We start from the raw sequence: 285,810 nt of genomic DNA on the forward strand, positions 1-285,810 counted from the left end.
GCTAACTTGGCATTCATTTGCATGAATAAATATATCTTTTTATAAAAAAAGTTAGTGAAAATTGAAACAAAAAAGTAAAATGAAGTTTAAATAACTATAAATATGTAAAGAATACCAATGTCATGAGGATACTAAGAAATATGAAAAACACTGAAAGATAATAATAATTAACTAAATCTAAAATGTCAGATGATATTATTGATAGCATAACAGGGATTTAGAAGAAGTAATACATGAAAGAATTATACAAGCATGAAAATAAATGACCACTAATTAAATATTGAAGTCAAGATTTAGGAAAAAAATTTTTTTTTTTAGATTTTATTTATTTATTCATGAGAGGCACAGAGACAAAGGCAGATACATAGACAGAGGGAAAAGCAGGCTCCCTGACCTGAGCCAAAGACAGACACTCAACTGCAGAGCCACCCAGGCATCCCAAAATTTAGAAAAAATTTAAAATAACAAAATATGATGGCAGTTTTAATAAGCATAGAATCAGAAATGAGTAACCAGAAATCATAAGAATGAGAAAATTATAGATGAAAGAAATTATTTGCCATATGAACAAATACATAAAATTTTAACCAATTTTGAAAGATTATACCTCTGAGAACTGACATAAGGAGCTTAAAATTAAAATCAAAGATGATAGCCATAGGATCACAACTATTTCATAATTTTTATTGCTAACTAGTTTATGCTAAATACTGTTCTAGAAATAAAAGGTATATCAACGTCCTACATCTCACAGTAGGGGGAGAGATAATAAGCCAAAGCCATAATAAATAAGTAAATTATATTCAGAAATGATAATATACTCAGGAAAATATTAAAGGTAAAATAGGGGAATAGTGATTGGAATTATGGAATGCAACTATCAGTTGGATAGTTCAATCTGAAAGCTCTCAGTTAGGGAAGTGGTATTTGGATAAACACTTGAAGAAGATGAAAAATTTCATCACTGATATTTTAAGAATGATCCAGGCAGGGGAAAAAGCTAGTGCCACATCATTTCCTCCTGGATACACAGCTAGATTGTTCTTTTCTATAGTCTGGGAGGGGATGTAAGATGAATTCCTGCCAGTAGAATGTGGGTAGAAGTGATTTATACCTCTGGTAAAGGTGGCCTCTAAAACCTACAGTCCTATTTTTGGCTAGCTCACTCACTTTCTTTTTCTCTTTGTCTGTCTCTTTGTCTTCTCTCTCTCTCTCTCTCACTGTTGGCCATTTGCATGGAGGAAATCAGAGCAGTCTAAGATGGTCTTAGGGAACAGCAGAGCATAGTGAAAGAAATCTAGGGAGTTTATAGATTCCTGAGACTCCCTTGGGTGGGGAGATACTTAGGACCATTCAACCTGTGACACTATGTTGAGTCATCAAGGTTCTTTTGTTGTTGTTGCTTCTTTTGTTTTTAAGCAGGAAACTACTATTATTTATACTGACAGATGCAGAAGCAATTATAAGGACTTTGCCTTTTCATTTGAGTGAAATGGGAAGAGAGTGTTTTGAGTAGAGGAGTGATGCAATCTTACATTCTAAGAGTTTCTCTCTGACTACTCTGTTAGTAGTACCCTGTAGAGATGCCAAAGTAGAAACAGAGATCAGGTAAGATGCTAAAGCAATAACTCTAACAAAAAACAACAATGGCTTGAAACCCTCCACCAGCAGTGTGGGTGATGAAAAATTGTCAGGCTCCAGATAGATTTTGAAGGTAGAGCCAGCAAATGAATTTTCATATTAGATATGGGAGTGAAATAAAGAATGATGCCAAGGTTTTTTGACCTGAGCAACTGGGAGGATAGTGTATCTATCACAGATGGGGAAAGTGGTTGGGTGGAGGAGGTTTGGTGGAAAGATGAATTTAGTTTTGGACATGTTGAGTTTCAGGTGTTGAGTAAGCCCTTGGATATGAGCCTAGTTTCAAAGTGCTTTGATAAACTGAAAGTGTTAAATCATGTAATTCAGTTGTATGATTTATTTTAATCACGTAAACTTTAAAAAATACTCTGTGTATGCCACTGATGAAACACTGAATTCTACCTTTGAAACTAATAATATAACATATATTAATTAAATTTAATTGAAATAAAAAATTAACAAATACTCTATGGCAAACTGCAACTATCAGAAATAGTGTCTGTATAATATTGGATGTTTCTTTTCTTTTTTTTTTAAGATTTTATTTATTTATTCATGAGAGACACAGAGAGAGAGAGAGAGAGAGAGAGAGAGAGAGAGAGAGGCAGAGACACAGGCAGAGGGAGGAGAGAGAGAGAGAGAGAGGCAGAGACACAGGCAGAGGGAGAAGCAGGCTCCATGCTGGGAATCCGATGTGGGACTCGACCCCCGGTCTCCAGTATCACACCTGGGCTGAAGGTGGTGCTAAACCGCTGAGCCACCAACGCTGCCCAATATTGGATGTTTTTATTAATCAAATGTGATCCTTGAGAATAATATTCTACCTTAGTGTGCATTTCTTCAGTTCCTATTAAAAATAGGATATTTCATGTTTAGGGCCCATTGTGATTCTATTACAAATTACTTATATCACTTATATGTTTTTCATTGAGGTGTATGTATGTATATATTCATATATATTTATATATGCAGATTTATAAAACAGTGTGATATTTGATCATTTGTCCATGTTATGTTTTCCAGTATATTTGGAAAGCTCAGAAATTTGACCCCATATCGTAAATAAAAAAATACTTATCTTTCATCTTTCTTTCTTTTAACACAGAAGATGAGAAAAGAAGAGAAGAAAATAACACTTTTTTGCTTCATTTCCTCCTCTAATTTGGATCTTTATGAAAAGGTATGTTTTCCCTTAAACTATTTCAAGAAATTGCCTCCTATTTTTTAAAATATCTTTTTATTTTGACATCAGATCTCATATAATGCTAAGACTGGGATCAGTGAAAACTGATGTTTGTAGAGTTACTGTGGTGGTCGATAGGTTCAATGTATGATCTGAGAAATTGTTGGATAGCAAGTATCATCAATGGCTGACTCTGAGGGGACTATGAGAATGTTCCAAGAATGTTCCAAAAACTGTGACCCCAGGATGACTCTGAGGTCAGTCCTGGAGAGCACTATCAGTAATCAGGAGACTGGAATGTGAACTGGTAGCAGAGAAGACTCAAAGAATTTTTTACAAACACTTTTTTTTTCCTGACCAGTTTTATGGTGACATCCTCCACACAGGTAGCTTTGCCTCACTGTGAAGCCAATACTTGGTATCTGCCAGTTGAAATATTTTTGTCTCTAAATTTCAATCTGAAGGGATTTCTAAAATCCAGCATATCTCCTCTGTAACTTATACCCCCCCCCCCCAATCCTTGAACAACTCAATTTTCCTTCCTTCCTTCCCTTCCTTCCCTTCCTTTTCTCTCTCCCTCTCTCTCCATCAAGGGGCATATCTATTTTAACTTTCATACTGGCTTTGTAACATTTCCCTTCTCTTAGTTTTATAGTTCATTTATTTCTGACCCTATTTTCATTTCCTTTTTGTTGTTTTCTTTAGTTTTGTTCTGTTGTTTTATCTAATTCTTTACATTGTATGATTAATGCATTAATTATCAGCCTTTCTTCTTTTATAACAAATATTTAGGCTGTACATTTTCCTCTGAATTCTCTTTACTTGTACTTAACAAATTTTACATGTTGGATTTGCATTATATGTCAGTTTTAGACATATGATTATTTTCATTATAATTTCTTCATTGGTCATGGATTAAGATGTGTTTTCAAAATTCTTAAACAAAATAGTAAAACATTTTCTTTTATCAACAATGATTTCTAACTTAATTACATTCTGATCTGAGGATAGGTTCTGCACTAAACTAATTCTTTGAAATTTACTGAAAATTGATCATGTAATTGATTTATTACATGATCTATTTTCTGTGTTTAATTTCATAGAATGTATATTTCTTAATTTCTGTTTTAAAGTTGTATGTAATCTCATTAGATTAAGCTTGTTAATTGTGTTGTTCAAATGTTCCATTTTTTTTTTTCTGGTTTGATTGATCCATCATTTACTAAGGGATATATATTAAAAGCTCCCACTACATTGGTTATTTTTCCATTTCTCTTTCTGGTGCTCTCTTTTTTTTTTTTTTTATCTTAGCTACTTTGTGACTTTATTATAGAACTACTTTAACTTCCTTATTAATTAAAATATTTATTACACAGTAAATCTATTTATGTCTCATCATATTTTTAGCTCTAAACTTTATTACTAATAAACATCAGCAGTTTTCTTTTGGCAAATATTTGCATAACTTATCTCATTTTATTTATTTATTCATGAGAGACACACACAGAGAGAAAGAGAGAGAGAGAGAGAGAGGCAGGCAGAGACACAGGCAGAGGGAGAAGCAGGCTCCATGCTGTGAGCCTGACGTGGGACTCAATCCTGAGACTCCAGGATCACACCCTGGGCTGAGGGCAGCGCTAAACCACTGAGCCACCTGGGCTGCCCTCATTTTATTCTTTTATTCTCAATCCTTCTAGCTCATTAAATTTCAGAGTATCTCCTATAAATAGTATATAGCTTGATTTTAATCTAATCAACATGGTATTTTTTTCTTGATTTTTATTTATGAAATCAGTCCATTTAAATGTATTGCAATTATTGATATACTTGAATTTATTTCTATTGTTTTGTATTTTTTCCATTTCTTTTTCTGTTTTTTTAAGATTAAAAATTTCCCCCTTATTTCACTCTTCTCTTTCTGTTTAAAAGGTGATTTATTTGCTCTATATTCTTTTAATTAGTATTCTAGAAATTATAACATACAATGCAAATTTAATGAATTCTAAAGTAAATCAACATCTTTGCTCTTCTGAGACTGCTTTCACTGCCTTGAGCCTATTTCTGGCTCACAGGCATTTCTTATCTAGTGTTAGTGAAATCTTACTATATTCTTAATACTATAGGCAAAGTTTTTTAGATACCAGTTTCTCTGCTCGATCCTCCTGATATCTCAAGCCTTCCTTTTAGAATCTTTTTCCTTCCCTCTTAAATCATGCTTAAGAATTTTTTTTCATGAAACTGTTTCTATATGCAAGCCTTTATTTCATTGTTCTTGAAAGATAGTGTTGGAATTTTTTTTTTTCTAAGATACTGAGGGACATTTCTGTTTGAACTTGAAGACATTCACTATCTTATTTCTTATGCTGCTCTTGAGCATTTCAGCCGAGTTTAGTTAGTGTTCCTTTGTAGGTAATCTTTCATTTTTTTCTGCTATTAATTTCTCTTTATTTTTTCTACAATATTTCTAATGGTGGATTTTCTTTGTTTTTTTTTAATTTTGCTTAATATGTAGTCAGTCTCTCAAATCTGAGAATTTTGATAAATTCTATTTCTCTTAATTCCCAGCAGAAAAAGAAAAATATATATATTTATGGTGTATTTATGGGTGTATATGTTGCATTATCTAGTGTATTCCTATCACAAGACTACTTCCGTTTTGACTATATACCACTGAGAAATAAATTCTCTACCTATAATTTTATGCATCACGATGTAAAGAATTTCCATGGACAGGTTCTGTCTCTGTCCATTTTACCTTGTTTCTTTACTATTACCCAAATATTTCCAGTGCCTACCACTATAGGATACACATATATTGCCATGTGTCCTCTGGCTGTATACCTTTATGTCATGAAGCTAAGGAATCAAAACAGTGAGTGGTAAAATTATTCCTAGAAGCCAGTCCTATTCTGGAATAGTAGCAATAACTTAACTATACACAAGAGTTATTGTTAGCCAAATAAATATATCCCACTAGAGTCAAACTAAATGAATAACTAACTCAACTTCATTTTAGAGAGATCCCTTGAATGCCTATTACGTCTCTTAAAGGCAACCAATAAAAGAGTGTGAGAGAAGGGAATTTGGACAAGAATGAGCCATCAGTCTGAAACAGTTGCAGGAAATGTTTTTCTTTTGAAAATTTTACAAAAACATATGATCATGTGAACACATTAATTAGATTTCCTTGGGACCCTGAAATGGGCTTACACAAGTGAGGAGTACAGAATTTACTCATCTACAGTTTCACTGTAAGTCTACCTCTCGCCAATCTCTACCCTCTTCAAAGGCATAGCCTCCCTAAGGTAACCATTGTTCTAAGTTTGTCTTGACTTCATGTAAATGGAATGATACAGTGTATATTCTTTTGTTTTTGGCTTCTCTCACTGGACATTATTTTGATGAGATTCACCTGTATTGGTGCATATAGCTATAATTAGTTAATTTTCTGTATGGCATAATATCATATGAACAAACCAATTCTTCCACTGACCTAAATTGGACTCATTTTTACTTTAAAAATATTACAAATAATGCTGCTATCAACATTTCCATTGTGGCTCTCAGTGTGTGTTTCTTTTTAGTTCATACCTAGTTGTAGAGCCCATAGATCATAAGCCTCTTCAATTTTAGTAGATAATGCCAAATTCTTTTCTAAAGTATTTTATCAACATCACTTCTACAATTGGTGGAATGAGAGTCTCCATAGTCAACACTAGTCATTATAGTAGGTAGGGAGTGAAATAGCATTCAAGTCATAATTTTCGTTCCACATGACTTTCATGTGTTCACTTGCCATTTGAATGTCACTTTTATCAAAGTATCTGTTGAACTCTCTTGATTATCTTTCTATTGAGTTGTTGGCCTTTTTCCTATTGATTTGAAGAGATATTCATAGATTTCAGATAGATTATCTTTGTCAGTAATACAAGTTACAAATATATTTCTCCCATGCACAGAGTTTGTAGTTTGAATAACTATGTGTTTTTATATTTCCAGACAAAATGGTCAGTTCTTTCTAAATATACCTGATCCATTTTTGGTAGATTTAATTTATCTTTTTAATTTATTCTTTTTATTTATTTAAAAATTGAAAATATTAATATTTATCAGAACTTCAATATTTGAAATGTGAGTTCAAATCTACTTTTATTTATTTTTTCCTTTTGCAGATTCTCTTTCATGGTTTCTTCACATACGTGTTTAAAGGGGGTAAGGTAGAGGCAAAAGGGGAATGAGATATTGGTTGAGGTTGTCCTTTGCTAGTGAGAATTGATTTTTTCCCCCTGCCATGTGCCTCTGTGTTTTAACAATTTAGCTATGTTAAATTCATTTCTTAGAACTGGTGTGATACAGTAGAATTTGTACTTAATTTGCTAAACAAAAGGAGACATGGAGAAGTTTAAATGCGAGAATAACATGTTTCTGATGTTAAAAAGAGAGACAGAGAAAGACAGAGCAATTTAGATAAATTTGACGTTGGGGATCAGTTAGGATGTTAACTACAATCATACTGGTGAGGTGTAGAATAGACCCATACAATAATGGTGGTGCTGAGAAAGGATACAATGACTCAGAGATGATATGTATTTATAGTTAACATCAGTATAAGTAGAAATAAAAATAATAAAAAATACCTTTGGGTCAAAACCCACATCTTTGTAAAGAGGCACTTTCTTTCATTGTTGATGGAAATATAAATCAGCCAATTCTCTAGGGAGGGAATATGGTAATATATACCAGGAACTATAAAAATAAAAGTACATCAGTATGCCTTTCTCCAGCAATTCCAGCTTTAGTAAAAACTAAGGACCTATTTAGAGAAGCATGTAAAAGTATATGAACAAAAGCTTTTACTATAGCTTTGTTTCTGAGGTAGCAAATTAGAACAAATCTATACATTTATTCAGTAAAATCAAATGGAACCACCAAAAATGAAGATATAAGTCTACATGTTTGAACATGGAAAAATTCATAATCTAAATAACAAAGTAGGTCACAGAATAATATTGGTAAATATTATACCATTAAAATATGTATATATAGAACATATTTGAAAATAGGTAATTTAACAATACTTATATCAGCATATTTTTTCTATTGCCTTATATTTTGAGAATGAATGAACATAGATTATTATGTTTTGGAAAAATGTTAATACCATTAATAGGTACTTCAAAGATTCTAGTATGGGCTACTGGTTTAAGGGAATTGTGATGAACTTAGATTCTGTGTGAATCAAATTGGTTGAAAATTCAATTGGATATATCTGAATCTCAGTTTGAAAGAGTCTGACTATAGAGAATTTAAAATAAAATGACTGATGACAGAATTTTAAAGAACTTAAGATTAAGTGGCTGATGACAGAATCTTTTCCAATATTAAAAAAAAAACAAAAACACATGTTTCTAGGAATTTTGTACTAAATTTTAAATGCTTAGTTAAAAGAAGAAATAAACCCCAATTTTGGGAGTATTTTTCAGCCTCTTTTCTTTATGGAGTTTAACTTATTCTTCCTCACCCTTCATACTATTATATATAATTACACATTTATCAGATATTAGAAATACTACATAGATTGGGTAGGCTATATATTTTTAAAATATGTGTTGTGTAATTAAGTAATGATTCTATTGGTCAGTATCTATGAACAAGGCACTTAAAAAGGTGCTTTAATTCTACAGTTCAATAAAAATCCTGTCACTAACATTTTCCTAGCATATCACTTTTCAAGGCAAACATTGAATAATAAATTCTTTGATCATTATTTTTCCCAATTTGAAGTTCACATTTTTTAAAACTCCCAACATTTGCTTGTTTGTTTCTTTCTTTAAAGAACAAAAGATCTTTCATTTCTCAAAATAATATGGGGATTTACCTAATGTATTCAATTCAATGTATTCATGGATCCTGTAAGAATATAGTAAATCCTATTAACTGAGGTGTTTCAATTTCACAGGTAGGATATTGTTCACAAATCTAAATCAACCAAAAGTGAGCTAAAAAATAAATGTGTATTTCTAGGGGTACCTAGAAATGTGCCGGGTGGCTCCGGCAGTTAAGTATCCAACCAACTCTTGGTTCCAGCTCAGGCCATGATCTCAAGGTCATGATATCGAGCCCTATATTTGATCAATACTGTGCCCTTCTTCCTCTCTAAATAAGTAAATAAATAAATAAATAAACAGATGATAGATGATAGATAGGCAGATAGATAAATGTGTATTTCTAAAACTATTAGAATTAATCTCTGCAGTGTAGTTAAAAAGTATCCAATATTCTCCATTCTCCTACTAGTAATGGAGAATAGTCGGGAGAAAGGCAAGCAGAGGCAAGGGGCCTCCAACCTAAGGGGAAACTACCCTTTAAAGGGAAAAGACCACATCTCTTATTCTACACCACTCTGAAAGGAGCCTCTTACCCTTCCCCCATATGCGCATGCCCAAAAACCTGATTGGGTGATAGGCACAAGAAGAGATCCCATCAACTAGCCCATCAAAACCCCTAGGCTTAGAATCTCTGAGGGCAATCCCCTAGGGTCCCCTCTCTCCTCCTTCACTTTGTACTATGGCTCAATAAACTTTGCTTTGCTGCCCACCACTCTTCCTCTGCTCTACTCCACATTCTTCCAAGAGGCGTGACCCAGAGCCAACTGCATTAAAGGAAAAGAAATCCTTAAACACTAGTTCAAGCACTAACTTTTCCCCCCTAAATTATTGCCTCACCTGGTCTTCCTCCTCTCAGTGTCTCCTTATTTCAGTCTGGTTCACATGACCACTACAGGTAGTTGATAGTCTCAGCTAAAAAAAATCTTCATCCTTCAACTCCTGAAAGACTAAACATTCTTGTGTGTAAAGCAAGATCATCTACAGCCCCATCCTAGGAAGTCCCCATCCTGACTTCATTTCCTTGTATGCTTTAAACATGTCGTACAATTTAGAGGCTCAAAGTTCCTGGGGGTACCAAGTGAATTCTCTTGCTTTCTGCTTATTGGGCAAGTGTCGGAAATTTCTTCCCCACACCCGGTTAACTTTCTCAAATTCTTATTGATAGGCAGGAAACCTAGTCTGCAAAGTCTGTTGTGGCTTTTCATTTATCTCATGGCTGAGTAGATTTCCTGATTCTCCTCCAAATTCTAGCTGAAGCACAAGGTTGAAATGAGTGACCATTTCAGCTAAAGGAAGACCATTCTGTAATAAAGAATAAAGTCTTCCTTGAGGATCAAATATCACTGAAATCATCATAAGTTCACTCTTTCATCCCTTGGCCATGTATATTTCCGTTTTTACCCATGTATTTTCCTCCCAATCACATCAACACCCATGATGGATACGTAACGTTATTTAATTGTACTGGCTACACTTTCTATCCCTACTTGGTCTGGAGAAGAATCCTGTGCATTTTAGTAATTATTCAAACAAATGAAATAATTTTTAAAGTGTAAATTAGTAAAAAAAGAAACTTTTGAGTCCCTGGAGGAGGCAAAGAGGAAGATTTTAAGTCAGGAAACAGGAAATAGCACCTACCTCTCTTTTTATTCTCTGACATTCTGAGACTAGGAAAAATTCTTAATGATACATTTGAGTTCCAAAAGTTATTAGTGTGGTATTGGCTATATTAAGTTAACACATGCATAAAATACTACTCAAAAAGTGTTCCTCTCCAAATTCAACTCCACACCCTCTAAAAAAAAAAAAAAAAAAAAAAAAAAACAGAATGGAAAAATTTGAGCATCTAGAGAAAAGTTTAAATGCATCCACTTCCTCATATTGGCTATGACCTTGCAGTCTTGGGTTGCACCCAGGGTCATTGCCCTTCATTAGCCCATGGAGACTAATCAAGCCCAATGCCTGGGAGTTTTCTAAGTGGGGGAAAAAGAAATGAATAGATGTTTTGCATTTGTAAGATGCTTAATTTTAAATAGATTATTTCTAAATCTGTGGGAAATACTCTGTTTCAAATTTCAGTGGGAGCAAGATGAATTAAAAAAGAGTTGCTCTTCCTTGGGTCTCTTAATACATTGCTTCTAAAACTTAATTCTCTTTGGATACTTTATTATAGAATCATCTCTTACTAATAAATGCTTTTAACAGTAATAATTTTCTTCTGGGTAAAATGTTTTCATTGTTTGTATTTATCACGATACCATTTGAGTTAGGCATTAATGTAACTTAAAGTCTGAGGTGTTGGAATCATCCCATCTTCATTAATTATGGTTTCTTTTGTGCCTGTCATTTCTGCAGATAGACACTTGAAGAGTAGTTCCCAGATAGAGATTGTGATGTTGGTGTTCCTTTTCTAAACAAAACAAAACAAACAAACAAATAAAAAAACAAAGAAACCCTATATCACCTCATGAGACTATAAGGATTTTTATCTTAAATACTGTTTATTTCAGTTTGGGTACTTTTAAAACCTCTGTCTTGATATCCTTTGACAGAACACTGTATGCTAAAGTTGGCTGTTATCTGGTTAGGAAATGAGACTGGATCATTCTCTGCTGTCATGAGCTTCCTGACCAGTTCTGAATTATTCCTTGGTTTATAAGCTCTCTCTGCCATCAGAATCTCTTTTTGGCTTTTCTAATCTAATAGGCACTAGTTGTCATGGTTCCTGAAAAACCTGACCCAGCCTGAGCCCCATCTCTTACTGTCCTCCTCCTCAGGGGTGCTCCTTTCCCCCTTTCCGTTATCTCTTTGGAATTCAAACTCTTTCTGTGAACAAATGAGTCACGTTTATCTAAACCTTACCTTTCAGCTCTTTTTCCTCCCTTCTTCTTTTTCTGCTTATGTTTGGGGCCTCTGGAAATCTGAGCCTGGGGAAAAGAAAAACAAATACGCTGAACTTTTCCTAAGAATGCCTTGGCTCTTACCCTTTCTGCGCCTCTGCAGCAGACACAAAGCCTCCATATCCATTTCACACAGATCCTTCTCCCCAGAGCTCTTTTATTCCAAAGTAAAGTGAAGAATTTATAGTCATCTGGTGAATTCCAACATAATAATTCAATTTTTAAATAGAAATTTTACTGCTTAATATTTTGACTGGGCTTATCTTATCGATCAAAATTGTTAATTACATTAGTAACAATGATCACTATCAACGATTGTTTATGTGCCTAGAGCTGAGTTAAGTCATTTACAGAGTAGTTGTATAAGAAATCTGGATTTGTCAAATAATAATCACCTCTTCATTTAGACAATATTGTGTTTTATGAATCGTGCAGCAGACAGTCAATAAAATATGCTTAGGATGGAGGCCCTTGGATCTGAGACCTGGGTTCAATTCTGTGTTTGCCAAGTAATACGTGTGTGACCTTGCATGAGCTATTTAACATTGCTCTACCCAACCAGTATTTTTGAAGATATACATGCCATTATTTATTTTTAAATTAACTTAAAATTCAAGTTATTTGTTGAATGTATAAGTTTCAGAACTTAAGCTACATCATTAATCCAAATAAATGATAATATCTAATTCATAGAGATACTGTGGAAAGTAAACAAGATTGTGTATGCAAAACACGTAGGTTAGTGCTTGGAACATAGCAGTAGTATGTAAACTGTAGCTACCTCCCCCTGCCCCAGCAGTTGTCAATCTGCTAAATTCCTGAGGTCAGAAATCTGCCAGAATCTCACTCTTTGTGTTTCACAGTATTTTATAAAATATTCTAGCATTAAACTGCCTAGGGGGAAAAAAAGTAAAGTTAAAATGAAAAAAATAATTCATATATATATATATATATATATATATATATATATATATATATATATATCAGTCTGTCTTAAAGCAATGTTTAGGGGTGCCTGGGTCGCTCAGTTGGTTAATTGTCTGCCTTTGGCTCAAGTCATGATCCTAGGGTCTTGGAATCAAGCCCCGCATCAGGCTCTCTGCTCAGTGGAAAGCCTGCTTCTACATCTCCCTCTGCTGCTCCCCCTGCTTGTGCTTGTGTGCACATGTGCTCTCTCTTTCTCTCTTTCTCTCTGTGCCAAATAAATAAAAGCTTAAAAAAAAAAAGCAATGTCTAAATTTTTATACTTTCCCATTTTATTTTTTATTTTTCAGATAACCATGGTTAACCACTTAATCTCTCCTTTGAGGTAAAATTTAAAAGGCGAAGGGATTCAAGATGTGGTATAGCTATTGGCTCATCCCTCATAGTGCTTACATTTCCAGAACACAATAAAGGGCATTATAAACTTAGAAAATTTTGAGAAAAGTAGCTTAAGAGAGTACAGTGCATGCTGATTTCCAATGATATCAGGCAGCCCTAATCTGTCAAAGAACAAAGATAAGGAAGCAGTTCTATTATTTTTGACATCCTACATGTAATTTTTTTAAAGATTTTATTTATTTATTCATGAGAGACACAGATAGAGAGAGAGATAGAGAGGCAGAGGGAAAAGCAGGCTCCATGCAGGGAGCCCGACGTGGGACTTGTTCCCGGGTCTCCAGGATCATGTCCTGGACTGAAGGAGGGGCTAAACAGCTGAGACCCCCAGGCTGCCTCCTACATGTAATTATTAAGATTAGCTCCAAATCCTTAGCACTGAGTTCAAATATCCAGCCTGCTTTCATATTTTTCTGTATTTTTCCATACAGCACACACAGGTTGGACCACTTGCTCCTCCAGGAAATATTACACAAGTTGATGCTTTTGAAACTTTGCTAATGTGATGCATTGGATTAAGATTGCCATGTCTTCTCTTACTCTACCCCAGTAGTCCTCTATCAATATTTCACTCATATTTCAAATCTTAAGGTTGCAACCTCTGCTTTTCCATTTCTCCTTAGCAATCTTGATCTTCATGTTTCCATAGTTTTGTCAGTATCTCTAGCATTGCATTTATGTAAGTCTCTCATGATTTTTTAAAAATAAAAAATCTGAGTGGTTTATGACAATGAAAGAAATGAAATCATTAGTTAATCCCTACACAAATACAGTATCAGATCTAGGCAATTTTATTAGTGAGTTCTATAAACTTTTAAAGGAATGGATCATTTCAGTCATATAAAGTTTTCAGACAAAGGAAAACCAGGAAATACTCCCCTACTCATGGTATAAATAACCTTCATAGGCAATAGAGAAAAATTAATTGTAGACCAATCTACTCTGAAAATATATGCAAAAAATCCTAAGCAAAATATCATCAAACTGAATTCAGATGATATATAAAAAGTATAAGGAAATTCTTGTGTTCTGGAAATTCAATTTGCCTTGACATTAGAAAGTCTATTAGTGAACTTGCCACAGTGTGACTGTTTATATTAAAAAATTATGTAGGATCTCTAGGTTGTAAATATAATTATACATGATAATTCCTACTTAGATGACCACATGTTTCTGTCAGGATTTAGTAACTGAGGTGTTCTAGGGAGGCAAACCAGACGAGACCAACTGGGTTGTATTGAGTATCTCTTCTTACTTCAGTTCCCCTATGGATATCAAATGTCTAGTGCTGTGCTGTATACTATGGCAGCTAACATGTGCATGGGGTGGTTCAACGATTGAAATGTTGCTAGTCTGCACTGTAATGCACTGTAAGTGTAAAATAAAATGCTATATTTCAAAAACAATGAAAAAATGCAAAATACCTTACTAGTAATTTTTTGATAACATGAAATGCTGACATGTTGGATATATTATTACAATTAATTTTACTAGTTTCATTGTATCTTTTAATATTGTAGCTATTAGAATTGAAATTATGTATGCAAGTCACTAAATTGTATTATATTCCTTGTGGACAGCTCTGGTTTGGGTAAATCCAAATTGAAAGATGGGAGGGGTGGAGATTACAGAAATGCTGGCAGGATGGAGGAAGAGCCCAGCTCTCCCTCTGTACTAGGCAGCAGCCATCATACCTGGGGGGCCCCAGCTCTACAATGAGAAGACAGAGTTAGAGACACAGGGGTTGTCCAATGGGGAATTTCTGCTTCCCATCCACAGAGGCTGAGGTGGTATTAGATTGCAGATGCCTCAGATTGCAGCCAGTTGGGGACCACAGACAGTCATCTCTGCTGACTGCCATGCACATGCACATCTTAAGTTGGTGCTGGGCCTTTGAGGCTTCAGCAATAATGTCCTGCTATTAATAACTTTCTGTCTCATTAGGCTATATGATTTTTTAAAGAGGTCTTATATCTTGCCGTGTGTTCTGCACTGTGTAGACACAAAATACACTCCAAACTTATTTGCTGAATCAAAGTCAAATTATTTCTTAGTTCAAAAACTTTCCATGAGATCATTATTCTTAATCTTCTCATTCACTACTGTGCTTCTCAGGAACATAAGCAAGGATACTTTCTTTAGGTCCCCAGCATTTCCCAGGAGGCATAGAATCCCTTCACAGTACATGGGTCTGTGGTGTTCTTAATGTATGTTGGAGACTCTACTGTTAGTATTATTATTATTCATGTATATTGAATTCATTTTTAAACTGATTTTTATGGTTCTAATTAAGGCCTTTATAGATATGACCTATGAAATTCAGATAATAATAATAATGATAATAATAATAATAGAGGCATTTGAATGTCTCAGTTACTGAATAGATAGTAAAATAATTTTATTTTTTGGCAACTGCTTTTTTTCCTTGACTCTTCTTGCACTCATACTGCCAACAAATTGGTTCGTGCATTTATTGGTGTTATTGAACATATACTATATAAAGAAAGTTCTGTGAGGGCTGAGAGATACACAAGCCATATTCTCTATCTTTAAGCTGTTTACTATGTCACGAGAGTTAAACACACCAATAACTAGCACACACAGTGTGTGAAAAGTATGATAGGAGCTGTCAGAACTCAAGACTGTCAAATTGTCTGGGAAAGAGGGATCTCTTCTGCTCGAGAAGATCAAAAACAAATATCATTGTTGAGATGATATCTGGACTGAGTCTTAGATGGTGAGTGGAATTTGGAAAAGTGAGGAGGATATTATCTCTAGGTAGAGGGAATGGCATGACCAATGGTAGAATCTTGGAAAAATGAAGTTTCACTGTACGAGCTGAGCAACAATTTTGAGGGTTTTTTTTTTTTCTCCATAAGTAAAAGTTGTGTTTGTTTATATGATAGGCAGTAGGAAAGCACTGGAAAAAAAATGTGAAGATGCGTGATGTGATCAAAGCAGTACTTTAGTAAGATAATGTAAACGTGTTGTATAAAGTGACTTAAGGAAGGTTAAGAAGGTATTACACTTCAGAAGAGTGTTAATAGGACACTGACATAAGTCATGTGAAAGCTGCTTCCCAGAAAGAATTGGCATAATTTACCAGAGGATAGTGATATGAGTGAGGTAGAGAATGAAGGGATTATAACCAGAAATCTGAGACTAGTATGCTGACTAGTGGAAAAAATTATGTTTTGCAATTCTAAATGCAACCAACACCCCAACTCTTTTTTATCCTAACTTTTCCTTCAGTAGCCAACCTATCTCTCCTCTTCTTTTACACTCCAGATTTTTTTTTTTTTGTAAAATAGTTGTCTTCACTCACTATTTCATTTTCCATACACTTTGAAATCTGTTTTCCATCAAAGCCACCCCACCAAATTTTTTAGGTAAAGGTCTTTGAAGATCAATCTGTGGCTTAATACAACCGGCAATTTCTATTCCTTATCTTACTTGACCTCACTGAGCTATTTGAGAATGGTAATTAATCCATGCTTTTGAACTCTCTGGTATCTTGGGTTCTGTGACACCATTATCTCTTTGTTTCTTTTCCCACATATGTGGCTCTTTAAAGAGCTTCCTCAACCTGCTTCATAAACCTTGATGCTTCTAACCTTCTATTTTTAGACCTTATATCTTATTGCTCTACACTTGCATTCCCATGGTTTCACTCATCATTTCTAATGTTTTTTAGATGAGAATTTATTGAGCACCTATCTTTGCCAGGCATTCTGTTGATGAATCCTAAATCCACATCACCATCTGTAGCTCAGCCCTTTCTCCTGAGCTCCAGATCCCAGATGCCTGTCTGCCTGCTTGAGTTAATCTTTTGATTGTTTCCCAGGCTCTGCAAAGATAGTGTTCTCTGCTCTGATCCTTCCACAGACGTACTCTTACTCCTCTATCTTTTTTCTTGGTGAATGGTGATATCATCCATCCAGTTAACCCAATTAGGATCCTGGGAACCATGCCTGACTCATTTCAGGAGATGATAGTATGGATAGAAATCAAAGGCCAGAGACCGATGCCTTTCTTTCATGACATAGAATTAAATACCCACTGCGGGAGTAGAAGGAAGGAAAATTTTGAGTAGAAAGCATTTAAATTAGAAATAACCATGTTTCCATAGTGTTGACTAAGGTATGATAATAGAGAGTAAAAATTGGGACTGAAGTGAATTATAGAAAATGAACATTAAAGTTTTTCCCACCTGACTATATGGCTTAACATTATAACTTCACTTTGTTCAATTACAGTATACTTCTTTATATTTTTTTTCAGAGGCTCCTCATAACCTTTAAGATAAAGGTTCAAAACTATGGCATGAAATCCAAGACCATTTACAAATCTGGGTCATACTTACTTCTCTGGCCTTATCCCTGGCTACAACTATCTTTGATCAACTAGCATTATCTAGCATCGAAATCCCCAAAATGAAAAAGCAAAGATCCCTACTTTCAAGGAGCTCCTTATCTATTGAAGAAGGCAGGTCTAAGAGATAAGTGTATTGATAGTGAGGACATTGATAGAAATATATCACAGGTGGTATCTCTGGAATTGAGCGAAAGGTATTAGAAGGCTTTTTCTAATAAGTGAGCATATGCATATGAAAGAAATTCTTCTGACTTTTAATGATCAGGAATTGATAAAAAAAAAATCTTTCTCTCTATAGTTAATCCTGGTTCTTTCCAATGAAGGAAATTCTAAATGAGTATGAAGCTTTAAAGTGGAGAAATTTGGAAAGATAAAATGGTTTTAGATCCACTGACCCTGCTGAATCAGGATCTTCAGTTGGGGTCCAGACATTTTGACTTTGAAAAACAGTTCTAGAGGTCTTAGTAATGTACATACAAGATCAAGAACTAATGCTAAATAATCTCAAAGAAAAAATAAACAGGAGCTCTTTTAGTAATTTACATTTTGTTTAGAACACAGCAGCTTAGAGACCATCCTTTCAGAAATTCTACTAGGATCATCTGGAATCTGAGATAGGCACCCATAGCAATCTGAGCTAAGCTGTATCAAAATACACCAAATTGTGTATGTCTATCTTCTCTACTAGACCTAAGGGTAGAAACTATTATATTTGCTAGAAGTAGAAATCATATCTTATATCTCAGTATTATGAAGGTCTTCTATAGTATCAGAGTAGAGAACCCTTAGCAGATGACTGTAATATCAAACACTTAACACTTTGTGACTGTTTATGGAATAAAGGGGACTTGGGTTTTGAAGAACAAATAAATTTCATTTTGCACATATCGGGACCAAGATGCCATTATTTTATTCAGTTTTAGGTACTCAACAAGCAACCAGAGGGCACCTGGGTGGCTCAGTGGTTGAGCATCTGCCTTTAGCTCAGGGCTTGATCCCGGGGTCCTGGGATTCAGTCCTGCATTGGGCTTCCCATGGGGAGCCTGCTTCTCCCTCCGCTTATGTCTCTGCCTCTCTCTCTCTGTGTCTCTCATGAATAAATAAATAAAATCTTAAAACAAACAAGCAATTAGAAGTGTGGGTCTTGAACTGAGAAGTCCGAACTAAAAATGTTAATTTGATAATAATCTTCAGAATGGTATTAGTTGAAGCCATTAAAAAAATAGGCATTATCTATTTAGGAAAAGTGAGTTTAAAAGAGGACAAATCACAGGAGTATGAGGAATATAGATACATGTATTATTTATACATATATTATAAAAATAATAAGTAATTACATGTATATACATATATATTTAGTGGGGGAATAGAAGATGAAAAAATAATGAAAAAGACACATCAGAAGCTTTCCCAAATATACAAAGGGAAGGAGAATCAGCAGCATATAATTAAACAGATGAAAAAGTGTCATGGTGAAATAATGGATTGACATTAAATATTGCAATTACAGTGTCAAATGCTGTTGGGCTATATCAGAAAAGTCAAGAATGGAGGAAATCCATTTTATATATAAGTAGAATATTAGATTTGATATGTAAGGAAACAGTTTCAGCTTTAAGTGGTGGGAAAAAAAATTAATACCAGTACTTGGCAGAATGCAAAATGATAACAAAGTGGAAATTTGGATAAGAGAGAGATTGAGTGATGATTTGAGTGATTGGTAGATGAACACAAGAGTTTGTATTATATTGTGACCAACGTATTTTTGAAAGGAATGTTTATCTTATGGCTGACAAAGGCAGATGGTGGAAGAAGATGATCTTAGGCAAAGTAGGAAACAGTATGGAATCATTGCAAGTGTAGGAGATGGAAGGGGTTCAAGGCAACTTTTTGCATGACACAGGAAAGAAAGAAAATAGATGGGGATATAGAATCATTTTAAGATAGATAATTTCAGGTTTGTGAGTTCTCAATAAATTATGACATCTGCTGAAAAGGATATTGAATTGTGATGGGAGGTTGAGGTTTCTAGGTTAGCCTGCAGAAGCCACTGTAAAGATATTTCTGTCAACAATCTGGTAATAGTAATAAATGCCTTGTAGTGTAGTAAGGAAGGCCTGATATGGCATGACTCTGTGAATAGAAGCAGAGAGTGCACTCACTTGGAAGGGCCCCCCAAAAATAGATTTGTGATGTGGAAACATTAAGAGTTTAAGAAGATGAGGAGTTAAGAGACTTTACAAAGGATGGTTGTGATCATACTATGATGAGTAAGAAAACAGTAAGTGAATGGATTGAAAAATACAGTGTAGGGATCCAAGGCGAATATATAGGAAAAATAGTTTAGTAGCCATGAGGGTAACAGGGGAGGAGGGTAATAGGCAATAGTAATGAGAGGAGAGTACTTTTGTTATTTAATGAGTATTTAATGAATATTTTTCCATGTTTTTGCTGCCCTAGTGGCCTGTATGGAAGTCTTATCATTAGATTATGTGTGATTCCTAGACTTTTTGATTTTATAAGCTAATAAAGTTTCTAATTTTACTGAAAAGTTGCCAGCTTCAAAGATTTTTATGTATTTTTGACCATTAAGGGCAATAAAAAAATCCCTGCCATCTGCTAACACTATAATGTGCTAATATAAAGTATACTTTAATATTAAAAAAGCAAGAAAGGCAAAATCTCTAAAATAAAAAAATAAAAGTAGTCTTTATCAAGGAAGCACATCCTGAAATTATATTAATACCTGTGCTTAAATTTATATACACACGCATATGCATCTATCTAATCATCTATCAATTTATTGATCTGTCTTTATTGTTGTATCATCATTATGAGAGCTAATGTTTTATTTATTTTGTCATAAAAACCTTGCCATGGACTGGTACAAGTACTTGGGTCCTGAAAAAATGATATTTCATATGAATTCTGAAGGAATGGGTGTAATTTCAGTGCAGAGGTATTCATAAGAGCATTCCAAGTAGAAGGATCAACAGTGTAAATGACCTATGGCAAGAGAGAGTATGGCAAGTTTGAGGAACTAAGAGCATGAGAACATGACCTAAAGGCAGAGGCTGGCATAAGATGAAAATGTAGAACCAAGCCAGAAAAGAGAGTGAGGAGTGGGAAGAGGATTAAGATGAAATGGTCAGAATGTTTTCTTCTCATTGACTGCTCATCTCCTGCACCACTATCTACCTTTTCCAATCCTGGAAATTTGAATGGTGGGAGATAGAGGATTGTATGGGGTTCAATAGTGTCCTCAAAAATTCATGTCCACTCAGAACCTCAGAATACCTCTTTAGTTGGAAATAGGGTCCTTGCAATTAGTTGTAATGAACTCATAGTGGATTAGAATGGTCTTTAAATCTAGTCTGACTAGTATCCTTATTTAGAAGAAGAGAGATGGACACATGAGGGAGATATTGTAGGGATATATCTATAAACTGAGGAACACTGAGGATTTCTGACAACCAGGAGAAGTTGGAAGAGGCAAAGAAGGATCTTCCCCTACAGATTTTGGAGAGAGGAATGGCCCAGACAAACCTTGATTTTAGACCTCTAGCCTTCAGGACTGTGTTGTATGCATTGTTATAAGCCACCCAATTTGAGGAAATGTGTTGCAGTAGCCTTAGATAACTAATGTGGGGAAGGAAGAGCAACAGGTTGCAAGTTGCTGTGTGCTTGCTTCCTACTCTCTGGGCCTGCAGATGTTCAACATGGACCCTTTTCTTTGGTAAAGTACATCTGTGGATTTTGTAGACCTGCTGCTACTCCCCATCCCTAGGGACGTCTCACTATCTTGCTGTGGGTGATGCATTCACTAGTGGTTTCTTTCTTTTGTAGGCTCAAAGAAGCCAGGGGTGGCCTTTAATATCTACTGACTATAGCCAGGTCACTCCTCAGGTAGCCTTTGTAGGCTGGGCTTTAACATAGCTCAGTACTCGGACTCTTCACTATCCGTGGCCCAGATTTGGTCTATGGGAAAACTGCAAAATATATTTTGCCTTATCAGATTCTGGGAAAATAGGCCCATCTCAACTCAGCCACCTCACTTTGGCCCATCATTAGCAATTAGCCAGTGGTTTCTTGCTTTAACATTTTCTAGGTCATAGTAGAGCACCAGCCACTGCAACTCCCAACCCTGAGGCATACATGACCACGTTCTCTGAGGGGACTCACTGAAATCCTTGTAATTAAGTTTGATGTTAGAGGTAGACACCATCCCCAATTCTTTCCCCGGAAAAGGAGGAGGAACTCACAACATGCCAGAAGTTTTTTCCATCTTCGATCCTTGTCTATTCCTGAAGTGAAGGACTTATGGAATGTTTAATTTGTTTTTATAAACCTCCCTTGAAATTTTTTATATTTGTTTAGTACTTCTTGTTGATGTCTGGTATCTGCCATTTTAAGGTGTTGGTTAAAACTTCCACCTTAACATCATTTTCCTTTTGATGGGTATTTAATGTTTGTTTGTTCCTTAGATAGCTACTTCTGTGAGAGCAGATAGTTTTTCTAACAAATGTGTTCTCAGCACCAACCTAAAGACCTAATTTAGGGTAAGACAATAAATAAACTGTTTATTATATGAATGAATAAATGCAATTTTAGAATAAACATGTTTCCTTGGTACTAAAATTTAATTATTTTTTTAAGATTTATTTATTTTAGAGAGAGAGGAAGAGAGAGTGTGTGTGAGTAGGGCAAAGGACAGAGGGAGCGAATCTTCAGACTCCCTGCTGAACACAGAGCCTGTCCTGGGGCTTGTTCCCATGACCCATGAGATCATGCTTAACTGACTGAGCCACCCAGGTGCCCCTCTGGTACTAAATTTTAAAATAGAAATGTTATGTGATGTTTTAAATGGGGACATATTTAGAGATGGGGTGTTTTGAACATTAGTATTATAGAAGTTCTAAGCTAACATTCTAAGCTTACTTTATACTATATCCTTAGATTAAATTTTCTCAAGGACTATATGGATGGTATGCCCCTTAGATTATCTTTTTAAAATATCTTATTTCTTAGCCATTTTTTAAAAACAGAAAATAGATTTTGGTACTAATTTCTTTGATGAATAAAAAATGTTGGTATCTCTAGCTCTTTCCATCATCTTACTATGACACCATACTAGTGTGCATAAATATCCTGGCAGATGCTCTCCAGAGTATTAACAATGCCAGAAGGAGAGGCAAACACCAGGTTCTTATTAGGCCATGGTCCAATTCCTAACTGTGATGATGAGACTTGTTTACATTGGCGAATTTGAAGTCATCAATGATCACTAGCTGGGAAAATTGTTGTGAACCTTATGGACAGGGTAAACAAGTATGGAGTGATCAGTCCCAGATTTGATGTATATCTCAAAGATTTAGAAAAATGGCAGAATAATCTGCCTGTCCTGCCAGTTTGGTTTCATTGTACTGACAACCTCACTGACATCTTGGACCATGAAGAAGCAAAACAGATACAGGAGGGAAAATCCTGGGATTCTTTCTATAGGGATGTAATACATATATGCAAATAAAATGCCTCAATGGAAAATAATAATAATATCTCTAGAGTTGATTGATTGCAGAACTTTAGAAACTGGACTATCAAGTGATATTATATAATATTCCAATATAAATGTTGAAATACTGATACCATAATTTTCCTAAATTAAAGGAAATATTACTCATGTGAGAATCGATTTGAGTGCAATCTATATCAAAATACCAAGAACATTTTTCACAGAACTAGAACAAATAAAATGAAAATGTGTATGGAACCACAAAAGACCCTAAATGGCTAAAGTAACTTTGAGAAAGAAAAATAAAGCTAGAAGTATCACATTTTCAGATTTCAAGATATACTACAAAGCCATAGTAATCAAAACAGTATGGTAAGTGCCACAAAAATAGGCACATAGATCAGTGGAACAGAATAGAGAGTTCAGAAATAAACCTATGCTTATATGGTCAATTTATGACAAAGGATGCAAGAATACACAATGGGGCAAAACAATCTCTTTAATATATGGCTTTGGGAAAACTGGAGAGCTACATGAAAAAGAGTGAAATTGGATCACTTTCTTATACCATACGCAAAAATAAACTCAAAATTAAAGATCTAAATGTGAAACAAAAATCCTAGAGGAGAGCACAGGCAGTAATTTCTCTGACATTGGTCATCATAACATTTTCTGGATATGTCTGCTAAAGCAAGGAAAACAAAAGCAAAAAGAAACTATTGGGAATATATAAAAATAAGGAGCGTTTACACAGTAAAGAGAACAATCAACAAAACAAAAAGGAAACCTATTGAATTGGAGAATATATTTGCAAATGATGAAGCCAGTAAGAGGTTAATACTTAGAATATATAAAGAACTTATATAACTCAACACCAAATAAACAATCTGATATAAAAATGAGCAGGGGACCTAAATAGGCATTTTTCCAAAGAAGACACAGAGATGGCCAATAGGCACATGAAAATATTCTCAACATCATTTATCATCAGGGAAATGAAAATTAAAACCATAGTGAGATAACACTTCACAACTCTCAGAAAGGCTAAAATCAAAAGCAATAAATAACAAGTGCTAGTGAGGATGTGAAAAAAAAAAAAAAAAAGGAACGCTTGTGCTTTGTTAGTGGGAATGTAAGTTGGTACAGCCACTGTGGAAAATAGTATGGAGGTTCCTCAAAAAATTAAAAATAAAGATATGATATAATCCCATAATTCTACTACTGGCTATTGCCTAAAGAAAATGAAAACATTAATTCAAAAAGATATATGGGCCCCTATGATATTGTAGCATTATATATAACAGCCAATATAAGGAGACAGCCCACGTGTCTATTGATAGATGAATGGATAAAGAAGATATGATGTTTGTGTGTTTGTGTGTATGTATGGACCTAGAGAGTATAATACTAGGTGGAATAAGTCAAACTAAGAAAGACAAATATCATATAATTTCATGCATATGTAGAATCTAAAAAAATCCAAATGAAAAAACAAACAAGCAGAATTAGAGAACAGAGAACAAACTAAGAGTTGCCAGAGAGATGGGGGATGGAAAAATGGATGAAAGGGAGTGAGACATTTAGGATTTGAGTTGTGGAACGAATAAGTCACAGAAATAAGTGGTACAGCATAGGGAATATAGTCAATGGCATTGTTATAGCATTGTATGGTGACAGATGGGAGGTACACTTGTGGTGAACATAACATATAAAGAAGGTGAATCACTATGTTGTACACCTGAAACTAATATAACATTGTATGTATGTAATGTATTAATTAATGTATTTAAACTAATATATTATCTACTATATAAAATTAATGCATTAACTGTAGTCAAATAAGAAATTAAAAAAAAAGAAACTCTCTATTGCTACATAATAACCCCAAATGTAGAAGCTTGAGACAGCAAACATTTATTATTTTGCACTTTCTATGTGTCATGGAATGTCACCCCAGCATAAGTAGATTCCTGTAGCTCAAGGTCTATCATGAGGCTACAGTTAAACTATTGGTGGTACCTGTGGTATCATCCAATGGTTCAATGGGGATGGATGGGAGAGGGGCAAGATTTGCTTCCAAAATCATTCATGTGGCTCTATAGGCCTTAGAATATCTACTTCCAAGTTCACTCATGTGGTGGCTAGTAGGCCTCAATTTCTCACTTCAAAGCTGTCTGAATGTTCTTACAACAGGATGTCTGGTGTTTCAAAAGAGCCAGAGATTCAGAAAGAGAGAGCACCCCACATGGAAGTTCCAATCTTTTTTAACCTAATATTGGAAGGAAGATCCTATTACTTCTGTATTATACTCATTAGAAGCAAATCCATAAGTTCAACCCACAGTGAAGGTGATGATTATTCAAGGGCATGAATACCAGGAAGGTATTTCTGAGATTGCCTACCATATTCATGAGGACCTAAAGTAGAAGCTATAATTTTCATGAGTGATTCAAATTCTGCATTGTAGAATGTGTGAAAATTCTTAACTTGAGTAGTTTGAAAGCCACACTTACTATTTGGCAACTGGCACATATTATTTTTTCTGTGGCTATTTCAAGCAATATTTGAGCATACAGTAGTGGTTGGATATGAGGGTAGTTGGTCTTAAAATCAGTTTATAAATATTACACTGAGACAAATACCCTAAGTTTGTTGAAGAGAAACCTGCAGTAATGTTTTACAGAGATATCCAATACTTCATTGCATATATCTTCCTCTTTATTTTCTTGTAGTATATGTGGGTAAGCTTCCTAGATCTTCTAGCTCATTAATTTTTCTTTCAGCTGTGTCCAGTGGTGTTTAAATCATTCATCGATTTTTTATAATTTTGGTGATTATGTTTTTTATTTCTACTAATTTATTTTTAAAATCTTCCTTTTTTTCGATGTTTCTTTTAAATTATGGTGTCTATTTCTTTTTTTGTCTCTTTAACTATTTTAAGCATAGATTTTAAAATAATTTACTTCAGATGATTTCATTGCCTCCAATTTTGGGATGTGTTATACCACCTGCTGTTTTATGTGATGACTCCTGCTTATGTTAGATTATTTCTTTATATGATTTGTAGTTTTTGTTTCGAACTTTTCTTTTCTTTTTTTTTTAAAGATTTTATTTATTTATTCATGAGAGACAGAGAGAAAAAGAGAAAGAGAGAGAAGAGAGAGAGAGAGAGAGGCAGAGACCTAGGCAGAGGGAGAAGCAGGCTCCATGCAGGGAGCCTGACATGCGAATTGATCCTGGGTCTCCAGCATCAGACCCTGGGCTGGAGGTGGCACTAAACTGCTGAGCCACCTAGGCTGCCCTGAACTTCTCAAATCCTAAAATCCTCCTGTTGGAATACTGTGAACTGTAGGTTGTTGAAGGGATGCTATGTACTCATAGCATGTACTTATGTTTGTTCCATTGGTTTAGGATTAGTTTTTAATTTCTAGACTTGAGGATTCTACTACCATCCTGAAAGACTACCATGAAGTCTTTGGTTTTCATCTTTAAAGGAGAATTTTATTTTTTCCACTTAGATCCTCAGGCTAAATTAAATGTCTTTACTACTTCTCCAGACTTTCTTTTACTGTTACTCCCCTCTACAATTCAGGAGGGACTCTTTCATTCTTTTAGCTTTTTAAAGGGATCTCAGTTTCCGTATCTAACCTCATGTAAGTTCCAAGGTCATGTTCATATCCCAAATGGCCATTTAATCAGCAGCCCCTAGAAACGAGAATTTGCTAGAACCTGGTAGCCCCTTGAAAATCTATTGTGTCACTTTACAAATCTCCAATTTTACTTTTCTTCTTTGTTGCTGGCACCTAAGATTTTCTATTTTTTTCTTTAAATTCATGTATCTATATATTTTTTCTTATTATTTTGACTATATGTTATTTACAGTTATTCTACTTTTATAGCCTGAGGGGCTGTTCATCAGTAACATCAACCAGGTTGTTGGAATTGGACTAAAAAAAAATTGTATAATTTGCTGGCCAGCTAGTTCCTTTATTTACTTTATTTATTAAGGATGTCTATTCTTCCACTCTTAATTTTCCTCATTTTGTTTTGTCCCCACACTTAGATATCATAAGTTCAGATCTTGCTCTAAATGAAATCTATGTCTATATATGGCCTTCATTTCTTCTCACCCACCAATTACTCCCTCTATGTATCTGGGCACCTACTGTATCATTTTTTTACCCTATAATTTAAAACTGTATACATAAAACACTTCTGGGGTGAGAAGGCATAAATCCTTCTAGCTGAAAGAAATGCAATTAGTGCTTTGGAGAATTTGAATGTATCATTGCAAAATCCTGTTCTGTAGGGCAGTGGTGTGGTTTAGTATAAAGAGAAGTAATAGAAATGTTCATGGAGAGAGCCCTCGGATATAAAAGTCCCTTTGTGTTTTTCATTATGAGTTCATTACTTGCACTTCTTTACAAAATAAACAGGAAGAATTGTTTCCAGGTACTAAAGTTCAAGAGTTTGGGGACAAACTTGCAAAATGAAAACTGAAATACTTAAAGGACTACAGATGAGAGACAAAAATTTAAAGTTGGATACTTTCATAGCAACAGACATAGGATTAGTACTTCTAAAAGCTGCAAGTATCTCTAAATATTTTCATCGAAAAACCCTGCAGAAAACATCTGCAACTTTACAATTTATGTAACCAAAAGGTGGCAGTGTTCTATTTGGTTTCCTTTGGAACCTCATTTGCTAGAGGTACAACTTAGACATGCATCCTGCCTTTAATTTGCTTTTAAAACAATATTAAGTAATATTGCTATCATCACATGTGCCAAAAAATAATGATTGAGAATACAGTTTTTTTTTTGACAATAGGAGCTTTAAAGGATTTATTGTATAGAGCACTTTAATTTGAACGACTGTAGAGACATATTCAAAATTAGTAAAAGGGTGTTTCACATCTAAGATATTTTATCTGTTGCTAGATTATCTCCTAAATGTTCTACACTGTCTTGACTACTGATTGATATGTTTCACAACACTATGCAAGCATTGAATTATTTTCAGGTCTAACTAGTTAATGAGGGAAACAATGTGGGTTTTGTGTCCATAGCAGACAATATATTTTCATCAGAATGACTAAAAATTTTCTTCAGGGAGCAAATAAATATTTATGGCCATTGATGAGTACGTTGGAAATCTACACAAGTATATTCTTAAACTGTTAGTATTACAATGAAAGCTAAAATAAATGACTGAAAAAGATTTCAATCCCCAATTTTAAATCTGTTCCAAAATCTTAAATGCTTACTTGAGGCAAAAATTCTTTTACAAGTATATCCTGGCAAGAACTGACCTAACAGTCAATTATTATAAACAAAGTCCAGGTTTCTTAATTAAAATACAAAATATTGGCTCGCCTTCTTAGCCTGAAAGAAGTTATGTCTTGAGGAGACTGCAATTATGGTGGCGCCTTCTAGTGCCACTGATGGTCAGGGCCTGTCAGTGTTTGTATAAAACTCCATTTTTTTTGCTTTGCAACAGTACTGTGGATTGTTACTTCATTAGCTAAAGATTGGCATCAAAATCCTAAAACAGAAGTTGAGGGATTTTGTTTTGAGTTTGGTCTGAACACCAAAAGACTTTCATTTCTACTCTCATAAATGTGGGAAAAAGTAAACTCTTTCATTTATTATGGTTACATTTTTGGACTTGGGGATTTTATCTCCGTCTACCTACTATATATAAAAGTTAGAATTGGCTGTATTTGGCAAATAACACTAAATACAAATTAGTGAGCCATTCATGGCACTTTTAATTTTAAAACAACTTTTACAGAAAGCCTTTATGTGTTCGAATGATAGCTATTTTTAGATGGTGAACCAAAATTTGTTTTTACGACTAATTCTATCAAAATGAATAAAAATTTATTTTTCAGTTATCTGTGTTAGCAGCAAGGGTCTTTTTAAAGAGGCTTATTCATTCCTTTAAATCTCCTTTACCACCTAGCCTAAGAAAAATGTCCAGAACAGAACAGGTTTGGCTTGTTTTAATTTAATCTTTTCTACTGCCTTGCCATCCAATGGAAAGAATGCAAATGACAGTAAAACTGTCTCCAGTTGGTCAGTGAGAAGAAGAGAAAGAGTCATGAACTGATTGTTATATCTTAGACTCATGTTACGGTTGTTTACTTCTGCATAGTAGTCTAAAGGCATCTGTATAAATAGAAAAAGTAAAACTGTATCTTTCGATTTAAGAAAACGAAAAACAGTAGTTTTCTAGCATGTATCTCTAGATTCATATTTATTATAGTTCATGTCCTGCATTTGGCTAGTGTTGTTATAGGTCACATCAGCATAAGAAAATGTCCTTCGGGAGAAAAACATTTTGACCTTTTTGTGTATTACATTGCAGGATGCATTTTGTTAAGTTGTGTTATCAATGTAATAACAGGTTGTATGGATCAATAGCAATCATGACTACATTTCTTAGACTTTAATACTATATTGGTAAAAATAATAAGATATGTGAATACTTACTAATGTTTGTTTAAAAGTGAGTGTTGTTTAGCTACAGGTAAATGCTTAGTAGCTATGTTTTAAACAAATGAATGACCTTTCACCTTATTCAGCCTCTATCTGCCAAACACTGTACTAGGCAGGGGGATATAAGGATACATAAAAAGAGAGTTCCATCCTCTAGGAATTAGTCACTAAGTAGTGAAATCTGATGGTATCTGACATCTATTATGTACCAAGCTCTATAATAAGTCTTCCTACATTGATTAACTCATTTAACTTTATAAAACTGTGTGTGGTTAGGAACTGTTGTAGTCCCCATTTTAAAGATCAGAAAACTGAGGTAGAATGTGGTTACACACCTACAAAATAGTGAACCGAGCATTTACATTCAGTTTGGTTCCTGAGCATAGGAACAAGACTTTTCCTCAGCTTCTGTTTTATCTTGCCTCTATTTTATCCAATTACAACACCAGGTTAATTCTGTCCCAAAATGTGCTAGTTGAAGATCAGTTCTAGGATGTGTTTTACAAAACAGCAATCACCCCCTTAAGTAAATGACTCCATGGTAAGATTGTTTGGAAAATACTGCATGCTACCACCACTATCATTAAAATATCTTTAGTTATTCTAAATGTATACTAGTGCGCTAAATCCTTTGAACAGTCTCTCTGTAAAGGTATAAAAATTGTTCAATATACCCCTCAATGGCAGTGTTCTGAATAATAAATCTTATCATAATAATTGCTTTGCACTTATGAAAGAATATTCATATACTGTGTCATTTAGGAATCATAACAATATTCTAGAACACATATTATTATCATCCCAGGGTTTTTTAAGAGGGGGAGAGAGGCAGAAGAAGAGGGAGAGAGAATCTTAAGCAGGCTCCATGTCCAGCACATGACCCTGAGATCATGACTTGAGCCTAAATCAAGAGTTGGACACTTAACCGACTTAGCCATCCAGGCACCCCAATATCCCACTTTATAAAAAAAAGATTTTATTTATTTATTTGAGAGAGAGAGAGAGCATAAGCAGAGGGAGTGGCAGAGGCAGAGGGGGAAGTGGGTTCTCCCCTGAGTAGGGAGCCTGAAAGGCGGCTCAATCCCAGGATCCCAATATCATAACCTGAGCAGAAGGCAGATGCTCAATTGACTGAGCCACCCAGGCACCCTATCCCACTTTTTTTAAGATGAAGAAACCGAGGTGGGGGTGTTGAGTATCCTTTCTCACATGTAACAACATAGGCAGAACCAGAATTGCTACTTGAAACCACTCTGATGCAAAACCTAATTATATTGTGAGGAGTGAATGTCTCCATTGTGGAACACATTTTTTATAGGTGTGACCATATACTTTGGACCATCCTTTTTCCCAGCCTTTGGTCATATGTTAGTTACTTGAGTCAAAACTAAGCAAGCTAGGTCTTTCTTTTCACTCACCAAGTTCACATATGGATTACTTGCTTAATGGAAAACCTCAGGTTAAATGTGCCTTTAAAATGTTTTTCCTTAAAAATAAATAAATAAATAAATAAATAAATAAATAAATAAATAAAATGTTCTTCCTTGTACAGTGGAGGGACAGTTAGTTAATCAAACTTATTTTTCTGCCACTACAGTGGGATAATGTAGGAACAGATTTGAGATGAATTGATAAGGAGGAAATATGGCTAGAGAGAGACATGCTTTATGTTTTTATTTATTTATTTATTTATTTATTTATTTATTTATTTTTTATTTTTATTTTTTTTTGCTTTATGTTTTTTAAGATGTTAGTAGATTGTGCAGAAAGATAACAGCATGAAACTCCTGGCTTTGTCTAACTTTGCCTATCTGTAGACATAACAACCATATTTTGAGGAATAATCATTTCATGATAATTTTAAGTGTTTTTTTTCCCCACCAAGGGACTAAACAGGATCATAAACACTGAGGCTGAGTTTATCAGTGTGGACCAACCAATGGAGAAGCTAAATTCTACTGCGTCATATGCTTATGATAATAAGTTATGAAACAAGCTCATTTTTATGAAGCAGTTTCTCATATAGTCTCTCATTTTAATAGGTTCAACAACCCTATGGTGAGGTATTTTTCCCCCCGTTTCACAGATGATGCAACTTAGATTCAGAAAAGTAAAGTATCTCCTTCCTGTTACTCTCTAGTTGTAGTATACTAAAGTGACTTTTCCAAGGTCATTCAGACAGTAAGTGGCAAAACCAAGATATAAATCTAGTTTCCTGGTTGACATTCTCTGAGTACACGTTAAGGGATAAGATGTAGTGAGTACCTACTAGAAGATTCAAGCATCCAAATGACAAAGGGATACTTGCAAAGAAAATAGTATACATATATTATAGGGCAATGAATTTTAAGCTGATGCCTCATGATTTTACTGATTTTATCCCTCTACGTGATTCTGATTCAGTATATATAGATGATTCAATTTTACATTTGGTAAAGGAATCACACCAGTGTATTTTTGGGCTTATAGTTGTAGAATCAAGCACCCATTAATATCTGTAGATTTAGAACAGAAAAAGCTCAGAATAACTGAATTGCTCCAGAGTTCCAGGTAAGTAAGTTTTAGCACCTAGAGAGTATTTGACAACTTGACCAGTTGTGAATGTTGACATTTGTACCATTCTCTTTAAGGGGTGTTATCAGATTGGTCTTTGTCCAATGAGGTTTTCTCCCTGATTTAAGAAACATGTTTAAAAATATATGTAAATGAGTAGCATATCTATATATGAGGAATTCCTGGATTACATTAGAAATTATTGATGATGTGGCTTAACTTTATTTACTTAAAAATGGTGGGAAGATAAAACACAATTGATAAGCATTATTTCTAGAGAATTTTCTAGAAGCCTTAGGACATTTTAGAAGACAGTACTGAGTGGTAGTGCCTATTGAATTAGAGCCTCTTACTTTGAGAACTGTTCAGAATATAAAAATATTGAGAGCAAAATTGTTCATACTTTGGATTCAAAGTAGTTATCCATTATGCTAGGTGTAGACGAGCATCTGGATATAATTCCAGTTATAGGTTAGGTTATTTTCTTGTACTTTCAATATAAGGCTGCACATCTCATTAAAACTCAGAGTTATTATTATTGTTATCTTTTTGGCCACTAATATTAAAAAGTAGTAAATTTTTCCAAAGGACTTATATCTGCACCTGAAAACACCAATCTGGTGTTCAGTTGGTAAGCTGCAATATTTGCATCCATTTCAACAGAAGCAGTGTAAGCATAAAATGCATTTATCAGATGGGAAAAGTATTATTTCACTGCAATTTGATGCCATCAGTGCCTTGATAATAAACATGCAGTAATAGAAAATACAACTGTTCCAGGAGAGAGAAAGAAGTGGAGACTGGGGTGGGGGGGGGGGGGGGAGGAGGTGGAATTACCCTGAAGGAAGAGAGAGAGGTGATGAAAGGTGAGAGATAAAGAAAACAGTTACATACTTGAAGAGAATTCTAGATAAGAGAACTAGGAAGAGTGGCTTTTAAAAATGGAGACAGATAAAGAGTTTATTGTAAAACAAAGATATCAAGAGAATGCAAGATTTAAGAAGTGAAAATCAATAGCTTTTAAATGCAGAAAGCAACTGGGGAAGGAAGATGCACAAGAGATCCAATCCAAGACAGAATGACAGAGACACACATGCACATCTGAGGCACATGTGCGCATATGTGCATGCACACGTGTACACGCGCTTGCACACAAAGACATTCACCTCTAAAAAGCACATAGGTAGGAAGATTTCAGAATTGAACGTATCCAATGTAAGCATGAAGGGCACGTGTTATGTGAGTTCAAATGATTATTTTAATTGAATTTAAAGAGTTATGTTGTTGTTCACATTATGGCATAATCCGAGAAAGAACTGCATAGAAGAGCAAAGTTGACTGTGCTCACAGATGTCACCTTGAAGAATATATTCTTATTCATTCTGTAAACCAATAGCATCTTGTGTATCGAATTTTAAGCTCAGTGTTCAAAAAATACAAATTCCTGAGGAAATTTTTCTAGGAACAACGGACTCTAAATTTGAGAAGAGCAGGGATGATGTTTTATTATTGGTGTAGTAGGTATTGAACATATTGTATTTGGTTTATAACCAATGTAAACGTTTTTGTGGATGTAAGTGTAAGTGTTAAGGAACTTATTATATACTGTGGAATCTTAGCAGCAATCAAGGAAAAATCGAAAGTCTTGTTGTAATTTGGAAACATTATTATGACACTGAAACATACTCTTATTATGTATGTAATGGTTTAGATGTCTCTAAGACTATTTGTTAGTGGTTCTTTGGCTACATATTAATCAGCACTGAAAAAAACCGAGCATCTGTGTCCTTAGGAATTATGATTTAATTAGTTTTTGGTGTGGCTCAGGCATTAGTATTTCTGAAAAATACTCCCTGCTCCCCGTTTGTGATTGTAATGTGCAACTTGATTTGAGAACCTTTGTGTTAGAGGAATTTTATATGCTTATAACTTGAATATCACTAATGGTTGTCTATCATCCACATTATTAGGTATATTTCCTTGGCATGTTATATCTTAGGAAAAAGACTTCATATCCTCTCATGTTGCAAAATATTAATGGGTTTGGGTGACATGTGCAGACAGTTTTCTTCTGTTGCTAATGGACAATTTTTGTGATATAGTTGGGGTAAACTTATTAGGCTCTAAATTTATCCTAAGTCTTTTTTTTTTTTAAGATTTTATTTACTTATTCATGAGAGACACACAGAGAGAGGCAGAAACATAGGCAGAAGGAGATGCGGGTTCCCTGTGGGGAGCCTGATGTGAGACTTGATCCCACCGCCCCAGGAATCCTACCTTGAGCTGAAGGCAGATGCTCAACGACTGAGCCACCCAGGTATTCCTATCCTAAGCCTTTTGATGAGGATTCTGTGAAATATTGTGTTTCCTGGAGAAAAAGATGTTATAGAAAAGTAGAGACATTTATTTAAAAGCATTACAGATAATAGTAAATACGCTACCGAGGCAATTTTGCATTAGGTAATTTTTAAATATCCTTCAGATTATCTTATTTGAACAAATCATGATTAGTGTCCTTTATATGTTTTATTTTCCACTGAGGGTTAATTTGGGGCTGAGGGTTAATTTGGGGTAAATTGGCAGTTGTACTTTTCCTTGAATTGTAATATTCCTACAGATTTTGCATTGGTTACTATGTTGGTAAAGTTTTTTATCTCCAAAAGTATTAGCTATAGAAAGTACAAATTTAAAATTTTTACTTTAGTGCTCTCCAGCTTGTCTTATCCAGTACCTTTTCCCGTGGTCCAGGCATTTTCAGATCTCACCTCATCCCAATGTCTTCTGGGTATCTCAACTTTGTATATCCCTACTTGTTGGACCTTAGAGGGAGAGTATTGTTATTGTTAAGCAGAGAGTGGTCACTTACAGGGGTCCTTATATTGTAATATGGACCATAAAAGCAGCACCAAAAAACAAAAACAGAAACAAAAACAAAACAAAACAAAACAACCAAGCCATTACAATTCAAAACCATGAGATCTTAATTGACAGGGATGGAAGTTGCTCTTTTAGGTCAAAGACCACATTAATTCAATAGGCATAACCTAACTAGGTCTCCCTGTAATGATAGACCAAGGTATTTCACAATTACTAATATAATTCATTGCATGATGCTTTTCCCTCTAAGTTATTATGATTGTCTAGTATTGACAGAAGTTTGTACTTTAATTTATAACTGGGATGAGGGGATCCCTGGGTGGCGCAGCGGTTTGGCGCCTGCCTTTGGCCCAGGGCGCGATCCTGGAGACCCGGGATTGAATCCCACATCGGGCCCCCGGTGCATGGAGCCTGTTTCTCCCTCTGCCTATGTCTCTGCCTCTCTCTCTCTCTGTGACTATCATAAATAAATAAGATTAAAAAAAAAAAAGATTATAACTGGGATGAGGCATGTACTAAGCAAATTTCTTCATACAAGTAGTAACCTTTAGTATGTTGGATGAGCCTATGTACTAAGACATGCAGTGATTGGTCAACTAATGTGCCTAATGAATCCGTATCCCTATGTTTCCAGAGAGACTTTAAAAAAAAAAAAAAATCTCTGGAACACTATTCATCTTTGTTCAAAAATATGTTGTATGACCAGTATTAATTGGGCTGCTAATGTGTGTTGTTTGATACTGGTGAACAAAATAAGCTAAGCCCCCACTTTTATGGAGCTTTCATTCCAGCTAATCTCTCAAAACAAAGTAGGAATAACTTTGCTTAATAACTATATTTAAATAGTCTTATGCTATTAAATCAATGGAAGTGATAATATATTATTATAAACTCTGTGGGGACAGGAACCTTGTTTGAAACTTTTGTTGCTTCTACAGTTTATAGCACATAGTAGTCACATGTTAGGCATTTAATAAATATTTTTTTAAATGAATAAATAATTCCAAATGGTGGATTATTGCGAATGAGCTTTCAAAATTATAAACTGCTCTACCAATGAAGACATTCTTTTGTGGTTAACTACATAACTGCTTAATGGTCAACCTACCTAACTATTTAAAATATTCTGTCGTTTGGATGATGGATAAAACATCTTACCTAATAATTTGACCAGTTGTTCTCAAGTCGGTCAGTTGGGGTCTATGTGTCAGATACAATTCTTAGACAGACATTTCATCAGTAGTGTTTGATTTATAATGACTAAATGTTGGTTTGTTTTCCCTTAAGTAACTATTAGAAAACCTACACTCATGAAACGACACAAAACAACCTTAGGAATGTATAATAATACAAAGCATATTGAAAAGTCCTCTTTTCTCTTAAAAATATTCACTAATGCCACCATTCATTAAAAATAATACCAAACGTTAAAAGATTTTGGTGACTGTATTTTTTTATTAATTTCCAAGTTTTCCTTAGCAAATATTAATTAGATAGATAAAAAAAGTATAGGCTGTCCATGATTACAATCCCTTTCAGGTTACTGCAGGCAAATCTAAGGCCGATGATGATGGAGCACCACTCAGTCTTCTTTTGGACCCCTGCTATGCACTCCATATTCTCTCTCTTACATGTGCAATGTTTTGGGCTCAAAGAAAGTGAGCTGAAGGTAATTTAATATCTAGAAGCTGCTCTGTTCTGTACTCACATGTGTATTCACCAAGAGGGATTCTAAAAGGGGATGTTTTCCCTCAATTCTTCCATCGCTGCCAGCCTTTCCAATCTCCTAAGTGATCACCTTTCCACTCTTTTCCCTCACTCCCTCCAACACGGTGTAAGATGGCTTCTGCTTAAGAATTTTATAATCGCGTTAACATTATTTTGGACTATTTTCCAAACTTGAGAGATAATTTAGGAATGTAGATTACCATGTATATTAAGTATCTGTCTTTCACTGTGGTCATGTCTTTCACTGAGGAATTTTTGTTTCAAGGAGAAACCAACAACAAAACCAACCAGAAGTGAAATATTGCAAAACCCTTCCAGACAAAACAGATTTACAAATGCTTCAACTTTCTTTTGAGCAAGTTTCATTTGAAAGACTGTCTATTGGACATAGTTGGTTTACATATTCATGGGCTAAATGTGTCAAATTTTAGTAAAGGAAGAGAAAATGAACAGAAAGAATGACAGTGAAGAAATACTTCTTATGTGGATTCAATTGTCTCTGTACCCCACTAGAGGGTTGTTTCCTTTAGTATATACCCCAGGCAAATATTCCATTATGAGAGGTAGGTTTTTATGCAGGCTCCTCTTCTTGAAATGTAATTATCTTTAGGAACAATTCTTGAGATGCTCTGGGTGTTTCTCCAGTCCCAGCTTCTTTCTCAGCATGTATTTATTCACTATGTTCAATGACTTATACAACTTTTAAATACATGCTCTGAACTTTGGAATGTTTATTCTTTGCAGTTGCAGATACTTTATCTTTCAAATTGCTCTCATGTATATAAAATAAAAATCTACCTGGGAATCCAAATTATGTAGTAAAATACATTTAATTGAAAATGAATCTGACTTTTCATTTGGTGGTTAGCATTTCCCCTTATTCCTGGCAAGTTTTTTTCTTCTTTATTTTTTTCTCTCATTGCACATGTTGATTCTTTTGAAAAATGAATGTTTGCCAAATCTAGTCTGAGTTGGAAGGGAAGGTAGGGGGAGGGTGGATACTAAAAATTCTGACCAGAAATATTGGCAACTGATTTCCAACATAGTGGTAGGCTATATGTCTGGTTAAGCAGTTAAATTGCAATTACACTGATTGATATTATAAATCATGCTTTGGGAAAATGAGTTTTTGAGACTTGTGACACCTAGGCTCATTTTCATTTTTCACTTATTTCTTAGGGAAACAAATCAGTGCATGTAGAAGATAATAAATGTTGTTTCTTCCTCTAGTGTGGCCAATTTTTACTTGTAACTTTATGCTGTACTCTAGAAACATGAAACATATTCATAACCTTGATAATTTATTTAAAAATGTAGAGAAAACTATAGTAGGTTTTAGCAGGGCTTGGTTTTATAAATGCAGAGAAAAAGGTGTGTTTTTTTTTTGTTTTTGTTTTGGTTTTTGTTTTGTTCTGTTGTATTTCGTTTTGTTTTTTGTTTTTTGTTTTTGTTTTTCTTTTGTCTCAAATGGCTTGATTTGAATCCACAGCAATGATGAATAAATTCTTAGTTTGGTTTGGACATGAAATAAACAATTTCAATAATTATTTAGTGGCTTAAATAATTTCTTACTGAAATGATATTCCTTCATGTACTTACAACGTGCATTGTTGCTATTCACGTGATATCTATTTTATAGAGGTGTTCCATGTATGTCAGTACTTGGGTCTGCTTCCATGTATGCTACATGGCTGTTAATCATGAATCTTTGATAGGGCAAATATTAAACAGCATTATCAAGTTTTAGTGCAGTGCGTTTGTATAAGAAAAATGAGGTACACAATAAGATTCTGCAAGCCCTTTCAGTATCTTGCCTTCACCAATAAATTGAAGATTTGTAAAAAATATGGCTTTCCTTTAGACACTCAGAGGAAATATTTAAAAAGAAATTAAACAAGAAACCAGGCACCTCTAGGTAGAATAAAAGAAAAACATTAAAATTTCATAATAGTTTTAGAATTCGCTCGATAAATCTACACTGGTATCAGAATAATATCCCAGACAATGAAAGTACTGTGAGCCCTAAGGTTAAGTGAGAGCTTGTAAGGAAAATTATAACTGCACAAAAACATTGTAGACTTCCAAATTTTAAAGGCATTAAACATTAAGGATAAACACATACTTTGCTCATTTCCTTGGATTAAGTACGGTATTTTAGAAAGGTGTGCACTTTCCCCATTATACCCATCAAATTTTGAAAACGCAAATTTCAATCTGCATGTAGTCATAAAGAATATTTGACTTGTGTTTATTTGCATGGGTTAAAACGAACCAAAGGACAGAGTATAACTTATGGGAAAAATCTAATTAGTAAGTCTGTTTACATTTCAACTGAAATGACTTAAAAGTTCAGAATCATGACAGTGTTAGGGTATTTGTCTTTTAACTGTAACTGACTTAATAGAACTATAAATGCATTTTCCTGTTTAGAATTTTAAAGATCATTAAAGCCGGGCTATCTCATCACCATTATTAAATTACTATAACTACTGGTTTGGGAGCTAGTATATATTTACTGGTGATTACTTCTCTACTGTATTTTATTCTAAAAAGATCTGGCTGTCATTAAGAAACAACAAATTAACCTCAATTTACAACTTGTCCTTTTATTTTTTATGAAGTAAATTTTAATAACTCATAAAAGCTAGAAATAACCTCAAATACAGAACTGAGATGTATGTTAATTTACTCACAACCTGAGACTTAATATAGAAGTATATTAAATGTGTACTATGAAAAGAAAGATCTGAAAGAGTACTAGATAAAAGTGGTGGCAAAATTTTCAGTCTGCTGCTTGAAAACTGGCTTTTCTCCCCTTCAGGACTTCTGTGCTCCATGTAGCACTGTGCTCTGTTAGATGCGTGGCTATGAAATTGTGAAAATGAAGGCTTTCCTGGTAGCAAAAGGGTTAAGTTCTTTTTGCTTTACCAGTTTCAAATTACAATGAGAAGCCTCTTCTTTCCCAGCAGGGTCGTGCTTACATTACTCTTTAGATCTCCCTTGAAGAGGGCTGGTATATTTGTGCCTGCTGGAGGTGGAATTAACAGTTAGAAGGAGAAAGGGATTGAATGGACTTACAGGAAGGTTTTCAAGTAAATTCAGGGAAACACATTTACTTGAATAGTACAACCTTGAGTCTTATTTTACACTAAGACGACACAAAAGATGGTAAAGTTATCACCAAGCTGCCGGACAAATATATATTCCAACACCAAGGTGCAGACCAGCATAGATCTGTGATTCAGAAATCAGGATTTGTCTTGGAAAGAGCTCAAGGGTTGAGAAGAACTCAAGAGCAAGTGAAGATAACTCTGGGAACTACAGTTTATCAGAAGATCAACTTTCGTTGATTCAAATACCAAAGGCCTGATTATCATAAATCCATATAGGAATGCATAGGTCATCTGATCAAATAATATTAGCCGTCTTCTGCTACATCAATGCAGCAAAAACTCTTAACAACTGTGGATAATTGGAAATCCAAGTTTCAGCTTTCTTTGAAATAACTACTCTTGACATATTCCAAAATATTTAAAATAGGACAGGAAAATCAGTGAGAATGTTATGTTCAGAAATGTCACTGTCATGAAGAATAGGTAAATTTGTTTTTTCAGCTCCTGGGAAAGCGTACCTCCTAGGAACTTAGATTTTTTTTTTTTTTTTTTAAAGAGGACAAGAAGGACTAAAAATATCAACTTTTGCTTTTGGACAAAAATGCATCTGACTGTATTTCTACTTAGGAGTATTGTGGGTTTCCTCTGGAGCTGCTGGGTTCTAGTGGGTTATGCAAAAGGAGGTTTGGGAGACAATCATGTTCACTCCAGTTTTATTTATAGAAGACTACGGAACCATGAAAGACGGGAAATACAGAGAGAAATTCTCTCTATCTTGGGTTTGCCTCATAGACCCAGACCATTTTCACCTGGAAAACAAGCTTCCTCTGCACCTCTCTTTATGCTGGACCTATACAATGCTATGGCCAATGAAGAAAATCCCGAAGAGTCGGAATACTCAGTGAGGGCATCCCTGGCAGGAGAGACCAGAGGAACAAGAAAAGGATATCCAGCCTCTCCCAATGGGTACCCTCGTCGCATACAGTTATCTCGAACGACTCCTCTGACCACCCAGAGCCCACCTCTAGCCAGCCTACATGATACCAACTTTCTGAATGATGCTGACATGGTCATGAGCTTTGTCAATTTAGGTATGTTGTTCTTTTATTTGTTAAACTATATTATTACTAAGTGGAAGTTTTTTTAATAGTAAAGTAGCTGCTTGGTAGGTGGTCGTGTTTATACAAAGTCATTTTCTATAACTCTCTTCTCCAGCTTCTGTTTCCTTCCTTTCACTGATACCATGTAAGATTTTGCTTTAGGCAACAAAGTCATACACACATACATACTACATATATTTAATTTTTTAAATATGAAAAGCTAAAATTAAACATGATTGGATAGATTTGGGTCCTTTTAGGTCTTGTTAAAATTTCAATCTTGCTTTAACTTTAATGTATGAATAAATAGGCAATAGTCTACAAAAAAGGAGAATTTATGAGGATAGCTGTACTATGGGTAAAAAAATAATACAAATAAAAAAGAAACAAGCTTTTGCAGATTGAAAAGTAAAGTGACATTCTGAAACATTTTTTTGTTAGCAATTTAACAAACATGTAAGATTACATTTATATGCCACCTAAAAACTCTCATTTGGGGGGGTCAGCTACTGTGAAAATATGAATATCCAATGAACTAAGATCAAATAATACTATAAAAGATTACTATCCAAGATTTTCAGGGAGAGATTCTGAAACTCTGTGAAAAATATTTTGGAAAGGAATCTTCAAACTAACATTTCTTAACTTCTTAATGATGAAATGGTATCATACCCATTTGATTGTTTCCAGAAGCAAGAAATATAAAACATGCTGTGATGGTGTTTACCTATGCAAAATTTTCCTTTTCCTTTAAGATAAAAAAAATGAATTGAAAAGTTCTTTAATTAGCAGCATTATTAGAGAATAATTTTCTTAAATTGTGTGTTACTCAATGCTGGTACTTTCATGGTAATTTTTAAATATTGACAATATCAAATGGTAAATTAGTGCCCAATATTTCATCTCTCAAAAAATATTAAGGAATTGCCATTTACAATGATTTTACAAGGATGGTATTTTAAAAAAAGTTTTAGTAGAGGCTAAAGATGAAAATTCACTATCTTCAGACATTCAAAAAATAACATAATATATACTTAATTTTGAAGGCAAAATTTTTATAAACAAATTTAATCAACTTGAAAGAATTAGAAACATTTTAATGTAAGAACTTTCAAAACTATGTTTGAAAACTGCAATCTGCTTTGACTTAAAATTGACATGTTTTATTATACTTAATTAAAAACTTCCTTGTATAATATCTCAAAGAAAATAGTCTTTGAAAAGTCAGATAGCAACAAATTCAAATACATGAATGCTTTTATAAAACATGTTGCTTAATATGCTCTGCTCATTTGCTCTTAGCAATCCTAGCATAAAGGATAAGGTGCTTAATAAATCATGTTTCATGTTTCTAGAGACAAAGCTCTCATTATTAAGTTTTAGTAAGTCATCATTGGTTGCCCTAATCAGGTGTCCTGGAGGCCTTTACTTCTGCATATAATTAACAGGTTTCATTTGGAACTTTCAAGCCATTAAAATATGGCTTAATTCTAAATTAGTTTGATTGCCTTTTCCTACTATAAGTGGTATGCAGTGTGGCTTATGGCATATTTTAGTTTGTTGCAATTTCGAAGGCATTACTCAATAACTTAATGAAGCTGTAATATTCTAATAGAAAAATTTCAATCTAGCATGATTTACATATGCATAAAATAAGTCACTGAAAAGATTAGTTCAGGTCATCTAAAATCTGACAGACAAGAATGTGTTATGTATTTTAAAAAACAAAAGCTCAGTCATGAATCTGTTCTAAAAATATATTTTATTGAAATCAAATACTTTGCTCATTCACAAAAGAAATGTATTTGTTTTAGAAAGGAATTAAGTATGATTTTTCAATCTGTGTGCCATTACTTTTTATACATTTATACAGAATAAGAAAGCCAAAAACAATAATAAATAAATAGTTTTATTCAGTGACTTCTAGAACTGTTTCTATCTCTAAAGAATACCTATATTTTTAAATCAATGAAATTTTGGTTGTATTGTTTGGATTATAACAACAAAGCAGTTTACTAACTATATCATGAAACACGATTATTCATTTTGCGCTATAGAAACAATATCAGATATAAGCTTCAGAAAATATTTATTTTTATCATGCTGGAACTGCTAAACAGCAATTTATCTTCAGTAATAAATCATATTGTTTTTTCTTTATTTAATAAGTCCAACCTAAATGTTTCATGTGAAATTACTGACAAATAGATTTTGATACTAAGTTTTTCCTAGGAGTCTCTGAGGAAAATTGAACCACAATTTTCTTTTATCCTTAGACCGTGCCTTTTAATATTTCCAAAACTTACAACCAATCACTACTTAGTACAGGCTTTAACTTCTGTATTTCTTCCATAATAAAACAGGTCAAAGTAGACTTAGAAAAGGTAAAAGTGGAATATCATAATTAACTGTACTAAGAATTTCAGTGGTTCTTAATGTAATATTCATTAACAAATAGTACTGTAATTATTTTTTATGTTCTTATAAGACTCAAGAGGATTTTATTTATTTATTTATTTTAGTATCTTAAAAGATATGTATACAGTGGGGACTAAGGGCAAATGAGCAAATTAGCACTAGGCCAGGGATTTGTATTAAGGAAATCACCTGGATATTTAAATATGTGAAAAGAATCTATTGACAGTTCCCATAATAAGTTGAATTACATTAAAAGGATGTAATAGCATCCTTTATATTAATGCTTCTTTGTGTCATTTTCATGTCAGACAATGGATTTTCTACAATTACTGTCATTCAGAAAGACATTTTTTTCTGACATTAGTTTTGCTCATCAAAATCCATTAAGTTAATTTAAACTGAAGCATTTAACAAAATATCTATTTTTTAAAATTTCAGATGAGATTAATTTTTTGTTCATAAAAGAAAATAGATGAGAATTTCCTAAAAGAAAAAAAAAAAGTGAATAAATTGCCTTAAGGCCAATGTAAACAATTAGATATGAAAACAAGCACCTTATTTTGACCTTTACGTTGTTTTAGTGATTTCTTCATTTTGAAGAGACAAATATTAATTATTGTGTGAAGAGAAATTTTCCACTCTCTTGGATTCATTGTTTTTAGGCCAACTTTCGTCAGTGTCATAATGTCTAGTGTCCAGCTTTTACAGGTTGACTCTTCTGCTTTGTCCCTAAAACTGTTGACTGTCCCAGGCATCTTTGCTTAGTCAGTACCATGTTATTTTGTTAAACACAAAAATATCTTTCTGGTAAGTCTCTTCTTTTTTAACCATCTTTTTCAAAAATGTTAAGGGTTCGTTTATATATCAGATATCTATGCAAATAAAAGGGAAGATTAGGCAACTTGCTTGCAATTTTTAAGTATATCTTCTGTTTACATTAAGATTAACATGTAGTGTATTTCCTAAGATCTTTTTGCTAGAAGGCAATTTTATTTGATTGCTTGGTGATAGTACAATTAAAATGATACAATATTGTAGATGTTTTAGAGGAAATTACAAAAAACAGTGAATGCAGGAAATTGATTTTCATAGTATTCCATGGCTACATGTATTTCTCTGATAAAGAAGAATTTTGCTTTTTTTTTAATGGTTTCTGATCAGTTCGCTTGAAGTCAAAAACTTCTTAGATATATTTCAAGAACATGTATTAATTCTAAAACATTAAAGTACATGAATGTGATGCTTATATTTTTTCATATTTTATAACAACATATTTAGCATGTTAAAATATGAAATAGAGAAAAAATCTTTGAAAACTTTAAATTAAACTCTCTCCCCTCACTTCCCCAAATCATTAAACTCTCCTGGTACTGGAAGAAAAAATTGCTTATGTTCTTGGTTGACAGGTTTGAAAGACATCATTGATATTTATTGTTGCTTTTGGCTGACTCAAGTGCCCAGTGGAGAGGAATTTATACACAGATCTACCTAAAGATGCCTATCTATGTAGTCTTTCCAACAGGGTTATTAACACTTGCGTAACATAAACATACCTATAAACACTTGTAAGATTTTTGGGGGAGGTGGTGATGGGAAGGGAGACAAGATGGCCTAAAACCCTTATAGTACCTATTCATGGATAGGCATAGAATAACAAATGCTACTATCGGGCAAAACAATAATTCTTTAACAACTTTAACTTTTGAAGAGAAAAGAAGTTGCTGAGAGTGGAAATCTTTTTACTTTCTTCTTCAACAGCCCTTGGCATTCATGAATGTGACCCAAGGGATTCTTGTTCTTTAAAGCCACATTATTGTCAAATGATGGGCATGGCTGTGGAGATAGGTATAATTACATAGTTTAATTAAAACCTTTTTGCTCATCTCAGTGGTCACTCACAAATAGCCAGTTGTAAAAGTTTAATCAGAAGTTAACAGCTGGAACTATGAAGGTATGATAACATAAACTCAGAGGGCTTGGGACTGCCTGACCCACCAACTCGTTCCCTCCTTTCATTCTTCCATTTATTCAATATCGTCCTTTCATTCTTCCATTTATTCAATATCGTCTCCGTCTCCCACCCCCACTTCCCTCACATTATTTGGCCTTTCCTCTTTAGTTGATGGTCTTTCTACCTCCAGGCTTTCTTGGCACCCCTCCTCTTACTGCCCCCACCCCTTCCTGGGGTCCGCCTTTGGTCCTTGTTTCTTCATAGCTGGAGGCTGAGATTAGCTGAAAATCAATTAGTTACAGCTTGATCATTTAGGTACAGTCTCCTGTTTCTCTGGAATTGAGAAGGAAAAGGTTATGATGTGCCAATTGCAGCCTCCACCCATCAGGAGAAAAGCTCCCCAGGGCATCAGAACTTCTCTGGCTCTTGCCATCCCCTGGAATTGTTTCTCCAATATCCCATTCTTCTTTGCCCCTCACCTCTCCCTGAGGATCCCATTGACAGGATTTAATTGTTTTTGCCTTCCCTATTTTATAACATAATTAAAATTTAAAAAGGGAAACTTAAGGGAAAGTAAGAAAAAAAAAGAAAGAAAATGCAACATTGAACAAAAGTAACAGTAAGAAAAAAATGCAATTCTCAGTTTATAAAATGCATTAGCTTATATTATTTCTATTTAACCCTCATGTCACATCTGTGAAGAGATTATTTCCTTTTTTTAAGTTGAGAAGTGGGGATGAGGGAGGATAAAAAGATCAAGGGCAGAGGACAATGAGGATGAGACAGAGAAAGAAATAAAACATATATTTTTTAAAAAGCTTTTGGAAGAAAGAAAATGAATGAAATGAGTCATCAGAGGCTGTTCTTTGGGTTGTGCAGGTGGAGGATGTGTTGGGAAATCCTCAGTCTACCTCATACTGACACAGCAGCTAATTCAACATCCCAACCACATCAGCTCCAGGGGAAAACCCTTTCATCCTTCCATGCTAAAATACCAAAGTGGGGAAAAGGAAGGGGGGCTCTCTGAGTGTGTGTACAAGGAGCGTACAGACAGGCTACTCACATTTACAGTCATAAATAATGTAGTGGCTCAGCTTGAAAAAACCACAGGTTAAAAGAAGAGGCTTCCCTGACGCACAGAGAGGGGCTGAGATCAGAGGAGCCACTGGAAGGGTTGGAGCCAAACAATGAATCCCTTGTTCTAAGTCATATTTATGAGTGCTTCTTTGCACCTTAAGTTCATATTTTATTGGCCGGGCTGTGGGGTTTCCCCATTTGCTCATCTCTTAAAATAATACCCTTGGCTGAGATAGCCTCTAATATCCACCAGTCAGCCCCGACAAATGGTTCATTTATTTGGGGAAGAGGAGAACTGTTGTGATTTTTGATGTCAGATTGGGATGTGTGAGATCCAATCTTAAAGTTAGGACAGTGAGATTATAATAACTGTGGAGTATTTACCTGCCTTTCTCGCAGAGGTCTATATGAGTCCATGTAATCAGGTAGTAAGCCCTGATTTATACAAGTCTTGTCTAGATGATTGTGGTAAAACTGTAATTTAAGAAAGTGGAAACAGAAATCTATTAAAATGTGCAATTTCTAAAATGAAGGAAAAAAACATCTCTGATTAGTCAGAAGGATGTCTAGTGGTTTTAGGAGAAAGGAAAATAACAACAACCTTACATAACCAAAGACAGGAAGGCAGTGAGTTATGTAAACATTATATAAAACTTAAAAACCAAAATCTTGTATAATTTGAAATAAATTGATTGGCATAGAGACTAAACTAGAGTATGTGCTATTTTATAATTTCTAAGACAGTAAAGATCCCTGTCTTCCTGATGATGTGGTCTTTCATTTTTCTTTTCATAAGCAGCCAAGTATTGGTGCTTACATTAGAAGAACAAGTCTCTGTTTTAGAAATAAATGAATCTAATGAAATTATATCTTAGATATTGTGTTTATTCAACTTGTCTCTGAAAGTAAATAATATTTATTATTCTTTCTGTTTACCAGCTTTCCTGGAATTGTTAGGAATAAAGAAGATAGTTTAAGAAAGTCAAGATAAATGGATGTAAATTCATTACATCATAAACAGATGTAAAACTAAAAGACAGGTCAAAATCAAAAGGTTTATTAACCTTTACAAATCCCTTCAACTATTCTTATGCTATGATATGAGAAATCCAATTTTATTTGCTCTGCACAGGTTTTCTCTCCTATTGTAACTTTGTGATTAGCCTTCCCATGTAGGAGACACTGTTATTGCCAGTCTTAAGTCGATGGCATATTACTGCTCACATGGATTTAAGTTTTAGTTATTGATTAAATCTTATTGTACTCCTTTCTGTGTTTCTATCACAGAAGTAGAGTAGCGTAGGAGAAGCCAGAAGACTGGATTGGAATCCCATACTCTACACTTTCTACAGTGTGATCTTGGGCAAGTTACTTAATTTCTCTCTGTGACCCTGGTTCCTTATCTAAAAAAATGCCAGTAATAAGAACACCTTCCTCATTGGGTGTGGAGAGGAAGAGACGAGTGTCAGGAAATTCCTCAGAGTCCAGAGTCCTTGTATTTTTATACCTTTTTACAGTGTTAACTGTTCAGAATGGTTGTGTTTTTTGTAGCAAGGAGACCTCATTTTCTAAAAACAGTTTGTACAGAAAAAAAAAAAAAGACGAGTGAATATAGGTATAATTTTAAGAAGAGTAGTTGGAACATAGTGAACCCTCAGTAAATAGCTATTATTGTTACTAGAGCTGTGTAGAATGGCTACTAGAATGGCTAAATAGTTTGTGGAGCCCAATGTAAAATACAAATATGGGGCCTCTTGTTCAGCAATTAGCAAGAATTCCAACATAGCAGAAGCAGAATATAAGCTGAAGTATACTGCACAGGTCACATGCCAGAGAAGCCAGCCCTGCATATTTGATCACATGTTGAGATGGTAGGAACCATATCCTACTTAACCTTTTTTATCCTTAGGGGTATATCAGCATCCCAGAAGGAAAGAGACAGCATGGACAAACTGAATCATCTGAGGAGGGTTTACCCAATGTTGTAATGTTTATCATGTTGTAGGCAGAGCTTTCTGGCAAAACAGGAGATAATGCAGCACCTGGAACAGCAGAGGAGCCTTTTTTTTCAGGAGTTCTGGGGTGGAGGGGAGAGCAGAAATAGTTACCAGAAAACTGAGAAGAGAGTTGCATGGGGAAGGTATCCTGACAGGAACCGTGGCCTTTGTGAAAGAGAGCAGCCAACCCCTAAATACTCAGCAGGACTAAATACTCAGCCCATACTTTTTCTGCCATGTTCCCATCAGCACCAAGAGCCACAGGGCCATGGAGCCTGCTGGTGGAGCTCATGTAAGTCAGCTTCCTCGTGCAGAGAGCAGAGGAGAGAAATGTGGAGTGTGAATCTTGCTTGAGGCACAAACTGAAGATATTTGGCACAAATGGGTAAATGAATATTAATTAGGTGCTTAGTCAATGGAAGTTCTAGAGCCACTTCAATTTCAGTGCAAGTTAATTATGTATATGTGTGTGTGTCTATATATGCACACACACGTTAACCTTTGTCCTACTAAGTTATTATAAAATTCAAGAGATAATCATGATTTAGTGTGGGAATTATTAACTTCACGAGTTGGCAAAGTGGCAAAATAGGTATGACATGCTGAAAAATTCTTAAGTTGTATATGGATCAGTAATTTTGTGTGATGTATTAACACTATTTTAGGGCAGCTTGGTGGCCCCGTTGGTTAAGCATCCACCTTTGGCTGGGAGTCATGATTCTGGGTTCCTGGGATTGAACCTCACCTCTGGCTGTCATCAGGCTCTAGGCTCAGGCAGGGGAGCCTGCTTTTCCCCTCTCCCTCTGCCTGCTGCTCTGCCTACTTGTGCTCTCTCTCTGTCAAATAAATAAATGAACTCTTAAAAAAACTATTTTTGAGCAAACTAAAATTAAAAACAAAACCCCCAGAAATCCAGGGAGAAGTGGCGCTTGCAGATCGCACTACAAACTGGACTACAATTGCCAACCAGAAAACTCTGCTGGTAGAGTATAGAAAGGACTACTACATGCAAATAGGCAGAGCAAATAGGAAGAGAAGTATATTTTTTCAATCTTTAGGTCTGTTTGTTTTCAATCCTATGTCTTTCTTCCTGAAGTGACCCATGACTGTGTGTTAAAACGTTTTGAATTCTGAGTGGAATCATATGATATCTTCCACAGTTAATGTTGCAGGCAGAAATAATGTTAGGATGAGGGAAATTGGGATTATTGTTGTTCTTTGCTACCCTTACTCTCCTCTGGCAGTGTTCTTCTGACTCACAGAGGCAGAACTTACTGGAGGAGCAGGTATGGCTGCTGCTTACTTCTCATAAATAACCAACTGCTAGACACTGAGGCCCAGAACCATTTCCCTGCCCTCTAATCACACAGAAGCACATAGTAGAAGGGCTCCTTTCCAGTAGTATCATCTACATTCCCCTTCAAAGAGCTAAGGGTAGTAATTTTAACCCGATTTTACAACTGTAATTATCACAAGCAGAGGAAGAGAGGGTTCAACTTGGAAATTGTATAGGCTCCTCTACAAAGAATCTTGAGGCAGGCACTAAAGACCTATTTGGTGGGGAAGAAGGAAGGTCCTCAATTAAATAGGCTTTATGGTTACTGTTTTGTAGATATTTTCTTTGCTTTGAGTGAAGAGGGGTTATTTAGTCCTTTGACTCTCTCAGTAGGGTGTAAATGTAGGGGATTTTGAATATCAGCCTTGCATACAGCTGGATATCCTTGAACAAACTATTTCACTTTACTGGAGTTGTTACCTCCTCTGTCAAGAGGAGACACTAATACAGAATTGTACTTCATAAGGTAATGTTACAGGACTGTGAGCCTCTGTGAGAAAGGACTCAATTAATAGTCCCTGCTTCTACTACAAGTACTTCTATTAGAGTAGATTCTGTGGAGTTCTGATGTGCAAGGAGATTTATACCCAGTCCTCCAGATTTTGACAAATAAATGACTTGCTAAAATTGTGGAACATTATGCACATGACTTTTCCTCTATCCAAAAGAAAATGAACCCTTGAATTTCCCTGACTCTGTCTTCCAGTTGGACTGTTGATGGACTGCATTCCCTCTTTAGGGTGCCCTGGAAAAAGAAGGCCAGTCCATTCAGGGCCTATAGGTAATTGTGGGGCTTCGCTTTGAGCACTCAAAGGCAGCAATTTCTGTGATGTTCTACTGAAAGTTGCTTTTCATGTTACCTTTGGTCAAAATCTTAGAGTGAACCCATGGCTTGACTTTAGTTCTGGATATTACCTCTTTTATTTACTTGTTTGTTAAGGGGAAGGGGAAACTGATTGCAGGCCAAAGTCATAATACACAATTAGAAAAAAATTTGGTTGTGAAGGCATGAGCACTTTCTAAAAAACCCTTTGAAAGAAGGGAAAAAAATCTTGAAGACGTTTAATGATGATTTTCATGGGTCAACTTGTTTTTTTTTTTTTTTAGTTTTAATTTTTAAAAAAGCTGATTTATGATGAAAATATTGGTGTATAAATTCCTGAACTCTAAATAGAAAAGCTGCTCAGTTCAAATGACCACTCAATCCAGAAAATTTTTGTATTGTATGTAACTCAAATTGTGTTTGAATTTATGTTTTTCTAATTTGTGGCAATTATTATTTCTTGTATTATTATTATTATTATATATTATATTATTATATATTATATTACATTATAATATATATAATAATATATATATTATTGTATTATTAGTAAATTATTATTATAATTTCATTCCTATTTAATACTATTTAGCCTTAAGTATTTTGACTTTACTAGACTGTTTGGGCTGGTTTTTTGTTTTTGTTTTTTCAGATGACAGTCACATGCTTTTATTACATTTCTTGAATTGCTTTCCATTATAATATTTTGGAGCAGGATGGGACCTTATGAGTTTGATCTGAAAAGTTGAACCAAAGGTGTATATGTTTACAATATCCATATTGTAAATTCATCACATTGGCTTCTGATATTTTATAATACATTGAGTGGGAAGATATAAATTTATTGTTTTTTTTCATTCCTCGATAACATGCTGAAAGATGATCTTTGCTAAATATTTAATTGTTATGCTAAAATTCTTAAAATAAAATATGGATTCCAACTATATATATATATATATATGTATATATATATATAGACCTATTCAAATCAACATGTAAGATTTTTCTCTTCCATATTGCCATGTGAAAACAACTAACATCTACAGTTATCGATTACTTTGAGGAAGAATTTATCCAAATTAAGCAAACCATTGTCATTCTAGTGTGTGTGCGTGTGATAAGTTTAAAGTATATAATATTGTCAAATGTGATATAGTTTTAAATTATAGTGTAGTTGTAGCAGTAGTAATTAAAGGGACAAAAATAACAATAAATATAATTCCTATGCCAGAAACTGGACTGAGCAACTTGCACACATTATGTCAATTAATTTGCATCTCAGTTGTATGTGTAAATATTTCTTTTTTCCTAGTTTGTCCATGTGAAAATTGAGACATGATCAGAGATTCAGTAACTCACAAAGGTCACCCAACTGGTAAATGACAGAATCAGTACTGGAGCCATGATCTGTCTGACTACTACTCTTTAGTTTGGTAACCCACTTTTGAAAAATGTGTCATTTTTAATCACAATGACAATAATGGTTTATACTTCTGGAAAGTATCCTCATGTACATTACGTGGTTTTATCTGCATCGCTGCAGTGTGTAGCGCTCACGGAAGTAGATATGATTCCACAGTATACAGCTTTGGAACTAGAGTTCTGAAAGGTCATTCATTCAGTCATTTGACAAATATAAGTTGATTACCTACTATGGGGTAAGGCACTGTGCGAAAGACTGTGCCTGTTTTACTGCCAACATCACAAGGCAAGAGGAACGAGGTCTAGGCCCAGAATCCCTGGTTCTTGTGCCAGGATTTTTTTGCTCAATGTCACATACTTTGAAAAAATCCACACAGAAGATTCCAGCACCAAGTAAAATTAAAAGCATTATCTGAAAGAATGTGTTTTGTTATTTAAATAACCGGGTAGAATTAACCTTCTGTGTATAGTGAAAATATTTTTCAAATCTCAATCCCTTTAAATGCATTTAAAATACATAAATAAAAGCCTGTTACCAGCAAACAGAACCTTAGGAAGACTTTTAGTCCAAAAAGGCATAGAACAAAGGTAGAACCAAGCTTCAGCAAAGCTTGGGGGCTCTTTCAGAACCCTGTGTTTGTAGCTGTGGGGCTTTATTAATAGGGAGGTTCCAATGATTTTAAAGGTAGTAACCAAAAGCAGTCTTTGCTTACTGCACATTCCAGAGCATAAGTTTGGCTTAAACACTCATTGTTTATTTGTGTCGTACTGAGCAAAGAAGGGTAAGATGTCATATAATTTTCAAAATGAAGTTGTTTGATCTTGCCTAATTCTTGACCCCTGACCTTACCTTCCTTCTTCATTTGTGTGCTTACAAGGTTGTGTGCAGTGTTTACTTTGTTACTGTACACACTGAACACGATGTGGATTCAGTGATACTCATAGTCACTGGAGACATATGTTGTAAAGTAGAAACTGGTAGAGAGTTCCAAGAATTGGTATAAAGACCTCTTTGATTACATTGCTTTGAATTTACTCAGGATATTAGGTATTAGGCAATTATTACTTGATGTTTGAAATGATTATGGGGAAAAATGGACTAATATTTTGCCATGGGGTTACTCTTTACCATCAATTTGCTCTGCCTGTGGACTAAATACTGCAGCCAAACCCAGATCCAAGTCTGGTGGCACACCATCATGGTTATTGGTGTTTACCTATCAATCCATATCAACAGGGATCCCTGGGTGGCACAGCGGTTTAGTGCCTGCCTTTGGCCCAGGGCGTGATCCTGGAGACCTGGGATCGAATCCTACGTCGGGCTCCCGGTGCATGGAGCCTGCTTCTCCCTCTGCCTATGTCTCTGCCCCTCTCTCTCTCTCTGTGTGACTATCATAAATAAATAAAAATTTAAAAAAATAAAGTTTTAAAAAAATCCATATCAACAGAACACTGGATTCTCAAAGTGAGATTCTGAGAAGAGAAGAACTCCAGATGTGTAATGATTTCTGCTCTCCTTGAAATTAATTGTCATAGGTAGCAGGTATCCAGTGCTTGTGACATATAGGACAGGGCACTAACAGCATCTTAAATGTTTGGTTATTTAATTTTCACAAAATGACCCTATTCAGAGATGAGGAAAGTGAGACCCGCTGATGTTAAGTCATTTGTCCCAAGTCCTACATCTTGTAAGAGGAGGAACTGGATTCAGAGTCCAATCTCTTTACTGCTATGCTGTGTTGCCTTTTTGGCTGCGATTGGGAAGGCTGTCCTTGGGACATTGTTTAAACTCTTTGTAAAGGTCTCTATATTTCTCCATCATTTCATGTATTGGGATATTTAAACTTTATTAGTAATACTTTATATTTTAGGGAAAAATTGCTCAACAGTGAATTTACCAAGAATCTTGGAGTTGGAGCCCTGAAAACGGGCTCGAACAGGCCTTCTTCTGAACTGGCATGCTGTGGCCTTTTGAAGGAGGCAAGTATTCACTATATCGGAGGCAGGAAGGCAGGGAGGCAGGAAGGCAGGGGGGCAGGAAGCACTTTGCAGGCACCAAAGGTACTGACCCTGGTGCCCTGCAACCAACAGAGGAAGGGAAAAGTGATTGGTGTTGATTCCCAACTTCAAAAGATAGAATTGGCATGAACAGGAGTAACGTTTAGCCAAATGGAAGAGAGGCAGGATATCAAAGTTACAAACAGAAAAAGACCTCAAAAGCTGAGGTTGGAGGCTGGCACAAACAAAGAATGGGATCCAAAGAATTTGGATGCCAGACAACTACCAGCCTGCTGGCCAGTATCGAGGCCACACAAACACACTGTCCTGCAGCCTGCAATGAGTGTCCTTGGTCCACTTTTTCTGACCTAAGCCTGCATTGGCCAGAGAATCTCATGAGAAGCCTGCTGACTTAAAATGTTGGGCTGCAGGACCCCCTACAACCTACAAATTAGGAAATTTCTCTTGCCATAGGTGGAAACTTTGGCACATAGCCTCTTGCTTCATCCTGCTGGTTATTGTTGAAATCTCCTCTGTGTTCTATACAACTTTCCACATTTAATGGATATCTCTTGATCTGTAGCAGCTATGACTCTACCTCTTGCATGTATAAGTGAACTCCTTGCACATAGCTCACTCATTTCCCCCATACCACATGAGAGCTAAATTTCTGCTTCTCATGTATATTATAAATTAAAGACTAAAGCCTTGAAATAATTTTTTTCCAAAAGAAAAAAAATTCTGCTTCTCATGTATATTATAAATTAAAGACTAAAGCCTTGAAATAATTTTTTTCCAAAAGAAAGTATTTTTGGGTTGACAGTATTTCTCAAAACAAAATGATAAGGTTCATGAAGACAATTAATTTTCAGCTCTCTTCAGCTCTCAATCCAAGCAAAGAAAGTCAAGAGGAATTATGAAAAGCAGACATCAAAGCTAATATACCAACCTGTACCTAAACTCTTGAGCACTAATCTCTGCTTTGCAGAGCAAGCCAAGGGGTAGCTTCAGAGTAAAGATGAACATTTAGGATGTCACATGCTACTCTGTAATAATTCTGTTTTCTTTATCTCTTTTTGTATTTGACTTTACCTAACCACACCTACACAATCTACTGATTATAAGAAGCATCAGTGGTCTCAGTATTTGATTTTTAATGATTTAGACTGAGATGTACTTAGGAAGACATATGATAAAGTTAGTGCTTATGAATCGATCGAAAGTCATATTGTGATTCAACTATCTTCATTGACACATAATAGCTAACACATGCTAACTCATAATTATTTAAATCTCTTGGGCACTACAATCATAATCAGAATTTTTATTACTATTTCCCAAACTATATTTCTTTTTTTAAAAGATTTATTTATTTATTTGAGAGCGAGAATGAGAGTGTGCATGCAGGAGTCAATGGGGGGGGGGGCAGAGGGAGAGGATCCTCAAGCAGATTCCCCACTGTGCACAGGACCACTCACGGGGAGGATCTCACAACCCATGGGATCTTGACCTGAGACCAAATCAAGAAATCAAGAGTCCATTGCTTAACTGACTGAGCCACCCAGGTAGCCCTCCTAAAGTGTATTTCATTGAAAGTATTTCCATGTTTTCTTAAGAGATGTTATTTGAAATGTTATAGTCAGGTAAGTTTGGGTTATGCTGAGAAACAGTATTAAATTGGTTTGGTATCTCCAAGAGGAGATTTCTCAGAATCTTGATTATGCTGATAAGCATTGTGAATCTCTGCAAGGAGGACATGAGTATATGGTTTCACAAGCATGTTGCACTCTGAGACTCACCTAACAGAGCATCATGGATGCCTAGTGTTACAGGGAACTCACTCTGAGAAATATCTCTTCCATGTGGAAATACTATTCTATAAAAGCCATTTTGGCAATATGTAAGCAGAGCATTAAGATCATATAATTTGTTGATATTGTGGATACTTTATACCCAAATTGAAAAGAAGCAGGAAAAACATTTTAATTTCACTGTCTAGAACCAACCATTGTTCATACTTCAATGTATTTCTTTCTATCCTATGAACAGACACCTTTTTCATCAGGTGAACAATGTATATATTATGTGTTGTACACTTTATTCTTTAAAAAGTCTTTTTTTTTTTACTATTTAAGTATCACTAATATACAATGTTATTAGTTTTAGGTATACAATATGGTAGTTGACAAATCTATATTATGCAATGCTCACTACAGTAAGCACAGTTACTTTATGTCAACATACAAAGTTATTACAATGTTATTGACTGTGTTCCCTATGCTACATTTTTCATCTCCCTTTACTTACTTATTTTATAACTGATAGTTTGTACCTCTTAATCCCCTTCACCTATTAAACCTATCCCCCCACATCCTTCCTTTTAGCAACCACCAGTTTGTTCTCTTTATTTCTGAATCTGTTTGTTTTGTTTTTTAGATTCCACATATAAGGGAAATCATATGGTATCCATCTTGCTGTCTTATTTTACTTAGCATAATACCCTCTAGGCCTAGCCAGTTTATCATAAATAGCAAGATTCATTCTTTTGTACAGCTGAGTAATATACCACATCTTTTTTATTCATTCATCTATGGGTGGACACTTAGGCTGCTTCCAGATCTTGGCTATTGTAAATAATGCTTCAATGAACATAGGGGTGCGTATGTGTTTTTGAATTAGTGTTTGCCTTTTCTTTGGATAAATACCCAGTATGGAATTACTGGATCATATGGTGTTTCTATTTTTAATTTCTTGAGGGGGCTCCATACTGCTTTCCACAGTAGTTACACCAATTTACATTCCCACCAACAAAGCACCAATGTTCTCTTTTCTCCACATCCTTACCAACAAATGTTATTCCTTGTCTTTTTAATACTAGTCATTCTGACTGGTGTGAGGTGATACCTCATTGTGGTTTTGATTTTTATCTCCCTGGATGATAAGTGATGTTGAGCATCTTTTCATGTGTCTTTTGGCCATCCATAACTCTTCTTTGGAAAAATGGTTGTGCAGATCATCTGCCCATTTTTAATTGGATTGCTTGAGATACATTGGTGTTGAGTTGTATAAGCTCTTTTCATATTTTAGATGTTAACCTCTTATTGGATAAATCGTTTGCAAATCTCTTCTTCCATTTAGCAGGTTGCCTCTTTGTTTTCTGGATAGTTTCCTTAGCTATGTAAAACCTTTTAATTTTGGTGAAGTCTCAACAGTTTATTTTTGGGATTGTTTCCTTTGCCTGAGGAAACATATTCATAATCATGTTGCTAAGGCTGATGTCCAAGAAACTACTGCGTATGTTTTCTTTTAAGAGTTATATGGTTTCAGGTCTCACATTTTAGGTCTTTAATTCACTTTGAGTTTATTTTTTTGGATGGTATAAGAAAGCAGTCCAGTTTCATTCTTTTGCATGTAGCTGTCCAGTTTTCCCAGAGCCATTTATTGAACGGACTGTCTTTTTGACATTGCATATTCTTTCCTCCTTTGTCATAGATTAATTGACCAAATAAGCATGGATTTATTTGTGGACCCTTAATTTATTTTTTATTTTTTAGCATATGATATTTCTCATTTGTTAATTTGCTCTTTGTGAGCACATTCTTAATGACAAATATTATTTCACTTGAATAATTCACCATTTACATAAACATTCTTTTATTATAGTATATGTATATAGTATAGTATATAGTATAGTATAGTATATAGTATAGTATAGTATATAGTATATGTATAGTATATAGTATATGTATATAGTATAGTATACTATAGTATATAGTATTTCCAGTTTTTACTATCATATATTCTGTTGCAATGTTTATCTGTGTATATAAGTTTTATAAACATTGCTGACACTTTCTGATCATTTCTTTAAAATATGTTTTTAAAAAGTGAATTATTGGAACGAAGGTTTTATTGTTTTTTAAATCTCTTGAAATATATCACTAAATTGTGTTTTAGTAAATTTATTTCTTTTATATGTGCTTCAACAAGTAAATGCTAATGGTATTTTATCAGGCTGAAACCTAACTTAAATATGATATATTTACACTCTTAATAATCTAAAACTTATCTTTTTTAAAATTTGTATTCCTTCAGAGGTTGATTTTTTTATATGTCTACTAGCCACTTCTATTCTCTTTGCGAAGTTTTATGCTATTTTTGTTCATTTTTTAATTTGCCTTATTTCATTGTTGTTTATGCTTGAAAATCCCTCCTGTGACCAGATATTTAATGATTATTCACTTTTTTCATTTTTTTTAATGCTTGATTTCTTACTTTTCCCCTAACGTGTCATTGGCATATAGCAGTCACATAAAAATATTTTCAAATACCTAAGCGTTTGTAGAATATATCTCCCACTTTCCATTTTTGAAAGAATTGCTCAAAGGCATGCTGTGGCAGATTGCTGAAATAGAAATTAAGAAGAATGAGGAATTCATGGTCTCTGAGGAGACACAGTTTGAGAATTAAAATCAGCTGAGCAAATGGATTTGATCTGAATGAACTTATGCTCAAATGGTCTATAATTTAATGATAAACATGCAGACTCATATGAACTAAGAACAATTGGAACACCGAAGTGTCATAAGTATCTCATTGATTATACTACTTTAAAGGCACATTTTGAGATTGAAGGGAAGGAATACTAAGAACCTGCACATATTATTTTTTAATGCACCAGCAATTGCCAACTTTTGACTGCAAATTACATCCTGTCTGGTTCAGTATCCAAGTTTGATTTTTGACTCTAAGCCTTCTTTGCTTAGAAGAATGCCGGGATATTTCAGAATCACTTTTTTTTTTTTTGTCATCTGCGGTTACTTAAATGATCTCAGTAATGTGAAATATTCACAACCCACTTTTATCACCTTGACCTCTTTCACACCTTTGAGGTTGAGAGAGACATCTGAGGATAAGGAAAAGTGCCAGGGTACATCTGTATATTTGTTATAGCTAAATCTGGTCTCTAAATCATGTTTCTTCATTATATGTGTTCATCATTTTATCAATCTCTCTTAGCTTTGAAAAGTTTCCAATCATACATAATAACTTTTTGAATTTCAATACTGTATTATGGTATAGTTTTTAAAAGATATGTAAAAAACAGAACCCCAAATTTAGATATGATAGTGGGCTAACTGCAATAGTAACTCAATTGAAGTGCCAATTAAATAATTAGATAAATTCTGAATCAGAAATAAAGTGTTTGAGGGCTGTGTAAGTGGAAGAAAGCAGGGGTCAGAATTTTATGATAGCATGTCTAGAATTCAAAGGAAAATGAATGACATGGAACAGAACCAGTCACTATGATCACAAACCATATAAAACTCAACAATGCTTCAGGACTGTTCTTTATATGGAAAGTGAGAAATCAAATAGCATAAAACATCAAATTCTGAAAATATGAATAAAAATTGGTAGAAACAAAATTGTAATATGAAATCTTACCACACATTTAAAACTGCATAGTAAAGCACACGCACAAATGTAATGATGTACTTAATAATGAAATTAATAAAGTTAAATTAATTGACACATTTTGAAGGATTGTATTTTGAAGTATAAGTATAAAGATACACTGTTTTTGAGATTCCATGGAATGTTTAGATAAATCACTAATCAGATGATATATAAAATTTAAAATATTATAGAAGTTATAGATAGCCAAGAAGCACATAAACCATGTTCAGCATCATCAGTCATTAGGAAAATGCTAATTAAAACTACAATAAGATGCCACTACATGTCATAGAAATGGCTAAGATGGAAAAAGGAAAAAAAAACAAACAAAACAAAACCTCAAAAAGCCATCCAGAGCTGGAAAGGATATAGAGCTCTCATAAATTGTCGGTAGGAATGCAAAAATGATACAGCCACTTAAAAAATCTTGACAGTTTCTTTTATATTACACATATACCTGCTATTGTGACCCAGAAATCTCACTTCTAGATATTTGTCCTAGAGCAATGAGATCTTAGGTCACACAAAAACCTGTACATAAATGTTTATAGAAGCTCTATTCATAATTACCCAAAGGTAGAAAGAATTAAATGTCCTTCAATAGCTGTATGGCGAAACAAATAGGGGTACATCCATTCAACAAAATTCTCAACAATAGAAAGGAGAAAACTATTGATACGTGCTGAAACAGATATATCTAAAATACATTTTGCTAAGTGAGATATATCAGACCCAAAAGGCTACATATTATATGATATCCTTATATGAAATTCTGGATGAAACATAACTCTAGAGATGGGGAACAGATGAGTATTTGCCATGAATTAAAGGTAGGCAAGGAATTAACTACTAATGGAGTTGCAAGGCAGTGATGGAATGATTCTGTATCTTGATTGTGATGGCAGTCACAGAACTCTGCATTTGCAAAAAGCCATGGACCTAATAGCATGTTTTCATTTGTAAAAGTAAATCATAGGGGGCGCCTGCCTGGCCTGGTCTGCAGAGCATGAAACTTTTGATCTTGGAGGCCTAAGTTTAAGCCCCACATTGGATGTAGGGCTTATTAAAAAAACAATTACAGAGAGATAGGGATTTCATATGTCATATTTACAATTTAATATTCATAAGATATAGAATAACTTTTTTTAAAAAATAAATATTTTGGCTAAATTAAAAGAGAAGTAAATGTTTAAGGAATAGGATTTAGAAAATACCATGACACATGAAAATTTATCAAAACCTAACAGTGACTACCAAAGCTAAACTCTATGATAAATTCATGCATTTAAAGTTTGTGTACTAAAAGAAAGAATGGAAATAAATATAGATTAATAAATTAGGCATTCTAGAGTGCATTCTTAGCCACCTGGGTGGCTCTGTCAGCTAAGCATCTGCCTTTGGCTCAGGTCATGATCCCAGGGTCCTGGGATTGAGCCCCACTTTGGCGTTTCAGCAGGGAGTCTGCTTCTCCCTCTCTCCCTATCCCTCTCTCACTCATTCACTCATTCTCAAATAAATAAATAAAATCTAAAAAAAATTATTAAGCATTCAATTCAATATACTGCATAAATCCTAAAAGGGTGACATACAGAAATAAAAACAAAATGTACTGAATGAGAAAAACTGTAGAAGTAAATAATCTAAGAGCTGTTGATTCAGAAGACCAAGTAATCATCAAACTTATGGCAAATATTTTAAAAGTAGTAAGGAAACAACAATAGTAAAAAAGAGAAATAATATGTAATTGTAAATATTGAAAAAATATTGATTTAACACTTTATAGATTACTACATTAACTCTATGCTAATAAGGTGAAGATCTTAATGAAATATCTCAACAAGAAACATGAGTAAGCAAACATCATTGGTGGTTATTAAAAGTTTGATCAAAACATTATTTTTTTTAAGATTAGAAGTTTTGTTACTTGTGCAGGGCTGAAAAAAAAAATGAAGAAACAGAGTGAATGCTGCATTGACTGGCCCAGAATGCTAAAAACATGGCTACATAGAAAATTTTAATAAATTGGCAAACTTGGATAAGAAAATAGGAAAAAGAGAGAGATCATTTATTGTATGGCAGAAATCTTAATTAAAATTACTTGCAAATCAAAATAAAAAATCCTGTGGTGAAATCTTAATTACAATACTTGCAACATGAAATTAAGTGTAACTTCAAATACTGATTTATCTTTACCACATTAGTTTTAGCATAGAAATGAAAGGATGATTTAGTATCAGGGAATCTGAAATAAATAAATTATATAGTCTTAGCTGATGGCATATCTAGAATATTAGACACTCAAAATAGATCATTTTAACATACTGCTTCTCTATATGACAAATGATTTTCAATAATAATCATGAAATGAGTCTAGTAAAATAAGACCATAAAAATACAGTAAGACATTTTTTATTGAATGACATATTTATACACATATTCATATATATGTATGTTTGCCAATAAAATAATTTTAAAATTAAAGTATGAGAAAAGGTACTAAATTAACATTTGTAAATTATGTTAATGCATTTTTTGAAATGAAAATAAAAATACTGACCAATATCAACATATTGGTCAAAGATATAAGAAACAACATTAAAGATATTTCTGTTTTCAAGCCTCTTGCAAATGAGTTTGTTGAAAACTATACATTTAGAAGCAGTATAGTCACTTTTGTCCATTTGTTTTCACTCCAACTTGATCAAAGAATAATTTTTATAAATTTTAATTTTGAGAAGTTTCTATTTTGTATAGCAACAGATATGCAGAGAGTTAAGGAAAGTCTTTTTCTTTTTTAGATAGTTAAGGAAAGTCTTAACCACAAGGTTAAATCTATTTGAGAGTAACAAAAATCCCATTTTACTTTTATAGAAATTGCAATTCTATCTACCTGTGTCTCCCTGGTTTACTTCTAGTGGCTTTCAAATGCTGTCATGTTTGAAATTTTTCTGCTTAAATATTTTCACCAGAAAATTCATAGTAAAATTATGTTGTATTTGGTAAAAACTTCTGAAGTTGATAATGGTTCAGAATTATTTGAGTACACTCTGGGTGCTATATGTGTCACCAAGTCATGGGGCACTACATATTTCTGCATTTAAGCAGATTAGGTATAAATAATAAAAGCCCAGTGATTATAAAGGAAAAATATAACTGAACTTAAATTCTTACCCATGTGCATAGGGGTTGACTATCTACTGACAGTTCTCCATATTAATTCCCACATGATACAGTGTTTATGAAGGGATAAATAATAAAAACGTGCTAATTTGAAGCTTATGTATATATCATGAAAATACAACAGTAACAATAGCAATTTTTTTGAACTTTGATCAACCCAAATTATTTCTGGGAGGAATATTTTATCAGTAATGCTGTTTAGAATTGTTGAGTTCTGGTGTTAATAAAAAGCAGAGTGACTTAGAGTTGGTTGTATTATTGTCTTTAGTGAATCCCTTTCTTTCCTGGCCCTGGTGTGGATTGCTCCAACCGCCTACTCTTGGTACACCAATGATCTTCATAGAAAGTTAATGGCACACAATAAGAAGTCAATCTTTGATCTTGTTGGAGAGAGAAAACTACGAATGGAAAGATATTTCCCTCACATGACAAAATCTATCACAAATTGATAAACATTTTAACACTAAAGCCCTATCTATTAAAAAAATACAAACTAAACAACAAAACAACAGCATCACCATCAATACTTAACAGGCCTGGAAATTCTGAAAAATGCTATAAGTCCAATTATATACAGTAACCTTATGTTATGATATGTTATGATACTTCAGGAGTCAACTGAAAATGTACTAAAAGAGATCAGTTTGGCTAAATGAGCATACATAAAACTAGTACTAAAAACACAGATTTATTGAATATGAACAACCAGTTAAAAACTATGAGAAAATTACATCCCAATGACATTAGAAAAGTAAAATCAAACACTAACATAAAGACATAAAAAAGTTTAATTGGAACCCTTAGCAAGAACATGTACAACCTTTATGACTAAAATTCTTTTTTTTTTTTTAATTAACTTTTATTGGTGTTCAATTACCAACATACAGAAAAACACCCAGTGCTCATCCCGTCAAGTGTCCACCTCAGTGCCCGTCACCCATTCCCCTCCAACACCCGCCCTCCTCCCCTTCCACCACCCCTAGTTCGTTTCCCCGAGTTAGGAGTCTTTATGTTCTGTCTCCCTTCCTGATATTTCCCAACATTTCTTTTCCCTTCCTTTATATTCCCTTTCACTATTATTCATATTCCCCAAATGAATGAGAACATACACTGTTTGTCCTTCTCCGATTGACTTACTTCACTCAGCATAATACCCTCCAGTTCCATCCACGTTGAAGCAAATGGTGGATATTTGTCGTTTCTAATTGCTGAGTAATATTCCATTGTATACACAGACCACATCTTCTTTATCCATTCATCTTTCGATGGACACCGAGGTTCCTTCCACAGTTTGGCTATTGTGGCCATTGCTGCTATAAACATCGGGGTGCAGGTGTCCCGACGTTTCATTGCATCTGAATCTTTGGAGTAAATCCCCAACAGTGCAATTGCTGGGTCGTAGGGCAGGTCTATTTTTAACTCTTTGAGGAACCTCCACACAGTTTTCCAGAGTGGCTGCACCAGTTCACATTCCCACCAACAGTGTAAGAGGGTTCCCTTTTCTCCGCATCCTCTCCAACATTTGTGGTTTCCTGCCTTGTTAATGTTCCCCATTCTCACTGGTGTGAGGTGGTATCTCATTGTGGTTTTGATTTGTATTTCCCTGATGGCAAGTGATGCAGAGCATTTTCTCATGTGCTTGTTGGCCATATCCATGTCTTCCTCCGTGAGATTTCTCTTCATGTCTTTTGCCCATTTCATGATTGGATTGTTTGTTTCTTTGGTGTTGAGTTTAATAAGTTCTTTATAGATTTTGGAAACTAGCCCTTTATCTGATATGTCATTTGCAAATATCTTCTCCCATTCTGTAGGTTGTCTTTTAGTTTTGTTGACTGTATCCTTTGCTGTGCAAAAGCTTCTTATCTTGATGAAGTCCCAATAGTTCATTTTTGCTTTTGTTTCTTTTGCCTTTGTGGATGTATCTTGCAAGAAGTTACTGTGGCCAAGTTCAAAAAGGGTGTTGCCTGTGTTCTCCTCTAGGATTTTGATGGAATCTTGTCTCACATTTAGATCTCTCATCCATTTTGAGTTTATCTTTGTGTATGGTGAAAGAGAGTGGTCCAGTTTCATTCTTCTGCATGTGGATGTCCAATTTTCCCAGCACCATTTATTGAAGAGACTGTCTTTCTTCCAATGGATAGTCTTTCCTCCTTTATCGAATATTAGTTGACCATAAAGTTGAGGGTCCACTTCTGGGTTCTCTATTCTGTTCCATTGGTCTATGTGTCTGTTTTTGTGCCAGTACCACACTGTCTTGATGACCACAGCTTTGTAGTACAACCTGAAATCTGGCATTGTGATGCCTCCAGCTATGGTTTTCTTTTTTAAAATTCCCCTGGCTATTCGGGGTCTTTTCTGATTCCACACAAATCTTAAAATAATTTGTTCTAACTCTCTGAAGAAAGTCCATGGTATTTTGATAGGGATTGCATTGAATGTATAAATTGCCCTGGGTAACATTGACATTTTTACAATATTAATTCTGCCAATCCATGAGCATGGAATATTTTTCCATCTCTTTGTGTCTTCCTCAATTTCTTTCAGAAGTGTTCTATAGTTTTTAGGGTATAGATCTTTTACCTCTTTGGTTAGGTTTATTCCTAGGTATCTTATGCTTTTGGGTGCAATTGTAAATGGGATTGACTCCTTAATTTCTCTTTCTTCAGTCTCATTGTTAGTGTATAGAAATGCCATTGATTTCTGGGCATTGATTTTGTATCCTGGCACGCTACCAAATTGCTGTATGAGTTCTAGCAATCTTGGGGTGGAGGCTTTTGGGTTTTCTATGTAGAGTATCATGTCATCGGCGAAGAGGGAGAGTTTGACTTCTTCTTTGCCAATTTGAATGCCTTTAATGTCTTTTTGTTGTCTGATTGCTGAGGCGAGGACTTCCAGAACTATTTTGAACAGCAGTGGTGAGAGTGGACATCCCTGTCTTGTTCCTGATCTTAGGGGAAAGGCTCCCAGTGCTTCCCCATTGAGAATGATATTTGCTGTGGGCTTTTCGTAAATGGCTTTTAAGATGTCAAGGAAAGTTCCCTCTATCCCAACACTCTGAAGGGTTTTGATCAGGAATGGATGCTGTATTTTGTATGACTAAAATTCTTATAAATAATAAAGTTATAAATAAATTCAGAGGCAAATCATTTCCCAAATGAGAAAAGAGGGGAAAATTTTGTCTTTGTAAATGAGTATGGATTTACTATTATTCCAGTTAATAGTAAATTAAAACTCTTAACTGAATCTTTCTTAGATCTTGACAAAATATACTCAAATTCATTTTGAAACGAAAATTAGCTAAGATCTAGTTGAACAGGAAGTTTAGGAATCTCCCTATGAAATTTTAATATACATTGTAAAGCCTTATCAAATATTATAACATATTATAATGAAGTATTAGTAGAAATAATGTTGTATTTATGTATAATGAGGTATAACCCACGAAACAGAATAGCTAAGAAAGAAACAGTACCATGAACAATAATTTAGGATATAATAAATGCATACTTACAAATAAAAATTGCATTAACATTTTAGTTAATTAATTAAATTAATTGTAATTTGACATATGACATTGTATTCATTTTAGTTTTATAGCATGATTTTCATATATGTAAATATTGTGAAATGATTGTCACAGTACACTTAGCCTCTGTCACCACATAATTATACATTTTTTGTGTGTGATGAGAGTTTTTAAGATCTACTCTCTAAGCAAGTTTGAAGTATACAATACAGTTTTGTAACTGTAGTCATTGTGTGGCTTAGGTTAATGTTTATTTCAGAGCATTCACTCGGGAAAAAGTTCTACTATGAGTGGAAATGGAAAAATATCTTATAAAAGAATAGTTTTCACTATATCACAAATGAACATTTTTCCACCCAAGAAAAGGAGAATAAAATTAGAAGATCAATATCAATTGGTAAAAAATTTGTAACAAACTATAAACAAATAAAATATAAATGTTAAAAACTAAATGTAAAATGAGCTTATATAAATTAGCAGAAGCACAGGACTCAAATAAAAGGACAGGGAATATATCAGAGATATGAAGCAAACTACTGTTAAGGAATATATAGCTACTTATGCATGTGTTTTAAGAATCTATCACAAAACGCCTGAGAGGAAATGACCAGCTTCCTCTGGAGAGCTTAATCTCTGGGAATTAAATTTGTAGTGATTTTCTAATTTTCTTCTTTATATTTGTTACTATTTTTCAAAATGGTACATAATGATTATGCATTTTATCACCAGAAATAAATGTCTTATTAAAATACCTACACCAAAATTTCTTCACTTTCTGTCTTTCATATAAGTTCCAGAATTTTCTGTATGCCTTCCACTCTTTCTTGTTAAGCACGTATTATTTATCTACAAATCAAGATTTTTATATAGCATGCTTCCTGTATTGGATCACTTTCAATATTGTGGGGGTAGATAAATATATAAACAGAAAATTTTTCTGAATTTTCTTATTAAGAAGTACTTGGTACATTAAAAAAGTTTATCCTTAAAATTTATTTTTACTAATAGGAGGTATGAAAATCTGAATTAATGCCTTTTTTTTCTGAATTTTCTGGAAAATTAATAGAATCATCAACTCTTGTAGACATAGTCTCAAGATATTTTTGCAATAAAGTATACTTCTTAAAAATCTGATATAGCCCAAACTTAAATAGAAAAGTTTTTTTTCATCCTTTTTAAGGCATATTTCCTGTGATTTTACTAGAGGAAAAAGGTAGAATTCTTCTTTTCAGAGGTTTTCTATGGCATCTGATCAGAGTAAGAATAGCCATGACTAGTGTTTAAAATTAATAATTGCTTTTTGTAATACTTTATCCTGTTAGGTTGATTTTTATTTTTATCAAGATTATACATGCATATTTTAAAAATCATGACATAAAGATTTGTTAAGAAAAATAAGAAGTACTTTCTATTTTCCAAGCCCACAGATTCATTTAAAGTTTAGTGAGTCTGCTACCCATATTCCTCTCCAGAAATATTCCAGTAATATTGCCTGGAGTTGGAAGCCTGCTTTCCATACCCCTTCCAGAAATATTACCACCCCCTATCTCCAAGAAGGAACTGGTTTTGGACCCCTTCTGTAGTCTTGGGGAATCTTTCTGTTCTGTCTTGCTTCTCCTACCAATTTCCCTTCCAAAGGGTTAGCTTCTCCCTTCATCTTTGACGTATTTAGCATAATCCCCTCAATGACATTAAGTCATAGGCATAAAAAAAAAGAAAAAAGAAAAAAAAAAAGGCCAGGAAGGGAAGTTGATTGCAGGCCACCTCTGTTTTCTACCACTGACCATAATCATCCCTTGAAAGAGAAGATAGCACAAAGACCTATTTGGCTATTTGAAAAGAGGGAAGGAAAATTAAGAGAAGAAAATTATAAACAGCTTTCTTTTTCCCTACTACTACTATTAAATAAACAGCCAAAGATGCAACAAACCACAACACTAATTGTTCATGCCACTATGCACTTTATGGAATATACAGAAGCATGGGACACAAACCTCTTTAAATTTATAGTTTGTTAGAAAAATTAAAACAATAATTTTGGTAATAACCACCTATTACCACGTACCTGCTTCTCACTCCACAAAATGCCAGGTGCTGTATATACATTTTATCATTTAAACCACTGTACACCCTATAAGGTGAGTCCTGTTTATTATTCTCCATCTACAGAAGAGAAAGTTGGGGCTGGGAGAGGCTAAATATATGCGCAAAGTCACACAACTAGTAAGTTAAGAAGATGAGGTTGGAACTTATTCTACCAACCATCATGTCAGACAACTTTCAGATAAACATTTAGTACATGCTAAATAAATATTTAATGAAGGAATTTATGATAAAAGATATATAGCTTATATGGCAGTGCTGCTATCAAGAAATAAACTATTGTGGTGAGGGCTTTTGTTGGAAAAGAGCATGATCATGGTGAGCAGAGAGAGAAGAGGTGGTGGAAAACATGTGCACAGAATGAGGCTTACCTTGGATAAGGTTTACCTTGGGTAGAATTTGGGACTGCAGATCTCTGTGGGATAGTATAATGGCTTGAGTAATGTGGGGATATAGGAGTATGCATGTATTACTGGGGTCCAGTGCTTCTGGTTAGGGAATTATGAGGAAGAATGTTGAATATGCATATCTAAAGTCAATAATGTATAATCTATAAGTGAATATACATATGCATGAATGTATATATGTATATGTGTATGTATATATGCTTCATGTAAAGTGAAAATAATTAACCTACATACTGCTTGCCATTCATCAGGCATGTTCTAAGCTATTTGTGACTATTATTATCTTATTAAATCAACAAAAAATACTTGTGATATAAGTACTACAATTGATCAAGATTGTACAACTCGTAGAGAGCAGATGGGACTTGGATCCAGGTGATCCAAAACATGGTGATGTATTAGAGATAAACTTGAAGTTTTGCCCTAGGTCAAAAACTAGAAGAAAAATAGAGCATCAGCAGATTTTGACAATTAGCATGTGTACTGTGAAAGACTCCAAAATGTTCTTTGACCTTAAGTTCTGGAGGAAACAAGTTGATTGGCCCACCAAAAAATATATTACAAGTTTAGAGTTTATTAAAAGACTATCACAAGTAGAGCAGGGACAACCTGGGTGGCTTACTTGGTTAAGTGGCAGGCTCTTAATTTCAGCTCAGGTCGTGATCTCAGGGTCCTGGAATCCACTCCTGCTTGGGGCTCCTAGCTCAGTGGGGACTCTGCTTGAGATTCTCTCTACACCTCCCCCTGCTCACTCTTTCTCTAAAATAATTTTTTTTAAAGTAGGGTGGAAATAATTCTATTCTTATCATTTATTAGATCTATCTAGGATTGTTTTCATTAACTTCTAGTTCCCATGATTTAAAAGACATGTAGAAAAAATTCAGTTAGGTCAGGTGAGGTGAATGTAGGTTGTTCAAATAGTTCAGGAGCACTTGAAGGAAATCTATAAGGTTTCCATCTCACAGAATTAAATCTGAACTCCTTACTCTGTCCTACAAGGTTCCAGGTAATCTAGTTTCTAGCTAGATTTCCTACAATTTTTTTTCAAAGCTCTTCCTGCATTTCAGTGACTCTGGTCAGCTCACCTTGCTTGTCTTTAAGCCAGTTCCATCCTGTCTCAGGGCCTTTGCACCTGCCACCCACACTGCCTAAATATGCTTCCCCAATGTATGTATGTGACTTACTCTCACTTTTTAAATTTCCTGCTAAGAAAGCCCTTCCACAACCGTATTATCCAAATAGCATCCATACTACTCTTTCCTCTTATGCTGATATGAATGTATGCATGCATGTGTATATGTAACATGTACATATATAACATGGTACTTATACTACCTGACATTATTTATTCATCCATCACTTCTCAGTCACTGTTTTTTTTTTTTCTTTAAGATTTTATTTATTCATGAGTGATAACAGAGAGAGAGAGGCAGAGGGAGAAGCAGGCTCCATGCAGGGAGCCAGATGTGGGACTCAATCCTGGGTCTCCAGGATCACACCCTACGCTGAAGGTGGCGCTAAACCACTGAGCCACCCTGGCTGCCCCTTAGTCATTGTTATTACAGTTTTCACCACTAGAAGATGAACTCCATAAGGACAGGAACTTTGTCAGTTTTGTTCATTTTTGTTCATTGCCATACACCCAATCCTCAGAACTGTGTCTGGCACAAAGTAGGCTCACAATAAATATTTATTGAGGGAATAAATGATGACCATTTAGCCTGGAGAGGGAAAAATGCAGTGAGGCTAATTATTATCATCAGATATTTGAATTGAGTTTGCATAGAAGTGTGGTTAGACATAATCTGCAGTAGCCCTGAATTATTGGTTATCACATTTGAGTTTAACATGAGGAAGCAGTTCGTAACCACCACAACTGTGCAAAAATAAAGTAGGCTCGTATGGGTAGTTTTCATTCCCTGTTACCAAAGGTACTCAAGCAGAGTCTACATAATTTCTTAGTTAAGATCTAGAGGAGATCATGCACAGACTAGATGAACTTTAAGAACAGATTTAAGGGATCCCTGGGTGGCGCAGCGGTTTGGCGCCTGCCTTTGGCCCAGGGCGCGATCCTGGAGACCCGGGATCGAATCCCACATCGGGCTCCCGGTGCATGGAGCCTGCTTCTCCCTCCGCCTGTGCCTCTGCCTCTCTCTCTCTCTCTGTGACTATCATAAACAAAAAAAAAAAAAAAAAAAAAAGAACAGATTTAACTCTGCATTCTTTTCTGATCAGAAAGAAGAGAAAAATGACTCTCCTGCAGCATCTTTTGTCCCACTTGATGTGTGGCCCATATTTAGAATCATAACATTTTCAGGCTGACAGACACTAGAGATTGTATAGAAAATGAAGTTGAAAACTGGGAAATGATATTATCCCCCAGCAACAAGCCCTCTGTGGTCATCCACAGACCACAGCATAAAGTTGTAGCTCCTCAGTCATCAGCAAAATATTTATTAAGCTCCAACTACATACCAGGCACTGTTTTCAACCCTGGGGTTATAGCAGGAAATGAGATAAACAAGGACTTTCTTCTCATTGTGATGCCATCCATCATCTGGTGGCTACACTTATGTATATGTGTATAAATATGTGTGAGTATGTATTGAGTATATGAATAGTATGAATATATTGGATTATGAGTAGTTTGCCAATCAGCTAAACTTTGTGTATTACTAAATGACAAAGATAGAGGATAAAATGTAGTGACTGGGATGTAGGGCTTTCCCTGTTTACAAATTCACATTCTTTTGGCCTTTGAATGATTATACCAAAGTGACAGCTGTTGGTCAACCAGAAACCAGGAGTCAGCCGAATTTTTGCAGGATATTTATTCATACATTAGGGTGGTCTTCCAGGAAACAGAACAACAAACAGAATGTTTTACAAGCAGTGTTATAGAAATATATACAAGGAAGCATTCTGGTTTAAAGCAGAAACTTTGGCCTTAGTGATGTCTTAGTCTTGACTAAGAAAGTAAATAGGAGTCTTTAGAAAGTTGTTTTAAAAATAATGGCTTAAGAGTCAAACTGGATATATTAGAATCATTTATCCTTATAAAAAAATTTAACTGGAATATAATTAAAAGCACTCTTCACTGGGAATATTAATGATCTCTATGAACAAACCATAGGACTGATGTGATTTGCCCTGAGAGTCCTTTTCAAATTTTGGAGTGCAAGCTTTACTTTCATGATATTGAGATATATCACTGATATTTTGTAAGTGGAGTGTGAGACACTCAATAATAATAAACATTTCATACAATAAAAACTTTTCTACTTCTTACACAAATTTCTAGTCCCCTATTGGATGTGTCCTGTAGGTAAAAACTAAAACCTAGATTCTACACCCATGAACATCAAAATACAAAATAATTTTACATTTTTACATAGAACAGTTTTTCCATTAATGTATTTATTTTTTATATCAAAGGATGATTGAACTTGCTGTTTTTTGTTGGGGATTTTAAGAAGCACTATGTTCCATTTTGATAAATGCTAGGCTTAATGGCAGTCCAACTACATTTGAGGCTGTGGCATGCCTGATGATGTAATTTCAGAAGCCACTGCATTCAAAAAACATATTGAAGTGAGAGAGCAGACATTCATGGGATTCTGAGCGTATAAACTTGTTTTAGGGTAAGTACCAAGAGTATTAAGTGAAAGTATAATAATGCTATCATGAGCCTTTCAGGTTTCCATCTTTTCTAATCTACTCTGGGTAGTATTTTTCTCTAATAATATAATGAAGACCATCCCAAACAACTATCACGTGTCTGTAGTAACGTTCAGTAAAATATTAACAAGATGAACATTATCTAATCAGTACTGGTATTCCCCTTCCCATTTTATTTACTATGGACATATCTCATTTAAATTATACATTGGCTACAGTATAGAGTATCAAGTAAAGAATTCAGTAATTTCAGGTAAGCACCTTTATTCCACTTATGCTTCCCTCTCTATTTTGAACTTTTGTTGAATTACTGATATTTTCATGTAAGTTCTTGAGAAAACTTTTAGTATTATGTACTAAAGAATGACCAGTTTATATTTATGAAGGTTTAGTTTGGTGGCTATTCAAAGGTAATGGGGGTAATCTGAGAAAATTCTTCCCTGTGAGAAACTCTTGGGGGTATCTGAGAAAATCCTTCCCTGTGAGAAACTCTTGGGTTGCTCTTTCTGCTAAATACTGAAGCTCTGCAAATTTTTCAAACTCTCTCTAGGGACAGAATTGTTTCCCCTGAGATTTTCTGTACCTTAGTACATTGGGGGTGAGAGATGAGGTCAGGGAGGAGTGGATTTGGTTCCTCCCCAAAATTATTCTATAAAAGTAAGGGCATGAGGAATTAAAATAGCTGCTTAATGGTATGATATATGTTTTTCCTTTTAAGAATACTGACACGGGGAAGTTTGATAAACTGAGCCTAAAGGGTTCATAGCTTCTCTTCCAAGTCAGGGAGGGATAGAAGCAGCACGCCTCACTCTCTGAATGACAGAAAACCAGTTCTCGCTTCCCTGTGTTTTCTTCTGAAAATCTTTTTGCTGTGGTCTTTTGATAGTTCAACTTCATATTTTAATCCAGGTAAATGTATTGGCTATTTAAGTAATTTTAAAGTACGCTATTAGTATCACCCATAGATCTGCCTAGTAAATAAAAAACATCTTAAAGCTAGTAGGAGACACTCATCTTTACAGTAGATGAAGTGTTGCATATTCACACATTCCATGGAAATCTCACCACCTTTTGATTATATCTCTATATCAAAGCTTTCAGGCCATAATTTCATTTCAAGAGTTGCTCCACAGACCCATTTTAGGTTTAAGGTGAATTTGCTACAGAGTGATTTAGTTACTTGCAGATGTCAAGTAATTTGTATGGTAAAATCATAACTTGGAATAATTCATAAATTTCCATGTTTATTTTTTATTGTCTCAGCATATCTTATTTGTTGTGAAACTCAAGTTTCTTGGCAAAAATATAAATCTCATTATACATATCCATTGAAGTAAATATGACAGCTCTGTTTCTTATTATGTGCATGTGCAGTGTAAAGATATTAGCCATAAAATTTGGTGAATGTCCTCTAGGGGATTTCAAATTTTAGTATGTTTTAAATAACTTGCAGAATAGCATTTGTTTATGGCTTTTCATGTGTATAGGAAATAATAAATACAACTGACAGTCATGTACATAGTGAATTAAACTGAAGTTATATGGTATATACAGGGTGTCATTTTTTTGCTTTTTAAATGAACTTAAAATGAATTTAATGTGTCAAAATCAATATTACAAAGTATACATTTTTAGCTAAACATCTAAGTCTTTTAGAAAATATTTTGGTAGGTGTTAAACACCATTGTTACTTTTTTCTTACGTAAATTTTATGTCTTGAGTATTTCATTTGGTATGAAGTTGTCAATTACTTTTCTGTAAAATTTCAAAATTACATATAGCAAGAGTCAAACTGTACTAAATTTTAAAGGGCAAGAAAACAGATTTTCAGTAGATTATGTAATTTATAAAATTGTTAAGAAAAACATTGGTATTTTATTTATTGAATATACATTGAATTTTAGCAATCTGCTGTGGCCTATTTTAGAGTTTGAAGTTTGGGGAAAACAGTGTAATCTGCTAATGTATAGATTGCACAAAATTACTCTGAAGGAAAAAGTTTATTATAAAAAGGATATTACCTCTAGTTTAAATACATAACATTAAAAGTGAGTTCACAAATACGTATTATCTGTTATAGCTATAACATTGTATAGCTTCATGATCCTCTATCTTCCCTCTGCTGATAGTTTTTATTTTTAATTGAAAAAAAATTGCTGTCTTTAGATTGATATTAGAGGAAAGAAAACTTGGCAATGTTTTAATTCAATTCTCCAAATCAAAATTTGATTAATGAGGCATGATGACAGCAGCACAGTTAAAATAATTGATAAAGTATCAGTGGACCATCTCCAAATTCTGCCTGCTTTTCCTCTTCTAACTGCAAAATCTGTCTGGGGGCAATGGCTTAATGGAGAGGATGGAACAGTCAACTGCTAACCTCCTGGCTTGTTCCGATAAATAATATGATGCTTTATCCAAAGTATGGGTCAAAGCTTCATTAAACTAAAGCAACTCATCCCATTGCATCAAAACTGATTGACTGTAGGCTTCTCCTTTAGTGCCTTATCCTCAGCATATGTGTTGGTAGAGATGTGAAAGGAGGAATTTATGGTCCAGCTTGACTTGTTATGAGAAACCTGGTGACTGATACTTACTTAAAATTTAAAGACATTTCCTTTATAGTTAAACAAAAGTGCCATAATCTGAATTTTAAAATTATTCAGAGAATTCAAGTTTCTTTTCAGGATATTCAGGATATTATTCAGGACAGGATATTAAGAGTACCAATTCTGGAGAGAAGCAAAACTGGATTTGAATCTTGGCTCAGACTGTAGTGGAAAGCCTGGTTAATTCATTCAACATCCATTTATTAAGTGAATACCATGTGCCAGAGATTGCATTTGATACGATAGTATGCCAGATAAATCGTTTCTGCTGTTTCAGATTAGTTATTTTTTTCAGAATATCAGACGACTCAACTGTACAGTGTAATAATTCCTCCATTTTATTACATAAAATAATTATATAAAGCTTCACTTCAAAACTGATACCTAATTTTTCTTATTATTAGAAGAAAAAAATTCCATAAATGTAGAAACTAGTCTACTATTTATTTCAGTTTTTCAGTTATTAAAGTTGAAATAAAACCCACAAAAATATAACAAATTCATCCATGTGCTCAGATTACCTTTAGGTAGTAACTTAATTTATTCAGATCCTTTTATCTAAACACATTTACAGCTTATTTGGCTTTCACTATTCCTAAATGATCTTGCTTTCAGAAGAGCCATCTAGTCCTTTAAAGAGATAAAAGCAGGGGCCCCTGGGTGACTCAGCTGGTTAAGTCTGGCTTCCTTGGGGTCAGGAGCTCAGGGTCCTGAGGTCAAACACCCCAGGGAACTGCCCTGCCCTCAGGGAGCCCCTTCATATGCCTCCCTCCAGGAGTTGCAAGAGCTCTGGGTCTTGCTCCATGCTCAGTGGGGAGTCCAAGTCTCTCCCTCTGCCCCTCCCCCAGCTCATGCTTTCTCTCTCTTTCACTCTCAAATAAATAAAGAAAATATTTTTTTTTCAACATAGAGGGATAAAGGCAGCCTAATCAGTGTGAAATCCAAGGGTCTGTATGTTAGAGTAGTGTACAAAAAAATGTAACTGAATTTGGAGAAAAAAATATTAAATCAAACATTATCAAAGAGATAAGACAGTATGCAAGTTTTTGCTCCCAATATTGTAATACAGATGTACACTTATGCTTTAGTGGACTATGTCTAATTGACTTCAGAAATTTTTTGATTTATATAGTTTATAAAATACTTACATATTTAGTGGATTTTTTTTTTAATTTTTTAATTTTATACTTGTATCAAGCAATCCAATGAACCAACCAGTCTGCTTTAAAAGCTAATCATTTATCAGTAAGGGTAAAAATCATTTATCCTAACTGGGGATAGAAAGAAAATAAAGTGTTTTTACATGTTGGAATGCAGCAATGCACATTATGTGTTTTTTATATGATAAGCCTATGAAAAAAAGAAGATTTGGACAAGTCTTTATTTTTATTTTTATTTTATTTTTGGCTTTAAAGTTTTCATAAGAATCAATATCAATAGTCAGGAAATACATTCATGATGTCAATTCTTAGGAGACTCTGCTGCTGCAAGCAATTCATTTCTTTTTAGTCTCACAGCAAAAATTAGATGTGTGAGGAAAAAGAATTATTTAAAGTTGATACATATAATTTTGGCTCAAGCAAAAACTACCATAAGTGATATTTTTTCTTCTGACTACGACACACTAATGGACATAGACTGGAATCTTCAATGTTAAAAAACAATAAAATCAAGCAAAGTAACCTATGAATCTGGGAAAAAAGATAAATGAGGCAGTTTTTCTAGGCACTGAACAGCCAGCAGTAGAGGCTTATAATTTTCAGTGGAATGAGTCTACATGAGGTGAAAACATACTGGCTCAGGTTTTCTGTGTAGAAGCATTTTGGAGGGCCATATACAAGAAGATGGAGCATAAGCTAAGAGCAGCAGCCACTAAGCTGAGGAGGTAGCTGATTGGGTCTGGGGCTCCTGAGGCAGTTGGAATTTTCAGGAAAAGGTACTAAAGATGAGGGAACTATCTGGAGGCACTGAACTGCTCTCATGAACATGGTCAAGGGTTGGGCTCTGCACATGTAGACAGAGACTCTGTGAGGCCTAGCAGAGAGCGGTGGCTACAGGCATCATTGTCCAAAAGGTGGCTAAGTCTGGGTCACACAAAAGACCAACCCACTCAACTCTAGCCCAATCAGAGTGTGGAGAAACTACTCTTTGGACAGGCAGCTGGAACCTCAGAGAGGCCATACCTAAGGAGCAAGGATACCTAGGATAGGACTTATACCCTAGAAGTAAAGATAAACTAAAACAGATCTACTCTAAAAAAAATAGTAATTTTAAGGGTGCCTGGGTGGCTCACTTGGTTAAGCATCTGCCTTCAGCTCAGGTCATAATCCCAGGGTTCTAGGATAGAGTCCTGAATAGGGCTTCTGCTAAGTAAGGAGTCTGCTTCTCTCTCTCTCTCTCTCTCTGCTCCCCCCACTCTGTCTCACTCTCTCTCTCTTTCCTCAAATAAATAAATAAATAAAATATTTTAAGAAACCATAAGTTTATATTAATGAAGGCTGATTACATTAATGAGGGATTAAAAGGATTAATCATAAATGTCTTTCAAAACAATACTCAACAGATTTTAAAGAATGAAAATGTATGAACTCTATAATGTATCACTCATAATTCATAATAAAATAATGATGTATTTGAGATGAATGAGTGGAGATATTTCAAAGTATGGCAATTTGTATTCTAAGAAATTCTAGAAGAAAATCTTCAAGATTTTCTTCAGGTAAATGGTATCCATATTAAAAAGGACATCTACATAAAATCTTCAGTCAATACACTAGAAGATAAAATATTGAGTGGTTCCACTCTAAGACAGAGAATAAGGTGGAGGCACCTGGCTGCTTCAGTTGGTAGAGCATGCAACTCTTAATCTCCATGTTGTGGGTTTAAGCCCCACATTGGGTGTAGAGATTACTTAAAATTAAAATCTTTAAAAAGAATAAAAGAATAAGGTAAGATGTAGTAAGCATAGTAAGACATGTGCTTACTGTGTCTATTCAACATTGTAGTAGAGTTCTTAGCCAGTAAAATATGTCAGGAGAAATAAAAGATACATAGATTTTAAAAGGAGAAGTAAAACACTATTTTCAGACAACACATACATGTACAAAATTCTTTTAAAAATTCTTTTAAAAATTCATAATCCCAAAAATTAGTGAATTTAGCAAAGTCACAGCATATAAGATCAATATAAAATAACAACTGTATTTTTCTATCCTGGCATCAAACAATCAGAAAATAAAAATTAAAACACTATTTACTATAGCATCAAAAGTAAGTTTAACAAAATATATTCAAGACCTTTGTACTGAAAACTATAAGACATAGCTGGAATAAATTAAAGTGATTTAAACAAATGGAGGGATAGATTGACATCATGGTTTGGAAAGCTCAGTATGGTTAAGATGACAATCTTCCCCAACTTGATTTATACATTTAATGTTATGAAAATTGAAATACCAACCATCTTTAAAAAAAGATCTAAATTGACAAACTGCCTTTAAAATGCATGTGGAAATGAAAAGACTTGGAATAGCCAAAATAATCTTGGAAAAAAGAGGAGGAAAAATAGAAGTCTTGTACTATCTAATTTCAGGATTTAGTACAAGGTTACAGTGATTAAGACAGTGTGGCATTTGAGTAAGAAGAGGCAGAGAGCAATGGGAAAGTATAGAGAATGCTGATATAAACCTGCAGAATTACAGTCAAAGAAAGTGCCAAGGAGGAAAGGAAATTCAATGGAAAAGGAAAGTCTTTCCACAATTGGTGCTGAAAAAACTGGATAAACGTACTGAAAAAAATGAAGCATACCTCCTACCTCATACTCTACATGTAACCGGTGAATTGTTGAATGGATTCATAGCATATATGAATTCATAGAATCCATAGAATTAAATGAAAAAATTATAATGCTTTTACACAAAAATAGAACAATATCTTCATGACCTTGAAAGAACTAAATAACTTTTAACTCTCTTGCCCTTCCTTTCTCTCTCTGTGTCTAGATATTGAACTTCATCAACATGAGAAAGTTCTGTTTATAACACAGCATTAAGAAAATGGGAAGTAAAGTCATACCCCAGAGAAAACATTATCAATATACACATCCAGCCAAGGACTTGCATCTAAAATGAATATTATATTCCTACAAACAATTAATAAGCTAAACTATCTAATACTATATCAACAAGATGACTGAATATGCACTTCACCAACAATGAGTGGCAAAAAAATGAATGTTTATGAATATTTAAAAAGGTTTATGAAAATGTATATACATGGCAAAAACATAATGAAAACATATATCACTTGTTATTAAGAAAATGTAAACAAAAACTACACTGACTAAAATAGCAAAATTTTAAAAAGATGACACCTGATGTTGAGCTAGAGCATTTATGATTTGCTAGTGGGAGTACAAAATGGTACAACCACTTTGGATCACTTTCTGGCAGTTTATCAGAAAACTAATCATACATGTAAGATCCAGCAACTATGCTTCTAGATATTTACTCAAGAGTCATTAAAAAAAATCTATGTTCACAAAAAGACTTTTACTAGAACATATATAGGAGCTTCATTCATAATATCCTTGAATTTGAAATGACCCAAATATCTGTCAATCAGTAGATTGATATATTTATAAAATTGAATAATACTTAATATACTTAGAGAATGAACAGATACAAACATGAATATATACAAAAACATGAATGAATCTCCAAAACATTTTGTTGAGTGAGAGAAGCCAGAAATTCAAGAATAAGCAAAATTAGAGATAATTCTAAGATGAAAATAAAAAATTATCTATGGTGATTGGGATTGACTGAAAAGGGACATGAGGGAACTGTCTGAAGTAATATAAATTATATCTTGATTGGAATGTTAGCTATATGAATGTATTCATTTGTCCAAATTCATCAAATTGCGCAACTGGGCACCCAAGTTCTGTGCATCTCACTGTATAGCAATTGTATATCATTTAAGAAACAGTTCCACTGGGGCGCCTGGGTGACTCAGGTCAGAATCTGGCTCTTGATTTCAGTGTAGGTTATGACCTCAGAGTTATGAGATTGAGCCCTGTGTGGAGCTCTGTGCTCAGTACAGAGTCTGCTTGGGATTCTTTTCCTCTGACCCTCTCATGTGTGCACATGCACTCTTTCTCTTTCAAAAAAAATAAACTCCAGGGGATCTCTGGGTGGCTCAGTGGCTTAGCACCGGCCTTCGGTCCAGGGCGTGATCCTGGAGTCCCTGGATTGAGTCCCGCATCTGGCTCTTTGCATGGAGCCTGCTTTTCCCTCTGTCTGTCTCTGCCTCTCTCCCTCTCTCTCTCTCTCTCTCTCTGTGTGTGTGTGTGTGTGTCTCTCATGAATAAATAAATAAATAAATAAATCTTTAAAAAAAGCTCCATCAAAAAAACTTAAATATATGAATTTAGGCAATTGACTATATTTTTTACATCAATGTGAAAATAACCTTCTAATTGTAAAATGCTTTGGTATAGGCAATGTATGACAGTATACTTTATGCTTGTGTATTATATGAACGCTTGTGAGTGTATGTGTGTACAGTATATATGTGTGCATGTATATACACACACAAATACATACAGATGATCCTTGTTTTTGCACAGTGCTGTGTTAACTGAAACTTGTGTATATCAACTGTATTCTTAGGTGACATCTGAGACCATGGCAAATTAGGACAAAGTAAGGACATATTCCAATATATACAAATTTCATGTAACATGGTATCATAGAAAGTGAGCCTGTTCTGTGTGGGGGGGAAGGGAGGGTGAGGAAGGGTGGCAGTATTTTTGGGGTGTGGATGGCCTATGGTAGCCTTTAGGAGGTTGTCATTTTACTATGTTCTGAGTTTGCTGGAATATTAGGAAACTTTCCCTAATATCACTCCTAATTCTCTCTCCTTTTCTTGGCCCCTGCCAACATTTCAGTTGATTATGAAGTGTTAGGAAGATGCTTAGAAAACTGCCACAAGAAATTTAAAAACTGAAGAAACCCCTACACAATGTGTGAAATTGAATGTGTCCTAAAAGTCATCTAGGAGTTAGACAGAAAATTGAACATGTATCAGTGATTAAGTATGAAAACAAATATACTCCTCTCCATGGTTTAACATTTTCCATATTATTTGCTTTAGAAAATATTTAAAACAGTATAATTTAGAGAATGAGTTTAAAAATCAGATGAAATAATAATTATTAAAGTATTTCTGGTGAATGATTATACTGGGAAAATTCAAATTTGATCGCCACAAATAGCATGATATTAGTAAGATCTACTACTTAGATCTACTACTAGAAGGATTCCTAACATTTCATCTATTAGAGTATTTTTTTCAAAATAGTTCAGTGTAATAGCATTCTAATATTTGCCCATTCTGTGGTTTCTATATACTTGTTTGTTAAAGCTTATTTTGAGTTATGTGAAATTCCAAAATACAATTTGAAGGAAAAAGGATTAAGATGAATATGTATATATTCATAACTTATAAAGTTTGACAGAGGTTTAACAACAAAAATACCATGAAAATATATGATTTTATACAGAGTCTGTGGGGTAATAATAGGACAGAAAATATTTTTTAAAAGGTATAAATAACTTAGAGATGGCCTAGATCTGGAGAACACCCACAGAAGTTTATAAAGTAGCATTTAATGACATAACTTAAAAAGACTAGAATGATTTAGCCCAAATTGAATATCTATCATCTACCTCAAGAGTCATTAAAAAAAATATTATTATGTTATCCATCCATCCATCCATCATCTATCTAAATTAGTTATATTTTATATATTAGTTATATTTTGTAAGATAACAAAGAATTATTTTAACACTTGTAGTTACATAAATTTCAGGGGTTCTTCCCATATTTTCAATACCAAAAAAAAAAAAAAAAAACCACATCGGATAGAATTACACATTAGAAATGTGAAAAACTTTGTTTATAATTAGTTAATTTCAGTCTTCCACAATATTTCTTCTGATTTGAAGTTCCATATAAGAAATGTATTTAAACTGTAGTGTGAGTAGGTATTTAAGAGAGATCTGTGAACTTCCTAACATTGATGTTCCACACTGGATCAAGAAATGACAAAATTACAGTTGGGTGAGTCCAGAATTGTCAGCACTCTCTGGAATGTGTTAGTTGGCACCAGTCTGGGGGTGGGAGGGGAAACTTGATAATCTGGGAGGTCTCCTGGTGATACCTATTTAGGTGTGTGTGTGTGTGAAGTGGGGTTAAGGTCTCTATAGCCTACAGCTTATCAGCTGGGAGTTTACAAACTCAATAAACAAAACTCTCGCGTTCCTACTACTGATTCATGACAAGACTGGTTCACCAAGATTTATCAAGTCAGATTTTTAGACCAGACAATGAAATTGTTATTTCTAGACCTATATCTAGAGTGATGGAGGAAAGTTTTTGTTTTTGAAATAGGCTCTCTATTCTTTGCAAAATAATTCTCTGTGTGTACTTATTCCAGGATTTGGTTAATATTTACTCATTCTTAATGTTAATAATTTTGTTGCAAAAATTCAGTAACAATCACTTTTAAGATTATTTTGAATTTTCAGTTACAGACTTTATATACTATTGGGTAATTCATTGCATGGCAAACCTTAAAAGCTCCATAAATACCACCTATAATTATTTATTTAATAATTGTTTTTTCTCTGCTATTTTTATAAGTGTTTTCAGAATCTTGATCAAGTTCACCCATGTATTAATTTTATTTTGTTTTGTTTTGAAATTGAGCCATGTATCCTATGCTTCAATAGGTAATGAAATGGTCTTATGATTCTATTTAATATTTAAGAAAGAAAGAACAAGTATTTAATTGTATTAAATCAAAATGTATTAAAAACATACCCACAGTGGTGTAGATTATATGCCTATTCTTTAGTTCTAAACATGTGCTGTTTAACTTTAAATTTATCTCTCACTTTGGTTTTAAATTTAAATTGAAACTGTTTGTAACACTTTCCCCCAAATAGTTTCTGACAGAAAATTCCTTTCTTAGTCCCTTGCCACTGAAGTGTTTTTCAAGTGTTGCAAATCTGCTCTATCTGTTGCCTTTCCTCTTAAACACAATGAAGGCTATAGTTGGCATTCTAGAAAGGAAAAAAATGGGTTACTGGAAGTTGGACAGAATCCAAGCCTCAGACAGAGAGAAAGAAAAATAGAACTATGTAACTGTGAGCCCAGAACAATGTAGTTTAGTCTTAAGCACAAAAATAGGGTCCATAGTATGTATTCTGTTCCACCTTCACAATTTCAAGCTGGCCATCTTGTACAAAATAGGTGCCACTAAATATGAAGGGACTTGGATTTGCAATTTGAATTTATTTGGAAGATAGTATGCTGTGCAAAGGTTAAAACAGCATTGCTTAACCAAGTTAATGTTTTCCTGTAAATGTGCATTTTAAATAAAAAAGATGATCCCTGAGTTAGGAAGTTTTGTCCCATCCATGTTACTTGCTTTTGTAAGGTTTTGATAAAATCCTGAATTTTCTTATCCTTTCCCTGTTGGATATTTGGTGGTGGTGTTTGGGGGTGGGGGTGGATTTGAGGACAGAGGCTTGTTTCTCATGCAATAGTTTTTTAGATGGTATATTAAGTATAAAGTAAATGATTTCCTGCAAATGGAATCGTGTCAAAAAAAACTAAACAGAGACTTCTATTCACAAAAAAGTTACCTCGAACTAACTGCATCTCAATTTTTGTACCATTCATTTGGCAATTTCGAGTACATAAAGAATCTGTTCCTGAAATCTCATCTGTGCTGTTAATTTCAACGTGTTCATTTATTTTTTTAAAAAATAAATATATCAATGAGGGTATATAAATTATGAATTTCACTTTTTAGGAGAGTTGTATTCCCCATAACACATAGTATGGTAATCTGCCCACATGCAAAGGTTTAACAAAGTGATAGTTGATTGAATTTTTATAGCTGTAATCTCAGCAAATGAAATATAGACCTGAGAAAAAGAAATACATGGACTAGCTGAGTACATATTTTCCTTTGAGACAATTCAGAATCTAAATAATAATAATAATACAGTCTTTTATGTTAGAGACAAAAGGCAAGTAATGTTAAACATCTGAGTATATTATTTTACTTATCAAGCTAATGTAGATAACATTTAATTTTATTTAATTCTTTTCTCAGAATATACTAGGAGTGAATGAAAGGTAGGATTCAAGGACAGAGGAAAGGAAGTGCCTGTTCTTGAAATGTAACCTAAAGTGGCTTTAAGAGGACAGAGAGTTTCATATTTTAACAAGCAAGACATTAACCATAGATGAAAAAAAATTGTCTAATTAACTCTAATTTCATGTTACTTCCTGTGATCTTTACTTCTTTCTAGAATCAGATCACGTCAGAGAGCACTTAGCCAGTTGCCTGTAGGAAGATAACTTTCTCTACGTCCCCTCTCTCACCTCTGTTCCCTCCCAGTATTCTCTACCTAAAGTGGTGGCTGGATAATAAACATCCAGTAAATGCTAGCTGAATTTCTTATCTTCTTTCACAAAATATGTATTATATTGAATAAGACGATATACTCTTAGCATAATGTCACATAATGTCTCATAAATGTTAGTTATTAAAATTCTTATAAGCATGATTATCATTGATTCTCTGTACATTATAAAGCTATTAAATATCTATCTAAGCTTCATAAATTCACTAGGATTTTATGACTAAATATAGAATACCCTGTATGACTTTGAGTAAGAAGAAAGGAGACACTATAGCTTCAAATTTCTGCACCATCATCAATATAAATAATGCCACAGACTTCGCTTTATTCTTCTGAGATTGTTATTCTGCCTACATATTCTGTGACATCCCTTACTTGAATTTATTAGGAAATGAATATTAATGAGTTTGCTAATCCCTTATGCTCTCAAATGCATTCAGTATCTATTTCAAATGAGGCCCCTTTACCATTTCCATTATCATTGTCAGCTCTCTTCTGTTTAATGAGTATTCATAACATTATTTTCACCTTTAGCAGGTTTCCTTCAAAAGCAAAAAAGAAGAAAGCTAGTTATAAGTGGGAATATGTGAAACATTGCAATGAGATGGCTTTTATTGTCACTCTGTGTTAAGAGCAATGTAGAATAGACTGCTTAGTAATGTTTATATGCTTTCAGGGTTATGCCTGGCTTGCCCTTGTGATCACACATCAAGGGATAAGAAAATAAAATAGAACTCTAAGTGTATTTTCTGTTCCTGTACAAGAGCAATTTGTGGTGTACTTTGATATGATTGTAGAAATAACACCACTTTTTGCAGAGTCTAAATATCCTGTACTGTAATCAATGCCATGAGGATCACTGAAAATGCTCCCTAGTGTTAAATATTCCAAATCACTCTGTGACTTATTTGTAAAGGAAACACATCCATGGGAAAAGTGAGAGACAATAGATTTTTGGAATTAGGATAAACACTGAGGCAGAGCATAAATATAAAAGTTCCAAAAGAAACTTCATAGCTTCTTGAAATGTTTCCTAAGAGGCACTGATGGGGGCAGATCTCGATTTGAAACTGTGCTCCATGGATTATTGTATACATGCACTTGGATACATTATTATTTTCTTGATAACATATTTGATGTTTTATCAGATATAGTTCACATATAAGTAAATATAAAGCCAATCACTCTTAAACATAATACAAAAACCAAGCTAGATTTTTAAGTCAAAGTGTTTAGGTAAATGTTTCCAAAAGATGAGCTAAACATAGCCTCTGAATGAAATTGTAGTTTAGTTTGCTTGACAGGTTTATCTCCCTTGCTGAGGAGATAGTGCCTTGGGAGTTTGGGTTGGGAGTGTGGAGTGTGGCAAGGCCAGGTCAACTAAAACACAGTGAGAAGGTCTGATCTTTTCTGTAGTCTCAGCTTCTAGGCCCACCATGGTCAACAACCAGCTCTAAGAAATATGTCAAAAAAGAAAACAAAATTTTTTCTATGGGAGGAAGTGACTATTTTCAGAGGACCCAGCCTGTGGGACTTTGAGGAGAGAGCAGGAATTTTATAAATATATGTCAGGAAAGCTACTTATAGGTACCAGTCTGGTTTGGGCTCACCTAGACTTTGTCCAGTTCAAAGAATGATATAGATGGGAAATGCCATCTTTGTGATGTTAACCTTCATGTATCTTTCTGTTGAGTCACACTCAAGATGGGCTGTTTGCCTGGTGCGTCGAGCATAACTCTTATCCTGAGATCTCCCTTCAAAAGCATTCTGGGAATTATCTTTGTTTCCTCTTATGTTAAACCCCCCTTTTCCTGTGGCCAATGCTTTCATTTTCTTTCTGGATTACTTCTTGATTTTGGTGGTATAACTTGTGTAGGAAATTCCTAAGAAATGCTTTTGGGAATTAGATTTTTTATATTTTCCATGTCTGGAAGTGTTCTTATTATACCTTCATATTTGATGGCTAATTTAGTTGAGTATGGAATTCTAGGGTGGAAGTAATTTTTCATCATTATTTTGAAGGCATTTGTCCCTTTGTCTTCTAGATGGCAGTGTTGTTTTTGAGCAGTTGGCGTCCATTTTGATTCCTGGGTTCCTATGTATGTGATTTGTATTTTGTCTCTATTAGCTTGGAGAATCTTTGTCCACATAGCAGACATTTTCAGTCCTGCAACTGTTGCACTTTTGATCAGTGAACTGAATTAATTATTTGATAATTCCCCCCCGCCATCATCTCTATGGAATGATGACTATTAGGGCCAATTCTACACTAATCCTTTTCTTTCTTCTTTTTTTCTTTCTTTGTATAGTCTTTCTCTCCTGTTCTGTTTTCCACTCTTTGATTTTGACTAATTGTTCTCCTTTTTAAAGAATTTTTCAACTGAATATGTCAAACTGAGATTGATTTTAGCTTTACTTCCAAGAGAGGTTTTAACAATGAATGTGGGATTTTTTTTTTTTTTTTGGAGTCTTTTTGTTTGTTTGTTTGAAGCATCTTCTCTCTTATTTCATGAATGCAATATCTTCTTTGAGCTCTCAAAGGATATTATGGTAGTTTTTTTAGTAGTTTGTCTTTTTTTAAGTACCTTCAAATTCCTCTTTTTAGAAGCTACTTTGTCTCTATATTTGAAGGTAGAGAATTTTCTCAGGTATCTAGTGATCTTTTTGTTAGTTAATAGTGAGAGATTATAAAGTTGATTAGAAGCTTGTCATATATGGGTGGAACTTGTCAGTATCATTTTCTTTTTAAGATATTCTTGCTTTGCCATTTTATAGAGACTTAGTCCTTCTTCTGGAATGGTCAGGTTTCAATGAGAGGATTCTTTCATTCTCTTGTCTGCAAGGTACAAGCCTGACTGTCAAACATTATGGGAACCAAATGGGGAAAGAGACTGGGAACTCAGCATTCAGTATGCAGAACTTTGTCTAGTTCTTCTGTTTTCAGTATACCACCACACTCTCACTGTATCTGCTGGTGCCACCATTTCCTCTTTCCATAAAACTTCCAAACTGAGACTCAGTGGGGAAGAGCAGTCACCGAACAAGCACAGATGTGGAGAGTGATCTAAGAATCCACCTCTTTCTTAAAAATATAGTCCTCAGGGATCCTTCTTTTAACCCCACACTCATCACACTCAATTCTGGAGGTACTAGATATTATCAGTTCCTGACCATTTTGAGGAATGTGTAGTTTAAATAAGATTGGTCCTTAGTTTTTCCTATTGCTGAATTTGGTTCTTTGTGTAACAGTATATATGGGTTAGTTGGGTGGATTATTAAATAATATGAAGAACACGTCAAACTTTTAGCAACAAAAATATTAGGAAACAGGCCATCTGATAATTGATATAAAATTGGATTGGAGACTCAGGATGTTGTTAAATTGGAATCTAAAATGAGACAGTCTGACTTGGATCTCAGAAGACTTATTGTTTCTTCCAGGTGTGCATCTTAAGAAACTTGGAGGATTTGTATAGTTTGAACTCAAAACCAGATACTGCTCAGTGATGAATTTTGCTCTGTGCTTTGTGGTTGACCCGAAATCCCAATACAAAGGAAAAGCCCAGGAGTGTGAAACCAGATCAACCAAAATATTAGACTGTTCATAGGAATGCTCTGTGACCTGAGACTGCTAGGGATCCCTTGACTCTAATTACAATGTGGTCTCATTGAATAAATGTGGGACGATCGTATGATTTCTTTATTGATTTTGGCACCTGTTTCATCTTTATTAAATCTAACACATGTTCTGAAGTAGGTCTCCAATTATAGAAAACATCTTTTAATACAATATATAGATTCATCGAACTCACCATTTTAAAAAAAGTGCTATAAAGAAAGGTTAAGCAAGTTATGTACTATCTATAAATATATAGGCTGATGGAATGAACTATTACTAGCTTCAAGGATGATGTTAGAAAAATATACCAAATAAAAGCAGTTATTCTTTTTGGAACAGAAAAGTAACTAACAAAACATATTTTTTAAAGGGAGAAACTACTTTCAATAATTTAAGGAAAAAGATAAATTATGAACATGTTACCAAAGACTTGGTTATATATTTATATATAGTATATATATTACATGTATATAAAGTGGAAGAATGAAATTCTTAAGTGTTTTTATATAAATAGAGAAAAATCAGTGAGAGTATATGAATTATATTCAAAAACTACATAAATGTTACTTTCTACAACTCATGATTAATTCTAGAAATTATTTTAAATTTGATTTTATTAATAACCATAAAATAAGAGCAATACTATTTAATTTTTCTATTACATTTTTCTCCTTCCCCAAGAGTAATATGTCCATTTAAGAATCTTAGGGATTCTATTAGTCTAGCCTGTGTTTTACATTTTAATATAGTTAGTATAAACTGAAAGTAAGTATATGACATTAGGATTCTAAGTTATTTTTTTTGGAATTCCTTTCAAAAAGGAAAGGAAAAAAGGAATATATCATTAGAATAACACTGTATTATAATATGGGTAGGGCTCATTTGAGAATAAATGGTTGAGGGATTCCACTTTGGCCTAAGTTGGATTAACGGGTCTATATACTCTCCCTCCTAAAACAACCAATCAACCAAAAAAAGAACCAGAACCTGACATATATTCCTATATTCCTTCCTCCCACATGTATATTGAATACGTACCGTATGTCAGAGATTGAGGTGGGAGTTGAGTGTACAGCAATGAGCCAAGCAAAAATGTGTCTGTTGTCGAGCCTAAAATCTAGTGGAGGAGACAGACAGCAAATAAACACTTTTTTTTTGTTGGAAACAAACTGGGCCACTAATGGCTACTTACGGTCCTTGCCTAAGCATATAGTTACCCTTATATTAGTTACAGAGTATATGTGTAACATAGTCCTACATATCATTCTATTCCTCTTCTTAAAAACCCATAAAGCCATGTAATTATGCCTCTAATAACTTTACATTGTCATTAAATACAATCACATTTCTCCGTGACCTCCTTTCATCTACCAAACTTCACTGATGCAACCCATTTCATAGTTTGCTTTCGTTTCCAAATGACAGCCTGAACTGCAGATTGAACTTGAATGAACTCTGTACCTATTTAGAATTTAAAGCACTTAATTTAAGAAAGACATTTATATGTTCAGCTACAAAAATTCTCATATCCTTCATACTATGCACTCTGCTTTAACCTTCTTCATTTTATCCCCATAGAGAAATTCCAAACAAATTTATTCTAATTTCTTTCTTCCCATTAAATATAATTATTTTTTGCTGGATACAATGTTTCTAAAATTCTCCAAAACAAGCACTGAATACACTAAAAATGTGCTATGAAAAAGATTTTGTTATATAAGTGAAAGTATGCATACCCTAACTATTGGTACACTTAGGGTGAGCAGCTTCAGTTTGACATCATGTGTACAATGACATCAAAATTATCTCTTAATTATAACCAAAGGAAGTGAAATAGGTTTCAGGTTTGGGGAAGGGCTTTTGAAGGGATAATAGACTTTTGATGTTTGTTTTGTCACAGTAGCACAATAGCTAATTCCCGTGACTCCTGACCTTTTAGTGTCTCCTAACCAAGTATTGGCATTAATCTACTGCTTATCTGTCACCCACCACATTGTATAGTTCCAGCCTCTGTTTTCAATTATCAGTCATTAGAGAAGGCACTGAGCAATTTCAGAAGAAAACTCACAAAACCTTTGACCTGTTTTTGTCAGATAACCACAAGTATTCACTGTAGATAAACTATCATTTCATTGTATTCAAGATGTAAAGGAAGGTTCTTTGCTGTATACCGACTTACTGTAACCTCTATCACCTTCAGGTGGTTAAAAATGGACTGTTTTATTTTACTGATGGAACAGAAGAATTCACGAGGTCATTCAGTGAAACCTGGTGAGATTAGAATGGTTGACCTCTAGCTGCCAGGCAATCTATAAAACCCACAGATTTTTCTACTAAAGAAAACATGAGAACTAAATATTTACCGAGAGGTGATTATCAGACAGCTGTGCTTTTACGTTGACTTCTTATAGGCAAACACAAACTTTTCTCAAATATTTGTACACAGTGTGATTGAAATCCATTATTTATATACTGAATATATTCACTCATCATTAAATATTCATTTTTTATTACACAGAGTGGATTAGTCTGGTATTCTGTATTTACCCTAAACTAATTTTTTAAGTTTAATATTAATATTGGACCCACAAAAGATGAACATTTGTTTTAAATTCCAACTCATAATTTCTTATATAAAATACATATAAAAACAATTATAAAATATTTTCTATGCTTTATCATGCCTTGTTGTCCTCAGGAGTAAAAATAACTAAGTGAATCCCAGACTCCCTTAAAGAGGAGATGTGTCAGAACCAGTAAGTTTGATTAGATTGATGCGCAATATGTGGACGTCAAAATATATGCCACTGTGTTCTCTATCTTGCAGATGTGAAATACCCAAGCAAGCTATCAAGTAAATACAACGATTTTCTAATCGACTCTTGTAAAAATCTAGCTGTTTTTAAACTCCACTATAACAAATGAAAAAAAAAAACCCAACAATATTAATCCCCCTTATTAATACACATATATGACAAATAAACAAACTGACATTTTGATGATCAAAATGACTATGTTTTAAGACAGGTAGCAATTTTCTGTAATTAAATTTTTACCGACTATTTGCTATATAAAAAGTCTTGTTTGGGGTTTATGCAGGAATATAAAGATAAACTAAATAATAAGAAGACATGGGTTATTTCTCTAAAGTGTCTTACTTATGGGATGACATAATAATTACAATGCAAGTGGAAAGTGATTAATAGGATAGCTACTGCTTTTTGAGAAGTTGTTATGTTCCTGGCACTTACACGAAGAGTCTCTCCAATATAATTTAACCTTTACAACACACTTTGCAGTGGGCCTTTAATTATCTACCTCCATTTTAAAGATGGGTAAATAAAGGCATAGGGATGTTGAATAGCTTTTCTAATACCACACTCTTTAATAAGTTTAAATAAAATTGAATTCAAGTTTTTCTTCAAATCCAGTACTCTTAAGTAAGGCATTATGTCATGTCCATTATCAAACGGGAGGTACAGAAAAAGTGGTATGGGTTCCCCAGCAAGAGAAATTAATGTGGACAGGAATTTCCAAAATGGTATTTATGGCATTGGACCTGGAGATGTTAGGTAGAGGTAGGATTTGGAGCTCTGAAAATGGGGAAAGCATCTTAGAGGAAAGGGTGAGGAAAACCTCCAAGTCAGTAAAGGGAGAGGATTAGTGAGGAATCATTAATTCATCCAACTTTCTTTCAAAATTTAGCATTGACTATATACTTGCCTGTGATATGGATTACAAAAAAATAAGTTCTTGTCTTTAATTATTAGAATACAGAATGCACCAGTGGGATGGGAAAAATGGAAAACATTGATCCATTCCCAGTGAACTCTTACTATTCCTCAGATTTCACTGCTGACCTCCTAGACTCCATATTGCACAATGACAATGAACTATTTATTATTTACTTCTTTGGTCATAGCCTTCAAATCTCTTTCCATTGATATGAACCCTTTACCTGGTAAAACTTTTTTTTTTTTTTTTTTTTTAAGATTTATTTGTTTTTTTGACAGAGAGAGAAAACAAGCAGGGGGAGAGGCAGGCAGAAGGAGGGAGAAGCAGGTTCCCCAAGGAGCAGGGAGCCAGATTATGGGGCTTGATCCCAAGAACCTGGGATCATGACTTGAGCTGAAGGTGGATGCTTAACCCATTGCCACTCAGACTCCTCCCCCTCACCCCGGTGAAACTTCTTTAAGATCAAGTTCAAAATACCTCTTCCTGAAGCCTCCTATATATAATGTGTTGTTCCTTTTTAAAAAAAATTCTGCCTTGGGCAGCCCTGTTGGCTCAGTGGTTTAGCGCCACCTTCAGCCCAGGGCGTGATTCTGGAGACACGGGATCGAGTTCCACATCAGGCTCCCTGTGTGGTGGAGCCTGCTTCTCCCTCTGCCTGTGTCTCTGCCTCTCTCTCTCTCTCTCTCTCTCTCTCATGAATAAATAAATAAAATCTATAAAAAAAATTCTCTCTTATATCACACATATCCCTGGTAACCTCAACACAATTGTATCACAACTGTACTTTTTCATGTCTTTCTCTTTCTGAGCTCCTATCCTATCTCTTTTCTTCTTTTTCTCCTTAGCTTTTAGGATTTGGCCCAGAGCAGTTATCCAATAGACATTTTGGGATTGAATAAATGGAGGAGTAGCACAGTAGCTATTTTTAGGATAATCAAGATGAGTGTATGTAGAAGATGAGAAAAAGAAAAGCAACCCTCTGACAGCCGGGAAATGGACTATATCCATTTATATCCATATAAAGGAGAAGGAAGAAAAATTTGAAATATATTAATTTTATCAAATAAAAAATGACTTTAGTTTTACTGTTGTTTATTTATTGTTATGAAATATGTCCATTTTCATGCCATGCTTGATCTGTAAAGTTGTTATCATTATAATATTCTAGACAACTCCCAACGGCTGACTGCTAGGTTCATCCAGTCTGAGAGTATGCAGAACATGGCATCATCTTCATCCCAGTTCCAAGCTCTCTTTGTACAAGATTGAATTCTTTGTGTTCCCAAGTTGCTTATATTTTTTAAAGCAAAATAACATTTAGATATTGGACGATGAATTAAATTTTTAAAATTTCAAAATTACATATATTCAAAGTTGATTCAGGAAATCAATTTGTTTAGATATTTCATTAAAATATTTAAAGTATTAGGGCAGCCCTGGTGGCAGCAGTTTAGCGCCACCTACAGCCAGGGGTGTGATCCTGGAGGCCTGGGATGGAGTCCGAAGAACGACTCCCTGAATGGAGCCTGCTTCTCCCTCTGCCTGTGTCTCTGCCTCTCTCTCTCTCTCTGTGAATGAATGAATGAATGAATGAATGAATGAATAAATCTTAAAAAAAATCTGAACACAGATTTCAGAGGCACATTTGGCTCTTCCTATTCTGGTGCCTTCTTTTCTCAGCTATCTTCTACTATAAATAAATTAAATAAATAAATAAATGAATAAATGAATGAATAAATAAATAAATAAATAAATAAATAAATAAATAAAATATTTAAAATATTAAACCATCTCAGCTTTCTTTTGAGATTTCCTTCTCTATAAAGCTGTATTCATGGAGCATTTATGAGTATGAGTAAGGGCATTTTAACTACAGAACATTTGAAAAGTCAATTGACATTGTTCTCTGAAACAATACATTCAGGGGGACAGTTTTCCCTCCTTTAGGTCAAACATTACTGTGGTGTTAAGAGGCTCTTAGGGTTTCCGGAATCTGGAGTTTACCACACTCTCTGGAATGGTTATCCATTCAAAGGAGCATGTATATATGCACTCACTGATCAATGAATAGGCCTTTATAGGACCAGTTTATGTTTCTCAATGGACTAGTCCATGAAGGATGTCTTGTGAAGTGATACATCTTGGTAGTCACATTATCTTTGCCTTTTTTTTCTTTTCCTTTAAAACGCAATACAGATAAGTAATAATTCTATGAGTAATCTCTTAATGATTTTTTGCACTCAGCAGCAAACAATGATCTGTACTCTTTCAACAGCTGGCTAGGCTCCTGGGAGAATGCTATCTTTGCCTTGCAGCTACTGATTCTATTTGTGTCTTCCGAGTTATAGCCCTTGTGTGGGAGATTAAGACTGATTGCTCATGAATGCATCTCCTGAAGACGGCAGATAAATCACTATACAGATAAAACTGCAATCCTCCATTAATTAATTCTACTCTTCAGATATGGTAGACATGAAAATCTTTTATTTTATTTTATTTATTTTATTTTTTTTTTTGACATGAAAATCTTTAATCAGGAAATTTCTCTCCAATTTCTATTAATGATAAAGACATTCAGAGAGGTGTCTGGGAAAAAGACGGATGGCAATCAGTTATTAACTTCTGTTAAGTTATACGTCAGCAATAAAAGGTTCCAGGATCTGTCTTTAAACACAAGAAGCTTAATCTTTGTAAATGTTGGCAATTTAGAGCATTCAGAATGTAGTTTGGTGCTTCTGTTTCTTTTTGCTGTCAGCCCACTCATCATGGAACGTGAATCTTTTGATTCATATTTTACCTCTTGTATACTTTCATATTGTCACTTTTTAAAACCAAATAATAATAATTAATTAATTCTCTCGTTCTTTCAGTGTGGGTGAGCTTCCAGTTGCTCTAGGTAGTTCACATCGATGGATGTGTTTGGAAAATACAAAACCCTGCTTTCTAGAAACAATATTCACCACCAACATTACAATTGTGTTTTGAGTGGTAAACTGTATAAATTTTGCTGGATTTTTGGTGGTTTGTTTTCTCTGGGTTTGAATGTATATACATGTGCTAAAGCAACCCTTCTTAATTTTTGTAGAATAAACTGTCGGCAACCATCATCTTAAATAAATAAGCACTCCTATGTTGACGCACTTATTTAACCTTTATGATGCTATTCATTGGCTTTCACTTAGCAATTTTCGAAACAAGCATGTATCATAAATGGCAATGGGAGAAGGGTATGTGGCATTAGTGTACTGTATGTATGGCAATTGGCAAAATATAGCCTATGGACCTTGTTAGATATGTAAGCGAATATGAAAATAGTCTGGCCGGTCATTGTGTTCTCTTTTTATTTATTTTTATTTTTTATTTTTATTTTTTTTAAATTTTTATTTATTTATGATAGTCACACAGAGAAAGAGAGAGGCAGAGACACAGGCAGAGGGAGAAGCAGGCTCCATGCACCGGAAGCCCGACGTGGGATTCGATCCCGGGTCTCCAGGATCGCGCCCTGGGCCAAAGGCAGGCGCCAAACCACTGCGCCACCCAGGGTTCCCTGTGTTCTCTTTTTAAATGCAATTTTCATAGGTGAATTGTTTCATAGGTGAATTTTATAGGTGAATTGTACAGATGTATATTTTAAATTTACTTATGTTTGTTCCCAAACTCTCTTTTCCACTTCACAGGAGAGAAATAGTGTCTGTGGTTTAGGATAAAGGAATAGTCTTCACTAGAGAAAAGTGTCAACTTTCTGACCTCAGCATGTTTTAACATGTATCATTCTATCCTGTTTGACAAATCTGGATCTTCTTTCAATGAGCTAACCTTCCTTCCTTCGCTTTTGTTTTTTTGTTTGTTTTTTGTTTATCCAGTGATTAAGAGAGTCTTCTCTACCACCAAATAAGAATGTAATTATTTTTATGGAGTCATATATTTTAACCTGGCAATACAGATTTTGTTAGAAATGATAATAAAGATGATTGATGAATCTCATGGTATTTAGTTGGTATAACATTCAAATTAAAGAGTAAATTGAAAGGACCAAATATTAATATGAGTTTTAAAAAACTAAAATTGTATATATTTTTCTGATTATTTGCCCCTTTATTTGTTTTTCTTCTAAGCCATTTATAACTGCAGTGGGTTATAGTACACTGTAATATATGGTGAAACAATGCTTAATAAGTCCCAAATCATCAAATATAAACAAGGCAGTGATATCTCCTATAAAAAGCTTATACTTAAGGAATATGAAACATGTCTGTATATTCCTTTTCATCTGTTTTGGGAGGGCAGTTTTGGTAGTAGATCCGGTGGAGAAAAGGTTGGAATATGGAATGATCCAGCTGATCAGTTACAATTATTTTAAAATATGGTTGTAATAAAAGGATGACCTTGCATGCTAATACAGATGTTATATAATATTAATTCAAATTATGAATACAATCACCTGTTATTCATAAAAATTTCCTTAGATAAGAAATGGAATCAATATTAAATAAGTGAATATAACATAACATTTACTAAGATAAACATTGGAGGACTGAGTTCTAGAAGAATGAGCAGAGTCCAGAAAGTGTAGTATCCTCTATACAGGAGCATCATAGAGGAGAATGAGAGTATTGAAAGGTCAACTTTGCTGAGTAATAATAAAATAAAACAGAAAAAAAAAAAAAACACATCCAGGAAAAAAAAATAAAAATGGTGTTGTGTTGTTGAGGGCTTGGGAATTGAATTCTTGACTATGGATTGAAATTTGTTCTCTCCCAATTATTTATAGTGGGCTTTTGGACAAGTTATAGAAACTTAGAGACGTAAGTAAGGTATGGGGTTAAATGAAGTATGTGTCAAACCAATGAGAGTTAAAGAAATTATCATGCCTTTCATCAACAGGTAATTCAGCAAGATGATACTTAGTGAAGAGATAGTTAGATTTTGATCCATTCATACAGTCTTTCATTCAGTATTTCTTAGAAGACTTCTTTGGGTCAAGCATTGTTTGTGTTAGATGCTAATTAACCATTGCTGATCAAACCCTTAATTCTCCAGCCTATTCTCCACCCTTTTGGATACTGCTGAGAAACACTGTATAAATATACTAGCTATGAACTAGTCTCTAAGTACAGAACCGTAGGATGTCATTACATAGGTGGTATGGACATTGAGCAAAGATTTATAATGAGCTTTAGGAGACAGAGATCTGTTACCACCTAGCTGTCATCACCCAATTTCTTATTCTTAAATTAGGGGTATTAATATTTGACACCTCCCTAGGATTGCTCTTTGAGGTAACTGAGATTACCTTGCGAATATTTGTGAGCATCATTAGGAGTGCAAGGCTATATAAATATAAGTTTTATTCCATTATTCACTCCAACATGTCCCATGGAATTTACTAGTGTAATTATAATTCAAAGCAATAGGGTATAGGAATTTGAGTCAATGGACAGATCTGCACTGCAGCTTTATTTTGTGTGGTATATTTAATATAAAATTTTATTAAACTCTTTGAAAATTTGCCCCCTTAAGGGGTTAGGTTAAATAGCCTGGATTAGAAAACTGAAATTTTATAATAACAGCTGAAATTCTAGCTTTCCACTTTATTATACTAATATCTCACAGGGGATTCCAGACCAGTAGATGACTTTACGTAATATGAATTCAATACTTATCTCCATTATGCAGGTGCATGCTTTAGATTGGATCCTAACAAACTCATGTCTCAGGTCTTTTTTTGAGGACTATCAGTTTTTTTTTTCATCTAAATTTCAAATATAAAATTAATTGTTAATGAAAAAATTGCATGATGATTGTTATTTAGAATTTTAAATATTGACTTTCAGAGTAGAAAAATATATTTTTGAATGATTGGTTGGAGCATTTATCATAAAATATGGAACTCCTCAAGCAGAGTCTGGAACAGTGCAACCTAGTCAAACACATGAACATTTCTGCAGCAAAGCAATAAATATTTATATAAAGTGGAATAAATAGAGACTTTAAATTGCCTCAAATCAGCTAATTTCCAGTTCTTCTGCCAAATTAACTTGAAGCCAAACATTCAGTTTTCAGAGCTTTTTGAATTTTGGACTTGTGTATCTGAGATTTCAGATTTCATAGCTTTGTGGCCTCAGATGCTTGGTTCATATTCTTGGGTGTTTATTCCCTCTGCTTCCTCAGTTACTTCATCTTCAATGTGAAGATAATTGTAGAACTTACCTCACTGGTTTTTTTAAAGTACAATATGTTCATATTAATACAATGCTTAAAACAGCACCTGAATATAATGACTGCTATGTAAATCCTGTTTTATAATATCTACTTCATTTAAATTAGGATCAGAAAAGAACAAGTTTTCAGTGAATTATATCTGTTCTCTGTATAAACAAAAGTTGTGGCAAGTTTTAACATCCCAAGTTTTAAGGCACTTATCCAGTCTGCAGGCATTTTCTACCCTTATGTTTTCCCTCTCACATGGCTGAGTCGGGAGAATGGACAAACAGAGCTGAGGGAAATATGTTCATATCAGTCTATGCTATTGCCAGTAGAAGTTTAGATAGAAAAGAGGTTTAAGTTATGACCAAAATAGCATCCTAAAAATGAGATTACCTTCCTTATTGAGGGAAAAGTTGATGAATGATCTCCCTGGGAGTGGATCTCTCTTAGGATCAAGATAGTGATATTTAAAAAAACAAAACATGAGTCATATGAAGTGGTGTCAGCATGAGCCAGACAGCCCAAGAGCACCATCCTTGCCAAGCTCCACAGGACAAAATGCCCCCAGGCGTAGCTTATATTTGTCTTTACTGGCTTAGGTATGGGAGGTGAGGTAGAGATGAGCTCCTCACTCTCCTAAACTACCTCCTACTCCGGGGGAAAATAAACCAAAGATTGTTTTGAAGGATAAAGGCAAGGAATCATGCATTCTTTTGTCATGAGCTTCCTCAGACGTGGAACCCATCTAGCCCTGGAACACAGAGTTCTAGCAGCCTTGGCTTCCATAGTCATTCCTGGATGCTCACGACCCTCTTTTCACTTCCTTAATCCTTTCTCTAGTTTAGGACCCCATGTTTCATATATTTATATCAGTGTTGACATGATTTCAATGAACTACTTGAAGATATTTCATATCTTCCGGCAACTTTTGAAACTTGTGAGTTCATTTATACAATTTATGCATTTTTATCTTCTTATAACAAAATTTTAGCAATGAAGCATATCACAGGGAACATAATATAAGTGTTATGATAGGCTATAATTGTGAGACACCTGTGCACAGTGCTTTGCAGTGAGATTTTTGTGATCCTGTCCTCTAGTATCCTAGATAACTGAGATTTTTGAGAAAGCTACCAATACTGAGAAACTAACTCCATCAAATGATAGTGCATTACTAAAAACGAGTTCTTTGAATAGATAATTCCTTAAGAAGGTTTTTGATGCTCAGTGGATATGGGCTATATGAAATAATACTCTATTTTACAAAGCCAGGTTATATAATAATATGCCTGACACTTACTGTCCTGAATTTTCAACATTCCATAATGTTCCCAAGAGGAATAGGTCTCTGACTTCATTTAGTAGGAAGGTTGCTGAAGGGAGAAAATATGTTCCCCTCCCTATTTTGAGTAAGAACAGACAGAGGTCTGTGGAAGGCTTTCTGCTGCATCATGGGTAAGGAGATTGTACTAAACAATCTATAAGAAGTAAAAAAGTGCTATTTTTTTTTAAATAAAAGAAAAACATTTCATTTGCTAACAGGAGAAAAAAAAATTCTTCTGGGGAAGACATGTTAGAAGTAATCTTTCTCATGAACATGAGTTTGTTTTATTTACTTGACCTTTATAATGTCATAAACATAGTTCTTATGTGCCTGCAATTTCTCAGTCCTTCCTATTTTCCTCCCTTAGCTGTGCTAAATCTCATCACTGACTTCACCTGGAACTCTGGGGATTTCTATAACGTATTCCTAATTCCTGTATGAACCTTTCTGTGTTCTAGTACCTGATATATATTAGTAATCATTTTACAACCTTTGCTTTTAAAAAAATTTTTGGATAGCCTTTCTATTTCAGATCCAGGAATTTGTATGAAACCACAGAGGTTATATTGCTTTTGAACTAAAGGTTTTTGGTTTGTGGAATTTCCTTCAACTGGAGACATGTATGAGTCTGTGGTTCTAGTGTTTTCCCAGTTTTATAATATCCTACTTGTTTGTTTTCAATTTCAAAGCTGGAGAATTTACCATTAATTTCCATATTTTATAAAGGACTAATTTTTTTCTTTCCTTTTTTTTTTCTCCAGTTGAAAGAGACAAGGATTTTTCTCACCAGCGAAGGCATTACAAAGAATTCCGATTTGATCTGACTCAAATTCCTCATGGGGAAGCAGTGACAGCTGCTGAATTCCGGATATACAAGGACCAGAGCAATAGTCGATTTGAAAATGAAACGATTAAGATTAGCATATATCAGATCATCAAGGAATACACAAATAGGTAATGACTTTATATCTAACTTACTATGCAAACAAAGGTTAATTGTAGTAAAAATCCATTGATAACCTATATGATCTATCAAATTATGTCTTCTTTGGATGTAGTGATATTGAAAACCAGGTATAGACCCATTGAAAGTAAGCGTAATTGATATGAAAAGTGCTTTCTACATTACCTAGCTTTTCCTTCCTCCTGGCACAAATCTGAGTACTAGATGGTCTTATGTTTCCCCATATTTGCTTTGCAGGCCCTTGTCTCTTTTTGTAAATGAGAAAATTTTCATTTTAGTCTGCACACATAAAATTGATAATTAAAATGATTTAAATAACTTGGCATTTTGTAAGTTAGAGAAGAGCAGCTTTATTTCTTTCTGGCATAAGTATAAATTACATCTGTGTTGTTATGTGTATTTTGATGAAGGCATTACATTTGCAATAGTTTCTGAGCATTAACCTGTATGTCTTCTGTTTATAAAATGGTTAATTCAAAATGGTGCAAAAATGGACAGTGACAGAAATACTACATATATGAAAACTTCAGTTGATAATTACCACAAATGAATCATCAAATAGAAGAGTTGAAAAGAAAGCTTAGTGGAGTTCTTTGACCTTTCACTTGGTGAAGAAATCTCTTGGGCAACACCTTTATAGGTAATTAGCCACCTTTGTTGGACAGCTTTTCCATTGTTTTTTTTTTTTTTTTTTTAGCTCTTATTGGTATATCATATTGAGGTGATAATCTGTCTCTAGTAACTTCCAATAATTAGATCTAGATCTTCACTTTGGTGAAATAGTATATCTTTCTTTGATGAGACAGATATTTAAAGACAACTATCTTGTCTCCTCCAAGGCTGCTCCCTCTCCTTGTTGAATATTTCTAGTCCCTGATATTTAGATTTTTCCTGGTCTTTGAGAGTGCCAGAGTTCCCAATGGGTGCTCAATGGGACAATAGCCCTTTGCAATGCTGAATGAAGAAAAAAGAAAAAAAAGCTTCTGAGGTCAAATGCATTTGAAAACCCTACCTGTTAGACCATTCTCTAGGAGATTCACATTGCACATCAGAATATTAAAGTCTTGGAGATGCTTTATAGTAAAGTAACCTAATCTTCCTCAAAATTATTTGACTACGGAATCTTTTCCTTGGGGTGCATAATATTTAATACCCATGAAACACTGTTTCAGCTGGACATACCTTAATAAGTGCTGATCTTATTTTAAGAGCAGTAATTCGAAGGCAGAAAAATCTGTGTTCCTTTCTCAGCTTGAACACTTACTAGCTATTTGTCTATTGGTGGATTTTTGTTTGTTTAAATCTCAATCCAGTGGTTTCATTTATAAAATGAATATACCAAGTTTTTTTTAAGATTATTTATTTATTCATGAGACACACACACACACACACAGAGAAAGAGAGAGAGAGAGAGAGAGAGAGAGAGGCAGAGACATAGGCAGAGTTCTCTCCCATGCAGGGAGCCAGAAGTGGAACTCCATCCCAGTACTCCAGGTTCATGCCCTGACCCAAAGGCAGACGCTTAACCACTGAGCCAGTCAGGCGTCCCAATACCAAGTTTTTTGGTTTGTTTGTTTTTGTCAGAGACAGAGCCTGGCATAGTACATTATTTTTAAAATACTAAATAATGATGATGTCTTTTAAAATTAAGTGATCAGAGGGGCGCCTGGGTGTCTCAGTCTGTTGAGCATCTGCCTTCAGCTAGAGTCATGATCCTAGGGTCCTGGGATCGAGTCCTGTATAGAAGTAGGGAGTCTGCTCTATTAAATATAAAATCCAAGAAAATGAAATTAAGTGAGGAGAATTAAAAGTTATACTTCAAATATTATTTAATTATATTGCCATAGTAACAAATATTTTATTTATAATTTTCTTTTTCTATTTGTTTCCACCCTTGGACTGTGAGCTCTTTAAAGAAAGGATAATGTCTTAAGTAAGTTTTTTTTTTTTTAATCCTCAGCACTAATTTGCTTGTTAGGAATTAAAATTTTGAAATTATTATTACCCAGGATTGGGATAATACTCAACATATCTTAAAATACTTGAATTATCTCCATTTTTGGTCATTCACAATATTTATGCATAAAGAATTTGTACTTGGTTATTTCATATCCCAAGTGTTTTTTTTGTTTTTTTTTTTTTTTTTTTTACCAGTGCACCAGTCTGTATCCTCTGGAGTATACTTACTGATTGTTTTAATATAGATAAGCACCTTACAATGATCACAATTTAAAGTCCTGACTTTTACTTAGGTCTATCATTGTATATGTGTAGGATATTTTTGAATGTTATCCACTGAACTAGCCATCCATTTTGCTTTCTTTCACCTCTTTTCTTTAAGTATGTGAACTACATGACTTAAGACATAATAAGCATAATAGAAATAAAGGACTATCAGAAGAGATTATAGATAATAATTTAGAGACTCCTTCCTGATGAACCCTTGCTGATTTTTATGAACAATACATTTAGGAATATTTTTGGATGCTGATAGTTAGCTTATCAGACTTCACAGTTTTGAGAATTTCAACTTTAAAAAAATGGGACATTTATTTTGAAACCTTGCTATTTTTCTATACCTGATTTGAAAAATACTACTCTCAGTGTTTCTACACCTACATCTGCATGCTTTTTCAGTACTCTTGAGTGTAATTTGGCTAAGTCTTTACTTATTTTAACATGTGTTTAAATCTATTCTAGATCCAAGATTTCCTAATATCCTTAATATTTTCCCTAAGTCTTTGAGAAACAATTTCTAACATCTAAAGTGCATGTATGTCTTCAATTGATACTCTCTTGGCTTGCCGTTCTAAACTCTAGGATGGTATAAATTGTATAGGTTGCTATCCACCTTACTAAATAGCATTTGTAAAAGTTCAATTCAGTAAATTCAATTCCATATTAATTCAACCCTCTTAATTTGACTTTCTGGAAATCTACTATCATGTATTGTTGCTGAACCATCCTGTAGGTTTATGCTATACTTACTAGTTTCTGTGAGTTTTGTCTTTGCTAATGTGTTTAGAATTTCTACCAGTTATCTTTTTCAATCTCTGAAACATACAAACTCATGCATGTATTTCAATTTTATGTACTATTGATCAGCTGAGAGAATCATGCATGTATCTCAATTTTTATATAATGTTGATCTGCTGAGAGAATCTTTGGCAAAATGCTTTCCTTGTCTTTGAAATAGGCATTTATCCATTAATGGAGTTTCTTTAATCAGCAGCGTACAAAAATTCAGTCCTGTGCCCTGTCTTTGTCTATACATCCAGGATTCACTTTTTCACTACCACTTTTTGTTCCAAAGAAATATATAAATATATTTAAAGGGTGCATGACATAGAAACAGTAAATGTGCCTCTTAGAATATTTCAGGTTTCTTTTCTTTTCTTTTTTTTTTTTTATATTTCAGGTTTCTATGTAGGATTTTAGCCACCATAGAAAAGAGTAATGTATAGCAATAACAGCATGGACTTTGGAATTTCTCCATGGGGAAATTGGTGTATACCTTAGGGTTTCAGTTTACAAATATGAAAAGAATAAAAGCAATAATAAGTATTTCAAAACAATAAAAATATTTCAGGTGATTTGGGAAGAACTAGTGATTATCACAGTACAAAGACCATAGTTGATACTTTATAAATATATTGGTCAATATATATTCGCATAGCTCAATAGGAGCATCTGTTTTATTTGAGTTTAGAGGATTGTATACATCAGGTAAACAAAAATAGGTGGTTATTATAGTACTAATAGTTCCCATTTACTGACACCAGCTTTTATGTGATGATAAAGTAAGTAATATGATGCCAGGTGCCTTTACTTAATAAAAAAATCACCTGATCTTTGATTCAATGAAGGAATTGGTACATTTTTAAGTTTAATGAATATCACCCAGTTTAAGTTAATGAATCAGTTTAAGTTAATGAATATCACCCAACTTAACAGTAACACAATGGAAGCTATCTGTGAACTTGTCCCTGACAGCAAATGTTAAATAAATAATTAAATTCTTCTTTGAAATTTGATAGAGATAAGAGTCTACTTATTTATAAATTTTACAGAAATATCAGAGATGTAGACAAGTTGGACAAAGAGTCACATATAAAAGTTTATTACAGTATTTTTGTTTCAAGCATATAAACTGAGGAGATTTTAGTGTTAAATAGAAGGTAAAAAGTCACACTTCATTTTTTGGAAAATAGAGATGTATACTTTATATAGCAAGTAGAAATTGTGTTTTTAGGATATTTGATAACAGTAGAAGGTTCTCAGACTATAACATTAATTGACTAAAGTATGAGACTAATTATGCTTATTTTATTTTATTTTATTTTTTAAAATTATGCTTATTTTAAATAAATTCACGTGGAAAACAGATTGAAAGGAAGCACTCAGTGTTTATTGGAGGCTTGTGGATTTGAAATTTTAATTCCTACCCCTTTGTGTACACTCTAAATTTTATAACCAACATTATTTCTATAATCAGAAACAAGCATAATTCTAGTTTAGAGAGAGAGACAATAATGAAACAACTTCATGCTACACATTTCTTTATAAAATAGCCTTCCCAACTCCTTGAGGTAGAGGCAGGCAAAAACCAAACCAAATGAAAGTAAACAGAACATTAGCATTTAACAATAAGTGGCTCTTATTTTTAATTAAGCCATGGAAGTCTTTTTCTTCCCATAGAAAATGAAGTAGATAAATAAATATATATCTTTTCTTTCCTTTATACTATGGGAAGTTTTTCGGCCAACTAGAAGCCTTGATTTTAATTCTCTGAAAGTGGGGAGGAACAGATTAAAAATACTTCATTTATATATCATGTGATCACAATTAAAATAGAATTTCGATTTTAAAAAGTGCTTTTGAACTGGGTGTTATCTGTAAATGATGAATCAATAGATTCTACTCCTGAAACCAATATTATACTATATGTTAACTAGCTAGAATTTAAATAAAAACTAAAAAAAGTACTTTTGAAATCCAATTATTATTATATTTTGCTTAGTATTGTTTATCTATGGCTTCATATATTTCTTAAATCAAGATCTAAAATGGAAGTTGGAAAAGAAACTAATACTTCTGGCCATTTTCAAAGCTAGGACCACCTCTTAAAATGTCTATGTAAAACTTCTGTCTTCAGACTTGTGGGTTTTATTTACTTAGTGTTTTGAATTAAATTCAGAAACAATCAAAATGTCAGTGCAGACTACATTCTTTAATACAGTGCATTCAACAATGCATATATGTGTGTGTGTGTGTGTGTGTGTGTGTGTATGTATATATATTAAACAAACATAAAGCTCACTTTCCCTAATGTATTATCAAGGAGTGTTATGGTGGGGATTCTTAAGGTAACTAGACTGATGTTTTATAGATATGTTTTATATTCAAGACATTGTCTGATCTAAAAACCATCTAGTATATGAATTTCTTTTTTAAAAAAGATTTTAATTTATTCATGAGATACACAGAGAGAGAGGCAGAGACACAGGCAGAGGGAGAAGCAGGCTCTCTGTGGGGAGCCGTACATGGGATTCGATCCCAGAACCCCAGGATCACAACCTGAGCTGAACGCAGATGCTCAACCACTGAGCCACCCAGGTGTCCCAAGTATATGAATTTCTTGACAGTGTTAGGCAATAAACAATTTTTAAAAGACCCATTATGTCATCTCTTTCACATGTATTTATCTTAGTGAGACTTAAAAGTCTTAAAATAATATATTCCAGTTCTACCATTGCCCCCCCTCCCCCATTTATTCCTACTCATATTTAAATGTGTGCAATTTAGAGGAGTGTTCTGATATTTATCCAGATTTCTATTTTTCTTGGTACAAAGTTAACACACTTTGCATCATTCCACTTATTTAATCTTCTCATATAAGGCTGACAGCCCCCAATCCTATATAGAAGGCATTGCTCTTCAGTCACACCTCATATATCTGGCATGATTGGGAAATGAGGTTTCCACATGATTGAATTTTCCAGATAATTCGGCTAAGGTCGGCATGCTTTCGCTGAGCACCTACCATGTAGCAAGCACAAGGGACGTGAGGCCGAGTAAATAAAATCTCAAAAGCTCATAGCCTGAGGGCCAGGGGCTGTGGTGGGCCCACCGCACACAGACTTTAATAACTGGAATACAACGTGCTAAGCACTATGATGTAAGTATGCACGAAGTGTAGTGGAAACACAAACGAAGGGGAAATTAATTCTTCATGTGGGAAGGTGAGGGACCTTCAGGGAAGCCACTGAGAGGAGTGCACCCTTGAGCTGGGCCTTTCAAGATGAGTGGACATTTTCTATAGCCAAAGGGAGAGGAGCGGGAAGGAGAGAAAGAGGGCCAGAGAGAGACACAGAGAGAGGGGTGTGTCCTAGAAGAACTATTCCTGAGTAGTAAAATGTTTAAATGTATAAAGAATTAGAAAAGACAAAGCTATCAATGCCAGTATTACTACTACTAAGAACAGCAGCCAAAAGTTATCCATTTAATGGGCACTCACCATGTGTCTGGCACTGTGTAAGTGCTGTCCTTGAATTATTTTTTTTCACATATAGAGGCACACATATGTGTATATATGTATAAATGTGCTATGTATAATTCAACCTTTTCCTCATGTTCTACTCTGAATATGAATTTTTGTAGTCCATTGTAAAAACATTTTAAGCTAGCCTGCTCGATGTCATTAGCCACCTTCACTACTTGGATATATTTAGTTAAGCTGTCATCATTCCAGTTCACAGTCAGCTTCAAATTTACATCATCTCCCCCATCCTGCTTCTCTAAGATTTGTGATTCTTCTGTGGACATACTTCAGAATGTACATTGACAATTTCCACTCGGGAAGATTTCATGGGCTCTTGAGAGCAGTATAGCAGAGCAAGATGCTGGATGCTTGATGCCGTTTTCTCTAAGTATACAGGATAGCATACAAGCATAGCTTGCAGGGATTTGTGCTCTTTCAGTGGTTCTCAACTAGGGCAATTTGGGCCCCAGGGAACATTTAGCAATGTTGGGAGACATTTTTGACTGTCACAATTGGTGAGGGTGAGAGGATGGAGAGTTAATGGAATCCAGTGGGTAGAAATGCTGAGGTAGTGGGAGACATGATTAAGCCTTCTACAATGGACAGGGTAGCTCTTCCACACAATAAAGAATGATCTTTATGTCCATAATGGTGAGACTGAGAAATCCTGCTCTATTTAAAGTGTAAGTTGTAAGTTTAAAAATGGGAATAAAGTGCCAGTAAGTCCATTTTCCTTTGACAAATTTCATATTTGGAATCCTAAGTGTCATAGCATGGAAGAGCTTTTCGAGTTCTAAGAGTTCTGGGGGCATGGCGCTTTGGACACGTGGCTCATTGATTAGGAAGAATTAAAAGTGGTTGGATTATCTGTGTAATAGTCTTACTTCTTTGTTTCTTGTTAAATGAGGGAGCTTCCTGTGTGTATATATATCCAGTAGCACATGTTTAGATTCTCTGAAAGGGAAAATATGGGATGTGTAATGCCAGGAAACCTGTTAAACATTAACAATATCTTGGCAATTAAAAAAAAATTCTGCAGAGAGAAAATTGAATTTTCATAGTGGGAATTCAACTTGTTTTTCTATTTTTGTCATGCCTGTGATTCAATTTCATCTAATATTGCTATTTTACCAATTTGCATCTGTACCCTTGAAATGTTAATACAGCACTGAATCAGATATTCTGAAAATTGATGCTCTATGAGACTTGTAGAACTTTATTATTTCACATTTATTTTGGTAGGAAAAATCAGTTGCAAATAATCAGCTAAGAGTCAAATTCTAATACTTTTAAGCTAAAGCTGCTTGTGAGAGAAACTTGACATAAATTCCAGAGAATATAATTTATTAATTTGTTGTCCTTTGTTAATTTGTTCCATACTAGAGTTGTACATTGGGTTCCTTAAATAGTGTTGTGGTATTTATGTCAAATGCCCAGAGAAAGATATATGCTTTCTCCTTGGGTGGCCATTTTTATATTTTTACTGGGCTTGATAAGCTATTCAAAGGCAAAGGGTGACGGAAGGAGGTGAAATACTTTTAACAGTAGAAATTTTGGAAAAACTAGAGATGTCTTATGGAAGTAGAATAATGCAACCTTTCCTCCAAAATTTATCTCTGTATCTTCCAGACATTTCTGAAAGCTTTTCTTGATCAGGTTTAGTGCTTGGGGTTAGATTGTAGAATGATTATACTCTTGGTTAACTGTTTCTTCTTTCTATTATATTATATACAATGTATGTGTATACACAAATACACATGTATAAATAGAAGTAATTGAAATCATAACAATCTGAAGAATATTTCTCTTTAATTATCTCTTATTATTGATTATATAAATAATTTTACTTCCTTTTGATGTGTTCTCAACTTAATTTTTTTCCTCTAATTGATTTAGGGACAGATTATGGTTTATTACGGATTACATGCATTAATAAATGTTACTAAAGTTAAAGAGAATGAATGTGTACCTATATCCAAAATTTACAAGTATAGGTTATTAAAGAACTTTTGTAGTAATAATTGTGTAAATCACTTCTGATCCTAATTATGCCACCAAGCATAATACATACAACTTATTAAATGCATACTTAAGTGTGATTTGTATTGGTTAAAAAAATAGCAACCGTAGTAATTTGCATAGCATTTTTTATTTATGTATCCTTTCATCCTTGCAATATATTTTTGAGATAGATATTATTTTAATCTTTACTTAAAGAAGAAAAAAAACAAGTTCAGACAGGTAATTTATTTTTTATTTTTATTTTTTTAAAAGATTTTATTTATTTATTCATGAGAGACACGCAGAGAGAGAGAGAGAGGCAGAGACACAGGCAGGGGGAGAAGCAGGATCCATGCAAGGAGCCTGAAGTGGGACTTGATCCCAGGTCTCCAGGATCAGGCCCTGCGTTGAAGGCAGTGCTAAACCACTGAGCCACCCGGGCTGTCCCAGACAGGTAATTTAAAGGGCATAATTATTCTAAGCAAAGCCTACATATAGCAAGTTATTGTTGAAATGAAGCAGATACCAACTCCACCTACAACTCTGATTCTTTGCTTTATAAAGGTACACTTAAAATGAGGCTTCTAAGAGGATCCACGAGTTCTATACCTTATGCTCAAGTAATAAGATACCAATGAGAAATGTTTGTCATATTTAGAAACAAGGAAGAGAATTGATTTGCTAATAAGTCTGTGAAACAGTACACTTGATAAAACAGATCCCAGCAAAAAATGAATGTGAGTTCCTTCCAAAGACTCATACAATACATGTTAGTTTTTCCAATTTCCTTTGCTAAGAAGTAATTTCTTTTATAAACAATTTTAACATGTGAACCCAAGGATAGTGTTATAGAGAGATAACCAAACATATGCTTATTTTGGGAGATTTTCAGTATATTCACATCTCTTCTTGTGTTGAAAATAGTGTGAGATATTTTATCTTCAAATATGAATTTAAGTGGGTCATATAAATATCCTCATGTTTCTTGCATTAATTAAAAATTCCTTTACTTGATTCTGTCTGCCCCTATTGCCCCAAATCCTATTCTATTTTCCTTTTCCTTATCTTAGCCAAACTCACTGATATAAAACTTTGCTTTAAATCTCTTTGCTGGGATGCCTGGGTGGCTCAGCAGTTGAGCGTCTGCCTTTGGCACATGGCGTGATCCCGGAGTCTCGGGATTGAGTCCCACATTGGGCTTCCTGCAGAGAGCCTGCTTCTTCCTCTGCCTATGTCTCTGCCTCTCTTTCTCTCTCTTTCTGTCTCTCATGAATAAATAAATAAAATCTTTTTAAAAAATAAAAAATAAGTAAATCTCTTTGCTTTCTTATATTTATTCACTTCTCAATTCCTGCAATTTGATTCCCATAATTCCACTCAACTGATCATCCACCAACAGCCTCCTTGTTACCAAATCTTACGGATTACTTTTTCATTCTTTGATCCTGCCTACCACTTCCTGTTTAATATTTGAAATATCCCAACTAGGGAAGTGTGTTAGTTTGTGAGAGCTGCTATAACAACTTGCCAAAAATGTGGATGGCTTAATATAACAGAAATTTGTTTTCTAACAGTTCTGGAGGCCGGAGGTCCAAAGTCAAGTAGGGCCACATTCCTCCAAAACGTCTACGAGAGGATTCCTGCCTCTTGCAATTTCTGGTAGCCTCAGATGTTCTTTGGCTTATGTCAAAATAATTCTTATCTCTGCTTTTGTCTTCATATAGTTATCTTCCCTCTGAATGTGTCTATTTATATCTCTTTTTCTTATAAGGAGAGCAGCCATACTGGATTAGCCCCACCCTAATGATCTCATCTCAACTTGATTATAAAGTAAAGACCCTATTTTCAAATAATCACATTTACAGGTGCCAGGGTTAGGACTTCAACATATCGTTTTGGAGGACACAATTCAATGCATGCCAGAGTATGTGAGTCAGTATTGGATAAGAGAAATAGAATCATGTGACTGATAAAGAATAAAGGACTTATTACAGTAATTTGTCTTTCTGTAATTGTGGGACCTAGTTAAATAGTTCATTTGACGCTGTTGCCTCTGCATCTGGTGATAGGTCTGAAGTTTGTAGGACAGGCAACTGGGAAGGGAAATGGAGGTGAAGTAGAGAGCATGAGGAGAATTAAAACTTGGGAGAATAATCTGGAACTCCAAGGACATATTGGAAACCATTCTACTTCTCAGAAAGTCCCAGCTTCAACGATGCGAGTGACCTGAAGGGTAAGCTGGTAAACTTCACCACAAGCTCCACATACCCCTTGCTTAGGATGTGAGGAAGCCGAAGGGGATGAATTGTGGCAGGAGGAATTGTGGGCCAGGATTTGGAGAAACTGATGTTACGGACATCCAGTAGAAGATGGAAGAGCAGCAGATCCAGTTGTTCCTCACAGTAGGATGAGCCAGCAGATCAGTGACTATGCATGTGTGCAGAAAGAAAACCTGGCACTTTACCAATCTTCCAAGCATAAACTTGTCTGATGCTTCACTTCAACTCCTGCACAAATTTCTTGTATGGCTAACCTTAATACAGAACCAAACAGGGAAGAGAATTCTGAGTTTCCGTTTCCGTTTAGCTGATTTGACAAAGTATAAAGCCACCACAGTCCATCTTTGTCAAACTGACACCAACAGATACATTTTAAAACCATTCATACTTTCCAAAAAATATAGTAGTAAAATCATTCTCTGCTTTTTAATCTGTCTTTGGATGTTGTTCATTCCTCTCCTACCTGGGTTATATTACCCCTTTGATATCCTGTCACTTCAATATAAATATGAGGTTAGCTACTATCATAACTACTTATACTAGGTGGTAGGCAGATGGAGAAGGGAAAAAATTGGTTCATATGAGTACTGATACATTAATATCAAAATAAGAAAATAATATAACTATTACCTCACTTCTGTAACTGGTCACATAGTTGTAGCTGGTATTTATAACTTCCTTCTTCTGATATGCATTCCATATCCTTTTTATTTTCACTAAGCACTACTGCCAGTCACTGTTCCTTACCTAGTGAGGTAAATTAGTTATTCATTCTTGAAGTGTCTGGACCATTAGCAGTAATGCCTACACTGAGCTGTAGTTTTCTATTGACTTTTATCATAGGACATGGAAATCCTAAGGAGTATTCCTGGTGATGTCTTATTTCAGATATGCTCTTTTCTCATATCTGTGGTAGAACCAATCTAGTTTCCTTTTGATAAGTAGGATTGATCAACCAACACATTCTAGCAGCCCTTTACCAGCTTGTTGATTCACTGGCATGAGGACCCCAAAGTGACCATGTGGATGTCTCAATTTCTAACTTAATGGAACCACTGCTAAGACTACTAATGATACTATTCCACCATTGGGAACTAAGAGCTCTGGATCAACAGAGCCCAACGTTTTGGGGCCATACAGCAAAAATATTGCTAGTTGGATCAGGAAGAGTGAGTAAGAGGAGCTACTCCTGTTTCCACCCTTTGATTTCTAGACTCATGAGGGAGGACTATGAGAGAAATAGTCCTATACTGGTTGCTGATATAGAGCATATAAGACTTCCTCAAAATATTTGTCCATTTTAATAAGATACTGACAACCAACTGGTGGCATAACTGAGTCTTTTTTTTAAGTTTTTATTTATTTATTCATGAGAGACACACAAAGAGAGAGAGAAAGAGAGAGAGAGAGAGAGAGAGAGAGAGAGAGAGGCAGAGACACAGGCAGAGGGAGAAGCAGGCTCCCTGGAGTGAGCCTGATGTGGGACTTGATCCCGGGACTCCAGAATCAGGCCCTGGGCTAAGGCAGCGCTAAACAGCTGAGCCACCCGGGCTGCCCATAACTGAATCTTTAAAGAGGCCATTTCTCTGTCCTATCAGGCCATCTGCTATAAGGTGATGGGTAGTATGGTGAGGCAAGAGAATTCTATGAACATGAGTCTGTCTGCACTTCATTTGCTGTTAAATGAACTTTTTGATCATCATCAGCAGCATTAAAATTCCATGGCAGTAAATAAGGCATTCTCTAAGTTCATAAATAGTGATTTTGGCAGAAATCTTATGGGCAGAGAAGGAAAATTCATATCCAGAGTGCCTATTCTAATGAGAACAAGTACTGCCCTTCCATGATGTAAGTGGTTCAATATAATTGATCAAATACAAGGTAGCTGTCTAATCCCTCTGGGGAATTATACTGTGAGAATTTATTGTAAGGATCTGACCTTATGCAATTGTGGAAGGTAGTTAAATAGTCTATGTAAGGCTGTTTCTCTGCATTTAATACTGGGCTTAAGGTCTTTAGAGAAGACTGGAAGAAAAGATGGGTGAGTTGGGGAAAGAAGGACAAAATAGAACCTGTGAGAATGATCTGGAAGCTATGAGGACAAATTGGAACCTATCTTCAAACCTTCACTTTCAGTGATACAGAAGATTTCCTACCTACCACGTATTTCCTCATAGATGTATCCACACACCTGACCCTGCATTCAGAGAAACTGAACCAGGAAATTTAGTGGTATCTGAAGGAGCTACAGGCTTAGCTATTGCCTCACACCCAAAAGGTGAACCAGTAGATCTTGACAGTATGCCTAAGCTGTAATAATACTTGATCATATGGAAGTATTCCAAGTACAAATATGGCTACTGCTTCACTTTCACTTACCCAAATTTCTTTTGTGGCCAACCCTACTCTAGAATCTTATGAGGTAGCTAGAGTTTAGTTAAATTGAGTCAATAAATGTTAAAGTGAATGAGTGAATAAATGAATGGATAGATGGATGGATTTCCAAAATTTCTCAGGTCACTCCTTGACTCTGGTTCTACCATCTGTTTGAAGCTGATGACTCAGCCTAAACTTTTGATATTCCAATTTAAAAACCAGTGATCTTTGGTATAAGGAGAGCAATCAAAATATAGTTTGGGACTAAAGGGAGCTGCCATGACATAAAAGAAAGTGTTCTGAAAATGAAATATGGAGAACAAGGATTTGGTCTCCCAAATGATGCAGTAACCGTAAGAAATCATTTGATTTTTCTTTAAAATTTTTCAACAATAAAATAACAGTTTGGCTCAGTAATTTATATCCCATTTAGTTTTAGTATTCTTTGATCAATTTTAGTCACCTTCAGAGGTAGAATCCCAGACTAGCTGATTTTACATCAGACATTCTTAGTTATTGTTTTTATTCTAGTTTTACAATGAGAATACTCCCTTTATTCAGGTATTCAGACAATAGAGAAAGTTAACATTTCCAATATTCAAAACTGAATGTATAGTGTGCTACTGGGTATGTTTGCATACTGTATATACTTGACTATATGGAGAACACATAAACATGATATGATTATATAAAAATGGTATCTGCTTTACCCAAGTAAAAGATAAAAAAATTAGAAGAAGAAATTGACTATTTACATAATGGACTTGTTTATAAACATAGATATATAATGAATACAATTAATAATACAAAAATTACTCATAATTATGCACATATATTTTAATCATGTCATAAAATATTAATACAGTCATATTCTTTTTTTACTCTCAAAATATACATGTGAAAACTTTCAAGCATGTTTGACATCATGTCTATCACTGTAACCATATTTTGAGTCATATATCACAAAATACTTTTCGATCTGTTATGATGCTGTCATTAGAACTTTATTATCAAAAGGACTAGTACATACACATTTTTTTTGTTATTGCTGTTTATTTTTAGGCTTTTCTAGATGGATAAATGTTGTATCCACAGTGCAATTTCTGACTCTATGCTTATATAAGTGATTTTTAAGACAATGACTTACAAAGACAGCCAGTTATTGGATTTTCAACATAACACACCCAGGAAGAGTTACTGATTTTCCTTGTGTCTTCTTTTTCTCTGCCTCCTCCTTATCCTCTCTCCCTTGCTCTCACCCTCATTCTGCTCCTTCCCTTATAGTTGTTCTTCCTCCTTTCTCCTTGGTTACTTGTAACCAATTCTATTACTAACATCTGTAAGCATCCCCAAATAGCATCAACTCATGTCATTTGATGGTAATGAGTCTCCCCAAATAATACTTTCCCAAATTTCATAGGTCAAAATTTTCTCATTCCATTCATCTTTATTTTCAGATGAGTCATAAAAATGATGACAATTCAAAGTTCACTGAATTTTGGCTCCTGCTGTTCCATCCTTAGTGAAGTACTACCCTTCCTACCCTTCTGGTATTTTGAGACTCCTAAGGCACATATGCAAAACTCTTTCCTCAGTAAATTGAAAAGTGGTAAAATTATAAATCAGTATTTACAGTCCACCAATTCCCCATGACTAGACACGTTTAAGACTCTGGTCATGATTAAAGTAAGATCTGCTCAAAATATGTTTGTACCAAACTATAAATATATCTACATACATACATATTATTCACCTTAAGTAACTGTTTTTAATATATTTATATATTTCACAAGCTAGAAGTCTATATACATGCTATAAATACTTTATCTGTTAGATATAACTCTGTGTTTAATAACCGAATGATGACTTCATTTATCTGTATAAGAAATTATTATGCTAATTTATATTGTAGTCTAGATAAATATTCAAATTCCTTCTGAAAAAGAAAATACAAATTTTAGTGATTATGAATTATTTTAATCAGTATAAATTTACTTTCACATATTTGTTTTTGAAAACATTTCAATATGATAATTGCTATAACATAAAAAAAAACATAGAACATTCACATCCAGAAAAATTTCTACCTATAAAAAATATATTTTGAAATAGTGTTATGGGTTGACTTGTGCTCCCCTCTCTCCCCAATTTATATATTGAAGTCTGAGTCCCCAGTACCTCAGGATGTGACCTTATTTGGAAATAACTAAAGAGATAATTAAAATGAGGCATTAGGGTGTCCTTATAAGAAGGGGAAACTGGAGGCATCTGAGTGGCTCAGTGTTTGAGTGTCTGCCTTAAGCTCAGGTCGTAATCTTGGGATGGAATCCCACATCAGGCCCCCTCAGGGAGCCTACTTATCCCTCAGCCTGTGTCTCTGCTTCTCTTTGTCTCTTATGAATAAATAAAAACCTTAAAAAAGGGGGGGGGGGCATTTGGACACAGAGACACACACACACACAGAGAAGATGATATGAAGACACAAGGAAAAGATGACCTACTGCAAAATAAGGAGACGGGCCTGGAACAAATCCTTCCCTCAAAGCTTTTAAAGAAACCAGCTTTACCAACACCGTAATTTGGACTTCCAGCGTCCAGAACTGTGAAACAATAATTTTCTGTTGTTTAAACCACCCAGTCTATGTACGTTTTTATGGCAGCCTTCGAAAACTAACACAACACCATTCTGAAATATTTGCTTGTACACATCTATGTACATGGACTTTATTGTTTTTGCTAGAATGGAGATTTTAATTTTAATTTCATTATTTTGATTGTAAAAAATATACAGAAATTATATCATGGATTTATTTCTGCTACAAATAAATATATTTTGCTGCATATATTTTTTCTCTCTACTTCATTCCCTTTAAGTGAATTAATATTTTAAAATATCTTTTATTAGCTATTTCAAGAATTTCTATAAAAACATCAAGTAAAAATAGTAAGATGAAGCAACTTTAACAGGTTTATTTTATACTGTTCATAGGATATAGTATTTCTACTATTTCCAGTGATGTAAGTTCCATTTTCTACTGGAGTAATTTTGTACTTCAAAAGAAATCGCATTTAAGTTTCCACAGAATGGGTAGGGATTTATTTTTCAGAGACTGTTATGAAAAGTACTACATGAGTGAAAATTGCAGACTTGCTACCATTGTGTTGATTAGTAATAGACTTGATTCTTCCAAAGCATATTATATTGTCTGTAGGTAATGCAGAAGAGCTTTTATAAAAGGATAGAGGAAAAATTAAAGAATAGAATTTATCAGTCAAAAATAAAATAACTTTGCTCAGGAACAGGAAACTGTGGAGCTGAAGAAAGCAATAGAAACTTCAAAACTTTTCAGAGGGGAACTAGAAATGTATGGATTTTTCACACCCTATCACCTGCCTAGATTTTCCTTCTGATAAACTGCAAGTTCCATCTCTGAAATGCAGATATTTAGGGCTTGCTTGAATTCTTTGGCTTATACTTTTTCTAAATATATCGATTACAACTGAAACCATTTTCTTCATACACATGCTTGAAATTTGGGGACTTGGATATGGATGGTTTGAAGATTTTTTTCTGGAAAAATAGCATAATTTAAAAATAATAGAAAATATTACCTGAATAACTACCTAAAGATATTTGTTAACTAGTGAAAATTGTTCTCAAATGTTACCTCTTTGTTCTTTTTGTTTTTCAAGTATTTGTTTATATCGTGCCAAGGGTGGCATTATAAACTCGGCAGAGCTTAGTAGAACATTTATGCAATATTTCAAATTGAAAGCAGGTTTGACAGTAAGGTGGCACTTGAATATTTCCCAGGCTACAAGGTGACTCATTCTGTTTAAGAAACTGATAATGTGATTAAATTATTCCAACAATATAGTTTCAAAGATATCAAATATTTCAAGAATTTAAGGATAATTTGTGTTCTCTTGGATTCCACTTACTTGGTGAGTTTTCCAAGTTAGGAAAAAGAGGGGGAATTTGATTGCTATCCCATCACACTATGAATATAATGGGTCCTTAAAATTCAAGTAATAACTAATGGACTATTTTCATTGCATGATAGTATATGCTTAACATATGTCTTTGGTATCTCAAACTGAGTCCTATATTAGATATGAAAAGGTATCTGCAACTCTCCTCTGTTAAACATTATTACTAAAATTGTGAAGGGGAACAAAATTTGCATCATTGGGACTAGGATAGCTAGATGATTTAAATCATCATAATGCCTTTATTTTAACTTCTCTAGGTTAGTGAAAGAATGAATAAATCAAGTTGAAACAAAGAAATGAAGATGCAGTTTCTAAAACACTGGGAATCTTCACTCCTGTTAAAAATAGTTAAATTTTCAATTATAATAGAGTATTTGTCTTAAGAAATAATACACATATGTAATTTGGTTTTACTCAAAAATTGCTCTTTACATTTTGTAAGCCACATTTGAAGTGACTTGTGTGATGCAGATAGATCGCAAATGCAGTAGAATAGTATTTAACATAGCTGATTATGATATGGCTTTAGCTTTCTTCATATAAATTATGTCCTTAAACAGATTCAGCACAGTATAAAAGGTCATAAAATGCATAATGGTATATTTCTATTCTACTTTGAGGAAGAGCCATTGTAAAGATTAAATGTTGGACATGTGTAACTTTTAGATCAGAAGCAGCTGTAGTAAGGAAATAATAAATAAAGCAGTTCGCTATCATTCAACAAATGCTCATACATTTGGAAATTTAATGCCAAAGTAAAGATTAATAAGAGTTAATCACAGTGACACTGTGGAGACTATCCTAAAACATACATGTTCATAATCATAGCTGTTACTATCCCCAGGGGTTTTATGCATGCAGAAGATGTTAAAGCTATTCAGGGTGCATCTGCTGCTCAATTCATGGGATTCATCCCATAATCCAGTGGTGCAGTCTGAGAGCCCCTCTTGGCCTTTGATATCCATAATTGTATAATCAAAATGGAAAATGAAGTAAAAAATAAAAATACATATATATATATAATGAAAAAAAAGTGTAATAAAAATGAAAAAGAAGGGAAAAATGTCTCTGAAGCAGATGCTTGCATCACTTCCTGCTTGTGCTCCATTCCTTTGGCAATCCACATTAACCCACCCAAATTAGAGTACCTACTTTCCCTTCCATTTCTGCCCAGTTTAACCCTTGCTAGTGAACTTGCCAGTGAAGGCTCCTTACAGACAGGGGTTTCAGGGAACACTGATTCTCAGAGCCCAAATCCAGACCACTAAGTCAGTTTGTAAAGGCCAGTGAAGAGCAGGAAAATGGAAATTACTTTCAGATATTGCTAATGTGCACCAGATTTGGGTTGGGGGCCCAACAATAAAAGGTTCTGTATTTTATTACTTATCACTTGAGTCACTTGTTCCCCTCGTTCTTTAATTAACTTTTGTTAAAGATTTGCTTTTGGAATGTTTTCACTTAAGTATAGGAAATGATGATCTTCGTTCACGCTTTTAAATTTTTTTTCTTGTTCTTTTTCTCCTTAGGGATGCAGATCTGTTCCTGTTAGACACAAGGAAGGCCCAAGCTTTAGATGTGGGTTGGCTTGTCTTTGATATCACTGTGACCAGCAATCATTGGGTAATTAATCCACAGAATAATTTGGGTTTACAACTCTGTGCAGAAACGGGAGATGGTAAGCAATGAATTTCAAATATTTTTTGTGGTGCTGGTTTTGACACATTGAGAATTACAGCTTTCTATACAATTTAACCAAGATAGAATAGAATGTTTTATACTTACAATGTGCAAGGTAGCACCTGCCATAGATAGTGCAACATATTAACTAGTTACTCAATTTACAAACATATTTGCTCAACACACATTTATTTTAGGCTCTGTATTGAGGATGAAGGAGTAAAGAAGAATTAGATATTGTTTCTGGCTCTCAAGGAGTTTTTAATCAAGTATTGAAGAACCATGAGCAAACAAGTATCACTATTATAATAATACTAAAGAAAGCTATATACAAAGTACTGTGGGTCTATGTCTTGATTATTATAGTAGTGATGCAACTATATATTTTGTAAGAATTAATAGAACTGTACATTGAAATATTATTATATGTAAAAGATATCTAAAAACTTGACTAAAAATGAAGATATATATAACTTTATATATATGATAAATGTATACAGTAGTGCTAGGGAAACAGGCAAAGGAGCTACCAATAATACAGGGGGGAAGGGAAGAGGGAGATAGAAGAAAGAAGCACAAAGTACTGCAGAAAATAACATCGTTAGGTCTTAACATATCCCAATATTTGGTCAAAGGCAATAGCTCCAGAATCACCTGTTGGGTGAGAGGGTCTGTAGGAAATCTTCATTTTGAAGACACTCCAGAAATTACTCTTATGCTTACAAGTATTCATTGAGCAGTTGTGTGTGGTGTGCTTAGCTAGATGCTGGAGATAAAATGGTATGCAAGTGCAGAACCGGTCTTGTGAGGCTTGCGGTTGAGTGAAGCTTAGGTAGTGATCACATAGTAATATTAGTGAATGGGTGATATTTCATATGAGAAGAGCCCAGTGGATTTTTAAGTATAGAACAGTGAGTGAATCTGAACCACAGTCCCAAAAATCAGGAAGATGTGATTAGGAAAAAAGGCAGGGGCAGGCATTAGACAAATGGAACAGAATTGACAAAGACTGTGGTGAAAGGGGTCTTTGCACATTCCATCAGGAGGCCAGGGAAGCCAAGGCTGATTTATTCAGAGCCTTGTGTCTTTTGGTCACTCAAAGCATCCAAAAATTGTAAATTCAAATCTGGACTTTCAAGTCATTTAAAATTATATTTGTCATGATAAGAGAATGATTTGTTAGTACTTTTTACATATTTAGAAATCAACCAAAAGGGCTTACATTGTCTTCTTGCCCCACATCCTGCAAATGTTAGGGCTAGACCTGGGGAGGGTAATTTATAAAGGGATGATTAATTACAGGATGTGCATTATTTAAGTTTCAACTACCTTTAGTTTTTTGTAGGCTCAGGCAATAGACACTGTAGATCTAGAGTGCCTTATTCAATCCTCTTTGCTGTATTACTAAAGCCTTGCTTAAAAAATACAGTTAAGTAGAAGTTGGGTCTGACTTGGGTCTCTGGCAAGGAGGTTCATTGTTATAAGCAATAGGACTTCACAGTGACATTGTTTTACCCATATAACCAGATTCACAGCCTAAGAAGAAGGTTTCATGCCTCAGATCTTGATCAAGAAAAAGAGAGTTCATAGTGTTATCTATGAGTTTCAGATATTTTACCACTAAATCTAGACTTTTCTATAGATTTTAATTATAATGGTGGATTTTAATTTTTTATAAACAACTTAAATATTTTGAATTATAGGCTATTTTCCAATTATGGCTTTGAGGTTACCATTAAGAATTTTCAGACTTCAAACTTTATAAATGTAGATGGAGAAAAGCACATATTTAAATAATCTTGCAAGAATTCTTACAATGTTAAACTACTGTACATTTATGGTCAGAAATGTGACTAGGAAATCAGCACTGCGGGGGTGAGCAGTCATTTCTTCCCTGGTATGTGGCCCAAACAAGAAAAATTAAATTAGTGGTATGTGCTTCTCCCAGTCTTCTCCTTGGGGAGATGCTTGAAATGTCTAACTAAACAACTCAAGAGATCTATGAAATATGATCAGCTCTTTCATTCCCTACCCACTCACAACCCACTTAAAAATTCTGAAATTTCTCTTATTTGGTTTTTCTACTCTGTCTTCCAAATTGGTTCTCATTACTATCTATATAATTTGGCTTCCATCTTGCTTTCAATTTATAGTTGAAATATTCAGATCTTTTTCCAAGGACTATTTTATATTTTGGAGTTTCCCCCTCTCCTTGATTTATTTCTCTTATATATTAATTTTACTTTAAATTACTGTTGTATTATTTATGGGGGGCTTTGTTTGCTTTCGAGCCTAAAATAAATTAATATTTCACTTTTTTCCACAGGCTTCCCAGTCCTTTACTTAAGTCATATTATCTAAAGCCTTTGTTGCTTTTCTCTTTAATATTGTCTGATATGAAAATATTAAAATGTTTAAATGTGCTAGGCAAGCTGGCTTTGTGCATTTAAGCAGTACTTAAAACAGATTTTCACCAGAGCTAGAGCCTATTTGAGCTTGAGAAAGCAGGTGACCCTCTTGGCACCTTAGTTTTATTAACTGCAACTTCATGGAGAATCTACTCGTGACATTTCTCTATAAATATGAATAACCAGATGCTTCAGCTTTTTATTGCTTCATTCATTACTACCGCTGATGTTCTCAACATGATATTGCAATATTGCTTCAAACACAGCAGTCAAACCATCTTTAATTTGCAATAATGGATTCTGCATATGTTTACTTCTCAGCAAAAGTAAGTGGTAGCCACAACTGGATGATAGGAAAGTCTGCTTCCAAATTCATGTGTTAATTTTCCACTTATCCATTTGTTTGGTGTAAAATTACTGAGTCCCTATACAAGGAAGACAACACATTAAAGGGAAGTTGAATCTGGGAGACAGACATAGGTAGCTAATTTTGGAAAAAGTAAAATGCCTTAAACGCTAAAAAATAGTGGTACAATCAAGACACTCCAGGAAAACGAAAGAGAGAGGGTCAATTCCAAATAGGACAGAGCCAAAAGGACCATGGTTCAGGTAACTTTTCAGCCAGGTCATTTGAATAAGATTTAAAGAAATGGAGAAGAGAAGAGAGGGAGCTGTGGAAGTATGTGGAGCAGTGGTGAGAGAACAGGAAGAGAGAATGCATTCTGAGATGAGGAAACGATGTGAGTAAATTCATAGAATGGCAAAATGGCTTGGTATAGTCTGGAAAAGTCAATAGTTCAGAGTTGGCTACAACAACATTCATATAAAATATGACTGCAGATGCTATTAGGAAAGTGATTTGGAGGCAAATCATGGAAGGAAAATGAAATCTCACTTATGTATAATATTCTTGTTGCTTGATCACACATCATAAAAGAACCAGACCTGCTGCTTTAATCAATCACAGCAACACCATCGTGATTACATGTTTGAATGAATGTCAGTTTCATGAGGTCATAGGATGTGTATTTCTCCTTCACAGTTGCACCCTCTGTGCTTGGCACAATGAAGGTTGTGGATAGGTATTAAAAACGTGGCCTGAATGATCATAGAATGAATTTGCAATTTAAAAGACTTGTATATGCCACCTGCCACTAAACACATTACTCTTAAGAAGACTTTCCAAACTGTAACTTTTGGGTGATTATTAACCAAATCAGTCTGGTGTAACACAGGGGCAGAATTTTGTACCCAACTCACAGTATAGTAGTTAAAACAGTTTGAGTCATAAGATAAGGGGAAAATTAGTGATGTATATTATTAAATTTTGATTATCCTGCTCCTGCAAAAAAAAAAAAAAGAAAGAAAGAGACTGAAATATATATTTTGGAAATCAAAAGATTGCTGAAATCAAAAGTAACATTATGATTTCTCAGAGGAACTGTGAAAAATATGTCGGTTTTTGAAATATTCTTTTTAGAAATTTGACAAATGAACTGCTATGGATTTGGCAAGAGAGTTAAAGGATATTCTATTGATTTTTTTTCATACAGAATAATTCTCCGAACTCCACATTTGTTTCCGCAAAATTAAGCAAACATATGAGCAGACTAACAAAAACAAAACATTGCTGCTTCTTTTTTTTAAAAAGATTTTATTTATTTATTCATGAGAGACACACAGAGAGAGAAAGCAGAGACACAGGCAGAGGGAGAAGCAGACTCCATGCAGGGAGCCTGATGTGGGACTCAGTTCCGGGGCTTCAGGATCACACCCTGGGCTGAAGGCAGTGCTAAAGCACTGAACCACCAGGGCCGCCCCACATTGCTGCTTCTTAATGGTTAAATCTAGAAATTCCAGGTAGGTGGTTGGATCCACTTGTGCAAAATCAGTTTCAAAGTTCTCAAGCATTCTCTCATGGTGTTTAAGCTTAGGTGTGTTTTATAATTTATGGTAAGATTTTCAGCTCACCAAATTATAAAAAATACACGAATTATCTGACTTAATAGGTCTATATTAAGATTGTTAATAAATCTATGGCATCATTGTCCTTTATACACATGGTTTATTACACAGATAGCAGTTTAACAAGCTCTGAGCTTTTAAGAATTAGAGTTTCCCTCCAAACACTATAATTTCCCACTGTTTGATGCTTTATATAGTTTAAATCTTCCAAGTAAATTAATTCTTTCTTCAAACTTGGGTTTATAGAATAATTTAGAGATGGAAAAACAAAGAGAGTATTTTTGGGTTCATTAGAATGTCTTTTAAAAAATCCTATGTTTTCAGACGTTTTAGGTTTGGCAATATTCAGAATGAATTTTGCCAATGACTTTTTTCCCTTTCTATTCAAACCCGCTTATACGTCAAAGAAAATTCAATCCGTATGTTTCTGATTCATTTGTATTCAAGTCATCAAAATGTTGTTTTGTCAGAGTATTGTTTAATGTCCAAGAAACATTATAAAGTTCTTTTTTAAATCAGACTCTAATATCCATTTTTCTTCGAATGAAGTTGTGGCATAATCTCCAAGTGTATCGAGGTAAAAATTCAGATTTATTGGTAGAGATTTCAAAGTTTCATTTAATTTTGTAGCCAAATCAAGAAACAGATTTCAGTGGTATTAAGCTCTCATAAATTCCATTTGATACTTAAATATAAGATAAAGAAATGTATAGTTATTGCTACAGATAACTTAGAATTTAAAGTTTTGATTCTTATTTTTCGATACTTAATTTAAATAAGGAGGGTAAATAAACCAAATAAATAGCTCCAATATGGAAATATTAATTCTAAGAAGAAATTATTAGGAAAACTAGATTCAATACTTGGCTCTGACAAGGCAGTTCATATTTCAGCCATAGAATTAATAAAATGAGTGTAATAGTAATTATTTCCAAGGACAGCGTGAGGCTGTATTAGATGATAGTACCTGGCACATGGTAAGACAGGAATAAAACGTCTTTATGCTGAATATTAGGATGAGAGAATGTACAGAGACCTTTCACTTACTCCAGGTGGCACTCATTTAACTTAGGATTTCTTTTATTTTTTTTTAATAAGGAGTTTGTACAATTTTAGACAAATTTGAAAATGATAGCCCACTAGAAAAAGGTAAGATTGTTGATATATGTTCTTAAACTTTGAGTTGGCAGCACAGTGTATAGATAGCTATGTTATTATGCTCATGTCTAATAACTTTGGTTGATAAAGTGATATTGGTAGGGAACTTTTAAAATATATTCTAATCTGGGATATGAAGTCAATAGAAATGAACACTCAAAGATATGCATCATGACTAATTGATTGCTTATGTTGCTTAGATATTCATAAATACCAGAGATTATCAAATTACTAATACTTAATATAGTAGCTTTTTTGAGTCCCAATCATCTTATTCTAGAAAATATAGGTATTTTGGGGATAACTAATTCCATAAATGAAAATAAGGGAAACAAGCTTTTTGTCACTTGATAGGCTTATACATATAGGGATGATTGATTAAAGGCTGGCCTATATTACTACCATCAGAAAACATTTCTAGGGATGCCAGGGTGGCTCAGTCAGTTGAAGGTCTGACTCTTGATTTCAGCTCAGGTCATGATCTCAGGGTCCTGGGATTGAGCCCTGCCTTTGGCTCTAAACTTGACGCTGAGTATGCTTGAGATTCTCCTCCTTCTCCCTCTGCCCTGTCATTGTGCACTCGTGCATGCTCTGTCTCTCTCTCCGTATCTCTAAGATAAATAAATCTTAAAAAAAAAAAAAAAGAAAAAGAAAAGAAAAAATTTCCAACCCAAAATGCTTCAGTATAAATTACTAGTATTTGGCTTCATAAACCTATTAACATCAAGATGTGTTCTTACAGAGTGCAGAATTACAAGCAGTATTTTAATGTTTGTAGAACACATAGTTAAAGAAATATTGATAGCCTTTGCTAAAGAGTCTTTTCTAAATATGTTATGCTGATATTTATAGCACATTGCATAAAGTCCCCACAAATAAATGCCATTTTCTATAAAATAATTGGAAGATGGAAGATACCTTACAAATTCATTAGAAGAACATCAGAGAAGACCTTCCTGAAAGTCAAGGAAACAAATCCTTGTAACTGTTGCCTCTTCTCAGATTACAACCTATGCTGGTCAACAGCTCTATTTCCCAGACATTGCAAAGGGGTAAAATTAGAGCATTTTTTTTTTTTTGCTTGTTAGTACACAAGGGTTTTCCCTATTCTATTTTTAGAAATTACACATATCAGAGCTTTTCTAAAAGCAATTTGATCTTCTATTATTTTCACCAATGCTATTATGCAAATTTAAAAAACACATTGACTTTAGTTATCAGCACTATTAGATTGTAAGTGGGTATCTTTGAATTTTTATTACCCAGGGTTTTTTTGTTGTTGTTGTTATTGTTGTTCACTGCTGGAGATTGATAGCTGCTCCATCTACATTAATAATAAGAAATGGAATTAGCCACTTTTTCTGAAGCCTCGAAGTGTGTGTTAATTGCTAATTTTCCTTACTAGTGCAGAGTAATTTAACATACTGATAAAAAATTATCTTCAAAATTGCAGTATTCTGCAATTTTTTAAAAATATGCTGTGTTAAAAAATCAGATTTTTCAAAAATTCTATGACATCTTTGGATTACAGAGTATATATTCCTAATTGGAAAAATATAATCCCAGTATCTATAGTCCTTGTGTCATTATATATTAAACAAATGTACAAGGTACTAACTTGAGATTTGTTTACCTTTATTGAATGTGAGCATGTTTATGTGAGACAGATAAAAGTTCTTAATGTAATATCTCCTTAAATTTGATGTCCTGGAATCTGTTACTTATAAATGGAAGCATTTGGTTAAATAAGTTTGTTATGTTACCCTTAGGGTTTCTAAGACAGCCATTTTTACCTCAGGGGAAAAATCTCCACATTAAGCCCCTGTGTTGTCAGAAGACTATTTATCTGTGTCAAGGGTCAGATGATCTATGTGGCCAGTTAATCTGAATATCAGCTGACATAGTGCTAATAAGTAGCAGGAGAAATTCAGAGATCAAGGGTGATATTTTTCTTTTTGTCCTGCTGTTTTGACTACAGTTTCCCGTTATTTATCTAAGTTCAAAAAGTTGAATTATGTCCACTTATCAGAGGATCTTTTAAACATCTGAGATTTGATAATATTCTCTTCCCTTATCTTAACTTTATCTTATAAAGCAATTAAGTCATTTTTGTTCATAAAACCATATGACTCCCTTTTGCTGAATTTATGGTGATGACAATTGGTTTCAAATAAATAAATGAGAGTCTCCACATCCAAGAAACTGTAAGAATCCCATATCTTGCTAAATGTTCTGAAAGTAAGAAGGAACATATACCCCTATGATTTGTTTTAGGTAAATATTAGTATAAATGAAGTAGTTCTTTATGTCCTGTTTAATGTTAAGGATAATTAGAGCATACTTGCTTGATTTTTAGATGAATATTTAAGAATAAGTTAGGAAGATAGTGAAGAATAGTTAACTTCAAATACTTAAGTAAGTAAAATTGAACTTTTGCCTCACAGTCCAGAAATTAAATCAAAGTTGGAAGAAAAAAAAGAACAGCTTTAGGGACAAGGAAAAAAAAAGTGCCTAATAAATGAAAGTTAGTGGCTATGGAATTATTTGTACTGTGAGACAATGAGCTAAATGTGACTGGAAGAATTCATCATTTATTTGATTTTTTTTTCTGGGCATCATTATATTGCATGAGATAATTTATCAGGTAATTGTAACTTGTGAGCATAAAGTTGTACTTTAAGCCATATATATATATATATATATATTTAGATATATATATTATATTTATATTTAGATATATATATATATATATATATATATATTTAGAGAGGGTGCAGTGAATAGAAATGTACCATCTTAAAGGAGTTTGGTATTAAGTAGTTACATTCAAACCGAAACTCAAAATATTGTATAAAATCAGAGATGGATAAACTGGTAAGAGAAGCAAGAAATGTTAGACATCTCATGAATTTTCTCTTTGGGTAAGTATACGTGTGTGCATGTGTGTGTGTAGGGAAAATATTCAGTCATAAACACATTCTCAAGTAGCCATGGGAGGATTTAGATATAGGTTCATAGTTGATAATCAATAATTATTAATATCTAGAGTGTTCTTGTGACAGCATTTGGAAGGATCATACTTTCCTTTACTTTAAGGGCCACGGTAACATTTTCAGTATTGTAACAAAATATAATCTAAATTTTTCTAGAACATTTTCTTTAAAGTGGCTCTGTTTCTATCATATTTCTATAGAATTTCAAAAATATTGCAATGTAAATTAATCTGTGGAAATGTATTAGTTTCTAAAAATCATTCTTTGTATGAATTTAGCCATAGAGAGATATTCAAAAAATGGCTGAAAGAAGCCAATTGGTCATTTTATGCGAATGATTCAGAAAAGTTTCTATTGAGAAGAATTTCTGTATCTTTATGGTAAAATGACTCGATGTCTGTTGAAAATAAATATGACATAAATTTCCCTTGGGGTTTAAAATCAGTATTGTTAATTTTCTAAAGCCATGTAAGCTGTGACCCATGGGTGTTCTAACTTGTTTAATGTCTTAAAAGCACGTCAGAGAACATAAATCTTTTCTGTATGCTTTAGATTTTTGCTATTTTCCCACTGCATAAAAATGAGCAAAATCATCAATATGCCATTCATGGCCAGAATAACTAAACATAAATATTGGAGCACTGGTAAATTTATACTTTGCTTAACCCAAGACTTTATTAATTCTCTTATTAGTCATATACAGTTTTCATAAACTATACTTCATATATTTTCCAATTCACTCTACCTATCAAAATTTACTTTCTGTCTATATAAAGATCTGCTTTTTCAATACTCTGATTTTTGCAGTATTTTATACCATCAATTATTCTTCCATGTTAAATATCTCATATTTTTTAGTTCTTTATGATCAATCTGAGTATTACTTTCTAGATACATCTTTAGTCCATTCTTTCTTTTTTCTTTTTTTCTTTAGTCCATTCTAAATAAATATTAAAATCATGTATTTGCTGTGATGGTCAATTGCAATAATATTAATAACTAATGGCAACTAACATTTATTGAGAGCTTACTGAATGCCAGGCATTTTGCTAGCTCTTTAAATGGAATGTCTATTTTATCTTTACTATTATCCTGTTTTGTACATGAGGAAACTCAGCCTTAGAAAGTTTAAGAATTTTGCCCATGAATCTAACATTTATTTTCAGAGCCAGTTCTAATATATGATGACTCTCATAAATTATATGAATTTTGTACAAATTCCAAACTGAGAAAATAAATGTATTTTTATAATTTCCAAATAAAAATGCTATTAATAATGATTGTTATGGAACAAAATTGAACTTTATGTTGGATCTGTTGGGAATTACCTTTGGGTTTTTCTATTTTATATCTGGAATCGAATTGTGATCTGGCCTACAAAAGGTAACAGCATTTTAACCATACTTTTTGTTTTCTAAATCTAACTACTTCAGCATTTCTTTCATCCCCTTACATGATTATAGTAAATTTGATAAATTCATAAATTGAAAAGAAGGTAACTTTTCATCTGCCAGTGATTCACTTCAATATGTAATTAAATTTAGTCAAATTTAATTTCTTTATTTTGAATTTAATAATGAACATCCCTTTCCGCTGTGTACTGTGTCTCTCACTTATACATTTTGATAGGTTCTCCTCCCATTTTCTTTCCCTTAATCCATATTCCCCATCATGGAATCCTCAGCTCTACCTCCCTCCCTGCCCTTTTAAAGTGTCAACTGGTGCTCAGGTTTGTAGTTGAAGCCAGGATGCAGCAGACTCACCCTGAGGCCAATCAAGCATGCAGTTTCCAAATTTTATTAATTTATTATTTTACAAAAAGTCAGTGTGAGTCAACACTTACTCCCATCTCACCTTCCTACCTTCCAGCATCGAAGCTGATGGTGAGGGTACTGTTTCAACCCTAAAGAGATCTTAGACTGTCTGAATCGTGTTTTGGGAGCGACATATTGCAGTAATTTTTTTCCTAAAAAAGTAGAAAAAATTCCTCTTGCAAATGAAACAGGTTTTTGTTTGTTGTTGTGTGGTTTTTTTTCCCCCCTGTAAGCAGAGCTTAATTGGGTGAATGATGCATGGCTGCTTTTCTAAAAACCTAGTATTTTGAACAAAATGATTAGAATGTGACTTACAGATTCTTCCATTCTGCTGGAGATGAAGAACCATGATTCTGATTTCTTTTAAAATATCTACATCTTTTTTTCATATCTATATTATATTTTTTCTCTGATCAGTACCCTGAATTGGCCTCCCATAGCCTAATTTAGTCTTGCATGATGATTCATAGGGAGAAAATAATTTTCTTTATAAATAGATGTTGATTATGGAATATGGAAAATATGGAAAAACTTGAAAGTGCTATTTTACTATGTTTATTATATATATACATATATACACATATATACATACATATATATGTAGTGTCTGAAAACTAGGTTTTAATAGCAGTTTTCTTTGTTTTAATTACAGTATGTATATATTTCAATGAGAGACACATGGTGAACATAATTTGCTTATCCAAATTTTAACATCATAACTCAAATATATATGTGACAAACTTTTGAAATCACTGATTTAAGTAAGCAGAGACAAACAAGAGTGAGTTAGTCTTGCTTCATTATCTGGTGAAAGACGTATTTTACCATTTTATAGATTTCCCTTAATGAAAAGGGATTTGGAAGTGTTTGGCTACATCTGTATTTCTGTTTTTGATTTTCCCTAATTCAGAACAGTAACCATGGATCACCAATCTTGCCAAACAAATGCCAGTGTCAGGAACATATGCCTGTTTTTGTTGTTTGTTATATTCCCTATTCTAGACTCTAATTCTGGTTTAACTAATGATCTGAGGGGTAAATATTTTCATGGTAATATTGATTGAGGGCCATAAAGAATATGAGATTCCCCTTATTCTTGCAATGCACTAGAGTTAACTCTGTCCTTCCCATTGTTCTTTGCATTGTGAGTTTAATGTATTGCCGATCCATATTTCTTAAAGACGTATGCAAAAATAACAGCAGGGTTGGTTTTGCGTTGTGAGCAGAGAACACAATGGGAAGAAAAGGGAAGTTTTAGTCACTATAAGGCATGAGCAGTGTGTTCGGTGCTGCTGAGATTCCGCCTTGGCACACCTGGTATGAGCTCACGTGGGAGAGAGGTAAACCAAAAGAGAAACAAAAACATATGACAACCAGAGCCCATAGTTGTGTTGCAAGAGGTGATCAAAATTTGAAAGTAGAGGTAAAATAATTTGATAAGGAAATTACATATCCCAGCTCCTTGAAAATGCATGCTAACTTCTCTGAAGTGTGACAAGTTTCAATTTAAGTGGAACAGAAACTGAGGAAACCACCTGCCCCTTCATGGCTGGCAAGGAGTATTGAATCCTTATTTTCCTGCTTACTAAAGACAGTCTGACCTTGAACTTTACAAAAGCAGCAGCTATAACACTGTTCATCCAGACACCATGTGTGTATCATTGACAGATCTGAGATGGATGGTTTTCCTCCAGTCTTTTCAAGGTGGAAAGCAGAGACCCAAGAGAAAGCATCAGCCCTAACCAATCCTTAACAAAGGGGAACACGATGTACTACTTAAAGGACTAACATACTACTCTAGGGTTCACAGGGCTGAATTAAAAATCTGATCCTTCTCTGTGTCTTATTTTATTCATCTTTAAAATTTAACCCTTGTCTTATTGTAAGGAGTAAATATGAGGGATATAAATCTACTTCAAGAGATGGTAGCTGTTTTGTCATTAGAAGTATTTACTGAACTAAGCTTCTCAATTCCCAATTTTCTTGATTCTCTGGGAGTACATGCTTATTACTACTTTTGGGTACCAGTTATATGTGGAGGTATTCACATGATTTCTCTCTGAAGTAATATAGCTGCTAGAAATATGAAAGATCTACTTAGGCTATGAAATTAGATGCTGCTGCTAAGCCAGGATGACCAAAAAGGTACCACTCTTGGAACGCAGCCATTAGTTTGTATGCAGGCAGCTCAGAGGATGCTTTTACTCTGGGAAACATCATGGTATCATGGTGGTATGAGATCTCATCTTGTGACTGGTTCTTTATGTGAGGCAGGCCAATTTACATACTCGCCAGAGCCAGAGACATGAGAAACTGGTAAAGAAAAGTTCTGCTTTTTTTTTCACTCAAAAGAATGTTTTGTGATCCAACCTTTACATGTGAAGGAAAGAATTAAATTCACAATGTCTTAACTCTTTTTTTGTTTGCAAAAGTGGACACTGATCGTGTGTTTGTATTATTAGATGAAAAAAAAATTCTCTTTCATTTTGGTGGCATGGAGTAGTCTAAAGATTCTGGAAGTGGGTTGTGATCATTTCACAGGTTCATTTATCAAACTGAGAGGAAAAATCAGACATTTAGTGAGCCATGCTTTTCTGTATGATAACAATTCTTTTGAATCATTTATCATATAACCTGGTAAAAAACAATGTTTCTTTTAGACACACATCAGTTTCCCAAGTAACTGCATTCAGTTCTTTCAAAGACCACTTTTACCTCCTAAAGATAAAATGAAGTGTGAAATTAAATTAATTTCACTGCTATCAAACAAACTAAAATGAGTTTGAATACTATGAACTTTTTCACGGGTTCTTAACACATCAAAAAAGTTTTAAAGACTTTTTGGTTGATTTCTGCTGAAACTCTGCTTTGTTATAGTTTTCTTTAAATCTATGATTTTAAAGGAAAGAAGTGTGTGTGTACTTTTTTATTTTAAAAAGTCACATAATAGCTGGAAAAAAGGCTAAAAATAATTCACTCTTTTCATGGTTTTCTGAAAATAATGTTTCTGCTTTCTTAAAATAAATGAGGACTGTAAGACCAACTGCTAACCAATCTTTTGGGAGCATGTGACAGATGATGTCTGTAAAGCTTGTAGGGTCTCAGGGGAAAGGCGCTATATATAAAGCAAAGAGCTATTAAAAAGTAAGTGCTTATGTGAAGGTAAACTGCAGTTCCTAGTTGGGGATTCATCTTTCTACCAGCTGAAAATCATGCCAGAGTAAAAGACATTTGTTGGGCTTGTCAAGCCTGAGACAGTAAGCCTCCTCATCTCAGAATGATGTCCCATGGAAGGAGACTGATCATTTCCATCACTTCAGTCCCACCCTTGGTGCAATAAAACACTTGAGTGTTCTGGACAGCTTCCACAACTAGGCACAAACCTTTGGCCCTGCTCCTTTATAGTTCTCAGCCTTTCTTTCCCCAGGCCCTCCTTCATGGAGTCTCATGAGCTGCAGTCCTCAACCATTTGCTCCCCCCAACCCCATCCATCATGCTTTGACTCATCCTGCCAATGTTTCCAACCCACCACTCTTTTTTTTTTCTTCCACTTTCTCAAACTATGGGGTATTGCAGAGATTTTAGGACATTTTTTAGAAAAAAATTCAAGTCTTTATAAGATTTTTGTTTTAAGAGAGGAAGAGAGGAGGGAGGAGTAGAAGGGAAAGGCAGAAAGAGGGGGCAGAGAGAGAAGCTTAAGCAGGCTCTATACCCAGCATGGAGCCCGATGTGGGACTTGATCTCATAACTCTGAGATCATGAATAGAGCCGAAATCAAGTTGGAGGCTTAACCGGCTAAGCCACCCAGGCACCCCCCAAATTTCAACTTTTTTATTTATTTATTTATTTTTTTAAATTCCAGTTTTATTTTACTTTATTTTTTTTAAGATTTTATTTATGTATTCATGAGAGACAGAAAGAGAGAGAGAGAGGGAGAAAGACAGAGAGAGAGAGAGAGAGAGAGAGAGGCAGAGACACAGGCAGAAGGAGAAGCAGGCTCCATGCAGGAAACCCGTCGTGAGACTCATTCCTGGGTCCCCAAGGATCAAGCCCTGGGCTGAAGGCGGCGCTAAACCGCTGAGCCACCTGGGCTGCCCAATTTCAATTCTTTAAAACATATCTTCCTTCTTTAAACTTCTTTACCCTTTACAAACCTCAGTCATAGAAGAAAATGGAATACCGCTGCTGTTACCTATTCACATATATTATGACATTTGTCCCTTCTTTTGTTTTTAACATGTTTTCATAACAAATATATACTTGCAAATACATAATATTTAATAGAAAACAAAGGGATTATTTTTAATTAACTCTTTTAAATGTCAGTATAAAGAAGAGAATGGAGGGATCTAGCAAAGGCATTGCATTAAGAGCCCAGCTTGCTAAATAGCGTCCTGGAATTACTTTGAAGAATCAAAGATCTTACTACCTTGCATTCTAAAGTTCAGAGACTTTTCAAGACTCTTAACTGTGAGTTTCCAGTATCACTGAAATAGTTTAAAATCCCAACTTTTCCTTGTTTTTGTTTGATATTATAAGGCAATGTAAATCATCTTGAAAACAAGAAAATTTTGAGCATAAATGTAAAATTCTTGTTTGTGATGCTTCAAATCCATGTGCTTATATCTGGCAATAGGCCAGTGTTTTTACCATAAAACCAGAAACTATGCAAATGTCATCAAATTATTATAACAGTTGAAATTTATAGCTAGATTACAATATGCTTAATTTAAGTTAATTTGAGCTAAAATGTATATGGGATTTAAGTAGACAAAATTCTGTCTTCCCCACATTCTTTAAAATTTGATATAAAAATGATTTAGTCTGTATGTTGGGCAGAGAATTCTGCACATTTTAAATCGTCTGTTTCTAAAAATAGTAAAATTCCAGTATAATTTAGAGTCCCAGAAACTATAATTTAGGAGCACCAGAATCAAATTTAATCACAGATTGAAAATAAATGCAGATCAAGAGGATATGTGGATGAGAAACAATGCACTGATTTGTCTTCTATGAAATAGTCCATAAAGGATGCTGCAAGTCTTTTTCAAAATGAAGGAAAGGTAATTTAGCCACATCCCAGGTGTTTTGGGTTAAGCATTCAATTACTATGGGTTTATAAAAGAAAAAAAAACAAACTGGAATTTATGCAAACATCTTAGAGCGATATCAACGTTTAGACTGATAAATCCTCCAATGAATGTCTTTCAAACTGTGTATTCTGCAGGGAAGCTAAATGGTCATATTTGGAACCACTTATCCTTATAATATCAACATGCCTCTAAAGAGCTGTTTTATGTCAGAGTCTCCTTTAATAACCCTCTTTTTAAAGAAATAAACATTTGAAAGTCACATTTTCCAAAAAGAATTGTCTGAAATACAGAACTAGGAAGCTTGGGATAGATCTTTTCTTTGCCACTCTATCTTCTCAATAACTGTAAATTTGAAACAGTTAGTTGTGCCCTGAGGCGCATGTGAATACAACATCCTGACCCCCGTGCTTATACAAAGGCATGAGGGTCAGAGTAGCCAGTCTGGAGGTCTCCAATCTCCAACTTCAGTTATCACGAAATTAAGCAGGTTAGAGCCTCAGCCCCACATAGTTCCCTCCTGATTTTTGTATGAAAAGAATAATCATTTCTTCAGAAGATATCATCCTAAGCCCATCTTTATTCACTCTGTAGTTCATAAAACTGAGGAATAATTTGCCCATATATTTGCTGCTCAAATTGTTTCTTTTCCCTGTACACCCTGGGGCATTGCTCTGAATTGATACCTTCTGGGTTCACCTTTTTCTTAGGATGAGTTCTTTCCCATGATGTAGTTCTTTACTCCATGCTGTGTGAATTAAACCTAGCAAAGTCCTAGGCATGTCTAAGAGGATGAAGCCTGGTCTAAGCTCATCACCACCCTTTTAATATTCTTTTCATTACTTGACCCCATTCCCTTTCCATTTTCACTGTATATTCAATCCTTAGTCCTTAGATATCTATGGGTTTTAGCTGGAAATCAAAAATAAGGATCGCCTTTGAAAAATAAAACCATGGTGATACACACCTACCTATAATTTTCCTAAATCAAAATGTTTTAGGTAAGTCTTTATTGATGGATACATTTGCAATAGCTAAAGCCTACTGTACATCTCATAATAAAATTCAATATATTCAAATACAATTTTTAAAAGACTATTTTCAACACATGCAATATAGTCTGGGAGCCTATTAACACTTTTAGCAACCACTGCTCAGCCATTCAAAAGGTTTAGCCTACATGGTCAGTCCAGGTATATTGTATCTGAAAGAGTAGGTCACATAGCTCCTGTTCTATTGGTGTAGCTCGAGACCAAGAGTAACTGAGCAAGCATTAACTTATGGGATGTGAAAAGTCACCTCATTGCTGAATGAAAGGAAGGAAACCAAGAGGAAACTTAATAATATCAAAAGTTATTTTAAAGGGAGTTCACATTGGTTTGAAGACTACTTTGCTTCCATACAATATCCACCTTTGTAAAGCCCAAGACCCGTATTTGGAACATGCACACATCTTTACAGTTTTCAGAACATAAATCTTTAGAGCAGTATTATTTCTCCACAGATAAAAATTAAAATATTGAAAGTCTTTAGAATGATAATAAAAGAAACTCTTGCAAATCGAAGGAAACTTGGCACTTTGTGTTAAGTGCTTAGTTGACACTAAAAGGGGCAGTGTGTACCGTAATGAATGAATGGAAAACCAATTTTACGTCTATTCCATTTGTGAACATCTTGTGGCAACCTCTGTTAGTATTAGAGAGATCATATATTAAAAATGATTTCTGCAGTCATCAATGTATACAAGTAAAAATTTAGTTCCTGTTAAATTAACACTTCATTAAAAAATCAAAATAAAAGCTCAACAAATACATTTTATGTTGTACTCTTAAGATAGAAAAAAAAAACGTTTTTGAAGAACAGATCACCAGTTATTCTATTCCATAACAGTTAAGTTTCTCAGTTCTTTTTTTTTTTTTTCCTTTTCTTTTGCTGAGCTCTCTGTCACTGGAAACATCTTAAACCAATTTCAAGTGCTACACCTGAATAAACATGTTGTAAAAGTGTTTATGTATTGAAGTGGGTCAGTTCAAGGTATGGTATTTGGCTGGAACTTCTAATTTCTCTTTTTACAGCAAAAGGGCTGCCAGAAGGAGGAAGTCTGAGCTGAATTAATACATTTGTTACAGTGGAAGTAGAATGGAAACTGCTCTGACCACAAATCAAACTGCCTCTTTCATTTATGCCAGTGATAGAGTTTTTCTAAGAAATATAGACTCTGGCATAGAGCCACTGTAAGTTTGCATTTAAAAGAGAAACCTATATGCTTATTTGTTTAAGGTTTACTGCCTTGATTATTTGTAAGTTCTTTCTTTCGTTTGACTGTAGCAGTGTTTGTGAGGCAGATAGCCGTTTTAATAATTGTGGGAACTGAATAAGTTTTCCCAATACGTTGTAGAACAATTGATGAAGGCACGGATGCTGCTTGGATTAGCACACACTCTTCTTTTTCTCTTTTTTTAAACCAATACCTCCACATTTAAAGGACCTCTGTGTCCCTCCCAACAGCTGCACAGCCTCACATGACACAGTCTCATTTTCTGACGGTAGAAGGTCTCTGCACAATACAGTATACACAAAAGTGTTTATGCTGCCAAAATAAATTTTGTTAAGAGCAAGAGTTTATTTGCTAAAATGCCATTGATGCCGTTTCAAGGACTTGTTTGCCTTTTCTTTCTTCTAAGGTGGGTCAGGTCTTATAATGGACTGAGGTTACTCCACAGTCTTTACTGAATAAATATTTTAAGAAAACATGCACATCTCTCAGGGGGCAAGGCAGAGTCAATCATGCACATATTTCAAACCACATTATATATTACTCTTAAAAGATCAGTAACTTCTGTATCAAGAGTAGAAACTTCACATGAGTTTTTAGTAATTCTTAACTAAGTTTACAACCTAAGGTTAAATAGCTCATCTTTCTTGGGTGATTTTCATGGAACTAGATATCACCTAATGAGATATATTTTTATAGATAGATATAAATATATAATTTTCAGTGATTTTTTTAATTAGAAGAGCATAACAAGAATGAATTGTAGAAAGGGGAAAATAGTAATACCTAACTCCTAAAGTATTTGTAGAATCAAATTAAATATTGTATGGAAAATACTTAGAAAAATACCTAGCACATACATAGTAAGTGCTCCAAATGCCTTTGGCATTATTTTAAGTATTATTATTACCTTATGGGAAAGGTTCATTTTTTATTTTTATTTTTTAAAGATTTTGTTTATTTATTCATGAGAGACATAGAGAGAGAGAGGCAGAGACATAGGCAGAGAGAGAAGCAGGCTGCACGCAGGGTCTGATGTGGGACTAGATGCCAGGATCCAAGACCATGCCATGGGCCTAAGGCAGGCACTAAACCGCTGAGCCATCCAGGGATCCCCAAGAGGTTCTTTATCAACATCTACTTCTAGTCTCTAGGACACTTTGACTTCTAACACATTCCTGTACAGGCTGTGATTGCAATCACCCTCTGATACACAACCATTGGTTCAGGGACAAAGGTGAGTCTCCAAACTCACCTGGAACTTTTCTCTCTGAGGGTCTCCAGGTTTGATTAACAACTTTTGAAATCCTTTCAGTAAACATTCAGGTGTGTCCAAACTCAGAGAGGGAGGAGCTCTTAAATTTCCATGATTACTTCAAAATACCTTGCCTTGAAGAACAACTAGAACTTTGCATTGAAGAACAACTAGAGTTGAAAGCAGAACTTCATCCCCAGCAGGGGCTTCTAGAATGATCTGTGAAGAGCTTTAAGGAGAGCATAGCTTTGTCAGGTTTGCTGGGCATAAGCCAGGGGTGAAGGGGGAAGGCTCTCAGGACTAATTAACACTTGAAAGGCTTGAAAAAGTTGGAGAAAGTAGAAACACCCAGACAGTCATTCAGCTTTTATCGCTTAGAGGAAAATTATAGAGCATTTCAAGCAGAAGAGCCCATAGGTAATATTTTTGAAATTCTTATTTAATGTGGACATTTCCAGACTGATGGTAGTCAAGCCTCTCCATTTAAAATATTGCTAACTTCCAGGTCTGAGAAGGATCATGTAATGAAGGCAGCCCGAGGGTGTTCTGTGGTGAAGAATGATGCAAAATTTAAAACCAAGCATGGATAATTGTCTGTAATGGCAAACTTTCAATGTTTATAAAAATCTTTGCCCTGCAAAGAAAACATTCTGATAATGTTACTTTTTCAAAGCACCCTCAGAATTCATTCACGTCAGGTAAACTTTCTTTCTCATAAAACAAGCACTTGTGCATTTTGTTCTAGGACGCAGTATCAATGTAAAATCCGCTGGTCTTGTGGGAAGACATGGGCCTCAGTCAAAACAACCATTCATGGTGGCCTTCTTCAAGGCGAGTGAGGTACTTCTTCGATCTGTGAGAGCAGCTAACAAACGGAAAAATCAAAACCGCAATAAATCCAGCTCTCATCAGGACTCCTCCAGAATGTCCAGTGTTGGAGGTAAGATAAAACCTGAGCAAGAGTTGTGCACAGAGTTATGGGGTCATATGTTGCAAATCAAGTAGCCACAGTAAATTTACCCTCTGGATATACCTTTGTTTGGTCTATTAAATCATCCGACAATGTTACGAACATCCTCAGAATGTTTCATCAGTGAATCACTCAGTAATTCATTTCAAAATAAGTATGGCTTGCCTTTGTATGTTGAAAGATTCAGTTCAAATTAAAATCAAGCTGGCAGTAATAAAATTATGAACCAGCTACATCAATGAAGTCTAGCCAAAACTGAACTACACAACTTGCTGAGTTGAATTCCCCAGGGCCTCTCAAATGTGGATGGGCAACCAGGTAAATTCAACATAAAAATATTTCTTTGGTACTTAAGATGATGCATGTGAATCATGCAGTTTCCATTTTCTCTGACAATAAAAGCAGCATAGATTATATGGAAATTGAGGTAATATTTACATTTCCGGTAATTATTTGGAAGGGTGTTATCTAGATAATCTGCTTTAAGTGTATGTACGTACGTACACACATATGTATAAAATCTAGTAACAAAATATCACAGATGCACAATGATCCCAATATGCTTGCAATTTAATCTATCAATTGATAGACAAGGAGATAAAAGTATGGTTGATCTGAATGAATCTAACTGCCAAAATCTGAAGTTATTTAATCATATTATTTATACCAATAAGTACCGTATTTAGTCCAGGCTGCAAACAGATTTTCATAAGCTGTTCTTAGATGAAAATGATGGCTATTTTATTCCAAGAAATTTTCTTTATCTATAAAAAAATAAATCTGTTTGAAGGGGAAAATTTATCCTAGGACATCCCAACTTAGTACAATATGTTTGTTCATTTGAAAAATATGTGTTCTATGTTAATGGCCACCATATGCAGTGTACTTGCCAGGCCCAATGGATGAACTGGTGAACAAAACAGACACGATCTCTGCATATGGTATTCAAGCAAATTAGAATGCTTTACTCTTCCAAAAAGACACATTCAGACAGTATTTGTCATTATTCCTGAAATCTTCATTTTTACCCCCGTCACTTAAAACTGAAAAATAATACTGCAATTTTTTTATTAAGTTAACATAGTAATTCTCTTTTTTTTTGCACCTAGGATTCTCAACAAAAATACTAAACTGGGATTCATTACCATCTTCCTAAAATATGAGCACCAGACATCATGTTAGATAGACGTCTATTTGATGTGTTTAGTAACAGAAATGGGGAAGATTTCTATATGAAATTATATTATACTGAATTACGTGCTACATAGAGAGCAATGTTTTAAAATAATTTTCCCCAACAAATAAGTTTAACCACATTTTTCACTTGAAAGTAAAACAAGATATTAGTACCTTGTTACAAAGCTATTTTATAAAGATCTTCACAAGATATTTAGTTTGGCAAAAATTGTAATTGCTTAATATGAAAGATGGAGAAAAATAACTTTCTAAGACCTTTTCTTCCTTGTAAATACTAGGCTGTCAAAGTTGTATATTTTTCTTTTCATGTTGAATGGTTCTGAAATTGGTTGAAATGTTTTTAATTTGATGTAGCAGACTGCATTACGAAGAAAGGTTTGTTAAACCATGAATAGAATAGTGAATAATTTTTGAGGAAATTACAATGGGAAAAGTATAAGTTGCATACTTATTATTGGAGCTCATAAGGACTGTGGCGGAGGTGTTCAGTCTAAGGACTGAAGACATCAAAGTCCTTTTCCCTATTGGTGAGCTCTATTTATCTTCTCTTTCTGACCACAAGTAACAAATGTACTTCTATAACTAGAGATGAATAAAACACATGGAACAGAGAAATCATGTAACTTTTCACCAGTTTCCTAGCACCATTTAAAGTACAAAATTATTCTAATATAGACCAATATTTTCTTTTTAAAAAGTTTGTCATTGGCACCATTTCTGTGAAATATGTGGTAGATAGTTTTGGAGCATGTTCATATTTTGATAATAAGAAAGAAAGTAGCTGGTTTGTGTCTTTGAGACGTAACCTTTCAATAGGTAGTAATCAAGCAGACAGGAAAAATTCTCATAGGATTTGGCCTAACAGACAGGGATTTAAGGAAAGGGAATGCTAATATAAACACAAAATTTGATACTTAGGAAATTGAAATGCCAGTGAAATTTAAAAATTATTCAAATATAAATAATAAATGCTGTAACAGTACTAAGCCTTTACAATAAAATACTGTTTGAAGACTACACAGCTAAAAAAGAAGCCAATGGCAGGGAAAAGAATTGTATTTGATGTTTGCCTGATTGCATATTTTTCTGCAAAGCATACTGTCAAATGTTGAAAGTCTCAGTTAATCTAGGAGAATGAAAACCCAAGTCATTCTTGCTTTCTTTACCCAATTTCTTTCCTATTTCAAAGATTCTTGTCTTCTAACTTCTCAATGATCCTTTGTTTTTCTATATCCCTATGGAAAAACTTAGAACAATGTCTAGCACAAAATAAGAACTTGTTAAATAAATTAATGTATCTACTGAATGGAAAAAAACTAAATTCCTCTTTCAGGTGAATATACACAGGAACATTGTGTCCAGATTTTCTGCAGAAACTGTCCCTCTTTGCTCCTCTTCAGATTTTTGGCAAGGAGGTTGAGCAAACACATTGTGTGAGATGCCTCTTTCACCATGAGGCAGCACAATGGATGTTTATTTGAATGTTGGTGTGGAGGAAAGGAAATGGAGGTAATAGTTAATTTTTTAGTTAGCTTAAAAAGGCTTTCGGTGTTATGTTTATAAGGTCTTAAAGAATCTGCCAAGAGCAAGATGCTGTTGTAAGGACTATATGAGTGCTGAAAAGAATAGAGTATTAAGATTCTGAGAGAATCAATAAGACAAATGGCAAGTCCTGGTACACTGCAGACTGCTTGAAAAGACTGCTTAGTGTGTGCTGGATACTAGGGACTGTCGAAAGTGAATCCAATCCTTAGTGGCCTTGCCTGAAACCATGGTGATTTCTTAGGCCAGATCTTTCAAAGAGTCATTGAAATGGAAACATTCTATAGTTATTCTCAAATTTGATAGGCAGTGTCTTTTGCCTAATATATACAATGTAAGCTCATGCTTCTTGGACAAACAGATGTTAATCAAAACCAGAAAGAACAATTAATTACAATTATCTCTTTAGAATGTTTTATGTCATATAATTAATACATATTTTCATTATTTAAAGATAATCAAAACATTAATAAAGCTAAAATTCACTCTTGATCACCTAAATCCTTTTGAGATAGGTTACTCTGATATATCACCATGGTTCCTATACATGCAAATCTTTTCCTCCATATATATATATATATACATCTCTTTTAGAGAATATATTTTTATTATGTGTGTTTAATTACATAAATGATACACCTTGTGTATTCTTAAGGATTATTTTTTAGAGTAATTTTAGGTTCACAACAAAACTGAGAGGAAGGTACAAAGATTTCCCATATTCCTCTGCCCCATGTTGCTTAGTTTCCCCCATTATCAACATGACTCATCAGAATGGCGCCTTTCTTACCAAGGATAAATCACAAGGATGAATATATAATTGTCCAAAGTTTATAGTTTACATTAGGGTACACTCTTGGTGTTGTACATTCTGTGGGTTTGGACAAATGTATAATGACATGCATCCATCATTATGGTATCATACAGAGTACTTTCACTGCCCTCAAAATCCTCTTTCCTCTGGCTATTTATCCTCTATTCATCCTTTCCTCCCCTTAGCAACCACTGATCTTTTTATTGTCCTCATAGTTTTGGCTATTCCAGAATGTTATAGAGTTGGTTTTATGGATTTTTTAAAAACAATATGCCTCAGCCATCTTTCAAATTGAGTGACCTCATTCTTTTTAACTGTTGCAATATAGTCAACAGTGCTTGCATCAGAATTTATATGGCCATGTCACTCTTAAAAGACATTTTGGTTGTTTTCAAATTGGGGCTCTCAAGATCAAGGCTGCAGTGAAAAATTTTAGAAGGCTACACATTGAGAATGTTTCTAATCCACTTGATTTTTATAATAATTAATACTGAAAACTTTATTTGTGCCCTGAATAATACAGAATCTTGGAAATCCCTCCTAAAACAACAATTTCGGTGTCTATATTATCCATCTGTACATTTATTTATCTATCATCTATTTATCATTTTATCATTTAATCCTGGGTCCACCACTTACTATTTTTATAATCTTGGACCAAATGTCACCTTTCCCTGTCTCTGTGTCCTCATCTGTAAAGTGAGAATGTTAATGTATATGCCCCCTAGGGTTAGATTACAATAACTGTGAAGATTAAATGAATTAATATGTGTAAAGGTCTAAGAACAGTGGTGCATGTTTATTTGTTGTTAGCCATTATCACTGTGACTTCTTAAATGAGTTCATATGGTTTTATTTTTCAAAACTTATACATAAAGAGTTCAGACTCTTACATCAGAGAAAACTAGAAGTTCTCTTCCTAAGAAGTACCAATAGCCCTGGTCACTTACTGGAATTTCTTGGCCTTTGAAACTTAGAAAAAAGAAGAATTTTAGTGATGTAAGCTAATTTGGCCAACCTACCTGAAAATTAATTATATAATATAAAATAAACTTGTCAATAGGCATTAATGCATCATCTATTGCCAAGTCTGTCTAGAGAGAATCCTTAGAGAGAATATATCTGGGCATGATTTATTGTAAAATAAATTTATTCAATATTAAATAAGCATCCACTTGTGATAAGTACAGTATTAACTATATACTGATAAAAGATAGATAGCTAACGATCTTGCTTCTTAAAAAGAACTCCCACAGACAATAGGAAAGACATGAGCTTAGTAATTATTAGCAGGTCAATTCTATTAGAGTAGGTATAGGGTACTAAATAGTAGGAAGGATAGAGCACCTAAGCAGCACCTAGGTATTGCTCAAAAGACTTCATGAGAGACTTACGCAAGAAAGAATATACATTTTCTGGAAATGGAAGGGTGGGTGAAGCCATTTCAGACTGATGTGCAGTTACAGAATCATATACCCATGTTAAATAGTTGGGCACACAAGTTTTCCTATTTGAAAGGTGTGAGAAAAGCTTGAAAAGTATGCAGGAACCAAATTATAAAGAGTAGGGTATGCAATAATAAGGAACTATAGTATCTTCAGGCAGACAATTGGAAAAAGGAGTGTCATAATCAGATATGCATTTTAAAAAGTTAAATTTGGCATCAGAGTAAAGGATAGGATGCCAAGGGAGGAAATTGAAAGCCCAGATAATAATTAGGAGTCGAATCCAGCACTACAAGCTGTGAAGATTATAAATTGGAAACGGAGAAGTGAAAACTAAAACATGTGGAATGGCACCAGCAGAGGGTGATGAGACAGGACTCTGGATAGGAAGTTTCAAGAATAAGTGGCAGGTGTAGAAAAAAGATGGGGATATGAGCTTAGATGAAGCATAGGATTGGACAGTGCCACAGAAAATAAAGTAAAAGCAGGAATGGAGCCTTCCATGGGAGGATTAGTCCTTTAAGTATAGGCAAGGAGAAAACCATGAAAGAGACAAAGACTTACAGTCAGAGGTGGAGGAGGGAGAGTAGGGATGGACTGTTATTCTAGGACCAAGTTACTGGAAGAGGATGAAGAGGAAGTATGAGGTAACCAAGAGAACAAAGAGTTTCCAATAGGTTATCTAGACTAGAGATGGATCAGTCAGTGGGCTTTGTGGATCCATTTAATGTAGGACATGAGGGAGAAATAAAGAAAATCAAGAAACTTACTAAATGTTCATTCTTGGGCCACTAAATGACAGGTGATCCTGTTAACCAAAGTAGTGAGCATCTTAAGAGTGCAAGATCAGAAGTAAACATAGTGAGTTGGAGGCATCCAGGAAGCTTTTATTTGGAGATGTCGAGTGGGCAGTTGGAAACTCAGGTTTGTGGACAGTTTTTATGCCAGTAAGCTCAAAGGTGAAGATATTAATTGGGTCATCCACGTAGACACTTTGCTAAACATAGTTAAGCAAACACACAGGATAGTTATTTTGTGGTATCTGTTCTGTGTCAGACATTTCTACTCATAAACAAATACAGTTATCCCTATACAAATCAATAGTAGTAATTCTGGTGGGTTGTGCATAAATTCAAGCAAGGAATTTACTGGATATGGAAGATGGTGATTAATATAGAAAAGTAGCATTTTTAAAATCCCTCATCTTTGAAGAGATTATTATGTGTTTGGGGTTTATTATGAATTTCTCTACTCCAGGGTCATTTTAAAATTAACTATTAAATAGTTTGTTGTAGCATTATTCCTGCCTCTTTACCTTTTATATCTTCATTCATTTGTCATTTCCATTTTCTATAAATTAGCGAAAATCCTGATGCTTACATCAGGAGTTCACACAGCTTCCACGTGCTTTACTAGATTATCAGCTCTAGGCCACCTCCTCCACCTCTTCCTCCTCCACCTCCTCCTTGAACTTGCCATGCTCCTCCGCCGTGGCATCTTGGTACTGCTGGTACTCGGACACCAGGTCGTTCATGTTGCTCTTGGCCTCTGTGAACTCCATCTTGTCCACGTCCTCGCCTCTGTACCAGTACAGGAAGGCCTTGTGCCATAACATGGCCCTGAACTGCTCCCAGATGTGCTTGAACAGCTCCTGAATGACTGTGCTGTTGGCCGACGGAGGTGGACATCTTTACCCCTGGGGTGGGGTGTCACACCATTCATATATGAATATATGTATATATATTTTTTATCCTTTAAAAAAGCCAATACTAGATGAAAGAAAAATGAAACCCATATTAGTATATGGAGTTACCTGGATTTAAATTTTTTTATCCCCACTTCATTGCTAAGCTAACCCATGTCTATTTGTTTGGTTGGTTGTTTTTCAGAGACTAGTGGACAGACCTTTGAAGTCCCATATAGAGTTCAGGGTTGTTTTTCTTTCTTTCTTTTTTTTTTTTAATAACTTTTCATCTCTAAGTATGTATTTTTTCACAATTTTTTTTCTAAGACAAAATAACTTCTCAAAAGTTTAACTAGGAAAAAGATTAAATTTGCACTGTTTATAGAAATTGGTCATAAGAAAGTTTACATAAAGTATTTAGCAGTACTTTCAATATTTTGGCCCTGGTTTCCCAATATTGTTACCATTAAAAGACAAAACAAAGAAATGCCGCATTTGGAACGTCTGCATTATAGTCAAGGAATGTCAGCATGCTTTTCTAGTATGCTTGTGGCACCAGAACATCTTAGTAATTTCTGGCAGAGTTCTTCATCTGCACGCAGGTTAATCTAGAGTAGCATTATGTCCATTTCATTTTAATTTTTGAAGAGCTATCAACCAATATTTTTTAGAGATATAAACTTAATTTCCTTGTCCTTCCTCCTTTAGTTTATCCTGCCAACCATTTATAGTAAACCTAACTGCAGACTTTGCTGGTTTGGGTACAACATTTACTTCAGTCATCCATTAATTTTTATTTCTGACAGAATAAGCATATGGTCCTAGCGCTCTATGAAATCAGACTCTTGGAATCAGATTCTGTTATAAATTTCATTGCTCGTTACCTTTATGCGATGTTACATTATATACATCACTTAGCCTGTATGAAAAGCTTCATAGATGGAACAGATCTATTTTGACTTTTAAGTTTTACTTTCTTTTTCTATAAACATGGAATTCATATAACCATATACATAGTTTATGACTTTTCATATATACTTGTGTTATTGGCTACAATGTCTTTATTCATATTCAATGTTTTTAATTAAGACAAGGATGAATGAATAAATATTCTCATTATTGTCTAATGTAGGGGTTGGTGAAGCAAGGCCCCGTGGCCTATTTTTGTAAGACCCAATTGCTAAGAATGGTTTTTACATTTTTAAATGTTTGAAAATGATTCAAAAGAAGGATAACATTTTCTTTCACAAAGAAATCATATGAAATTCAAATTTTAGCATCCAGAAGTAAAGTTTTATTGGAATAGAGCCATATGCATCCATTTAACATAGTCTATGACTGCTGTCATGCTATAGTGGCAAAGTTGAGTCATTGCAAGGGAAGACTCCATAGACTAAAATATTTATTATCTTTTTAAAAAAGAAAGTTTTCTGAACCCTCGTCTAATGCAAGCTGACTTTCTTAGTCTAAATTTCAAAAAGTTTGTGTAATAAAACTAGCACCAGAATCAATTATTTCTTTTCCATAAAAATGGTATAGAGAACTTATCCATTTCATGTTATTATACTTAGTGTTACAGTATGCTCGTCCATTGCCTGGACAAAATTAACTCCTTGTGCTATTCTGATCAAGGGAAAAGTTTACCCAAAGGATAAGAGTGCTGCATTCCATAAATTCTCTTTTCTCATTTTCCATCATTATCTACATATTTAATTTGGTTTCTTTTCTTAAGATTTTACTTATTTATTCATGGGAGACACAGAGAGAGAGAGGGAGAGACGCAGGCAGAGGGAGAAGCAGGCTCCTGCAGGTAGTCCAATGCAGGACTTGATCCCGGGACTCAATCCAGGGACTCAATCCCAGGACTCCAGGATCATGCCCTGGGCCGAAGGCAGGCGCCAAACCGCTGAGCCACCTAGGCATCTCCTATTTAATTTGTTTTAATGAAGCTAATTACATAGCAGGAATAACTCTGACCAAGAAGTAAAAAAGTCTGAGTTCAATATTTAATCATTATTTTGTTTCCTAGGCAGACAGAAATTAAAAAAGAATTACCTGAAGTAACTGAGAACGGTGGATGACAAGACCCACTAAGACAGGCTCCATGGATTTTTGATGTGCCTACAGTTTCACTAGATATTGAGGATAATTAAACTGGAAGGTGACATCTTAAGACCCACTACTCTGCTAGTAAACTACTACATTGATTTGACAGAGATGACTGTCAGAGTGAATGTAGCAGTTATTCCTAGGAGAAAAAATTAGCTGTCTTCTTTGAAAATAAGTCATTTTGCTGGCTCCCTTACCCTATATTTTTTCCAATTTCACGTTTCATATTAGAAATAATAAAAATGGGTTAGCTTTTAGAATGCTATTTGTACAACATATGAACAAATGCCAAAGAAGACAACATAGATTTTCTATAAAGCTCTGTATTTCTTTGGTATTCCTTTAGTCCAGATGCAATATTAAGGTTCTACATTTATATCCTTATTTTTTAATTAATTAATTTTTTTAAGAGTGAGAGAGCACGAGAGGGGGGCCAGAGGGGCTACAAGGAGAGAGAGAGAGAGAATCTTAAGCAGGCTGCACACTTCACTCAGCAGGCACAGAGCCTGACTTAGGCCTCAATCTCATGATCCTGAGATCACCACTTCAGCTGGTAAAGATAAATAAAGATAAATAAAATCTTAAAAAAAAAAACAAATTAAATATGTGGATAATGATGGAAAATGAGAAAAGAGAATTTATGGAATGCAGCACTCTTATCCTTATATTTAATTTATTTATTCATGAGAGACAGAGAGAGAGAGAAGGAGAGGGAGGCAGAGGGAGACGCAGGCTCCATGCAGGGAGCCCGACGTGGGACTTGATTCCAGGTCTCCAGGATCAGGCCCTGGGCTGAGGGCGGCACTAAACCACTGAGCCACCTGGGGTGCCCTCAGAGACTGTTTCTAAAACTTGGGATATATTAGAGCACCAAACAGAACCAAAGATCTTTGAACTTGTAGAGCTGATACTCTAGGAGAAGAAATAGACAAGAAACAATGCATATAATAAATGAATAAAAGGCATAGCATATTAAAAATTAAGTGAAATGGGGAAAAAAAACAAGAGCAAGATGAGGGAGATCAGGAATACCATAGTGAGAGTTTCAGTCTTAAATAGGGTAGTTAGCGAAGGCTTCTTTAACAAGATGATACCTAAGTGAGAAGTTCAAGAAACTCTAGGTGTTACCTATGTTTCTAAGGGAAAGGCATTTTAGGAAGAGGGAAGAGTGGGAGTGAAGTCCCTAAGATAGGAGGAACCTGACCTAGGTGGAAATCAGCAAGGAGGTGTCATGGCCAAAATGGAGTGAAGGAGAGGAAGAGTGGTAGGAAATGAGTCAGAGGGGTAATGGGGTCAAATCAGATAGGGCCTTGTAAACCACAAAGGATACTCTTAGTGATATGGGGTCACCCGGTGGGACTTCTTGCTGGGGAGTGATATAATTCGAGTTACTTGTCAGAAGTCTACTTGTCCGCTTTGCTGTAGAAGAGCAAGGGCAGGAGCAAGGAGAATTAGCAATGAGAATATTGCAGTAATTCAGGTGAAAGATGATGGTGGCTTGAACCAGGACTAGTCATGGAGGTGGTAAGAGTAGGTGGATTTTGGACCAAGAAGGTAGAATGTGTTGGATTTCTTGACAGATTGAATGACAGAATGAATTTCTTGACAGAGTAAGAGGAAAAAACAGTGTATTTTGACTCTCTCTCTCTCCCTTTGCTGGGGGAGCTGTCATCAGTCAAAAATAGAAGGGTCTACATGTTGGACATGTCTTTTGGGTGAAAATGAAAGGTTCAACTTTCAGTATTCTGAGTTTAATATATTAATTAAAATAAAATCAATTCAGTAAGAACCCAGTTGGTACTTTCTCAGTGTCTACGGCATAGAAGATGTTAAAAAATATTGTATGAGTATTTAATATATATAAATAATAATTTTAAGTACCACTGCAGTGTGAATTAATTAGTAAACAAGCATTCAGTGTTAGTACTCAGTGAACAGCAGGCATCAGATTGTGCACCATAAAACAGAGAATCTAATCAAATTTTGTTAGAACTTCACAAGGTAAATGGCATTGACTCCATTTTACAGAAGAAGAAACTCAGGAAAAGTGATTTGCCTAGCATTCACATGGCTAGTTAAATGGTTCTGGCTTTAAGATTCGAACTCATAATTTACAACGTTTTACAACAATTTACAGCTTCTTTTTAATTTTATCAGTTATCCCACAAAAGAAATATAGGATAACTGATAAGCTTCCATTTTTAAAAAATCCGATTTTTATCTTCAGATTATAATACGAGTGAACAAAAACAAGCCTGTAAGAAGCATGAGCTCTATGTGAGTTTCCGGGATCTGGGATGGCAGGTAAGAATGGTTGGTCAACTTAGATGCTTCTTTTCTGTTTTATTATAAATCTGGAGTTACTTGTAATCTCTGTTAGTAATTTTTCCATTAGACTAACCAATTATTTTTTATGACTATTCAGTATATGAGTTATTCACATTATTTTTATTTCTCCATTATCTTTCTACCATTGAAACCTCATCATTAGGGTTTATAGTAAAAAATAGCTATGGTGAAGAAGAAACATAGCCCTATGATATCAGAAAGTGGGAAAAGGTATTGTTGTTTTAATATCCCAAAATTTTAATTTTAATATCACTTTTTCAGATTAATTTGAGCAGCACCATTTGCCCCCAGTCTCAAACTCTATGGCTAGGAAATAGTATCCTTGAATGACAATGTCTGTCATAAAGTAGATCTATAGAAAAATATTTTTTTCTTGAAAATAAGAGTTTTATTGTTCTCTTTTCCATATGCTTCACAAAAAGGGTAAGGAGGAAGATTTAACCAAAAACAGTTTTTAATGTCTCTATGTATTGATAGTTTAAATTGATATCTTTGGATTACATTATCCCATTACAATGGATTTGTAGAATTGAATTTGGGCTATCTCATTGAAAAGTAATATTAAAGCGTAAGAATTAAAAAATTTTATAATAAAACCTCAACATGATTCATTCAGTAAGTTTACATTTGGACCAGGTTTTACTTCTTGGGGAAAAAAAATCAGGGCAACCATTCCATATGCCAATTTTTTGGCTTCCCCAAATTTTCATGTGCAGTTCTCAAGAATTTGCTCCAATTCGTTTCTTCTAAAGAGACTATAAAGCTAACACATGAACAGAAAGAAAAACAGTAAAGGAGCAAATATTAAATCTTTAGGAAATTGTCAGACTTCTAAAGCCAGGAATGAGTTATTAAGAAGTAATAGGAATTATCTCAATTAAGTTTATTCTTCTTTTCCTTTCTGGTTCACTTGAACTTTCCAGAGTTCATCATTTCCTGTTTAAACAATATTTACAATGCTATTTAATGATATGGTTTTATTCATGAATCCATGAATTAATGCATACTATGATTATCCTACATAGCAACCTCTTGGGAGAAATTACAGAGGACAATTTCTTATGAAAATATTTATAGTTGTGTTGTAAACTTCAACTTAAAAATAAATTAAGGGCTTGAAGGTGGCTGTCTTATTAGAATAATTGCTAAATGAAGAAGAGAAACCTAGGCAGACCTAAATACGAATATTCTTTAAGAATTAATTTATTTTTATTTTTGTGATTTCCTTTATTTTTCTTCTTTTTTTTTCTTTGTGTGTGTGTGTGTGTGCATTCTAGGACTGGATTATAGCACCAGAAGGATATGCTGCATTTTATTGTGATGGAGAATGTTCTTTTCCACTCAATGCTCACATGAATGCCACCAACCATGCCATAGTTCAGACTCTGGTATGCTTTGTTTTTGTAGAATTTAAAATGGTTTATGATGCAAGCATCATATAAACATTATTTTAAAGGAAAGCATCCGTTTGTGCTATAAATGCACTATTAAAAAAAAAAAAAAACTCCTTTGGTACTTTTTAGAGCCAAAGTAATGATTATGGGTATAGTCAGGAAATTCAGGCTAGTTTAAAGACTCGTCCTGATTCCAGAATGGGAAGGATTTAGCTAGGAAAATTGAAGTAACCACATGAAGTGATCACTCTGCACTGATTCCTTCACTATGCAGTATGACTAACCACACAGGTTCCCAGGGGCTGTTTCAAACCTAGCAATTCATTAGTAATCATTGCAAAAACATTGAATAATAGCCTTACTGAATTTCATCTAAGGGCTTTTACTCTGATTATTTAAGAATGTTTCACAGCATACTTTGGTATTATTAAAGTTCTTCAAGTAGAATATAAGTAAAAGACTCATTTCAAATTCTTGATCCTTATTTTTTTATGATTTTTAAGGTGGAATTTCATCTTCATTTTTTCTCTTCCTCACTCAGGAATTTAGTAGTGATTTAATCTCTAGTAACCTGAGCTTATTTTGTGAAAACAATAATGAAAAGTTGATTTTGTGGTCTCTAAATGGTTGTACTATATCTAATTAGCTCATGAAACCTCTTGAGAGTCTGACATACCTGTCTTATGGTGTGTGACTTACTGATTTGGCAGAGGGACAAACTCTGGAAGACTAAGAGTCTCCTAGAAGGTGCAGTAGACTATGTGATGGAGTTCTGAATTAATGTTTGGGTTAATGTGAACATTTTAACTATATGTCATCAGGATAGAAGGAAGAGGACTAATTGTTTTAGATTCAAGACTTAGTGACAGAAGTGGCTATTTGGTGGATGGCAGTAGGAGAGCAGTAGCCATAAGAATAAAATAGTCTATCTTTGTGGGTGAGTCTTGTTTATGATCAACAAAAAAAAACATAACTATTAGAATTTGTGAGTTGACTCTTTAGAAGGTCATTTTTTTTTCAGAATTAATTTAACATTTAAAGCTGATGGAAAGACTCTCCTAGATTTCTTCTGAATAAGGAATGATATATGTAAATTGACAGATTAAATCCTTGAATGACTTGATGTTTTCTGGTCTGGACATCATAGGTACTAGAGAGTAGATACCAAAGATGCACATCTATGGCAACTAGAGCGTGGGTATTGCCCAAAACTTTGGGAATAACTTTGGAGTAAAGAGAAACAGGGAATTAAATCCATATTTTGAAAGGCAGTTATTTATAAATATTCTTCCTCTTATTCTTGACCAATGAGATTGTCTAATTCTTTGCCATAGGCAAAGTATAGAGTAAATACCTGGGAAAATTTTAGGACTTGTTATGCTTTCATCTTTGCTATCTATCAATAAAAGTACTTGATACAGGATATCATTTCTGGGGTATGGGGAGCTCTGCAAGAAAGGGTGTATTGTATTCCAAGAATCTCTGTGAACTCTCTAACCTTCTATCCTTACCTATGAGGATTCATGATGACCTGAAAGCCAATCACACAGAGAGAAATGCTTTGTTTCAAGCCTTGGAAGAATAGACATAATCACTGTCTTTCCGTGTGGTCAAAGGAATAGCTACTATTAAGCTTACAGAGGAATGACACTTAATTTCTCAGAAAATGCCTCCTTATACTGTCATCTCAATGCCTTAAAAAGCAGACTTCTGCTTCATTAATATGTATCTATTGAATCAAAGGCGGCCTCAGGCTAAGCAATGTTTAACTATTGAAAAAATTGTCAAAATACTCCTCTCATTTTTCTTTTTTTCCTTATAAATATATAACCACATATTGTCAGCTTTTAGGGCTGAAGTCTAGAAGGCAGTGTCAAAAAACACAAACATTAAAAAAATCTGACATGGACTTGGAACAAGATCCTGCTCTGCATCACTGTCCTGGGATATGGGACATAAGTCATTGCAAAACTTAAAGCATACATGGGAAGTTTGATTTTTTTTTCCTGGCATTGTATACTCTGTATGTTTGTTCTCTGAAGGACATGAAACAAGAAGACAGGCATGTTTGTTCCTAAAAGAAAGCATATTTTTGACTAATATGGTTGAGAAACCATTCAAGAACAGTCCTTTTTTTTTTCAGAACAATTGCTTCGCGAAGCTGCCAAGGCCATTGAAACAAGGGGTTATCAATCATGTATGTGTGGGTTACGGAAGATAAAGCTTATGAGGGACACAAGCTGCATCTGAAATTTGTAGAGACTCTCCAACTTTTAGTTTTGTGAGGTCTTAGGAAATTTCAAGTTCATGTCAGATCACCTCATTTTTCCTGCTGTTTCTGTCCACATGCAGTGCTCCTATATCATTTCAGCCAGGACATTGTGCAGCCAAAACTCTAAGAGGCTGTATTTGCTTTTTGTGGATCCCTTAGGACTCATCAGTGGGACTTCCCATAAACTCCTTTGGGGGAAGGGCCAGGGTAGGTGGGTGGGAAAGGGGGAACCATGTTCTGGCTCCTTGCTCAATTATTGAAATCATAGGCAGACTGCCAGTCTGATCAAAATGAGAGTAAACCCTTTGCTTGAGCATTTCACTGTCGGTGTACAGCTACCTTTTCAGCCTTTTGGAGGAGACGGAATATTCAATTTGTAAAATATCTAGGCTCCTTGCTTCTGATTTAGTTGAGCCTGCTTTTTGGCACTTGTCTAGGAGAGAAAGAAAGTAAAAGGATATTAAACTCCAGCCAGTCTGGTAAAAGATTCTGTAGAGAAGAGTTGAAATTATTGCTTTAAAATAAGTTTTGGATTATACCTGGAGTTTACTTTGCTGTGATCTTTAATGCTTCCTTTACTGTGGAAAATTAAGAGTTGGCATAAGTTTTATGATTTATTGCTTAATTGTCCTTTAAAAAATAATTTAGATTCAAATCTTTCTACAGCTAGTTGTGTCCCTTCACTGATTTGCATTTATAATTTCTGTATTTCTCATGAAGTAAATAGAAGTAATTGTTCTAACCAAAAGCAACTCAGTGCTAGTTGCCATGCTCTTTCCCCCAGGAAAATTTCCACTGAATACTCCATAGAAGGAGTTTTCCTTACTTGGTAGAATATTTTTCAAGGCCCCAACACATAATTAGAACTGGTGAGTTGACTCTAGGTGTTAATGCTTAAAAATACATCCTTCACTACCAGTCCCCAACCCCCACCCCAGCCATTGAACATAAATAGAAGAGTGATAGTGATTGTGAGTGACAAAATGAGAATATTATTTGAAAGCTGTAGACAAAATGTTTATCTTATTTCTCAAAAAAACAAAACATGTTTTTCTTTCCCAGGTACATCTGATGTTTCCTGACCACGTACCAAAGCCTTGTTGTGCTCCAACCAAATTAAATGCCATCTCCGTGCTGTACTTTGATGACAGCTCCAATGTCATTCTGAAAAAATACAGAAATATGGTAGTGCGCTCATGTGGCTGCCACTAATATTAAATAATAGTGGTAATAAGAAAAATATCTGTATTAAGGTTTACAATTATAATAAAAAGTATGCTTTCAGACAAGAAGGGAATTTCACAAAATTAGTTTGGTTCATTTCATCTCTGTACCTATGTACAATATTGTGTATATAGTCACTTTTATTTATTTAAAGGTATATATTCTCCTTTGTGGATGCCTTATCAATAAAATCTATTTTATACGTCTATTACACAATAGATAGCCCAGTAACTTTCAGTGGGATATGCTAAGTCCAAATCAATTCCATTTCAACATTTTTTCTAATATGATTTTTATATAATTTTCTGAAACTAAAACTCCTTTAGATGTTAATCATTGATGAAGGAAATTGAATGCATTTGGTTATGTTGTGCCAGTGAAAACTATGATAGGATAAATAAAACTAAAATAGAAGAAAAAAAGTAACAACCCAAACAAAAATGCTTGAATAAACACAATTTTTCTTTCAGAGTTTCTGCTTCATTAGATAAAGTGAAATGTTGAACTGGATTTGAATAAATAAGCGGTAGGCAGAACATAGAAGCTGAAAGATTACACATAATTGTTGTAACTGTTTGCTTTAACAGAATTGGTGTAACTGGAGGAGCATGTTCCTTCTTGGCTTGTGGATTGTAGATTTTGCAAAGTGCTCAAAACTTCAGGAACTCTGTGGAGACAGGCTTGAGCCTATGTCCATAACTTTCCAAGTTAACACTAAAAAATTGTAGTACAACCTTCTTACCTCAAATAAATCATGTCTGCCTATTATCTAGAACACTACTGCTGCAGATTTTTTTTCAGATTCAAAAACAGTCCAAAATCAAGAAACATTTACATGCACTCCACCTCCTTCCCCACAGACAAGAGTCACTGCATACATAAAATATACTGGAGCAGAGATGCCGACAGAGCCATTTTCTTTAGCTCTCCTTTATAACTGAGTTTGCTGATTGATGTGATGCAAGGGATTTTATTTAAGGTAAAAGCACTGAAACTAAACTGAAGGAAATTACCAAAAATCCCAGAATGGCTTTGACAGAATTGCCATTTCGAAAGAACAGCTGAAATCCATTTTTCATATCTTTGAGAATGAGCTCAATGAAAACCTTATTTTGTAAGGGGATTTTGTAAACCTTCTCCAAGCACAAATAATTCCAAATGGGAAGGTTCTGTTGTGTGTATGTGCATGTGCATTCTTCCCTCTGAAATTAATTTATTTTCTTTCTTTGCCTTCTAAGGCTTTTCTTTAATACACACTCACTTTCAGAACAATGACATTTAGATGGATTACTTGCTATTTATGGTGACTCCATGGTTAAGCTTATTTACAGTTCATCTAAAATATTCAGAAAGCATCATTTATTAATCACCTTTTTGAACCTTTCAAGTAAAACTTATATCAGAAATAGCTTAAAAAATATTATGGGTTCATCTGTAATTCAGGTATATTGCAATATTGTTTTAAAATACAGTTTATCTTAAAGAGAATTTGATAATAACTATATTGGGGAGTACATTAAGTAATATATTTTTAAGTAAATAGTGTACCATTGTAAGAATAAGAAACGGAAGTCTATTATATTATTCCTTAAATGTGCTGTTTAAAGATATTTCTATACTTTAAAAATATATTAAACTTGTGATGCTAGTTTTTACTGTGCTTCTTGATTTGGCTCTTTATTTAAGAGGGATACAAAAATGTAAGTATGTCATACACTGAGACTATATGACTATCAGATGTAAAATGTTTGCAGAATACATGATCCTTATGTTGTTTTTAATTCCTGAAACTAGTTTTTGTGTTTTTAATAAATATTCACTATTAAATGGACAAAGTAGTAATCCATGAATTAAATATCTTCTTAATCTGCTCAAACAACAAAGAAATTTTTAAAATAGCAAAAATGACAGGGAAGGAAAACTACCTCACTTGTTCTTTTTACGTAAGACAATAATTGGCATCAGTATTTTCATAATTTTTCAGATTAGATATATAAAATATATATATATATACATGCATAGTTAAATTATTCTCAATAGCTATTATAGTAAATTTGTAGTATTACTTTGGTAATACTTAAGCTACTATCAGAGACCAGAATAATTTAGCCTATTTTAGCAGGATCCAAACAACTCAGGTCTTTTTAGCTAGTTAGGTATTGGCTTTTTGTTTGTTTGTTTGTTTTTATATTTCCTGCTTTATATCTATTTTGCTTCGCAAAGTGACTAATTCTTTTTGAAAGTAGAAGAGCATAAATCACAAATACTCAAGTTCTTTAAGGTAAAAATAAATCGTCTACAGTGAACTAAAGAAATAATAAAAACACAAGAAAGAAAATCCAAATTTATTTTTTTCTCAAGAACTGTCATTTTATAATCACTATCATCAAATCTGAGCCAGAGTCTACTGGCTACTCTACAGTCTGGCAAATATCATCTCCCAAGAAATTTACAATGAATATTTTTTTTGATGCACTTCTGTTTAAGACAGAAGAAATCCTCTTTCCCAAACACAAGTCACCGTCTCATAACTACTCAGTCAAGTACTTAATCTATCATTCAATTTCCATATCAGATTACCTGCTTTTCTATGTTTCCTCTTTTGCATTTTATTTTATTTTATTTTATTTTATTTTATTTTATTTTATTTTTTCAGCCTGTAACTTTTTAGAGTTAGAAGTGAAGATTCCTTTGCTGATAAAACATATACATTGCTAAGTATACATCACATCTGTATTTTATAAAATTTAGTTAAGATCATAATTGAGGAGAAAGTAGAACAAGTAACAATCAATGCCAGTATATATTCCTATTTAGGCAGAAAAGTGACACTATATCCAAGCTAGCAATTTAAAAAGAGCAAAGGTTCTGCAAAATTACAACATCTGTTGTAATATTTGTTAAAGCCTATTTGAAATATGGGCCTCTCAAAGACAGAAGAGCCTGGATCAGATATACCCTTTAAAAATAATAAAGAAGTTTCAGAAGTTTTAAAACATGCATTTTAACCTTTGCATCTCAGTTTCAACTTTGCAGAGGCAGCTAGTCTCCCATCATTTCTCAAAGGCCAATGTATATACACAATGGAGAGAGAGTAGTTAGATGCACTACAGCTTCAAAATCAGGAGGTTATATATGGAGGGATGAGAGACAAAATACTGCATAAGCAGTCCCTGGACCCAGCCAGTTTGAACCTAAGCTGAGGGGTTAGTGAGGAGAGCAGTATTTTTTCCTCAGTTTATTGTGACTACTACTATGTGGTGAAATATAATAGAACCCATCTAAAAAGCTGGACTGTGTTTATTTTCCTGCAGATACCTATAGAAAAAGCCCAAACTAGAGAAATAATCCTTTACGTTGAGCCACAAGGCCAATAAGATGTCTTGGATTATGTATACTTTCTTCAGTAATACACATACACCACCCCCCCCCACACACACACTTTAAAAAGGTATATTTTTATGTTTTAAAAAAGAGAGAAAAATAGGAATACAAATTTTTTTAAAGATTTTATTTATTTATTCATGAGAGACACAGAGAGAGAGAGAGAGAGAGGCAGAGACACAGGCAGAGGGAGAAGCAGGCTCCATGCAGGGAGCCCGACGTGGGCCTCCATCCCGGGTCTCCAGGATCAGGCTCTGGGCTGAAGGCGGCGCTAAACCGCTGAGCCACTGGGGCTGCCCAGGAATACAAAATATTTTAAGTGAACCATTAGGACTTTGTGGAAAGAAAAATATAAAATGGGAAATTTGAAAGAACTTAAAAGTATCAAAGGGATCAAAGGGAGTTCTAATGTCCAATTAAATCTGTGTTCCAGAAGACTGGAGATAATTTTGGGATTAACAGCTGACCTCTTCATCAGAGTTGGTTTCTAATCTTGGAAGTCGGTCAACAGGTAGTGGCTATCTTCAGGTTACTGAGGAAAAATAACTTTCATGTAGAATTCTATATCTAGCAAAACTATTTCAAATATTAGGGCAAAATAAAAACATTTTTAGGCGAGTTAAACTGAGAGAGAATTAATCATCAACAGTCAAAGCACTGCTAAAGTTTTTACCCAGGAAGACAACCCCAAAAGGAAATATATACCATAATGATAAGCAAGAAGATGGTAAACATGGGACCAGACTACAATAAATAATAATGTGTAATAATTGTGGTTTTAAAAATCAAGAGAATTAAACTGTATCAAATCAAGCTGAATAGAGGAAACTATAGTACAACTATAGAGCATATAATGGAAGGTGGATGGTTGGAGATAATAGGTTTTGCATTTTACTTAATGATGATTAAATTAAACTCATTAATTTTAGAACACAAAGTGGTGTGTATATTTTAACTCAGGATTGACAAAATCTTTCTGTGAAAGATATGATTATAGTTTTGGATTAGCTTTGTGGTTTTTTAAAGATTTTATTTATTTATTCATGAGAGACACACAGAGAGAAGTAGAGACACAGGCAGAGGGAGAATCAGGATCCTTGCAGAGAAGCTGATGTGAGAAAGACTTAATCCCAGGACCCCAGAATTGCAACCTGAGCCAAAGGCAGATGCTTAACCACTGAGCCACCCAGGTGCCCCAGACTTGGAGTTTCTGTTTCAACTACTCAACTCTGCTGCAGTAGTGTGAAAGCTGCCGAAGACAGTAAGCTTGTGAGTATGTGTAGCTGTATTCCAGTAAGGTTTTACTTAAGAAGACAGGTGGTGGGTGAAGTTTGGCTTGCAGTTTTGCTGGTCTATTCTAAACCAGTAGAAGGGATAATTGCAATATGGCAACATATAATCAATTCAACAAGAAAAAAAAGAAGAAATGGCTTTTAAAAAATATAGCAAAGGGGAAATATTACATATACGAAAATGATAGAAGTAAATCCATACACAGTCATATAATGTTAAATGTAAATGGCCTGAAAAGATCACTATATCCAAATTGGATATAAGATGAATTCAACAGCCAATAAAGTTCTGTTCAAAAGAGTCACACTTAAAACTTTATTTTTTTAAAAGATTTTATTTATTTATTCATGAAAGACACACAGAGAGAGACACACAGGCAGAGACACAGGTAGAGGGAGAAGCAGGCTCCATGCAAGGAGCCCGATGTGGGACTCGATCGTGGGTCTCCAGGATCACACCTCGGGCTGCAGGCGGCGCTAAACCGCTGTGCCACCAGGGCTGCCCAACACCTAAAACTTTAAAACACAGGAAGGTTGAAAGTAAAAGGAAGGTAAAATATATACCTGGAAAATACCCACCACAGGAAAACTGGATTAATTATATTAATAAAGTATATTTACACTTTAATACAAACCAGCCATTACTGTTTTGAATATAAGGACATACTGTTGCCTGTTCCCTTTTGGCAAATCCCACAAAATTGTTTCTACAATAGTTTTTAAAATTATAAGTTTAAAGTTAATATAAAAGGATTTTATCTTGTCATACAATGTCATTCTCTTCTTAAGGTTATTAAGACTCTGGTGATTTGAACATATTTATTTATTTATGAGACAGTGTGTGCATGTGAGTACAGGGGGGACGGGGTAGAGAAGGGGCAAAGGGAGAGGGAGAGAGAATCTTAAGCAGACTCCACGCCCGGTATGGAGCCCAAGGTGGGTCTCCATCTCACAGCCCTGAAATCATGATCAGGACCAAAATCAGGAATTGGATGCTCACCTGACTAAGCCACCGGTGTTCCAAGACTGGTAATTTGAAAATTACTTGTCTTTAAGATGAAAGTTCACAGTATCATATTTAACAGTGCCTGTTGATGTCAGTGAGACTCTGTAAGGTGTTTCCACTTTGAAAATGAAATAATGCCTTTATGAGAGAACAAGCACTTCTCCAAAAATTAGTTATGATGAAAAGGAAGAATATTTGAAAAATCTTAGCTACTGAACATAGTAAGTCCAATGAATCTCCTTTCACACCAACCTCCTAGGGTTAATTATTAAATGGAAATAAAGTAGTTCCTGTATCCCCAGTACACTCATCTAGCTTCTGGGCCTTGGTAACATTTTTCCATTCACCAGAAATGCCCTTCCTTAATTCTGCTCCTGATATTCTACTGATTCCTGGAGTGACTTCTCATTTGCTGTTTCCTTCAAAAACACCTCATACACCAAACCAGATGTGTCTAATCACTCTAATAAACCACTGTAGCACTCCTGCTTCTCAGACATATATCACGTTATGCCAGCTATTAGAGTTATTTGGAAAATCTCTATTTCTTCTACATGGTAACATGAAGAAGTCCTACCATGTTCACTCATTTATTGATCCCTTAAGTATTATCATAAAGATACTCCCATAGTTGATGTTCTACAAATAATTGGGAAATGAATAGAAGGTGGTTTCATTTATTATTTTAATGGAAAAGAGCAAACATAAAAGGAATACTGTCAAAACTGAGACAGTGAGGGGACTCAATTCTTTTTTTTAAAGCAACATGTCCCCAAGCAACATATCTTTCATTTTTAGGACATTCTAATCTGCATTTCTTTTTTTTTTTAGTGTTCTATTTATTTATTCATGAGTGATACAGGGAGAGAGAGAGGCAGAGACATAAGCAGAGGGAGGATCAGGCTCCCTGTGCAGAGCCTGATGTGGACTGGATCCTGGGACTCCAGGATCATGCCTTGAGCCAAAGGCAGATGCTCAGCCACTGAGCCACCCAGGCATCCCTCTAATCTGCATTTCATTAAGGTTTCTTTTCTTTTCTTTTTTTCTTTTCTTTTCTTTTCTTTTCTTTTCTTTTCTTTTCTTTTCTTTTCTTTTCTCTTCTCTTCTCTTCTCTTTTCTTTCTTTTCTTTTCTTTCTTTTCTTTTCTTTTCTTCTTTTCTTTTCTTTTTTCTTTTCTTTTCTCTTTTTCTTTTTTTCCTTTCCCTTCCTTTCCTTCCTTCTTTCCTTTCCTTTCCTTTCCTTTCCTTTCCTTTCCTTTCCTTTCCTTTCCTTTCCTTTCCTTTCTTCTTTCCTTTTCTTTTTTTCTTTCTTTTCTTTCTCTCTCCTGAGGTTTTATCTTATTCTTTTGCTTGGAACATATTCTTCTGCTTCTTTATTTTGCTTGGCACAGCATTGGCTTCTATGCATTAGATGAAATGGCCTCATCTCCCACTGTTGAAGAAGTAGCCTAGGGTAGTCGCTGAACCTGAGCATTCAACCTTTCCCTAGCTCTTGGTTGTCTCTCAAATCTTTGTGAGATAAACAGCCTATCCATTTTTAATAGCTCCCAGTAGTTGAGGGTGTGCCAAGAGCAGTCAGTGACTGACTGACCAGGGGGAAATCTCAGTCAGCCTCTAGTTTCAAGGTGAATGGAAACCATACCCTCAGGCAGCAGCTTTTAAAGCATGCAAATATATACAGTTCTTTGGGACCAAAGTGAAGCTCTGCTGGTCACCATCATCAGGTAATCTGGAGGCCTTTCTGAGAGGCAGTAGCAAAAATCAGAACTTTAGATGAGTGTATAAGAACCCTTTTAAGGAGGTATCCATGACCTGGAGCAAGATAGAGGGAGAGTGCAAACATGGTGTCCCCCTCTATGCTCCCTGGGAGTATCTCTGTAGCTTCTAGATGTGTGCCAAACCTGAAGCCTACTTCTAAGGCCAAAGCTCCAGGGCTAGCAGTAGGCCTCTTTCACAGAAAAGCTGTGGGTGTGTTTCAGTCTCTTATTTGGGCAGTGCCCTGGGGCTGGTAGCTTGCCAAGCACAATCTGATTGTTACAGTCCTATGGGACCTAGGAACACAAGTATCCCTGGCCTCCAGAGTCAGGAAAACAAGGAGTGTCCCCTGGGGGGCAGCTGCAAAAATTGGGTCTTTAGACGAAAAATCAAGGCACCAGACATATGTAGAAGCTCCCCTCTAGGAGATACTAGTACTCTGGAGAATGTAAACATGGTGCCCACTGGCCTGGACCAAGGCAGGGATTGTACCTACTTAAAAAAAAAAAAAAGAAAAAGAAAAAAGAAAAAAAGGATAAGGAATAAGGAAAGGAAGGGGGGGGCAAGAGAAGGGGCAAGGGAAGAGGCAGGGGCGGAAAGGAAAGGAAAAAGGAAGGGAGAGAAAGAGGGAGAGGGAGACAGGGAGAGGGAGAGGGAGAGAAAGACAGGGAGAGGGAGACAGGAAGAAGGAGACAGGAAGAGGGAGAGGGAGGCAGGGAGAGGGAGACAGGGAGAGGGAGACAGGGAGAGGGAGACAGGAAAAGGGAGACAGGGAGAGGGAGAGGGAGGCAAGGAGAGGGAGACAGGGAGAGGGAGACAGGGAGAGGGAGACAGGAAGAGGGAGACAGGGAGAGGAAAAGGGAGAGGGAGAGGGAAAGGGAGAGGGAGAGGGAAGGAGAGAAGAGGAGAGGAAAGGAAAGGAAAGGAAAAAAGAAGGAAAGGGAGATGGTGGTGCCAGCAAGCTTTAACAAGTCAGAGGTAGAGGCTTTAACAAGATGGCAACCACCAGCCTCCAACGAGGGGTATATTCCAGCCCCTCAGACTAGTGCTTCGAAATTAGCAAATGAGTCTCTTTCACTTAAAATCTGGGTACTTTTCAGGGCAGCCCCAGTGGCTCAGCGGTTTAGCACCGCCTTCAGCCCGGTGTGTGATTCTGGAGACCCGGGGTTGAGTCCCATGTCAGGCTCCCTGCATGGAGCCTGCTTCTCCCTCTGCCTCTCTCTCTCTCTCTCTCTTTCTCTATGCCTCTCATGAATAAATAAATAAAATCTTTAAAAAAAAAAAGAAAAAAATTTAAAAATAATCTGGGTATGTTTCAAAGGACTGCTTCTGCACCAGACCCTGGAACAGGTGAATCTGCAAGTAAGCACCTTAAATGGTGTTTCTCAGTTCACCTCAGTCCCCCAACTCTCATGGGCACAAGCACAGCTGATCCCTAAGTCTGCTATTTTGTAGGCTCATTTCTCAGGTGCTGGTCTTAAAAAGTGGCATGCCTCATGTGAGGAACAAACCCTTTGCTCCTCAGGGAGAAGCTGTAGGTTTTGAGATGCCTCCTATTTGTGGGTCTCCATGCTGGGGGTTGGGTTTAGGGTGAGATAGTGTCTCAGACTTTCCTCCTCACTTCAGTGTGATTTCCATATTTTTTACCCAGCATGAAGGGGTTGCTCTGCCAATTTCTAGATTTTTTTAAAGAGAAAATTGTTCCATTTACATAGCTGTAGATGTGCCCATGGGAGAAGGTAAGTTTATGATCTTCCTATGTTGCCATCTTGAACTAGAACCTCCAGGGCATTCTACTTGGGATAAAACAAGGAGCACAATATGGAGCCCACAGGATGATTATTACTTCTAAATTATAAAAGGGGTGGGGGAAGGCCTTCAGAAAGATGGAAAGTGCTACCTCGTTCATGTAGTGGTAACACAGAATTGAACATAGAAACAAAAGGAGTTATTTATGTAGTCATCTGTGGGAAGGACATTCCACACCGAGGTAGCAACAAGTGTTCTTGGCACTTCTGAGAAGCAAGGAGGCTACTGTGGCCATGGTAGAGAAGAGTGAGTGTTCAGGCCAGAGGAAAGACATGAATTCTGGGAGATATTAGGGAGCCACATGTGTAGAGTCTTAAAGGCCACCACAAGGATTTTGAATCTTTACTCTGAAATGAAAAAACATTCAAAGTTTTTGAGTAGAAGAGGTCATGACTTGTGTTTTAAAATGAATGTTGGAGGGACACCTGGCTGGCTCAGCAGTTGAGCACCTGCCTTCGGCCAGGGGCATAGTCCTGGAGTCCCAGAGCGTGGTCCTGGAGTCTCAGGATCGAGTCCCACATCGGGCTCCCTGCACAGAGCCTGCTTCTCCCTCTGCCTGTGTCTCTGTCTCTGTCTCTCTCTCTGTGTCTCTCATGAATAAATAAATAAAATCTTAAAAAAAAATAAAATGAACGTTGGCTGTTGTGAGAAGATCTCTGGGTAAGATGGAAAAACCAGATGCAAAAAGACAGTTTAGAGGATTTTGAAATAATCCAGTCTTAGAGACTATGGTGACTATGGTGACAGGTAGAGGAGATAGGATTTGCTAATGGGACAGAAGCATGAGTTAAAGGTGACTGCCATTAATATGGCTGAGAAAATGGAAGGAGAATCATTTACTGAACTCCAGCATAACATAGAATAGGATGGTTTGCCCCAAGAAGTTAAGAGTTTGATTCGGGGAACGTTAACTTCTGAGTGAAATGTTCAAAAAGTGGTTAGAAATATGAACCCTGAGTTTGCAGGAGAGGTCCTGGGCAGAGATATAAATCTGTAAATTATTAGTATATAGGTGATACTTAAAGCCTAGCAATCGATGAGATCACTGCTGCAAGTAGTAGCAGTTAAGTGAGAACACTTCTCCAGCTTTTATTACCCACTGCTTAATCGTGCCCAAGGACTACCTGTGGGAAACACACATTGGCATTGACATGAAGGAAAAATCAACTGAGTTGTGCTCCTCACAGCCACAGGGCTTTGTGAATCTGTTATCTGTTTATTGAGAAAGCTCAGTTGGAACTCCCTATAGGTATTGTAGAAAATAAAATTTAGGGATTCTTTTACTAAATAACTTTCTATAATTTTTTTAATAATAATGCTTGCACTTAAAAGAGTCAAAAGAGTTTTGACAAAGTGAAGTGGTAGTGAGGAAATAAAGGATGAAGCTAATTATCTGGGAATGTCCTTGACATAAATACTATATGCATATGACTTAAAGAAAAACAAATCTAAAAGTAATATATTTTTCTCCATCAATTCTATACATGCACTAAGTGGAAGGGGGGGCTTTCAAGGTAGCATAAAAGGTTCAGGAGAGACATAATGAAGATATCTCTAATTTAAAGTTTTACCAAACATTAAAATGGTTCTTCAAAAACACTGAAAACCCATTTCTTGAGGTGTTTCTGATCATCCCTCTCTCTCAGCAATGATAAGGTACAATTGCACCTTGAAACTCTTAATTGTAAATTCCCTAGCCTATTATTAAAATTTCTTTCATGTTCATAGCTTTATTTTGATCTAAAATTAGAGGTATTTTCTGTTTGTAAAACTGAAACTTTTTGTTGTTGTTGTTGCATTAGGACCTAGTAAGGAAGTTTGTTTTCAGGAGAACTGTGTATACTGATAGAGAAGAATTTATATCACAAGGAAGCCAAGTGAGTAGGAGTCCAAAATTTTCTAGACGTGTAGTATCAGTGTAACTGTCTTATAGGAGCACAGTATTATTACAGGGTTAAGATGTTTTACTTACCAGTAGACATTATCATGTATCATGTGTTCATACTAATTACAAAAATTAAATATATGGTTAATTTTTTGCCGATACCTTTCTTTAATCTGTGCTGCTTGCTCTTATTTCAATTTTACTAGCTTTAAATATCACTGCCTCAAATTTTGTCTCTAGAGCCTGAAGAAGTCTTTTAAGTATGCTCTGTATTTTATTTGTTTTATTATTCAAGGTTTCTAACAGCTCTCTGAGGGAGTGCTATATGCTAGATGACGTTCTGTGAGTTGATTTAGAAGAGCTTGGCCAAGTATGTTGCACGTTTAACTACAATGAATATTTTGAAGATGTCTGTTTTCTTACTTTTCTTTTCAAGCATCTCCTCACAAGGATGTGGAGAGTGCCAAACAATCAAATCAGAAAGACAGACACTTAATCTGTTCTGAAATAAGTGTACTAAACCAGTTTACTATAATAATATCTGTGAAAAAGAAAAATGCTTGTTGTGAAGGAGCTGTGTAAATTGACACATGCGTAACTCTCTGTTGTCTAGCTTTCCTTGGTGAAGAGTTTGAGTCCCTGCTTGTAAACTAAATGTATTCGAGACATGCTTTAAGATGAGACGACACAAAATTTTTAAAAAAATGAGAAAAGGTATAGGGACAATTTAGTAGAAAAAGGAGTAAAAATTTGAGCAGGCATTTCACAAAGAAGGAAATAATGGCCAAATAATACGTGAATAATGTTCAGCCTCACTACTATTTATACAAGGTAAATTAAGGGATGCCTGGATGGCCTAGTCAGTTAAGCTTCTGCCTTCTGCTCAGGTCATGATCCCAGGGTCCTATAACCGAGCCCCACATTGGGCTGGGGAGTCTATTTCTCCCTCTCCTCCCTGCTTATGCTTGCTCTCTCTGTCTCTCTCTCCCAGATAAAGAAATGAAATCCTAAAAAAAAAAGAGGGGGGGGTAGAATAAAGGCCACAGTGAGATAGCATTTCATACCAGATTGGCAAATAGTTTTTATTTTTTTATTCATGTTTTAAAAGATTTTATTTATTCATGAGAGACATAGAGAGAGAGACAGAGACATAGGCAGAGGGTGAAGCAGGCTCCCTGGGAGGAGCCCAATGCAGGACTCGATCCCAGGACCCTGGGATCACAACCTGAGTGGAAGGCAGATGCTCAACCACTGAGACACACCCATGTGCCCCAGCAAATAGTTTTTATCGAAGAGTGTTTTGATATTGATTTTTGGAGAGAATTTGGATCATTATGCTGCTAATGGAAGTATAAATTGGTACAATAATTTTGAAAACAATTTAGCATAATCTGTAAAGAATATTCACAGACTTTACCACCTAATGATTCCTATTCTAAATATTCAGTGGCAACACTTCTGTAGATCTGAACTAGAAAATTATGCAAGAAGATTTATGACAAAAATGTTCATCTGGGAAAATAATAAAAAACAAACAGATATATGTATGTTGCAAATAAAAAGCCAAACATGACACAAGTGTTCATCCACAGAAAATGGACAAATATGTCATGTAATACAGCAGTGAAATGAGTAAACCACAACTCTGTGGATAAGTCTCACAAGTATAATATTGGAAAAATTAAGTACATTTTAGAAGATTATATATGATATGATGTAATTTTATAAATTTCAAAATAAAGCAAAACTAATACACGTGTAGTCATATATATATGTATATATATGTACATATGTACACTAAAGAATAGCAAGGGAATGATAAAAAAAAACAAAAGTCAATATAATGGTTAGCCCAAAGGGATGGGAAAATGATTTTAACTGAGGATGGAGTTATGTGTAATGTTATTTCTTAGTATGAATGGTAGTACGAAAAGCTGAGTTTATTAATATTTTTAAAAATATGTATACATATATTATGTCTCAGTTATCTTTTGTCGTATAAAAGAATACCTTAACATCTTAGTGAGTTACAACAATGATTTACTAACTTACAATTCTGTGGATCAGCAATTTGGACGAGACTCAGCTCTCCTTGTTCTACTGATCCTAGCTGGACTCACTCCTGAAGCTGTAGTCAGTTTTTGCATCTGCTGAGGCTGGATGGTCCTAGACAGCATTATTCATGTCTGGCAGTTGGTGGGGGCTGTTGGTTGGTTCTCTTTCAGCTAGGAATAATTGGAGATGGCTTGGCCACATGTCACCTGTAGGCTTATTTCCATGCTAGTCATTACAGCGTTCCTAGGAGAAGGTAGAAAGCACAGTCTGATGTGCAAGTCCATTCAGGATCTTGTGTCACATTTTCTATTATCCAATAAGCCAAAGCAAGTCATGTGACCAAACCCAGCATCCATGTGGGAGGGAAATACATAAGAACATGAATATGGATAGGCATGAACAAATTGGGGGTTATTACTGTAATTACTGTAACAATCTATCACATTGAATTTTATATTTCATATTACTTGGCATATATTCAACATTGTATCATAAAAGTCTTAAAATTAACAAAAAGAATATGACCAGCACCTAGAGAGAGATAGGTAAAGAGTTCAGGATGCTTCATGGAGGAAGGGTTATTGTTATTGTGGTTTAAGCACTCACGTCAGGCTCTATAGCAAGAGGAAGCATTTGATGAAACTTGATAAATATGCAGGCATAGAGAGGGTTTGGGGAGGTGAAAATGTGTTGTAGTTTAACAATAAATAATCTTGAAACAAGAAAGGGAAAAGCTGAAGGGGGATTTGTTTATTGTTTAATTTTTATTGAAGCAATAGGTTTAAATGACAGTATTTGGAAATATAAAACCCTACCTGTAGGAAGGCATCAGGTAACACAGGGACTTGGATGATAGGAGGAAGGGTGTGGAACTTAAAGGTTGGGTATAAAAAATAATTGAGGTAATGGCATTTTTTTGAGGTAATGACATTAAAAAAAAAAAACCTTGAGGAAGAATTTTGTCTCTCCTCCAAACCCCCCTTTATCATAGACACATAACTAACTGTCCAAGTGGAAACCATATTCCCAGACCAACCTGAGACTAGTTCTGCCTCATAACAAAGTTCTCACCAAGGAATAGGAGTGGAACTGATGAGTACAATTTTCATTATTTGATCAAGGATATTGGTCTGGGCTCTGTCTTCTTCCTTACCATTCAACTGGAATGTTGGAATGTGGGCTTTTTCCACCAGATTCCAGAGAAAGGTGAAATTTATTTTTATTTTGAGTTCTCTTGGTTACAGAAGTTAGCTGTTGTAAATAGTATAAGCTATCAGACAGCAGTGTGAAAGAAAGTTTGGTGTTCTAGAAGGTTAATACAAAATTTTGGAAAGTAAGAATGGAAAAAAAGGCTTTTATATTAATGTCACTTCTCATATATTAGTCAAGGCTGCCTGGAAGATTATTTTTTTTGTCAGGAAAGGTCTTGGGTTGTTTTTTTTTAAAAAAAAAAAGAAAGGAGGGGGCTAAAATTCATTAACACAGCCACTACCTTAGTTTTAGCCCTAGCAGGCTAAGGTATATCAGGATATAATTATACTCTTAAGGTTTTCTCCTGTATTCTGAACATGTTCTTAGACCTTTCTTTCTGGGTCTCTAGACCCAGATGGCCCACACACATGTTAAACAGGTCAGTGAAAAGAACATGAATATGGTTCTTTATTTCCTTAAAATGAACCTACCTGATGCTTGAGAAATAAACATTACTTAAAGACACAGAATGTGGTGCAGCTACTCTGGAAAACTGTGTGGAGGTTTCTAAAAGAGTTAAAAATAGATCTGCCCTACGACCCAGCAATTGCACTGCTGGGGATTTACCCCAAAGGTACAGATACAGTGAAACGCCGGGACACATGCACCCTGATGTTTCTAGCAGCAATGTCCACAATAGCCAAACTGTGGAAGGAGCCTCGGTGTCCATCGAAAGATGAATTGATAAAGAAGATGTAGTCTATGTATACAATGGAATATTACTCAGCCATTAGAAACGACAAATACCCACCATTTGCTTCGACTTGGATGGAACTGGAGGGTATTATGTTGAGTGAAATAAGTCAATCGGAGAAGGACAAACAGTATATGGTCTCATTCATTTGGGGAATATAAATAATAGTGAAAGGGAATAAAGGGGAAAGGAGAAAAAATGAGTGAGAAATATCAGAAAGGGAGACAGAACATGAGAGACTCCTAACTCTGGGAAACGAACTAGGGGTGGTAGAAAGGGAGGTGAGCAGGGGATGAGGGTGACTGGGTGACGGGCACTGAGTGGGGCACTTGATGAGATGAACACTGGGTGTTATTCCATATGTTGGCAAATTGAACACCAATAAAAAATAAATTTATAGGGATCCCTGGGTGGCGCAGCGGTTTGGCGCCTGCCTTTGGCCCAGGGCGCAATCCTGGAGACCCGGGATCGAATCCCACGTCGGGCTCCCGGTGCATGGAGCCTGCTTCTCCCTCTGCCTGTGTCTCTGCCTCTCTCTCTCTGTGACTATCATAAATAAATAAATAAAAATTTAAAAAATAAATAAATAAATTTATAAAAAAAAGACACAGAATGTGTGCTTTGCCAAACATTGCACACAATCATATATGTAATGGCAGGAAATCAAAAAAGCCTGATACTATAATTTTATTCATGATTATTAGGATTCTTGTAAAAGTTATAAACTGACTATAAAAACTCTGATATTGGAATCTAAAAAATTTCATGAAGAAGGGCTTATTATTTAGATAATTGTGGATAAATATCTAATTTTTTCAAACTAAAAGTAATTGCTAAAACTATTGAGAAATTTTCATCTTCATTGTTTACCTTCTGTCATATCATATGCATATGGCTTGTAACAAAGAAATTAAAAACAAGTGGGATGATGCAATAAAAAGTGTAATTTAACAAGAAAAGATTAAATAGAAAGATTGGCCTAGCTGCAATTTAGAGAAGGGATGGGAGGCAGGAAGGAAGCTCAGGAGGCAGAGTGTCCATTCCCCACATTCTTTGTTATCCTTTGCTACTTGATTATCATGTTTACACTGTTGGGCTTTAGTGTCTACTAGAGCCCCTCCTTAAAAGAAGAGCTCAAGTTTTGGCCTTGGCTTCAAACTTTCTCTAAAGAATGAACCTCGGATACCACATTCCTCTAAATGATTCCCCAAACAGGCAGTTTGGAAGAGGTGTTTTCGAATGGTATCTTCATGGATCAAGAGAGGTTTACTATATATGTTTAAAAGCAAATGAAGGGACCCCTGGGTGGCTCAGTGGTTAAGCATCTGCCTTTGGCTCAGGACATGATCCTGAAGTCCCAGGACCGAGTCCCACATCGGACTCCTTGCATGGAGCCTGCTTCTCCTGCCTGTGTCTCTGCCTGTCTCTCTCTCTCTCTCTCTCTCTCTCTCTGTCTCTCATGAATAAATACATAAAATATTAAAAAAAAAAAAAAGCAAATGAAAACTACCAATAACAAATGTAGATAGCTCTTGAGCCCATGGAATTAGAGAGAAGGAAGCCATAGGAGAAGCTGAATCCCATGTGCTACAGACAGGGTTATGGTAGACTGTATTAATAGACTCAGTTATTCAACCTTTCTGTATCCATATGCTTAGTTGTTAGACTGAAAGTTCCTCTCACAAAAAGGTCAAGTGTATTTCTCCACTCCTTGCCTTTGAACTTGACAACATAACTTACTTTGTTTAATGGAAGATTGGCAAGTATAAAATGAAAAAGAAAAGGGGGGGGGAAGTATTTGCATGATTGGACTTTTTCTATTGCATCACTACCCATACCATGAGGATATGTTTAGGCTCCCCTGTTATTTCAGGATAAAGATGAGAAAATCTTGGATGTATGGACCCATAGACACATGCAACAACACAGTCAACTCCATAGGGCTTCCAAGCTTTACCCCCTTAGATTAGCTGACCCAGAGATAACCTGAAGACTTGCAAGTACATACATACTTATTCCTGTATGCAGTTGAGATTTTTGTGATTGGTTGTTGCATAGCATTATTGTAGACTTAGCTTATTGATACATAGCTATAAACGTAAGGTGGAATTTTGTTCCAAGTGCTCTCTTCTCATTTTGTGAAATGAGGTGGTGAAAGATGTTTGGTTTATATAAAAAGAGCCCTGATTGTGGGTATCATTATGCTCCCTCTGTTTTCTCAAAATGTTAGTTCTGGACAAGCCCATTGATCTGATTTATACAGCTTATTTGTAGAATGAATATTAATGTACAATATCTGTCATTTGTTTATTACTTTTCCATGAGACTTAAGATCCACTCTTCACCTCACATCCTATCTTACATTATGATAAAAGAGAAATAAAACAAAGTTAATTTTTGCTGTACATATCAAATAATTTTCCATTCGCTTATCAAATCACAAAGGTAAAATTATATTCTTTAAACAAATAGTACTCACTTATAGTTGGAATTATTTTACAATTTATTTTCCTTTACTTTTGCAGACAGTGAATATATAATACTATATCACCTACTTTATCCCCCATTAGTCCTCATTGTAGTTAGGAAACAACTGTTGCTCTTCTGTTGAAAATTCCCAGATTGTCAGTCTGGGAAGCTAATGGTTAAGTTATTTCCAAGAATAATAAAAAATGTTGCCCTTATTTTGTATCAAGAGAATAATAATTTAGTGACAACCTTTAAAAAAAGAATGTTTATAGTTTAATTATACAGTAGGAGGATCTTGATACTTACATACTGTCACCTACCAGCTGATATATTTTGTTTTATGAATGTCTATATAGCTGTTGGCCACCATTTCTTATATGTTCTAATTAACATAAGGTTATTTTTTAACAAAAAATAGTTAATTATTTATTTTTGGGTGAAAGATATGTTAAAAAATCATTTTATAAATCATAACTGGAAATTTTCCAAAGAAGCATACTATGGTGAATAAATTATATTAGAAAAGGATTTACTATTTATGTTCTTCAAGGGTCCATCTTGAAAAATATGATAGAATAGGAAGACTGCATTACTCTTTACCTGCACCCATTCCTCTTCCTGAATATTTCCTTCTTAGAATATCATACCAATTCTGGTTACTTTTCTCCCAGGTATCTAAAAGGCTCATATACCTCGAGTACAGTTTAGACATATCTGTATGGATGACTAATATTAGAAACTCCCTTTGTCTCTCCTCTGCTCTACTTAAGCAACCAAATGCCATATACTCCTGGTTATTAACTTTTTATTTGTTTCTACTCTTATATCTATGTCTGGGAAGTCAAATGGTGGTATCACTAGATTAATTTCCAACCCTAGCTCAAGTAATATATTTCAGTTATAATAGATTAAATTTGTAGGTATGAACTACAGTTACAATCTGAAAGGGAGTAGTTGGACATCTGGAATTAGAGAAGCAACTTGGTCAGATAGATGAACCTCGGTACTTTCTTTGTCCAGAGCTCAACTTTCAAGAATTTATTCTTTGTAACATTGGCCTTGGACCCCAGGCTACATTGTCCCTTATAGAAGTCCGTGAAATGGCATTTTTAATGGCATTTTCTATGATAGAAACAACATTAGGAATGCCTGGGTGGCTCAGTGGTTGAACATCTGCTTTCAGCTCAGGTTGTGATCCCAAGGGTCCTGGGATCGAGACTCTATCAGGCTCTATGCAGGGAGCCTGCTTGTCCCTCTGTCTTTCTCTCTGCCTCTCCCTTTCTCTCTGTGTCTCATGAATAAATAAATAAAATCTTAAAAAAAAGAAAAAAAAGAAACAACATTAGCAGCAACAAAAACAAACCACCCTAAATAGCAGCAGCAATGACAAACTATTAAAATTTAGTCAAAAATTCCATATGACAGGAGTGCCTGAGAAGTTCGTTTGATTAAATGGATGGCTCTTGATTTTAGTTCAGGTCATTATTTCAGGGTTCTGCTATCTAGCCCCACTTTGGGGGCTCATGCTCACCACAGAGTTTTCCTTCTCCCTGCCCTTCCCCCTACTCTCTCTCTCTCTCTCTCTCTCTCAAGTAAGTAAATAAAATCTTTTAAAAAAATTCTTTATGACAAGTAAAACTAATGAAAAGGGAGTTTAATAAAAATAAATGCCTAGCAGCCTTTCTTTTAGTAGAAAATACTGTATTTCTAAAGCATATTAAAAGTAATAAAAGAATAGTAAGATATTGATAATTAGTCCATATATCTACTTTATCAAGCATCTCAGTAGTTTAATTTAGATAAATATCTTTTACAAATAATGTATAAGATTTTAGAATTTTGAATTGAGTAGTTCTGGCTCATAAAAGGAATAAATCTAGTGTAATCACAATTCTCTCACCTGGATTTCAGCATATCTAACTGAATTAACAAGCCAGAGCTCTAGAGATGATTTATAAACATTTTGTTAGAACATATAAAAACTCAATTTTACCCTAAGATTTTTGGATACAATTTCACTTCCAGGAAAATAAAGTAAAAGTGCTTTGGATTGAAGATTTTGCTTTGAATATATTCAAGGATATTATTGTAATCAAGGAAATGTGACTTTAAATTACTCACACTAAATAGATACAGCTTGAGGTTGTTTTTTAGTTGTAATATAGGTGAGTATAGTTATAGGGTAGAGAAATCGTTTTAGTTTATCAATGGGATCTTCATTTTATAATCAATAATTCTGGGCAGTCCTGTTGCCCCAGTGGTTTAGCACCGCCTTCAGCCCAGGGTGTGATCCCGGAGTCCCAGAATCGAGTCCCATGTCAGGCTCCTTGCATGGAAGCCTGCTTCTCCCTCTGTCTGTGTCTCTGCCTCTCTCTCTCTCTCAATCTGTGTCTGTCATGAATAAATAAATAAAACCTAAAAAAAAAGAATCAATAATTCTAAAATTGTATAGAGTCAATATGAAAAATCAATTTCAAATCTCATCTTCTATAATAATAAGAGTTTTGAATTCCCATCATGCAATTACCCAAATTCCATATTAAGTTAATGTGAGTAAAATAAAAGATAGATGAAATTATAAACAGCTGGTTAAATCTTTACAGGTTTAAGTACCACATTGATCTGATGAAATAGGCAATTACTTTTTCACATGGTGAAGAGGATATATATAATATACTTTTTCCACAAAAGCTGATGGAAACTTTTTTGTGGAATTAGAAAGAGTGTGTTGGTGGAAAGGAATTGTTTATCTAGATTGGATATTTTTGACTGTGCCATATTTTCAAGGTAATTATTTAACCAAATACAGTATCTCTAGAGCCAGTTTATCCTTCTGACCTAATTTCCAGAATTGTGTTTTTTGTCGGCTTTTGCCTAATGAGGGTCAACTAGTTTAATATATTAATGCGTTAAATATTTTATACTTATAAAATGGATATGTATCTTATATTTAGGAATCTATATCTGTCCTATGGTTTGAGACTGTAAGCTTCCTGAAGGCAAAAATTGTTTGTATATGTGTGGAGCCTTATCCCTGTTATTTCTAGTAACTAACCAAGTGCAAATATATTATAGACATTGCTCAAATATAAGTTAGTAGATGAAAGAATGAATTAAATAAATATCTTTTTGGTTTTATCCCTTATCAGGTCAAGGGTACATGTGTGTTATTAGAGTTATTTCTTGCACTTCTTATTTAGTACTTAGACTTTCATGTTTTTTTCCCTATAAATTTTCTAAATTCAGAACTATTTATCTCTGAGTATTTGATTTCTTTATACCATTTATACTGTTCTTAGCCCCAGACTCACAGTACCCTAGGTCTTTGCCTCCAAAGGGTACTTGATTATTGATGATCTTAGATAATACTTTTTTTCAGTTGCTAGCACTTCACGTTAAAAGCTGTTTGATTCCTGTCTTGGAATATTAATGAGACTTTCCCTTCCTTCTACCCTATTTTAATCAGATGACCAAAACCAAATTCCTTACATTTTTGAAGGTTCTTTCCTGCAACCCATTCGCTATATTGTTCAAACCTTATGTTATAAGAAATAGAATGACTGTACCTTCGTCAAAGAAGGACTTTTCTAGATACAAACATATAAATAATAAATAAAGCCAAAACAAAAAGCAAAAACAAAACAAAAAAAACACCCTAGATTTGAAGGCACAGAGAATCACTTCTGGGAACTTCACTCTAACAGTCAACAGGGGCAAGTGTGGTAATATCCAAGCTTCAGACCCCTTGACTTATGTGGGGCAACTCAGAGGCAATTCTTGCGCTTGCCGGTGTTCCTGTGGGGTCAGACCAAAGAAGCTCTTAGATAGATTTTGCCTGAAATTTCACTCATGCTTGATGTATTAGTTTACAATTGCAGCTGAAACAAATTACACAAATTCAATGTTTTAAAAGTACACAAACTGAAAATTCAGAAGTCCAAAATTGATTCCTTTGGGCTAATGAAGTGTTGATAGTGCTGAGTCCTTCTGAAAGCTCTAAAGGATAATTATTTCTTTGTCTTTTCTAGATTCTAAAAGCTGTCTTAACTTGAGGGCTCTTCTTTCATCTTTTACCAGTGAGGTAGCATTTTCAAATCTCAGTCTCTGACACTGCTACCTCCCTCTTTCACTTTCAAGGGTTCTTGTGATTACATTGGGCCTACCTGGATAATCCAGGATAATCTATCTCAAGATCCTTAACATAATTACAACAGTAAGGTTCCTTCTGCCATAAAGATAACAAATACATAGGTTCCAGAGTTTAGAATGTGACATATTTGGGTTTGTTTTGGTTTTTGTTTTTGTTTTTTTTACTATGAGGTTTTTTTACTATGACATATTTGGGTTTGTTTTTGTTTTTGTTTTTTTATTCTGCCTATCACACTTAGCATCCTCCCTAGCTTCCCCCTCCTCAATATAATAGTTTCCCCTAGCATCATTTCCTCAATAAATCACTTACACAGGAATCCTTGTCTAAGGATATGTTTCTGGGAAACATGACCAAATACAGAGCATTAGACAATTTTTAAAAATGACAAAAATCTATTAAAACTAAGGTCTGTAATTGATTCAGGAAAGCTTCTGGTTTACATGTTTACCTCCTTTTCCACCCATGGTTCTATTGAAATGATTGGGACCAACATTTTAAATAAAGAATCAAAACATAATAGTGTTAGAAAACAGGAAATAGAGCTACCAGCAGACCAGAAAGTTTAAACAAACCCTGGAAGCTAAAAAACAGGTGGGATGGAATTAATGTAGAAAACAGAGCAGAATAATCCAAGCCAAGATTCCAGAAGTGAGAGCAATCAATCCTAATGGAGCCCATGAGAAACTCTAAGATCAGTGACAATACAAAGACTAGAAGATGGTTTGGGGAATCATCAGGGAAATTAATTAATTAAATAAATGCTTTAGTAATAGCTAGGCCTGGAGAACTATCCCACTCCCTCCTCCTCTGCCATATACACAGATGATATGACTGACAGCAATAGTATTTGCCTCCAGGCTAGAACCTAACACCTGTCTGGGGAGGTATTCTAGAATGAGTTTGGGTCTGTGAGAGAAGTAGAGAAGGATTTGAAATAGCTTCAGACTTTTACATCAGACACGGATAAAATCTTAAATGAGAGAAAGAAAAAAAAGAAAAAGCCATTTTCATCTGGTAGTGAATTAGTAAATGACTAATGATAAAGTAAATGACTTTATCCCCAGAGTAAAAGTGTCTTTAATTTGATAATTATGGGAATCTCTAGCCTACCTGCTCTATTTTCAAGCACTCTACAGTGCTATTGAGCTGCTGACATGACTCTACCCTCTAATGGACCCCAATCATTGGCTCTCTCATTCAAAGGTGAAACTCTTAAAAAAAATAGACATCACCAAGGAGAAAAATCCATGAATCAACTTTGTACTTTTTGTATGAATGTGAATTAGGAACTAAGATCATTACATATTTGGAACACAGACACACACCATAAATAGAAGAAAACATATCCACAAACTCCAGAGGAATCAAAAGTGATATATGGAACCAAGGGAATTTAACAATTTCGAATAGGTATATTCTCAGGTCTCTCAAGTTTGGTACTACTGACATTTTGAACCAGATAATTCTTCTAGGGTGTTTTCCTGTAAATTGTAGGATATTTAGTAACATCCCTGACCACACTCACTAGGTATCAGTAGAAACCGCCATAACTGTGATGAACAAAAGTATCTCCAGATGTTGCCAAATGTCCTCTTAGAGACTAATTCACTTGAGTAATACTAGGTTTATTCAGAGAGATGTAAGAGACTATTATATAAATAAAGACTAGATTGTTACTAAAGAATGAACAATTAGAAATCAAAACAAATTATAATAAACAAGTAATTTTTTTTTCAAAAATTGAACCAATCAAATGAACGGGCCAAAGAATAAAATGGTTCAAGGAAAAAAAAAAAAAGAAAACTGGGGACTTATCATATAAAAACAAGGAGCTCTTCCATAGTGCAGAGCTAAAGACAAATGGGAAAACAGCATGAGTCACGGAAGGTAGATCTAGAAGATCCTTAAAAACGTGTTCAGAAGAGAAGGAAAAGAATGAAAGATGGAAGAAATTAATCAAATAAATATTAAAATAAAATTTTAAAATATTAAAATTTCCCCAAACTATAACAAGACAGTTCTTCAAACTGAAAGGACCTATAGTGGCCAAAAGGGACAAACTAAGAAAGGCCTACATATGAATGTCTCCTGATGAAAGATCAAAATATGAATGAAGAGGTAAAAAAATTCTGAAATCTTTTAGATAAATAGATGAAACACAAAAAACAGATTACAATACAATGAGTTAAAAATGTTTCAGTGACTCAAAGATAACATTGGACACTAGAAAATGATACAGCAATGCCTTCAATTTCTTTCAAAAATATTTTTAATTTAGAATTCTAAACCAAGCCACATTATAAAGAAAGTAAAAGAGCAAAATACATTTAAAAATGCTAATAACTCAGAATATTTCCTGCTCATGTGTCCCTAATGAAGATAAAATTACTCAAGAAAATGAATAAGAGGGGCAGCCTGGGTGTCTCAGCAGTTCAGCCCAGGGTGTGATCCTGCAGACCCGGGATTGAGTCCCACGTCAGGTGGAGCCTGCTTCTCCCTTTGCCCCCCCCCCTTCTCTCTCTGTGTGTGTCTCTCATGAATAAATAAATAAAATCTTAAAAAAAGAAGAAAATGAATAAGAGAACTATGTGAAAAGGATATCTTTAAATAAAGCATGAGAGCTGATTATGACTATGAAAAACAAAAAGAAAGCTGAAAACCTTAGTAGAAAATGTATTGCACCACAGGACTTAGTAAGGTAGGAATACATATTCTTCTCTAGGAGTTTAATCTTATTTCTTAATTCTGCATTAAGTTACATTTGTATCATCACATTACACTAAATGTTTTTATTCTTTGTTATTAAAATGAGCCATTTATCAAATCAAACAAAACTATGAGCCGTTGACCAGCCGTATAGATGTGACTGTTCCAGTTACCTATTGCTAACTTAAAATATAGCAGCTTAAAAAAATTATGTTATTTCTTAATGATTTGGAGGACAGACTGTACCCACTTTGTGACTACAGTCAGATGATGGCTGGGACTAGAGTCATCTCCAAGACTTCCTCCCATGTCTGGTGGTTGATCCTGACTGCCAGCTAGGACCTTAGCTGGCCCTATTGGTTGAAACACCTACACACAGCCTCTCCTGGCAATCTGGATTTCTTCAGAGCATGGTGGCTGGTTTCCAAGAATGAATATACCAAGAGAACAATGATAAAAGCTCTGTTGTCTTCTTGTCTTTTGTGATCTACCCTTGGAAGTCAAGTAACATTGTTTCTGCTGTTTTCCCAAGCATGTCAGTTTCAAGAGGAGAGAACAAATATCCCACCTCTTGATGATGGGGGAATCAACATCACATTGTAAGATGAGGAGTGGGAGATTTTACCTTGGAAAACATAATCTGCCATGATTCCCAATGCCTTTGGGATGTAAATGGAAGAGGGTAATGTAGGTGGAATTTTGGTAAATTCTTCACCTTTTATAGTGGCTAAGCAATAGTTATATTAGTTATAATAGTTATATTTCACATCCAAATAATATATTATTTAAAATTGTAACTGTAGCAGGATGGTGAAAACAGCAGGATTTGCCAGTTCTGGGAGAGCATCTGGGAGTAGGGAAAGGTGCATAGGATTTTTTTAAAAAGCTGCCAATAGTATAGTATTATTTATTTACAAAATAAAAAATATTTTTAATTTTTAAATTATGTAAATTTTAATTTAGGTATATAATAGAATATAATAAATTATATAAACTTTCATTAAACATAGCAGTTTTATAAAATGAAACAAGAAAACTGAGATAAGGTCAATATTCAGCAATTGTGGCCATTTATTTCATCTCTAACAAGAAATATTCATTGGACAGTAATGGCTTAACATGTGCTAAGATCAGGAGATTCTAGGTATTGACAAAGAGAGCTGAAATGAAAGCTAACATTTATTAGGCCTGATTTCTGAATTTTTATAATGGAAACCCATATCTAAGGGAAGATGCTTATCTTGTCCAGGAATTACAATTTTTTTGTAGTAAAACTGTTATAGGTAGAATTATAAAGATGTGCACTCCAGCTTTTTTTCCCTGGGTTATTTCATCAAATCCTAATCCAGGCACTACTGTTAAGGGATCTTGCAGATGGAATGAAAGTTTCCTGTCAGATCATGTTAAAATAGGGAGATCATCCTGGACCATTTCGGTGGGCCCCATCTAATCCCAGAAATCCTCAAAAGCAGAAAAGGAAGAGAATAACCAGAGGGTGGATGTAGCACAAAGGGGTAGATGGAGTGATGTGGCAGGAGGGAAGTAAAGTAAAGGCTGTGCCCACTGTTGCTGACTTTGAAGATGGAGGAAGGCAGGCATAAGGCAGAGATTGTGGGCGGCCTCTAGAGGCTGAGCTGACAGCCAGCAAGGAAATCAGTCCTACCACATTCAAGAACAGCCTGGGAAAATCAGAGAAACCAGTTGAGTAAATTGAGACTTCTGACTTATAGAACTTGGAGATCATAAATGTGTATTGTTTTAAGCTGCTAACTTTGTGGTAGTTTGTTCTGGCAATAATAGAAATGGAATAAAAAACTAAAACTGGAGCCACATTCTTCTGCCACCTCATGTTCTCCTTGAAATGGACAAACATTAGAACAGTCTTGTCACTCAAATTATTTATGATTCAGGAAGGAAACTACCTGCAGATCTGAAAAAAAGTGTCAATTAATAAGGTAGTTGAAACCAACAGTCCTTTAGATGCCAGACTTTCTCTAGGTTACCCCTCAATAAGTTCCTTAAAGCCAGCTTTGGACAATAATATGTACATTAGATGACCATTCACAACCCCTCTCTGCCTTGCTTCTACTCTCCCCGCTCTGGTTTTCTATGTATTAATGTGTCCTCTAATCGCCTGATGTTGATTTACTTCTAAAGATAACAAAACTCCACTTCCAGCTCAATTCTTGACTCCATAAGCTTCTCTTATATCAATATCCCCAACTTTTGGTAAACACTTGCTCTCTCTGCCTGTCCTCTGGGATCCAATAAACTATCCCACTCCCTTTCTAAGTGTTAATATTTGATCATTGCACCAAGTTTGATGAAAATTTCACTTTTATGATTGGCCAATGTTCTTAAAATCAGGAAAGGCAAGATTATAGAATGAGACTTTAAGTCAATAGAATATTTCTCAGGCAGGTTATGTTTTCCTTTGTGCAACTGGCATTTTAAAAATAGGTCACACTATATAGATCACAGACACTGCAGTATATGCTCCAGGGCATTCTATTTTGGCAAACGTGTAGTATGTCTACATTTTAGTATTGTGACTACATGTATAAATGTGTAGCAATGAGTGGATGGTGTGATTTCAAGATATCAGTCTTCTAAATTTAAAAATGTAAAACCTGTTTGACTTGAGCCAAAATCTATAAATTGTTGAAATTTTCACAATGATGCTGTGTATCGAAATAGTTATGGATTTTATTAAAAACTAGAGTAAATACCATTAATAAATAATTTTTAAAAGTGAACAAACTAAAGATTAAAATAAATGTGGGACTCCTCTGTGTTTGAAAAGAATATTGCATATCCCAGTTTTTAGAAATAACTATCATTTCCTTTCTTCACTCATAGCTTCACTTTGTTAAATATCTTACTCTAGTCTTAGTATATATTATATTAATAATACAAATGTATTAATAGCACATGCACAGGAAAGAAGGCTGTGTGGAATGCTGTTTTCTTTTTCTTTTTCTTTTGTATGTTTTTTATTGGAGTTTGATTTGCCAACATATAGTATAACACCCAGTGCTCATCCTGTCAAGTGTCCCCTCCAGTGCCCATCACCCAGTCACCTGGGAAGCAGTTTACAAAAACAAAAGTGTATGGTAAAAAGTGGACAGAGTTATTTTGCTCTTTCTTGTCCCATCTCCTCTTTTTGCCCTCTTCCTTTTTTTTTTTTTTTTGTATTACAGAGTTCTGTAAAGATAGTTCAAAAGTTAAAGAGTGCTTGGTACTTCCTCCTCAGTCTTAGTGATTTCATAGTTATTCATATGTCACACCTGTATTGATTCCATGTAATTTAATCACATGGAAGGGATGGAAAATATCATTGTTTTCTCGTTATTAGAGATATTCACTTGATTTTGATGCTTATTTGAATGGAAGTAGACTTCTTTCTTTGATCTCTCAAAGAACAAAATAAGATATATAGAAAATTAAAAATTACTTCCTCCCATCATAATTTTGAATGGGGGTTAACGGTTTGCAGAATTTATGTTAATGCATTTGAACTCAGTCCCATCAGGAGCATAAGATTCTAAAACATTACAGGTCTAATTCTTATGATTTTTGTGTTTCTGTCCCTTTCACCTCCATTAAGTCAAATGGTTGAGATTGAATGAAATAGCTCGTTTTCCATGTGAAGAAACATCCATCAAATATTTTCTGGTTCTAAAAAAAAGTCGAACTTTAAGCTGTCTTGCTATTCACGCATATGCTATAAGAATTCATCTTTCACTGACATTCCGTCTGGTTAGTTTCATAACTAACTGATACCTTTGAAGGAATAAAGATGACTTATTATTTGCAATTTACTCCAGTATTTTATTCACCTAAAAGGTATCTTAAAAAAAATCTCTTTGAGTTGATGAACTGTGATCTTAGAAATATCGCAAATAATCAACATATTCATTAGTAAATTCATATAGAGGTGTCTCTACCATGACACCTATATAAAGGGATGAAACTGATTTTTGAATGTCAAAGTGTATTTCAGAATAAATGTTATCAATTAAAATTTACTTTTAGGGGATCCCTGGGTAGCTCAGTGATTTAGCACCTGACTTTGGCCCAGGGTGTGATCCTGGAGTCCGGGGATCAAGTCCCACTTCGGGCTCCTTGAATGGAACCTGCTTCTCCCTCTGCCTGTGTCTCTGCCTCTCTCTCTGTGTCTCTCGTGAATAAATAATAAAATAAAATCTTTAAAAAAATAAAATTTACTTTTATTTACCCAATGAATTCCTTTTGAGTAACTTTAGCAATAAAAAACTTATACCCTTTAATAGAGTTTTTTAGAATAATAGACAAAGTTGAAATCCCAACTTGAAGAATAAAATTGGTGATCATTTCATAATGCTGTTTCAGGTAAAAAATTAAAAGATGAGAATAATTTTATTTTGTGATTAGTGAACTATCCCTAGAGATATTTAATAACATGGTTTTAAATATAGAGATTCTCAAGGCTAACACTAGAGAAGGCAACAAACATTTATTGTATTGGACTTATAACTTCTGTGGGCTTAATTTAAAGCAACACTTTTTAGTTTTTATGTTATAGTAATTTTTAGGCATTCAAACCACAATTTTTTTCTCCTCTAAAAATGTATATGGAATAGAATTTACCTCTCAATTTAGAACATATGTTTTTAATATAAACAAATGACATAGTCCTACATGGGTAAATAATTTAACTATTTAGAATTCATTTCCTTTACTTTAGATGCAAACAGACCACTGACTTACATAGGTATAATTATTGCTCTTCCCCTTGATTGCTTTCTCTCCATGCACATTTAAGAGCAGAAATGTTATAACATGGCATTTGTAAAGTATTATTGCGTGGACATTCACTTCCACAGGACATTACTACTACATGTTCCAGAGGATAAAAAGAAAAGGTTTGACTCATATATTTGGGAAATACTGAGTTAAGAAAATTCAAATAGGTTTATTTACTATAGGAATTCTCAGAACCTTTTAACGGACTGATGTACATTTTGGATTTCTAGTAGGGAAATGTAGTGTATGCATTGCACAATAATATTTAGCAATGGAACTCTTTAACCTAAAGATTTTCAAAGGTAGTACTTTTTAAAAAAGACTTTTGTGAAACACTGATGTAAGGAATAAGGAGTATATGACTAATTTATTCATTCAAAAATAATTCTTCAATCATCTAAGTTTAGATAAGACACAGTCTCTTTTCCTCAATGATTTAGAATTTACTGATTGAGATAGATGCAAACACTTAAAATCGTTGTGATAATAATAATACCTAAAAATCTAATGAAACATATACAAGAAGAAAAAGTCCAGAAGAAAGAATGCCTGAGTCTTGCTGAGGAAGATGGGAAATTTCATCAAATGGTTGGTGCCTCTTTTGACTCTCAAAGCATTTGCCAGAAAAAAAGAGATGTTTCATGCAGCTGAATAAAAAAGTGTTTTTGCAGCACTCAGAATGACAAAGAGCTTCATTTCCTAGTTATAGTTTATGTTTTTAGAAAGTATTCATCTCTCTAAATTCATTTCCCTTCTGTTTAGAAATTCAACTATTCATATAGTATGTGTAACATAAGTACTAATAACTGGTGTGTTGAATGTTGAAAAAGCAGAAAGTAATTAGAAACTCAGCTTAGAGAAAGAACCAAATCATACGAACATTCAAAACAATGGCCTCACAAAACTGATGTAAGAACACAGATTTGTATAACAAGACACAGAACTTTAACACTTGTGTAATTAACGTGATGGCTGATATTGGTCCTCTCACTACATGTTTATGGTGAAGGGAAAACAATCCAAATTTAAAATTTCATGTGATGATAGAAAGCTATGCAGATTATTGGTCTCTATACTTTAAAAAAATCATATATGTTGCATGCCCATGCAATATATGTATATTTATATGTATGTGATGCATATAAACCACTGAAATACTAGACAATAAACATTATTAGTACACAAAATATGCATTTAAAATGAGATAACTGATATGTTTAATTGATAGGATTTTGAAATAAATGGATAAATTTGGAATAAATACATTTGAAGTAAATAATAAATCTTTATTTTATCTAGTAATGCTGGCAACTATTTTATTCAGTAACACTATTGCAGTGAGCATAATGTAATTGAAAATGTTTTGTCATTCTTAGAATCTTTGTTTAGTAATGTGTAATACAGCAAACCCTTTTGATTTCAAGGGTTTTTTCAAGCTTGACTTTGAAGCTGTCAGCTTGAAAAAATAACTCACAATGATATATAGAATCAGAATTCTTGCTGTAACTTGACTATAAAATTTCCATCTTTCTTGGTGTAAGTTTATCTTGCAAACTATTTTGGAGTTACTATCTTAACAATTTTAACAAATAGGTTAACCACTGATATTCTTCATTTGGAATGTTTTAAAAAGTTAATAAAATACCTTTTTCACAAGTTTATATATGTACTTATGTAATTTTTGTTGTGCCCAAGATTGCGAATCCGAGAAACCACCAAGGAGCCGACACCGATGCAAACACACAAGTTATTTACAAGCTCGAGCTTGGGTCCAAGTATACCCAACACAGCGGAGCAGGGACTTGATCCCGGGGTGGGTTTCAGCTTAGTTTTAAGGGCTGGTCTAGGGGACCTCCAGAAGGGGTGGAGGAATTTTTCAAGTTCTGTTTGCATTCTGATATGGGGCTTTCAAGGGCATTGAGCTCTGTTCTCATTCTAATATGGGGCCTCCTGCCCCTGGCTTGGGCTCTGTTCTCATTCTAATATGGGGCTTTCTAGGATGTTAAGCTGTAAGCTTTTTCCTGTAACTGAAGTAATGTAAATTTCAGCTCTTATTCACAGGGGCCTGGGATGGCTGTACTTGTGCTAACACTGAACTTAAAGTGGAATGCCTTAATTTTCTCGGCCTCCACAATTTTTATAGGTATTATACATTATATTTTACCACAAATTGGAATGACAAAACATTTTCTAAAATGAATTTTTAAATTTCTCTCTTATGTTCTTGTTATAAACATTATCTTGATAGTCACATAAAATGTGTTCCCCAGTACCCACTCCACATAGTCTTGACAACATATAAATGTTGACTAGTTACCATTATAGGAAAAGTCAGGAATTTTTTCACTGAACACTCTGTTTTTTGTAAAAACAAAAGCAAACAAAAAAATCAAGACCAAAAACAAATTAATTCTCATATTCTCTCTATTACCACCTCCATCTTATTTGTTGGGAATGAATAACTTTTAAATAATTAAATATATCATTTAAACAAGTAAATGAAATGTACATGTATAATTTTAAAACAATAAAATGTATAGATCCATATGGCCACTAGAAGCTCCTTATCTACTCTTTACTATCCCTCATTCAATTTCATTCCTCACTCCCACCAGTTAACCATCATGCTGAATTCACTTGCTTCCCTCACAGATGATTTAATTTTACATTCTCACGGGCATTAGTATTGACAGATGGTGGGGTTGAAATGGTATTTCCTTGTGGTTTTAATTTTAATTTTCCTGATTACTAATGAGATTGGACATCTTATAACTTTAGATTCCTATTTGCATCCGATACTGTGAAATTCCTATTAATTTCTGTATGGTTGGTAGGGGTGTTTTATGCTTTTCATACTGCTTTACAAGAATTCTAAATATACATTCAGAATACTAATCCTTAGTTTTATGAGTTGCAAATGTCTTTTTCTAAATTGTTGCTTGCTTTTTCACTCTTTTTTTATGGTCTGGAGAGGTATAAATTCTTAGCATAGTAAAACAAATTAGTCTTTTCTTCATGCTTTTTTCTTACCTTTTAAATGGAGAGGGTTTCAAATTTATATTCAACAACTCTTTTAAATATTTTTTTTAATTTTTATTTATTTATGATAGTCACAGAGAGAGAGAGAGAGAGAGAGAGAGAGAGAGGCAGAGACACAGGCAGAGGAAGAAGCAGGCTCCATGCACCGGGAGCCCGACGTGGGATTCGATCCAGGGTCTTCCGGATCGCGCCCTGGGCCAAAGGCAGGCGCCAAACCGCTGCGCCACCCAGGGATCCCTCTTTTAAATATTTTGCTGTGTAATAACTGATGAATCTATGTAGAATACACATAATCTTTCATGATCACCCTCTGTTTTTTATCAAAGTTGTAAAGATTATATTCTTTGTAGTAAAAGAAGCCAAACATTGATATAAACGAAATAAGTGATTAGTCTGTTGCAAATATGCCAAAACCAAATGATCCAGTGAATACCTAACTCTTAACGGTTCAGCTTTGTGGCACTCTTCCCTCAGATAAACTGTAATTCCAGATAATACAGGTATGTTTTAGTACATACATTGAATATTATTAAAAAGTGTATTTCCTTTCTATTTTAGATCAAAATATAAATATAATGCTATTTTATTTGTGCATCTTGGTTCATGTGGATGATTTATGCATCCTATTCACATATGCCCTTGACCCACATTGTAAAAAAAAGATAGCCCTCTTACATATCCTAGATCTTACAATGGCACATTGCTTTTTAAAAGAATTTTATTCAGATCCAATTAATTAATGTTTAATGTATTATTAGTTTCAGAGGTAGAAGTCAGTGATTCATCAGCATTACAACACCCAGTGTACATTACATCATGTGCCCACTGTAATGTCCATCACCCAGTTACCCCGTTCCCCTACCAGCAACCTTCATTTTGTTTTCTAGGATTCAGAGTCTCTTATGGTTTGTCTCCCTCTCTTTATTTTTTCCTCTCTTCCCCATGGTCCTCTATTTTGTTTCTTAAATCCCACATATGAGTGAGATTGTAAAATTGTCTTTCCCTGATTAACTTATTTCTATATATTCCATTGCATATGGACATCTGTGAACCTCATATTGTTTTCCAGAGTGGGTGTATTAGCTTGCATTCCCACCAACAGTGTAAGAAGATTCCCCTTTCTCCACATTCTCACCAACCTCTGTCATTTCCTGACTTGTTAATTTTAGCCATTCTGACTGGTGTGAGGTGGTATCTCATTGTGGTTTGTTATTTATTTGTTTATTCATTCATTCATTCATTCATTCATTCATGAGAGACAGAGAGAGAGAGAGGCAGAGATATAGGCAGAGGGAGAAGCAGGCTCCATGCAGGGAACCTGATGTGTGACTCGATCCCAGGACTCCAGGATCACACCCTGAGCCAAAGGCAGGCGCTAAACCATTGAGTCACCCAGGGATCCCCTCATTGTGGTTTTGATTTGGATTTCACTGAGACCAAGTGATGTTGAGCATTTTTTCCTGTGTCTGTTGGCCATTAGCATGTCATCTTTGGAGAAATGTCTGTTCACATCTTCTGCCCATTTCTTGATTAGATTATTTGTTCTTTGGGCATTGAGTTTGATAAATTATTTTTAGATTTTGGGTACCAACCCTTTGCGTGATAAGATGGTTGCAAATATCTTCTCTTATTCTGTAGGCTATCTTTTAGTTTTGTTGACTATTTCCTTTACTGTGCAAAAGCCTTTTATCTTGATGAAGCCCCAATAGTTCATTTTTGCCTTTGTCTCCCTTGCCTTTGGAGACGTGTCTAGCAAAAAGTTGCTGTGGCCGAGGTCACAGAGGTTGCTGCTTGTGTTTTCTAGGATTTTGATGGATTCTTGTCTTAAATTTAGGTTTGTCACCCATTGTGAGTTTGTGTGGCTTTCTTATGGTATAAGAAAATGGTTCGGTTTCATTCTTCTGCATGTAGTTGTCCATTTTCCCCAACATCATTTGTTGAAGAGACTGTCTTTTTTCCAGTGGATATTCTTTCCTGCTTTGTTGAAGATTAGTTAACCATAGAGTTGAGAGTCCATTTGCAAGGTTCTCTATTCTGTTCCATTGACTATGTGTCTGTTTTGTGCCAGTACCACAGTCTTGATGATCACAGCTTTGTAATAGGGCTTGAGATGTGGAATTGTGATGCCACCAGCTTTGGTTTTCTTTTTCAACAATCCTTAGGCTCTTTGACATCTTTTCTGGCTCTATAAAAATATTAGAATTATTTGTTCCACCTCTGTGAAATAAGTTGATGCTATTTTGATAGGGATTGCATTGAATGTGTAGAGTACCCTGGGTAGCATAGGCATTTTAACAATATTTGTACTTCTAATCCATGAGCATGAAACATTTTTCCATTTCTTTGTGTCTTCCTTAATTTCTTTCATGAGTGTTCTATAGTTTTCTGAGTAGAGATCTTTTGCCTCTTTGGTTAGGTTTATTAGGTATCTTATGGTTTTGGGTGCAATTATAAATGGGATTGACTACTTAATTTCTCTTCTCAATGGGAAAAAACTGTGAGCTTTTTTCCTAAGCTCAAGAACTCAGCAAGGATGTCCACTATCACCCCTCCTATTCAACATAGTACTAGAAGTCCTAGCCTCAGCAATCAGACAACAAAAAGAAATAAAAGGCATTTCAATAGGCAAGGAAGAAGTCAAACTCTCACTCTTTGCAGATGACATGATATGGAAAACCCACAAGACTCCACTCCCACAATTGCTAGAACTTATACAGGAATTCAGCATAGTGGCAGGGTATAAAATCAATGCACAGAAATCAGTTACAGGGGATCCCTGGTGGCTCAGTGGTTTGGTGCCTGTCTTTGGCCCAGGGCGCAATCCTGGAGTCCTGGGATCGAGTCCCACATCAGGCTCCCTGCATGGTGCCTGCTTCTCCCTCTGCCTGTATCTTTACCTCTTTCTCTCTCTCTTTATGTCTATCATGAATGAATGAATGAATGAATGAATGAATGAATGAATGAATGAATAAATAAATAAATAAATCTAAAAAAAAGAAATCAGTTACATTTCTATACATTAACAAAGAGACACATTGCTTTAAAGGTCTAAAGCCTCCCTTTAGATACCAAATTAGGGGACATTTGTACATGAGTTTAGTTACTAACTAAAAATATAATTATTTTTATTATAATGGGACATTTTTAATTCTTTTACAATTTGTTTTGGGAAATTTCAACCACATACAAAAATAAGGATAATAATATAATTTAATTAATCTTCACTAACATGGAGTCTTCACTAGAATCAACAATGGATTAGGGAGGCGTTAAGATGGTGGAGTAGGAGACCCTGATTTCTTCTGGGTCCTGGAAATCAGCTAGTTATCAAATCATTTTGAACACCTGTGAAGTCAATCAGCGATCTGAGGAAAGAATTGCTGCAATTCTACAAACAGAAAAGTGACCACTTTTTGCAAGGTAGGAGATGTGAATTTGTAAGAAGTTTAGGCCCGGACTTGTTCACAACCATTTCCCTCCATGTCACAGCGGTGAGACTTTTAGTCCAGATAGAATCAGAAAAATGAAGCATGAAACAATGATGGTAAAAGAAAAAAAAGTTGTGATATGTGCTATAACATGGATGAACCTTGAAAACATGCTAAGTTAAAGAGGCCAGACACAAAAAGTCACATTTGTGATTCTGTTAATATAAAATACCCAGGATAGGCAAATACATAGAGACAGAGATTAATGGATGACTAGGGCTGGGGAAAGGGAGAATGAAAAGTGACTGCTGGTAGGAATGGGGTTCCTTTTTGGAGTGATAAAAATGTTCTGGAATTAGATGGTGGTGATGGTTGCACAACCTTGTGAATTATGCACTTTATGTATTTATTTATTTTTACATTGCATCAAGTTTATTTTGTAATTGAAGTATAGTTGACACAACATTACATTAGTTTCAGGACTACAACATAGTGATTCTGTAAGTCTGTATACTTTGTGCTATTCTCACCACAAGCTTGGGTCCCATCTGTCACCATACAAAGCTCTTGCAGTACCAAAGACTATATTCCCTCTGTTCCACCTTTTATTCCCCTGACTTATTGATTGCATACCTGAAAGCCTGTGCTCCTACACTTCTTCACTCATTTTTGCCCATTCCCCCCTCCATCAACCATCAGTTTGTTCTCATATTTATGGGTCTATTTCTGCTTTTCATTTGTTTGTTTCTTTTTTCATTTGTTTTGTTTTTTAGATTACACATATAAGTAAAATCATATGGCATTTATCTTTTTCTAACTAACTTCATTTAGTATAATGCCCTCTGGGCCCATCCATGTTGTTGCAAATGTCAGGATTTTGTTCTTTTTATGGCTGAGGCATATTTTGTGATGTGTGGGTGGGTGGGTGGGTAGGTATATGCCATATGTTCTTTATCCATTCATGTGTCGGTGAACACTTAGGTTTCTTCCATTTCTTGGCTATTAGAAATAATGCAGCAATAATCACAGGGGTGTGTATATCTTTGAATTAATGTTCTCATTTTCTTTGGGTAAATAATTACTGGATCATATGGTATTTTATTTTTAATTTTATTAAAATTAAAATGTCCATCCTGTTTTCCACATGGTTGCACCAACTTACATCACCACCAACAGTGCACAAGGGCTCTTTTGACTTCATTTAAACTTACCTCTTACACTCTTACAAATTTAAATAATTGTAAATACTTTTTTTCATATTTACTATTCATTGATAATTTGTTTCTCCCACTTCACAATATAGATTATTTTGATCTTGGGGTAAGTTTTACTCCTTGCATCTTTTCTTTCTTTCTTCTTTCTTTCTTTCTTTCTTTCTTTCTTTCTTTCTTTCTTTCTTTCTTTTACTTGTGCATTAATCTATAATCCTTTATTTGTTTTCTTCACAAAAAGTAAATTTTCTTGGAATTAAAGCACAGGTTCAAAGCAAGACCAAGTAGCAGAAACCAACTGTAGCTAGTTTAAGTAAAAATTGATATAAGGAAAAAAATAAAAAGAAAAAAGAAATAAAAATATAAGGGTATAATGATATAAGGATACTGTGCAATACCTCATGGAACCAAAGGCAGGAATGTAACCAGTTCATCAAGATACGGGGCTCAGAACAAAGAATATCTCAGTTTTCCTGTGTATACTTCTCTTGGGAAGCTTTTTTCCCTTCTCTTTCTCTTTTGACTAACTACCCTTCCCTCTAGTTCATAAAGAACACAGATCTCATTCCAATTACAAAGATCATACATTTCTTACCTTAAACTAGGATTTCTCAGCCTCAGAACTATCAATTTTTTGGACCTGACAATCTTTCTTTTTTAATTGAGATGTAATTGATATATACTGTTATATTATTTTCAGGCATATAATAAAATGATTCAATTGTGTATATTGTGAAATGGTCACCATAATATGCCTAGTTAACATTTATCACCACACACAGTTATAGTTTTTTTCCTTGAAAATAGAACTTTTAATATTTTCTCTTAATATATTCTCTTCAATCAATCAATCAATAAAACACATTTTCTTTGTCCATTCATCCATAGATGAACACTTAGGTTACTTCCATGTCTTGGCTACTATAAATAATGCTGCAGTAAACATAGACAGGGGTGTGCAAATATTTTTTTGTGTTAGTGTTTTCATTACCTTTGAATAAATACCTAGAAGTAGAATTACTGGATCATATAGTATTTCTTTTTTTAGGTTTTTGAGGAATTTCCATACTGTTTTCTATAATGGCTCCACCAATTTACTCCCCACAATGGTGCACAAGGTCCACCTTTTCTCCACATCCTTGCCAACACTTGTTATTTCTTCTCTTTAATAATACCTATTCTGAGAGGTATGAGGTAATATCTCATTGTGTGTATGATTTGCTCTTCTCTGATAATGAATGATATTGAACACATTTTCATATGCCTGTTGGCTTTCTCTATGCCTTTTGAAAAATGTCTATTTAGGATATCTGCCCATTTTTTTAGATGGATTAGTGGCTATTAAATTGTGTACATTATATATATTAGATATTAATACTCTATCAGATATGTGATCTATAAATATTATCTTCCATTTCAAAGGTTGTCTTTTCATTTTATTGGTTTCCTTTGTTGTGCAGAAGCTTTTTAGTTTGATGTAGTCTCCATTGTTTAATTTTGCTTTTATTGCCTTTGCTTTTTGTGTCAAACCCAGAAAGACCAATGTCAAAGAGTTTACCACATATGTTTTCTTCTAGGAGTTTTATGATTTCAGAAAATTTTTTTCCCTCTGTTATAAAAGGAACATTTAGAATCATTTTAAGGCCTGATAGTAAATATTGGCTACATAGTTACAGTTTATCAATTATCACCAGAATTCATCTTAGAAAAATATGAAACCCGATAAATTAAATTAAAAAACAAACAAACAGGAAATAAGAGAGTAAGTAGATTTCAAGAGTCTCAATAACTGAAAAGTGGAAACTGAAATATTAACTAGGGCTATCTCTTAATGATGGAATTACCTGTAAGGTTTTCTTTGTATTTTTCTAATTGTCTTTACAAGTTATGTATTAGATTTTAAATGAAATAAAATTATTGACTTTGGGAAGCTGAATTAAAATAATATCTACTTAATAAATTCTTTAGTAAAATGTTATTAATTTCTTTGGGAGCTTATTGCTTAGGTATAAAAGAGATATAAATCCTGAGCTGGTTTCAAATGTGGTGTGACCTCTGGATAGTCATTTCTAAAGTGAACAAGAAGGAGTCTAGCTCTAGTAAACACTTGAAATAAAAACAATAGACTTCCTGAAATACTGCTTATTTATTAGTCTGTGTCTGTATGATACCCAAGTAAAGTCATTTCTGTCAATTCAGGCAATCCAGAAGCCAAACTCAGTAAAATGTAAAAATCAGCCCCAAGAGGTTTTTGACAGTTGTGAAATCTACCTTGAAATTTCCCTTATAGCCTTGTCTTTGACAATAGCCTGAAGAGATAGGCAAAACACAATTTGGCTGGATTATATATATCCTTTACAAAATAAGAGTTGTCTGTTAAGTGATTCTTTTTAAATGTTAGAACAGGCCCCATTGTACCTGTTTTTCTTTCTTATTCATTATTTTAGAAAGAGAAAGTTCTAGCTTTTCCAAGTTATCAATGCTCTTTAGGGGAAAAGATTCAAAATATGTCTAGGAAAAAACAAAAATACATGTAAAATAAAATCAGATCTCCTTACCACAGCCTCAAGCCAAGTGGGCATTGAGCCTGCCCCATTCCTCAAGCTCCTGCCCCATTCCTCAAGCTCCTCCTGTGCTCTGGTTATGCTGGCTTTCTCTGCACTCCTTGAATACATGAAGTTCAATCCCTCCCAGGACCCTTGCATTTGTTGCTCATTCTGCCCAGACAGTTTTTAATCCCAGATTTTTCTATGATTGACTCTTTATCGTCATTAAGCTTTGTACCAGGAGATACAAATTTCAGGGAGGCCCTCCCTAACTACCTCATTTAAAGCAGGCCATGTACCCACCTCGGCTATTTTCAATCATTATGTTCTGTTTTGTTGAATTCTGATCTTACCACCATTCAGTACCTGAAAGTCATCTATTCACTCATTTACTGTTTGTCTCTTCTCAGTAGAATTTATATTCTGTCTGAATCTATAGATTCACATTTTGTCTTCCAATTTCTATCCCCAATGCCTAGAACTGTATCTAGCCCTTAAAAGACTCTAAATAATATTTGTTGAATAAATGAATGAATAATCTTCTCTGAACAAGTGTCGTGTAAAAGCACCAAGAACAAATATAAAAATTCATACGGAATATTGTATTAATGTAGATTATTTTTCCAAACATATTAATTATAATATCAATGCACAAAAAAGGAAAGAAGAGAAAACACATTTAACAATAAAAATTAACTTCAATAGTTAACACATTAAAATATTTTCATAATTAAAAATATATTCTATAGTAATTCTCCCTTGTTTAAATTTTTGACATTTTCTCTGATTATTATTCTTTCCTTGGACAAATTATTAAAACTGTATATTAATAAGTGTGTGTGTGTGTGTGTATGTTGTTTTCAGCACTCATTTTCTGATAATATAACTGTCTGATTTGGACAGATGGGAGATTTCCTCTTTGCATTTTGGCCACAGCCAACCGTGATTTGTTATTGTTTGAAATTCTGAGAATGTTTTACACACGTTTACAAAAGAGAAACATTTGGCCTCTGATAAACGAATGACAAGCACGATATAAACGCTTGGGGAAGGTTCTTTAGGATCTATGCAGGAGACCTGCACATCTGTCTCCAGCTGTGCAGCTACTTAGAACTGAAATGACTAATCCCAGTTTGGCCAAAGTCAGTAATTATTTTTACTGTTGATCTGAAGATCAAAGGTTATTCCCAGGAAGTAAGGATAGGGCAATGGACTTTACTATCTAACAACAGTGGAGATTTATGCAAGCTAGCATTTGGTTCATGGCTCCCACATTAACCTGGGGCTAATGCATATGGGTGACAGCAGCAATGTAAACAGCTTTGATGTGATATTAATTATAATTGGCTAAAAGTAAATTAATCTACTGGTTTTTGAATCATCTTTGCCCTTGGCCTGGCCTCGTATTCCGACTCCAAATGTTAGGAAAATCAACAGCAGCTACGGCACACTTTTGAAAGAAAGCATGTAACTCTATGAATCCTTGCTACTATTCAAACTTTCTTTGAAGTTGTGCTCATTAAAACCTTTTATACAGAAAACCCTTACTTTAAATAACTTCCACAAGTGAACATAGTCTAATTTTCCTGGTAAATTCATGAGAAGTATTAAAAATATTAAGTTTTCAATATTATTTTTTTCATCACAGAGTGTATTATTCTTTGCAGTCAGTTTGAATGTACTGTATATTTTCTAGATGTTCCCTGATGTTAAACCAGACGGTCATGAAAGGGAATACCTAAGTGAAAGATAATAAAATATTTATCAAGGGTCTGCTGTATTTGGAACACATTTGTAAATATATACATCTATTGTAACATGCATATTTTAAAGATACACATATGCCTTTTCAAAATTACTTTAACATTGTCATTTTATATACATCAGGAAAATAATTTTATAGCTAAGAACAAAAGTATCTAAATCTTAAGAGTGTATACTTCATATGTGCACAGCAAACTCTTGTTAAATTCATGGGGAGTGTCAGAGCCTAAGTAAACTATGAAGAGGACAGAGAATTATGGCCACTTGCCAAACTTAATAGGAATTATTTTCACTTGGATAAATTACATTAATACATTTGTATTTTAATTTGACAATCTATTTTCCCCAACTATGGATTGCATATTATTTAAAAATTCCTGTTACACAATAGTGAATGTACTCTTATGTATGTATTTAAAATATCTGTATTTAACCACCCTAGAAATAATGTTAGTAGTATTCATGTCTCATAAAAGCTCTAACTCTTATTATTCTTTGAAAAAAGCACTCTGAACCATCATGGTATGTGTAATTTGTTCAATGTAATGACCCTAGATTGGGCATTTCTCATATTATTAATATTACTAGAATTACAAAACTGGTCTAGAAGTTGTCTTCTCTCTATTGACAATTTATCAATCTTGCTAGCTTTATTCAAACTTAAAAGTCATTTGTTGATGAAATGGGTAAGAGAAAAGTAAGATGGCCAGACAGTTATTTCTCTATCTCGGTTCACCATTTCAGCCGTATTTTCCCCAAGAAAACCAGAGATTTACAGTGTCATAAGGATTTCTATCTACTTTCAGGCATTTTGGTATTTGGGGCTCTTATTTAGCAAAATGCTCCAAGTAAATGGAGAGTTAAACATTTATTTTTTAAGAACTAGTGACATTTAGATATATTTGGCATTTATTTTTCTTAAGTTTTTTTTTTTAATCTGAAGATATTGAGAATTACTTAAATACTTACTCATATTATGGACTTTCAATTGTTGTGAAAGCTTGGCATTTCCCATGATCTCCTTCTCATTTTACTGATTGGCAGTAAAATTATTAAAGATCTCAGATTTATAATCAGTGATTTAAACTTTAATGGATAGCATTTATATAAATATTAGCATGCAGTCATTGAAATCTCCTCCTTGAATGGACAGCCACAAATATATCTAGATGGCCAGTCTCCCTTCATCATTACCGTTGGTGTGATTTGCGATGGAGGATCTGAAATATACTGGTCCTCTTCAGACAGAGAAACTTAGTAGTAAATGTAACATATATTCAGCAATTCAGAATTTGGTTCATAAACATACTTTTTGAACCCCCAATCATCACATTATGCTAAAAAAAAGTAAGTTTCTTTTTAAAATCTCAGTTGATTTTATTTAAGAGGGGAAATGTCTTGACTACTGCTGCTCTTCATTTGTTGGGTTTCTTACTCTATATTCTCACCATTGGTTATTTTCCACTTCCAGGGATTTATTAGCCTCTCAGACATATTATCATAAATGTTATCAAGTAGACACTCATGATGACAAATGAAGGAGACTATTCTCTTTTCCTGCTAAAAGGGAGAGGTAAGGGACACAGAGAGAAGTAATGCAGCTCACAAGGCTCTGTTATATTTGCAGGGTGTTACATGAATCAGCACATACCTGAGGAAACCAGCCACTGATCATGGCTGCATAGGGCCAGCCTTTTCCCAAAATGCCTATAATTGATTCCATGTATCATGGAGCGAATCAGTATCAGTTGGCCTATGAAATAATCTGTCTATTCATATTCAGCCCTTATATGTATTTGATAAGGTCTAACAGGTACACTTAATCTTTCGGAGTTCACGGAGGATATCATCTTCTCCTTCATTCCTTCTTCCACCCAAGAAAGAAATCTCAGGCGGGAAACCACACTCATAAAAATGCAGCCCATTCCCAACCCCACTCTTATTTCTCTACCATTTCTGACATATTTCCCTGAAATCCTGCATCCAATTAATGTGTGACATTTTACTCTGAAGGATCTATAGCTGAAGTCTCAAATACAGATTTAGTTTTGGATTCTGCCTATTGGTCTGTTAATTATGGTTAATTGTTACTGTGTTAGGCACCATACTAGACATTTAATATACAATGTTTCTTTCAGTTCCTACCATTAAGGGTGGGCGTTGTTGTCCTTATTTATAGATAAGTAAATTGAGATCCTGAATGATATGTAAAGGATGGATTAGAGTTTACATCAGCTACGATTCAAAATAAGTCCTTTATAAACTATATAATACGATTTCTAGCAAAGTTAAATGATAATTTCAGTACTTAATTCTATAGTTACACTGAATCAACCTAATCTACTAAAATCTAATCTACTGTTCAGTGAACCTTTAGTTTTTTTGTTTGTTTGTTTTGATGTAATTACTGCTTTGTGATTGGGAACTTTCCTTGAAGTATATGACTTGCATGTGTGATGATATTTTCTTCATATCATTAGAATATGGAGTTGATTTATATAAGCTTACACATGAATTTAATCTTCTTGGGGGGCATTATTTTATTTTGAATATATATGTATATATTTATGTATTTATTTTTGTAGCTTTCATAGTGTCACAGAAATATAATAGGCACTCAATAAACTCCAGAAATGTTTATATAACAACTAACTCCAGTTGACTTTATAAACCAGTCAAGTAGTTGATTTTTTCACAAAATATATTTTTTTTAAGATTTTATTTATTTATTTGAGAGAGAGGGAGAGAGAGCACAACCAAAGGGGGGATGGGGAGAGGCAGAGGGAGAGGGAGAAGCAAAATCCCAGCTGAGCGGGGAGCTGCTGTCAGGCTCCGTTCCAGGGTCCTAGGATCATGAGAAGAGCAGAAGGCAGATGCTTAACTGACTGTGCCACCCAAGTGCCCCTGAAATATTTCTAATTGTTTACATAGAATGAGTATATATGGACACAGGATTCTATTTTTATTCTATATTTCATAATTTTAAGTTGTTCTTCCAAGGACTCTCTCCATGTGGGTTTCTTTGAATTTTTTAGTCCAATGAAATACGGAATCTTTTGTGAAAGTGTGGACATATGTTTTTTGAGAAAAGGGTTTGTAAGATTGGTAAAAATAGGTTGATTTAGGTGGAAGTGAGGCTGCCTGCATGAGAAACAAAACAAAACAAAACAATGTTTTATCATAGAAATCATTGCCCTGTGTAATGACTTACTAAGTAAGTGGTATGAAGTGGCTTCCTAAAGAAGTAAGGCATCTTATCTTCCCTCCTCCCGTCATACACATATATACATCCATACACACCAAGAATCTCTTCATCAAAATGCACATATACCACAGATTTTCCCAGATACAAATTTACTTGTGCTAATTAAGTACTCTTGTGGGAAGCAGCCGTGCTCTCCTCTCTTTTTCCATTCAAAATTCACTGAACATTTATTGAGTAACTACTGATGGGTTCTGTGCCAAATCCACAGAGATTCCACAGAGAATGGTACACAGCTCTCAAAGAGCTTGTGGTTCCACAGAAGAGACAGAGTGGTACAAGATTATTAAGATATACTATTTTTAAGATGCTATGAGAGGTGATAACTGGAGGGTTTGGGTAATACTCTACTGCCTACATATTGTAATAGCACTCTACCTGTTTGTTTGAGATCTACTTTTGTCTCTTGACAGCTATTTTCCACTGCAGTCAAGTAATAATCTGGCATATCTGTTCATATACTTTCTTGCTTAGAGACCTTTCCATGACTTTATCCATGTTCTTAGGATAAAGAGGAAACTCGCTTAGAAGGCTGACAAGTCTCTGTGATCTTCCTTCCTGCCTCTCTAGCCTTATCTGGTACCATGTGTTCTGCAGTTGGCATATATGCTCTTTCAATCCACTGTATTTATCATTCCAACAAATTGCTAGGTTCAAAGCCTCCGTTAGTCTATCAGCTTGTGTGTCCCTGGGCAAGGTGCCTAGTTTCTCTGTGCTTCAGTTTCTGCAAAACAGAAATAAGGAAATCCCCATTTACCTCATAGAATGAGGATTATAAAAGAAAATGCGTAGATAAGCATGGAATAGGAACTAAGCGTTTGAAACCATTCTCATTTCTTGAGAGCCTATGACATGCAGAGTGCTCTAATAGACATTTTGCATATTCTATACATTGTGAAATTTAATCTTGATCCAACCTTTCCTTTCTTTACTGGGAATGCCAAAGTCTCCTATACACTGCATCCCTCTAGGAAAAAAAGCAAAAGAAGATAAGACAAAACAAAAATCGGTCACATTGTATCTTTTAAGGTATTAGACAAAAATGTTACTTGATATATTTTTTCACTATCTAGTTTTTAAAAAATATATACATATAAAGGTAGATAAAATTGAAAGTTTTTATTGTCATTGGTTTCTGGATCCAAGAGTCATCAGTATGAGATTGATGATAGTTCCAGGCAAATTTGAAGAATGCTCTCAAGTAATTGTCAGCATTTCCTTCTAGAAATATGCTAAGTACTTTTCAAATGGGTAGTACACTCTTATCTCCAAACTTCATACTGTGGAATTTATTTAAAATTCCTCCTGGACCAATGTTTACCATATATTTGTAAAATATGCACAGTTCCCTAATTATCACTGAACCTGAAAAATACTATCTCATTTTTAAATTTAAAAAACGGCCCAGTTACAAACCACTCTACTTACAAAAAAGTACCTTGATTGAGGCTTATGTGCACTTATGAGTTTAAGTTGAACACTACTTAGAGAAATGCATTTATACCTGGGATACAACATAAAATTCAACCGAGCAGAACACACTAAGATGTGGCCATAAAAAAAAAGTGTTGTATAACTTAGCATCAATTTAAACTAATTTCAAGAGACCTCTGGGTGGCTCTGCGGTTGAGTGTCTGCTTTTGGTTCAGGTCATGATCCCAGGGTCCTGAGATTGAGTCCTGCATCAGGCTCCCCAGAGGGATCCTGAATCTCTCTCTGCCCATGTCTCTGACTCTCTCTGAGTATTTCTCATGAATAAATAAAATCTTAAAAACAATAAGTTCAAAGGAGACTAAAATCATCCTTAAATCTTACCAATCAGCATGTAAGTGAATTAAAATCATATGATAATTGTGTGTGTGTGTAATTATGAAGTCAGCTTGACAACCACCTTTGAGATTTTGTGAATTAGAAGCTTAAGGGTCCATGTTTACCTCTTCACTCCTTTTTTTAGCTAACCTGAGCCTAGCAGTGTATGCACTTCTCTGAGTTGCTGTGGGAACATTTTTTGCACTCTTTTCTCCCATTTGCATATCTCCCACCTCCTCTCAAGTCCTGAACCCTCCATTTCTATCTTTACCTCATTTCTTTAACTAACTTTAGTAAGATAATTCCTGCTGACTTAATGGATAGGAGGCATTTATCAAATTCCTGAAAAGCACAGAACTTTCCAAATAAGAAGCTTGAGTTTGGTTGTATCATAGGTGTTGAACAGAATGGCAGTGTATGAGGTTTGACTTGAGGCAGCTCTGTAAGGTTATGGAATGATCCAATGGAAGGAGATTTTAGAAAGGTCTTGCTGCAGGCACTTTAAGTGTGACACTTTTCAAAAGAATCCATGTATGTTTTCTCTTTCTAAAGAGAAGATGGTTAATTCACACATATTATGTTTTCCAACTCCTTTGAATATGGTAGTAAATGACTTTTCCTATTCATTTTATGGTGGTGCTTTATAAATTCTACATAAAGCACAGTAAATAGACCTTTAAAAATGGAAAAAAAAAGTGGAGAAAATATCTTTATATTGCTACTTTTATAACATGAAAAACCTTTTCCCTGTTTCAGGAGTTTTTTATCACCTTCTTGCTCAAGTAACTACTTCAATATTTTAAGGCTATTATACAAGTGCTCTTTTTATTTTTCCTTTTTCTTTATTTTTGAAATCTAAGCTGCATTCCTGATCTTAAACACATTATAAATATTTCATATGATAAAAATAAAATAATGCTCTGTTAAAATGAACTTTATGAGGAAGTTAATTACATGGAAGTACACTACAAAAATAAAGAATGGTAAAATTTAAAAGATAACAGATTATTTCTTTAATAGATTAAAAAAAAACCCTCCTTTGGTACTCAGGAGCAAAATGCTACTCAAATGGATAGAACATATTAGATCACTTTGAGTCTTCTGAATTTATTGAAACTAAACCAAGTCATGTGCTATACTAAGAAAAGACCAAGAATTTGGATGTACCATTTATTATGGCTTCTAAAATAAGTAATTTTGAAGCGTTCATTTTATGAACAAGAATACCAATTGTCTTCTCATACAATTTCATAAAGATTTTTAGATCTATGAAAACTACAAAAATAACTTTAAGAAGTAGAGATTTTGGTTTAGTATTAGTATCAGGATGGAATTGCAGAGAGGGTAAGGGGAGATAGATAAGAGGCAATTTGAAGAAGGAAATAATTTAAATGTTCTAGCCTGACAAAAAAGACCTTCATAAAGAATGAATGCCATTCACCAAAAGATAGCATTTCCATATCATTTAAATATTTCTGGATTCAGTGACCAAACTTAAGCATTTTTAAATCAGATTAGTTTCATGGTCATAGAGGAAATGCATAATGTCCATCATTGCATATAGCAAGAAGAGCCTAATGTGAAAACTGAACAATGTGAAATACTTGAAATCCATTAATATAATATACATCTTTTTGTTAGTACCTCTTTAGGCACTGTCCTTTATGTCATATTTTATCCTGCCAAGTCCTTGGTAAGGAAGGGTTCCTGACTCAACACAAAGGATTGTGAAGTGGTGAAGTCAAGGGACCATGGAAGTTTCAAGGAGGCATTTTATTTGCTTTGAAGTTTTGACTAGGGTTCCCGCTGCTTGTAGTATGGAAAATCTGGAACTGGTCCTGAGCCTGAATGAGTATTATACTTTATAATTGCTTTGCCTTCTGAGTAGTAGAAGGTGGTACATTAACGTCTCCCTTGAATTATAATTTTAACAAGCCAATGTCTGCTAAACAGAATGTTTATTAATTTATTGTTTCCAAATTGAAAATATGGAATTCAAGAGTTCAGAATTCATTTTTTGGATTAGAACATGCTTTGGAAATATCCAGGCCAAGGGAAAGTTTTAGCACTGTTAGCAAGAAAGATATTTTTATAATGGAAATGTTCGGAGCTTCCTAGCTCTTAACTTGGGTAATAATAAATAGAAGTTGTGATGGTTCGGTACTACCTCAATAGTTGAAATGGAAAACAGAATAAAAATAACTCAAGTTCCAGAGCTTGGGTGTTTCAGTTTGTGCAATGGTCTAATACCATGGAGGCAGAAAAACCAGTACTCTCAAAATGACTTGTGTAGAAATGTAGGTTCTTAGTGAACTAATTTTACTCAATAACAGAGCACAATTTTCCAGTGATTATCTTCTACCATGTATCCTTTATTTCCTTCACTATCTGAGATTTACAGATAGAAGGCATAATCACAGTACTTTGTTTTCTGGCAGTTTTATCCCTAGATCTTTTAACATAATAGCAGCATCTTCTTTTGAAACCAGTAAACTTTCTCTTATTGTATCTTGCAAGAAAGAGATGAGGTCTTTATGTTGACTTAATTTCTTTGTATAGTTTAAATTTTTTGTGATGCTTTCTCCTGGCCCTAAAAATCAGTTACAAATAATTTCAATGCTGCTTATATGTGGATTTGAATCAAGAAATAGGGGTCAAATGTTTGTTTTTTTACTTCACACATTTGAAGATTCAAGAGTAAGCGTATTTTTAGCTGGACTTTCTAAATCCTTGGTCTTATTATACTTTGAGAAATAGGAAAAAAAATTTCTTTGGCATTCTACATGGTGTAATTTGGATCCTTGATTTTCTGGCTTCAGTTCGTACGCTAAGCATTTGGCACAGTGAGGCCAAAACCATTATAAATAGACCCCTGGCTTCTGAAATACTGGGAGCATTATGCTCATAATGCAAGAAAACTTAAAAACATTGCTTTCATTGTAATTGAAGCTGCTATAACAATCCTGTAGACGTAATGTTTATATCTGGATTTATTTTTCCCAATATTTTTGGTAAAAGCCTTGCGTTTTTATTTTGTAAGTGGATGAAAAAATTGGTTAAATGAAATCAAGATGCACTGATGCCAAAAAGATGTATAAGCAATGAAATATGATGACTTAAAAAGTAGGTTTTGTTTCTACATCATCCAGACTTACCACTTACACTGTTCACATACATTGGATATCTGCCATGTTTCTACTTTGCAGTAGGAGGAACTGGCCCAGAAATTTCCTCTTTATATATTCATGTGGGTAGGAAAGGAAATCCTCTGGAAAACTTACTTTAGTAAAAGTTATTATGATTTCTCAATATTCATAAATAGAAAAATCTAATACTCATAGAAAAAGTTAATTTGTTTTATAAATTGATTTTAAGCTGAATTGAGTTGATAACTAAATATCACATGGAGAAACCAGTAACAAATTTGGTCACCCCTTAGGTGTTTCATTTAAGCGTATTTTCATCATTATTGCAGACGCATATTATTCTACACTGATTAGTATTTACATATTCTGCTCTCTGACAAGTAGATGTCCTCAATTCAGTTTAACTCTGAGCCTGACTATCCACAGTTGGTACAAATCCCACAGGGAAGGATATAATCCTTCACAAGACTTCCCCCATGCCAGATGCTATCTGTTAGACTCAGAGCCACCAGTAGTTCTGACCAAACAACAAAATGTCAGAGGACCCTCAGTCAGGTTAGGTGATTTGCTGAAACAAGTAATGGAACTTATGCAAAGCACTGTATGTATGCTTATGATTTTATTATAAAGTATACAGATCAGGAACAGCTAAGTGGAAGAGACACACATGCAAGGTCTAGGATATAGAGTGGGGGATGCAGAGCCTCCAAGCCCTCTCTTTTTAGAATATAGGTATATCACCTATCACCACCTATAGGCATATCACAGCACATTGGTGGGTTCACCAAGCTAAAAGTTTCACTGAGGTCACTGCCCAGAGTTTTTATTGAGGTTTTATTATGTAAGCATGAGTGATTAAATCCTTTACCAGGTGATGAACTCAAATTCCAGCTCCCTTTCCCTTGCCAGAGTTTAGGCTAACCCAAAGTTCAAGTGCTCTAATCATGTGGTTGGTCATTCTGGAGGCCAGTCCCCATGCTGAAGCTATCAAGGGGCCCACCTGGAATCACCTAATTAACATGACAAAGATATCCCTACTCCAGAAATTTTTACCCAGGAAATTCCAGGTATTTATAAAACCGTATTCAAAGGAACAAAGGACAAAGACTAGAAATTCTTTATTAAACCACACATATATAAGTTTGGTTGAAAGTCACTTGACTGATTCTCTTCAAGACAATTTCTTTTCTCAAGTACTAAGTTGTTACCAAGAGAGAATAGCTTTTTTTCTAGTGGGTCTTCTAGAATTATTATAACTGAGTTATCATGATAGTAAAATAGAAAATTTGAATATAACCTTGAGAACTAGAAACATAATTTTATGTCATATAGCAAAAATAATTGAAGAACGGCTGTCACTTGAACATGTTTGTTGTACTTATCATTTCTTAACAGAAAATATAGAAATCTAAATATGTCTGAGGTAGTGAAAAAAGTAATTTCTTCTTTCCATGTTACTTATTACTCTCCAGTTTTTCAGTTCTTCTTTTATGTGACAGGTAGTAAATATAAATATTTAGATTAGTAAGGAAATTTAGAATAAACAAAAATATTACTGGAAATTTTTTATGATAAATCTACCATTGTTCATAGCACAGCATCCTCTTTTAGGTTATCTGATTCTACTTCTGTAGGTGCTCTGTGCCTTGCACTGTTTGTAGGTAATGCATCTATTCACAAAATCATTTTGGTATTCTTAATACATATGTGTATATATTCTTTGGCTTCTCTGAATAAGTTTAACATTGCCCACTTACCAGAGTTAAAATATATATATCATAGAGTTAAAAATATATCATAGATGTTCATTATATATATTTTTGAGTGTCTTGATTTTACTTCTTTTTGGAAAATTACCTTTTAACAGAGATTTTCAAGGGATTGATTACATGGCCTGGAAGAAAAGTAGGGAAAAATAAAACAAATATGGTTAGTTTGGTTATCTTCAAAATCTGACAGCAAGTCAAAGCACTTCAGAAAATCCATGTTTAACAGGGTAATTATTTGGTAATCAGCATAAATTGTTTAGTAAAGTCTCTTATTAATTACTGATTAATATTATTGTTTATAATTATTATTATTTACTTCCTTAACTGAATATTATAGGTTGTAGTTATGATGTAGGGTAAAAAATGCTTTCATTCTAATGAGTGCCTTTTACAAACAAAAGGGATCCCTTGTATAACTATCCTGCTGTTTTTTTAAAAAAGATTTTATTTATTTATTAATGAGAGACACAGAGAGAGAGAGAGAAGCAGAGGGAGAAGCAGGCTCCATGCAAAGAGCCCGATGTGGAATTCGATCCTGGGACTCCAGGATCACACCGTGGGCCAAAGGCAGGTGCTAAACTTCTGAGCCACCCAGGGATCCTCTAACTATCCTGTTAAAGACAAAGCAAAACAATTTGTAGGGAAATTCATTGAAAATCATCAATGTGCTGATAACCCTAACATTTATATCTCTAGCCTAGCTTTCTAGTCCTCCTTTCAGATTCCAACGTGTTAAGCCTAAGCAACTGGAATAATGGAATTGTGATCACTGAGATGAAGAAGGCTGCAGATGGAGCAGTTCTGAGAATGAACGTCACAGATAATTAAATATATGAGGTTGAATTTAATGGCGAAGTCTCAGTAGAAACAGCAATGGGGAGCTGTCAGCATTTAAGTGGTATTTATAGCTAGGAGACTGGCTGAGATCAGCAAGGACAGCAGTGAAGATGGAGAAGAGAAAAGGAAGAATGAGCCCTGGGATTCTGTATTAAGTGTCTGGGGATATGAGGTGAAACCAGCAAAGGAAGCTGAAAAGGAAGAGCCTGTAAATTAGGAGGTAAACAAAGAGATTGTGCTATCTTGGAAGTCAAGTGAAAAAAATGTATTAGGGAAACCAAGTGGTCCTGAGTGGTCAATTAAGATGAGGACCTAGCACTGACCATTGGATTTACCTATGTGGAGGTCATATTACTCTTAATAGGAAAGAGGCAAAAACACTTGATTGAAGTGGATTTAAAAAGGAATTTGAGGAGAGACAAGTGTAGACAACTCCACCTTTTAACTGATTTTGTTTACGTTGGTGTCTCCGCGTCTCCTGGCAGAGCTTCCTCAAAATGAAAATTAGCATGATTTTAAAACTGAAGTTAGATGTGGTTACTCTCTGCTTATAGACTTTCCCATCTTACTGGAAATAAAAGCTGAAATCCTTATCTGGCTCCTCCATTAGCTTTCGGACCTTATCTCCTATTCCTTTCTCCCTGGTTCCTTTACCGGTAGGTCTCCATACTTCATGTCTGAAGTCTCATGCTTTAGCAACTATGTTCTTGTTCTTTTAGTTGAAATGCTCTTTTTTCATATATCCACATATTTCCAACTTTCCCTAAATATCATCATATTAGTGAGGCCTTTTATGGGGGGTTATGGCAAATCATGCTCCTCTCCATAACCTGCACACAGATATACACTTTTCAAACTTAAATTTATCCTAGGTACTTATCACTAGTTGACATATTTTACTTATTTATTTAGGCTATTCTTTGTCCTCTCTGTGGTGTTAACTTCATAAGGGCAGAGATTAAGTTTATTTATTTTTTAAAGGTTTTGTTTATTCGAGAGAGAGAGAGAGAGAGAGAGAGAGCAAGAGAAGCAACAGAGAGAGGGAGAGAGAAGCAGACTCTTCCCTCAGCAGGGAGCCCCATATGGGGCTCAATCCCAGGACCTTGAGGTCATGACTTGAGCCAAAGTCAGATACCTAACTGACTGAGCCACCCAGGCGCCCCTAAGTTTATTTTGTATCCTATTGTATTCTGTGTGCTTAAAACAGCACTTCTCACCCACTGGGAATACAGTAAATATTTGTTGAATAAGCAAACAAGAGAAATGCCATTCAGCTCTGTATAAAGTAAAATAAATCTCTGCTGTAGTTTTCTCATAGTAAAAAGAAACACCAGCAAGTTACATCATAGTCTATTTTAAAATCATTAGGTAAAACATTTATGACTACCTTAAATGGCATAAATATAAGTAATAATCAGTGCCTTATTGTAGATGTCTATATTTTGAAGGAAATTCAAAGGCCAAATAATAAATTAAGGTACCTTGAAATATATATGTAGAGCTAGAAATGGTATTATAATATTATAATTTATATTTATAATAAAAGTGTTATAAAACAAGAAATGGAATTATAAGTTCATATTTATTAAAAGCCAAAAATATTTTCAAACATAAGACAACGGAATTATATTTGCTTATATGAAATTTATAAGTTATTGGGGGTACCATTTTTTGGAACAAACAAGCACACATATTTTAGATTAAAAATGATCTGAAATGTCTTTGATTATAAGAATTGCTATCATAAATAAATGTTACTGAATGGTATTACAAAATGTAAGACAAAGAACAGATTCTAGGAAATTCAAAGATTTTTGTAAGTCAATAAGAAACACTAAAAAAAATAAAAGACAAAGAATAAATGAATAAATATCATAGGGAAATTGTAGAAGAAATGAAAATAGCTAATAAAGTGTCAATAGATTCTCACTGCTATAGAATTCAGAAAAATCATTCTTAAAATAGTAATCAAATGCCACTTGAAATACCACTTTATATCAAGACTGGCATTTCCTATAGGGAAAGTTTCCTACTAGACCTTCCAGACTATTTAAAGTCTGGAAATGCCAAGCATTGGTTAGGATATGGAGTAAAACTCCATTGAGATAGTATAAATTGATACAACCAATTTGACAATATCTAGTAAAGCTGTATGAATATCTATGATTCAGTTTGTCTATGCAAATGAAACAATGTGGCCATACCTTAAAGCTCCAATTAATCTGACTTGGTTATAATCCTAGGAAGACAGGAACGGAATGTGTTTGAAACCAAGAAAGTTAAACTCTAATTGTGTTGTAGGCTGTTTGGAGGCTTCTGACTAGGGGACAGTAAATTGTCAGCATGGAGGCTAGGAATAGAGAATACAGAGGTTTAAAAAAAATAATGTAAGTCTATTGCTTACTATGAAAGATGATAGATGGTCAGTTGGGATAAATTGTCTGAATCCTTGGCTAGTATATGCTTCTGTTGCAGGGTTTTTCAATCTTGGCTCTATGGACATTTGGGGCTGAATAGTTCTTTGTCATGGGGGTCTATGTCTTGTACAATATAGGATGGTTATCTCCATCCCTGGTCTCTACTGCCTGGATGCAAGGAGTACTCTTCATTGTGGTAACCAAAAATGTCTTCAGACATTGCCATATGGCCAGGGGCTGGAGTGGAAGAACTTGGCCCCCACTGTAGAAAGAGTTCACTGGTCAATGACATCAATATTTCATTTAGCATAAAGATAATAGTTCTGGTTGCATAAATTGTCATTCCTACTAGAGTTGATATTCTTTCTGAACCTCTTATTTACTAACAAAAGTCCAGTTTCTTGACTTTCGAACCTGGGAACCAGAACTTAGAAATAGTGAACACATCCACATAGGATCACCCTTTGAAACCCTACCCATATGACTGTCTGGTTTCCCTAGATAACATCTTTATGCTATAGTTCTTTTAATTGTGATAACAGCAGTATGGTTTTGATGCATTCAGTCTCTTCTAGGAATCTATTATCAGGCAATAGGAATTAGGACAAAGATTATGTACTGAGAATTCATTACTATTTAATTCACAAAATCAATTATATTAATCTCTTTCTACTATTCTAATTCAAATGATAAAAACCTAGTTAAATCTACATAAGAAAAAACAAAAGAAAACAAAACAAGCAAAAGACAGAGTACAAGTATATTTGTATATTCAACAAAATTGTGGGAATAACATCTGGTAATTGGATTTGCATATGAGTGCATTGAGAACCCATATTATGTCAAGACTCCCTTGTTCTATATTTATATCTCATCCTTGCTTGTTTTATGTTGACTTCTTTCAAATTGTAGCTGAGCATTCTCTATCAGGTAGAGCATGAATACTGTTAAAAAGTATTTAAAAAAAAAAGTATTTTTAAGTCATCCAGAATCCAAAGATTAGCACTACCAAAAATTTTCCTTCTGTATTTTATGTATGTAATTGTATACACACATAACACCACTGAGAACACACACAAGCATACATAATTATTTGGGGAGCAAACTGTATATGTATAGTTTTATAGCATGCTTTGGTTATTTAGCACATTTTTGTTTGTTTGTTTTTTACTTTGTACTCTTTAATAAGGATTTCCTTGTTACTAATTTTATTTTAAAATGATGTTAAAAGATTACCCAGTATTTCATTCTATCTTTATATAACCATTTCCTGCAAGGTATTTCTATCATTTAAGATGATTTCCAATTTTCACAAATGTGATGTAAATAAATCCCCAAATAAAAATAATCAGAAACATGTATTTTTGTTTCTGCCCTAGAATAAATTCCTAGACACAGAGTTAGTGAAGGATATGTACCTTTTTGAGATTTTAAAAGTCACCTTGAGAATTTTTTTCTGATTTAAGATTTAGCATCATCTGTATATATTTGTATTTTATACTATAAATCTGCTGACACTGGATGTCCTAGTTTGCAAATATTTTTGCAAATTGGACAAGTGCTTTACTTTGCTTGAATAATTCTTTATGTATTTATTATTTATTTGCACATCTTATTTTGAGAATTGTCTTGAGACTGTGTTTGCCAATTTTTATTGAGATGCTTTTCTTTTCCTTATTGATTTAAAAGAGATATTTATTTGGTTCATTTATTAACCTTTTGTCATATATGTTGCAAACACATTTGTCAATGTGTCCCTTGCATTATAATTTTGTGATGTTTTTGATATATAATAACTTTGATTCACATGTATTGAAAGAGTGATCCTGAGGACGTGAACATTCTCAATGTAAGACAAGATGACCCTTCTCTGCCCAGTTTAAGTCCCTATAAGCCCTCAATAACCTCAACATTACTCTAGTAATGGTTTACATTGAGATCTCCTGGTGACGGAACTAAATTTAATGTGCTGTGAAGTGTCTGGAATAACACAAGTTCATTAACTAGTCATGCATTGATTTAGGAGAGATCAGAGAACAATGGATTTTTTTCCCCAGGGACTTTAGTGTTGGATGGAGGGATATAAAGCTTAGAATAAATCTTTTAACTTTGATTAGAAATAGAGGCAGAAAAGAGCATTTGAAGAAGAAAGAAGAGCATAAACAACTATGTAGAGGTAAGAACATGTTTTGGAAAAAAAACAGTTTGGTAAATGCTTACCAATATTTGTGAAGCACGAGAACTACCTATAGTATTTTCATATCAGGTACAAATATAATACTCAGACACCTAACTGAGATAGTCTGATTCAGTAGGTCGGGAATGGGGCACTATTATGTGGATTGTGTAAAAGTTTTGCAGGTGTACCTGATATGCACTCAAAAAGATGAAAAACATAAAGATAGAGGGGTAAATTAGCAGGAAAGAATAATGGGAATTTAGCCCAAATTTAGATAGAACTGGATTTTGAAGGATGTTGAACAACTTACTAAGAAGTTTGAACTTTGGATGGAGGGAATTTCATCTTTCTCTATGTATTACATTATATCTTATTATATGGGTGTATACCATTTTTGTATTTGATGTGTTTTTCATGTTTAGCATTTATCAAAAGTTACCTACATCCTTCTTCCATTCATTTATTTATCAGTCAGATATTGAACACCATTTGTGTGTTAGACACAGATGTATGGATATGGATATAAAAGATATGATCCCTAATTACAAGAAGTTCTTACTTAGTATGATCCTCTTAATACTTAACTACACTTTTGGTAAAAATTTTACCATTACTTAACAATTTAGAATTTATATCAACCATTTACTTGTGGAGGGAAGCTTAGTCAATTTCCAATAGGAAAACAATATTTTTCCACAAAGACATTGAACACCTTTACCTATGAAAGCAAAATTCTGCCTTTCAAAGATATTTAAAAGAAGGAAGTACTAATCTAATTAGAAAATCATTGTAATAGAAATCTAAATGAACCTTCTGAAATCCTTACTAATTTTTGGCCTTTTTCTTTTTTTTTTCTTTTTAAAATTTTTATTTAAATTCCAGTTAGTTGGAGGGAGGAGCAAGACGGCGGAAGAGTAGGGTCCCCAAATCACCTGTCCCCACCAAAGTACCTAGATAACCTACAAATCATCCTGAAAATCTACGAATTCAGCCTGAGATTTAAAGAGAGACCAGCTGAAACGCTACAGTGAGAAGAGTTCGCGCTTCTATCAAGGTAGGAAAACGGGGAAAAAGAAATAAAGAAACAAAAGGCCTCCAAGGGGGAGGGGCCCCGCGAGGAGCCGAGTGTCCCCAGGACAGGAGAGCCCTGTCCCGGAGGAGCAGGAGCTGCACCGACCTTCCCGGGCGGAAAGGGGCCCGCAGGGAGTTAGAGAAGGACCCAGGAGGGCGGGGATGCCCTCGGGCTCCCGGGGACACTAACAGGCACCTGCGCCCCGGGGAGTGCGCCGAGCTCCCTAACGGCTGCAGCGCGCACGGCGGGACCGGAGCAGCTCGGAGGGGCTCGGGCGGCGGCTCTGCGGAGGGGGCGGCGGGGCGGGAGCGCGAATCCAACAGCGCAGGCCCCGGAGCACAGGGCGCCGGGACACAGCCCAGGATCCGGCCTCCCCCCGGGACAGGCAGAGACCGGGAGGGCCCAGGACAGCAAGGACGCTCCTGCCTGGAACTGAGCAGATCAGCGGCCCCGCCAGGGAGCCCCCAGGCCCTGCAGACAGAGAGCCCCGGAGCTACTGTGGGAGCTGACTCCAGGGTCCCAGAGCTGCCCCCGCCACTGTGGCTTCCTCCCGGGGCCTCACGGGGTGAAAAACCCCCACTGAGCCCTGCACCAGGCAGGGGCAGAGCAGCTCCCCAAGTGCTAACACCTGAGAATCAGCACAGTAGGCCCCATCCCCCAAAGACCAGCTAGACAGAGCAGTTCCAGGGGAAGTCAAGGGACTTAAAGTATACAGAATTGGAAGATACTCCCCCGTGTTTTTTTTTTTTCTCTTTTTGATTTCTGATTGCTTCCCCCACCCCCTTTTTTTTCACCTTTCTTTCTTTTTCTTTCTCTTTTTCTTCTCTTTTATCCTTTTTTTCTTCCTTTTTTCTTTTTTTCTTTTTCTCTTTTCTTTCCTTCTCTCTCTCTCTCTTTTTCTCCTTTCCCCAATACAACTTATTTTTTGGCCACTCTGCAATGAGCAAAATGACTAGAAGGAAAACCTCACCTCAAAAGAAAGAATCAGAAACAGTCCTCTCTCCCACAGAGTTACAAAATCTGGATTACAATTCAATGTCAGAAAGCCAATTCAGAAGCACTATTATACAGCTACTGGTGGCTCTAGAAAAAAGCATAAAGGACTCAAGAGACTTCATGACTGCAGAATTTAGATCCAATCAGGCAGAAATTAAAAATCAATTGAATGAGATGCAATCCAAACTAGAAGTCCTAACGACGAGGGTTAAAGAGGTGGAAGAACGAGTGAGTGACACAGAAGACAAGTTGATGGCAAAGAGGGAAACTGAGGAAAAAAGAGACAGACAATTAAAAGACCATGAAGACAGATTAAGGGAAATAAACAACAGCCTGAGGAAGAAAAACCTACATTTAATTGGGGTTCCCGAGGGCACCGAAAGGGACAGAGGGCCAGAATATGTATTTGAACAAATCCTAGCTGAAAACTTTCCTAATCTGGGAAGGGAAACAGGCATTCAGATTCAGGAAATAGAGACATCCCCCCCCCCCCAAAATCAATAAAAACCGTTCAACATCTCGACATTTAATAGTGAAGCTTGCAAATTCTAAAGATAAAGAAAAGATCCTTAAAGCAGCAAGAGACAAAAAAATCCCTGACTTTTATGGGGAGGAATAATAGGGTAACAGCAGACCTCCCCACAGAGACCTGGCAGGCCAGAAAGGGCTGGCAGGATATATTCAGGGTCCTAAATGAGAAGAACATGCAACCAAGAATACTTTATCCACCAAGGCTCTCATTCAAAATGGAAGGAGAGATAAAGACCTTCCAAGACAGGCAGGAACTGAAAGAATATGTGACCTCCAAACCAGCTCTGCAAGAAATTTTAAGGGGAACTCTTAAAATTCTCCTTTAAGAAGAAGTTCAGTGGAACAATCCACAAAAACAAGGACTGAATAGATATCATGATGACACTAAACTCATATCTGTCAATAGTAACTCTGAACGTGAACGGGCTTAATGACCCCATCAAAAGGCGCAGGGTTTCAAACTGGATAAAAAAGCAGGACCCATCTATTTGCTGTCTACAAGAGACTCATTTTAGACAGAAGGACACCTACAACATGACAATAAAAGGTTGGAGAACCATTTACCATTCAAATGGTCCTCAAAAGAAAGCAGGGGTTGCCATCCTTATATCAGTTAAACTAAAATTTACCCCGAAGACTATAGTGAGAGATGAAGAGGGACACTATCTCATACTTAAAGGATCTATCCAACAAGAGGACTTAACAATCCTCAATATATATGCCCCGAATGTGGGAGCTGCCAAATATTTAAACCAATTAATAATCAAAGTGAAGAAATACTTAGATAATAATACACTTATACTTGGGGACTTCAATCTAGCTCTTTCTACCCTCGATAGGTCTTCTAAGCACAACATCTCCAAAGAAACGAGAGCTTTAAATGATACACTGGACCAGATGGATTTCACAGATATCTACAGAACTTTACATCCAAACTCAACTGAATACATATTCTTCTCAAGTGCACATGGAACTTTCTACAGAATAGACCACATACTGGGTCACAAATCGGGTCTGAACCGATACCAAAAGATTAGGATCATCCCCTGCATATTCTCAGACCATAATGCCTTGCAATTAGAACTAAATCACAACAAGAAGTTTGGAAGGACCTCAAACACGTGGAGGTTAAGGATCATCCTGCTAAAAGATGAAAGGGTCAATCAGGAAATTAAGGGAGAATTATAAAGACTCATGGAAACTAATGAGAATGAAGATACAACCGTTAAAAATCTTTGGGATGCAGCAAAAGCAGTCCTGAGGGGGAAATACATCGCAATACAAGCATCCATTCAAAAACTGGAAAGAACTCAAATACAAAAGCTCACCTTACACATAAAGGAGCTAGAGAAAAACAGCAAATGGACCCCACGGCCAGCAGAAGAAGAGAGTTAATTAAAATTCGAGCAGAACTCAATGAAATCGAGACCAAAAGAACTGTGGAACAGATCAACAGAACCAGGAGTTGGTTCTTTGAAAGAATTAATAAGATAGATAAACCATTAGCAAACCTTATTAAAAGGAAGAGAGAGAAGACTCAAATTAATAAAATCATGAATGAGAAAGGAGAGATCACTACCAACACCAAGGAAATACAAACGATTTTAAAAACATATTATGAACAGCTATACTCCAATAAATTAGGCAATCTAGAAGAAATGGATGCACTCCTGGAAAGCCACAAACTACCAAAACTGGAACAGGAAGAAACAGAAAACCTGAACAGGCCAATAACCAGGGAGGAAATTGAAGCAGTCATCAAAAACCTCCCAAGATACAAGAGTCCAGGGCCAGATGGCTTCCCAGGGGAATTCTATCAAATGTTTAAAGAAGAAACCATACCTATTCTACTAAAGCTGTTTGGAAAGATAGAAAGAGATGGAGTACTTCCAAATTCGTTCTATGAGGCCAGCATCACCAGACAAAGACCCCACCAAAAAGGAGAATTACAGACCAATATCCCTGATGAACATGGATGCAAAAATTCTCAACAAGATACTAGCCAATAGGATGCAACAACACATTAAGAAAATTATTCACCATGACCAAGTAGGATTTATCCCCGGGACACAAGGCTGGTTCACCACTCGTAAAACAATCAATGTGATTCATCATATCAGCAAGAGAAAAACCAAGAACCATATGATCCTCTCATTAGATGCAGAGAAAGCATTTGACAAAATACAGCATCCATTCCTGATCAAAACACTTCAGTGTTGGGATAGAGGGAACTTTCCTCGACATCTTAAAAGCCATCTACGAAAAGCCCACAGGAAATATCATTCTCAATGGGGAAGCACTGGGAGCCTTTCCTCTAAGATCAGGAACAAGACAGGGATGTCCACTCTCACCACTGCTATTCAACATAGTACTGGAAGTCCTAGCCTCAGCAATCAGACAACAAAAAGACATTAAAGGCATTCAAATTGGCAAAGAAGAAGTCAAACTCTCCCTCTTCGCTGATGACATGATACTCTACATAGAAAACCCAATAGCCTCCACCCCAAGATTGCTAGAACTCATACAGCAATTTGGTGGCATGGCAGGATACAAAATCAATGCTCAGAAATCAATGGAATTTCTATACACTAACAATGAGACTGAAGAAAGAGAAATTAAGGAGTCAATCCCATTTACAATTGCACCCAAAAGCATAAGATACCTAGGAATAAACCTAACCAAAGAGGTAAAGGATCTATACCCTAAAAACTATAGAACACTTCTGAAAAAAATTGAGGAAGATACAAAGAGATGGAAAAATATTCCATGCTCATGGATTGGCAGAATTAATATTGTGAAAATGTCAATGTTACCCAGGGCAATGTACACGTTTAATGCAATCCCTATCAAAATACCATGGACTTTCTTCAGAGAATTAGAAAAAATTATTTTAAGATTTGTGTGGAATCAGAAAAGACCCTGAATAGCCAGGGGAATTTTAAAAAAGAAAACCATAGCTGGGGGAATCACAATGCCAGATCTCAGGTTGTACTACAAAGCTGTGGTCATCAAGACAGTGTGGTACTGGCACAAAAACAGACACATAGATTAATGGAACAGAATAGAGAACCCAGAAGTGGACCCTGAACTTTATGGTCAACTAATATTCAATAAAGGAGGAAAGACTATCCGTTGGAAGAAAGACAGTCTCTTCAATAGATGGTGCTGGGAAAATTGGACATCCACATGCAGAAGAATGAAACTGGACCACTCTCTTTCACCATACACAAAGATAAACTCAAAATGGATGAGAGATCTAAATGTGAGACAAGAGTCCATCAAAATCCTAGAGGAGAACACAGGCAACACCCTTTTTGAACTTGGCCACAGTAACTTCTTGCAAGATACATCCACAAAGGCAAAAGAAACAAAAGCAAAAATGAACTATTGGGACTTCATCAAGATAAGAAGCTTTTGCACAGCAAAGGATACAGTCAACAAAACTAAAAGACAACCTACTGAATGGGAGAAGATATTTGCAAATGACATATCAGATAAAGGGCTAGTTTCCAAAATCTATAAAGAACTTATTAAACTCAACACCAAAGAAACAAACAATCCAATCATGAAATGGGCAAAAGACATGAAGAGAAATCTCACAGAGGAAGACATAGACATGGCCAACATGCACATAAGAAAATTCTCTGCATCACTTGCCATCAGGGAAATACAAATCAAAACCACAATGAGATACCACCACACACCAGTGAGAATGGGGAAAATTAACAAGGCAGGAAACCACAAATGTTGGAGAGGATGCGGAGAAAAGGGAATCCTCTTACACTGTTGGTGGGAATGTGAACTGGTGCAGCCACTCTGGAAAACTGTGTGGAGGTTCCTCAAAGAGTTAAAAATAGACCTGCCCTAGGACCCAGCACTGTTGGGGATTTACCCCAAAGATTCAGATGCAATGAAACCCCAGGACACCTGTACCCAGATGTTTCTAGCAGCAATGTCCACAATAGCCAAACTGTGGAAGGAGCCTCAGTGTCCATCGAAAGACAAATTCATAAAAAAGATGTGGTCTATGTATACAATGGAATATTACTCAGCCATTAGAAACGACAAATACCCACCATTTGCTTCAACGTGGATGGAACTGGAAGGTATTATGCTGAGTGAAGTAAGTCAATCAGAGAAGGACAAACAGTGTATCTTCTCATTCATTTGGGGAATATAAATAATAGTGAAAGGGAATATAAGGGAAGGGAGAAGAAATGTGTGGGAAATATCAGGAAGGGAGACAGAACATAAAGACTCCTAACTCGGGGAAATGAACTAGGGGTGGTGGAAGGGGAGGAGGGCGGGGGTTGTGGGTGAATGGGTGATGGGCACTGAGGGGGACACTTTACGGGATGAGCACTGGGTGTTATTCTGTATGTTGGTAAATTGAACACCAATAAAAATTAATTTATTAAAAAAATTCCAGTTAGTTAAAATATACTGTAATATTAGTTGCAGTAGTAGAATTTTGTGATTCATTACTGATATACAACACTTGGTGCTTATCACAACAAGCATACTCCTTAATACCCGTCACCCATTTAACCCCATCCCTTTACCTACCTCCTCTGCAGCAAATCTCAGTTTGTTCTCTATCATTAAGAATCTGTATTATGGTTTACCTCTTCTTGTTTTCCCCATATTCATCTGTTTCATTTATTGAATTCTACATATGGGTGAAATCATATGGTATTTGTCTTTCCCTGACTTATTTTGCTTAGCATAATATTCTATAGCTCCATCCACATTTTTACAAATGGTAAGATTTCACTCTTTTTGATGGCTGAGTAATTCCATTGTTTATATATACACATCTTCTTTATCTATTCATCAGTTGATGTACAATAGCTTGGCTATTGATGATAATGCTATTGTAAACATTGAGGTGCATGTGTCCCTTTGAATCAGTGTTTTTGTATCCTTTGAGGAAATGCCTAGGAGTACAATTGTTAAATCATAAGGCAGTTCTATTTTTAACTTTTCAAGAAACCTCATACTTTTTTCCAGAGTGGCTGTACCAGTTTGCATTCCCACCAACAGTATAAGAGGGTTCCCCTTTCTCCACATTTCACCAATACCTATTGTTTTCTGTGTTGTTAATTTTAGCCATTCTGACCAGTGTGAAGTAATATCTCATCATACTGGTTGGTCTTTCTAATTTAAATATTTACTATACATGATGACTACCCTTATGAAATTTCATTCTTAGTAGGCTCTCAAAGAGTGGTGGTTAAAGTAATTTTTGACAGTGACTTGTTCTGCATAACTTGATATATTCGGTATATGGGTGGCTATATGCATATGTGTATGTATACACTTTTAGGCAGAAGTATAGTTACAAATGGTTTTAGCTTCAGATTCAGTCAATTCCATACCCAGATACTTTCCACTGTTATAGGTTAATCTTCTGTAAACTCACTTTGAAAAGGTGTGTTATGGTTATTCTAAAACTCCTTAAAGTAGAAATGTTTCAAAAGCATAAAATGTTAATAATAATAAGAGAAATCTAAGCACACATTTCTTTCTTATGAAAATTTTGGTAGGTCATGAAGGAAACCAAAAATACACTCTGTAAAATGCTGAAATAATGTCTGGAAAATATGTGAAACTAAAACCACCACACAATCTAAGGTAAATGCCCATATTTATTTTTATAATGAGCATGCCCTTCAGTGTATAGAAGATGCCTCTTTTTTTTTTTTTTTTTAATTGTGGCTTGCTTCTATTAAGGAACATTGTATGGCCTGGATTCTACTTAATTAAAAGCCATAGAGGGCCTTCCCAGATGTTAAAGGGGCCTGAACTGAACAGTGTGTTGACATCAGATGAATGGGCAAGGCCACCTGCTAGCTCCACTCTTGGCTTTGTGGATGATTTGCATTCCTGTGGCCTGTTGCTCTGCATGACCACTCTCAGCACTTCACAGCCCCATGGCCTGTTTAACATCATGGATGCCTTCCAGTCATGAAGTCCCTCTTCTATATTAACATCAGCACACAATAGCGAGGGGGTTGTTCCCTGGTTTCTTTCCTTGCAGTATGATGTTTTTACTTAATTCAGGCCACATTAAAGAAAAGGAAATTCTGGATTAAGATAAAATAAATCTCTTCTTGCCTAAAATCATTAACAGATCGTTTGCTCTTTCATGAAGATAATGCTCCTCATTTTAATTGGCAAATAGTATGAGTTAGACCAAAAATATAAATCTTAATATTATTAATACCCACAGACTGTTTCAATTTTGTTTCTTCAACTTTTTTGTCAATAGTCAGTGTGTAAAGACTAGGCTGCAAAGACTGAGATGGTATTAAATCTATAAACCTAAGAAACTTTATACTTGAAGAGAAATTATAGGCATCAACAGAAGTGAAGGGAATGATTCATACTACTGCAATCTAGAATATGTTAAGAACACAAAGAGAAGGATATTATTGAAGGAACTTGTCCAATAGTTGATTTTAAAGTATTTTAAGAGCAGTAAAACTCTCTTTTGCTAGGATGCATGTAGGTAGATTTGGTGCATTGCCCATGACAAATTGAAGAAACCGCTTACACCAAGCACTAGCAGAAGTATTGGTATTATGCTTAAAATGTATCTTTGTTGTTTTTATTCCAGAAATAGTTGTCATATTAAAAGAAGAAATTTATAATTAATTCTGTGCTTATATGTTGAAATCAAGTGTGTTTCATTAATTAAATACCTGAAGCATTTTGCATATATCTGTGTGGGTTTGAGGTACAGTTGTTTAAATTGAACCAAAATTATTTAAGATGTGGCAAATAATTCACAAAGGAAAGATATCACTACTTTGGGGCCCTATAAATTGCTAATAGTTATCTAAACACAAACCAATAATCACAGATGGAGTATCTGTAGGTGATAGAAGAAGGCATTTTTGTAGCATTTAAACTTAGTGGATCTTGTTTTTAAATAATGTCACTTGTGGCCTAAATAAGCATAGGTGTGCTAATAGGAAAATGATACAATAAATATAATACTTGAAAGCATGTCTTAAAAATTATTAGTGATATTTTTTCCAAAGATAACCCATTTTGAATGTTACTAGTAATGGAGTAATTAAAAAAGAATTTTATATAGTTTAAAAATGTGTTATTCTTTATAGTCATCATATAGAATGCCTTTTTAACAATTACATTTATTTTTCAAGAGGTTCTACATTTCCTTTGATTAAGAATTATATTTAAAGTTTTCAGTCTGAATAACATTTTGAAACACTAAGTGGTTTTCTTATTTTTTTTTCTCCGTCTCCCTTTTTCACAATAGCTCTCAACTTGTAAGGGTTATTTTTAAAAATATTTTATGTAATTGAGAGAGAGGGAGAAAGGTCACAAGTTAGGGGGAGAGGCAGTGGGAGACTGAGAAGCAGACTCCCCACTGAACAGGCAGTTCATTGCGGAACTCCATCCCAGGACCCTGAGATCATTCTCTGAGCCAAAGGCAAATGCTTAACCAACTAAGCCACAGGTACCCCGTGTAAGGGGTATTTTTAAGTGGGACTATTAAAAGAAAAAAATGTGAATGACATTTGACCCTAAAGAGAATTTATTATTCTCCTCTAGTTTTCTGAATCTTGAAATTATGTCTTTATGTGAGTTTACTTTTGCTATACAAAGCTATACAAGAAACCTAATTGGATTTTGGGAAAATAGTAAAATGACTGACTCAGGTATCTTCCCCACTTCTACAAATACAAGAGATGTGGAATAAAATAAAGTTACTAGGAATACATAGCTGGAGCACCTGGGTGGTTATATCAAGTAAGCATCCAACTCTTGATTTCAGTTCAGATCATGATCTTGGGTCTTGAGATCAACATACTTGGTGCAGAGTCTGCTTGTCCCATTCCCTGGCCCTGCTAATGCTCTTTCTCTCTAATAAATAAATAAGTAGAAAAAATACATTGCTGAAATTTTTCCTCATAGCTAAGATAGAATAACAAAAACTCAATTTATGCTCTAACCGAAAATAGCCAAAAGTGAAAAGAAAAAAGAAACTTTTTAAAGACATCAGTCAAAGAAGGAGGGTGATTGCTGAGATATAGAAATGTTCAAAGAAATTCTCCAGACAGAAAGAAAATTACCCCAGATGAAAATACAGATGTGCACAAAGAAATGAAAATTATCAGATATGGAAACTACATGGGTAAATTTATAAGACTGAAAAAAGTTTCTTTAAGGATATATTGACTGTTTAGACAAAAATAACAACATTAAATATGAAGTTATGGCATATAAAAATATATGTGAAACAACATACTGTGGGAGGAAAGAAAAAGAAGTTTGCCATTGTAAGGTTTTTATACTGTATGAGAAGTATAAAATCACATAAATGCAGGCTATAATAAATTCTATAAATTCTCAAGCAACCACTAAAATAATACAGTTTAACCAATAAGTCAATAAAAGAGATAGATTTAAATTATAAAAATAGTCCAGCTAATCCAAAAAAAAAAAAGGCAGAAAAGAGGAAAAAGAATGAATGCAATAAACAGGAAACAAATAGTTAAACTAACCATATTAGTAATGATTGAAACACCCTAATTAAATGATAGGCTGTCAGATTGGGAAAAAAAAGCAAGGTTCAGCTACATGCTGCTACAAAAAACAACCTGTTAGCATAAAGAAACAAATGAGTAGAGTAAAAGAATGGGTAGAAATTGTTTAGTATTAACACCAGTAAAAATGAAGCTGGAATCCATATTTAATATTAAGTAAAAGATTTTAGAGCAGAGACTACTGCCAGGGTAAAAGAAGTCATCTTATAAAGATAAAGTGGTCAATTCATGAAGAAGACACAACATATTCCTAAAGTTTATGCTCCTAAAACTGAGCTTCAAAATACATGAAGCAACAACTAATAGAACTGGAACAAATAAAAGACAAATCCACAATAATTGTTGGATATTTTAATATCCCTCCTGAATAGTTGATAGAACAAATAGGAAATAATGATATAGAAACCTTGAATAACACCATCAACTAACTTAATTTAATTGATATTTATAAAACTTGTTACCTGGTAACAACAAAATATATATTTTCTATGAACATGGGATACTTACCAAGATAGACCATATCTGGTATATAGAATAATTCTCAATAAATACAAAAGTATTAAGGTGATACAAAGTATGTTTTCTGACCATGGTGGAATTAAATTAGAAATAAATTAGAATAAAATAAATTGGAAAGACAACTGGAAAATTCCCAAATATGAGGAAATTAAATAGCATACTTCTAAGTAACTGATTGTCAAAAAGTGGAAACAAAAATTAGAAATTATTTTTAACTAAAAAATGAAAGCAAGCTGATCAGAAATATTTTTAAAGATTTATTTGCTTGTTTATTTGAAAGAGATAGAGCATGAGTGGGAAGAGGGGGAGAAGAAGAGCGAGACAGAAAATCTCAAGCAGACTCCATGTTGAGCACAGAGCCCAATGAGGGACTCAATCTCATGACCCTGAGATGATGACCTGAGCCATAACCTGAGCCAAAACCAAGAATCAGACACATAACTGCCAGGCATACCTATAAATTTTGTTTTAAGATTTCTATTTATTTGAGAGAGAGAGAAAGAGAGAATGAGCAGCAGGGCTACAGGGAGAGGGAGAAAGAATCTCAAGCAGACTCCATGCTGAGAGCAGAGCCCAACAGAGGGGGTCAATATCATCACCCTGAGATCTCGACCTGAGCTGAAACAAAGAGTTAGATGCTACCTGACTGCTACCCAGGCATGCCTAGAAATTATTTTTAACTATGAAAACTGAAAACATAAGATGTAACATTTATAGAATACTGCTACAAAATGGAAAGCAATACAAAAAGGAAAGTTTGGGCACTAAAGTTCTCAAATTAATGACCTCTGTTCCCACCTTAAAATACAAACAAATAAAAAGTAGGAAATAAATACTGCAGGCAACGTTAGTATAATAAAAAACAAAAACAATAGTGCAAATCAGTGAAATCATAAACTTCTTTAAGAATATCAAATATTTGATAATATCATTAAAATTGTTAAACTTCTATCCAGACTAATCAGAAGAGACAGAACACAAATTATCAATATCTGGAATGGAGAGGTAGCACGCTAGAGATTCTACAGATATTGAAGGAACAATAAGGGAATATTATGAATGACTTGATGCCAGTGGATTTGTCTAATCAGATGAAATAGACAGTTGTTTAGATAACACAAAATATAAATGTTAAGAAAAAATAGATGACTTGAATAGTACTGTCTATTAAAGATATTAATTTCCACAGGAAAGTTTCAAGCCAATGTGGCTTTAGAGGAGAATTCTACCAAATATTTAAGAATAAAATAATACCAATTCTACACAGAATTTTCAAGATCCCTAATTCATTCAATAAGTCCAGCATTAGGGATGCATGGGTAGCTCTAGTTGGTTAAGCATCTGCCTTCGGTTCAAGCCATAATCCTGGAGTCCCAGGATTGAGCCCCACGTTGGGGCTCCCTGCTTAGTGAAGAGTCTGCTTCTCCCTCTGCCCCTTACCCTGCTCCTGCTCTCTGTCTCACACTCTCTCTCTCTCTGCCAAGTAAATAAATAAAATCTTAAAAAATATAAGGCCAGCCTAATATCAAAACAAAACAAAAAATAGTTAAAGCAAGATCTGTAAACCAAAAACTACAGAACATTGTAGAGAGAAATTTAACATTGGAAAGATATACCTTGTTCATGGTTTGGAAGACTTGATATTGTTAAAATATTATTTTTCCCAAACTAACATATAGATTGAATACAAGCCCTTTTCAAATCTTTGCAGTCTTTGTAATTGTACTTTATCAAAATTAAAAATTTTTGTTCTTCCAAAGGCACTTGTGAACTGAGAGAAAATATCTGATAAAAGACTCAGGTCCAGATATATAAGATTAATAATAAAAATACAAATACCAATACCAATAAAGAAATGGGCAAAAGATCCGAAGTCACTTCACCAAAGAAGACATAGGAATGGGAACTAAGCATATGAAAAGATAGCCAGTATGATTAACCATTCGGTAGATGCAAATGGTTAAAACCAAAATGAGTTACTACTATATCCCTGTTAGAATGACTAAAATATAAAAATCGACCATACCTCCTGTAGGCAATGATATGGAGCTACTGAATCTTTCAAATAATGCTGGTGGCAATATAAAAAGGATATATATGCTTTGGGAAACAATTTGACAATTTTTAAAAAGTTACACAGATACTTACAAATATGCAAATACTCTAGCATATAGTCATTCCACTCCTAGATATCTACCTAAGAATAAAGAAAGCATGCAAAGACCTAAACATGGGTATTCATAGCAGCTTTATTGGTGATAGGCAAAAAATTGGAAACAACTCAAACATCCATCAGCAGGTGACTGGATAAATAAATTGTGGTGTATCATATAATATAATACTACTAAGCAATAAAAAGTAATAAACTGCTGAATTATTCAGGCAATAATAAGAATGAATCTCAAAATAATTATGCTGAATGAAAGAATCCAGACAGAAAAGAATTCACAGTATATCACTAAGTTAATATCAAATTCTACAACATTCAAACTAACCTAAACTAATGTAAAACAGATGAATGATTGCTTAGGGGCTGGTCAGAGCCCTGGTGGGACTGGTTACAAAGGGGGAGAAGAAATTTGGGGGATGATGGATATGTTAATTATTTTTATGGTGATGATGTTTTTATGGGTATATGCACATATAAAGACTTTTTAATTGTATCCTCTAAATATGTTCAGTTTACTATATGTCAATCATATCTAAAGCTATTAAACAAAACTAAAAAATAAAAAATCCCACAACGAGATACTACTATGCACACATCCAAATATGTAGGCACACATGCACAGACGTATGTATGTATCAAATTGTATGCTTCGAATATGTGCAGTATGTAGTATTTCAGTTCTCTCTCAATAAAGCTGTTCAAAAACATATAGCTAAATGACTAAGGAAAGGAGATAAATCTCTGCACACCAGAGATTTAAGGCTAGAGTGTTTAGGGAAACTTGTCAGAATGCAAAAGCCCCTCGTGGTTTCAAATCAGATAAGGCCATTGGTATATAGGTTTTGATAGCCATTCCAGTATAGGAGACTCATTCTGGGCCTTTCTGTCATGAGAAATTTTGACCACCCACTAAAGAAAGCAGGAAAGCATATTGGAACATTGGTAGTGGAAGTGTCATCTGTAAGAAATCAAAATTACAGGCTTGTGTTATATTAAACTGTAGAGTCTGACATTGTTCAACTACATGGGATCAAAACTATAAGAATTTGCTATAAAATCTTTCTGCACCACGGAAATCCTTGAGGCTTTTGATAAAAGCAAGCCTCTGGTGATTCGGTAGTGATACTTTCATAGTCCAGAGCACAGTCTTATTTTATCTTCGTAGTTTAGAAAGGCATCAAAACTGGAAACATAGAAGTATATACCTAGTTAAGATATCATTTAAGAGTGTGAAATAGAAGGGTTTTCAGATAAAGTAAAAATGCAAGAAGTTATCACTCCTAGATCATGATTGAGAACATGAATAGAGCATTACTTTCAAGTGAGGAATTGTACCAGAGGGAAGGAATAAATAAAAGCAAGAAGCAATAAGCTATCAATGTAAAATAAACATCGACTCTGTACATTATGAATAATAATTGTCTGAGATATGGAACAAAGTGAAAATAAAGTACTAGACAATAATAGTATCTGGGCTAGGGTATAAGATCTGTCTTTTAAAGGCCCTTGTACTCAGTAGCAGGATAAAGATATTGCTTAGTTTTAGGCCTTGTTAATTGTTTCGAAATTGTACATTTTTGGAGCAATAAAAAGTAGGAAAGGGAAAAATAGGAAGAAAACAGGCATATGTAATATTATCAATTGCAAAAATTGTAAACAGATCATAGGTATCTGTTAAAATATCACCGTTTTTGTCTTTTGAATAAATACCTAGTAGTGCAATTGCTGGGTCATAGGGTAGCTCTATTTTTAACTTTTTAGGGAAACTCCATACTGTTTTCCAGAATGGTTCTATCAGCTTGCATTCCCACCAACAGTATAATAGGGTTCCCCTTTCTCCACATTCTCACCAACCTCTGTTGTTTTCTTTGTTGTTAATTTTAGTCACTCTGACTGATGTGAGTTGATATCTCATTGTGGCTTTGATTTGTATTTCCCTGATGCTGAGTGGTGTTGAGCATTTGTTTCATGTGTCTTCTTTGTTTCATGTATGTCTTCTTTGGAGAAATTTCTTTTCATGTTTTCTGCCCATTTCTTGATTGGATTATTTGTTCTTTGGGCATTGAGTTTGATAAATTCTTTATAGATTTTGGATACCAACCTTTTGCATGATAAGACAGTTGCAAATATCTTCTCCTATTCTGTAGGCTGTCTTTTAGTTTTGTCGACTGTTTCCTTTACTGTGCAAAAGACTTTTATCTTGATGAAGTCCCAGCAGTTCATTTTTGCCTTTGTCTCCCTTGCCTTTGGAGACGTGTCTAGCAAGAAGTTGCTGTGGCCGAGGTCACAGAGGTTGCTGCCTGTGTTCTTCTCTAGGATTTTGATGAATTCTTGTCTTACATTTAGGTTTTCATCCATTATGAGTGTATTTGTGTGTATGGTGTAAGAAAATGGTCCAGTTTCATTCTTCTGCATGTAGTTGTCCCTTTTCCCCAACATCATTTGTTGAAGAGACTGTCTTTTCCAGTGGATATTTTTTTCTGCTTTGTTGAAGATTAGTTAACCATAGAGTTGAGGGTCCATTTGTGGGTTCTCTATTCTGTTCCATTGAGTATGTCTATTTTTGTGCCAGTACCACACTGTCTTGATGATTACATCTTTGTAATACAGCCTGAAGTCCAGAATCACAAAGCCTCCAACTTTGCTTTTCTTTATCAGGGTTACTCTGGCTATTTGGGGTCTTTACTGGTTCCATATGAATTTTAGGATTGTTTGTCCTACCTATGTGAAAAGTGCTGGTGGTACTTTGATAGGGATTGCATTAAGTGTGTGGATTGATTTGGGCAGTATAGACATTTTAACAATGTTTGTTCTTCTAGTCCATAAGCATGGAATAGTTTTTCATTTCTTTGTGTGATCTTCAATTTCTTTCATAAACGTTCCATAGTTTTCAGCATACAGATGATCTTTTATTTCTTTGGTTAGGTTTATTCCTAGGCATTTTTTGTTTTTGATGCAATTGTAAATGGGATCGATTCCTTGATTTCTCTTTCTTCTGCTTCATTGTAGTGTATAGAATTGCATCTGATTTTTGTGTATTGATTTTATAGCCTGCCACTTTGCTGAATTCCTGTATGGATTCTAGCAATTTTTAGTTGTAGTCTTTTGGGTTTTCAACATAGAGTATTATGTCATTTGTGAAGAATGAAAGTTTGACTTCTTTGCCTATTTGGATGTCTTTCATTTATTTTTGTTGTCTGATTGCTGAGGCTTAGTACTATATTGAACAACAGTGGTGAGAGTGGACATCCCTGTCATGTTCCTGACCTTAGGGGAAAAGCTCTCAGTTTTTCTGTGTTGAGGATTATATTTGGTGTGGGTTTTCCTATATGGCTCTTATGATATTATGATATGTTCCCTCTATCCCTATACTACAGAGAGTTCTATCAAGAAAGGATGCTGTATTTTGTCAAATGCTTTTTCTGCATCTATTGAGAGGATCATATGGTTCTTATTCTTCTTTTATTAATGTGCTCTATCACATTGATTGATTTGTGAATGTTGAACCACCCTTGCAGCACTGGAATAAATCCCACTTGGTTGTGGTGAATAATCCTTCTAATGTACTGTTGGATCTTGTTATCTAGTATCTTGATGAGAAGTTTGCATCCATCTTCATCAGGAATATCAGTCTGTAATTCTTCTTTTTGGTGGGGTCTTGTCTGGTTTTGGAATCAAGGTATGTTGGCCTCATAGAATGAGTTTGGAAGTTTTACTTCCATTTCTATTTTTTTTTTTTTGAAACAGCTTCAGAATAATAGCTATTAATTCTTTAAAGGTTTAGTAGAAGTCTGCTGGGAGGCCCTGGACTCTTGTTTGTTGGGAGATTTTTGATGACTGCATCAATTTGCTTGCTGGTTATGGATCTGTTCCAATTTTTTATTTCTTCCTGTTTCAGTTTTGGTAGTTTATATATTTCTAGGAATGCATCCATTTCTTCCAGATTGCCTAATTTGTTGGCATATAATTGTTCATAACATTCTCTTATAATTGTTTGTATTTCTTCAGTGTTGGTTCTAACCTCTCCTCTTTTATTTGAAATTTTATTTTTTTGGGTCCTTACTCTTTTCTTTTTGATAAGTCTGGCTAGGGGTTTGGCGATCTTAATAATTCTTTCAAGTAACCAGACCCTAGTTTTGTTAATCTGTTCATTTGATTTCTATATCATTGATTTATGCTCTAATCTTTATTATTTCTCTTCTCCTGCTGGACTTAGCCTTTACTGACTGTTTCTTTTCAGCTTCTTTATGTGGAAGGTTAGGTTGTGTGTTTGAGACTTTTCTTGTTTCTTAAGAAAGGCTTGTATTGCTATATACTTCACTCTTAGGACTGCCTTTGCTGCATCCCAAAGGTTCTGAACTGTTGTGTTTTCATTTTCATTTGTTTCCATGTATTTTTAAAAAATTCTTCTTTAATATTCTGGCTGACCCATTCATTCTTTAGGGAAGCTCTCAGCTATAATTTGTTCAAATGAACCTCTGTCCCTCTCTGCCTCTCTTCCTTTTCTGGGTCATCTGTTATTTGAATATTATTTTGCTTTACGGTAACATTGATTCCTAGAAGCCTGCTTTCATGATCCATTACTTGTTTTTTTCTCTTTTTTCTCAACTTCCTTATTCTCCATCATTTTGTCTTCTAGGTCACTGACTCTCTTCTGCCTTATTTATCCTAGCAGTTAGAGCCTCCATTTTTTTTTAAGATTTTATTTATTTATTCATGAGAGACGGAGACAGGGAGAGAGAGAGAACGAGAGAGAGAGAGAGAGGCAGAGACACAGGCAGAGGGAGAAGCAGGCTCCCTGCAGGGAGCCCGACGTGGGACTCGATCCTGGGTCTCCAGGATCACACCCTGGGTTGAAGGCAGCGCTAAATTGCTGAGCCACCAGGGCTGCCCAAGCCTCCATTTTTTTTTTAACTGCATCTCAGTTATAGCATTTTTAATTTCAGCCTGATTATATTTCAGTTCTTTTATTTCCACATGAAGGGATTCTCTACTCTCTTCTATGCTTTATTCAACCCAAGCTAGTATCTTTATAATCATTGTTTTGAATTCTAGTTTTGACATCTTACCTCATATTCATTAAATCCCAGGCAGTGAGTTCTGCCTCCTGTTCTTCTTTTGGGGTGAGTTTCTCCATCTTGTCATTATGCCCAGAAAATAGATGAAAGAGAGAGAAAAGAGAAAAATAACAACAACACCAGAAATATACAAAGAACACAAACCAGAAAAAAACAGAAACAAAACAAAATAAGAAAGACTCAAACAAGAAGTAAAAGAACAAAACAATAAACTAGATCCTGGGTGAATTTTGGTCTGTTTGTTAAAAGATACTAGATCCTAAAATAAGAAAGAGAGAAAAACTTGTGTATATACAAAAATAAAATACAATAAAAAGAAACAAAATTAAATATATATATCATATATAAAAAATAAAAATTTAAAAAATTTAAAAAAGATTTGCTAAAATAAGAAAATAGCTGAAAAAATTAAACTGAAAGACTAAATAATAAAAACCCCAAAATGCTATCTACTGTTTTCCCCAAGAGCTGAAGTTTTTCAGTTTTGTGTGATTACTAAACATGGTATTAGTCAGATGTTCTGGATGTTCTAGGAGAGAGGCCTGTGGCATTGATCCTCTGGTGTCTTTGCCCCTGGTGGAATTGCACCCCCTTTGCAGGGGGCCAGGCTAATTAATCTGCTCCAGATTGCTCTGGGTGGCTTTTGTTTTCTGAAGGCTTTCCACTCAGCTTTGGATGATGAGGGTGAAAATGGTGGCCTCCCAATCTACAGCCCCAGAGCAAAAGCTCAGGCCCACTCTTCAAGTGTCCTCAGGGAAAAGCAATCACTCCTGTCTCCCTGGTCTCCATCCACACTCTTCTCACTCAGCCTGTGACAGAGCATGTCTATCTCAGGCACCCTACCCTGGTTGGAGTCTCTACAGACTCCAGGGGCAGGCACCCACACCACTCCTCCCTGGGGAGGAAGGGAGGTCTCACCATGGTTCTGCTGCTTGCTGGGCCTCTGCTCAGACAGCAGTGACCTGATTGTGCAGCAGTTCATGGTTTATGGCAACCCTGAGCTGAGAGCCTATTCCGAGGCTCACTGATTGCAACTGGCTTCCCCAAACTGACGCCCGGTAACTCTGCCACACTCAGGCACTCCTGTCCTTTTTGTGACCCTGGGGCTCCTGAGACCATGCTGTTCCACCTGGGATTCTTCCCTGCTTGTCACCTGAGTGCCTCTAAGGCTGGGACATCCTCAACTGTAGCAGATTTCTAAAAGTTAGAATTTTGTGCTCCACTGCTTATAATACTGTCAAGCAACCTCCTTAAGCCAAATCTCTCCCTTCCATAGTTTATCTTCTTTTATATAGCCCTAGCTTCACATCTCCAGCCTTTCAAAAAGTAGTCACTTTTCTATTTGTAGAATTGCAGCAATTCTTTTTTCAGATCTCTGATTGATTTTGCAGGTGCTCAGAATGATTTGATAACTAATTAGCTGAATTCCAGAGAACAGATGAAATTAGGGTCCCTTACTCTACCATCTCAACTCCTCCCTAATCTATTTTTGATACTAGTTAAAACTCAGTGTAAAGAAAGGTTAGTTAAATTATATTATTATCCTTATTTTTGTATGTGATTGAAATTTCCCAAAACAAAAAAATAGGAGAATATAAAATTTCCTGTTATAATATCTTGCCAGGAATTTTTTAAATTCAAAAACATAAATAATAAATAGGCTCATGTAAAATTCTTGCTATATATATATAATAAAATAAAAACATATATATATATATATATATTTTTTTTTTTACAGAAGCACCTTCAGAAGGCACTTTATAGGTTTTTGAAAGTAAGGAGTAAGAAAAAAATACCAACCAAAGGCTGTGGCAAAATTAATTTTTGAGAAAAAGACTTTTTAAAACAGACATAAAGGTAGGTGCTACTTAACAAATAACATAAAATTCAATAGAAAAATAAATTTTATTAATGAAATTATATCATAGCAGTGTTTATACTTAAAAGAAAATGAAATTCTTAAGGGCATGAATCTGCATTTTTATGATCAAAATAATCTAAGAGTAATAGTGAATTTCATTAATTTCTTCATCTTCATGGCTACTTGAATAATTATTGACCCTATGGATGATAGAAAAGTTAAAATTAATAACTAAGTTCCAATAATAGTTATAGGTGATAGGTTTCCTTCAATGTATAGAGGATATAAGACTTTATCCTGGTAGGAGCGTTAAAGGAATTGGAGTTCAAAATGAGGGAGGCAGAGTGTCACTTTGCTGATGTTTACTGCTTCTGTTATTTAAAATCTCCAGTAGAGTGTGAGGCAGTTTTCCATGCTAGCTGACAGCTGTGCAGGAAGACAGACCTGGGTTTGTATTCTGAGTGCACTTGATACTGGCGCTATACCTTGAACATGTTACTTGACCTCACTGGCCCATAGTTTTCTCCTCTGTAAAATGGGGATATCTGCTTTACAGAATTGTGGCAACTAAAGCAGAAAACAGAGTGTTTAGCTATAATATTACATCTACAATATTGTGCTGGATGAAATGAAGCTAAAAAAAGTATAAATGTGAGCACTGATCTAAGAACTGGAAAACTATAATAATAAGATTTTTTTTGTTCTCATTAATTTTTTATTTAAATTTATTTTGGGGACAACAATGTTTACTCTGAGCTGTTTGTAGCCATGAATTTTTTTTAAATATGAATTTCCCAAAATAGAAAATTAGCTATATAAATTATGACAAAATGCAGTGGGATAATTTGCAGCTTTTTTAAACCTCAGTTGTTTCATCTGAAAAATGGAGATAATACCTACCTATTCAAGTTATTGTGAGGATTTATATAATAGTATTAATCCTATACTTAATATAAGTATTCATCACACTGCCTGAAACAAAACAACTCGCCATTTTATAAATCCACATGTGTATGCATAGAAATATATTTGGAAGTATATAACATAAGTAGGTGTAGATTATGATTGGCTGTATGGACAGTTTTATAACCATTTCTTAGATTGGCCAATTTTCTCACAATAGAACCATGATATTTTACATTTGTGCAATTGCAATGATAGCAGTAATCGAATGAAATCAATAAACCAAATAATAAAAAATAAGATTAGAGAAAAGGGTCTGTTATTTGCAGGACTGTCTTACAGAATGCTTCCCTCCATCTTCCACAACTTTTTTTTCAATCTATTGTGCATGCTCCAATAATGTGTTAATATTCTTTAGATTTGTAAGTTTTTGTTTTACTTTATTACTATTAATGAGTTTTTTATAACTCTTACACATAACAAAATAATGATTTATAAGTTAACAACATGACTAATATAAATGAATAAAGAGGGGCACCTGGGTGGCTCACTGGTTGAGAGCCTACCTTCATCTCAGGTCGTGATCCTGGGGTTCTGGGATCAAGTCCCACATCGGGCTCCCCATGGGGAGTCTGTTTCTCCCTCTGCTTATGTCTCTGCCTCTCTGTATCTCTCATGAATAAATACATAAAATCTTTTAAAAATAAATAAATGAATAAATAAGGAAAGCAATATTTAAATAAAAATTAAATTGAAAAAAATCAAGCAAATATAAAATCCATTAAAAAAAAATCCAAACTGAAAATGCAACAGAGATTGTAAAACTTCTCAGTGATGGTTCGAAGTCACTACTATATGAGAAAAAAAAAAGTGACTTAAGATTAGTGTCTTGTCAAATAATTATTTTGACAAAGCAAAGACCTTATCTTATTTAAATAGTTTCTTCTAAACTTCTTTCAACCTAATTGTAGGCCCATATTTGGTACTTGGAGAAGTAAAGAGCAAATTAGAATATGTGCTTAACTTCAAATCTTAGATTCAAATCTTGAATGCTGTGTTAATAAAAATGCTGTTTTCTAAAGCAGTAGAAAGCACTTAAGGTTTTATTGGGCAGGAGGGTAACATCAGAAATATGATATTTAAGTTAAATCACTGTTGGCAATGTGGTCAGTAGGCTAGAAGGAACAGAGTTAATTGAGCTGAAAACCAGTATTGATGAACAAAGGCTCATTTTGTGGTTTGCTTTATGTGTGAAGCTTAGTCTCAGATTTGGTTTAAGACGACAGGACATTTCGCCACGAAAAGTTTTCTTCCCAGAGGGCTTTCCCAGAGGCACTTCTAGGGTTCCTAGCATTATTACAAATGCAGTATGTTTGAGGAAAGGGATTCTCTTTCCCACATAATTGTTTCATGTATTTGGATATTAACTATAGAGAGGGATAAGAGGTTTTGCTTGCAAACTACTGCTAAACCTCATTTGAAAATATTGCACTTCTGTGGACCTGCCATGAGCAGGGAGAAAACCTTCAATTGCATGATTTCATCACTTTTGTTAAAAGAGTGCGTTATGAAATAGCCTTTCATTCTGCTTAATGTCTACCTTGAATGTACTGCAGGGACACAGTTTGTTATAGCAAGGTTTCCTTATGTCATTTTAATATTATCTGCTTAGATTGGGGATCTTATTCTTTGAGAATGTAAGTCCTCCTTAGAAGTTTAATTAAGGAAAATATTTAACCTCTTCATTATGATCTATTATGAGAAGGGAAGAAAGGTCCTAGTAAAATTTCAGTAAAGTTAATGGGGATTGCCTGAAACAGGAGTACTCAGCAAGGTCTCTAGATCAGCAGCATAGGCATCTCCTGGTGGCCCACACCTCCTGCATCAGAGCCTGCATGTTAAAGTGATGCCCAAGTGATCATGAGCCTATGACAATCTGATAAATACTGTTCTAAAGAACACATGCACACCTGCATCCAGGGAGTAGGAATCATGGACACGCACTGAGCGTATCAGTATTTATTTATTTATTTTTTTGCGTATCAGTATTAATAGGAGAAACCACACTCAGCTTATTTGTAGGAAATACCAATAAATACTGAACAATGTTTATGGGGGGATCTGTCTGTACTCTGTTTTCTCCTTTCTCCTTACTCCTACTTGTTTTTTAGCTAGTTAAAATCTTGTTTCTTTTCTCAGGCTATGTCTAATGACAGTTAACAAATTGGAATGTCAATAAGATTACTGTTTTTCTAAATGATATAAAATTAGTTTTTTCCTTTACAAGCAAAGCCACTGAGTTAATGAGACAGCATAGAATAGAAACAGCCACCTTCTCTTCATGGCATTTCTTCTTTCTTGATATCACTAGAGTACCAGATTTCATGGGCACTGTATCTGACAACCTAGGTGCCATTTTACTATTACATCCCTTCTAGTCATTACACATAGGTTGGTCCCCTTAAGATCATAAATCAGATTTATTAGTAATTTATTTTTTATTTATTCTCCCTATTTCCTTTTATTCCATTTCCTGGTTATTTTGGTTGTAGAATACAATGCACTGAGACTCTAAAGTTTGTGCTATTGACATTTCCCTGTCCCTAGTAAATTCAAAGTCTTTGCAGCTATATCTCCATTTTTAAAAAAAAGATTTATTTATTTGAGAGAGAGAGAAAAAGCGAGTAAGTGTGCAGGGGGAGGGGTAGTGGAGAGAATCTTCAAGCAGACTTCCTGCTGAGCATGGAGCCTGATGCAGGGCTCCATCTCAGGACTCTGAGATCACGACTTGAGCCAAAACCAAGAGTTTGATGCCTAACTGACTGAGCCACCCAAGTGCCCCTCTGTATCTCCATTTTTAATTCAAATAAGGAGTAATGATAAAGAATTTGGAAGAAAAAGGCAAAGATAGACTTGGAATAATCTTTTATCATTTTGGACATGTCAGGTGTTTAAATACCTACTTGATATTACCTCAGCCATAGCTCTGGTTTCTCAAAATACCAGTCATCCATGAGCCAATACCCTGACCCAGATTGGATAATAATTCTCTCATGGTAGCTTTCCTGTTATTAACATACTGTGTAGGTGGAGTCAATGTAGTGTTATGGGAAAAGTCTGAAGGCCAGAGTATGTCTATGAATCTAGTTCATACAAGGACATAGTCTTAATGCATGCCTAGGGTAAGTCACCATCGACATCAATATAACCATCATTGTCAGACACTAACATTAAGTTTTTACATATGACAGATGGCATGAGTCAGCCAAAATACATAAAATATGATGCCATAAAAATAGTTACCTCGCTGAATAGATGTGAAAATGAAATGAGATAAATGTGAATGGTCTTTCAAAAGAGAACATATGCCACTGTGGTATTATCATTTGAAGGTTGTTTTACTTCACACTCTCAATGGACTATAAGATTGAGCTGTACGTAGATGTGATTAATTTGTCTCTATGCCATCATTTGATAGCAGATAGAGTCTAAAGTAGGAATTATAGCATTCTGTGACACATTTAAGGCATACATTATTCGAAGAATGACTGTAGTGGAATCCCCAACCAGAGAAATTTCAAAAGCTCCTTTTACTCTAAAATAGGAGCCCATATGTATAAAGCAACTTTCAGTATTATAAGAAAAACAGTCTTGGTGTTAGAAGTGTGAATTTTAGTGGAATAAATTTTCCTCACAATATACCTCAGGCTGTAAAGAGTATTATATGAGACATATTTTGTGAAGTCATATCCTTTAATTTTCCTGTTATCTGGCTTGATAAATCCTAGAAAATAACAATTATATGACATTTGCTAACACTCAGATTCTCTCCACCACAGTACCACCTCTCTCCACCGTTGTAACTATGTGCTAACTGCCGTTGTGTTTAAGTATATGAAGTAATAAATAGGCCCCAAGTGCCAAGCAAATGCAAAAGCAGGCAGAGCATTTTCCCTTGCATATGGGAACCATCTCTTACAAACTTAACTTCGACCAAGATAGGCAGTTTGAACTGCTTTTATAGTTCCTTTGTTAAGAAACTATTTTTTTTATTCTCAAAACCAAGCCTTTGCTTTTGGTTCTTGTATGAAAACCGTGGACAACTAAGGCATTTGCCAACTGGAGAGTTTTAGGACACAGTGTTTGTTCCAAGCATTTTTGAAAGAAAGTCTATTGGGATTATTACTCCTTTGGTTATTTCAAGTGCTATAAAGATTAGTCTCAACATTAGTTCCCATGCTGTTCCTGCACTGACATTATTAGGTTGAGGCAAATGTACACTAGTAGGGGAAACACGCCTTGGAGAAGGGGTGAGGAAAAGGATGGAATTTAGGCTACTCTGTGGCTCTCAGCACTTCCTCAGTGCAAGGCTAATTTTATATCGTTTAGAAAAACAGCCTTGCACTGTGAACTTAGCCTCCACAGATTTTTAGCAGTGTTGAAATTTTGGAAGGCATATGTTTGGAGATTCACACAGTTTTGCTGTGCGGTTTCTCACAAAAGGGGAGGAAGAAGAGAACTGAAGGAATATTTGCTGTACCTCTATTGCTAGTGCTTTACGGTAGTTGAGACATAGCATCCTATTTTTTGTTTATCTTTGCCTGTTTTTATTACTGTTGATGCCAGTTTATCTTTGCCTGTTGTACATTAACTGAGCATAAGAATATCTGTTTCTGTGATGTGCAGAATTGTACTTTGATGGTCATTAAAAGTTTGGAAATGAGTGGTGTTTGGTATTAACCAGCTGTGGCCTTGAGTGATGAAATTCTAAAAATATGTAGTGTGCCTTCTCAAAACGCATATGCCTTAAATATGTAGAAGTAATCAAACACAGAAGACCAACCTTTAGGCAAAATTGGCTGTAGGGGGCATAAGCATCCAGTCCTTGATTCCAAGGATTGCAGTTCAGGAGTTGGAGACTTTGATATGTAAATTGAATGTCTGTATTATTAACGATTCTAAAATGACCAATAAAATAAAACATTTTATTTTGTAGTCAGATATAATAAAAATGAGGACACACATGCACAAGAATGACATAAATTATATCAATTAAAAAGTCTTAAAAGTTTCAAAAAGAGTGATTCACGACTAAGAAAGAGCCAATGACCATTAATATTATGTTTCCTACCTAAATTCATTTACTACTTATTATTTCATATCATTGCTCTTTCAAATCCCTTAGCAGCCTAGGACTCTGAGATAAGATAGCTAGTCATTACAGCCCTTAGAAAATAAGTGGTCATTGATATTTCAATGTCAATTTAAACATAGTTATTGATACCTGAGAAGATTCGTAATGTATTCTAAGAATGGAAAACATTTTATTGTTACAGATATTGTTAGCATACTCAGAAAAGATAAGAATAGGCCAGATAAAATAGATTTTTTTCTGCCTGTTTACAAGCCTAAAAACCTATTCTTGAATCTTTCTCTAATAAGATTCGGTACATCTTGTATTAATTCTGGTGATTAAGTTCTATCTTATGCCTATGTTTACAAAGAACTTTTGATTTTAATACTTCGATCGAAAATACTTATTTAGTGTATTATCAGATGATGTAACAAAAAATACTTGTTAGGCACAAGCAAATGTTTTTGTTTCCTTCTTGCAGAATGTATTTTGTGTAATCCGTGACTGGATTTTTGGCATTTATATAATTGTTTTAATAATACTTTCAAACACCAACTCATAGATGTCGTCTTTTTTTTTTCCATTTTCCAAAAAAGGGGTCATTATGTCAACTCAGCAGATGTCAAATCTAAATTTCTCTTGCCACAATTGAAGCCTGTCTCCTCTTCCACTTGAATGACTAGAAAAAGAGAACAGCTGTTGAATGTCACTCCCTTATAATAAGTCCCTCCTTAGCTTTCTCTTTCTCAGTTCATTCTAAAACCCTAAGCTCTGAATTTTTCCTCATAGGTCCTATTATCCTTGCTAAAATTGTTGGATGTGATCCTATAGTCACATTACCAATGCCCCACATATGTGGAGCTCCAAGTTGTGAAGAAGAGTCTCAGAAAGACCATACTCTATTGCAGAGCTATGGTTGCCTAGCTCATCTGCATAACATTTTAGTTAATTATGGTAATAACATGGAGTAAAAAAACCTTATAGATGCCGTGTGATCATTCTTTTTCATGATTTCATAATTTTGTATTGCATATTGTTAAAACAGTTATTCTTTCCTAAATTAGCTTACATATTTTTCAAAGCAGTGATCCTATTTTAGATTAGGTATCTCTTTTGTAAGTAGAGATCAGAATTAGTCATAGAACTATCTTGCTTTTCCTTTATATAACATGACAACATTCCTTATTGATTAATTAAATTCCTGGTAGGAGTCAGGATATATAAAAATGGCCTTTAGAGAATGATTTGATAATGGTGACATGTAGCTACAACATTTTCATCTACAAACATTATGGAATGCTAGTAACTTCTGAAGCAATCTCTTGTTCCATCCTTACTTCCAAACTTCAGAATTTCACTCTTAGGCTGTTTATATTTACAGATGTAAATAGATAGATATATATAGTACAGTCATTAAGAGCATGGGTTTTGAGTTTTACCTTTGGCATTTATTCCCTCTCTGATACATGTGGAAGTTCTAAATACTTTTTAAATTCCAGTTTCTTCATCTAAAATGGCAAGTCAAAACTGACCACATCTATATAGAGAAATGGGATATTTTTCAGCCCTAAGAAGAATGAAATCTTGCCATTTGCAACAACATGGATGGAGCTAAAGTATATTATACTAAGTGAAACAAGTCTGTCAGAGGAAGACAAATCCCATATGATTTCACTCAAATGTGGAATTTAACAAAACAGATGAACATATGAGAGGAGGAAAAAAAGAGAGAGGGAAACAAATCATTAAGACTCTCTTAACTATAGAGAAGAAAATGAGTGTTGTTAGAGGGGAGGAGGGGAGGAGGATGGGGTAACAGGGTGAAGGGAATTAAGGAGGGCACTTGCTGTGATGAGTAGTGGGTATTATATGTAAGTGATGAATCACTATGTTCTACTTAGGGAACCAATATTACACTATATGTTAACTAACTGGAATTTAAATAAAAACCTGAAACTAAAAAACAAAACAAAACCAAAAGAACCTGACCACATCATCCCAGGGTGATTGTGAGAATTAAACAAGATGAAACATTTGAAATAATTTGTAAATTGGGTGATCCACAAGGAGCTTGCAATAAATATTATTGCTAGCACTGAAATTATATTATTTTTATTATTTTCATCATCTCTTAAGTAATATCACCACCAAAATAGAGTTCTCTGATACACATTACTCATCTCTAATTTGTAGCATATCATTAACCTGAGGAATATTTTAAAAGTATTGATTTCCAATCCTAACTTGTTGCTGTTGTTTATTTGCTTGTTTAATACTGTTGATGGTTGTTTATTGTCTTCCCAGAAGCTATTTATTTGTACTTGTGCAGGTTTGAACCTTATTTCTAGCTTGAGTGAACATTTTTGTGTCACACTGCATCATTTATCTTTATGTGGATCGTTTTTGGCTTTGTTTCCTTCTTTTTTTTTTCCCTTTAGGTTTTATAATTGTGGAACATAGAGAGAGGATAATCACCATATAAAACACATAATACAGACTCAATGAAGCTCACAGACAGAGGCTGGCAGGATGCTCAGAGCTCTCCACAAAATGTCTACTTTGCTTCTAAATGATACATACACTTGGGCTGCATAGAGCTGGATTCCCCACTAAGAGAGGGACCCAGTTTCCTGCCTCCTGTGATATTTATACTGGGGCTGTGAGGAGCAGATCTTTACCCAACTGAATTGGAAAATGCTGGACTCTTAAATTGATTTTAAGGTCTTTTTTTTTTTAAGTAAAGATTTTATTTATTTATTCATGAGAGACACACAAGGAGAGCCAGAGACATAGGCAGGCTCCCTGCAGGGACCCTGATGTGGGACTCCATCCCAGGACCCTGGGATCATGGCCTAAGCCAAAGGCAGTTGCTCAACTACTGAGCCACCCAGGTGCCCCTAACTTTAAGGTTTTGCTGGCATGAGAATTACTTTATGTTTGGACAGTGACTCCTTAGGAAATTTGCATATTAGCATTTATATCAGCTGGAGACCTTGAAGCCCACCCTGCTAAGCCACCTTTTTTCTAGATCTCCCAAAGAAGAACTGGTAGGATCATCTAGTAGATAAACTAAGTAGTCAATAATGATTTTCAGTTGGGAAAATTGGAAATATTAGTCCTACAGAAAATTTTTTTAATTCCAATGTTAGTGTACCTGAAATTGTTCCATGCTAATGTGTTATACGTATTTGTGATCAAATAGTTCTTATAGATAAGTCAATTATTTTACTTATAATAAGCAAAATAGTAATTATTAACATAAAATGGAAAATTGATATTAATTCCTATAAAGAGTAGGTTTTACAGACTGTTATAGTACTATGCAATTACATATAATAGTAATTTGAGTGAGGTATTCACATATTTCTTTTTTTTTTTTTTTTCACATATTTCAATAGTACTCAAGGTTGATGTTCAGTGAGAAGACACTTAGCTAAAAATTAATTGTGAAGTGTCTACATCTCAACTTGGCTTTGTTGTTCTTTTTTTTTTTAAATTACAAACCTTTGAACTCTGAGTGAAACGGTTCTTCATGAGTATTGCATTTGAGCCCTTTGGCAATAAAATGCAAAATGTGTTCAGGGAAAGAAAGTTGTTCAATTTGTTAATTAGACTTATGAAGGGGGGAGGTAGGATAGGTTAACAAGGTAGTTTAAATATAAATGATGGGGGTTCTGGAATGCCAAAATAAGGCACTAAAGTTTATTCTTTAGGGTAAGAATTTGAGCATAATAAGTAAGTTTATTCTATAAAACAAATTCATAAATTCAATTTATATTTATTCTAAAAACCATGAAAGGCAAATAAAAGTATGCAGACTAAATTTTAAGGAATCAGAAAATTTAAAAGGTAATATATGAGTTTATTCCTCTTTACGCTTTTCTATTAGCATATTTTAAAATATGACTGGGATCATATAGATTTTTTAAAATTTAAGATTAATTATTGATATTTAAAAGGGTAGTGAATTCTTTAGGTTTGAAATGAAAAAACAAAAACAAAAACAAAAGGGTATACACTGAAAATCTCCCTCTCAACTCTATTTCCTAGCACCCAATTCTATCCTCCCAAGAAATCAGTATTGTCAGTTTTTGCACCCTCCTGAGCTAATCAAGAGCATATACACACAAGTACACATCCACACAAAATTCATACATTTCACTTTCTTCTGCACCATATCTTTTAAAACTAACAATATATCTTAGAGATCATTCCATATCATATGTAGAAAGCTTTCTCATTTATGTAGTGTTCTGTGGAATTTTATTATGTGAATGTGTTGTAATTACTATACCCTGTTGATGGACTATACTGGCCAGAAGAAGCTAGTTATTGCTACAGTAATAGCAGCAAACAACAATCTGAGATCACACCTGCTTATGTAACAAAAGTTTATTTTTCACTCATGCTCTGTGTCCATTGTTTGTTATCTGGGTACCAGACTCCATATAGTCCTTCCTCAAAGGCTCAAGATGGAAGCCTCCCCCATTTAAATATGAATAAGTGAAAATTTTCCAGGTCAAGTGCTTAGATCTCTTTACTGGTTTTCTGTCTACTCTGTCTACTCGTTGTATCTATTACTAAGAGAGGAGTGTTGAAATTTTCAACTTTCAATTAGAGATTAAAGTCTCTAATTCTTTCAGTTCTATCCATTTTTGCTTTATCCCAAAGCTCTTTTGTTCTGTATTTGTACTAGTTGTCTACTGATGCACAACAAATTACTGCAAACTTAGTAGCTTCAATCAATTTCCATTTGTTACCTCACAGTTCCATAGGCCAGGAGTCTAGAAGGACCCTACCGCATTCAGAAGATTACAGTTGTAATTCACCACAGGTTTGGTGATATTTGAAATTTTCCTGTATTCCCTCTACCCACGTGTTGCTATCTACTTTTCAGAATCCTCAAATGTGTCATATTCAGTCTGTCCAGATTTATAATTTGGGGCAGTGAAAAAGACTGTGTGGTATGTGTTTACTCCAGAACCAGAACCCCCATTTAGGAGTTTAAAACTCATTTGGAGTTCTTAAACACAAGCAATAGAAACTGACTCTGGCTGACAAAGAAGAAAAACAGTTTTTGTTTTTGTTCTTAAAAGTTAGTGGATAAGTTATAGAATTTGTTGATAATGTTGAATCAGGATGGAGGCCATGTTTCAGGAACAATGTAGTTAATCCTGCCACAGAGCCTGCTTGATCAGGGAATAGCTGCCATAACCACAAGAGTTAGCACTTACCCTGAAACTCAAATATTCCATGACTACTACTGCTGTCAGGAGGCAGTCCATCTCCAAACCCGAACTCTAACCAACCAGTATTCATCTTAGCACCAAGTGCTTTCTTGCTCAAGTTACTTACATACATTCAATTTGTCTCTCACAGGTGAATCTAATTTATTCAAATCAAGTCGCAGGCCTGTATTTTTAACACTGAAAGGCCATCGAAGTGAGTTGTATGGGTTGTACCTCATTGAGGGAAGATTTCCAAGCATATTCAAAATGTGCCAGGCAGCCAGGAAATGTGGCAATGTTTATTGGGCTTAGAGTATATTGTTGAAGACAAAATAAATTTTGGTCTTGCTTTATTTACTAATAATGTATAGTCAATTATGCTAGTAAACATACTAGTTTGTTTTATAAACCTAGGAGGTTTAATGAAATCAACTCCTATTTATAAGTGTTTCTGTTGCAGCATTGAACAAAGGTGGATAAGGAAAGTATATTGATATTGGTATCTGTACTTGCTCTTAGTATACCATGCATGTGTTCTTTTTTAGGATTTTGTGCTATAAACATACTAACCAGTTATAAGAACAAAACACAAACTGAATTCTTGCCCTCTGAAATATTTATGTCTTAGCATAGAGTGGTTAAGAACATAAACTTGGAAGTAAGAAAGGCTTTTCTATACCTTTTCGGTCACTTAAGAGTGGGTAGCCTTGGGCAAGTGACTTGGCTACTCTACATTCAGGCTTCCTATCTCTAACATGAGAGTGATAACATGGGTTTCAAGCTCAAAGAATTACTGAGAGGATTGTACAAGGTAAATATTAAAGCCTGGTACATAGTAAATGCTCAGTAAATTTGGGTTATGTTTAATATTATTGATCTTTCTTTGCTATGGTAATAAAATTTGTTCCATATTATATTATAAAACACTCAAAGATATCTTCAATGTTGACCAAAATAAAAATTACCTGTTTACAGCTAGGGAATATTTTCTTATTTATGATGCACTGTGGTAAGTGATTAGTAGATTTCAAGGCTTCTCAATATTAACATGCCCACCTTCTTATATGTGGTGGTCTTGGCAGGTAACTAAAAACTGGAGTATCTCTACTGGAAGCTCACTTACAGGTATCTTCAAATGCAAGTCACAATGCTCTTCAAACTTAAGAAGACAGGGTAAAGGTCAATGGAAATCCAGCTCATGATTTTTATAATATAGTCTGTGTAAGCATATGATATACAGAAGTCCAAACCTTTGGAAGAAAAATTGTGAATGTTTCTTGGCTTCTGTGTATCATGTTATAAAAGATACTCCATTGCAATGTCTTTTGGTACTGTCCTCCTTGTCTGTTTAAGGGATGGGTGCTCTGTGTAGTTTTGGCAGATGATGTATCCAAAAATTTTGAAATGTTCAACTGGTGCAGCTTTTTCAATTGGCTGCTACCCATGCAGTAGGATTTGTTTCCTTTTGGTATAAATCAAAAATTTAAGATGATAGCTCAGAGAAAATAATTTGCGTTTTATTGCTTTGGAAAGAATATCTGTGTGAGTCCTTCATGCTCTGTTAGTTAGAAAATATTAAAGTAAAATGAATGAGCCCTGCTATGCATCTATGATAATTTGTGGCCTGGTTTCCCAAATAAAAAAAATAAAAAGGTGAATCTTTACAAGGCTTTAACATGTAATATTAGATATAATAATATGTAGGGTTTTTTTTTTCTCTACTTCTTTCTTTCACATGGCAAGTGAGAAAAGAGAATGTAGCTGCTTTTGCTTGAAATCTTAGAAAAAGTGCCTGCCCTGGGTGACTCAGGCACTTCACAAAGTACAATAACTGATTGCTGATACTTTGAGTGGATAAAAATGTGGTTTTCTATGAGGAGAGTTAACTTATTACTGAGTACCCTGTGGGTTAATTCTTGAAAGGGGATCCTATTTCTGGTGTATTGTACTTTTCCAGTTAATGCTGTTTTTAGGCCTTATTTGCAAAAAGTTATTTGCATGGCTAGGTCATGTTGGTTCCATTACTTTTTAGCATACAATTGGGACTACAGAGTCTACGCTTGATTCAGAACCAAAACAGAGGGTTTATAAAAGTGCATTCCTATAGGGGGAAAGCTTGTGAGCTGAAAAGTTATGAGCATAGGGACTTTTTCCCTCTGCCTCTTTATGTTAACTTTATTCTCAGAAGCTTATGTTCTAGTCGAGGGAGCAGTAGTTTCTTAAATGGTTATTGTGAAGCAAAATGAGGCCCTTCCCGTAGGTTTCAATCATATAACTAATAATTTACCAATTTGTCAAATTTTATGATAAGTATATTGTATTATTTTCTCTAAATAAGAAAATATAATTTACAGCTCAGAAAAGAAACATTTTGATGAAATGCATCTATTTACCTTGAGAAATTTTAGAATAGGCTACAAGGAGAATTTTTTTAACAGTGATTTAAATAATTTCCTCATGTAGCTAGTTCCGTTAACATGAAGATCTTTTGCACCGCAGCTGAGATTTGAGACAGATGACTTTTCAATAATGTTTTAATTCCAGTTAAAAGCCCAAGAGGATTTCCCAACCAGAATAAAAGGAAAGGTTCCGAGCTGGCCTTGGATGAGGAAGCAACTTCCACAGCTGTAAAGTTGTCGCGTGGGGGAAGGAAGCAGATAATGTGCTAGAGAAATTATCAAGAGAGGGGGCACCACTTGTTTTAATGTTGGAAACTTCTAAATCTTATATTCCCCAGTCAACTCTAATATAAAATTTCCCTGTCCAAATATAAAGGAACAATCTAATTAAGAAAATGTGAGTACTTAAAAATGTGGCTACTCTGATGAATGAAAACTTATAAATGACTCAAAAAGGGTGTGTTTTCTTACTTTACAGTCACACCCTTATTTATGATAAATCACATTACTTAATTCAATTATACACCATATTCTTCAGCTTCTCCTTAAAATGATACTTGTCTGCTTTCAAGTATCAAACAAAAAAACTTCAAAAAAAATTGCCCACGAGGGCAGAATTAAAATTTTCCTGTATAATTGAGGTGCATGTCTATCATAAACATTCAGGGGTGCCTGTCTGGCATAGTCAGTTAAACATCTGACTTTGGTTTTGCTGAGGCCCTGATCTCAGGGTCCTGGGATTGATTTCTCGTCAGGCTCCACTCTCTCCCCTTCCCTCTGCCCCTCTTCCTCTGTATGTGCTCTCTCTCTCTCAAATAAATAAATAAATCTTAAAAAAATAAACATTTAAAAATATATAGCAGGTAGCTTCTACGAGGCTCCTGATAATTCCCATTTCTTTGTATTCACACTCATATACACCCTGCCCCTGGCCCCTTGAATATGATCTGAACCTATTAATTCACTTCTAGAGAATTGTATATGGTAGAAGTGATAGATATCACTTCCTAGTTTATCATTTAAAAAGACCATGGTGGGCAGCCCAGGTGGCTCAGCAGGCTCAGCTAAGGTGGCTAAGCGCCGCCTTCATCCCGGAGTGTGATCCTGGAGACCCGGGATTGAGTCCCACGTCAGGCTCCCTGCCTGGAGCCTGCTTCTCCCTCTGCTTGTGTCTCTGCCTCTCTCTTTCTCTCTGTGTCTCTCATGAATAAATAAATAAAATATTTTAAAAAATAAAATAAAAAGACCGTGGTTTTTGTTTTTGTTTTTGTTTTTGTTTTTGCTATCTCTCTCGCTCTCTCTCCTTCCCTTCCTCACTCCCTCCCTCTCTCTCTCTCTCTCTCTCTCTCTCTCTCACTCTTGCCCTACCTCTGATCACCTACTCAGTGAGGAGTTGCCGTGTGTGTGGAGAGGCCAATATAGCAAAGGACTGAGAGCTGCCAAAAATTATGTGAGGGAGCTTGGGGATCCTTTCACCCTAAAGAGGTTGTGGGATGACTTCAGGCTGGTTACAGTTTGAACACAAATCATAAAAAGCCTTGATCCAGAGGTACTTAGGTAAACCTCGTCTAGATTCCTGACCCACAGAAATTATTAAATAAATGGTTATTGTTTTAAGGTCCTAAGTTTTAAGGTTATTTCTTACATGGTAATGTACCAAAATACTTAAGTTGGTTGTTTGAAAAGAGAATACTTTACTTTATAGACATAATTTTAATCATATATTCACTAATATGTATATACATAATTATATGTAATTAGATAACTTATTTATCCCTGTGTATATTTGAAAAATAACTTTCTCTCTCATTCATGCTCCCCATTCTACTGTCTCCTTTCACAGAGGTAACCGCTGTTACTGTTTCATGTATCTACCTAGAGACAGTCAATACCTATACAAGTAGGTAGGATTAAACATCTTTAAAAAATATGTAGTAGCCATCCACGTAACTATTATACATGGTGTTTTTTAACTTACTGACATGTTTTTGAATCAAGTTATTAGGTACCTTGTTGTTTTAATGGCTATAAGCCATAGCTATAATTATCCATCAATTCTCAATTGATAAACATTTGATTTATAGTATTTTGCCATCACAAACATGCTAAAACGAACATCTTATATATGTGTATGTGTGTATATATATACACACATATATATATATATATATACCTACAGGATAACTTTTAATGGAAGTGCTTTAACAAATATTCTTTTTGGAATTTTTAATTTAGATATTGTCCAGTTTTCTTTAACTTTGTTTCAATTTACAATACCAGAACAATTTAAGACAATGTTCACTTCCCCACAATTTTATTAACATGGTTTTCAAACTTTTATTATCTTTGTTAATCTCATAGTCTAACAAATAAATAGCTCATTCTGGACTTGATATTTCTTAGGTCTGATGTTACTTAGGAGCGATAATCAACCTCATTTAAAGGATATTTAAAAGCCATCTGTATGTCCTTTCATATGAACTGTGTATACATACTGTTTACTTATTTTGCTTTATTGGATCACTGATCTTTTTCTTTGTGATTTATAGAAGCATTTCACAGATAAGGAAATTAACATTTTGTCTATTATATATGTTCAAAATTTTTACCCAGGTTGGTCATCCGTTTTTACATTTTATGGGCATATAGATATTGAGGGAAATAGATCAGTCATCAAAAATTGGTTAATGGAAATTAAGCTGTGCTTAGATGAGTTAGTGTTTATAAGCTGTGCTTAGATCAGTTAACATTTATTAAGTATCTGCAAAAGGGATACTCCAATGAGTAAGGATTGCTTGCTTTCCTTCAGGTAATATCATTGTGTAAAGCCTTAGGAAAGACTTCTTGCAGGTGCTATAGTTTGTGTGTAATTGTAAGAAATACAACCATTACAAATATTTAAATGTTCAGTAGAGAGGGAGGAGGAAGGAAGGCGACTGACAGCACATTAAACTATAGAAAAAAAATAAAAAGCTAGAGGAGAGTGCATTAAATAGAGTCAGCTTTGTCCCTGACTTTCTGAAACTGTGCAGTCCTGAATGGCTTGTTAACTATGTAAGACTTACATAACTACTTACTAAATACTTGTTACTTACTAAATATTTGTTAGTCATACAGAAATGTCAGGTGCATTAATGAGACAATTCAATTCAGGAAGTAATTTTTCAGTTGACACCTTTCTAAACTGGGGGAGGATCTACCCTGTATGAAAATACTAATGGGTACATTTATATTTGAAGTAAAATTGCCCCTCTGTGCCGTTGGGCACTACAATACCCTATGAAAGTAGTGAATTAAAGGAATTACTAATTCTGCATCCCTCTGGCATGTCATCAGAGAGTGATATTTCTAAAATGTAAAGGAGATTACTGACTATTTGATCTTGTAGTTACATATAAACTGCCACATCTAGGCAGAAATGCTTTGGTAACTTTATGTTTAGAGAATACTGTAGGGTAATTTACTTCCCAGCTATATTGAAGAAGGAACAATCTATCATTAAATGAAGAAAAAATATGTCTGTGGAACTTCAAGATAATTCACTGTTATACAAGGAAATTAACATCTCAGAAAATGTGAAGAATTTAAATATGCAAGTAAACTAGTCAGTGAAAAATTATACTTCGTGTACACCTCTTGAACAGAAAAGGGAAGAATATGATAGATATTTAAAAGGTCTGGAAAAATCACCTATTTCTAATTGCATTTCCTTCCTCTTCAATTACTAGACAACTACCAATTAAGCAATTATGCTAGCTATTTTCTTCAGCATTCATTTTGACATCTAAGACATATGTTTCTGATTCTATCTCTGTAGAGTAGATTGCCACGGAGTGGAGGGAGGGAGAAGAAGAAGGAAGATGCATGCAGCAGGGTTGAAGATGGGGTGAAGGGAAGAGGAAGGATGGGAGGAAAGGGGAAGGAAAGGGGAGAAATAGGTAAAGAGAGAGAAGGAAAAGGAAGGAACGGAAGGAGAGAAAGAGAGGAAATAAATTTGCTTTTACAATCCTGAGAGTCATAGAGGCTATAGTTGAAGCAATATCCAATGAAGTGATAAACTGTTTAAGTTAGGGGCTATGTCATATAATTCTATTATATTATTCATTTAACAAATAATAATTTGTGCTTCCTTGCCTTTTTATCCTATATCTTCTCTCTCAAGGAATGACATCCCTATCCACTCAATTAAATAAGCCAGAAATCTAGAATAAAACTTTGATCTGTCTCTCTCTCACACAACCTATATACACCATGTGTGATTGATGATTTCTTCCAAATATCCTTTGCATTTGTCCACTTCTCTTCATTTCTCCTGGCATCACTAAAGATCAAACTCCCATTAACTTCTCTTGTTCCATTGCATATGTTCATATTCTATAGCTGGGTTATTGTGAATAATTCTGCAATGAATATGGGAATGCAAATATCTCTTCAAAATTCTGATTTCATTTCTTTTGTGTGTATACCCATAAGTGAGATTGCTGAATCATATGGTAGTTCAACTTTTAATTTTTTAACACAAATATATACTTTTCTCCATAATGGCTGTACCAATTTATAATTCCACCAGCAGTGTACAGTGGTTTCCCTTTTTACCACATCCTCATCAAAGCTTATCATTTTTCTTTTGAGTAATAGTCATTCCAACAGATGTGAGGTATTGTCTCATTGTGGTTTGATTTGCATTTCTCTGATCATTAGTGACACTGTATAACTTATCATATACCTGTTGGCCTTCTGTGTGTCTTGTTTGTTTGAGAAATGTCTATTCAAGTCCTTTGCCCATTTTTAAGTCAGGTTGTTTTATTACTATTGAGCTATTTAACTTCTTTGTATATTTTGGAAATTAAACTCTTGTCAGATACATGATTTGCGAATATTTTCTCCCATTCTCTGGGTTGTCTCTTAAATCTGTTAATTGTTTCCTTTGCTGTGCAGCAGTTTTAGTTGGTGCAATTCCACTTGTCTATTTTTCTTTTTGTTGTCTGTGCTTTAGGGGTCATTTCCAAAAAATCATTGTCCAGAGAAATGTCAAGGAACTTTTCCCCTATATTTTCCTGTAGTGATTTTATAGTTCAGGTCCTGTATTTAAGTCTTTAATCCATTTTGAATTAGTTTTTGTAAATGATGTGAGATAAGGATCCAATTTCATTCTTCTGCATGTGGATATTCACTTACTTGGGATTTATAAGTATGTGAATAGGAATTGAAATCAAGAGTGTATATCAGATTAAGAAGATTAAGAAGAAATGATGTCTAGAACTGAACTAAGTCACAGCAAATTTTAAAGAGGGTAACAGGAGTTAAACCAGGAGAGGTTGATATTATAGGAACAGATTGTTCTGAAAAGAGGAAACTGTTAAAATTTCAAATGTAGTTGAGAGGTCACCTAAAATAACAATGAAGAGCAATTCAATAATGTAGCAAAATAGGCTGTTGATAACTTTGTTAAGAGATATTGTGGATAAGTATTAGTAATTCTTCAAGTAGCAGATTTCAGTGAATTGAAGAAGAAATTGAGATGAGTGGAAAAAGTATCATGATATATTTCTTTCAATATGTTAGAGTGATACTTATAAGGAAACTAGAGTGATACTTGTAAGGAAACTTGAAGTCTAGGGAAGAAATTATCAGTCTATCAACATAGGGATCATTAATCTATGTTGGTGTAAAAATACTGCAGTTTATGTTAATGTTGGTGGGAAGAAGCTAGTAGAAATAGACTGTAAAGGAGAAAAAATATGGGTGAAGCGATTTAGCTTAGAATGAGAAATTTTCTCTAATCATAACTGGAATAAGGTGAAGAAATACATACTCATTAAAGTAAATGTACAGGTTTTGTGGGCAAATTGTTTCAACCTATGATTAGTAAATTAATTTTTTCTGATAAGTAGGAGAAAAGTATAATAACATAATGAAATATATGGAAAGTAAAAGTACATTGATAAAAGTATCATATGTTGAAAATATGTCATAAGAATTGAAAAGATAGATTAGAGAAATATAGAAATATCATTTAGCACAATTGATAACTCAATTTAGGCTGGAGAATTTAAATTTATAATACACTTAATCTATGTGGTTTTGAAAATTTCTCTAAAAACTGCTCAGTGGTTGTGTGCAGGTGCAAAAAAGAACCATTTGATTCAAGGTTGGGATTTGTATATGGGACAAATTGCGAGGTCATAAGATGCCTGATTTATGAGGACAAGAAGAGTTGCTGTAATTAACCATAGAGTCTGAAGTTGTTATTGTAGGAAGCTCCTGAGCTGAGTTGACAGAGAGAAGAAATTTGATATATTAAAATATTTGACATCATAAATAATTTTCAAACAAAATTATATGAGCAAGCCAGAGGATGGGAAGTTGTGATGTTCAAATTATGTGTTTAAATTTAATATTTCAGAAATGGAGCTGTCCTGGGTATGGTCAAGATTTCTGGCAATGTGAAAGTCAGAGAACTAGGAAGCTCTGCTGTTGGGCGCATCATCTTCATTGACATTGAAATTACCTAGTGGTGATAGAACATCACTAGATATAATTTATTCCCATCCCTACCTTTCCCTTCCCCTCTCCTCCCCTCCCTTCCTTTCTCTCTTCCTTTCTCTCTCTCTTTCTTTTCTTTTCTTTCTTTCTTTCTTTCTTTCTTTCTTTCTTTCTTTCTTTCTTTCTTCTTTCTTTCACACAGGGATGGGAAAGTGATGGTATAGAATGAACTTCAAAAATCAAGTTGGATATGGATGTCATTCTTTCCCCTAGAATCATGAATTTTCCTTTACAAAAGACTTGTTGAAAAAATGGAGATTTCAGAAAAATGCCACAGATACTTAAAGTAAGCAAAAAAAAAAAAAAAAAGGAATGTGCTAGTTGTTTTATTAGATAAACAAAATAATAAATTTGCATGCAAATAAATGGAAAAAGCTACTTAAGAAAATACGTGTAAAATATGTCCTGGAATGTTACAATCCAAGATCTACTTTTAATTTTTGTCCCCATAGCCATGTGCTCATGGGGCATTTCCTTGCTTTCAGGATAGTTATAGAATGTTTAGAAAGAAAGACAAGATATTTTCTGCTCCCCCAAATAAGCAGAGTTTTCAGAAATGACTGATTTGAATATGATTTCTAAAGGCCATGAGACTCTCCTAATGATCATCTTGTGAGTTTGAGTTCTGTTAAGACAGAAGCAATGACAAACTGCAGACCATGGTTGTCTTTGACAAACCTAATTGCAGACACACCTGCTGAACCACATTCAAGAATCCCTCACACAAACACTTAATACCTGTTTTCTATTTGGTGAAGAACATCATATTTTTTATTCTTACAACAGCTTATTCACTTAAATTACCTTTTCTTGATTTTTTTTCTGTGTAATGGACTGCAATGTCTAAATTTTCTGTAATTTTGTAACACTTGCTATTCACTCATATTCAGTGTCAAGTCATTATAGATTCAAAGTCTGTTATTTATTTATTTATTTATTTATTTATTTATTTACCTTCAAATGCCTACCAGGTCTCCACTGAGTTTTACTATATGTGCTACCATAGCAAGCACATGGTCTCCCCTGAATTTTGACAATGATGTCCTAATATTGTTATGACAACATGGAAGACTTCTTCTCTAAATGAGATTTCATAAGAAAAAGAAGAAAGTCACACATAGTGAAAGTTCTGTTAGAAGCACCAGAAACCTGACTGATCAAAAATTTATGCAGATTGACCCATAGTTTTATATAACCTATCATTAACCAATTAATTAAGAAAGCTATATATTTTCCTTGTTCTGATAGTTTTCTTTTCTTAAGAAAATGATAGTGGAATGTGAAAGCAATTTATTTTTTTGTACAATTACAAAGGATTACTTTAGTCATCATGATAGAAATGTAATTGCAAGTGAAACAAATTCTTTTTTTCTTTTTAGAAAAATCATATTTACCATTTGATAGTTTTTTAGAACTTGTCCATATTTATTATAATAGGTTAAGTTATACAAACTTGTACAAACATACATTTAGCCATCTCTCCCCTTCCTCTCTAATCTCTACCCCAGTTCTATTTTTCTTAAGTAACCAATATTAAACACAGAGGTTATATCTATTATTTCATTCTCCTTGATCAGAAAATCATATGCTTTATGAGTGTGCAAATAGTATATATTATACACAGGTATATGAAACATTTCATCATTTATTATTATTTATAGGTATTACCTTTAGCATATATATTTCTCTGCCACTTGCTTTTCACTCAATATATTGATCCTTCCTGTATATCAATAGTTCTAACTTTATTGTTTTGGTATTCTAATTTATTAATGCATATAGGCATAAAAAAGTAATTATACATAAGGGTTTATACCACATGTGCCAGCTTTAAAAACATATTTAGTCTTTCTCTTTATTCTTTGATTCCCCTTTCCTTCCTATTTTTCTCAATAACTTAAAATGTATACCACTATGAATTTATAGATTTTTTGCTGTTTGTTAACCCAAAACTTCTCATGTTTTCTTTTTCTTTCTCTTCTTTTTTTTCTACTCAATTATATCTTATGAATATGAATCTCTAAATAAATTGGTATAGCTCGTTTATTTTTATTTTAATTTATTTTTATTTTTTAATTTTTAAAAGATTTTATTTATTTATTCCTGAGAGACATAGAGAGAAGCAGAGACAAACAGAGGGAAAAGCAGGCTCCATGCAGGGAGCCCAATGTGGAATTCAATCCATGGACCAGGATCACGTTCTGAGTCAAAGGCAGACGCTCAACCACTGAGCCACCCAGGTGTCCCTTATTTTTATTGTTTTTAAATATTTTATTTATTTATTTGAGAGAAAGAGAAAGAGTGAGAGAGAGATATCAGCAGCAGTGGGCAAGGGCAGAGGGAGAAGCAGACTCCCAACTGAGCAGGGAGCCCAACGTGGGACTCATTCCCAGGACCCATGGATCATGACCTGAGCCAAAGGCAAATGCTTAGCCGACTGAGACACCCAGGTGCCCTCTAATATTTTTAATGGCTTTGTGATATTTCATGATGTAGATATTCTTTAATTCTTTCAACCATTCCTCCACGAATAAGAATTCATTTATTCTTAAATCTTGCTTTAGAGACACATGGATAGCTCAGCGGTTGAGCATCTGCCTTTACCTCAGGGTATGATTCCAGAGTCCCAGGACCAAGTACCACATCAGGCTTCCTGCATGGAGCCTGCTTCTCCCTCTGCCTATGTTCTGCCTCTTTCTCTCTGTGTCTCTCATGAATAAATAAATTAAATATATTTTTTAAAAAGTCTTGCTTTATAAACAATGATATAATGGCCTTCTTTAACATTACTTAACTGTGCTTGTTTTAAAAAAAATCTTGTTGGGATCCCTGGGTGGCTCAGGGGTTTAGCGCCTGCCTTTGGCCCAGGGCGCGATCCTGGAGTCCCGGGATCGAATCCCACGTCGGGCTCCCAGCATGGAGCCTGCTTCTCCCTCCTCCTGTCTCTGCCCCTCTCTCTATGTCTATCATAAATAAATAAATCTTTAAAAAAAATAAAAATAAAAAAATAAAAAAAAATCTTGTTCATGTAATCATAACTTTGCATTATAATTCCCATTATACAAAAGGTTACAAAAGGTAAACAAAGTTCATTTCATGGAAGTAAATTTTGAAAGTATCTCATTCAATAATGTATGCAATAGAAAATGTAAATTATGTGACATGATATATAACATTGTGAAATAGATAATGCATAATATATACATAATTTACACATACGATGTGATAAAGGCTTGAAGAGTAGCATGTGCCTACCCTGGTGATACAAATCACCAAAGCATTAGAAAATTCTTTTGAGTCCCAATTGCAGTTTATGCCTTTCTTTCTTCCACCTCCTTATAGTGCCAGTGATAGATATAATCTTGACTGCAAAGTTTTTCATTTTTATTAATTTATATATCTTTAAATAGAACAAGTTTCATATACAAGAATCATGCTCTATGTACTCTTCCATGCCTTGCTTTTTTGTTACACATTACATTTATACAATTCATGTTGATAGGCAAATCTGTAGTTTATTAGTTTTTGGTATGGGGCATAGTGTTTCATTGAGCAATAATGTATGATAAGTCGACTCACTCTCCTGTTGATGCAAATTTGTATTCTTTACTATTTATATGTACCAAACAGTGAAGTTGCCTGACTGTATGATGTGAGCATCTTCAGCTTTGTGAAATACTGTGTGATTTCTCTTCTTCTTTCTCCATCATGACTGTTGTCATTGTTTCCCTTTAACCTGGCTTAGACACCTGGTGAAGGAATACTAGAAGAAAACAGAGAGCAGGAAAGATTTCATGATAATCTTCAGCTGCTCTGAATTTGTGCCTTCACAATTCCTTTGATGTCTTAATATTAAAACATTTAAACCATTCTTAAAAATGAGTCTGAATAAAACAACAACAACAACAAAAACGAGTTTGGATTCTATGGGCTTATGTGTGGAAAGCAGTAGAGCTGAGTTTGACTCCTGCTCTGCCAGTCTTTGCTGTGTGTTCTTGCAAGGGGTTATTGATCTCCATTAGCCTATCAGTAAATTAGGAAAATGTAATTGTGCCTGTCTCCTCCAGTAGAACGTTAGCTCCACAAAACAACAAAGAAATAAACCAGAAATATGAGTATTGGTTCACCACTATATCTTTGGTGTCTAGAATAGTGTTTTCATGTTGTAGATATTCAAAAAATATTTACAGAATGAATTAAATAATTAAACGATATAGCAACTGGAAAGATCTAAACAAGGTGCCTGGCACAGAGTAAATGCATATTAAATGTTTGCTGGTAAGTCATCGTCCTGCTGGTGGTAGCAATAGTAGTGGTAGTAGTAAAAATATCATCAGTAAAAGTAGTGCTGGTGGTAGTGCTGATGTTAATGAAAGCGATGTTGCTATTAATAATAATAGTACCTAACAGTTACTGAAATTGTGCTATTTGAATTATTTAATTTGATCACTGAACAATTTTAGCACTAAGTATAATTTTCTTTCAGGAATAAGAAAATTGAAGCAAAGAAAGGTTAAATAAGTACTATTAATTAGAATTATAGAGTGATTACATATTAACTGAAAAAACTGATCTATCCAGCACATTGGTGGTGTGGTTGGCTCACTGTCTGACTCTTGATTTTAGCTCAGGTCATGGTCTCAGAGTCATGAGATCAAGCCCAGCATTATGCTCCATGCTCAGTATGGAGTCTGCTTCAGATTCTTTCTGTCTCCCTCTGTGTCCACTTGCATTTTCTCTCTCTCTCATTCAAATAAATAAATAGAATCTTAAAAAACAAAAAACAAAACTGGTCTTTCAGGTGTATATATTGTCATTCTCTGGCCTTTCATTGGATTGCTAGAAAACAGATTTAACATCGTAGTTTACCTTAACAATATTTAGGATCATATGGTATAAATTTAATGTTGATTATGCTCCTGGCTTTGTTCCCCTGTTCCTACTTTCCATTTATCCTAATTTCCTCAGCTATTTAACTTATCTCTTTCATTATATATATATTTGAAAGCTACCAAGCTACCCAAAATGAAACAAAGTCAAAGACATATCAAAATAAATTTTTCTCTTGTTCTGTTTCCTGTTATTTGCACAAGATTCCAGCAGGTTAGGCAGGCTTATCATCTACATTTTACAAATCAAGAAATTGAGTTTTCAAGAAGTTAGTGTGACTTTCACAAGATAATAAAGAGTGAAAATGAAAAACGAAATGAAAAATGAAAAATCCTACAGGTAGCCTGATTCAGCACTCGATCCCAGGACTCCGTGATCACAACCAGAGCCAAAGGCAGATGTTCAACCACTGAGCCATGCAGGAGTTCCTCTAAATTACTTTTTGTTTCTAATTTCTAATATCACTTTGCCCTACTCTGATGTTTTTGTCTGTAGTCCTAGCAATAATGTGGTAAATTATCAAGAATGCAGTAGTGACATAATTCTATCAGTTTTAAGCATTGAGTTCTAGGGTCAAAGTTATATAGAGGGTGTTTAAAGTAAGCTTTATCGTCTTAGCATTTGGCAGTAGTATGGATAAAACAAATTATGCTTTGCATACTTAAACCACTGTACACTCTTCCCTATATGTCTTTTCACTGTCCTTTTTCTTGCATTCATAGTCACTATCATGACAAATGATTTAGTCCCAATTCTCTACTAGACGTTTATGTCAATTATGCCATATAGATATGTTTGTGTGTGTGTGCACATCATACACATACATCAAATCACAGAAGAAAGACAAAGGGACATACGTATCTTTTTGATATTCTTTCTGAGAATTCATTATTCTAATATGAATATGGGAGGCTATATGACCAGATGTGGTCTCTCTTCAGGGGTTGTACACTATTTCTTTGGTTGAAACATCTAAATTAATACTAACAAAATAGAAGAAATTTCTGTTATGTATACTTTGAAAAGATAATTATCTAGTTTTATTTTTAATTGACTTTTAAAGGCCATTTTTCAGAAATAACTTCATTGTCACACTTCAACTTTCAAGGAACAATTGAATCAGGGTTTTAAAGTTTGTATCACTGCAGGAAACTCCGTATATCATCCTTCACCCAACATGGGTCTGTCAAAAGTAAATAATGTTATGGGGGACACTCTTTAGGCCACTTCTTTTACAAAGCTGGTTTCCTTTTATTACATTTGTTAAATTCTCATTACTTTGGTCTTTAAACTTTTTTCCTTATTATTGTCCAGATTTTAAAAATGACACTATTCTGTCTGTAATCATAATGAGAAAAATACATGGGGGATCTGGTGTGAATGCAAGGCACCTCCTTTGTTTGAACTCTCTAGACACATATTACTCATATGTTAGTTTAACACATCCCTACAGGCAACAACTCATTGCTTAAAGTTAAGAAATATGAATCCTTACACGAAGCCATAAGCTATTTAGCTTACCAGCAATTGAATTTAAAAGATTTAGGTTGTGAGTACAGCTGTAACACTGGAAACAAAGCATTTATAGTAATAGGGACATATGGAAATATGAATGAGCTACTACTGGCACAGCCAGGAAACTGAGACCCTTTGTTCTTAGTGAGAACATGTTACTGTACATTTTTCTCATTATTTTTATTATCCTTTAAAATTCCACAAAGTTCTAAGTTCACGATTTCTATCTGGATGTTTATGTAAATCCAGTGCATAAGATTTACATAATTAATTTTTTTGACACATCAACTTTTAAAAATGCTTAAACATGTTTATTTTTTAATTTAATATGTTTTTGATCACTCTCCACTTATAGTCCCCTTGAGATATCCTAGGTCTTACCAGAGTGTGAGTGGGTTCTGTGTGATGTTCTGAATCACATTACTGATGTGTTGTGAAAATGAAATAAGTATCCTAAAGGCCAGTGCTGTACTTGACCATAAGATCTGCATTCTCAGTGCTTCAGAGTGGAGTCATTGTTCTATCCAGGGGTGCAATACACTGTTAAAGGACTTCTGATCACCTCTTATAGACCCCTGTTTGAGCAGTTGTAGGCAACGGTAACAAACAAGCTGGGTTCCCACTGTAGCTTCTGTAATCAGTTCTCTTGACTGCCAGCAATTCTCCAGAACTCTACTTCTCTGATTTTGTTAGTTTGTTTTAATTAAATATCACCATTTCTTGTGTTCAGCAATGGCCAAGATCAATAAAGCTAGGACAAAGAGTTGGGTTTTTATCAGTTTCTGTCCTAGCTCTTGAACTCTCTTTACTCTTCCCCTGCCCCCTTCCTCTAGTGATATAGTAAAGAAGAAATCCTGCTGTAGATGCCTAGAAAAAAAAATCAACATGATGTGCCTTCTCCATAAACTTAAGCAAAAGTGAAAACTGACTCTCTGTAGGGATGACATCTAAGTGACAACTAGCATGCATTTTGGGAAAGAAGTATATAGTCATAGTAACTTGATACAGTAATCAATTCAACCACAGAGAACTGAATATAATACAATATATGAAATTTAGTTCTTTGTTTTCAGCTGTATATTCCACTAAAATGAAGAGATCTTTTTCTCACCCAGTACTCTTGGCTGGGCCTCAGGTCTGCATCTCTAACTTGACAGTCTCTCGCTCTGTGATGTTTCAGACTAATTGGTTGGCTCTACCTCGTCAACATTTCCCTTAGTTATATAATTATGTATGATTCAAAGCTGGGTCTCAGTTGTCTGTTTACTTTACTATAGACATGGACAGAGAGATAAACTTTACTAGAAAAAAGTTCTGTGTATATTTCCATTTTTCTATTTTTGTTGTCATGGGCATATAATTTTTTTCTGTAAATCACTCATAGGTCTTGAGAATGACATGGAAACACATCTATTAGAATAGGATTAATATTGTCTATCCAGACAATATAGTTTTAAGTGTTTTGTCTAGGTCACTTTATTTCCAGTTTGTAGGTACATCCAACTCTCTCTCAGGGAAGTTTTGAGTTTTTATATTCAGAGGTGGAATAACTTGGAGACTCAGAATGTATATGCCTTAAAAGATAATAAACTGTCTCGGTTATTTTTAGAATATTTAGAAATCCTCATCTTCAATTTGCCTATGTAGAATGAATCTTTCCACCTTCACATTAAGTAGTGTTTGATTTTATTCACAAAAGACCCAATTAGGTGGTGAGCAAGAGAAGTAAAACATATTCCAGGGACTAAAATTCTCCTCTAAGGACTCTTCCCTTTCCAGGATATGAATAATGTACCACATATGGATGAGTAATTTATTCAGTGTGCCATGAGGCTTTTCATTATTTCAACCAAATAAGGTTTTAGAATTTGGGAATGGTATCAACAGATTGATCTACTTGGAAAAGATATGTGACATGTTTACATCCATCATCAGGGGCATTCAACTGCAGGAATGTTGGGGAGAAGCATTTTGGTCATTTTAGAAATGTCATTTATTACTTCTGGCTCTATGGATTAAGATGTTCCAAATCATTTCTCCAATTTCTCTTTGTCTTCAATTCCTGCTGGGTTCAGAGTAGTAATCTTAAAGGCAGAGTGCTAAAGTCAAGTAGCAAAAGCTTACTCAAACATTCTGAGGTTTCAGACACAAATTTTCCCTTTTGTGTCTCTTTCCTTTTCATTATTTCTGCAACCCTTGTTAGAGGTCGCTAAGCAGATGTTTTACAAGCAAACATTATACACATATGTATATGCATACACACAAGCACATTTTCAGCAAAGGTCTAAATCTATCAATTTTTGTTAATATCTGTCTTCCTACTCTCAACTGCTAGATGACACTTTGAATCAAGGGCACCATTTGGAATCACTTCTATTCTTGACACATTTACTTTGCTTTCTATCTTTGAGATGGCGCTTTGGTGTTATTTTTACAATTTCACATTTCAGCTAATAAAGAGGGTAAAAGTATGATCAGATATGTTCAAATATGATTGTTTAAAAAGTGTGAAAGCATTGACAATAATAAGATATGAGAATATATAATTGATTTGAGTGGAATATTTGCTAAAAGGCTGAAGCAGTTCTTAAAATGAGATGTGTTGATAAGTACAAATTTATTCAGAAACTATTGCCATCACCTGAGGAAATTAGCTCTAACAGAAAACTTTTTTTTTTTTTTTTTTTTTGGCATTTTTACCTCTCCTCAATATCATCACCAAGTTTTGGCACGAACATAACTTCAATGTCTTTTAGATTTGTACAGTCTTCTTCAGTTCTTACTGTCCACTGTTTATTCATTTTTGAGCTTTCTGAAGATTTTTGTTGGCATACGTTTTTAATCTTTTTAGTCTCTTCTGCTCACCAACATTGACTTTCTAAAACATTATTTGCTTAATTCACTTTATCTTGCTGGAAAACCAACCATTGTTCCCTGATGCCTACTGTATCAAGGTTGAATTTCTCACATTAACTTTAATGTGTTTGCTTGTATGTTTTGGGGTTTTGTTTGGTTTGGTTTTGGTTTTGCATGCTATAATTCCCCTATATCTGAGGAACTAAGGTTTTTCTGACCTTATTTTCTATTTTTTCATACATCTACTTTCTACTGGCATTAATTTGTTTTCTCCATTGTTCCATGAATACAGCATTCTCATCTCAATCTCTATTCCTGAATTATGGTACTTTATTTACTTGAAATACTCTCTTTGCCTATTCAAGCACACCCTTCTTTTGAGGCTACTGAACATATATAATAGCTCTTCCATGAGCTATTAATGACTAGACCAATAAATATTGGCTTACTCCTTTTTTTTTTTTGATTCCTGTAACTCAAAGACACAATTGACCATACATTAGACCATAGGCATTTTCAAGTTTATATTTGTGGTTTTGACCTTTGCAAGATCACAAAAATCCATGTAATTTATCTATGTAATTTGGTGAGGCATAAATTTGAATCACACATGCCTTGAGGCTAGTTTAGGCTAATGAGTCACTTGCTAGTGAGCAAATTAGCCAGCACTGTAGTCCCCTGCTTTGCATTCACATTTGCAGTCTTTTGTAAAGTTCTACAATTTATTTGCATGTGAAAAATAACATCTACCACAAATACACATCCTTGCCATTATGGCAAGCCAAACAGGATGCTAGATGACTCTCAGAGATATCAAGAGCCTATGTGGTTTCCTCATTGCTTCATGTATTGCTATGTGGTCTTCCCAGCTAGTCAGTAAAATTCACAGAACTATGAGATTCTCTATTCTAAAAATTTTCTAGCAGAGCCCAAAGAAGAGTATGTTTATGCCTTTACTCAATCAAGGTATATGATGGTCTATCAAGCATCCTGTTACCGTGAATTTTTACTACCTCTCAGGAGCTCACTCTCCATTAGAATATGAAATATGCTATAATATAAATGTGTATAAAAGTCATTGTCTCTCAAATGATGTGAGGATAAGTTCCTTAAGAAGATGAGTACTTCCAAAAAAGTTGAACAATATGAATTTGATTATAAAAGTCTAAAAACCAAGAAACTCAGTAGGTCAAATCAAAATGCTAGGCATGCTCAGTTTTGATATTTTTATATACAAGAATAACAAATTTTGAACTATAAATAAATTATATGACACATAACTTCATATAAAATGTAAATATAATTATTATTCATTAACAATCAACTATAACAAAAACATATTAAAATGTGTTCATTCAGTTAATAAAAATGCCATACCATGCATAGATTATTTTAGCTTATTTTGATTAGTTATACCATTCTCCATTTTCTCTCATCAGAATTCTTAAAAATAACTGACTAAAACTTTAGTTCATTTTGAATTGCAATTGTATGCTTCTACTAATGTGATATGTGAACTAAGTAGAAATGGTCCTCTAGGCTTTTTAAAAAAATATTTTATTTTAAGTACATCCTTTAATCTTCATCTTGGCTCAAAGGTTGTTAGGCTTTCATTGTTTTGTTTTGTTTTATCTGGGGGCCTCTGCAAGGTATTGATTTGTTTTATTTGTGGCTTCAGTTAAAAATTTTAAAAACAAATAAAACCTCAGTGTTGGGATCCCTGGGTGGCACAGTGGTTTGGCGCTTGCCTTTGGCCCAGGGCGCGATCCTGGAGACCCGGGATCGAATCCCACATCAGGCTCCCGGTGCATGGAGCCTGCTTCTCCCTCTGCCTATGTCTCTGCCTCTCTCTCTCTCTCTGTGACTATCATAAATAAATAAAAATTAAAAAAAAAAACAAAACAAAACAAAAAAAAAAACAAAAAACCTCAGTGTTTTGGAAACACAAGAGTTCATAGAGGCTAATCTCAGTGCACCTGCCAGGAGTATGTAAAAATAGGTAAGGCTAATAGAATACATTTCCTTTTTTTTTTTTTTTTTTAAATTTTATTTATTTATGATAGTCACAGAGAGAGAGAGAGGCAGAGACACAGGCAGAGGGAGAAGCAGGCTCCATGCACCGGGAGCCCGATGTGGGATTCGATCCCGGCTCTCCAGGATCGCGCCCTGGGCCAAAGGCAGGCGCCAAACCGCTGCGCCACCCAGGGATCCCTAGAATACATTTCCTTAAAGTGTTCTGCTTTTTTCCTTTATGCTCTTCAGAGCTTCGAAATTACACAGTCAGCATCAGACCTGACATAGAAGGGTGGTGTGGTCTGTAAACATCACTATACCAAACTTAATTTATATATATTTTAAAATGTGTTCATTTATTTGTCATGCTATATTTAGAGTACATGAATCAATCCCAAAGTGAATTGTGAGGTGGTGCCCAGTAATGGTACAGAGGAGATCAATAAATTGGTGCATTTTTAAATTAATAAAACAATTTTTTTTGAAGGAGAGAGAGAACATTCATGAATGAGAAGGGGCAGAGAAAGAATCTTTTCAAGATTGATTGATTTTAGTTTTTTATTTGAGAGAGTACTCACCTGTGCAGGGAGAGGGACAAAGGAAGAGGGGAGAGAGAATCTCAAGCAGACTTTCCTCTCTAATCAGCATGAAACTGGGTGCCAGGCTCAATCCTACAACCCTGAGATCATGACTTCAGCCCAAATCAAGAGTTGGACACTGAACTGACCGAGCCATGCAGGCACACCTAAAATAACTGTTCTGTTATTGGGGATTTAATAGATAGTGCATGGTGATGAGGAGTTGAGGAGGAGTGGGCGCCAAGTAGGTTCCAGGGTCCCTGCAACAGCATCGCTTCTGAAAGGCTGTCCCAACAGCCTTTTTGGCTTTTTTTTTTTTTAAGATTTTTAAAATTTATTTATTTATTTATTTATTTATTTATTTATTTATTTGAAAGAGAGAGAGAGAGAGAGAGAGTAAGCACACACAAGTGGGGGGTGGGGAAGAGTGAAAGAATCCCAAGCTGACTACACCCAGCACAGATCCTAAGGCGGGGCTGCATTTTATGACCCTGAGATCATGACCCCAGCAAAACCAAGAGTCAGGCTCTCAACTGAGCCACCCAAGCATCCCCCAATATCTTGGCTTTTGTCAGACAACCATGATCTTTGTGTCCTTATAGTATTATTTTTTTTTTCCTGGGAAAAATGCTCATGGTTACAATGGTATGAATAATTCATTATAAAGTATCTATTAACTCTAGGATTTGAGGAGGAATCAAATGCATGTAATTGGCCAAATTTAAACACAGATAGCTTACAGAAACTCCCACTCTTTCAATTTTGTTTTGAATTTGAAATATGTGAAAAGATATTAGAATCAGTAGCCTTATTAGCTCCTCAGAGGTAGAATTGACATATTGTGTCAGATATAAAATCATTTTTTTGGAGATACCATTTTATAGGAAGTGTGCATTTTAATGCATTTGAGCACAATCCTTTTATACTAAAATATTTTTCAGTATGAAAGCTATGTGTATTCAACCTCATACTACATGAATACAGAAGTGAGCATGAAAGTTATTATGCTGCTCTACATGTTCTAAATGCACCCAATATTCTGCCAATTTCATCTTCTTGCCACATTCCTCTTCACATCCTCCATCCTCCTATCACACTTTTGTCAGCTTGCTCTGGAGCCTGCTGATGGTCTCCCTCATCCTGGAACCCACTGTTTTCCACCACTTCCTAGAACCTGTATTTTCCCCTTTTTTTGCTTTATCTTCTCTTTGGAGGAAACACCTCGTCTCACAATTTCCTGAGAAAGGTTGCATGGGCAGTAAAAACTTTAAAATTTGCATGCCTGATGTCATTAGCTTCTCACACTTGACATAAATTCACTGGGTGTATCATTCTAGTTTAGAATTATGTACCTTTAGCATTTTAAAGGGGTTTAGCCTTTGGTGCTTTTTAATTTTCAATGATCTTTAGCTTTTTAATCTCCAGTAAATTAGAAAAACTACTTTTCTAAAATTACAAAAAAGATAGCTAAAAAACTACTGATTTAGCAGTTCTATCACATTCTTACTCCAGATACTTTGCATATGAATTTTTCTCCTTTCTTCTCTGTATTTCTACACAGTCTTTATTTCTAGAATTGTAAGATTTCAAATTATATGCCCTATGTCTGTCTTTTCAAAATTATTGTACAGTAATCTGGAATATTAATGTGCTTAATTTATAAAAACAAAACTTAAATCATTTCTTTTATAATTTATTCTTTGTTTCCTTTACTTAAATGTGTATTACTCATATTCAAATTCCTAAACTGATTCATATTTTGTTATCCTTTTCCTCCTATTTTCTTTATTTGCCTCATTATTTTTTATTCTGGCAGATTTTCTCAATTTTTCATCCAGTGTTTCTACTCAGTTCTCTGTTTTTGCTCTCATATTTTATATTTCCAATAGCACCATTTTGTTCTTAAAGATTCTGTTTTTATAAACTTACCTTCTTGTTGTATGGTGAGATACCATCTTCCATCTCTCCAAAGACATTAAATAAGCTTTCATGATGCTTTATTCTTTTATCTTCACTGGTTTTGTTTTCTTTTTTCTTTTGAAAAAAAAAAGTATCTGTTTTGGTCTCAGTTTTCTAATCAAGTGTTTTCTTCATGTGTGGGTTAGGACTGTACTTGACTTTCCTTTTACTAGTTAAGAATTTATCTTAAAGCTGGTAGGAAGTTTCAGGTTCAAAAGTGGGTCTTATTCCATAGTAGGTGTTATAATAGCTTGGTCAGCTAGTGTACCAGTTAGTTTTGCTGTGAAACTAATCAACCTCAAAATGTGTAACTTAAACTAATAAGCATTTATTTAACTATTTAACTCATGAGTCTGTGGTTTAGGTGGAGTCTAAACTGGCCCAGCTGATCTCTCTGGGCAAGCACATACTTTTTTTTCTTTAAAGATTTTATTTATTTATTTTTGAGAGACACAGAGGGACCGGCAGAGACATAGGCAGACAGAGAAGCAGGCTCTCTATAGGTAGCCTGATGTAGGACTTGATCCCAGGACCTTGGGATCATGACCTAAGCCAAAGGCAGATGCTCAACCACCGAGCCACCCAGGTCCCCAAGCTCATGCTCTTTTGACTAAGTTCTATGTTGACTGGCTCCTGAATGACCTAGGATCTCATTTGCGGTGGTTGGTGGGATGTTGGCTGGGTTATGTCTGTTCTCTTCCTCTCATCTTCTAGCAGACTAGAATGAACTGGTTCACAGGAGGTCTCAGGATTCTCAGTATACCAAGAGAGCATGATCAATGTAAAAATAAAAAGAATAAATGGCTACTTTTATAGTCTATAACAGAATGGTTCTCAGCTGTTTTGTTGGGTATTTTCAAATCTCAAATTCTATAAATCTTTTCTTTTAAAATTTTACCCAGAAATACATTTTCAAGGGAATATAAGTCTAACTGCTGTTGTTTCAAGTAGGAGGATGGGCTGAAAGGTTCTTAGCAGTTACTATGCTAGTTTTTTCTTAAATTTCCTGTCATTTTGATACCTGTCACTCATTTTTGCCTACTGATACCGAATCAAGAAATTCTCTGGTTTAGCCTTCTCAGAGAGTAAGCTTTCACTCTTTTGTCAGTGTGGTGGTTAAGGAGTTGTCTGTTGGCATAGTCGATAGACAAATACTTATCTATGTTGCAGTAGTTAAGGCCAGCAATGAAGTGCCTTTTAAGCAGGACTTGCCTGGTACTATTATTTGGAAATAGTCTATGGATAAATCCTTCCCTGATATACAAATTTCAAATTTTGTACAGTCCATTAACCAAACATTAATGTTAATATGTGTTAAATATAAGACATTCCACAAGTCTTGCCATCATTAGTACAGTAGATCGGGTAATTGAGTTGGGAAATCTTTTTTCTTTTCTTTCTTCTTCCTTCTTCTTCCTCTTTCTTCTTCTTCTTCTTCTTCTTCTTTTCTTCTTTTTAGGTGGGGAGGTACAGAGGAAGAGGGAGAGTATCTTAAGCAGGCCTCACACCCATTATGGAGCCTGACATGGTGCTCACTCTCCCAACCCTGAGAGCATGACCTGAGCTGAAATCAAGAGTCGGACGCTTAACCATTTGAGCCACCCAGGAGCCCCTAAAATGTTTTTAAGATTTCTTCCAAATGTTCCCTCTCTACTTGTATGCAAAGTATGCAAAGTTTCCAGAGGTATGCTTTATTAGATGCTTTATTAGTTTTTGCAGTTCTGCTCCAAATGTTGGCTTTGGATTTACTTTTCACTGGTATGGTGAGGCAGTAATCCCTCATCTGTATGCTTTACAGATTTCAAAACTTTGTTGTTATCATCTTCTTTCTTGTTTTTGTGGGTTTAACTATTTTGTAGTTTTTTAGGAGGGAGTGGTGGAGATAGACATGTTTTTTTTTTCTTTTACAATTATGCAATAACCAAACATTTACATAAAACCTGCTGTTAGAAAACCACCATCTGTTTACTCCAAAAGCCAATCCAATATGAAATGTAGTCTTGGTAAATAGCAAGGAAATATCATTCACAATTATTATTTATATTAGTAAGTTTATTCATTAGAATGTGGCATAGATGTGTGGGGATATTTGTTGCTGTTGCTTAGATTGAAGGATATTGTTTTTCTAATTATACATATTCTTTAAGATTTATAGTTATAATTTTAAGATTAAGTGTTAGAAAGTTATAGTCTTAGTAATCTATAGAATTGGAAAATAGTAAAAATCCAAACTTTCTTTAGACCAAGATGGTTTAACAACAACAACAAAAATATAAAATCCATAGATATCTCCCAATCTCAAATCAATCAGAAGAAAGAACTTTAACAAACTAGAAATATTATTAGATTGCACGTGATTAGAGTTAGTTCATTTATAAAATATTTTTAAATTATGGTGTCTTAGGGATGCCTGTGTGACTCAGTGATTGAGCATCTGTCTTTAGCTCAGGGCATGATCCTGGAGTTCCAAGATCAAGTCCCACATTGGGCTCCTTGCAGGAAGCCTGCTTCTCCCTTTGTCTGTGTGTCTCTCTCTCTTCCTCACTCTGTCTCTCTTTCCCTCCCTCCCTCTCTCTCTGTGTCTCTCATGAATAAATAAATAAAATATTTTTTAAAAATCATGGTGTCTTAGCCAACTTGGGCTGCTATAACAAAATAACATAGATGGGGTGGCTTAAGAACAGACATTTAGGGCTGTCTGGGTGGCTCAGTGGTTTAGTGCCACCTTCAGCCCAGGATGTGATCCTGGGAGACCTGGGATCAAGTCCCACATTGGGCTCCCTGCATGGAGCCTGCTTCTTCCTCTGCCTGTGTCTCTACCTGTCTCTCTCTCTCTCTCTCTCTCTCTCTCTCTGTGTCTCTCATGAATAAATAAATAAAATCTTTAAAAAAAAAAAAGACGACACTTATTTTTCATAGTTCTTAAAGCTGGTACATCCAAGATAAAGGTGCCAGCAATTTTGCTGTCTGGTGAAGGCCATTTTTCTGGTTTGCTGACAGCTGCCTTTTTTTTTTTTTAAGAATTTTATTTTATTTTAATTTATTTATGATAGTCACAGAGAGAGAGAGCGAGAGAGGCAGAGACACAGGCAGAGGGAGGAGAAGCAGGCTCCATGCACCGGGAGCCGACGTGGGATTCGATCCCGGGTCTCCAGGATCGCGCCCTGGGCCAAAGGAAGGCGCCAAACCGCTGCACCACCCAGGGATCCCTGACAGCTACCTTCTTGACAGATACTAGGTATATATCAGAAAGAGGGAGAGAGAAAAAGATAGAGGGGAGAAAATATCTTGTCTCTTCTTATAAGGGCACTAATTACATCACATATATAATTTTAAAAAATAGCATAGAGGATTGTGGATATTTGAAAAACTCTGACTTGCTAAAGTCAATATTTATCAATACTTGCTATTTGTCAGAATATAATATCTTTCTGTTCACTAAAATAGAAACCTTAGTACTTTTTGCCATGCTTAAATACAACTTTAAGAAGCAGATTTATATATAATACTCTGGGGTTTCCCAGAGTATGAGTTTTAGAATGATTTTAGGTGAGACTGTAAAGGAGACAGTTATTTTTCTTTAGTTTATACACAGGCATTGAATTTTTTAAAAATAGTAAAAGAGGATTTATCTTACCACAATGAATTTTTTTTTCTTTATTTCAGTGCTATTACTTTGACTGGTCTCCCTCAGTGTCCTAAAATAAGCTTTCTTCCATCTGAGATAGCTTGCTGTCCTCTTTTAAATGCTTTTTCATTTTTAGTGCCTTTATCTAAAGAATGTTTGACTCTGTAGTAGAAATGCCTAAGTGTCATTAGGGTTTCCTGTCAGTCTGGAATGGGACAAGGGAGAAACTAAATATTCACAAGCTTCTCTGGAGCCCCTGACTTATTCATCAGTAGACTTAGAATCTATCTCTGACAGAGAGACAAGTGCAGGGTGTTGACTTTTTTTAAAGATGATATATGTAACTGTACATGTAATGGTATCCCGTGAAGGAAATATTACAAGATATGCTATATAATAAGGCTTTTGAAGGAAGATCAGAAGTTAAGTAGTAGCAGTAGATTCTCGTTGACCCAGGAAATGGTGTAGAATGGGACAAATTCAGTGTAGTAATTGAGAAAACTGGGGAGAATGCCAAGACTCATATCCTCATATGTTTACTAAAATAAAGTAAATTAATGTGTACTGTGAAGATAGAAAATGGTCTTGGTCTAGCAGGAAGAGGGACTAGTATTAGCTGGATTTTAAAAAGCAAGTACTTTCTAAATGTCGTATTTCATACGAGAGTAGAAGTCTGAATTAGAGGGGCAGGAAGGTTTACTTTCTCTTCATCTCCCAAATATTTAATGGCAGAAGTAGAAATAGATTTCAAAGAATCTTATCTCTGCAGGTTAGGTACTGAAAAAAAAGCAGATTTTTGAGGTAGAGTTTGGCATGCAGGATATGCCATGAGAAAGGGAAAGAAAGCAAACAGAAGTAGAGGAAAAAGTCAGATGTAGTGACAGTCACAGCTGATCGCACAGGGAGTTCTGGTGCTAGAATGACCTTTGACACTCTCCCCAAATGGGCTGAGATGCTAGGCCTTTATATTCAGTTATTTGACATAGAAAAATAGATCATTCTTTTTTAGGACGCTGGTTAAAAAATTAGAAAAATTTGTGTTAAGTTTCTTTTTCTAAATGTGAGGTGGTCCATTAGAGACATAAAATATAAAAATAATTTTTCTACATAATTTTAATGGATTATTTGTTCCAATAATGGAGATACATTACATGTATGAAAAAAACCCACCTAGATATCTCTATTTTGTTCTATTTGTAATATCCTTCAGCCATGAGACACCTGGGCAGCTCAGTGGTAGAGCATCTGCCTTTGGCTCAGGTCTTGATCCCAGGTCCTGGGATTGAGTCCTGCATCAGGCTCCCAGTAGGGAGCCTGCTTCTCCCTCTGCTTATGTCTCTGCGTTTCTCTGTGTGTCTCTAATGAATAAATGACTAAAATCTTTGAAAAACAATCCTCCAAACAAAGCTTTAATTGGAGAAATAAACTTCATTCAGTAGCTTGAATTCTAGTTTCTTATTTCCCCTACTCCTCTCTTAGCTTACCATTAAACCTGGGCTTTACAGAGCAGTGAAATATTAAAAAAAAGCAGCAATAGAAGTACATGGAAAGATGATTTTTGTCCTAGATGACTAGCCCTTCAATAACCTGTACCTTTTCAATCTCCCTAACAAGAAAATTATAAAATGAAGACTTCATATCATTTCATCTATTTCAAAAAAGTAAACAGTAAAAGTGGAGCTGCCTTGTTATTTTGCTAGAGGAAAATTGCAAAGTACATATGATATTGATGAAAACATAATCCTGAGGTTTATATAATAGGAATGATTTATGAAAAAAAAACAATAGTACAACATTTGGAATGGATTTTTTAAGTCAGGGGCTTGGGGAAGTGATTCAGAGGATTACTTCAGTGGTAACCTGGATCACTCATTACTGTAGAAACTGGCACTGTAGAGAATTGATAAGGAGATCATTTATCTTAAAAGATAATAAGTCTTTAGGATAGAATATGAGGGATCCCTGGGTGGCACAGCGGTTTGGCGCCTGCCTTTGGCCCAGGGCGCGATCCTGGAGACCCGGGATCGAATCCCACATCGGGCTCCCGGTGCATGGAGCCTGCTTCTCTCTCTGCCTATGTCTCTGCCTCTCTCTCTCTCTCTCTCTCTGTGTGTGTGTGACTATCATAAATAAATAAATAAAAATTTAAAAAAAAGGATAGAATATGAAACTAAAGCAAAATTAATGATCAAATAAAAATAAGCCTATCCATTTCAATATGAATTTTTGCCAATACCAATAAAAAATGTACAAGGATGTTTATTGAACTATTATATTGAATAATTAGACACATATAGCGCAGACACAAATGTATTTTATAATTATGCAGATACAGTGTTAAGTTCTCTGAGAAGTGGATCCTGAGATTAAGTTTGGTACATACAACGTCTATTAGTAAGTGCCCTTGCGACCAATATCTGTGGAAGGAAAGGAAAAGAAGCAAGATTGGGTAGAGGGGGTGGTCAAGGTGCAATATAAGCCTGACGATAGCTTCTGGAGCTAATATGGCCAGCTAGATATGACCCATCTTGGATGAGATGGCCAAATCTTTTAACTCCATCCCCATTGGCCACTCCATGTAAGCTGCCCAGAGGAAGTGGGGGTCAGCTCTCTGCAGCTAAGGCAGTCTTTGAAAGCACTGCCAGCTGAAGGCTTTTTGCCAACAGCATTTCTGGCAGCAGAAGCTATAAACTCTTCATTGGTAGACTTTGGATGGCAGATCTCCTTGTCTACCTCATAACATAGCACTTTATGAGTTTAAATGTCAACACACTAAATAATATAAGCCACAGTACATGATCTTTGGCCTATTGATCTCCATGACCTTTAGTTTCTTCATTTTTTAAAATGGTCACGTCTAAACTAGGATTGTTGAAAACTAATACATGTAAAAGGCTGAGAATATTCAGTGTTACTGTAGTGCCCACTGCATGAATATTCATGATCATAAAACAGTAATATAAACCCCTGCATTTGGAGAGGATAAAATCTTCATAGCTTCCTAATAATTGTTCTGTACATTTAGGTTTTCTACCGATTGGAATGTTTTCAAGGAAAATATTTCATTTATCATTAATTCAAAAACTGAAAAAAAGAAAAACCCTTAAAACTGCAAGCTTTAGATGCCAGCAGCCCTTGGAAGCTTCATTGGTTTTTCATCATGTTTTCAATATGTCCCTCTCGTATAAGTATCACTATTTCTCCACTAATATTTTTAAAGTTCCTTTGTCTTAATCAAAAGCTATAGGAAACTAATTGCATGATCTTTGAAAATGGAATTTTAAAATTATAAAATATAAACCTAGAAAACCTGAGCAACACAGAAGTTAATTGAAACTAATCTAGAAATATAAACTCCATTTTAAGGCTTAAAATGTAGCTAGTTACATGTGTTTGCCACATCCTTTGGCAGAGGTAGGAGGGATTTGTTTTGTTTCAAAATAACTAAAGAAGTTAAAGAATGTGTATGATATTCTTTTCCTCCAACTAATTTAAATGTAATATTTGTTTTCTGATGAATTGACTTAAAGGTTCCTATTTCAGGGCTTCTCTGTCAGTACAAAACTTGGCAAAGAGCCCTGCAGATCAAACATTCACGGGTGGAGGAGCCTGCAGCAACTGGGCCAACTCTCTGCTACCCTCAACTTTTCTTCTCCTTTAAAAAAAAATAGGAGGAAGGAAAATGTTGGATGAGACAATTTTATGACTGACCTTTCTCCTCACCAAATTCTCTAGACACTCAACAAACTACTTCTCTGTGGGAATAGATATCAAATCAATATAACTTTTGTATGCACTTATGGAACAAAATCAACTTACTTTTTTTTATTGAATGTTTTCACTGAGAAAATAATCTGACCCTGATATGTGATAGGAGCAGGAAGCTTCTTATGCTTCAGCTCTTTAGTTTACCCCATCAGGGAAAAGTAGGACATTCTTGTTGGAGGAATCATAAATTACAAAAGCAATTACTGATTTTTAAAAATAAATTTCAGAGACACATAAACATGCTATATAACTTTTGATTTTTTTAAGTTAAGCAAGCTCGTGTCCTAATAACTTTCAGACTAGTGAGATGTAACAAAAGACTAAAGTTAATAATGGGCCATAGGAAGGATACTAACAGTTTTTCTGCAAAAAGATCGTTTGTGGTGACACAAATCTGAATAAACTTGGTGGCATGGGCATTTTCTGTCCCCTAAATCATGAAGTGAATAAAGAAAATACTGAGCGACTGAGAAGAGTCTATAATTCAGAAACTGTGCATTGCTGTGTTGAGTAAACCTGAGATATTATATCAGCTAAAATATCCAACTATCATACTTCTCCCAAATTGAGCAATGAGAATCTGTGATATGAACAGATATGCATGGGTAGCATGAGCACTCACAATTATCTCTTTATACTGGACTGATTGATTGATTGATTGAAGATTTACTTATTTATTGGGAGAGAGAGAGAGAAAAAGAGGAAGGGCAGAGGGAGAGGGAGAAGCAGACTCCCTGCTTAGCATGGCGCCTGACTCTAGGCTCCACCCCAGGACCCTGAGATCATGACCTGAGTCAAAATCCAGAGTTGGCCGCTCGACTGACTGAGCCACCCAGGAGTCCTTCTTTATACTATATATAAAAATAGAGTTTATTAACTAGAAATAAACCTAAAATAAATTATAACTTAAATAAACTTTAAGTAAAGCAGTTCAAAGGACAGTCCAAGTATGTGAAACTGGCAACTAGGAATGAGTTAGGGACATGATTTCAACACTCTCTATAGGGAAAGTATAAAACTTTTCTTAGTTATATAATCCTTGTCTTCGGGATTTGTTTTTTGTTTGTTTGTTTGTTTGTTTTTTGGTTTTTGTTTTTATTTTTAGGATTCGTCTTAAGATTAGCACGGGTTGAGAACCAGTTTTATCCAGGTGCCTAGAAAGAAAACAGTTATCCAAAGAAGTATTAGAGTGGAGAGTCATTAATTCTTATACTATTTCTTCAGTTCCTCTGAAGTCAGTAATTTTCAGTTTGGTTTTTAGACCAGCAGTATCACCATTACTTGGAAATTTGTTAAAAATGCAAATTCTCAAGTGCACCCCAGACTTAAAAACTTGGGATGGGACCCATCAATCTGTGCTTTAGCAGGTCCTCTATGTGCTTCTGATTCAGGCTAAAGATTGGGAACCATTGTTTTAGAGGAAATTAAATACCTTTTTAAAGAATGTCATTCTACTAAATTATTTGCATGGCTTAATTTTTCATGTTTGTATTTCAGATCAAATGTATTTTAGATATTAGCTGACTCCTTCCCAACTGATTTCATCATGTGGTAATGCCAATAGTTCAATTCTTCAGGATCATTTCCTAAACCAAATATAAGTATTTGCTTGCTCGGTCAATTGTTGAATTTTTTTTAACTTGCTTTTATATAGAAAGAGTGCAAAATGTAAACACCAAAGTACTGATACTACTTATTGAAACAGAATTCTCATAATTTTATGTAAGTGAAATAAAACTGAGATTAAGTGCACCAGAAATGACAGATTTTTAGTCTCTCTTGGATGCTGATGGGGCTTAATCTTATTGATTTTGCATTTAATCATGGAAGAAAATACAAACAAGTTAAGACAATGCACAAAATGCCAGAAATGTTCATCAAAGATTATGATTTAAAAGAAATATAATTTGAGGTTGTGTAAAATTGTTTTGGCTTTTTGGGAATGGAAATACTCATAACATATATAGAAAAATCTTATTTTCCTTAAAATTTTAGTTACTGATTCTTTTCATATGCATGTGAACAAATGTGATACATGATCTCAAACTAAGATCTATGAAACTTCTTTTGGTATCAGAGAGTCAAATACAAAAGGCCATTCTATACTATTCCATGCTCTGCAGACTTACTTTTTGCTGATTTCATTATTTAATAAAGGACACCCTTCCAGGTAATTTTTGTGTATTTTATTTAGCAAGCCAACATATCTAGAGACAAATGAAATGTTTCTCCAGAGATGATGTAGATATTTTATTAATAAAATATTATTTATATTTATCCTATCTTAAAATGGAGAACCTTTCTTTAAAAAAAAATATTTTATTTATTCATGAGAGACACAGAGAGAGGCAGAAACATAGACAGTGGGAGAAGCAGGCTCTTCGCAGGGAGCTAGATGCGGGATTCCATCCCCCACCATGATCATGCCCTGAGCCAACAGCAGATGCTCAACCACTGAGCCACCCAACTAGTCCTTTAAAATGGAGAACCTTTCATGGAAGGTATAAGGAAAGATCTATAAAGGGAAAAGATTAGAACTGGGTTAATCTAGTTTGAACAATATATGTGGGAAAATAATTACTAAATGAATGATAAATATAATAAGCTTACATTATATTACTTATGGTTTAAGAATTATTTATTTATTTTAGAGAACACATGCGAGTGCATATGTGAGCTGGGGGAGGGGCAGAGGGAGAGGGAGACAAACAGATTCCTGCTGAGAGGAGAGCATGGACACGGAACCAACAAGGGACTCAATCCCAGGACCCTGAGATCATGACTTGAGCTGAAATCAAGAGTCAGACACTTACTGTTTGAGCCACCCAGGTGCCCCATATTACTTATGATTTAAATATCTACATTATTTAGTCTTTATCTAACACAAGAAATTAATAATAAAAAATTAATTAAGAAATTTGGTCAAAATCAGTGATTTATAGCCAACTTGATTTTCTTAAACGTTAATGTAGGGCACCTGGGTGGCTCAGTGGTTAAACATTTGCCTTTGACTTAGGGCATGATCCCAGGGTCCTGGGATCAAGTTCTGCATCGGGCTCCCAGCATGGAGCCTGCTTCTCCCTCTGCCTATGTCTCTGCCTGCCTCTCTGTGTCTCTCATGAATCAATAAGTAAAATCTTAGAAAAAAAACATTAATTTATATCCAATTCATCTTTTAATCAAGGACATGTTACAATGAACAAATATGCTGACTTGCTAAGAAAAGAAAAAAGTTTAGAGCTGCATTGCTTGAATTCCTGTGTGGTAGATTTATTGCAAAAATGGCCATGAATCTCCATTTATTCATATTTTTATCCTGTTTTACAATGTAATTTAGTATGTTCAAGGAGTAAAGTCTATATCCTTACTCTTTGAGCTTGTATCAAACTTAGGACTTGGTTTGGCCAATACAATGCAGTAAAATTCATAATGTGTCAGTTAAGAGATCTTGAGTTTCCACTGTTTCTCTTTGAAACCTTTGCAGCTACTGAGTACAAATCAAGGCTGTGCTACCGAATGAGGAGAGTCATGTATGCCAGCCACCCCAATAGCTTCAGTCAACAGTTAGTAAACCACTAACTAGACAAATGAGTGAGGCCATCCTCTAATAGCCAGGCCTTAGCCTTCCCATCAACTGCATATAGATACTGGAGAAAGCCCACCTTAGATTAGCCAAATCTGGCCAAGATCAATAGCACCATCCAACTGACCTACAAACTCACAAGTCACAACACAATTCACACTCACAAACACATGGCACTGAGGTTTTGCTATTTGTGGCCATTTGTGTTGCCAGATTTAGCTAATAAAAATACAAGATGCTCACTTAAATATTGAATTTTTTTCTAATTAGCTTTGTATATTGCATTGAGATAAAAGAAAATTTGCATGAGGCATATCTATACTAAAATTATTTCTTATTTATCTGTAATAAATTTTAAGTATTTGAATTACACACTACTTTCTTCAACTATGTTTCCCTGATGAGTTGGCTTTATTTAACAGTTTCTTGTTTTGCATAATTTGCTTATCAGATTCCATTGAAACACAGCTTCTACCATCATTGTAGCCCACTTCTTTGTTCTTTGGTCCATTGAATGCTCATTAACAGGAAAATACACTGAGCATTAGCATTATATACTGGTATACCGAACACTTGCTAGCATAAAGTTAACTCAGAATTGATTTTCAGTTTGATTTGTTGAAGCACATACTATTTTTTTTAGTGAAATACAGTTGACACACAATGTTACATTAGCTTCAAGTATACATAAGGATTCAACCAGTTTATACATTATGCAATGCTCACCACAATTGTAGATACTTTATGACACCCAGTACTATTTTAATAACATAACTTGCTTTTGCCTTTTTCAGGATTGTGTTGCATCTCTTGATCCGTAACTTTTTTAAATGTTGTCTATTAACAAAAAAAGAGAACATTGTTATCAACTTTTATTCCACTCTTCTTCAACACTACACATGATTTCCTATTCTCATCCTGGAAAAACATTTACTAACATCCATATAGAAGAATCAAATTCTTTAAGGGGTGAAGTCTATTTTTAAAAATAGTCACAACAAGTACCTTAACCATTATACACTTCAAATCAGAATTTATTTTCCAATTTATAAGTGATGTCTCTTTTAAGAAGAGCCTTGATCCCAACAGGATACATTTTTCACTGATTCTTTCTTTAATGCATTTGAAAAGTTCCTTGAAGGGAGGGAGTATTTCAAGAACACTGTTAACTCTTTCAATTTGCAAAATCCTACAGTTAAAGAGAAAGTATAGGCTTCATTTAATGTCAACAAGAATTGGGGGGGTCTTTTTCTTTAGAATTAAAACAGATTTCAGAGCTTCAACTAAATTGAGGATTCTCTCAACTGTATTTGTTAAAGAGAGCCACTTGGTTTTTGTTTTGTTTTGTTTTGTTTTATTTTTAAAGATTTTATTTATTTATTCATGAAAAACACAGAGAGAGAGGCACAGACACAGGCAGAGGGAGAAGCAGGCTCCATGCATGGAGCCTGATGTGAGATTCGGTCCCAGTTCTCCAGGATCACGCCCTGGGCTGAAGGCAGCACTAAACTGCTGAGCCACTGAGGCTGCCCATCCACTTGGGTTTTGAATGTGAAGGAAATTAATACTGAATGTCAAAATAATCACAAAAATTCTTTAATCTTTCAGTCTGAATAGGACAAATGAAATAAAAGAATAATTTTATAACATTTACTCCAATAGAATGGACATCCAATGATGCTTGAGGAGCATTATCAGAATATGGGCAAGACAGCCAATACCTTCCATAATACCATTCATGCTTTGTTTCTTTTTTTTTTTTAATTTTTATTTATTTATGATAGTCACACACAGAGAGAGAGAGAGAGAGGCAGAGACATAGGCAGAGGGAGAAGCAGGCTCCATGCACCGGGAGCCCGACGTGGGATTCGATCCCAGATCTCCAGGATCGCACCCTGGGCCAAAGGCAGGCGCCAAATCGCTGCGCCACCCAGGGATCCCTCATGCTTTGTTTCAACTTCAAGTAAACACTGTCTTCACCTTTATGCAAACATTTACCAAATTTATATTTGCACGGCCTCCATTAGAAGAGTACTTTTTTCTCCATTAACTACTAAATAAGAGGATTTGCAAAATTTTCTATTATTTCTCAAGTTCCATTTTATAAGCAAGACATTTTTACCAAAATAATATTGAATGGGAAAAGGGGAAATTTTTTTCAGCATTGTGATTGCTTATCTGTGGTTTATGCAAGTTATGGTCTAAAAAGTGAGACATTTATATTTTTATAATCTCTGTAGTAGTAAATGGAGTTAGTACTTTTAAAAATTACTGCAGTAGATTTTGTTCTGGCACTTGAAAATTGGCCTGCAATTTTGGAATCAGAAAATACTTCCGATAGGAGTATGTTCAGTCCTTTGAGCTGAAAAAGACTAATGAAAGTATTCAGTGTGTTTTCTTTATCTAAATTTCTCTTCATATGATATTTGTTATTTATCTTTTGGTCCTAGTTAAAGATTTTAGCTGGAAAATTTTGTTTTGTATCTGATTTTCCATCATTGTCAATATTGAATTAACAAATTAATATTGCTCAAAGAACTTCAAGAGTTCTTTTTCTTTGTTTAATAAGTGTCCACTATTCAGAAAATGTATCACAAAATTTACTCTTTTATTTTGGGGTACAAATATATACAAATAAAAAATAAATAACTGAGGTCTTGGCCTTAGTGCCATCTTCCTAGAAACCTTGGCACCAGGAAAGCCAAGTGGAGGAAGAAGTGGATGTGCAGGCTGAAGCAAAAAATGAATGAGGCTGAGGTCCAAGTAAACTGCTAACTTGTGTACCCAGGGAAGCCATAGAAGCAAAGCAGCACTATGGAAACCTGGAGGCCAGGGATGACTCTCCAGAACATGCCTACTTTCTAGAACTTGTGTCAATGGATTGCAAGGACCACCTTTGAGATATACTTTGCTCATACCAAAATAGTCCCTTTTGGTCCTTTGCCCTGGACTTGTGACTTTTGGGATTAATTCTGTTTTCATTTGTGGCTGACTGTAACAGATGTATCATACATCTTCTCTTCTGCTATCTTAGCTGAAGAAAACAAGATAGATAATAGAAACCACTGCAAGAATCTAAAAGATTCCATTTGATAATCTCATAAGCACACCAGTGGGTCTGTTATTTCACAAGTACAAACTCATAACTAAATAATCAGAGTTTGAATCATTGGAAGAATTGCAAACTAGCAATAAGTGACTTGGATATCTGGTGAAAAAATGGTTAACTTCCCATTTGCCTGCAAAAGAGAGCTGTATTTTAAGATATGAATACAACGCTAGAGTTAACCTTCCATGAGGTTTAGGAAAGCCTGGAGTTCAAGAACTAATGAACTTCCAGAAGCAGATCTGTTTTCCAATAGACTTTCAGGTATGTTAGTGTGGGTCTTAGAAGTAAGGCTGCTGTTGACTGGCTGACTTCCAAATTCACCACAATGAGGCACTGGCTGATTGACTGCTGTCTAGACTGGTCGCTGTTGAAGCTGCTGACTTTCAAAAGTGTAAGGTCTTCATTCATTTGCTAATTTTCCAAAGTGAGACTGTTGTTGATGAGCTGATTTCAGAGCATGTGTATGGATTTGAAATTATCTCCACTTAATAATGGTGGTTACTTATCACAATTTAGAACTCTGGCCAAAACAGTCTTTTTCTTTCTCTTCTATGAAATAAAAAAATAAGTACTTTTAATTCTCAGCTCTTCCTGTTCAATTTCCCTTAGTCAAAACTGAAGCAAAAACCATGATGGCTTATTAGGGAAGGTATGGCTTCAGCTAATGTCGGGACTTAATTTATTTAAGCACCAGTTACTGTAGCAGAAAAATAGGTCTGACATATTTTTGTCGTTTTTTGATGAAAGCTAAAGGACATTTATTTTTTTATTTTTTTAATAATAAATTTAGTTTTTATTGGTGTTCAATTTGCCAACATACAGAATAACACCCAGTGCTCACCCCGCCAAGTGCCCCCCTCAGTGCCCATCACCCATTCACCCCCACCCCCCGCCCTCCTCCCCTTCCACCACCCCTAGTTCGTTGCCCAGAGTTAGGAGTCTTTATGTTCTGTCTCCCTTTCTGATATTTCCTACCCATTTCTTCTCCCTTCCCTTCTATTCCCTTTCACTATTATTTATATTCCCCAAATGAATGAGAACATATAATGTTTGTCCTTCTCCGATTGACTTATTTCACTCAGGCTAAAGGACATTTAAAGTATCCTATCAGGACGCCTGGGTGGCTTAGTGGTTGAGCATCTGCCTTTGGCTCAGGCCATGATCCCGGGGTCCTGGGATCAGTTCCCTCATCGGGATCTCTGGTAGGGAGCCTGCTTCTCCCTCTGCCTATGTCTCTGCCTCTCTCTGTGTGTCTCTCATGAAGAAATAAAATCTTTAAAGAAAAATAAAGTATCCTATCAAAGTGACTGCAGGACACGGAGCAAAATCATTAAACACAGGACATGTTCGATGTATATAGGACACTTGGCAACCATAATGACAGTAGATAAGAGACTCTTCTACTGCAAAAGTGGGGTTTTGTTTTTGTTTTGGAATAGTGTTTATTTATTTGTCTTTAGCCCTTAATTTGAACACATCCAGTGATGAGGACCTTACATGTGCTGAATATGTGCAGATTGGCTGACCATGCTCTTTTTTTGTGGGAAACCTACCCTTCAGTACACTGAACCTTTGTTTTCACTCACTGATCCAAATCCTAATCTTTGTAATCATGCAGAACCAGTCTAATCCTTCTTCCAGAATGGATTTCCTCAAACATTTTCTTTTAGTCATCATGCCCCTTTCTGAGTTTAGTCTTATTAAGGTGAAATACTCAGATACTAAGCTCCATTTCTTTGTCTTCCAAGCTAAGTCTCAAAAAAAAAAAAAAAAAAGTTTAAAAGTGATTTTTATGAAGTTGTGCTGGCCATAACAATTAACATTTCTATTTTCTTTACTTACAAATTGTCCTATTTATAATTTCAGCTAGGATCTCACCCAGAATATTTTAAGCTCTTTATTTTGAAAATAATTACTTCATTTCACCATTGTCATTGGTAGTTCCTTTATTCCATTTCTCAAAGATAAAGGAATAAATGCAGAGAGTTTTTATTATTATTTGTTATTATTATTTTTAAATTCCATAGACTCCAGACATGTAATTATCTGAGCCATGAGCCCTGAGCTCTTAAAACTTCTTCCTTTTACAATTTCTTAATATATCTTGTATTTCAGTTCCCTCTTAACAACTTCTGTATCCTTTTCAATGGCAGTTTTGAAAATCTGGGATTAATTCTTACATAAGTACTGTTTTGTTATGGAAGAAACTAAGTCTTCATAGATAGAAGGAGGCTGTAAATCATATTTAAACATTTATTTTACTATGCCATTAGTACTCTTGTGACGAAAGGGAAAGTCTTATAGAGGCATTATATTTTGAAGTTTGTAAAAGTATGTATAATTACAAGTTTTTAAAAAGAATTTCTTTATTAAAGTATTATTAACTTTATTGACATGATGTTTGTAATGAAAGCCAAAAGTCACAACGTTCATGTTAGGGTCCAAAGAAGATCTTACTTTATTCATAACATCTAAGTGCTGCACCTTGATCTTGAGATAAAATTCAAATGAAATGTGGAAAAGCAAATGATACCCACATTTTGTTGCTGATCAAGAATCATTGTATTTCACACATAACATTTTACTTTTTTACATATGATATGTTATTTTTCATTTAGCTGATAGTATATAATTAAAATATTTTTCCATGTTGATAAGCCAACAACTGGCTTTAGTTACAAGCTAAGTGTATTTTAGTATTTGTCATTGATTTTCAATATCTACATAGTAAATAGAATTGTCATAGCTGTGTTAAATGCTTAACTTGGCAGACAGTAATTTAAAATTCAGCATCTGGTGATATAAACTTCATGATCTAATTGCTAATAACATATTTGAAAGAAAAAAATTAAATATGTATGTAATTTAAATATATAGTGAAAGTATTTGAGATTTTAAAATGCAAACCTATGAAATTCGTAAACTTAGTTTTTTATTCATACTTTTATTAGAGACTTTGAGTTATATCTGAGTTTTCTTTAATCGTGGTTTTAAACCAAAATTGCACATAAGTTCTCAATAAAAAAAAAGTTATCACTATGTATTCTACTAGCTATTGATGTGTAACAAACCACCTTGAACTTAGAGTTATGAGCAACAACTATTAGTCACTGATTCTATGGGCCAGCAATTAGGAAATGTCACAATGGCACAGAGGACAAATATTCCCTGCTCTACCATGTCTGGAGCCTTAGCTGAGAAGACTCAGCAATGTCTGTGGCCTTGAGTAACTGGAGCTGCAGTGCATCTGCACTGGATCTGTTGACTGACCACCTACACATGACCTCTCCTTGTGATACGGATTCCTTGGAGCATGGTGGCTGGGTTCTGAAAGGATGTGTCCCAAGAGAGGCCTCCAAAGACTGAGTGATAGAAACAAATGAGTGAAAGAATGAAAACTGTGTGGCCTTTTCTGACCTAGTCTCAGAAGTCACAACATTTCACTTTCATTGGGTTTTCTGGTTAAAAAATAGTTAAGTAATAGCCAGTAATACTGGCTCTCAGTGAAGGTGAGATGACATAGACACTACCTCTCAAGGTTGGGTTATTAAAGAACTCATGGACAGTGGATCTTAAAACCACTGTACAGTTTGAGCAATATGGGATGCTACAGCAACATGTTCATTTTTTTTTAAATTTTGAAATATCTAATATTATATTTGTCACAAACAAATTCTAATCATTGACATCCAATAATTCCCACCTCCTGGGGTTTACATCTCTGAGTAATATTCTTTTTTGTGAATGTGGACAGATTGTGAACTTGCTTTTAACTGATAAAATAAGGTGACGGAATGTCATTCTTGCAATTATATCATATGAGGTGCTATTTTAGCTGACTGGAGCTAGAGATTCTCCTGTGGGTTCAACGAAGAATGTAGCTATGCTAGAGAAGTACCCACATGGCAAAGAGCTATGGGTGGTCTCTAGGACCTGAAAGCGGACTCCAGCTTGTAGCCAGCAAAAAGTCAGGATTTACAATCATATGGCCATAGAGAGATGGATTCCACCAACAACTCAGGTGAACTTGGGAGTGAATTCTTCCCCTGCTGAGCCTTTTGTTGAGAATATTGTCCATTTCTTTTGATTACAGCCTTGTGAAGCCCTGAGGAGAGAGGACTCTGTTAAGTTATGCCCAGCTTTTTTTCACATGGAGCTATGAGATAATAAATGTGTGTTGCTTTAAGCTGCTTAGTTTGTGGGAATTTGTTACACAGTGACAAAACCCAATACAATCTTATTGTAGGTTCCACGTGCTGTGGTTTTAATCATATGGAGTGACCACATGATTTTATTGTCCAAACTGAGACTCTTGAATTTGAAAGTGCACTAAAGTAATTGAAATTATGCAAATTCTGAAATATTTATTTATTGACAATATATTGGTGTACCTATAAAATAGCTCTCTTAAACAATATTTTTAGTTTTCTTTCTTTAAAAAATAAAAATATATACCTATATAATAATAGACATTGCAGTAATTATCTGAACATTAAAAAAAGCATTACATTTATTCATGAACTTAATCCATTTGTTAGTCATATCTTTCTCTAATAGCAGATCACTGATATATTCTAAAATTTGTGTGGGAATATGCTTTTTCAATGTAGACTTAACATAAAAATTTTCCATAATATTTCTATTTTCTCTCCTGAAGTTATATACTTTATTTAATAAAACTGAAATTTTATAGCTGTATTGGACTCTTTCCTATGGGTGTTTTTAATTGAGAAAATATTTTTATATAATTGCTGAGTTTCCTGGTAAGCTGAGAAAAAAAAAATTCTAAATAGAAGATACCTCTACTCATATATGTGTATGTGCGTGTATATTTCTTTTTCTTTTTCTTTTCTTTTCTTTTTTTTTTTTTTTTTTTGAGAGAGAGCATTCATACAAGTAGGAGTAGAGGGGTAGAGAGAGAGAGAGAGAGAGAGAATCTTACGTAGGCTCCATGCTCCCAGTAGAGCCCAATGCAGAGCTTGATCTCATGTGCTGAGATCACCAAGTGAGCCAAAATCAAGAGTCAGATGCTTAACCGGCTGAGCCACCCAGATGCCCCTCAATTCCTATATTTCATTCAATATTTTAACCCAAGTAGCAACACTGTCTTTTAAATTGCATTTAGAAATTTCTGCTTTGACAAAAACATTTGCAAGATAAAATTCATCAAGCAAATGGTCTCTATGAATATTTGCTCTTCTATTCAAATTCAATATTTATTTCAATATAAATATCAGTATCCTATTTAATACCTATTTTGTTGAATATTTTTCAAATAAGACATTGTGAAAGTATAAACCTTCTTATTTAATTTCATTCCCATACAGAATATGAATT

General features: G+C 34.7%; 1 protein-coding gene across 1 annotated transcript; it reads left to right on the top strand.

The window, feature by feature from the left end:
• The first annotated feature begins 39,541 nt into the window (after window positions 1–39,541).
• On the top strand, window positions 39,542–156,731 carry BMP5 (bone morphogenetic protein 5). The gene is made up of 7 exons (XM_041758264.1): window positions 39,542–40,740; window positions 99,884–100,076; window positions 118,803–118,951; window positions 138,657–138,851; window positions 149,900–149,976; window positions 151,299–151,409; window positions 154,750–156,731. Exons 1-7 carry the CDS (start codon window positions 40,251–40,253, stop codon window positions 154,897–154,899), a joined length of 1,365 nt encoding a protein of 454 aa, XP_041614198.1. The 5' UTR covers window positions 39,542–40,250; the 3' UTR covers window positions 154,900–156,731.
• The last annotated feature ends 129,079 nt before the right edge of the window (window positions 156,732–285,810 follow it).

Source organism: Vulpes lagopus, chromosome 1 (genome assembly GCF_018345385.1).
Source record: "Vulpes lagopus strain Blue_001 chromosome 1, ASM1834538v1, whole genome shotgun sequence".
In the NCBI taxonomy this organism is placed as follows: Eukaryota; Metazoa; Chordata; class Mammalia; order Carnivora; family Canidae; genus Vulpes; species Vulpes lagopus.

Coding starts and splice junctions, on each gene's coding strand:
- BMP5 (XM_041758264.1), top strand. CDS start 40,251: ATGCATCTGACTGTATTTCTACTTAGGAGTATTGTGGGTTTCCTCTGG. Junction 100,077..118,802: donor ATCAAGGAATACACAAATAG/GTAATGACTTTA, acceptor TTTTCTCCTTAG/GGATGCAGATCTGTTCCTGT. Junction 149,977..151,298: donor TCCGGGATCTGGGATGGCAG/GTAAGAATGGTT, acceptor TGTGCATTCTAG/GACTGGATTATAGCACCAGA.